Source organism: Myripristis murdjan, chromosome 6, assembly GCF_902150065.1.
Source record: "Myripristis murdjan chromosome 6, fMyrMur1.1, whole genome shotgun sequence".
Lineage (NCBI taxonomy): Eukaryota > Metazoa > Chordata > Actinopteri > Holocentriformes > Holocentridae > Myripristis > Myripristis murdjan.
Genome location: NC_043985.1, coordinates 16,420,352 through 16,668,128, shown reverse-complemented (window position 1 = coordinate 16,668,128; position 247,777 = coordinate 16,420,352). Strand labels below are relative to the sequence as shown.

Below are 247,777 nucleotides of genomic sequence, written 5' to 3'. Positions count from 1 at the left end.
TACAAGTTGAAAGTCTACAAGACGGTACTGAAATCTAGAAGAAGAAGGAGCTTATTTGTCAGGGATCAAAGTGCTATAAACTAGACTGGGATTTCTTAAATATTTAATTTTGACACATAAACGATACCAGTTGAAGTGAGACGGCTTGTTTTAACACCTTAGATCAAAATGACAGTTCACAAGGACAGGCAAAATATGAAAAGATTGTCAGCTTTGGCATAATCAAGGCCTGTAGTTCAGAGAATTCAGAAATACTTTCACAGACGACCTTTTGAGGTCTTAGACACAGAGGAGGGAGGTTACTAGAAAATTGAGGGATAAGCGATAATGGATATAGGCTGTGGGAGAGCATTTAAAATAATTTTTATGGGTAACTGCTACCCTGCTGTCACAGCCTGATAACCACTGCTGGTAGAAAGTAGTGGTAAGTAGAGAAAAGTAGTACCTTACACAGATGCTGAAATGGGCTGGGGCAAAATTATTTAAAAGGGCATCTTGAGGACTGACCTTTTGGCTCAGCCAGTCAAGGTGTCCACCATTTAAAATGTCATCTTAGGTTGGAAATTGGCCTGAAAGCTTTGTCTCTTGATGTGTTGACCTGTCTTTCTTTTTCTTTTCAATGTGAACTCTCTCATCAAGCAGAACATTCATAAAAAAATAATCCTTAAAAAGCCAAGATAGTTTATGTTAACATTTTGAATAAGCTACCAGAAAAATGGGTGTACAGAAGATAATGAAATACTCAAGAAGCATTAGCATTTCTACATTATGTTGCCAAAAACTACTTGTATCTACGACCTGTATCGTTCTATCAATAGAAATCAGTGGTCACCTCTTTTTGCCCTCAAAAAGTCCATGTGAAACAGCACAAGGCTGCTGAGAGAGAAGAGGGATTTTATTAATTGCCTAGCATGATGTTTTAAATTACATGGTCTGAACTCAACCAATTTCAACCATTAACTGCATGAGTACCTCTAGTATGAATATAAGTAGTTATACTGTTGGCTTATGGTGTGAAAGTTAGATGACTGAAATAGATGTCGGCCCAGGTTTGTATTTTCAGGCCCCATTAGTTGCTTATCAATGCAATTTGACATGCCTCACAATTTTGGAAGTCTTTTTTTTTTAATCCAAAGGAGCAGCAGTCATTTCAGGAGTCATAAACCTGTCTAGTGAATAGTTGGGGACACAATTACAGTGGACAGAGTACTTACGAAGCACAGACCTGGTGTTCAGTAATCCAGGGTTGACAAGCCCTTGTAAACAATGAATCTGAATAACATTAGCCAAAGCAGAGCCTGAGATTGCTTGCTTTTAGATAGGTGCTATATAAATAAAGCTGGCTATTATTTTTACAGACAGCAAATTCAGACAAGAAAGAACCATTTCAGTTTATGGCAATAAATATGTGTTTCTGAAACACATTACAGTGTCTGGTTTTGCAAATGATATTATGGTGATGATGATTAGTTAAGTTCCCTAATGCATGAGCATGGCAGCCTCTGAGACAGGAGCCCACTGAGCACCCATGAATTAAGGTGGAGGCTGCCTTGTTTTAGTAGGATAGGCCTCACCCAAGACATCCAACCCAATGAACAGTAGCTCTTGATGCAGTTATGCAGTGGGTTACCCTTCTCCAGTGGGTGGGGAGTGGGCCTGAGGTGATTCTCCTCACTCCTCTGTCAAGCTGTTTGCAAGAATGTGAAAGTCTGCCAAACCTGGTAGCATCGGTGCTCACTTGTACGACGATGGTGCACAATCTAGAGCAGCTGGTCAAACAGTGAACCTTGAAAGGGCCAGATGACGGAGGAGTGGGGTGGTAGTGGTTTCACCTGAAAGGATAGGTCAGCCCAGGTTGTATAAAAACATTGATATCATATGATTTATGACTGTACAAAGCACAATCTCACCACTACCTTCAGTGAGAAGAAGTTTATCCACTATAGCTACTGTATTTGCAGCTGCAGATAAAGGATTGCTCACAAGAAAAGGAAACTCACCTTGGAGTGCAGGTCAGAAATTTACAAGACCAAAATTCTGAGGTCTGACTTCAGATGAACGCAGCATTTGCGAAGTTAGCAGCAGACCAGCATGGGTGTTTACAAGGCAACGTATTACTGTAAATTATGAATATTACTTTTTAGGAGCCACCATATTTTCAGACAATTTCAAAGACATATTTGACCGTGCTGTGCATTTCCAGGTTTTATAAAAGCATTTGAAGGCCAAACAAGTGGCTTATTGGGTTATGTTGAGTGCTGCCAAGAAGCTGCAAAAAGATTCTTGTAAGTAAAGCTACCACTGAATGAGTTATAAATGATGGATGTCAACATTTAATTACTGCCTGAGTTGAAAAATACCAAACCTTTAATTTATGTTACCATCACACCACACTGCGGGTAGAGAAATGTGGACATGAATGTGTGGCTCTGAGCAGTGCACTAGAAATATGGGCTTTGGGGATGGAGGTGGCATGCAGGAAGCATGTGTGCTCCATCATCACCCACACTAAGACCTGTCAAACAAACAGCACAATTCATCCACCTCCACACTGCAGCAACCAATCAGCTTTCGGAACTGTACCATTATATTTCATCACCACCAACTACAAAGGCTTGTGTCTTCCATGCCGGCAGTAGATTGTTGTCTTGTTTGCCATGTCGTTTGTTACCCATTTTCCACATGATGCGCAAATCAATAGTAAAGAGTCATCCTCCACAATTCACAGGTGATGAGTCTTTTGACTTTAGAATAAACAGAAGTCCAAGTTAGCCCTAAACAAGAAAACTTATGACAATACTAGAGAGTTGCTCACCTTCTAATACCTGGTGAACTAATCCTGTGAGACAGCCTCCCAGGCATTGCACCCAAACTGTCTAGCTGTGCCAATGTCTCACTTCATGTTATCACTTAAAAAAAAAAAAAAAAAAAAAAAAAAAAAAAAAATTCTCTCATATGGCACTCTGGCATTGCATGGCTCCGAAAGCAGAGCTGCTGGAGAGGTTAGGCTCATTTACCGAATCCTCCTCCTGCCTTGAGAAAGCAGGGAATGTGCTGTATTAGAGCAATAATGTGACATTTGCCTCATTTCAAAGAACCACCTGATTAGGCTGGTTGAAGGCTGTGGTTGTGTCCCTGTGAAAGAGCAAAAACAAGTCTGTACTGAGCGCAGCCAGGTGACTGGGTTGTGATGACACATTGTGAACCGTGTGATTTCTGGAAAGTGCTGAATGGGGAGTGGAATGGAGACTAGCCCTGCATGCCATGCTGCAAATTAATTTAGCCAGTAACATTTGTACATTTGTGACAGAAAAACTGCCCTATGTCCTCATTGTCCTATGACTGCCAGCGCTGTCATTAAGTAAACACAAGGAGGTGGGGGTGGGGGTTGTGGCACCTGAAGGCCAGTGCTCACACAGCCAAGTTGGCTGTTCATTTCTCTGTAAGGATCTCTCCTGTGAGGCTCAGCTTCTCTTCAATAGTTGATTCAAAGTAAAAAGCACAGGTAAAGATTTAGTTTAAATCCAGTCTCTGGCTAATCACCTTCTCCACTGTCTTTTGTTTGCATGCCATGCTTATTTGATTGGACTACACCACACTACACAAATACACAACCAGTTAATCATTTCCCAGGCTCATCCTTTACTCTTTGATTAATCATTACTTTCTGTAGCTGACCCTTCAGAGAATTAGAAAACCCTCTAATTCAATAATAATGGGAGCACAAAATTAATCACCTTTCCTGTGAATAAGCTCCACAAAAAAAAAAAAAAAAAAGATTGATAAGAGGCAAGAATGCTTGAGTAGAGTAATGACTTTGTGACACACAAGAGAGTAGTCATCTGTTACTTAGAACAGCATTTTGGGAAATCTCCATCTAAAAGCACTACATAAGGATTTCATAATTTTGCATCAAGAAAAAAGATCAAGCAAACAGAAATAGCCATTTGGTTCGAAGGCGTTCTCTGAGGTTTTGGCACCTTGTGTTGCTGTGTGGGATCAGACTAAACATTTAGCACCTAATCAGCCCCCCCTTGTTGAAACAATAGTGTCTTTCTTTCAAGTATAATTAAATTTCCTCTTTGCCTCAACTGAGAGCTATTTTTAACAACCTGGGTCTTATTCGTCCCATGAAAATATCATATTAAACACAGGCTTAATTCATATTGAGGGCATTTACCTCCCAGCCTCAATTGCAGAGGCTGAGTGCATGACTCAAAGGGGCCTAATCAGATTTTGTATGATGTATGGAACATGAATTTTTCACAAGCTGAATGAGATCCCTGGGGTGTTACATGTCTAAAATAAGACAGGGAAACAGAGAGAGAATGGAGGCTTTTGCATAAGGTGTCAGCAGGTCCCAGCTATCAGAAGAAATATTCACTCAAACCAGGTGGCTAATTAACCACATATGGCTTACACTAAAAAGACATGTTTAAGATGGTGGTTGTTATTCATCTAACTGGATGCACACCACGACTATACCACAGAAAAAAAAACAGTACCTTTGAAGCTTTTCAGCCAATAATTGTAAGTGTTATTGATCAAAACAATCCCTTTGACATGCACCCACCTGCTTTGGTGTAGTGCAGATGGTGTGAATTCATGTCCTGTTACGGTGCCGCATGTCCTCTGGGATCAAGACACACTTGACCCTTCTGTCTGAATGTATGACTTCCTGCACAGGGCTCCATGTGTTGTTTACATGTTGTTTCGGTGATTGCAGAGGAAATGGCTCAGTGTAGAGGTGACTAATTTCACAGCTGATGTGGGCTCGCTCTTCCTCTCCATCCTCGGGCTCCACAGATAGAAACACAATATCGAACAGTAGGCACACAAAAATGAACGTTGCTCCGAAGATAATGTTGTGATGCTGGCACAACACATACTGAGTAGAAAGTTTATTGTGCTATTTATGCTGCACAGCCGTGGGAAATATCAGCACAGCTTAACAACTGATTTCATCTAAGAAATTAGCTTTCCTCTTTTTCCATCTTATTTGTTGTATCTTTTGTCATAAATCAGGGGAAGTCACTGTGGCCAAACAGGTGATGTCACATGATTCATCCTCTGAGAAATAGTTTGAGCTAGAGCACATGGGGAGTCTTTAGTGTCCAGTGGAATATGACCAGTGGTTTACAGTGGAGTCCAGTGTGTTGCCAATGATAAAAGAGTAGATTTAAGATTCAAGTTGTTTGCCAGACTCTCAGGCAAGTTGATAGATTAGATTTGATGCTGTGCTTTGGTGTTCAGAGCCAAGGTTCACACCCCAGCAAACACCCTGCAGCCCTGGCAAAGAAAAACAGGAAAAGGAAAATAAATCAATGAACAAGTGAGTCTTCTCTGCATCACCAATAGGTTGGCCCAATTTATCTCAAGCAGTGTTACACAAAGATAATGCAGAGCATCATTTCGGCTCTAGGAGGAGAAGAATCTGTCTTTCAGTGAATGACATGACTAGTCTGACCTGTATTAGCTCAAGAGGAATATTATCAGCTTCAGAGAATAATCTGTTGCTGCCTGCTTAAAGAGGACTCTGTGTTATTAACAGGGTCGGCTTGAGTGAGAGGTCAGAAACTCAAGGGTTGTTATTTTGCAGAGTGACGTTTAAATGACCTCAGCTCATCAAAGATATTCTAATATAAAGGCAGACATTGATTTGTCCTGTATCCTGCTGACAGGCAGGTCGTTACATTGATGTGAGGGGAAGCCAGAGTATCTCTCCTCTCCAACAGGAGGTGAAATGAGTTCCAAGCTGACACTCCTCTGAAGGCTCTGTGCTGCGGTTAAAATATGACCGCTCTCTGGGGAAACAGAAGGACAGGCGACTTCTCTTACACTTAAAGCTGCTCCCTGCAGCCCCCTCTCTCTCTGCGTCAGGCTGTCTGATCATTTTGAGTACAACAGTGCTAAGGGCAAAGTCAATCAGATCACCTCATCTGAATGTTCCCATTCCTTTATGCATTACTAACAGCAAGCCGAATTTGAAAATAATTCTTAGTGTTTGTGTAAGTGTCCCACTTCCAACAATAAGACAGTTGTCATTTACAGAAAATGCAATAAAATTATTTGCCAACATTTTTCTATATTTAATGAAGCTATAGGCATCTTTTTATAAAGGTGGTTCCAACTGGCTAAAATGTATCTTGACAGTACTCACTTGATCCTGTTTACCAGACTGTTTGTATTTCACTATTATGATTAAAGTGATCTCTTCTTGTGGGCAGAAAAGAATCCACATATCAAAAATAGGGAAGTAGGGAAAATGAGATGGTCTTCTTAACTGCAGTGTAAAACCACTTTGTGATTTTATGCTGATAAGGCAATTGGATTTTTACATAAAATATTTTGCATACTGAAGCTGCCAGGCATTCCAGGCACTTTAAGGCACTACCCTGTGTGGCAAACGTTATGTGCAGCAACAGCGACTACCAACTAAGTTGGCTAAAACAAATGCTTTGAGAGTTGTTGTACCATGAAATTGCTCAACAAAACCCTGAAATATTCTGGTGTTTCAGATGAGCAAAACCTGGAATTGGTGTTGTTCTGATGTGTTTAAGTCTGATAACTTTATTTCAAAAACCTGGAAAAGAAGGCATGCTAGATAGTTTAGTTAATATTTGATCTGTTTGATCTGGTGTTAATATATGGAAAGCTTCTGTATGTGATTTAGGAGTTTTGCCCTACTTGACAATGGTCTGATTAATCATAAGATGAAATATGCTTTAGTTGTCTCTATGTTCCTTTATCTCTGCTGTTTGATAATGTATACTGTACTCTGGTCCTGGCTTGAGTGTTTAAATTCATGATGTCTTGTATGGCCATGCAGGCTGGGCGTACAACCTGTATGCACGATACAGTAACAAAATATCATTCATTCATTCATTCACAATGCTACTATACACTTGCCAAAGGTGTGTTGCAAAACCAAATGCTTTAATTCTGAAAACAGCACTGCCGTGGTGCTTGTTGTTTTGACCATTGGTTAGAGTCTATTTGTCTTTTTAGAGTATCCAGCAAGCTAATCTTTATTCTTGCATTAAGTATAATAAGTATGTAAATGATAGGCGGGGATGGGAGGATGTGAATTCAGGATGTAGTCAGGTGTGATCAGTCTGCTGCCTCAGGGACACAGGCATTATTCATATTTCACTTGGAAACTGAATTTGAGATACAACTGAGACTGACAGAGCTGGGGGTGGGGTGGGGGGTGGGAGTGGGGTGGAGAGAGAGAGGGAGAGAGAGGGAGAGAGAGGGGGGAGCGAGAGAGAGAGAGAGAGAGAGAGAGAGAGAGAGAGAGAGAGAGAACTTTCTTTGAAAATTCACAATGAGCCAAGAATGACTAAGTAAAAAAGAGAGAAACAGGAGAAACAGAGCAAATTGAATGTGCATGCTTCATTAAATTGTGTGGGATTTGGGGGTTCATCTGAGGACATAAACGCAGGGCACATTTCAATATTTTGCTCATGCACAAATACAAAAATAAAACCTCCACCACCTGCTTATTACAAAGAATTGAGTGGTTCCATAATTACATAATTTGGTGGCTTAAAACATGACAGAGCTTTGAATGCAGTATTTATAATATGAGCTCCCTATGATTAACACTGAATATTTTCATCCATGTGGTTCAACCAGCATACCAATTACCTTGAAAAGTGTAAAGTTCCTGCTTCCATTAGGGACTGAAAATGTTTCAGGAGGCTGACATTAGACCCATGAGGAAAGCAGAGGGAGATGCAAATGTTGAGTGATTAAACTGGTGGAAATGCAATCTTTTTTCATTAAAGTAGCTCAATTCTACAGGGCAGAACTGATGGTCTCAGGTCTGGTTGCTCACTCTTCATCTCGGTCCTTTTGTGTACACAGAAGTGCCAAGGGTTTTCCACACACAATAGCCTGGCCCATGTGTATAAGCCCAGGTTAAAGGCCTGCGGGAAATGCTAAGGCCCTTCCTGGCTGACATTTTCACGATGCAGTCATAAGATAAAAGCGTTGAAACTTCTCTGAAAGTAACTAGGCCTATAAAAGCTAATAATGGAGCTAAAGCTGTATCCTAGATGCATGTTAGTAGTTTTGAAATCTTTGATCGATTTAATTCATCACAAACAATTAAATACAGTGAACAGTGTGGGCCAGTTAGTTGCACTGATAAGCACATTGCAAGATGGATCATAATTCTTCCTGCTGTTCCCTGTGGCCCTATGAAATCTAATTAAACAAGATACAAAATATTTTGAGTGACTCACCACAGCTATGGGGACTGCTGGGACACCACAGTCAGGACTGCAGATTGTCTCATCTTTTTAGGGAAGTCTTGACCTCCCTCTTTCACCTGCCTAGAGCGTAATTTTTCTCCTGGCAATTTGCAATTTTAAAAATAATGATACCCAGGGAAATAGGAATGTTTTTACTAAATGAAGGCTCTTTTAGTGGCTTCATTTTGTGTCTGCATGAACTCTAATGGCTGCCTGTAATGAATTTGTTGCGTGAATTGTGGGCCTATTTTACTGTACTTGTAAATTGCTCTGGGTGAGAACATCTGCTACTTACATTAATACATAAAAGTCTGCTGTTTTGATTGTCCTGTGAAAACTGCCATTGGCTTGTTGACTGTTTGAAGCTGGCTTTCCTCACATTAGCCAGTCATTTCATTTTCACCCATCATCACTCTCTGATTTATTTTTAAGCCTGTGCATTGTTTCTTCTTTAATGATCTGCTTTGTGTCCTGTACTTGCAGGATTCTGTCACAGGAACTGTTGAGCTGCTGGCTGCTCCACTTTCATCTCCCACCCCTTCTCCCTCTGTGTTGTGTGATTCTGTGTGTGTGTGTGTGTGTGTGTGTGTGTGTGTGTGTGTGTGTGTGTGTGTGTGTGTGTGTGTGGGGTGTGGACTGTAGAATGTGTTGGCTTGTCTTTCAGGTCACGTGCTGTGCCAGCCCTGTCCATTAGGCTTCACAGTACTCCCTATCAGTGCATGCCTGTTCCCTGTCTGCAGTCAGCCCAGACCTGCTCCTCCCTGCACCAGCTGTTAGTCATCATTAATCAGTCTTGAGCGACTGACCTGTCAGTGTCCCAAAACTCTTCACCAGTGTGCCTCCTAACCTCAATATGATCTCTGAGACACAATCTAGAAGAGAGATGGCTCACTGTGGAGTAATTTTCTGTGTCATGTGGGTGCTCCATCCCCTTTAGTAGCGTAGTGGCCATCTGAGTTTGTTCATTCCAATGGGAGAGATGAATGTAAGTACAGACCGATTCTTTTGTCCCATAGTCACTGAAGTAAATATTGGACCCATATTTCACAAGCCACATGTCCTACTAACAGTTAGTCAGTCACTAAAATGGCATTTTTCAGAAAAACAAATCAGAAGAAAATGAAATTTGCTCGAGATCTCTGGTTATCTCAGCAGCACAGTCTGGCAAGATCTGGCAACACAGATGTCTCTTCTCTCCATCGGTGCTGAACCACCTCTGGTGTCAGTGCAGTGCTGCCAACATGGCTTTCCTACTGAACAAACAGAATTTTAAAGTCATTTATGTGTGAAACCACAAATTAATAGTTAAAAGTAAAAATAAAATTAGAAATTCAGGCTTACAAACAATGAGGCTAGGAGACCAAATTTATTTTTATTTTGTTAATTCATGTTTGTCAGTATTAAAAATGTTTGTCAGTCAGAGGAAAACTTTGATGTATTGGGCTTTAAATTCATTGTGTAACATCAATAACTCCATCCTTGCTTAATTTAGATAGGTAAGTGGGCATTATGAAAAGATTTAATACTGATTGTTGTTATTTGACCAGAACCTATTAGTATAACAGTAAAATTTCCATGAGGCATAGGTCTATAAAGACTTTGAACTGTAAACAAATTTATAACATTTCTCTATAAACTATAATATATTTTTATATATGAATTTAGGGGCTTAAATTTTGCCACAAGGAATTTTAAGACAGGCGAAGTGTTGTCTTAAAGTTCAGGGGGAAAAACCTGAACAAATCCTAGACGCTGCCTTTCAATAACAATATTAATTCAAGGTTTCTCTCAAGAAACATAAGAAACATAAATAATTCATAAAAACTGTTTTAGAATCAGTTTTTCCTATTTCTGACGTCTAAAACACCTCAAAAATAAGATTTTGTGACTCTCAACCCCAGCTTGTTTGAACTCATCCTGAGCTCTGCCTTTCCCGACTCCTGCCTTATTTGCCTGTGCTGTTTGCTCGTTTTTTGTTTCAGTTAAATTCAGTCATACAGGAAATGTCTTTGTTAAATAATGAGGCATGACTATGGTTTGGACTAGATCTGTTTTTATGTCAGCTGCAGAACACATTTGGGTTCATTAATTGCTTCTGCATATACATATTTCATAGCGATAGATGCAATCCCCTAGAACATAAAACAGATCTAAGCAGGTGGAGCTGGGAGGAGGTGGATTAAAGGGATGCTGTAATGCAGGAAAAGCAGCAGCAGGGCAGGTAGGCCAGCAACATGTCAAGGTAAGCTGACCTGCCATTTAAAAGGCTGCGTTGAATTTAAGAGTGAGATGATGATTGGTTAAATACGAAAAGCGTGCCACTCAGGAACCAGTCAGCTGATGGTACCTGGAATTTTCTGACTGAACTGGCTCTGCTCATTATTTTACATCATGCATCTGCCTCATGCAACCATTTAATATACCCCCTCCATTCTGTTGGTGCATGTATATGTGTGTTTGTAACTGTTTGCGCATATATGCATATATTTGTGTGGGTAGTTTGAAGTAATTGTCAGAGAAGCTGAATATGAGCAGTCATATGAGTCTGCGGCTTTAGCATAATTAATGAAGTGTACTTTGGAGCTGTCTGATTTATAATCACAACAGAAGCAGTGAGACACCAGGGACACAACACCCATACAAACATGATTAAGCTCAGACAATACATGCTCACACAGCGACATTGTGTCCTTGGTTATGAAGTTAGTTGCTTATCAACAGTTCATCAGCCGAGACATGTTTTGGTATCCACAAGTAATAATTTTCACTCTGAGCTACATATCACCACAAAGACAGAAAGAAAAGAAGAATTACTCATGCCAGCTCAGCCAAAATAAATGGAAAACAAAATGTCATGGCTGTCTGGTGATTCAGTGTGCAATGATCAGGCCTTGCAAAATGAACCGCCTACAGTTTTGGACAGGACAAGACAAGATTTGCTGGAAGAGGTGAAAATAAACAGATCAGGACACTAGACCTGAGTCAAATAACCGTCGATAAACTGTACTATACTGTACAGTCTAAGGTGGAGTTTGAAAGACAATCTGGTATTCTCCTCTGTCAATGTCAATGACAATGTACCTGACTATCTATCCTCCTGAGATAACCTCCACACATCTGGCACTCCAAATAGATTGAGAAGGAAGGACCTTGGCAACTAACAGTTAGCCCAGATGTGTTTAGCATAAAGAGACTCAAGAGACACTGGTTAACAAACTGGATGTTGTGGCTAATTGGGCAGCAGGGTGGTGCTGTGACTAAGAACACTGCCCACCAATTTGAGTCCAAGCCATGACAGCAAGCAATATTTCTGCTGATTCATCTGAGTAAGATACCAAATCCCAGCCAGCTCCAGGCGCACTATTCTGCCTCGGACCTTGCACTCTTACCTCTCCGTGGGAAGGGTGAGTGAATACAGTATTATGACAAATAAATAAATGAAATATAGCAACAAGTGGCAATTCATGGGGTCCACGCACCATCAAGGTAATCAGCTGACCACGACTTAAAGGACACAGAGAAGAAGTCTAATATCATTTAGAATAGAATAGAATAGAAAGCTTTTATTCTCAGGCAACAAGCACACATCCAATAAATAAAGAAATTAAAATAAATACTATAAAAAGGATGGATATTGCACTTAAAATGTTGTGTATTACCCTTCAAAATTATGTGAATTAAAAGTTAAAAGTGGCTCAGCAGATGATGGCATTTCTCTATAGTGTGTATTGCTGAAGTTAAGAGTAAAGGCCCAGGGAAAGAAACTGTTCTTAAGCATGTTTGCCCGGCTTTTGATGCAACTGCAGAACCCACAAGAGGATACCAGGTTGTTAAGATGGAGGGAGTGGAATTGCATACTACCGAACTCTCATAATTAAGTCAGGAGGCCACTGATCAAGAGAAAACTCATGCAACTGGTGAGTCAGCTGAGCATATGCAGCAGGTAAATGTGGTTTGCAGGCTGATGGTCAGTTCTACATGAGGGTTAGTTAAGGCAGACAAATGGCACTGAAACCAGCAAGCAAGGCAGGACAGGTAAATAAAGGCACGGAGTAAATCAAGTAAAAAAAAAAAAAAAAAACCTACAGGCCAGACGGGAAGATGATTTAAAATAGGGGTCAGGCATTCACTCAAACTTGTTCAAATGGTACATAAAATCACATTCTAATATACCATACTATAGTATGAATCAAATGTATGCTATAGTCTTGCAGCTACCAGGTTTCATTGCACACAGCAGATGAGACCGTATCCAAATACACGCATTTTAACACGCCCAAAAGCCCATTGTGCACCGCTCATATATTCCACAGCCTTGGTACCAGGTAGAATGAGTTAACCCTCCTGTTATGTTCAAATTTTACTAACATCCCTTATGTTTGGGGTCAATTTGACCCCAGCAGTTTAAACCTCAACAAAATTATTATAATTAAAATTGTTACCAAAGTTTATGTGTCAGGTACTTTAGGTTTCTTTGTTGACTACCTAAATAGTCCTTTAAATAAAACATAACTCCCCCCCACCCCCACTTATACATCCAGTATTCCTATTACACGACTATGGAAAAATATGCAAATCACCATAAAATCTCACTGATTGACCTAAAATTGGAAAGAAATATCTTTTTGGTGTTTTAATGGCTATATATTATTTCTAAGAACAGATTTTTGTTATTTATAACATTTGGAAAGAAAATCAATTTCTATTATCAAGGATAGTAACATGTCTTATGTTCGGGGTCAATTTGACCCCAGGAAAAAGAAACACAACTTCTGAGTGAGTAACCCAATGTAGGCCTGCAAGTGGGTCACATCCTAGTCTTTACAGCTGTCCCCATACACAAACCTCCCCTCTAAGTTTGTCATCACAAGTATATCCCCACCTGATGGTGTTACAAAGGGCTCAAATGCTGATTTTATGTATTGGACATGGCTGACAGTGTATCTGCTGGGGCCTGGAACCATTTTGATGACATTAGCAGCACTGAGTCTACCCTGTTGTTCATGTGGGGAGAGGGACCATGATACCTCTCCATTTTTGGAAGGTAACGTGTCTGCTGGTGGGTGAGAGACAACAGGAGGGTCAATACTGAGGGTTTCATTCTCATCAGAGGATGCCTCATAACCAGGGGCCTCCTCAACATGATCCTCTGTCTCAGACACATTCTCCTCTGTGTCACTTTCACTGTCAAAGAGCTGTGACAAAACCTCACTGGCAGAAAACCTTTGCTTCGCGTTCATATTCAACTGAGAGAGAGCATAAAGTGAGAGTACACAGCGCAACAAGGGAAATGATTTAGAAGGCTGCTGTGCAAGCTTCTATATGTTTGCCCCCCCCCCCATGTGGTGGGAACTATCAATTTCCTCGTGGGAACCATATTTCCCCACCCTCACAGTGCGGGAAATATCGAAGTTCTTGTTGGTATTATGTTTTCCCCTCCCCAATATCTCCCCCCATATCCACCCATGTCAGTGGTTCCCGTACTACTTCAGGTATGGTTATGTTAGGTTAGGGCCCTAGAGCAGAGGGAAGTTTTTTGAAGATTATCAAATTGCATGTTACAGTGACCTCATTTTCATCCAAAACAACCAAAAAAAATTGTGTAAAACGGTGTTTTATACAGCTAAAACAACCTGGGGTCAAATTGACCCCAAACACCACCGATGCGTACAAAATGCATACAGGACACTGAAAACATATCATCATGTGAATTTCATGTTTACCCGGTAGTATCCACTAAATTAGGAAAAGTCATAAAATATGAAGCAAAAAAAATGATGTTAAGTATGTATTTAGAGACGTTAAAAACTGAATGGGGTCAAATTGACCCCAAACATAATAGGAGGGTTAAGCAAATACAAGGGCAGTAGACAAACAAACTAGTGGCTGGATGCATGGAGCAAGTTCAACAATGTGGCAGAAAATGAGCTGGGCTAATTGGGAATGAGTAGCAGTTGTTGGCTCTGTGTGCAGACTGACTACCGCTGTTCTACCAATTATGACAGAGAGAGAGGAGGAAGCAAGTGAGAGGAAGAGAGAGAGAGAGAGAGAGAAAAACTTATATTAATCAGCAATTACTGATAGTTAGGAATTGAGATAAAATTTGGAAGCAGTTGAAAACAAGCCACATTGCAGTCAAATAGGACTTGGCCACGTGGGGATTCAAACCCTGGATCTTTGTAGCCTCAGAGAAGGTGCCTTTCTGAATGCACCACTAGGAAGACATGGTTTTCCTCTCAGCTTCTTACAACTTGAGCCAGTGACATCACATGCATGTTTTTGTCTGTTTAAACTTAACATGTTTACAAAATCAAAATGAAACCACACATCAGAAACCACACATCATTCTGCTGATTCCATGTGTATTGCCAAATATTTTGGTGATGTTTGATCAAACATTTGCTGAAATAGAACATGTTGTGAATACAGTACAAAATACAGTAAGACACTAAATATCACTACAGACCCATCATTAGAACATCATTAGAAAAACTTGATCTCTACCATTTAAAAACATTTTCTCAGTTTTAGAGATTCAGATGTTACTTGAGTTTGCATATTTTGAGAAATAGAGTGATGGACTTCTGAATTGACCATAGGTTGCTGTGAAGCCAATGTTTCTTAAACCTCAGTGACTTTGAGGGAAAAAATCAGGGTCTATCTATGGTGTAAGTTTAATTTTTTTTCCTTTTTTTTTTTTTTTTTTTAAGTTTGGATTGTGAAATCTCACTCTTGAATCAGTCATAACTGATTTTTATTCATCATCTGAAACATGAACCTAGATTGTGTATATCAAATTTTGTTCAAATCCATTATGCTGTTTACACAATAGACTTTTCACATTTGTGCAAAATTTGGTGAAATTTGAACCAAATTTGTAGGAGGGGTAGCGAAAAAATGTTTTTGGACATGCAGTATTGTGGGAAATCTTCTCAGGCACAATGTGATTTTTTTTTTTTTCATGGACAGATGCATCTTCAACAAGGGAATCCTGGATAAAAAAGAATTTTGAATAGCGGGTGAGATACTTTTAACTAAGGAGAATGGAAAGAAAGAACCCATCATGCTGAACAAAACCAATAAATAATAAATAAAGTATGTTCAAGACACTGCAGATATTCTGAGAGACAAGGAGTTTCAATATGTAGGACAGAAGGGGAGACAGAGAGGCACCATAACTGATAATGTAGTGCTGCAGACACATGATGCTGCTAAAGCCCCTTAATCTTCATGTGTTGATGTGTTAATGGTTGGTTGGGCCACTATGCAGAGCAACACCTCTAAATAACAGCCAGACATATGTAGGCAGTTGTACCACATATTTACTTGGCTGTCAGATGTTTAAATACCACTGTTCTTGATGTGCTGGAGTGTGTAACGCACCAAAGAGTACATATAAATGCATTTGAAAATTTTACACTTCCTCCTCTGAATTTCACAGCTCACAGTTCTAATACATGATCATATGAGAATGAATGGTCACAGACAGCTTTGAGCTTTGCTTTTCATTCAGTTGTAGCCTATTTACGTCCATTCAAGTCAGACTGATGGAAAGATACATAGAGGGAACATACAAGTCATGTCTCTCTCTCTGCAGGCATACTAAATTGATCTGCCTGGGGAGTGATAAAGGAAACAATATAGGCACATCAGTCAACAATAGGTTCATCACTTCATTTCTCTCAGATTTCCATGAGGAGTGCCAAGCCTAGCATGTGACTGGGTCAGACACTTGAGACTCCCCTCACCTGAGCTCACAGCTGTTGTCATGCCAACAGAGGATATGACCACGAACCATGACAGGTATGAGTACGGTTCATGCCAACCCAGGATAGTACCTGCACATACTCTGAAAGATGTTTGTCTGGTATTATATAGAAAATATTCACTTACCTTAAAAATTAATTTAATTTCATTTAATGTAAATTAATTCAATCAAAGGCTAATGATCTAATAGAGCAACTGAAAATGAAAAGCAAATAAACAGCAATCAACTAAACCAAACCCTGTAAAAAAAAAAGGACACCTGACAAAGGGCAATTAGTACAATTAATGAATTAATGTTTCTTTTGTATGAACAATGGGAGAGAGGCTAACCTTTACACTGATACTAGTCCAGGATACTACAAGATATTTAGTGTTCAATGTATATTGTGCCTCATGACATAATGGCCCAATGGACTGCAAGGAAGGTCCAGAAATCCCTTTTAATGTGCACACATTCACATGACCCACATCGAATTACTGCACAACTCAGCTTCCAGGCATTCTCCACCAGCTAATGTTTTAGGAGAGTAGTTGAAACTATTTAAATAGCAGTAAATGAGTGAATACAATAGTGCTTGGTGGAATGCTGATGATCTTGCTGTGACTGGAGAAGATGAGCAAACACTGCCTTCATGGCTAATTAGATCAGCATTTTGGTTAATGAACTGCCATCATCTCTTCCTCATAAAGACAACTGATTATGTCTTGAATTTTTGTTAGGTTCTAAATTTCAGTAACATTTTATATCCTGACTGGGCTTTTTTTTTTATTTTTTTTATCTTAAATCTACGGGTTGCTTTCATTTCTTTGGCATTAAATCAAAATCAGCCCCAGATTGATCCTGACCCAGGAGGCATTGTGTGCCTCTAGGCAGATTTTCCCATAAAAGCATGCAAATTGAATCAGCTACAGTTCCAACCCTAGGAGCAACAGCTATCTGTGCTGAGCAGTGACTGCAATTTCCACAAAAGACAGAAAATAAGAGGCTTTAATGTTTGGAAGCCTTCAAAATGGCACGATATATCCAAGTCTGATGGTGAACTTGAAAACGCCTAACCTTTCAACAATAGAGCATAACGTCACCAACAAATAAAAAAAAATCCACTGAAGTGCGACATTGTGTGTCCTCAAGAATATTTTGCTTTAAGGGAAGGCTGGTCACCTACCATCTGTTTGAAAATCTCTCTGACTCTGACCTTAGTCATTTCATGCCATTCCACTTTCCCCCTGACAACAATGAAGAGAGGTAAAAACATAAAATTCAAAAGAGAGCTCTGGCTCAGAACACTTTGCAGAGAAACTCTCTTTGATCTGCCTTAGGGTTTTAAAATGAATAGACGTCAGAAAAAAAGGAATTCCCGGCAGAAAATAATATGCGAGTTATCAGAGATAACTCTCAATCAGTTGGATGGGTAGCTTGATTATAAGGCTGGACTATCGATCAGGAAAGGAAGAAACAGCCGATTTTGTGAATGTGACAGATTTTGTGTAGATACGCAGTATCTACACAAAATCTGCACTTGATGATTGTCTGTTTTAACTGCCTTTAAGACTAAAGTGGACAGGTACAATATAAATCAACTGATTATTTTGCTTACAGCCTCACCCAAAGCCTGCTCATCTGAAAGACACATCCACCTAAGAGGTCATAGCTCTATAGTGCTGTGTCATACCATGTAATTAAGATTTTTTTCTTTACACAACCCTGTGAGACACAAATAGTGGACACAACTACTGCTGCATGGATCAAACCTGGCCTTCAGCTTATAGGAAAGTCGCTCTGATGTTCATATAAGCAATGTCACTCACTAGCTTCAGGTGCATGCATCATCCACCCAAGCTGTCTAAAGCTTTCTACGTTCCATCAGATATTTTATTTCTGGCTGACTGGCACACTGTTCTTTGACAACATAAGCCTCGGATGCTTTAACTTGATAGCAGCTGGCTTGAAAGAGCAAGTAAGAGCCTGGCCGGGGCTGAGTAACCAGCAAATGGAGAGGGAGGGAATATAATTATCTCAACTGTTGCCTGTTCAAAGCCCCACCTCTTCCTCTCAGAAATATCTGGCAGTTGAACTTTTTGTCGCAGCTGGAGAAGAGAGAGGGGGACCTAAAAATGCTTGTCTTTTCTACCTGTGTATCACATGAGGAAAAAATCAAATTTCACAATATCTCACAGACTACATCAATATTGTAGGGATGACTATTTATAGTTAACACACAGGACATTTGTGATAAACAAGCATTAGTAATGTGGATATAAGCAAGCAAGCTGAGGCAAGCAACAGAGCAGCTACAACAATTACAGTACAGCTACAGTAAAGGGAGGCATTCAGAAAAAAATGCATCCCTTTACTGTAATGTGACCTTTTGAACCATGCACATATCCCATATTATGTTAGGATATCCAGAATCCCAGATGTTGCGTAGTCTCATATCATGATATTGACAGATTAGTGATATTTTGCCTGGCTCTATTTGTGAGTATGAAAATGATGGCAGTTGTTGAGTGTTGTGTGGAAAACCTTGCAGGTCATAAGATACTGCACTTCAGACAGCACTGCTCTCTACTTTTAACCCAATTGGAAAATTCGTCTAATCTTTATTGACCAATTAATTTACTTTACTAGTTAAGATCAGCCTAGATTTGTGGCCCTGCAAATGGTCCCTGAATTGCTGGCATGATGGAGCTTGCCCAGTCACCCAGGACTTCATGAACACACCACTTTGAAGCCTTTCAATGACGTCAGCAATACAGAGCCCCATTCATGATAAACGAGCAGCAAAATTTGCAAGAAAGAGGCTAATTTACCATCAGTGATGATTTATGATGCTCTTCATGCTGACTGCAGTGTTTGCTGTCAGGAAAGCCGACATGCTGTGGAGGCAGTGAGTTCAACACGAGTGACACCACACCTGTCACCTCCTGGGTGGGGGCGAAATCATGGCACAGGTGTTTGACACCCACCCACACACACCAGTAGTTCTACGCAGATCGAAATGGCAAGAGTCAAGGAAAAGAGTGATTCAGACTTTATTTTGTTGTTGACACATTTCTTAATGTATTACTGTAGGCAATATGTCATCATAGACTCACAGTATAGCTTAGAGACTGCAAACCCGCATTGCTTTCCACTGCTATCATACACTCCCCATAGAAAAAATAAGCCATTTGTTTATGATTGATCTGAATTTAAAAAAAAAAGAAAAGGTATAAAAGTTCAAATTGCGGCTTGGTGAAAATCATATTTTTGAGGATATGCAATCCAGGTCTGGAATGTTGAAGGTGTAGCTACACATAATTTCTGTAGCACAATTATGAGATGATATAAAAATCACATTGAAGGATTTTTGCAAAGGTGCAACATTATATGTGATATTACTATCACACCACAGCAGGTTTTACAAACTAGAACACTGACTATGAGTAAATGCTTTTAAAATATAAAAAGGCACAGCGATACAGTGTATTCTCTAAAATCTCATCAGACTTCACAAACCATCATTCTATTGTGATCACTGGAACAGTTCGCTGATGGTCAGCTGTGTTTTAAACACATACAAAGCTGGGTAAAGCGGCTCACGGAAACTGTGCTTGTAAGAATGCAGTAAAGCTAGACTGCCCCCTGGTGTCACATTAAAGAATGACAAAATACCCTCATCAAAGTCCAGAAAGACTCCCACCCTCTGTAGCCCCTCTACAGCCACAGGAACTGCCACCTTGTCATGCATAGCTTCCACCTTCTTCTTCTCGCTGCCCAGGCACCAGGACTGTGGGTTGAAGCCTAGGCGGCAGTTATCCTTTTGGCCCTTCCTGCCCATCTGACCTTCACACAGTCCCACTTTCCAGCGGCCCTCATCTGAAGACACCTCCACCTCCCAGTACCAGCGGCCCCCCTCCAAGGCACGGGAGGCCAGGACCTGTGGGAAGGAGGTGAATCGAGCCACATGCTCTGGGTAGGCCTGCTGTAGGTCACTGTAGGTCACTCTCTTGTTGTTTAGAGACAGCAGCAGTTTGGGGTGAGCTGTGTCTGCATCCAGGGAGGGAATGGTCCCATCTGTATACAGTAAGATATTAGACACATCATCAGACTAATTGGATCTGCCACATAAGGGACCACAGAATGTATTCAGTACTTTAGTGTCATCAGTTGTGATCTATCAGTGAGTATAAAGTAAAAAGGTGTTAATATGAAAACATCTCTCACGCAGAAGACTGTAGGGGCCTCTGTCTGGCAGAGAGATGACCACTGTATCCAGACGTTTCTCTGTCCATTTCTGCAGATATTTCAGCCGTGCCTGGTCCACCTCCTCTGGAGCCTCCAGCTCCTCCTCAGAGCTCCCCAGGTTACTGACCCTGAAAGCAAGGAGCAGAACAGGTCGGTGGGCATGATAAATGTTGCACAGATCATTTGTGCTTATTCTCATCACACAGGTAACACTGATGTTGACAGTAACAGTAATTTATCAGTACAGGTATCTATCTATCTATCTATCTATCTATCTATCTATCTATCTATCTATCCTAGATTATCTATCCGATAATGTGCATGACACTGACTCATCTTTTTAACCCACTGAAAGACACACACACTCCTGTGTGTACAGGGGTGCATACAAGCTCATTTACATGCAGTCTGAAAATCTACCCATAGATTTTGAAAAATATCTGGTTCCGCAGATGAAGGTTAATGCAGTTAATAATTGCATACTTTCAGAAAGTGCTCAGTGGACAAAGGGTACACGACCAGATGAAGATTTTAGGCAAAAATGTAAACATCAGAAGTAGGCAAACTGCCACAGCAGCATAACTGCATCATCAAAACACTGTTGGCATCTGCTCTGATGGTGAGAATACTTTGGCGTTATTTAACTGTATAAATAATCAGGGTCTAAAATCCACTGTTCAGTAGAGCCGCTGTTGACAGAACTGAGGTCAAAACAGCTGCTTTCTAAATGTTGTCACAGCCCAGCGATATTCTAGGTTTTGGCCTAGTCTTGTTATTCTTTATCTATCATTGCTATCCTTTCCAGTCATGCCATGCTTTAACATGTGTAACATTTGACCAGTAATAATTACTTAATTTTGTGTGTGTAAAGAAGCAGAATGAACAAATGGCTGTCTACTCGAGCCATGCCTGGCACAAAAAGGCAACACCTTCAGCTATTGCAATGCTGTACCAGGGATTCATGGAGCGATGCTCCAACTGGACCGCACTATTGTTCTGAGTTTAGGTGTGAAACAGTGTTCAAGTCATTTGAGGGTGTTGGGACATAGCCATAGAGTGTGGCTACCCCCCACATGCTGAATTCCAGTTCAGGCTTGGTTACTATGCTCCTGTCTAGGATTGGGTTTGGACAAATATTTGCATCCCGATCTGCACTCTACTTCACATACTGTTTTATGTCAAACACCCTGATAAAATACACATTACATGCCACAGCCTCCAACTGATGATTGCCATACAACTAGGTAGATGTTTAGAGAAATATGTTAACTAAAATTACTTACATTTGGCTTATCTTGCTGTATTCCTATCATGAGAGAAAGAAGAAAAAGATGAAAAAAATTCAAACAGTTTTCAGCAGGCCACATCATATGTTTTAGCAACAAACAAATCAACCAGCTCTGCTCCTCTGAGCACACATGCTCACCATAATGAAGGCCTGGTCCTGGACACGTTTGTCCCCTTTGGCATCAGCCAAGCCCTCCAGAGTGTGCAGGCCTTGTTGGATGGATATCAGAGAGCTCTGGAGATAGCGAAGCCGTTCCTCCAGGCTTCCTAGAGCCCTGCTCTCCTCCTGCACCACACACTGAAGAGCTGACTGCTCCTCCTGCTCCAGAGCCTCTCTCATGGCCCCGTACTGCTGGTGCACCCCTGCTCTTGCCTCACTTAAAACCACCTACAGAGGAGGGAGAGATATTTACACACACAGACACAATGTAATGTAATAACATGCAATGGTGATGCTTTGTTGATCCCCGAAGGCCAGTTTTCTTGACCTTCTATCTTTAGATCAAACTATTTGGCCAGCTACAAAACTCCAGAAGCAGGATGGATACTTCCTGACACAAGGCTGGTTGAAGGACTGTCTCATTAGTCACTAGTCTACTCATGAAACAGAAGGTATAAGTATTGGTAAACCTTCAAGGATACTGATTTAGGATTGCATTGTCTCAGGCCATACAAACTTCATCTGACTATTGTGCTCTTCTTATGATCCCTGATGCATTAATTCAGCAGTCACTGGCTGTAAACATGTTCCAGCTGGAGAAACACTATAAGAATGTCTCCTCAAAAAGACCCATCTATATTTATGTAGTTCATGTATGTATTTCATAGTGATTACTTAAGCTGAGAGTTGTGAGTTTTTTTTCCCCACACAGTTATTACCTTATGGCTCAGAAGTTTTTAGTTTCTTTTTTCCAGTGATTATGACTTAATAACTGAGAACTGTGCTTTTTTTCGTGCAGTTGTGAATCTCACAGTTCTCAAGTATTGAGTAACAACTTCAACAAAAAGTCATAGTTCTGAGTAAAGTCACAACTATGAGAAAAATCTCACAATTGAAATAAAAAAAAAAATCTGGATTATTGAGTCACAATTGCTGATCTATTTTTAAATGTAGGAATCTGTTATGCTCTACCTTATGTTACTGAATGTTACTACTCACAGATACAAAATTCCAGCAGTCAATGGTTGTAAAGAATGTTTCTCCCAAAACACTCGTCTGTATTTATGTAAACTGTACACTACATGTATTTCATATGTTATCATATCACATTCTTTCGTTATTATTTTAATGGGAGCAGTTCATAGTGCTGACGATTTAAGCTGTGTTTTCCAATTTAACACATGGCTCACTAATACTGAAAACCATGACAAGTTTGGTCACAGTAATTGTGATTTTGAATTTTCGCAACATCTATCTAGTATGGATTAGTGGTCGTGGTATGGTCAGCTTTCTTACTTGGAAGTCCTGTTTCTTCTGTGTGAGTTCAGCCAGTGTGATCATCAGTACTTGTTCAGTTTCTTGCAGCTGTTTAATCTCCTCTTTCAGGTTCCCCTAGAGACAATCATGCACAGAACTCATTAAAACCACTCAATCATCTGTTTGCCTCTCTGCACTGCACTGTTCTCACACACACACACACACACACACACACACACACAAATATACACACACCAAACCTGTGTGATTACATTGCAACCTCTTGTAACAAATTTTAAGTATTACATCTTCTTACCCTAAGCTCTTTCTCCGCTTCTCTTATGCTGACGCAGGTGTGGTCGCGGTGGGAGCCGATGACAGTACACACAGTGCACACACACACTGCACACTGCTGGCAGTAAATACGATTCATCTCTTGGTGCTCCTGGCACCTCCACAGGGAGATGTCCTCCATGGGGGCAACAAGGGTGTGATTCTGGAAGACAGGGGAGTCCAGGTGAGGACGCAGGTGCTCTGCACACATGGAGGCCCCACACACCAGGCAGGTCTTCACTGCAGACTGCTGCCCTGTAGTGGGGCAGTAATGACAAACAACTGGGCCATTGCTGGTGCTCTCAGGCCGGGTAAAAATGCCACCACGCTTCGGGGAGGCTGAGGTGGCTGCAGCATTTTTGGCGAACATCCGTGGTGGCCAGCTGCCACGGTACAAGGGAGATTTTTCTTTTCCTGGAGTGGTAACACCAGGAGAGTGATTTGAGCTGGCTGTGGAGGCATGTGTCTTCGATGATTCATGGGATTCTGTCACTTGTGTCGCTTTCCTGGGGGTTACACATGCAGGTGCATCACATGTATCAACTTCACTGGAGCCTTCAGAGTCATCGGATGTGAGGGTGTGCTGTGATCCAGGCTTGTTCTGCGGGATGGAGATGTCTTCAGGCACATCACTTGTTGTGGCTACATCACTGCCAGAGGAGTCGGTAGATGAGATGCAATCAACATCATCAGGTTGTACAGATTCTGGTATCTCTGCTTTCTTGGATGCCTCTGCATTGGCTGACTGGCTAGGTTGATCTGACGGGAAGGTGGTGGAAGGCCCAGGGTCAGTATGAGCTGGAGACTTTACAGTTGGTCGCTTTGTGACAGGTTGCTCTGAGACAGGTGCGCTGGCCTTTCTCTTCCCCAGGAAGCGGTTGGGGAGGGACGGCCTCCTCAGGTTCCAGCCAGAAGTCCCGACTTCATCCCTGCTAGATGTACCTTGAAGTAAAGAATTATACACAAAGCAAAACTGATCAGCCAGCTTCACATTAACATAAATGCACCCAACAATCTTCTGTTGCTGGCCACTGAGCAGCTCCAGTGAAACAGTTCAAGATCAAATGTTTTTGCCCAGGGTATCTGAACAATAGTTATTGCGGGAGGCCATAGTATTACTCAATTCAATAATTAAATTTCCCTATGGATGTATACTCAGCTGCTGTGGGAATGTGAATCAGCTACCATCTGGTCACAAGCCCATGGCTGGCACAGAGAGTTAATTTATTTATTTCACTTTGGATTGACTGAAACAGCAGCAAAAAAAGTGTTATTGTTGGCTACTTTGTAACACTGTATATCAAGTGTGTGGCCATAAACCCTTTACTGTGAGCCTTTAAAGGATCCAGAGGGAGGGACCGTACCAAAATAAGGAATAGCTCAACTTCATTCGTATCTAATGCACAGAAATCCCCCAAATAGTAAATATAACGGTGAAGTTATTATGACAGGTTTCACTTCCACTCCACTGTTATCTCCCCAAAAAAGACAGCTTACACTAAACGTAGCCTGTTACTGAGCCATGAAGAGCAATAACCTTATCAGCTGGGGGGTGTGGCCTGTAATGTCTGTTTATGCGTGTCTTTTTGCATGAAAATGTGTATGCGCCCCTGCTGAGGGCTACTACATCAGTGTAAGTTACCTGCGGTGCTGTGAAGGTGCGCTCGTTGACTCGGAGGGGATGGCTGTGTCCCGATGCCCTCAAACGGAAGGGTTTTGTACACTGTTTTGCACCTAAACTCGGGACAGTGGTACGGCCCGTTTGGAGAGACGCTCCATAAGTCCCCAATACAGCGCTGGCAAAAACGATGGTTGCATTTCAGGGTGACGGCGTCCCGCATCAGTTCATGGCATAAAGGACACGCGGCCGGGGTGTCCAGAGAGGCACCCATTTTGATAATTATTTTGTCCCGATCTGTTTCCGCAATGCTAAGAGAAACGATCAAGCCAGGGGCGGAGCTAGATGTTTGAATTACGCTCCCCCTCCCATTGGCGTATGTCCTTAAAGGTACAGTCAGTGAATTTTTACTTGAAGACAGTGAAGACCCACTGCCGACAGATATTTTTTTTTATTTTTAATTTATTTTTTTATTTATTTTATGTGTGCCACAATTGCAACTTTACTCAGGAACCCCCCCCCCCCCCCCCCCCCCCCCCCCACTAATTGTGGATTAATAACTGAGAATTGTGAGTTTTTCTCCCAGTTATTACCTAATAACTCAGAATCAAGTTTTTCTAGCAATTATGACTTAATAACAGAGAACCTTGAGATTTTTGCTCACAATTCTGACTTAACTGAGAATTGCTTTTTTCCCTCATAATTGAGAATCTCACAATTCTTAATTGTTACACAACAACTGCAAGAACAGGTCACAATTATGAGTTAAGTAATGTTTATGAGAAAACATCTCACAATGTGTGACAAAAACTCTAACAATTATTATTCCCAATTATTAATAATTGTTAAGTCACAATTGCTAGCAAAAAGTGTAAATAGTGTTGTGAGGAGAGAAAAAACATTTTTTTTCATGTGATGGGAATGGGCATCTATAGGATTACCAAGAACATGTGCTTACATGCACATATGATTTATTTTTATTTTTATTTTTTTTTAAGAGAGGTTCATGGTTCACAACAGAAATGCATTGCTGTCCCTACCTGTATGAGGTGTGATAACCACTCTGTCATTAGGCCTTTGTGAAATTAATAAAATTGTGGCAATATTAAATTATTCCCAATTCTCGAAACCCCTCAAGACCACTGGAGGGCCTCAGACCCAACACTCAAAACCACTGCACTTTGCTGAAAAAGATGGACTGCACTACTCTCCTCATGTCTCTTAAACACTATAGCGTCAGATGTGGAGAAAAGGCAAAAATGTGGTATTTTCTTTTCTTAGTTCATTTCCACCCGTGGCATTCTTTTCTTTATGGTGGTCCAGACATGTGACTTGGATAGCAGACCTATTGTGATGTGTGAGTGGGGGTTAATCTCTCATAATCTCATAGAGGGTTTATCTCTGAAAAGGACCGCACTGCCTGCATTATGTTGCCTCGAATTGTGGAGTGAGATTCGTACCACCAGACAACCGAATTTGAATAATGTCTTTTAACTCTGCATGTGATCATTGAGGTTGAACATTGAAAACACTGAAACTTGTATTAGCTTGTTTCAAATTTAGTTTCAATTTTCATATAAAAAAAATGCCTTTGCATACTCAGTCAAGTCAAGATCCACTCAACCTTTTAAAGGCATTATTTCAAATTCACCTGTTGAAAAGCTTTCAGACTGGCAACATCTGGCCAACCACCAAATAGGTCAGAATGTTTTTTTTGTTTTTACACTCAATATCTCAAACAGAATCCAGTTGCCTTTTTTAGGGTTTGAAATCAGGTTAGTGTAATCCAATTCCATTTCCTCACACTATTGTTAGAGAAATGCAAAATTATCAAGGTAATAGCTACTGTATGAAGTCTGTAATGATGGCCGCTGAGCTCGTCTCAAATATTTGACTGCTAAGTAGTAGTAGTAGCCTGTCTCACTTATAATTAACTCTTCATTAAGGCAAATATACCTCATACAGTGTCACTGGTTTTTCCAAGTGACTTGTGTGTTGTTATTTCATGCTGTTTTCTTCTGAAGTAGGTCAGAGTAAACCACTCTGTTGTTGCTCTCCCTTTGGTGATACAACTTCCTTCCCCACACAGTGTGTTTCCTGTTGCAATAAGCAAATAGTGTGAGTCAAACTCCTATCCCACATGCATGTTGGCCCTGTGAAAAAGATCAAACCAAAACAAAGCACAGCCGTGTTTTACAGTGAAAACCTTTATTAAGTATTCATATATTCTTAAAGGAATCTCTTTCTTTGCTGTCAGGTACCCTCCTTTCCCATACTTGCTAATTGTTTGGTATCTATATAATGTCTATTTTCACAGATACATATCCAAAGGTGAGGCTGGGACAGGCTTTCCTAAACTATTAGCACTGTTGTTCACTCCTCCTTCAACTGCACGCCTTCTTTTCATGAAGGAGGGATGAGACGACAGTGACCACAGATAACACTTCAACGCCATACTCATTACCCTGTATGTCCCAACAAAAGAGAGTGAGAGAAAGGGGGAGAGGGAGAGGGGGAGGCAGAGGCAGAAAGAAACATGGACAGAGAGCAAGAGGACGAAGACAGAGACAGAGAAACTTAGCTACACAACAGGACAGGAATTGTGTGAGGCTGCCATATTGGTTCACTAGCCTAACAAACTATTGCACGCAGATTGACACACATGCACACTAATACATTCACACTGACACTCATTTATGCACACGCATACACACACACACAGACACACGCATTCAGACGCCCATTCATCCAGCAGCTACAAGTTCTGGAGCAGACAGTCCTAATAGCCCCCATCACAGTGTCGATACCACAGACTAAAAAATATTAAGATTCTTCTCAAACTGAAGCGCTGTGCAAAGGTAGCTAGCCGGGCATTGAATGGAATTAATTAAAATTCCTGGAACATCTTTAATATTCACTGTACATATCAACTTTGTAATACAAGTATTTTGTTGTTGTTGTTGTTTTTTTTTTCTTTTTTTTTGGATCATATTCATATTCATTATTTTTGGAAAACAGTCTTAAATATCTGCTCTAGTAAATTAAGAGGAACAAAGGGGAATATGAGCAAAAGGAGGAGGAAAACTTTCATTTTGTTAGCTTACATATGAAACACAATAGAGTTACATCAACGAAATATTATCTGAAAATGAGTAGTTTCTTCTTTTGAAAACATGACACACATTCAGGCGGTGGTACACATATCTAAGTGTTAACATAGCTGAATACTTGTAATTACAGAATTTGTTAATGTATAGTCTATAGGTATGTAAGTGTGTGTGTGTCAGTGTGCATGTGTGTCTGTGTGCATGTTACAGGGCGTGTAGATACATCATGTGTTTTTTCATGTGAGCGAGTTAGCATCTGTGCATGTGTGTGAGTGTGTGTGTGTGTGATAATGTATGTCTGTTGCCTTGTCTGTGCTCGTAGGTGTACAACTTCAACCCTGTGTCTTCTCAGGTAGGTAGTGGGTAGTCCTCACTGCTCAACGGGACAATAACAGTCTCAGCCCCTGCCATGGTCTATGCAATGTTGTGCAAGGGTTAGCTCTGTAGACACATGGGGTTATCAATTCACTGGGTTCTGTCTAAGTGCTGGGGGAGAAGCCTATAGACGATGTGTAGGGACTGTGAGCAGGGTGGATGACTTCAAGGACATATTACATTGGGTTTGTGATAGTTAGGTAAATGTGACAGGCTGGCTTATTCCATAGAATTAATCGATTCCTCTCCTCCACAGCACTGGACTGCCTCCTTCCTTTAAAATGATGTTGAGGGACTGGTATTATTATGAAAACAGACACATGGAAATTCAGGAACCTGAGAGGGAGAGAGAGAGAGAGACAAAGAAAGGAGGGAGTGATGCGCGAGGCATGAAGGGAGTGGAGGCTCGGTGTAAATCAAATTGTTTATGCCCTGACAAATTTACATTCCAATTACCCTGTTGTATAGTCCATGGGGACACAAATGACATTTTCATGCCTATCAAATCTTGCCAGTCTATTACACTGTCCATGATGGTTTACATAATGAGGGATTGGAATACAAAAAACAAGCAGTAGGCTGATATCTGTGTTAGACTATAAGTGGATCTAAAAAAAAAAATCCATCATCATCATCATCATTGTCATCATTATCATTATTATTACTATTCTGATAATTATAGTTATCAGTGATAACATAACATTTTTTTCATTACTTACCTATGGATAAGGTTAGGCATTCCCTCCCTCTGCAGGAATGAAATAAGGGAGAGAAATGTAAAAGAGCTGTAACACACTTGTCAAGGTCATGCTATTTTAAACCACAGTGCCAAAATCATGCATTGTTCAAAGTGACTTCTTGTAGAGCAGAAAGAGGCCACTAGATGGTGCCAGGGATGAGCTAATTGCCAAATAACTGGTGAGCTACTGTCTATAATGAACTATTAATGAATGATGGATTCTCCTGCACCCTAAAGACACCAGTACATAATGCACTTTATGGACTAATAATGCTACTTATAATCCATTTTAAATTTCCTCTTGTGTAACACTGTTGTCATAAGTGTATCCCACTTTTTTCCACTGAATGTCCCCGGAGAGAGTATGAGGAAAATGCAGTATGCATGTGACTATTTTGAGAGAGTGGCATCATCACCTGTTGTATTGCTTTGTGAGGAGAGCCTTACCAGCCCTCTCTCCAGCTGGAGACAGTTACATATGGCACCACAGTCATGGTTTTCTAATGTAAGTCACATGTGTATTCACCATGTATGACAGCAAACTGGAGAAACATCTGTTCGTAATTAACCATGCCACAGCCAAAGCCCTCAGCTGCATTTAACATGTCTGATCTCTGTCCTGATCTCTCTGTCTCCTGTTGTCTTAAATTCCTTTCTATCCCTCTTTCCCATTCACTATCCCCACCTCCCTTTAAAGGGAATGTTGGCTGCCCATGCCTGTCTGGTTCCATTACAGCCTACAGGACGTGGACATACTAATCCCATTCCCCACCGGGACACACTAAGGATACACAGCAGGACCGAGGCTTTTCTACAGCATCTCACTGAGTAGCCCTCTGATAGTGATGCAGAATTATGCATGGACAGCAGCATAGGCAAGGCCATTTCCATGACTAAATCATGTTTCCTGACTGCATGGTTAACCTTTGCTAGGAAGGAGAGGTGTGATGGTGGCTGCAGGACTGTGGGTCTTATTCTTGAAGGATCATTGTGCACTCATCATATCAGGTTTTTTGCAATCTAGCAATCTATGTTTAGCTAATGTGTCAAATGTGATTTGTCTGATCAAGTCTACAGTAGGCCAATGTGAAAATGAGCACATGTGGTTGCTCTTTTACTAAAATGTTCTTTCTTTTGTTTTTTCCTTTAGGAGTCCATCGCAGTATCATCTCAAAACTATTACATAAAAATGCTGCAATATGCTATATCACACTCATTACCCCAAATTACGCTCAGGCAGTACCATATGTTAAACTCAGCTGTACAATAATGTTTCTGAATTTAGTCTCATGTTTATTTGTGAGCAGCATCAAATCCTCATGAAATATAAACATTTACATTCATTTACATCATATCATATATCATATCATATCATATCATATCATATGCTTTGGTGTGTCGGTCTATTCATTGAAACTGAAATCTCATTTGCTTAATCTACTTTTGTCAGCCCAATACAGTACAAAATGTGTCGGGAGTGCACTTTTGGGGCAATCCAATTGGCGCCATTGAGCCAAGCAACACTGATCAATTCCACATCAGTGACTGTGAGATTAATTACCCACTACAATAAACAAGATTAAAAATTACTGGTGGTTCAGGGGAGTCAGTTTTCTAATCCTTCCAATTCTAGACGCATTCACACTACATCTAGAAAAATAAATAGAATTACTTTATTGTCATTGCATACAAGATACAACAAAATTGTATCTTGTATCTACAAACCAATCAAAATGTTCATGCGGTCAGTTAATCCATTCAAGAAATTGTACTGCAAGTCTTTAAAGGCAGTGAGGTGGCCTAGCGGTCAGCAAAGCCATCCTTCAAGAACAGTACTTGTATGGTGCCAGCTTTACTGGACTAAGCATATGAATCAAACAACCATTTTTTAACCAAAAGGTTTTTTGCTTTTGCAGATTTTTTTTTTTTTTTTTTAGCAAATGGGCCTTTGATAGTGTTAAAGGAACCCTGGAAACCTTGCTGGTAGGGGGAAAGTGAAAGGAAAGTTTCCAGATGATCAAACAGCATTAATAAAGTATTTCATTGCATTCTCACCCTTGCTCTCAGCCAGCAGCTCTTCAGTCATGAGTCCGTCCTGTCGGTTCCCCAAGACAAAGGCAAGGAAGGAAAGGATGAGGGCATCTAGGATGCCCATAATAGCCAGGATATAGGCCCAGCGCACCGAGCACGCCCCCAGGCTGTACTTGTCTGTCTGCTCCCCACACATCCGCCGAACCTCGTCGCTGTCCCAGCCATCAGGATAGATCATACAGCCGAGCACCAAACAGACACCTGGTGGGAGGAGGGACAAGGATGGAGTGAGTGAGTGAGAGAGGAGGGTGGAGGGCGAAGAAGGTGGTGACAACAAAGGAAGAAGTAGATGAAAGGTATGGAGGAGGACAGCCAGGAGGAGGGGAGGTAGGAGAGGGAAAAGTAGGGAAGAGGATACAAGTGTAACGAAAAAGAGGTTGGGGAAATGCAGTGTAATAAATGAGGTCAGGGATAATGAGATTTTTGGAGGAAATGAAAGATAAAGAGAAAAAATGATCACTTAAAGTGCTTTAAAAGTCTATTCCCTTCCACCCTTCTCTATTTGGAAATTTCAGCATGTTTCCCATGCATTTATCAAATTGATTTTCATTCTCTCCCTTAGACTGGAAATAACTGCCGAGACAAGCCATGTGTCAGCGGAAGAAAAAAAAAAAAAAAAAACAGTAAATAACAATAGCAGTCAACAAACCTCAGAGAGAGTCATAGGCAGAGACAAGAGCAGCACAAGTTTTAGAGTGTTTAGAGTGTTAATTGGGCTGATTATGTGAATGATCCTCCAAGTCTGCAAGGCATTTCCTGTTAACTCACATCCCAATTGATGGACAATGATCTGACAGGCAGAGCAGTTTTGTTACATGACTTCATTGCCTTTTTCAGAGAAATGATGAGGGATCATGCACAGTCTTGCAGTGTGGAATTTGTCTTTCCCCTCCGCCCCCATCGTGTCTCTCTCTCTTCAATATTAACCAGTAATTCCTCATTCTCAGCTTCTGCCCAACGGGTAAAATCTCTCATCTTCAATTTGGATGACGTTGTTCTCTGAGGTGATGCTGCAGCAGAACAGCACAAGGCCTGGAAAAGGAGCTGACTGCACAATTACCCAGAGTGCATTGCACATTAATAATAAAACAGACTCCTCACTTCCTTATCCCTAAAACTTTTGCTAACAATTTTTTCCTTCCCAGATGGTGTTTGTTTGTGTATTATTAGGGTTTATGGATAAACGAGAGTTTTTCTGCTTATGAGTTTGTTGCCCATGTGTTCTGCATCTCTTATGAACTTGCTTACTGCTCTCTTTTAACAGGAATCTCACTCATTTGTATGTTTTCCCCTTCCTGTACACCCTGTACACATGCAACTTCCCTTCCTCTACTCCTCCTTAACCTCCCTCTACAGTCTTAAAACCAAAAGTGAGAACAATCTTGCTTTATTCCCAAATGCATATGCAAGCTGACCACACATACACATTAAAGCACACACACTGCGGCTTGTTATGGTAACGCTGCGGTCTTTAAAAGCCCTAAAAGACATCAGTGGGTAGAGAGAGGGAGAGAGGTTCAGTGAGAGGAAGTGAAAAAGAGAGAAATTCCAGAGCGCAGAGGTATGCTGCAGACAAACTGCATACCTAACAGAGCAGAGCATCCCCTAGACTCCGCTCCTGCCTCTCCCTCTGGCTCTTCCTGTCAAAACAAATTCGTATGCACACAGTGGTTCAGAGAGCAGGGGCTCAAGTAGGTGTTCTGACTCAGATGGATGGCTGAGAGCACTGAAACCTCACTGTAGTTCAAGTTCACAGAGTCATATGAACAATTCTACCACAGATATTTACCAGAGGAAATTACTAGTATTTCTTGTATCACCTCACAGCCATCTAAGCAGGCAACAAGTGATAAACAAGACCAAATAGTGATGAGTAATATGCAATAACATACGATCACTGTGAATATGGCTTTCTGTGTGGGCTTTTGATACTGGCTGTCCTTTGAGTGGAGCTGTCCACCCTGTCCACAGTGCTGAAAACATCTGCCTTCAGGCTGTTGTGTTATCTGCTCATCTCCAGGGGGAGCTGTCCATGTGCTTTGTGGGTGCTGCTCACTGGGGGTGTGGCGTCATGGGAAATCATACACTGTGGTGCATGGGTGGAAACCTAACTTTTCCCCAGTATGCCAGGGAAGCATTTTCCTGAGAATAAATTACTGCCACCGCTATTTGTCTTAGAACTGTAAATCACAGGAGTGTATGTAACAACATGAACTGAACAGAAAAAAACTACACACCATTAGATCTTCTGTGAGGTTATAACTACAATAGCATACACAACATTACTATTCCCCCCCTCTATCTGCCTTTGCAATAAATGCATTTATTGCAAAGGTAACAAAAGCTTTTACAGATCCTCTTGACTGTCTGCTCCCCTGCTCTGGCTTGAATCAGTGCCGACATAAATTTTACATTGAGGCCCAGGAGGAGAGAGGAGAGGTGCACAAAACTCTGGAGCAGGTGAGACAGAAAGAGAAAGAGAGGAAGGAAAAGCAGAAATAAAGGAGTTATATGCACATACAGCGGTGACAAATGCTGATAACACCAGGGGAGAGAGACTGAAAGGAAAGAAGAGAGATGCGAGAAGAGGAAAAATACCTGTCAAAGTCATGGCAGAATACTATAAAACATCTGCTACACAGCCTGCCTCTGCAGATGAACATCTCTGAGGGATGCACTGGCCAGGCTTACACTAACAGAGGGTGCTACATATGCCACTCCCGTTTCCAGAAACACCATGTGGTAAGAAGAGGAGCACATGTCCCCTCAACACACTGTAGCAGTACGCTTGGAGTCAACTAATCCAAAACCACAAACAACACAACTCAGCACCTGCCAGCAGCCCCTTGCCAGCACAGCGCTGCATCCACTTACATAATCAGGAGCTTAATCAAAATTCACAGAGAAAAAAACAAAATGTAGCAAAACAAACAACTGCTATACCACCAATACAAAGCTCCACCCATGACAATAGCACCTGAGGAAGAAAGGAAGGTTGACTTAAGTTTTTTTTTTTTTTTTTTTTTGCTGAGGAAGAAAACTTAAATAGATTGAACAAATGCACAAAGCTATATCTACAATGCAAATCAGTAGATAAACAAAGCAAATTAAATTTGTTAAAAACTCACTGGCAATGTTCCTTGACACTCTGGGTAAATTTCAATGTTTGGTGGTAGATTTCTGTTATTATTACAGCTATCTGGCAAAGCGTAGATTATGTCAAGTCACACTGAGGTATATGCAATGGAGTTGCAGTAGAGTTTGATAGCAGAAAGATTTTAAACTATAACATCAATGGGAAAACAGGTTTTGATGCCAGTCTGTCAGAATCAAAGACCTTTCTCTCTAGACTCCCCATTTTGCAGAAATATCCAATAATCATACAGGGAGAATTCCATCACAGAAGAGGAAGAGATGGAAATTTCTCGTCTGGCAGTAGGCTCTAGAGAGCAAAATGAAATGCAGCCAAAGGAAACTGTGTTTTGAGTAAGGGGCATGCCTCTTGCTTTTTCTCGACATGAAATATTCTTGGTCTCTTGCACTTACTCAACCTCAATTACTAACTCTCCCTCCACCTACATGTTTGACCCACAGCTGAATGACACATGCTAACACTCCTTCTTTGGGGGCTGTCCAAAGTCATTTTTGATTTTACCTTTACTGTAATGCTGCACTTTACATCCAGAAAAAGACATCACTTCTGCCATATCTAGATATATGGATATCCAAAATCCCAGGCAATATCTAGTTTCATATCACAGTGTTGATACAATATTGATATATGTCCCAGCCCTGTGACTAAATAGTGTACATTTTGATATTTCAGAAATCTAACAGGCAGGTTGACCACACAGAGGCATGGAAATGATGTCAGAGGGTTTTGTGTCACTATGAGGAAGGAGACAAATAAATGTGGCTATAACCTAATTCCATTTTTTTTTCTATTCCCAAGATTTACACAGTGATATATATCAAAGTATAACAGTTAATTCACTTGGCAGTAATAAACATGCTTGTGTTTGTATGTATGTTCATTCAACTGCCCACAAGCACTGTAAATAAATATTTATCTCTTCTGTCAATTAGCATTTGAAACAAACTTTTTGCTGCAGTAATAAATGAAACGCCCCAAATCCTAGCATCAGAAATAACAGCACACCTGACAGAATGCAGCTGTCAGTCGGAGAACAGACATGATATTAACTGACGGCATTATCCTACCCTTTCAGCTTTGCCCTTCTCTCTGTCTCTTTACTGTTCTCTAGAGAGCAGAGGAGGGCAGAAGACAGGCTTAGAGCGAGAGAGGGACAGAGGGAGAGAGAGACAGAGAGAGAGAGAGAGGAGAGACTAAGGACGAGAGAAAATGAGAGAAAAAGAGACACAGAGAGGAGGAGGTGGTGAGAGACAGAGCCCATGTGTGATGCCATGCCACAGCCCTGTGTGTGGCCCCCAGCAAGTACCCAGCACCATGCTCACGTCATGAGCACTGGCTACCATATGCTGGAGCCCCTCGGCTGAGCTATTCTCAGCACATTCTCGCTCTTTCTCTTCCACACACACACGCACACACACACAAGCGCACACACGCACACAGCACACACCTCTTTGTCTCTCTCTCTCTTCCTGGGAACACTGGGATCATGCGTGTGCACAAGCAGGAATGAGAAATTTGTGTTGGCTAACAGCAGCTTATGTAAGAGACCGTAGGTAGGGCAAATTAGGTGTGCATGGTACTATAAGAAAGTCTGAGGGCAGAGCGCTACAGAGCCCTGAGATAGCAGTAGATGAGCTAGCAGCGAATTACCTCATTTTCCTGAAGAGGCTATGAATCCCATTGACTCCTGTAATCTCAGTGTGTCATTTACAAATAGTGTAGATGCCAAGGGTCAATGGAGCTCCAATGTGACCTCTAAAGCCGCCGCTTGATTGGATTTTGGCAGGATTCAGAGTTTCTGGTTAGCATACAAAGAGAAATAAATGTGATACTTTTGACATTAAAGACAACACTACAGATTCAGGTTTAAGAGGCAAGGGCTAGAATTCCACTCTCAAAGTAGGGACGGTCGAGACAGTCGCATGTGTGTGTTTTAGTGCGGAGATATGGCCTGCGAGCCAAATCCGGCCAGTGTGCATGTCTCATCCGCCCCCCCAAGAGGGTTTAGAGGGAAAGGGGAAAAGAAACAAACAAAAAAAACAAATATATTTTTAAATCAAAATATTGTCTTCTTTAAAATTATTTGCATTCAGTTATTATTAACTATGTGTATAAGCAAAATAAGAGGTTTCTATGATAAACTGACAAATTAATGATTAATGATAAATTAATTAGACGTCGCACTACAAACTGGCCATTGACTGGAAGCTGAATCAGCCGGAAGTATAGGAAAACCCATCAGGCTACTTTGTGCACTGCATGTTAACTTAGCAAACATGCTATCAAAAAAGTGAGAGGTTGAAATGGAATATAAAAATTTTCAAGAAAGATGTAAAAGGCAGTATTTCTTCTGGGAGCTAAATTACCCACCTTGGCATAAATTTAATGCATTTATCTCTTTTGCTTTATTCTACATTATGTGTTATTTTCATGGGCCAGCATGCATTTTCCCATTGATTGATAGGATACAAATGAATTGATTTAAAATAAAAAATCAGAAATCAGCCTAAAATATCTATGTGTTGATTTGAATTATATTGTTATTGGCAAAAAATATCCAGCCCTTGTAAGGACTCATTTGAATGAATGCAGCCTACTACCTAACATGAGTCTGACATCCCTGTTGTAGTGTTTCTGCATGGAATGGGTGACTATATTTCAAATGTATGCAAATATGCAGTTGTGCATGTACACGCGAGTGTGTGTGTGGAATTCTTTCTCTGTTCAGCCTCAATATTCCTAGTCTCCCAATCTCTCACACATCTGCAGCACATCTAAGTAGCCATGAAATGGGATTCGCATTTTTCAACTCCCACAGTCCTTTGTGGATCCCATTTTCTCCAGCTCTCTGTTTAAATAGCTGTGACAAACTGAATTATGCACACACACACACACACACACACACACACACACACACACACACACACACACACACAACCCAAAGTGTTCTATCTCAGGCTGCATATAGATCTAGCTGTACCACACACAAATACACATCCACACAAACATCCACACACAAACATCTCCTTCTTTGTGCAAAATAGATACAGTGGCTTATGTGCTGAACATCATTTGTCACTTCTCACAGAGACACATCTTGGTGCTGATAAATAAATGAACGTGTTTACTGAACAGACAGTCTCTCTGGTGTATGAGCCCATTGCTGGCAGAGTGGCATTTAAGGTAAAAATCATTTCAAAAAGAAAATCAGCACAGAAATTCTGGTAACAGCTTTGAGTGTTTATCCCTGTGTGGCATCTTACCAACATGCATATGTAAGTCTGCTTAAGGCACAAGTGATGTCAGGCTCCCATGGATGAAACAGTGACCTGAGTGTAGCCAAATCTTACGAGTTCAGCACACACAAAAAGACAGCAACATTGTATACTGCAAAAAAAAAAAAAAAAAATCTCAATTTTAGTTTCATATTCAGACTCAAAATCTTGTTTTTTTGTAACACAAGTGGAAAAAAATCTGCCATTGGGATGGGAGAGTCCCACTTGCTTCCAACGTAGTTTCACTTATTTCAGAATTTCCTCTGGTGTAAATATGCATAAACATGTATGTATTTATGTTGAAACAGGGCCAAATGAGCAGGTCACCTCACAACTATCAAGAAAATGAAACGTGATTAAAGAGGATTCTGCAAACAAAATGTCTGGCATTGGAAATACTGAATTTGAGATGAAATGACTTGTAAACATGGAGATTTTTTGCAGTATAAAATAACAACATACCAGCTCACGATTGTTCTTTACTGGCTAATAATTTGGTCTACTACCCCTTAAGACATGTTTCATTCCTAATGCTTGTTGTCTACATTGCTGTCCTCAGCATAAGCTCCAGGCAGAGTGAGACTCCCGCTGGTAGTAAGGCGCTGTGTGACAGTGTCACTGGGTGGTTGGATGACTCATGTTGCTGAAACTGGAGACAAGCAGCCTGAGGCCTGACGCCAGATCGTGGAAGAGAGGTGTCACTGGTAGCAGTAGCCTAATGTTTGAAGAAGCATTGTTGTCACTGGAAGGTTACCAGTTTGAACCCCCTGACTGAATGTGAGCAGGGTAGGGGAACTAGACGTGATGTCCCTTTTGTCTGTAAACAACTAGTGCTGTGGGGAGTCCTTGAACACTTTAAATTATCTACTTCATTCTGCGTTCTGAGCAGTTTTGAGATACCACACCATGCGTAATGTTGAGAAGCTGTCACAGAGTAAGAATATGTGAATAATTCAATTTTAACAAAAATGTCAGATAGAGCATTATAATTCCAAAGTGACAAAATTCCTCCAGAGTACCTCCACACCTCCCAGAGGCAACGAGTCTGGTTAAGTAGGGGTTAAAGAAATGGTGGGAGAAAGGTGCTGCCTCCAACTGAATGGCTGGCTGTCTATGCCAAAACACAGACAGACAGCAGCGAGGAGGAGGAGAGCTGGCATCATCTACAGTGGTGGTGTCTTTCTGCTTGCATGCTGCTGAATGAGGCTGAGAGGCAGAGGTGGGAGGCTTGGGAATAAAGGAGCGTCCTTCATCAGCAGAGACAGAGGAGGAAGGGTTTTGTTAGAGCAGAATGAACAAGATAATTTGGAGGCGCACTGCTATGGTTCTCTTCAAGGACTGCGTTTCTGTTTATGTGTGATGCTTTTGTTCCTCACCCTCTGCTCCCTTAGACCAGATGATCATAGAAATCATCACAGAGAAGTGGGACGGATTCATTTTCATTTTCTCTTGCACTCCTTGTATTGTCCGTTGAGAAAAATCCTACCCAAACAGGTGAAAACAATCACTATGAATTATGCATTTTGACAGAGGCCTTCACAGTTATGGCTGAACGATTAATCTAAATTATGTTGAAAGGGTTGCCCTGGCTGTCAAATCATATTTTCCACAAGTATAATATATACAATATAATTGTTTGGTACAGACCCCAGCAAAAAAAATCATCACTTTTACTGTCTATGCAGTGAATATTAGCAATATTAGTCAATATTAGCCAAATATGTTTTTTTTTTTTCAACATATTGTTTGTCCCTATTCCTTACACTTGTCTCTTTTATGGCTTTTTGTTTCAAGAATCTGTGAAGAGGAGGGGATGAGGTCTCCAACATCTGTTGTTACTGATGACAGTGGCCTGTTGCCTTAAGTTTAAAAGTAACACATCCAATAGCATATATATATATATATTGGTGCAGACTGAGATTGTCTGACATAAAACGTTTACTCAAGGATTTCAATGAACAATTTGGAGTTCAGCCAGTCAAGGTCAGGCCTGATGCAAAAAGGGAGTCATTCATTTGTCTCAAAGTAACAAGCTTGCACTCTCTGTAGATTTTTTCTGTTGTTTCTGGCATTTGCTGAGTGGATTTTGTAATGGAATCACATAGGTTCAGAATGAATTTAGGTTGACTTGATCATTTCCCAGTTGTTCTGCACCAGACATCGATCAAAGCCTTGGTGATCTTGTGCTGGATGTGCATTTGTGATTGCTGACCTCACAAAAGTATACATATATCATAACTATAATAATACTAAAGAGAATATGGGTCCAAGTTCACTTGCACACATTCTTCTGGGACCTTTGTCAAGTGATGATATTGGTGCTGCAGAATGAAACAAATTAATCAAATCTTCTCTGCAGTCAGTCTAGACTGGATCTGATGAACTGTTGGCAGCATCAACCCACTGTTCACTCTGGACAATTAAAACTCATCTGTGCATGCAAAGAAGAGGCAAGTAGTCCACAAGATTGATGGCCTCAGACAATGAAATGCCAAATTGCATCCAGATAAATTGGGCAATTAAGATCATAAGATGTATATAGTGTGCCTAAATGGACTGTGAAAATGTGTCACGCTTTAAGTCTGAGTAAAAGCTTTCTTGGTGCAGGTTTATGGGGTGTGGAGAGAACAATGGAAGAGTATGACTGCTGTGAGAGGGCTATTATAGAAAGCATAACAATGCAATTTGTTACTGTGACAGTGTCATAATCTGTGTCTCTCAGCTCATAAGTCAAAAAAAAGTTTTCAAAACGACATGCTGAATTGACAGTTCGTTTCACAGTTTTGCAGAGCAGAGACAGTTGGCTGGACACAAACTCGGGACTGTTCTTTAAAAAATATGTCCTAAGTGTCAAGGATGCAGTGGAAAGTGGAGCAAGTGAAACTTTTTCAAACTGACTCCAACTATCTCCCCTGGAAGATGAGGTACATGCTTGAGATGAGCTGTCTTCAGTCCAAATCTATTTCTGCTCCAGTTGTTGGCAAAACTTGGTTGCTGGAGGGGAGCAAGGAGCTTCCAGGCATCCTCTATAGCCCTCTCTGTCAACATCATTGGCTATTTTCTGCACAGCAAGCACATAATGTCCACAGCCTACCTATCAAATCAATTCAAGGATTAGAATGAGCACGAAATGGCTTATTTCATCGAATCGTCTCTTATTTGTGCCAAGGCAAGTCTTACACAAAGTTTTTCACCATTTTGCAATCCTGCAAATAATCTTCCCACACATGTCCCTGCGGGCATAAGAGCATGCTGTACAGTTTACTATACCTTCAGGCTGTGGGAACTTATACAACACAGAAGAAACCCCACTAGTGGGAGATTCATCTTGAGAAATATAATTTTGGCTACAGCTTCTGACCTAGCCTCAGGTTTAATGCCATCAGGCTGAAAAAGAGACATCTATTCCTGGATTTTCTGTCATGTAATGAAAATGTATCAGTGCTGTGATCCGGCACACCATCATTCTCTTCCATTTACTCTGACCTCTAGGATCATAGTGAAGGTTACATAGAGTACCCATGTTGCTACAGTCCATTTGTGCAGACACAATAATAGCCACAATAATATGTATGTATGTTTGTAGGTATGCATGTGTGTAGGTATGTATCTATCTATCACCACTTGGAGAACTGCTGTGCTGTAAGATTATCAATCATCTGTAATATTTCTTAAAAACATTAGGGGACAAACTGCATATGCAGTGACTTATTGTCTCCTCAGAGTTGATACTCAGTGATGTTGTGTCATCTTTAGCAGCTTTTTCTCTCTCGTCTGCTTTGGCCAAATATTTTCAGAGGGAGCATGTGCTCTGATTGCCAATGACCACAGACCTTGCAGTTAGAGGGCGCCTCAATGTTACCTATTGATTAAAGCTGGTATTAGAAAAAATACAGGCTTGTGATAGTCTACAGGTGAAACAGGACAGAACCTCCATAAGGATGGTACAGGAGTGTGTGCCCTGTGCCTCCCAAAAAAAAAAAAAAAGTACCTCTTGAGGGTGAAGCAGAAGTGCAGATGTGCAGGTGGATGGGGGAGGGGGAGAAGAGTTGAGGGAGGAGTGCAGTGTAAACCGCAGTGAGCAGAGCAGGAGGCAGTCGGGCCGGGGTGGAGGGCTTATGTAACAGGTCCAGATGCAGCCTGCACCTCCACAGAGGATCAGGTTTGGCCAGGGCAGTGGGGATCAAAAGAGGCCTTTGATTTCTCCATGAAAACACTGACTGGCCTGCCAGCTGAGGGAGGGTGGAGAGAAGCAGTGGTGGCTGAGGCCGAATTGTGCTGTCTCTCAGGCGACGATCAAACATTAGCAGTATTCATCTGGGACAGACTGAGGGGCTTCAGCAGAGAAGCAATCAACACAAGGAGGCCACTGAATAGTGATGCTCTTACAACACTTGTTATGAAAATGGCAAGATATAGACACATTAAAAATAATACATTTGCTTAGATTAACACAATGTTCTCTAAAGCCGTGACTCCTGCTTATCATTCCTGCTTATCAGGCAGTAATGTTTTAGAGCTGGAATAACTTAAGCCCTAATCCAACTTGTAGAAATCAATATGTTTATATGTGTGTGTCATGTATAAGTGCTTGTATGTCCTCATTTACACACACATAAATGCAAACACACAAATATGCGCACTGCTACTACTGGTGACACTACAACATAGTACGTTTTTAATGGGTCACAGTGTCCTTGTTGTCCCACTTCATGCCTCCCCCTGTGGAATAAATCAGCAGCCTCCCCAGCCTGAGCTCCAGCCTGAGCCAGGCTACTTCTGAGATCATAGGGATTAACCCTGAAGTCCAGCAAATCTATAGTCCACACCCAGCAGGGCTGCAGGAACACTAGAGGACTCAGGGGGGTCATGATCACTTGGCTGGCATTTAAAGTTTGTATTTCAGCGGGCTACATTCAAACTCACAAAGAGTGGGTTAATTAATCATCATTGATCTGTTTGGGCTGATGTCCAAAAACATGATTTTGGGGGTCGTTAAATTAAACCAACTGTTCTACATTCACAAATAAGCACTAAATGAACAATTTGCGCATTACAAAACTCCACATGGCAATCCTTCAGCCATCTGTATGAATTGCTGTTTATTCTAAACTACTACTATTCCTGGTTCCCAAGAACAGCCGTGGTAAGGTATTACAGAATAAAAACATTTAAATGCATGTTAATAATGATGTCCGTTTGTTAGGATGTGTACATCCTTCCTCCCCCCTTCCTGTCCACTGTCAGCAGGACTGTGAGCTGTAAGGCTGATGGTTCCCCTCTGCCTCCCAGCTATAATTAGATGGTGTTTAACTGGCTGCGTGTGTTTCTTAATTAAAAAAAATGAAGTATTGGAAGGTGTTAATGCAGGGGTGGTTTTACAGCACATCTGCCTAGACAGGAAAAAGGGAATGCAAATGAAGGAATGAAAAAGGAAGAAGCATTAGAAAGGGAAAGAGAGAAATGGGGAGAAACAGAGAGCGAGACAGACAGGGACACAGAGAGAGAGAAAAAGGAGCGAGGCACAGCGATGGGTTTGTACTCTAGAGATCATCTCTATCTCACCTTAGAGCGTTGAGCTGCCTGCTGTGAAGGTGCCATGTGTGGATTAGTGTGGGAGGCAGTGTTGTGCATCCAGTTGATTTGATTGAAAAAGGTTGTGGGTCAGCACATTCAGTTTCAGTGCTGCTCTGAGACGACCCAGTGAGAATACAGATAGGCTCTGCAATTATCCCAAACTGGTAGCCCTCACCTGTCTGTCAGCCACTGTCGAGCTCTCCAGACAAACAGTGTAGGTTTCACTGAGAGACTTCTGAAGACTATTTGGGTTTTTGTGCAACTCAGCTGGGATTTAATGTTTTTTTTTTTTTTTTTCCATGTCCTTGTTTTGTTTGCTATTTTGCTTTTACAATGCCACAGTATGACTCTAGTAGCTTTTTCACACACCCACACATTTACCCACATACACACACACACACGGAGGCACAGAGGCACACAAATACACTATCTCTTTCCCAGTTCCTTTTCCACTGGTGTATCATATGGTTAAAAGCGCTAATGCATCATGAAAGCAGCAGACGGTACTCTCCCATGTTGTTTCACTGTCTACATTACACAAACCTGCCCCACTGGGGTTCTGACTTGATGTGCTGAGGAGAGGCAGTGCTCCTTCCTCTGTGAGTACAGTAGTGTGAGAGTGGCTGGATAAAGACTTCTGAGTTTGCCTGGGATAGACCAGACCTAATGTGGTGACTCCAGCTGGCATCCCCCCAAAACCGACTATCAGACATTAGCAAGAGGTTAGGGGTGAGACAGACCACCAAACACATGCTGCAGATTGGATGTAGCCATTGCATTTGAGCATTTGTGAATATTTCAGGCTACAGTGCATTCAAACATTCTGACCGACCCCGACTTCATGACTCTTACTATACAGTGTAATTGTAGGTGAGATTCTTAAGTCGAATTTTTTCATCTGGTAGAGGGCTCCATTTAATATTATTCATATGCTAATTCCCATTACATTGCTTTGTTCTAGTAATATCACTCAAGTGTCTCTTTTATGAAGAGTAATTCAGACACATATAAATATAAAGAAGTTATAAAAGTCAAGAAAATGCTAATGGATGTAATAGTGCTGCAAATCACAGTTTACAGGTATCATTTTCCAGTATGAGCTTATTTTTCCCGCTGTGTACTTTTTATCAGTTGCTATTTGTCTGAGATCCTGCAGCCAGTTATTAAAATCACTGCCTGGAATTAAAGTTGCTCTGCAGCAATCAAATACCACTAAATTCCCAGGGATGGATTATGCCTTCTTAATTTTCTGTCAGCAGGATATTTGATGGAGTTTCCCACTAAATTCTATAAACACCAGCAGGTAACCCAACTGAATTACATATTTTAGAGTTGCTTAGCACAATCTAGATGGTGCAAAAGTAGTGGAGATAGCATTTAGTAAAAACTCAATAACACTGGAACCTTTCTTTACTGCACCAGTTTGGTCTCGCCTAAATCTAAACCGAATTAAAGTGAAGTATGGCAAGATTACGATTCACTCAAGGTGACTGAACTGCGTAATGTTAGCATGATTTCCCTGGTTGGTATAGATTAGCTCTTTTGTGTGAAAATAGCCAAGGTTCCCTCACTTGAACACAATGAGACATGTAGTTAAGACTCAGGAGGTCATTCAAGGATGAAGGGCAAAATACTGCATGAAGTGACTCAAAGATGAAAATCTACTTCTAAGCTGCTGTAAAGGTTAATATATACAATATTTCTGTGTTTCCTGCATTAGCAATTATTTCTTGTTTATTACTAAGGGGTCAAGTCAATTATGGACCACAGTTGGCTGTACTTAACCCTCCTGTCGTGTTCGCGGTCAAATCTGACCGGAGGACAAGTTTTCTCTCCGAAAAATGCAGTTAATTTCATCTGTTTGTCTTGAGGTTCCATGACTTTGTTCACACATGCCATCTGAACACATAAAATAAATTTGGAGAATTTTTATAAATTTTTGAATGTTTTATTTAACTTGGAAACACCCATCGTGTTCCCGGTCACAAATGACCGGTCATTAGAAATGAATGGGTAAGACTACAATTAGTGTATAAAATAGAGTTAAACACATTCCCACACTCCTTTCCCACACCCCAACATGCAGGTGTCTTTTAGCAGACACAGATGTGTGTGAACACACACACACACACACACACACACACACACACACACACACACACACACACACACACACACACACACGCACACACACCTTATACCCCTTTCTGGCTTCCATGGCAACACCCAGGGGAAAGTATCTCTCACACTTCTTTCCCACACCCCAACATGAAGGTGTCTTTGAGCAGGCACACACACACACACACACACGCACACACACCTTATACCCCTTTCTGGCTTCCATGGCAACCCCCATGGGAAAGTATCTCTCAGACGTCTTTCCCACACCCCAACATGTAGGTGTCTTTGAGCAGGCACACACACACACACACACACACACACACACACACACCTTATACCCCTTTCTGGCTTCCATGGCAACACCCAGGGGAAAGTATCTCTCAGACTTCTTTCCCACACCCCAACATGTAGGTGTCTTTGCGCAGGCACACACACACACAGACACACACACACAGACACACACACACACGGACACAGCCACACACAGATACTCACAACTTTGCCCCTTTTTGGCTTCCATGGCAACCCCCACGGGAACCTACCACGGGAACTGCCAACACCTGTCAGGTGGCGCTATAGGATAAATACTGTGAGGCTCTGGATTACATCTTTGACCTAACAGTGACCAGCAGGGGAGGAGCCAGTACAGGCTTTACAGGAGGCAGAGGCTTTACAGGTCACCTTCCATGTGAAAATGTCATGAGGATGACTAACTAAATCATAGTGGTCAATGCTGACGGGAACACAAAAGATGCTATTTTTTTGCCACTATTTAGAAAATTGAAATGTTTTCAAAACAGTGTCCTTGGAAAACATTGAAATGAAGTACTCTGTGATAAATACTACAATATGTTTCATCTGAGTATTTGCTATAGTCAAAATAATATCTATATAATGGTTTTTTTCCCTAAAAAACGAATGGTATGATCTCAGGTAAATTAGGCCTACAGCACATACATAGCAAATAGAAGTTCAAAACTTGTCATTTTCACAAGAGCAGAAGTTGATAAAAAGATCTAACACAACATTAGGTGATAATATGTATCATAGTGGATTTATAATCAATACAATGTTACCGGTCACATGTGACCGGGAACCTCATGAGTGTTAGCCCAAAATGAACAGAATAGGAGGGTTAATCAAATTACAGTCAAGCTTTATTTATTTGTGCATATTTAGTGGGTTTATATGCTAATCCTCACTAAGACATAATGCTGTTTGGGAATGGCAACTTAAGTAAGTTGTTTTTCCATAAAAAAAAAAAAAGCCTCTTACCAAACCTTGGGCAGCGGAGGGTGACGTATGAGCCTGCAGATATAGGGTGTGTTTCTACATTCTCCACCTGGGGGACCAGCTGGTGCCACAAGGGACTTAGATCCAGCATTTGTACATATTTCTTGTTCACATAATCTGGAAATGCAATCGCTGTTGATGCTTATGTGGATGACACTCAGCTATACATACCCAGATATCAAAATAGCCATGACAGCTTAACTGCTTAGCAGACCAAGTGCTGGATGTCACAAATGTTTTACAACTCAGTGAGAAAAAAATCATAAATCATAAATAGTGTTAATTAGTTTGGTTTAGTTTTACTCACAATAATCAGGGAAATCTTCAAACATTCAGCCTTTTGCTAAAAATGTAAGTGCTCTGCCTGAGGAAACTAGACTTGCAAATTCAATGCCAACATTTAAATCACTGCTCAAAACTCATTTTTATAAACTAACTTTTCTGCAATTAAATCCTCTTCTGTTGTGCTTTGTTTGATCTTGTTTCATTCCGTGTGTGTCTTGATTTTATTCACTATTTGTGGTGCATTGCTTTGCTGTATCTTTTTTTACATGCGGCACTTTGCAATCTGATTTGAATATAATGGTAATAATAATGATCATTATTATTATTGTACTATGTGAAGCATGAAACACAAACATGCACACTGACATGCAAACACACACTCACACAGACAGACACATTCACTCTCAAAGTAACAGAATCAGCCCTTTCCTCCATCAAGCACTAATCTGCTTATAAAGGCCGATAAGGTATGCAGACAAAAGCGCTCCGTTTCAGCATTAACACTAGAAAGATAGAGTGCACAGGTCTGGCACCACTGCAGTAAAATGTGCAGCTCTATGATGGCTGTTCTCTCACCGAACTCCACCACTATCCATCTCTGCATTCAACTAGGCTTTAATGCTTCTTTCAGAACAAACCTCTCAGTGGAACTAATGAACCATGGGAGTGGGAGAGCCAGCCAGAGAGAAAGGCAGATAATGATACATACAGCAGGAAAGACACAGGGAGAAGGAGAGAGACAGATCTTGAAGGGATGGATAAGTCTTCTCTTACCTCTACTGCCTTATCTGTTGCCTGAGTGTTCACCTGCTGACCTCACACGGCTCCTCACCTCTCACGTTATCTCATATTTATTTTACTGTCATTATTACTGTCTCCTTTGTCTATCCTTTGTCTTATATCCCCCCTTTCTTGCTACTGTCAGACTGTAGAACTTCAGATTTTTGGTATGCAGAATACAATCCTGCAAGTACGATCAGCGGTGTTAAATGTATCTGTGTCTTTTATTTTTAGGGTTGGGACAGATGCAATCACAAGGACATATTGCATTGCAGTATTGTATTTTTAGCTTGCTTTTAACCAGTTTCCAAAATCCACCCTTGAATGCATAAATATGGAGTTAAGATATCATTCTTCATGGTCGTAGCATCACTAGTGGACGCTGTTATCACTGGGAACTGAACCTGAAACCTTTCAACAGCTAGCTTGCGTCCTTAATAACTACTTTACCAATCGACTGACCAGCCTAGCAAATATTTTATGTGATGAAATCCTGAAATCCTAACACTCATGTAAATACCCATGTAGGTGTCTCGAATTAACACAAGCAAAGACACAAAAGTCTTCCTAGATCGATGGGCAAGCAAATGGATCTTGCAACTGTAGGCCTCTACCAAGCAAAGGTTCATGCATTTGAATTTATTTCAGTTTATCATCAGAGCAACCCAATGAAAATAGCTCAGAAAGCACAGGCTTGGGCACAATCCCAAAAGGTATCCCCACAGTATTTGCTACCAAAGACATCAAAGAGTAAGTAGAGTATGTTGCCGAATGAAATTTTGTCATCTAGCTTGCCCATGAATTCTAAAGCAAATCTTTTTTTTTTTTCATAATTATTCTCAGAAGAGCAGTGCCCATACATGGGAGACAACTGATGGACAGCCTAACAGAACAAAGAACTGAAAAAAAGAAAATACAATAGAAAAACACATCCCTCAGAAAAATAGTCACTTGAAAACAACACAGTTTGTGACAAATCTTTCCAACACACAAAAACGCTATCTACACACGTGTTCTGCTGACTTGTCCTAGATTTATGTCTTGCTTATTCACAGGTGTGACTCATTTCTGTTTAATTGTGGTTTTGGGAGGCAACAACAGTATGAAATAGAGAGAAGGCTGGAAAAAAACAGTCTCCTAACATGACACAGAATTTGTAGAGAGGGTATAAAATGATGAAGTAATTATCATTGACCTCACAGCCTGGTTGCCTCTGAGGGCACTGCCAGCTTTGTTTTGCGTTTCTCAGTTAATTGGTGTACAGACTGCTGAAGAACTGCAGTTACAGGAGAGAGAGAAAGAGGGATAGAGAGAGAGAGAGAGAGAGAGAGAGAGAGAGAGAGAGAGAGAGAGAAAGAGAAATGGAGGACACATACTGTACTCACTAAAACGAGGCTCTGAACAGAAGGAGAGGACAGAGGAGATGAAGGGAAAAAGGGAATGAAAGGAGAGCAGAATGGGAGATACTATGAGCAGGTTAAAAGAGTTGGCGGAGAGATGCATAGAAGGGTGAAATTGTGTGAAGGTAACAGAAAGAGATAAGGTAGATGGGCTTGTGCGTCATGTAGCTTGTCGTGCCTAGCTCAGTGGGGGGAAAAAAAAAAAACAAGAAAAAAGAAAAAAAAAAACAGTTGCATCTGCATGCCATGGACTTGAGCAGATGCATGGACAGAAATAGCTCTTGTGATGAGAGCAAAAGAAGGATGCAAGTTCATCTAGGGTGGGATGGACATGGGAGCACTTCTGCACTCCACTTCTGTTTGCTCTGGTAGACATTTTGAGAGCCGCCCCACTGATGCTCTTCTAATGTGTCCTGGTGGCTTACTCTCTCATCAAACATTCAGCCTTTTTCCCTGGGCTTCACAAAGCGCTCCCTCCCTGGAGATGGCTGGAAATGTGCGCCTGTTATGAAGCGAATTTGCTACATGTTGTCGAGTATATGTCCACAACCTTCTGACCTCAGCTCAGAGGGATTTGTGAAAGCAGCACCAGGGCTATCATATATCACTCGTGTCATGTATAGTTGGCCAACACGTATGACCTTGATTTGGTTCAGTTGTAAATGTTAGTGTATCTGAATGGTCGTTTAACTCATCGGGGCGTGGAGCTGTGTTACTGTGCACTGTCATGTGCTATCATACAAGATTAATTAATTAAACAAGAAAGAAAGAACTTCAAGAATTAATTTTATGTGTGCAATGTGGGCTTGTAGAAAAATAAAAAAAGCTCTTGTGATAATAGTTCAAGCAGAGAGAGAGAGACTGGAGCCAGGGAGGAGATAGTAAATGGAATGAGACTCCTGTGCTGGGAGCGGTGCTGTGAATACTGAGCATGTGTCACTCATGTCCTTGGACCAAGAATGGGTGACAACAGACTGTGGCTGACCCTCTGTGTTCTCTCTCTCTCACTCTGTCTCTCTCACTTTCTCTCACCTCTTTCTCTCTCACAGACACTGTCCTACGCACAGCACACGCACACATTCTATTCACAGTCATTGTATCAGTATCATAACAATTACTTGTACCACCCCATCAAAACATCAGATAACAGTAAGGGGCCAATTACAGATGCCAGTGGGCCACCTGTCCTCCACAGGGCCACACTTGCTCGTAAGTGACGGGAGCATGAGGGTAACCTTGAGCTAAGTGTAATGAAGTTTGACAGTGCTAAACAGCCAGGCTTGCTCATTAGGCATCCCTGTGCCAGCTTGCTGTGGTCAAGGTCTCTTCTTGGCTTCCTCTTTCATCTCTTAGCCGGAGAGCCACAAAGCCCAGAGGTGCCCTCATTAGACAGGCTTATTGCGTTAATTCAGCCCAAGATAACACACCGATCTGGAGTTGTTCCAAATAATCCCCTCATTTGTGTTTGTTGTGAGCAGGAAGCAGACTGGTTCGACCACTGGAACAGATGAGCACAGCTGGGCCATTGGCAATATTTAGATTGCTCTCAGTTGATGGAGGCCTCTACTTGGATTGGAAGAACCTATCCTACTGTTGCGGTGAGAAAAGCAGCCAGCAGCTGAGCCACTAACCTCTATGACACTATGGACACTGCACCCCATGCATACCCACACATAGACCTGTAGTCTAATGACAGATCGCAATGCTGGATACAGCAACCTTGGTGCTGCTACCACGATAATCTTCATGAACATGAAAACACGAGTAAACATGTCTGTAGCACTTGTGTGATGACAATGGAACTTAGCGCAAGGATTTTAACTGACAAAAGTGCCTGTTACTTTCAGGAAGGTAATTAAGTTAAATATGTAAATTCTGCATCTCTTTTTAAAGTATTTTGTGATCTGTAACAATGGTACAAAAGTGCATGGCTCATCCATATTGCACCACTATTTTTGACATTTGGGTCTTATGAAAAGAGAGCTTTGCAGGGTGTTTGAGCCACATAAGATACAATATAAGCACTTCTATGTATCAGGGGAGAGGTTTCAGTAATGGAAATGCATGCAGAAAATATGGTGTAATGTACTAACAGCAAGCAATTATCAGTGACTAGCTTTTTGATAGTCTAGTATCAATCAACTGTCTAGTGAAAGAGACAATAGCAAAATGAAGGGCAAGACACCTGACAGCCCCTCAACAACTCTTCAGCACCATGGACAGCACTGCCATGACTGTCCCTTCAGCAATGTTGGTTTGAGGTTCCTGTGTTGGACATCTGGATGACTTGGCTGCAGTCACACAGTACAAATAAACTAATCTTAAGAAACACACATCATTTCCAATGTAACCTATGACAAGGGTGTAAAGGTTCCCACACTTTTTTCATGTCAAGGATCCTCAAAGAGAAGCAGACCCCTCAGACACCCATTTCATAAGATTTTGTCCCTGGACTCCACCTGTTTTTTGTGTTGTTAGGTGATTTATGCAGAATTTGATAACTGTTTTATAATAGCTAGGGCAGATAACAGCAGGACAGTGAAACCTATGGTCAAAGCTTGCTCTTATACATTCGTCCTACTTACATTTCACGAATACAATAATAAACTATCACTGAAATTGCTGAGACCCTCTAACATGGTTTCAAGGGTCCTTGAGCCCACTTTGTGATCCATTAGCATATGAAAAAAGTAGAGTGGCCTAACATGAGCAGTGCACTTACCTGATGCTGCTTGCATCCAGCCACAAATCTTGTAAACGGTGGACGTGCTGAGCAGAAAGAAAAGACTGAAGCAGCCGATACAGGTGACAACTAGCATCATGGACATCCCAATGAAGAAGGAGGCGGCCTTGAACGCACCGGAGGGGATAGCGGAGAACTCAGTGAAGCTACCTTGGCAGGCCAGTTCTCTGGATATTCCGTCTCCGATGCAATAGTGAAAAAGGCCGAAGTAGCCGGCCTGTGGCGTATCCACGCCATCGCCAATCCAATAGGGCTGTGAGAAGATGGTCACGTTAACGATACCGAACAGGATAGTAAATATGGCCCATAAAAGTCCGATGACACGAGAGTTGCGGACGTAATTGGTCTGGTACAGTTTTGCAGCTTCCGCAGATGGTAACATTGATGCGGCAGTTCCAGGTATCATTGTAGGTAATCCTGAATTCTAAATGAATGTTGCAATATGGCTGCGCGCAAAACGAAGACTAATCATTTACTTCAGAAACTGTTAAAAGATTCATCCCCAAAAAACAGCGAGAGCAAGCAGAGAATCTATGCCTTTGCAACAGAAGCAGAACAACATCTGTCAGGCGCAATCAAGTCATTACGTCGCATCCTAAAACCAGGCGCTGAACCAAAAGAGTAGCTAAATCAGAGTGCTTGAACCCGAGATTTGACCGATAACTCTGAAAACTCAGCTCATCGACTATGACAAACAGGCTCCCTCCCACTTGCTCAGTCTAGCCGTCAGACATGCACATCGCTGCCGCACGTGTCGCTCACTGACGTCCTTGGAGCACCTCGGATGAAACTCAGATTAAATATATATTATTCACACAGACCTCTGCAACATACAGTGCGCGCATATCCTCGCCAGTCCAAGTGGAAAATATGCTACCAGCCGTTCACCAACAGCCTCACGAGCAGAATGCACAATGTCTACGAAGGGGGTCGCATCCAAAAACACATCACAGGCCTCTACTCACAAATCATCATAGCATAATATCCACTGATAAACATGACAGCGCCTCTCAGGATCGTTAAACAGGAATTTATTCACCGGTGTATGTCAGCTTCGCCGGTCCGCTGGTGATGCTGAGAGACGGAGAGGGAGGGGAAGAGAACATAGACGCATTAGATGAGGCAGCCTGTGATGTGCGTGTCTGTGCAAACGGTGTCACCGAGCCTCTTCCCTGACTATAGGCTAACGCTGCGTCAACAGCAAATGAATGGTAAAATAAATAAATAAATACATAAAAAATACCGATGGGATTTTAAACAGACCATAAACAGCACAAGACACGGTCATCACCATAAAACGTTTTGCGTTTTCAGTCTCACAATATAGGCCCACTGCGGGTTGGATTAGAGCAGGATGACAATTCGCTTAAATCCCTGCAGTTTCCAACTCATCTCGAGCATATAGGTTTCAGTTGTTGCCTAATCTATATGCAAACGGGGCTTTATAGACGGCCAAGTCAGTTTCACTGCCGAGTTTATGCACACGCCCCTTCTCCGATCCTCCTGTTTCAACATGTTACGCTACCTGCCATGTTACAGCCTGATACAGCCAACAGTGCTCGGCTGCATTAAATATATGCTGTTTTGCTGCAAGGAGTGATGCATGGAGCTTCTGTGAAATAATAAACATTTAGCCTAGTTGGCTGTGATTGCAGCATAGAGCATGGATATTGATATTTAAAAACACAAGTGCACAAATGTTACTACCTGTACCAAAGTTTTACCAAAATTAAGTCTAGCATCATCAATGTACTATTCTCTATCCTGCTGCCTTTCCAGCCTCAGTAAAGCACAGAATGAGTCCTGAGTTTGGTTTATCAGGCTTTACATTGGCATAGCTACAAAACTTTCACCATGTCCACGTGAATAGAAACAGATTAAAATAGTCTGAATTTACCATTTGTGTAGCAGTGCCTCTGAAGTTTAAGGTTACATCACTCTGATGACTCATGACACTGGTTTTAGAGGGATTATTACCAATTATTCCTTGCCACGTTGCCCGGGTCACCATGGCTTTTTCCAGGGCCAAGGGCAAAGCATGATGTTGTGTCCTTAGCAGGACTTACCATATATATATTTTTTTCTGCTTAGGCCCCTTTGCATCTGTCTGTGCCCAGGGCCTGGACACTCTGTTCTAATTTGCTCCCTTGATGGCTACATTGCATATCACTGGTCAGAACTGTCCATGGATTAATGGACGGGCTGCATTTGGAGGATTTAAGAGTTCAATACTGATTTTTGAAAGCACAGATGGAGATGACTCCAGCCATTGCAGTGGGAGGAGGGAGGCAGTGGGCCTGACTAAGTTGAAACAGATATTTGGTTAAAGGGATAATTTCCATAAATAGCCTACAGAGTGTACACAAACCACCGAATATTAAATTTGTCAGCAATCTTAAGTCAGTCCCACTGTGAGAAAAGAGCATTTCTCAGTGTTTAAGTTGCCAGACAGACAAATGCAAATATCACTCACACACATTTGCACGCATGCACATGCATGTGCATGCGCGCACGCGCACACACACACACACACACACACACACACACACACACACACACAAAACTGCAGATGATCATCCTTCTCACCCCACAAATGAATGAACCTATAGTCACACCTTTGTATAATTTCCAAAGCCACATAATCATAATTTTGTCCATCCAGTGAAGGAATGGTATTAGATAGATTAACATGCTCTGAAAAGTAGTCCAGTGTTTAAACTGCATCTGTTTCAGTAATAATGTAGATCTGCATCATTGTATGAAATGCCAGCATATGCGGGCAATGGATCAGTTTCCCATTGTTTAACCAGAGACATAAGAAAAATCTCAGCATATATCAAATAATTCATTTTTATTTTTCAGTTGTATAAGCACAGTAGGCCTTTATTTGAACACATCTGCATGCCTGGTTAATGACAGCAAATGTGCTACTTTAAACCAGACCTGGGGGTATTCCACAAAGCAGGATTAGAGGGTAAGCCAGATGACTGTGGAAGAGATTATGCTATATCCTGCTGATAATGATTTGAATCTGTAAAACAAAACATGAATGTTAGGTTCAGGGACATGAATCAGTCATGCGTAACGATGATTGCTAATAACAGACAACATTTCAGAGGATATTTCACTACGCTTCAAGTTGTCTGGCTAACTTAATCCTGCTTTGTGAAATATCCCTGATAATTGTAATCAATATCATTTATTTATTTATTTATTTATACACCAAGTACCATAAAGTCTATACAATTAGAGGAATGTATATGAAAATGGATTTAGTGTACTTCTTATGCAGATGAATGAATGAATGAATTATTCTGGCATAGTACACCCCACCCATCTTGTAAAAAAAAAAAAAAAAAAAAAGCAAACATAAACTTTAAATAATTATATTATATATGCTATTGTATATTACACACACACACACACACACACACACACACTATACACACACCCTATGGCAGAAAACATAGACGCTCTCAGGGCTGTTACCCTCAAACTGGGAGAGTGGCTCCAGAAGATGCCAGGAAGAACACCTGAGATCTCTGTCCAAAAGAGGAATAAATGTTGAATATCACACAGAATGCTTAAAGCTGTAAGTAGTTCATATCCTCTTTCTCCTGCTCTGTATTATCATGTAGCAACACTAACAGGGGCTATTCAAATGTTGCTAATATCCACTAGCAATATTTTTTCAATGTCAGCGTTGTCATTGCGGGATTAGCTGAAAAGCCTCTATCCCTTTGTCCACTTTGGGTCACTATTCCCCTAAAAGTAATATTTGAAATTTGTTTCTTACTGTGTGGTCCACACACAAGTAAGCATCTTTTTAAACTTAGTGATTTTTCTCAGACTTAGAGGAGACTTGTTATGAAATTAGACTCTCTCTTTGTAAAAGGTAATGACTCACCAGCACCCTCTGATGCCTCTCCACCGCAAAGCTCCAGCTCTGTGGGTTGATCAACAAAAAGAGTGCACTTGTAAAGATGATTTTCTGCTACGGCTGCTATGCTTTAGCAGCCATGTCTAATTAAATTGAAAAGACCCTGGCAGTGTAAAGAAGCTGTCGTTCTTAAATTTGGACCATCTGGGGATCAAGGACCAGGGATGCTTCTTGTTTTGAGTGGAGTTTTATCTCTTTACTGAAACAATAAGCAATGCATTGACGATGGACAGTTTGTAATTCTAACACTGTAAAGTCAGTGTCTTTATTACTATGAGATGGGAGAGAGAGATCCTCAGTAGCAATCTCAGTGGAGCACTGTAATGCCCAGTCTGGACAGGTGATTCCTCAACTTTAGCCAAGGACAGACTGCATAGTGAATTTTTCACAGTAGGCTTTACTTCATCCAAGTTCATTTATTTAGCCTATATTTAGATTAAATTAGCACAATACTGACTCTGCAACTTAACTTCTTAATGCATTTAGGGCGACTGATATAACATAGTCTTAAATGTGCTCTAGTTTATGAATTGCTCCTATTTTTGCTGGATCCACATCAAGCAGGGAAATATGCAGAAAGAGTCTGCAATCAGGAACTCAGACCATCTTGCAGTTGACTCGAGTATATTTTCCTCAGTATATTTTTTCCTACATCCCATTCTAAATCCATGGGCATTAATATGGAGTTTTGCAGCTAGAACAGCTTCTACTCTTCTGTGAAGGCTCTCTACACGACTTTGGTGTGTGTCTGTGGGAATTTTTGCCCATTCATCCAGAAGGGATCAGACACTGATGTTGGATGAGAGGGCCTGGCTTGCAATCTCTGTTCTAGTTCATCCTAAAGGTGTTGAATGGGGTTGAGATCAGGGCTCTGTGTGGGCCAGTCAAGTTCTTCCACACCAAACTCATCCAACCATGCCTTTATGGAGCTTGCTTTGTGCACTTGGGCACAGTCATGCTGGAACAGAAAAGGGCCTTCCCCAAACTGTCCCCACAAAGTTGGATGTGTAGAATTGTCTAAAATGTCTTGGTAAGCTGAAGCATTAAGATTTCCCATCACTGGAACTAAGGGCCTGAGGCCAACTCCAGAAAAACAAACCCGTAGCATTATCCCACCTCCACCAAACCTTACAGTTGGCACAATGCAGTCAGACAGGAAATGTTGTCCTGACATTCACCAAACCCAGATTCATCCATCAGATTGCCAGACATTGTGTTATTGGTCACTTCATAGAACATGTTTCCACCGCTCCAGTCCAGTGGCGATGCGCTTTACACCGCTCCATTTGACGCTTGGCATTGTGCTTGGTGATGTAAGGCTTGCATGTAGCTGCATGCAAGCATGGGTCATGGAAACCCCTGCCATGAAGCTCCCAGCGCACAGTTTTTGTGCTGATGTTGATGCCAGAGGAGGTTTGGAGCTCTGCAGTTATTGAGTCAGCAGAGCGTTGACCACTTTTATGCACTATGTGCCTCAGCACTCAGTGACCCCGCTCTGTAACTTTGTGTGATCTGCCACTTGGTGGCTGAGTTGCTGTGGTTGCTAAATGCTTCCACTTTGCAATAATACCACTTACAGTTGATTGTGGAATATCTAGGTGGGAGGAAATTTTATGAACTGACTTGTTGCAGCAGTGGCATCCTATTACATTACTATTACAGTACAACGCTGGAATTCAGTGAGCTCTTTAGAACGACCCATTCTTTCACAAATGTTTGTAAAGGCAGACTGCATGGCTAAGTACTTGTGGTATATATACATCTTATACACTTCTAGCATGTAGGCCAGTAAACCCTGGCTCGTGAGCCACAACATAATGTGGAGACAGACATCAGAGTCTGAAAAAGTAGCTGTTTTACAAAAAAAAAAAAAAAAAGTTAAAATCTAGGGAGGAGGAGTACAAAAAGCAAAGCACAAAAGAGAATATGGTGAGCACCAGTCTCATGAGTGTGTCTCCCTCTGGAGACAGGCTACTCAATTTAGCCAATGCACCACCCAAAGACTCTTGTACTGCCCTCACAAGGCCAGTAGGGGTGCAGAGGGGGTATCAACAACAATAAATTGTAATCATTATTTTCTATAAAGTTATTGACCTCTTTCAGCAAGCAAAGCTGTGGTAAAAGCAGTGCCTAACTGAGGTGGTCTTCATGCTGAAAAATAAAGACGTATGCGGAGGAGCCCTCCAACATGGTTCTCTTATTTTTCAATACAGGACCACTCCACCAAGTTAAAAGCTTAAAAAAAAAAAAAAAAAACCAACAATACCTGCTACATCTCTGTCCTTTTGTGAGGTTATCAGCCCAAATGAGAGAAGCATATTGTGCACCAGTACCAATTCAATTCTGAAGCTAAAAACTGTCAAACAAATTAAGTCTAACTAGTCCCACAAGACTTTTTATAGTTTTGGTAGGCTATATTTGTATCACAGTCACAATCACGATGACATAATTCTTCTTTATGTTTTAAAGAAGTATTCCAAAAATAATTATACTTTAAGTATGATCCCTTTAATTGACAACACTAGGTCAAAACAGGCTCAGGGACTTCAGGCACTGCAGGCATGTACTTTAACCACTACTTCACAGCAATGTTTTGAACAGCTAAGCTTTTGCTCATTTGCTCATAATAAAGGATCACTGGGTGAAGTCACTTACGCTGCAGTCAATATGCTCTGATTTGATGCAAAGGCCAGCACCATGGCTGCCTCCAGTCCAGTAACTTTCTGTTTTTGCCTGTAGATGGTGCTATTCTACCATTTCAGAGAGACTCAGGTTTTGTCTGTTGTTTGACCTTTAATCAACCTACTTTATATTTACAAACAATGCTATAAGGGGTATGAAATTGTACTTCCCTTTGTATAGTGTATTTGTACACTCTCTAATTTTAATGTTGAAATGAAAGTTATAAGTTTTAATAACCTTAATGTGTTTACACAATATCCTTGCACACTGTAGCTTAATTGTAATGAACTTAATTACATTACTAAGCTTATTGCATTATCAGTATTATCCTGTGGGCAACAATATCTAAGATCCTACAGTTTCCACATGTTGTAGAAATACTCTCAAGTGGACAGATTTGCAGTACTCCACATGGCCAGCAAGGGTCGGTATAGGCTAATCTTAGACTGTAGTACAAGCAGCTATGGCTTGGCACTCTGGAGGCCATACAATATTCCAAGAAATCTAAACCATTTTTGTTAATGCACCAGGAGTCCAGAAATATTTATCACAATCAAAGATATAGTATATCAGAGATGCCCAAAAGACTTAACCTAATGCAATAATGTTTCCTAAATTGGAAGTCTAACATGCAGCTGCGCAAAAAAGGCCAAAATGCAGTGGAAGACGAATTATGATGTCACTAATCTCTTGTAATCTATCGTCTGATCCCTGTGTGTGTCGTGGCCCAGATACAAAGGCCAAGCTTCTCATACTCCGTGCCCTCTGGACCATATAGCCCTCGCTAAGCCTGCTGCTGTGTGGAAAGATAGTCGAATGGAAATGATTTGGGAAATGGCACTGCTAGTCTTGTGACAGTCTTGTAGAGTTCTGTTGTACTGCATCATTCTGGCTAGCAGTGCAGGCCAATTAAAGTCAGTGTGAACTATATGACAAGGTCACAACCAAACTTTTAAATACTACTCTGGGATCCTTCCCATAACAACTAGAATTCTGACTTTAAAAAGCTTTGTCATAGGATGTCACTAAGTCACTCCTCTCTGGTTTCGCCTTGTGAGGAAAGTACTGTTATATTTGCCTGGGAGTAGTTCAAGACTGTTTCAAAAGAACAAGGCATGAATAGCAAGGAACTCGAATGAGGCCTGGGAGAAGGAAGGATGGAGAGTGTGGCATGACAGTGAATTGGTCAGTGCTTGCCAGTAGAAGTGGGGGATTTTAGAGGGAATGCTGGGACAAAGGGGGGGATTGGTGCCTGTGAGAGTTGAAGAGGAAGAATGGCTGGTAGAGGATGAGAGAGATTTGCCTCATCAAATGTTGGGATAAAAGATAACCAGTTAACATCCACTTGGCTGGAAAGAAAGTATAGGTTATTGGTGATTGCTGGGCTTGTGAGTGTGTGTAGGTGTATGCGTGCGTGCATGCGTGCTTGCGTGTATGCGTGTGTGTGTGTGTGTGTGTGCGTGCGCGCATGTGTGTGTGTGTGTGTGTGTGTGTGTTTGAGAGAAAGAGTGTGAGAATCAATGCCAAAGACAGAATGCCTGGGTGTGTTGAGATAAGCATGGCTCTTTGGGAGGTTGGTCTTTTCTGGGTAGGGTATGTGTGTACGTGCCCGTACACGCATGCACTTCAGTAAATGATTGTGTTTGTATGTGCACGTACTGGTCGTGACTGACTTTGTGGACTGCTGATTTGGGACTGCACAGTTCTTTCTGAAATGTCAACCCTCAACGGCGCCGCTCTCGATAAGCGTCTCCTCTCTCTTTTCCTCCCTTCCTCAGTCTGTCTCACTTTCTCTCTCTATTTCCCAGATGCCTTTTTCCTCTGTTGTAATTGAGCGATTATGTGTTTTCGAAGTTTCACTCCTGTTGTTTACTCATTACTTTTTTAATATGGCCAAAAGTGTTTCTTATCTTTTTTTGTGCTGGGACTAGTGCCTGTTTGTGATCTCTAGGCCTGTTCTGTTGTATAAACACTTTTCTGAAACTGACTTTGTGCTCTGTGCTGGTGGATGGCAGAACTATGTGGGTTTGCCCTTTTGTTGACCAGCATTTAAAGGAATATTTCACCAGTTTTCAACCCAAACTCATTTAATCTTTTGTGGTTGTTACATGTGTAAAAACACATACAACTTATGAATATCATGTTTGTCTTGAGTGCTTGTCCCAGTAGCTGTGAAAAACAGGATTTTTTCTGCCGGATGATGTAAATTGTGTCACCAGGGGTTGGCAGAGATCTTGTCGAACTACAGCTCCTTGGTCTGAACCAATCACATCAAAGGGGTGCACAGCAACTTTGTTTTGCTCACATATGGTGGAGGCAAGCAACTCTACAAAACAAAAGAGAATATTGATACCATGGAGCACAGATGAAAGTTAGTTTTTTTTTCTTTTGGAGTCACAAATTCCTTGCCACCTAAATACAGCGTAGATAAACTTGGCATCTTGAAGTGGAGGAGGAGCAGCTGCAGTGGAGGGAAAGCTTCTGGTGAAAACTCCCGGCAGAACAGCCTCGTTCCCCAGGTGACTGGTGCTGTAACCATACGCCCACACAGGCAGCGACTGTATCATTGTACGTCACCATTGGTTGTTCATTTCAAGTAGAGCTGGGAGTAAGTGCTTGAATCATTTGCCAGTGGAGACAGGAGGCAAATCGCTGTGCTGCCATGAGTTCCACCGTGCAAAAATATTGTTAAATGATTTCTTTTGATACCTTGGCTGTAGTTTTGTTATCATCTCTACTAAGCATTGCAATCACTTATACTTTAAAACCTTTTCACTTGATCAGTGTTGTGAAACAATCTAAATGGGTCATGGGAAAAGAAGCTGGGCAGTGCATGTTGGGTGTTGTAGTGTTTTCAATAGGAACATCAGAAAATGCGGAATAACTATAGGTGAAAGGGTCAGATCTGAGGAGTGGGCATGGGCATCAGTTTTTGTTTAATGTATGGTCGTCCATGGATCGTTTTCATTTGTCGTATGAGTGAAAGCATTCACTGAAAATATCTGACAAATCCATCACAATCCTTGTGGTGGCGTTGATGCTAAATCGTCTCTAGCCTGCTGAGATCCAGCTCACAGCTACAACGACAGACTGACTGCTCAGATTGTGAGGAAGTTTCCGGACTTGTTTTTTCCCAGTTGAAACTCAGGCTGGCCTATTGTAGAGGTGACCCCCACTGTGTCACACAAACACTCCCTCACTGACTGTTTACCATCACAATGCTGACACTGGCGCTTTCCCTCGCTGTCAGGAGGACTCATATTTATGTATTTTCATTGTAATTACATGGCAGTGTTTTTAGATTTCCAAAATGCCCTTGTTTCCCCCCACTGGCTCTTTTCATCCACGACTGCAGATCAAACTGAGCTGCTGCCAACGCTTTGTTTTTCTGAGCCACTGAGAATAAAACCCACCAGTAAACAAAAGATAAAGCACCAAAATGAAAGCTGGAGAGGGGGGCAAAATCAACACAATGAGAAGGGTTGGTGAATACTGGCTGGAGCACTGTGTTGTCTGATGCCGGTTGGTGTTGGAATTTGTTAATTATAGAGGTGGAATGTGCGTGTATTTGTGTCTCCATGTGTCTCTCCATGTGTATAAAAGTGTCGGGGTCATCCATGCTTTACCAGCATTATCTGCAGTGTTTTGTAAGCCAGAACTGACAAATGGTGTAGTCAGTGGCTCTATTAGATAAACAGTTCCTGCACAGCCTTGTCTTTTGTTTTTACAAAGTTGCTAATTGTGTAGTTGTGAAACATATCGAATAAAAGCAATAGGTGGTAACCAAGCTCTCTTTTTGCCTCGCGTGTTATTGGTAAGTAGATTCACTGAATGATATTTAATGCATGAAACCTCTCCAAAATGTACTCATATCATGACACGGACCAGTGTAGTAGCCCTGTGTGTTGACATATCTGGTATCTGCTACACTGACTTCTTGGATTTTTGGGGAGGATTTGGGTGCCTGTTCTGTCTCTGCTTTCTTAGCTCTGACCCTTGACTGTCTGTCTCTGATAGACATGTTTACACCGCTCTCATTAGACTGATAAACACTGTGCACCATACTAATGAGGCTGGTAGTGCAATGTGGTTGAGAGAGAGAGAGAGAGAGAGAGATTTTGAGTAGGCATTTCCATGAATAAGTGTGCATGTGTACATACAGTACAGGCCAAAAGTTTGGACACACCTTCTCATTCAATGCGTTTTCTTTATTTTCATGACTATTTACATTGTAGATTCTAACTGAAGGAATCAAAACTATGAATGAACACATGTGGAGTTATGTACTTAACAAAAAAAGGTGAAATAACTGAAAACATGTTTTATATTCTAGTTTCTTCAAAATAGCCACCCTTTGCTCTGATTACTGCTTTGCACACTCTTGGCATTCTCTCGATGAGCTTCAAGAGGTAGTCACCTGAAATGGTTTTCCAACAGTCTTGAAGGAGTTCCCAGAGGTGTTTAGCACTTGTTGGCCCCTTTGCCTTCACTCTGCGGTCCAGCTCACCCCAAACCATCTGGATTGGGTTCAGGTCCGGTGACTGTGGAGGCCAGGTCATCTGCCGCAGCACTCCATCACTCTCCTTCTTGGTCAAATAGCCCTTACACAGCCTGGAGGTGTGTTTGGGGTCATTGTCCTGTTGAAAAATAAATGATCGTCCAACTAAACGCAAACCAGATGGGATGGCATGTCGCTGCAGGATGCTGTGGTAGCCATGCTGGTTCAGTGTGCCTTCGATTTTGAATAAATCCCCAACAGTGTCACCAGCAAAACACCCCCACACCATCACACCTCCTCCTCCATGCTTCACAGTGGGAACCAGGCATGTGGAATCCATCCGTTCACCTTTTCTGCGTCTCACAAAGACACGGCGGTTGGAACCAAAGATCTCAAATTTGGACTCATCAGACCAAAGCACAGATTTCCACTGGTCTAATGTCCATTCCTTGTGTTTCTTGGCCCAAACAAATCTCTTCTGCTTGTTGCCTCTCCTTAGCAGTGGTTTCCTAGCAGCTATTTGACCATGAAGGCCTGATTCACGCAGTCTCCTCTTAACAGTTGTTCTAGAGATGGGTCTGCTGCTAGAACTCTGTGTGGCATTTATCTGGTCTCTGATCTGAGCTGCTGTTAACTTGCGATTTCTGAGGCTGGTGACTTGGATGAACTTGTCCTCAGAAGCAGAGGTGACTCTTGGTCTTTCTTTCCTGGGTCGGTCCTCATGTGTGCCAGTTTCGTTGTAGTGCTTGATGGTTTTTGCGACTCCACTTTGGGACACATTTAAAGTTTTTGCAATTTTCCAGACTGACTGACCTTCATTTCTTAAAGTAATGATGGCCACTCTTTTCTTTAGTTAGCTGATTGGTTCTTGCCATAATATGAATTTTAACAGTTGTCCAATAGGGCTGTCGGCTGTGTAGTAACCTGACTTCTGCACAACACAACTGATGGTCCCAACCCCATTGATAAAGCAAGAAATTCCACTAATTAACCCTGATAAGGCACACCTGTGAAGTGAAAACCATTTCAGGTGACTACTTCTTGAAGCTCATGGAGAGAATGCCAAGAGTGTGCAAAGCAGTAATCAGAGCAAAGGGTGGCTATTTTGAAGAAACTAGAATATAAAACATGTTTTCAGTTATTTCACTTTTTTTGTTAAGTACGTAACTCCACATGTGTTCATTCATAGTTTTGATTCCTTCAGTGAGAATCTACAATGTAAATAGTCATGAAACTAAAGAAAACGCATTGAATGAGAAGGTGTGTCCAAACTTTTGGCCTGTACTGTATATCTTGGAAGAGGATTAGTCTACATTAGCAGCCAAGCAAAGGCCTTGTCTCTTCACTTGTCCCAGCTGATCAATGTAAATCCTACCACTGTTACATCCAGCCATGTCTTGCACACTGACCTGCTTTTCTATTTCTCTACCCTGAGGAGTTTGTTGCCATTTAAGACAAATTAAAGGCTTTCAAATAGCACAGAAGAAGCCACTTCCATAAGTCTATTGCGTCCTGTTAGCTCTTCTGTGAGTCTATATGTTTGCAAAGAATTAAAATAATTTAATGTTGGAGACCTTTATCTCTTTGATAGCTTTGCTGCTGGTATAAGGAATGTATGCCCTGTGATTCACCACTAGATGGCAGACTGAGAGAGGCCTTGATCACCCCAGCAGCTGTATTATAGGTACTAAGCACAAGAGTGCCGGTGTAAAATGACACTCCATAGGCATACATTTTACATGTGCAAAATGTCAAGATTTACTAGATTAACTGTAGGCTTTTTCTGTGACACTGTAATGTACGAGTTTTATATTGTCTCTTTGTTGTTGCCCCTTGTGTGCCATTTTTAGTGTTTTATAGCATAACCTCCTTTCCATTACTGTAGCAGCAAACAATGAATGTCAGTGTTTTTCTGCACAAAATTTGTTGGTCAAAAAGCCTGGGAAGGAAGTCTTCATGTACATTTAGTTTGTGAGCTTATGTTTGGAACCGTATTTTACTTGTGATACACATTCACAGAAGTGGAAACCTATAAAATAGGTTCTAGGGCTGGTCATTGCTGCACTTTTCTGGAATGGAATAGTGACGTGTCTCCATCCCTAATTCCTTAATAGTGTGTAACCAGACTCTGACATTAGCAGTGTTGAGCCTGCAGGAATGTTGACAATGGGGAATTCCAATGGGTTTCACATTTTCTTGTGGCACACAGGCTCCTGAACAATGAATGCTCTTTTATGGTGACAAATATATGTCTTGAAACAGTGAGGTGCTGAGAGCTGCTTGTGTGCGTGTGTGTGTATGTGTGTGTGTTTAATAAAGGTCTGGCATTGTGACTGAGCCAGGCCAAGCTGCGTTTGCGGTGCGTGACTGAATAAGAGCAGAGCACCAGGAGCAGCCAGCTGTGTATACGCATGGACAAAGGTTGCATCTGGGGGAGAAATGTTCCACTACACCAGGTCAGATCACCTTCAACACACTCACACATATGGATCCAGACCTGTTAACTCCCTCCTTCCCTTTTTCTTTCCTTTCTTTTCCTCTCCCAATCTATCAACCCATTGGTCAGCAGCTCTTGTTTACCCTTAATCTGTCTGCATTCTTCCCAGGCTATCCATCCATCCATTTTCTCTCCATTCCCCTTGTCCCTCTCTCCCTCTTCTTTCCCCTCAGCTCAATCGCACCACACTAGCTCTCTTTTCTTAGCAAACCTTTCTCTCATCCATTATTGAGGCTTGTTTTTTTTCCTTGAGTCTCAGAATAAAGAAGGGGGAACGGATCTTTTGAATTTTTAATGCTCCACATGAAAAATGTATCATCAGTCATTTCTCAACGATACGAACTCGTAAACTTTTAGCAGGACACAACACTCCGAGTCACGAGATGATGCGAGACAGGGAGAGAAAATGGGGGCGCAAAGCCCTGTGGCCTCTGATATGGAGAGGTGGAGAGGAGGGGAAGGGCCAAGTACAAAGGAGATGGAGATAGATGGAGTGACAGGCTAGAGGGAGCAGACGACTCATTGAAAGCATCATTGACCACAGTGTCTCAAACCTACGCACATTCAACCCTTTGAGGAAACTGGTAGATTAGAACCAGGTAGGGGGGAGAGAAAAAGAGAGTGAGAAAGCACAGAAACACTGTTGCAGAGCAGAAAGAACGAGGGAATAAGGCTGATATGGATGTTTATTGGAGAGGACACAGTTCCAGCCCAGGAACGAGCGAGATAATCATATTCAGCAAATACCTGGAATAATTTGAATTCCAAAGCTTCGGGTGAACATTGTCTGTAGGCTGGTGGGAATTTGTTATGCATCAGGCAAACCTGTTAGAGCTCGGTACCACATCTCCAACCCACCACGTCTTCCTCCCTCACCCTTCCTCACCCTCTCTCACCTGAGCCACTGAGCGCGCTCTGCAACCTGTCAGCACTTCAAACAGCTGTCAGGTCAAGGTCAGCTCTGTGAAATGGTAACAACCCCTCGTCAAGCGCAAGTCGCAGCCATACATTGGGTCTGGTTCACACGTATATGATGCATACGATCGAGGTTATGGGGGTCTCAGCAGCCAGCAACTCATATACTGTGACAGGAGAGAGGCAGGTGGAGAGTGGGTGTGTGCATATCATGTGGTCATGTGGTGTGAAACGGGTAAAAGAAGAGGCTGCGTATGTATGTGTTTGTGTATATGTATGCAAGAGTATGTGTTTGTATTTCTCTCTCTCCCCCGCAGGTTTTCTCTTTGATGTTTTATATCTCCAGCTAGTGAAGCTGATTTATGGCTAGGTGAGATGCAGAAAATTATAGAACATATTTCCATGATAACTGCATGCCACGCATCAGCTCAGACAGTATTGTGTGTCAGACAAGAGACGAGCTACATGAGGCAAGGAAAGTAGCTTGCAGGTGATGCATTTTACAACTGTAGTGCAGAGGGATTGAAACCAAGCTTTCTGAGAATATACCTCTGGATGCGACAGGCTGGTCTGCCCTCATCTGGTTATCCCGATCATAAATCTGGCTCCTCGAAAAGCCAAGCTCCAATGCCTGCCCCCTCAGTCTCAGTTCCATACATATATGCGTCTAAGAGCTCAGGGTGGGGGAAGAGGCGGAGAGGGACCGGCAGCCCGAGGGGGTCGTATATCCCTGCCATAAGCCTGGAGCATGTCATCTATATTTATACACTCATTTACTTGTTTGTGTCTGCAGATTGGTCTTAGCTGCTAGTAGCTCATAAATACACCTCGGCCAAATTGATTTAATGTATACTGTTCTGATGCCCCTCCCTTTATGACCTTGCATAATCCCAAATGGGAGGTTAATGCCTTCATATGTATATATAAATAAATAAATAAGAATGAATGTGAAGAATGAATGAATGAGTGACTGAATGAATGTTCAGTCGCTCTTTCCACATGGATATTATATATATCTATGTGTTTGTGTGTGTGTGTGTGTGTGTGTGTGTGTGTGTGTGTGTGTGTATAAGTGTGTATATTTATATGTATATATGTATATGTATGTGTGTGTGTGTGTGTGTGTGTGTGTGTGTGTATACATGTACATTTATATACACACCCACACACATACATACATACACTGATTAATTGATTGACTGGTGTTATGATTGTGTCATGCATGATAATTATGTCCAACCTGCCTGATCTTACAAGACACCAGAAATTATGAACCAGATGTAGAGTGAAGCACATGCATCTCCAAATAAAACACTACACAAGGTCTTGAAAAGAGTTATACCAATATCATGCCAATATCATATACAAACATGCAGGCCTTTATGTCAAATACTGTCTTTATAGATTACAAAATATAAACATAGCATTATAATGCCCAAGAGAAACCAGTTAGAAAAAAAATGATATGTTGGTCTGGAAAATAAAGTTGTGGATTTTCTCTATCATCACCTGTATTTTTGATGTATTATATTAAACTGCGGATTAATGACACTTAATAGAAGGTCTTATACTGTGGCTATTTGGCACTCTAATCTAATTTCAGTTGCTTTTATTGCATGTGTGTGGTCTCTAGCAGCCTTGGCCTGCTTATTGCTTACTGCCAGCCATCCATCAGCAGAAGAGAGGTAGGCTGGAGGACAGGGACAGGGAGGGGCCTGCTGCTCTAGTTTCAGGAGTCAAATTGAAGGCAGGAGGATGTTTTCTGCCACAGGCCTTGGCTAGTTATGACAATCAGAAGGATGCGTTAGGGATACTGCCTCTGTCTGTAATGCCCCCTCTCTGTCAAACCCATCTAAGCAGAGGCGCTGCTCTTGTCTCTTCTGGTAAACAGCAGCAGTGTTCGAGGACATCAGGAATGAGATTTAGAAGGCACCTGTCATGAGAACTGGGTGGACAAACCATGAAACATCAAGAGCATGAAGTATAACAGCAAAGCAAGCAATCACTGGTATGGTTAAGCCACACATGCAACTTATGCTACACTCTAATAATCCTGGAAGATATTGAAGTGATTAGTACTGCACATAACCAAGAAACTATATATGCATAGTTAATTGCAGTGGAAAAAAATCTTAATGTTACACTTAATATACTAGTACAAGTAGAAAGCAGGTGTTTCATATGTGGGCTTCATCTGTACATGTACAATATGCAGAATGTATAGCCCGCGGCAATGGACAGAAATAGAACTAACAGCCTGGCAATGAACTGTCAAGAGACAGGGAGCAAGGAGGTTCGAATGAGGAGGAGGAAAAGCGCTAGCCCAGCTAATGAAAGAGTGGCTGAACTGTTGAAATACCTCCGTAACAATAAGAGGAAAACAAGAGAGAACATCCATAATCGTATCTGACAAAGGTTACCATCTTCTGTCTTCATTTTAATGCTATTCCATTCCCTCTCTGATCGGGATGAAGTTCTAATAAGGAATTGATTTTTTTGGAGAGAGGGAAAGCAGCTAAGGGTATATGACCTTCTGACCCCATAGCTCATCATAGGTATGGCAGGAGATGGTCCTCTAGCCCTGAGAATCAATGTTGCAGACCTCATAACCACCCATGGCTGATTTCAGAGGCACAAATGTGTCATCAATGTGTCAACGAGCGCACGTCTTGGCCAGAGGCAACCGGATGCCCCTACCCCCCGCAACCCCTCCGACCACAACCACCCACACAGTCGGATGAGAGGGCGGAGAGTGACATTTCCCCCAATTCTGTGAAATGATGCAGAAAACAGGGGAAAGAGAGACACGCCCCACAGTGTCTATCAGTCCTGAGTCTGTGGCAGTGACCTCCTGTGAAACTTCATCTTGATGCCCTCATCTATCTGTCAGTGAATGGCAGAGGAGGTGAAGGAGGAGGGGGTGGTGTTGGAGCCAGCAGCCACCCTCTCCTCCCTCCTCAGATGCATAATTCAGTGTTTCTCTCACAACAGCCTGCGCTACGAAGGGCTCAGCTCCCCCAACCATGCGGCCGGCAGTCTGCTAATATGAAAGAAACTCAGATCCCACTCTGTTGTTCCTCCAGGCTTTCTGGCTCTACACACACTCAGTCATACTTGTATGATTTATTCAGCTTGTTTAGGGCCAGGCCTTGCATCCATGGGGTGAGCCTGAGACCCCAACAGACAAGTTGGGAAACATTTTTGTCCTTGTCAGAATTCAGCTGCAGAACTTGGCAGAGGAAGTGTGTCGGCATCGCTGTGGGTTGTCAGAGTGACACTGGAGTAGCTTAGCCTCCCACTGGTGGTTAGTTTTACTGCTCCTTCTAAGAGGCCCGCCGCTGAGCCGCTGTACAGCAGCCCTGCCTTGGCCTCAATAAGTGACTGAGGAAGGAAGCATAGAGGACAAGAGCACAGGATGACTCTTCCTGTACCGCCAAAAACGGCCCATTTGCTTCAGTCAGGGAAAGTTCACCAAAAAAGCTGTATATACTGTCGATTCTGTTTCTTTATCATTTTTATGTACACTGCATAGTCACATGAGTACCATGGATATATTCTGTTTGAATTTTTGTTGAATTTTGGAGCTCTTAAGCACAAAAATTTTACCTATGTGATGAATTGGGGAGAAATTTCAAGATGGTTTTCCTATTGTAGGAGGGAGGCTGTTGCTATTTAGAGAGTGAGTGCTTCAATATGGTTTCAGTGTTGGCTGAGACCTAAACCTCCGCATAGAGAACCCCCCCTCACAGAGCACTTGGACAACTGTTTATCTCCCTAATGGGGGATATATCGGCGAAACCTGGCACCCTCTCAGCCAAGACAGTGAAACTATGTGGATGAGTTAGAATAGCAAGAAGCAAACAGGAGGAAAGGTTGCCAAATCCAGCCTTGATTTAAGGGCGTGTACTGACCTTTCGCCTCTCATTATATGACTGTTTCCCTTGTGTATGTGAGGTTTTATTTTGGGTTCTGAAGGGCACATTACTAAGGCCTTGCTAATTAAAATGTGAACATATTATTTCACTTTCTTATCTCTCTTGCAATGAAATGCTTTCCGCCTCCCCTTTCCCATCAAGTGCTTCTATAACCTGTTTATATTTTGCATCCGAGACACACAAGATAATGGGGATTCTTTAATTACCTGACCTCACTGGCCATGGCCTGCTCTGGGTCAACTACCCGACTGTGACGTCACATGTAATGAGATGGTATAATGGCTTGTGAAATAGCTTTGTGGACATGGTGGACAGCAGAGAGTGGTAATGGGGGTGAAAGAGCCTAGCCTGGCCTTGTGACAGCACCACACTCAGGCTCATGACCATAAACCATCTTTTGCTGCTGATGAGAACTTCTCTCCCAGTTCATGACTGGAATTACCTTTTAATTGTGCGGAAAGTCTCCACCCTGGCCTAAGCAAACGGGTTCAGTCTCACTCATTGTTGTGCACATTTCATATCCCGCCCATATCTCTCTGTCTCTCTCTCTCTGTCTCTCTCTCTCTCTCTCTCTCTTTCTCTCTCTGTTGATCTTTTCTCTAATAGAGAGAAGCTTAGCTGGGGGAGCAGGTTAATTATGGAGGAGCTCATTACTCATGTTTAATTATTGCAGTTAGATTTTTTGCTGATCAAAATATTTCCTCCTCTTCCCATTGTGCGGCGTGGAATTTTTCTATTGAGTTTCACCAATTTTCTGTCGTTATTGATTTGACTTTTGTTGAAAATTATTTTCATTCACAAAGTAAAAATGAGAAGACTCTCATTAACTCCTAAAATCTTGTTGAGCACTCACAGATCAAGCAAAGATATTTTATCAACCAAGAAAAAAAATAGACAGATTTTTAGGAAATATTAGAAATATTCCTAATAATATTGATAATGCAGTATATTGCAGTCTGATCAATATTTGATCAGACTGGGATATCCATACACCAGCTAACTTGATTCACACTGAATGTAGTTTGTATAAAGGCTTTGCTCTCCATGTACTGTCACTTAGCTGCCTGTGTGGGACTTGGTCATTAGCTGGCAGTCATTAGCAACTTGTCTAATTAAACTCATTTACAGGCTGTGCTAATCTGCCGAGGTGACCTTGATTCTGCGTCTGGGTAATGTTTATGCCTGTGCAGCAGAGTATGTCTGTCTCTGTGTGCCATTATGGGCACAAAATGGAGTTAGGCCTATGTTTGGCCATAAAAGTCTGCACTTCATTAGTCATAATTACCTTTGCTGTTGCCCAAAGAGGTGATGAGTTTCCGTACTCCTGCTAGACTGATGCCAGGAGAGCAAAACTCATCAGTGAAGTGAAGGTGTTCAGGGAATGGAGCACTGAAATCTCAGTATTCATCTTTTCCTCTTTTTCTTTCTTCTTTCTCTCTTCTCCCTGTTTCACTGCTCACCGTATATCAAGCTAACCTCTGGCGGTGTTGAGAGAGGTAGTAAATCTGAGGCACTCGTGCAGGAAAAGTCACAAAATGTATGGTGGAGGAGAGGAAAGGGGGTGTGAGGTGGTGCTTGTTGGAGTGACGGATTAATGAGGCATGGCCTTGTCTGTGTGTGTGTGTGTGTGTGTGTGTGTGTGTGTGTGTGTATATATATATATCTATACACCTTCCTGTGGCACCCTGGCTCCCCTTCTCCCTGTTTCAGTGCTCTCAATACCAATTGTTAGTGGGTTTCTTGATGATGGCTTCACCTATTTATCTGACTAATCTTTCTTATCCATTTTAATTTATTCAGTTTCACTTGTATCTTAGAACTGGCCTTCTTTGTGTTCAAATACACTCAGTGTTTTGAACCATATCCAGCACAATGAACAACACAACAACCAGCAATGAAGGAAATGGTATTTTCATGCATTCCACTACAAAGACTTCCATATGTTGACACAGTGACACAGTAACACAGTGACTGCCACACACAGAATCGACCACCACAGCTTTCTAGCCAAGAAAAAAAAACAAAACAAAACAAAGCAATGACACAAGGGGAAGAATAGATTTTTCCTCTCTCCAGGTCCACTGAGTTGAAAGGGAGAGCCTCCCTCAGGGCAAGAGATGTGAGACTTAGCATGTGATGGGGAGAGAGAAAAAGAAAAGAAAAAAGGTTAGAGTAGGAGAGAGACAGAGTGAGTAACAGTGGATGAGCGTAGGAGAGAAAGCTCAGGGAGAGGGCAGTGATTGAGAATAGAGCAGCAGCACAGAAAATAGCAACCCTTGCAACAGTATCTGCATGGTACATATATAGTAAGTGGAATGCAATAAGAGAGGAGCAAATTAATAGAAAGAGCTTTTATTTGAGAAGACAGAACGCCAGTCCTTGAGTTTAACAGAAGTAGATTTGGGTATTTGTCTTAAATATAGGGTAGGTCAGAACAGGGTGGCGGATGCACAAAGAATACAAGGCGGTGATTGGCAGACACATTTGTGATGGAGATAGACAAAGAAGGAAAGCTCTGTGAGCACAGTCAATAGGCATTTAGAGGAGACGAAGTGAGAGATGACAGCTGAGCAGAGGGTGTGAAGAGAGGAGGATGAATGAATGAGGGAGAGTCTGGGAGGATGGGGGGAGGTGAACATGGGAGGCCCTAGTCCATATTGTGGTAGGATTGAACTGTCTTGTGACCTCTGACCTGTAATTGGATCAATGAGTGTGTGGAGCGTAGTGCTGAAAGACCTACAGTGAAGGATTCAGAGGGCCATTTCACTCTCAGGATGCTGTGTGTGAGCGTGGCTGGGTGCCTGGTGTGGATGAGCATACATGTGTTGATGGAAATGTGTGTCTGCACCTCGCTGTTAATTACAATCTCTAGCCATCATGGTGATGGTGGAGCAGGTGTGCGCAAGGCTCTGTTCTCTTTGTCATTGGTACACTCTAGTGGAGCAGCTATTGTCCTTGGTCTTTATATGATCGAGCACACATGTGCACAGTGTCCTTTTATTGAAAGCAAACTATAATGTCAGTAAACAAATTCCACTGGAATGTTCTCTTGCTCTCCATCATCATCCATTTCTATCACTCTCTCAGAGTCTTTTGCTCTTGGCTGCTGAGAGTAGAGTCCTCATGATTTTGTTATTGTTGTTATGAGAGGAATTGCATGGATATAACCAATAAGGAAATGTTCGGCCCATTTTCATTTATGGACAACTATTTCTAACATATTGCATAAATAGGTATCTACTCCAACTTTTTGAGTCACCAGCCACAACTGTCATATAATATGTTGTTTTCATAATTGCACATGTATAACATATATATTACATAGGTTCAACATATATGGGCAACACATAAAGCATATTACTATATCTTGGGGGTGGGGTAGGGGATTGTTTAGTTAGATATACATGACTATATATATAATGTACAGTATATAACAAGGCTTCTCTGATATAAGGGCTGATATTTGTTCATTAGATTTCCATATGGGAAGCATCTGTGTATGTGTGTGTGTCTGTGTGTGTGTTCCCCATGTCCTTATGTTAGTGGATGCATCTGCATTTGAGTATTTGGCTTTTATTTAATGAAGCCTCATTTTTCATTGATTCCCATTAAATTCAACTAGCACTGTGTGTGTGTGTGTGTGTGTGTGTGTGTGTGTGTGTGTGTGTGTTTGAGCTTGTTGAGCCCGTCTAAGTGAGGCCACCAGCTCCTGGCCCGCTGACCCATATAATTAAGAGCAAAGGTCTCCCTTCATCCATTCCTGACCATAGAGATGAAGGGCACACCATCATCTGTCTCTCTTTGCCCCCACCCCCGTTTTGCCCGACCTCCACTTCTTAATTTGTCGCTGTGATTCAACTGTTGGCTAGAGTGTCTGCTCTGGCTAATGGCTGTGTATCGTTTCCAACCAAATCTGTTTGGTTTGCCCTGCTCAGGGCAGGATGTTCATCCATCTGTGTGGGGTTTACATGCCAAAACAGCTATGATCCGCTGCTCTCCCCGGCATCCACACGCATATAATCCACATGTCCGCGGTCACCACTTATCTCTGCTTATTTACACTGTGCAGGCCAATATGGATTTGGCTATAGCTCGACTGGGAGTGAGGTGGTGGGTTGCGGCATTTAGCTTGCATGGCAGTAGTTGGCTGATCCTAGATGGTAAATGGGGAGGTTGCATGCTGTTTTGCCTCCCCCTGGTCTTGAAAATCCTTAAACACCCATGACATCCAGGCCTTTCTCTAATTGGCGTTATCGCACAAGCCTCAAAGTCCAATATAAAAAATTCTGAATATGAAATGTTGTTATACAGAACATAGTGGTGCACATGCACACACAATGGACAGCCCTGCCCCCGCTTCTGGCTGACTGACAGGTGTCAGGTCTGCTTTGGTCTGGTAATGGCAGAATTAAGTAGGAAAAGAGGAAAGGAAAAGATGGTCATGGAAAAGATCTTCATGTCTCTGGAGGCCCATGAGAGATTGGATGGATGGAAGAGAGAGTTGAAGAGAGGGATGCTGTGTAGCAAGGCTTTATGCTTCCCCAGAATGAAGCCTTGATCAGAGACATGAGGAGCGGAGAATGTGGACAAGGAGAGCGAGCAGGAGGAGTGGGCTCCGAGAGGAGGGTGTGAAGCTACTGGTTTAAAATGAGATTTCCCTTATTTATTTATTTAGTTGAGCTCATAGCTCAAGGCTATCTGCTTGCTTTTTGTTGTCTATTCTGTGGCCTCAGTGCCCCCTTCCCCCTCCCTCCTCCCTGTGTTTTTAATGTGAGTGTATCTGTGCAAGCGCAGAAGTGTTTGAGTGTGTGTGAACGTACATTTGCACCTCTGCTGATACTGGCTGTGTTATGTGCGTATTAGCACTATGTGATGGAGAGATTATGTGTATTTCAAATGATGTTCATGAGTGTGTATGAACACTTTGTTACTGCAGTTACTGTGTGTTTTTGCCCCCTCCGTCGTGTATGAAGTGAGAGCCTGGGCTGGTGCCTAGGGATGAATGGCATCTTTTGGGATAGATCTGTTTTATTATGTGTGTGCCAAACATGCTGTGCATCTATCTGCACACACAAGACAAGCAATCTCTCCCAGTCTGTTGCTGCGCACAATGGCTGAAAACAGTTCAGATTGTGGAGAACCCAATAGAAAGACAAAAAGAGCTCTTTTGTCTTTTTTTTTTTTTTTAAGTTTACACATACTTGCACTAACTGTGCTAAAATCAATATTGTATCTATGACACTATTAGACATTATGCAAATGCAGTAAGGCGTTTGTTTAATTGAATGTGCATGATGTTGGACAATTTCTGTGCTATTTGACCCATTAATTTTCAGCCGCTAGCTTCGCTTAGGCAACATCCACACGGAGATGTTATTTTTTTGTTTGTTTGTTTTGGCCTCCTGTCCTCACAAAAACATTTTGAGTCGCTTGCAGTGCAATTTTTCTATGGAAAAAGCCATTTTTCCTTGCTATGTGGATAATGAAAACGATTCAATTTATCAATGCTGAAGTCACTGCTGCCACTTTGCCTCTGTGCACATGCTCACAGAGGAGGCTTTGACCTCAAACAGGTGCACTGACATTCTCTGTATCTTTCGATAATTTGTTTTCATTTGTGACATTCAGCTCTACATTGTCGTCTCTCCATGTGAACAACTCAAACTTGTTTTTCTTATTCAACTTTTTTGCATTTTCATTTTCTGCAGTTTTGTACATTACATTTTTAACCATATTTGTATTTTTCATTTGTTACTGAGGTCAACAAACTGCTCTAGTCACTACTCACCTTCCTTGAGTTGTGCATTTTTGTGTTTGTGTCTGTACATAGATATTTTTGAAAAAAGTCCTGTGGGGATGATTTTTTTTTTTTTTTTTTTATAACTGAGCAATAAAACTGTGCTATATGTGTGTGGACATCGCCTTAGTTTATGAGTAGAGAAGGGTTCTGCCTGTTTGAGTGCCAAAAACATCAGGTCAAAGGGCCAGCTCATTGATCCCTTTTACACAGGAAACTAGTCCCATGTTAGAAGCAGCTGAGGAAATCAACCTCCAGGGCCAAAAATACATGTTCATGGATACATCCCTGAACACTAAAACATATGTTTTCAGGGGTTACTTCCACTCTCCTCTTAAATTCCACTCAAACACTTGCATTCTTGTTTCACTAAACTCAGCTGTGCCCCAGATAACTCCTGTGATGCTTCTTGCCCTTCCTCATGTTGCTTGAATGGTGGATCATTTTAGGATTAGACGGTGGCTGTCTGTCGTGTGATACAACTCAACACTGACTCTGTCTGTGTCTCTGTCACAATGTGGCCATGCGTCTGTCATCTCCCATGTTGCATCTTCCTCAGCCTGTTCACTCCCAACTCTGTTACCATGACTGCAGAATGAGGATGGGGGGAAGTGGGAGCTGAACTCAAAATTTGGAGAACAGATTTCTTGTCTAGCAAATGAAGAGAAAGTACTAGGCCAACACTCTGTGGACGCAGGCGGCCCTGAGCAACACACTTTGCCACATTCAGATTTCAATAAGAACTATGACTCACAGCTATTGAAAAATGTATCACACTTAAATGGTGCCAGGCCATGTGCTTCCATCCATTTAAATCCACACATACAGGCGCAGGTACACACACACACACACACACACATAGTAGCCACTGCAGAGAGAAGGTTGCCTGTCTTACAGCCCCAGTCCATAACTTTCTGATATTTTTCTGAAGTATATTCATGGGTTCCACAATGTGACAGGTGAGGCGGAGATTAAGCGCAGGTCGAAAGCCAGGCAGAGCCATGAGCGTTCCATCAGGACGACGAGGTGCACCTGCACCCATTTAACCTCTCCTGTGTGTGTCAGTAGAAAGGAGCCAGAAAGCAGAAAAGTGGTCTGCCTTCTGTCTAACAAGCAAGACAGCCTGGAGGGTCTGTGGAATGGTCCAGTTTTGAGTCCTAAATCTGGAATTGAGTTAGGACTTGAGTTAGGACATGGGATTGCTTCACTCAAAGGTAATTATGATTTGAATCAGGCTTTGGTTGAAAGCCTAAAATAAGTTCTGTGGTTAGGACAAGATTAAGAAATTTCTGTTTTTTGTTCTGTGAGATAAAATGAACCATTAAGCATCCTGTTTGTGAAAAATCTGTGCCCTAAAAGAAGTATGTTGCCAACAAGAGGGCTGCTTCCAAAAATATATATACTGTTGGGCTGTGATTGTGAACTAAAGTGCTCTCTATCCAAACTTAACACACTAAGTGTGATTTGTAATGAGTATGTAGTGCGTTTACACTGTATGTTGATCTTGTGTATGTGAGAAGTGTCTGGGTGTACTGTACTGGCAAGAATTTAGCACACTGCCCAGCGTCACCAGACAGTCGGATGCCTTGGAGCACTGCTGCTGCGTACCTCTATAGTCAAGCAACACCAAAAGCGGCGGATGTCAAAGTGACTGGTGTTAGGAATGTAAGTGGGTAATTGTTGCAAATGTACTTTGTCAGTAATTCACCGTTAAAACTGACATTTCAAAAAAAAAATTCACAGTGTATTTGTACATGTATGATAATTTGTAACACATTAACAGCTTATGACAACTTAACAACTTGTAACAGCTAATTAAATCTAAATAATAACAAGTGGTCAGATAGTGGTTGACTGGGCTAATCAGCTTTTTTGATCATCAGTAAATCAATAAATTATCAGTCAATCAGTAATCCAAGGAGGTGGAAGAGGAATCAGAAATTTCTTTAATTAAATATCACCATCACTAAGGTGTATAGAATTATAACTAATTCTTTATTGTATTAATGGATATAAGTAAGTTAAACAATAGATGGATATCAAAGGTATGACAGTTATGCAATAGGTATCTAATATGTAAAATGATCCAATACATAACAAGTTGTATTTGCTGTAGATCCCAGTATTTGGGGTATGCAAACCCTACAACTTGTCAGTGAGGTTAATGCAAACTGTGAACATTTCATCAGAAGCCTTCGATTTATTCAGAGTGTGGGTGGAAAACAGATGATGAATCCAACCTGCCCACAACCTGCATCAAAATAAATATTCAACCGCCTGTATGAGAGTAGGAGGTGGAGCTTGATGAACATACACTACTCTCATAGTTTTCTGAAATATAAACAGCGGTTTCATCTTCTTTGGAAATTCTCTTGTTGCTTTTTAGTAGAAACACCCACACCCACCCTGAGAAACACCCATAAGAATCTGACATGGCTTTGCTAACGACAACAGTCACAAACACTGAGGAGAGTGCTGGGAACAACTGGCTCGACAGCAGCTTCAGTGTCAGGTGAGATTCATAATAAGGCAGAAAGTCTTTCAAGTGAACTGTATACTTAAATTAATGGTGTTCGGCTACTGAGGAGTTCCACAGCAAGAATGCAGCATACAGTATGTGTAACAGGATCGAGAATTGATTGATTGATTATTCCCTTCTGCATATGGTAGCAGACATGAAGGGAAAAGAAAAGTTAACAGTAAAGCATCCATCTGAACAAAAAAGTCAACTTCGCTCCATTGTATAGTAGTTTACCTACCCTGAAAAATAGTGTAATGAAACTTTTATTATTTCAAATTTTTTGCTATTACATATTGTCATAGCTTCCACTGAAAACATTGTCAGTGGACTTTAGAGGCTGAGGGTTAGGGCTGGTCTCTCAAGGCTTCAGATAAGTTTAGATTTGGATAAGGACTTGGGCTTTATAGCGGGTAGTCACCAGACTTATGCAGTCTTAAACTAGAAACCCACCACACTGACTCACTGCTTCTATTATCAAGATTAGCTCTGTCTTGCAGGATTCCCAGACATAGAGTCACATTTATATTATCGTTTCAGAATGGTTTGAATTGTCTGCCCATTTTTTTTCCCCAGAAATGACCAAGACAAGTGCCTATACTTCTGCTGGTACTGAGACTGTTTGTATTGCCATGTCCTCCCAGTGGATGTGAGCCTGGTTGTCCTTGGTTTATGTGGGAGAACTTAACTGGCCTCAGGAGGATGAAGCCTCTACTTGGTCTGCAGGGCAGCTTCATTTGTCAAAGTGTCAGTCTGCCTGCTTTCACAGGCTCTCAACCCAAATCCTGGAGGTAGTGGAGACAGCACAGCCTGGGCATCTTATCCCCCACAGGGGCTTACATTTGGTTGCTGTATTTTGACCAAAAAGACCACCACTGTGCAGAGATTGCAGGCATGTGATGAGCAGTCCACCAAATGGACAATATGAAAACTAAACAGCACTCTGAAGATATGTGCAGCTATATTTGAGTATTTCCAGGCATGTAACCACTTTGCTGGTTTTAAGGCCCCTGGCAGACAACATTGATTAAAAGACCCTCTGATGGTTTTCTGTCAAATTATGTATGAGGCTGTAGCTACTTTAGAAGTGAAACGATGCCTTATCTCTCTTTGCACCTTGAAAAAGCACCACCATCTGTTGTTTCAGAATAATCGCAGAAACGAAACAAGTTCAATTTTTTTTTTAATTGCTGTACAAGACCACTTCTAATTACAATGTCCGGTTTTAACTGCAATCATAAATCAATCACTCAATTACTGCACAATTATAATGCAGCACTTAATTAACAATAATTATTACTTTAGCAGGTACATCAAAGAAGAATGACTTTGAATGAATAAAAAAATGAAGCAGACTATTTCCAAATCTTCAGATAATTTGGATTGTAACAGGATCTGTTAGCGAGGTTGGTGTCATCAACTTAACTAGCACTTAAAAACCAGGTCTGGGTCATCGCTGGTCTCCAGACACTTTTTGTGTGAGACTTTGTGTTTGCCGAGACCCAATGCACAGCAGAGCCATTCCTTGTGTGTTGGCACAGCGAGAGCCACGGTGTTTGTGGTCGCAGCCCTCCCTCTGAGAGGGCATTGAGTTTTTTGGGTGATCCTGGCTAGTTTTATTTACACATCGAGCAATGCGCCCCTCCTTTCACTCCTTTTAGGGGGCACAAGCTTTTCATGGGACTAATTGGAGTGTGCAAGCCATCACAGCTGAAGTGCTCCCGCAGGGCCTCTCTTTCTCTCATTCTCTCCCTCCCTTCTCCCCTCCTCCAACACCCCGGCTTTTATTATCATTTGCCGTATCGAGTAAACAACCTGTTAGTGTAAATTAGGGTCCAGTGAGTGATGAAGCGACAGATCCAACCCCTCCCGCCCCCCACTGCCTCTGCTTTCCCTTCTCTCTCTTGCCCTCACACTCTCTTCATCCCTTTGAGCTCTTTCCTCTTTTGTGTCCCCCCCTCTGTTCTGCCTGGTTTGGCACGCAGCCTTTTGAAAGACAGTGGTAGTGTTTGTGGTGGTGACGACGGTGGTGTGTGTGGATGCACATCCGTGTGTGGTGCAGCCAGGATAGAGGGGGGGGTTGGGGGGTCTACAATGAAGATTGAAACGGACAAAAAAGCCCTGGTGCAACCTTGAGGTGGAAATTAATAATGATAAAAATAATTACTGCCCCACTCCCCGAGCCCACTCCTCCCCGACCTAGTTTCCATAATGGAGAGCGATAGCCCCCAGTCTCACTCTATATGTGTGTGTGCATTTGTGTGTGTGTGTAAGTGTGTGTGTGTGTGTGTACATACAGAGGGGAGGGGTCTGCAGAACGGCCCTGGTGTAATAGTTATGGATGAAGGACAGGACCTACATGGAGAAAACACAAAGGCCATCAGATACAGGGATGTGTGTTGCTGTTAATAAAGACTGCTACAGGTAAAACAGATGGCTCTCCTGGCAAACACGAACCACCTCGCTCTCTTTATGTGTCTCTCGAGCATCAGAGACACTGGTGCCAGTGCTCATTCTCTGTGGGTGCTCAGGAATGTTGTTCACTGTGTCAAGGTTCTCCTTTTTGGGCAAATGTGTTTGCATGTGTGACTGTGCCCGCGTGTGCATGCATGTGCACCTGTGCGTGTGCGTGTGTATGTGTGTGCGCGAGCCTATGTGAGCATGTGTGAGTGTGTGTATCCAGCAGGGAAGTGCGTGGAACAGACGGTGAGCGCAGTGCTGTGACCGATCTCTGCCAGCCGCTCTGAGAAAGCTGCAGAGGGTCACACACACACACACGCATGCATGCACACAGGCACACACGCACACACACACACACACACACACACACACACACACACACACACACCTATAGACACATGCATGCACATATACACATTTTGGAATAAGACACAGTTGTTTTGTAATGTATGGACAGCTCATACTACACGTGTCACAAAACCATTCACAGTACCAGTTCTTTATGATCTCACAGTTTAAGTGACTTGGTTTCATGCTGAATGAACATAGTATGTGGTCCAGTTCAATGGGCTGTTGCTCACTTCTCATCAGTACATAATACGCTGTCAGGCAATGATAACATTTAGCCATCACTGCTTGTGTTCATGATAAGGAAGTAGCTCAAACACACAAATGCTCAATGAACTGTACCCATGATTTCCATTTTTTTGTGAAGCACCTAAAGGGACAGCTAAACATCCATCCATCCATCCATCCATCCATCCATCCATCCATCCATCCATCCATCCATCCATCCACCCATCCATCCATCCATCGATACATCCATCCATCCATCCATCCATCCATCCACCCATCCATCCATCCATCGATACATCCATTCATCTGTCCATCCATCCATCCATCCATCCATCCATCCATCCATCCATCCGTCCATCCATCCATCATCCATCCGTCCATCCATCCATCCATCCATTCATCCATCCATCCATCCATCCATCCATCCATCCATCCATTCATCCATCCATCCATCTGTCCATCCATCCATTCATCCATTTTCCATCCCTGGTCATTCCTAATCAAGGCTACAGGGGTTGGAGCCTATCCCAGTTTGCACTGGGAGGAGGGCAGGGAGCCATTGAGGACAGGTCACCAGTTGTCTGAGACATTTTCAATCTTGAAATAAGTCTTTAACTTTTTATTTTTTATCATAAAATGAAAAACCTCTGCTCGTGAGGTGAGATCATTTTAATTATTTCCAATGCAGTCTCAAGAACTCAGAAAACAAGATAAGCAATTAGATAAGTAACATCACCTGGAAGTAAGAGAGAACAACCTGCACCTTTCGAGATAATGCCATTTCTCAACGCCAAATTCTTGAAGCAAGGTGACGTACATTGGAACCACGGGACATTTTTTCCCATTTGTTTCATTACAAACAAGTGGAGACAAGTTTTAGACTGAATACAGGATAGCTCAAAAGTTATGATGATTTTTTTTTTGCAGCGCAGCGCAGGCTCAAGGCTGTAACTACAGCCACAGTTAGAGCAGAGTGCTATCGTAGCCTCGCATATGGACTTCCAGCTTAAGCCCTTCAAGAAGTCTCACCGGCGAGCTAAAGCAGTGTGATTAATTAAAAGTGCTTAATTAAACCAATGAGGAGCTGGAGGGTGGCTGTGGGCTGGTTGCGAGGAACAGCAGAGGAGGGCTGAGATAACCTCTGACCCCTCTGTTCAGTCTCAGCAGACTGGACCACCTAGCTGACCTCACAGAGCAGCTGGGGAGGACGCACACTGCTTCTGGAAAGTTACTGCCTTCAACTGGACCACGCACTCTCTCTCACCGTACTTTCTTTTCTTTCTGTCATCTCACAAAGCTCATACAAACACACAGACATGATGATAAACTGACATATTTGAGCATACAGCTTGTCATGTTTTGCAATAACACACCTGTTTTTTATGATCCCGCTGTCATGCTTTCATCATTTTCTTTAGCCTTCGTTGAGTTGTGCTGACTCGTGCAGCAGAAGTCGCAGGGGTCTTGTTGCCACAGTAAGAATGCACTATATATGAGAGAAGGAAATGATTTCTCTGTTGAGCAACTGTGATTTAGACTTCTCAGGAAAAAATAAACATCTTTTTCTTACAGTTGCAGTGTCAAGGGGGAACATCCCAGGTCTCTGGTTTCTAGCTTTCAATCAATATCTGGGTAAAATGAGAATGTAAGAAGTCTTCCAGTGTAAGAAGCTAGTACAGTAATGCTGTATTCACATGAACTTAAAACTTGTGAATAAAATAAAGTTATTGTTCATCCAACTTGGAATTACAAGAGATGTGGGTGTCATTTCAGAGCTCCGATGCTCCAAGTTCAGTTTAAGTGATGTCAGAGCACACAAAAATGGCATAAAACAAACCACCTTTTGTTGTTTACAGTCGCACTCAAATCAGTGTAAGAGGGTTTATTTACTACTGAGGCTCACTACTTACTACTTGACTATATAAATACTCCTCCGTACACTTTCCGTATTCCCCCTGGAGGGAAATGCAGAGTTTCTTCATGTTGGCATGCATTTTTCCCGTGTTGACACCGTGAATGGAGTGCTGTCACAAGTCGGAAATTTACAAGTCAGAAAATCCAAGCTCTGAGTTGAACTGCACACGGCCCTAGACTCAAACAAATGATGTCATGAAGCGCAATCTTTTGAGCTGCTCTGTGGAGAATGAATTTGAAAGATGGTAAAGGTGACTGGTAGAGCAACAAAAGGGATTTTCTGGGTGTAGCAGGTTGCTATACAAACTCTGACAAACACGCTTTGGGTCCACAAAATCAGTCTGTTATTGATTACTTATTACGCCACTCTAGGCTGTGTAGTTCAGACTTACATCTCTTCTTCTGCCTCACTGAGTAGAGTTCTGAGGGTTACTTGTGTTCACAAACATTGATTGAACTTTCCAGAGCAATAGAAAGTCTCAAAATGAGCAGTGCTCCTCTTTAAAGGTTACATAATTTTTGGTTCTTTGTCCAGGCAGTTGGACCTCAGGACTGATGAGTATAAACACGTTGACTGGAGCTGGCCTGGGATCAGCAGCTGGCATGGCAGGTGAATTACATCACTTGAGCCTAAAATAAAACATTCTTCAGAATAAGGGAGGAGTAAGTTATATATTGTTTGTCTGTGTGTGTATTTGTGGATAAGTTTAGGCACTTGCTCTTTTGCTTGCACAAGAGAGTGCATCTTTGTATGCCTGGACCTGTAAGTGTGAGCATGTCTCTTCTCATGTGTGTATGAGTGTGTGTGACCCAGGGTTTAAACTGTGAAGCATCTGGCCGTAGCGGCTTGGCTGTGTGCTCCTGTTGTGGGTCAGTCAGGGCGTTTGGACATGAAGCGGCTCTTGCGAGCTGGCTGGGGAGTGTTTATGTCTGTAACAGGCGGTTAACCATACAAACCCTGCAGGCAGCTAAGGAGAAACACCAGAGGAGGTATTCAACAGTGTTAACAGCAAGTTTGCATTCCCCTCCTTTTATTGTGCTAATTCATTTCATTTTTTCCCCTTTGGCCTCTTCGCATAAACGGGATTATATAGCCACTGTTGACATTTATGTGCTTGTGATGTACTGAGAAAGAGAAAAATAATCTTTTTTGTATCCACAAGGTCTGTAGAGAGAGTAGGATGTGGGGCCATAGTGTATCACTTACAGAATGAAAGATAGAGGAGGACAGAGAGAAACAGACAGACAGACAGACAGTCAGACAGACAGACAGACAGACAGATGGAGGGAGTGTGTGGCTGAGATGTGGGAGGGGTGCAGCTTCATGTTGTTTGTGTTTATTCCAGGAAGAAGGAGACGGAGAGTGAGAGAAAAGGGGGTGCACGGGGTGTTAGGGAGATACTTAGCTATCGTTTGGTGAGATGGAGGAAAGGCTGATGGGGGAGAGAGAGAGAGCAGCATTGTAGCTGGTGTCTGCACCGTAGTGGTGGGTTAATCTACAACAGAGAGAAGCTCTGACAGTCAAGGGAAAAAAGTTGGAGGATCCTGTGGAAAAGGAGATTCTGATGGAAAACCCATGAAAAACAGCAACAGTAGAGAAGAAGAAAAACAAATTTGAGAGCCGAAGAAGAGGGGAGAGAGAGAGAGAGAGAGAGAGAGGGAGAGAGAGAGAGAGAGAGAGGTTTACATGGATGGAAAAAGAGGGAGAGGGTTATGAAGATCGAAAGAGGGGGGCTAAGTGGGAGAGCAGCAGAGAGAGACAGAGGGGAGGAGAGGGAGGTGAAGAGAGGGGAAGGGGAGGGAGAAGGGAGGTGTGATAGTGGGTGGGAGAGGAGGAGACAGCCTGGTGGATGGGCAGAAAGACAAAGGAAAGAGAGGAGAGTGAGAGGGGATCTGTCAGAGGGGCTGGTTGAGGATGAAAAAACTAACAGATGCATAGAGATAAGACAACGAAGGTCTCAGGAGAGGGATACAAGAGTGCAATGTGGAGTAATACAGTGGTTTAGTGAGAGATAAGGAAGGAGAGAGAGAGAGAGAGAGAGAGAGAGAGAGGAGAGATTAAAAAGGCAGAGTGATAGACTGACAGAAAAAGAGGGAGGAGAGAAGAGCTGGATAAGAAAGAAAAGAGGAGGGAGGCCGTCTTGCAGAGCGCATACAGGACGCGTGGAGCTGGTGTTGGAGAGAGAGAGAGAGAGAGAGAGAGAGAGAGAAAGAGAGAGAGAGAGGGAGAGAGAGAGAGAGTGGGAGGGAGGGAGGGTGGGAGGAGAGAGGGAAACAGAAGGAGGGGGTGAGGTATTTAAACGCCGGAGCAGGACAGCACAGGCGAAGCTCTGAACTCCCCGAGAGTGAAGGGAGGAGAGAGGGAGAGAGAGGAAACAGAAGAACAGAGCTCTACAGTTTTCCTCACGGCCAAACCCTCACACTCATACACACAATATCACACACACACACACGCACACACGCACAAATACACACACACACACGCACTCTCAAGCACAGTTTGGACTTTTTCCAACTCGACCAACCTCTGGACTCCAAAAAGCCCTACTCTGGAACTCTACCTGTGTCTTTCTTCGCTCCCACTCATCACTCTCACTCCTCACCTCTTCGTCTCCCACCAACGCTTCCCCTCACTACCCTTGCTTCGTGAGGGCGGATGGCCATGGCGTGGGCCTCTCTCGGGGGTGCCCTAGGCTGTGCCCTGCTGGCCCTAGTCTTGGGGAGCAGCAGCGTGGATTTGGGCGCCCCCCCTGCGAGCTTCTACCCCCGTTTCAACCCCTTCTTTTTCCTGTGCACCCATCACGGGGAGCTGGAGGGAGCCGGGATGACAGAAGGCATGGGAGAGGTGCTCCTCACCCTCCAAATCACTGGCAATCCCACTGCCTACACCCCTGGACAGGAGTACCAAGGTGAGCGCACCCCCTACAGTGTCCACATGTCTTTTCTGCATGCTGAAGAGATTAGGCTCTATTTTCTCAGCAGTCTGTTCATACGTTGTGTAATGGAATCAGAAACATGTTTGTGCTGATCTGATCGTCAACTTCATTTATCTAGTTGTGAAAACAGAATGCATTTTGTATTTTGGAACTTTTTTCACTTCCGGATAGATTTCAAGTTTACAATTTTTGTTATTTCACGGCAGACGTTTGATTTAGTAACGGACATAAAGAGACAAGAAAGCTTTTTATTAAATGATGGATGATGTCTTCCTGTTTGTGGATGAATGCACACTGCTCAAATGCACTAAAAGGACACATTATTAAAAATAATGTTTCAATAATGCACTGCCTCAAAAACATGAGCTGGAATGACACCCACTTTGTGTACAGTGCATGTTTTTTTTTTTCCCTAGCAGGTGTTTTGCTTCACACATGAGGCATTCTGGAACTGATGTGTGCATATGAGAGTGTGTAGTTTGTGGGGGGCGGCTGTAGTCGGAAACGGGCATTTATGTAACTGCAATAAGTATTGATGCTGAGTGGGACTCCTGTTCAGTGCCGTGAGCAGCTCTGGTGTTTTACTGAGCTGTGATCCTCATGCTCCATGTGTAGGTGGCTTCTCTACAGGACTAACAGTGACATCTCTCCAACTGAATGAGAGAGAGAGAGAGAGAGAGAGAGAGAGAGAGAGAGAGAGTGGGCAAACAAGGGAAGGAACAGAGAAACAGCGCAAGAGAAAGAGTTGTTCTTACCAGTAGAAATAACGATGAAGAAATCCGTTAACAACATGCATAAGTGTGAGCTGAGGTAGAAAATGACTGAAAATGATATCCCCTTTCCCACACTCTGATGTGCTGGCACCTGGTCCAGGAAAAAACAATCCCCTCTGACCTCCCTAACTGTGTCATCATTTCTCAGTCACTCACTCTCGCCTTTCACTTAACACTGAGGACAATGACCCACAGAGGCCAGCACAGACCGGCTCAGTACACATTCCCATACAATCTATTCTCCTCTCTAAGATAACATTATTTTTTAAGTTCCGGATGTATGCTCATTTCATGTATATTCCTAATTATCTCTCATTTCCCGTATATATAAACATTGCGCGAACATTGTCCATATCTCTCCCTAATCCTATATTATGCCTAATTTGAAATGGCAAACATCGGTTTTATTACACGGTTCTCTCACTGTTACTAACTGCATTCCATTATCATGGAAAATAAACCTCTTGAATTCAAAAGGGATACGTTCAAAAGACTTTGTGTAATTGTATATAGACAGAGGAGGATATAGAGAAGGCCAGGAAAACAGAGCGGAAAAGGAGAAGAGTCTGGAAGAAGCGGTATTTCTCTCTGTCTGAAAATAACAGCCCGGATCAACCCTTCAGTCAAGCACCTTTTAACTGGGGCCGGGCTTGTAGGAAGAGCGAGTGGGGAGAGATTTGAATAACTAGCTGGTGGATGTGCAGGATAGAGCACACAGAGAGGTTTAAATAATTAGCATTAGAAATGTGGTGGACTGGGAGGAGGGAGAGATTTAAATAGGGCCAGAGCCGGGATCGGATGGAGTAGGGGGAGATTTAAATGACGATGAGAGGATTGAGCAGATAAGATACCAACAGCGGGGCTTGCATGGAAAAATGACAGAGCTCCAAGCTGCTCTCACTTTTTTCCGTCCCATATTTTGGCACATGATGGCAGCTCATTGTTAAATTTCTTGGATTTGGACTGAGTTTGCATGGGGATGGCGGGATAAATGGCAAGTGAGCAAGTGAGACGTGGCTGGCTGTGCGCTTACTTGTGCAATCAGGGGCAATCCCAGTCTCTCTCTCCTTTTTCTCTCTCTTTCTCCCTCCCTCTCTCATCCCCTCAAAGTCTAATGGTTACATGCATCCTTACATGTTCTTACCACTTCACCGCCAGGCTTATTGTGGAAGGCTTGGGTGGTTTGTGGTTTGAGGGCTCTTTATACAGGTGTTGGATTAAGGGTGGATACAGATACATACATAACTTGCCTACTCTACTAAAAATAGAGGAAAGAAAAGAGGAGGCAGTAAAACAGGACTGCTGGTGATGTGATGGAGAGGGCAGTGGAAACGTTCTTGTGCTGGATTTTGTTTGTCCCTGCAAATGAGCTCTGTTTCGTATTTTTGCATGTTTTATTTGACTTGATTTGATCTCAATTGTTCGTTTTTTTGTCTTGCTTTTTATGTCCTCTCTGGGCCATGTCTTGGATTGCATTTGGTTTAATCTTCTAAAAGCAGTGTGTGATCTAATCACCGAGAGAGCTGCATGTGGAAATGGTGGGCGGAACGCATTAGAGACGCTGGCCGTGGTGTTAGGGGGCTGCAGAAAACTGAAGAAAGAGTGAGAACGAGCGAGGTTGATACAAGGAGGGAAAGTTAGGAAATGAATAGAGACAAATCGTCAAAGAGTCATGCATGCCTGGTTACCTGCATCAGATCTTCCTATTCAGTATATTTATATATTGACCCGGGTCTCAGCACTCTGTGCCTAGCTGGGGAAAGATTCTGTACGGCCAATATTCTGTATTTATGTTTCTGACCTGACCTCACTGCCTCTCGCTTCTCTCTTACTTTTCAGTGATAAGGCCATGTGTGGGCAGTGTGCTGTGTATTGGTGTGTGTTGTGGATGTGTGTGCTATGTTCTGCAATCAGAATGAAATGAACAGAAGAGGTTGCGTTGCTCCCTGTGGGAAGTTTCAGAAGGTGGGTGTATTGGCAGGGTCATAGTGGACAAACTGGAACCAGACACACTATACAGACGCTCTGAACTGCTGGGAAAAAGAAAGAGAGGGAATGAAAAGCTCTGTTTTTGTGTTAAGACTCAAGGGTCAATACTTGTACCCAGATAAATACAAATGGACTCACACACACACACACACACACACACACACACACACACACACAGTACAGCACACAGCCCAAACACAGCCTCATCTTTCAGAAGAGAGAGAGAGAAGTGTGACACAGTAAGGTCACACACTGCGATCTGGGCCTGTCCTCTAAATATCCACAAGATCCATTTGGACCACTCTAGCTACACTCAGGAAGCAGTTCTTTACTCCAGTCATCTCAAAGTGCCCCCCCCCCTCTTTTTGTCTCTGACCTCTTTTTACTTTGACTGCTGTGAGAATGTGAGATGTTCTCCATAAAACAAGCCTATGTTTGCAAGACCCAAAGTGAGAATACAAAATCCAGAGCCCTGTTTCTAAACACTGCTAGCAGTCAGAGAGTGCTTTTTTTTTTTTTTTGGGTCTTGTCCTCTCTTGCCCCCCTTGGAAATGTTGATCTTCATGGATGGCCGGTAATGTTCAAGCTAGACTAGTGACATAGCAATGGGAGCACAGGAAGAGGAGGATTTCCTACAAACAGAAAGGTTTGGTATTCAATATCATGGCCTTGCCAATAAAGCATATTGGATTCTAATCATTGGGGGGGTGGGAGGGGGCATCCCTCTTGTACAGCATTATGCTGTGCGATTAGGAAGCACAATGGAAAAGATCGGTGGGGGAATGGAATGGCAGTGCGGTGTCCTTGGCAAGTCAGCAGAGAATAGCTGGAAAAATGGAGGTGCATGAAGGGAAATGGGGGCAGTGAGATTGATTGTGTGCCTCTGTATGTCTATGAATTTATGCCATCTTTCTGTGGATTTCATCTTATTTTGTGATGATGTGTGTACTTGTGATGAAAGCTTACAGTTGTGCCTATTTTGCCAGCGGTTTCAGGCACAGCGAGTGTTTGTATGTGCATAAAGTAGTGCTTCGTCTGGTGTCAATTAGTCGGTCTATTTTGTGTTTATGGTATTTGAGTAGCTTGAGTGAGTGCTTGTGGATTTGCATATAGTGTTTGTGGCTCTGTGTGTGTGTATCCCAGGCAAGGTTACTGATGTCAGTGTAAAGAACTGAATGAGAGCCACTCACTCAAGCCCCTGGCTCAGGTAGGCAGTGTAGCTCTCACTCTCACTACATTCATTGTTCCTCCACACTATTGAAAACCAAACAACATTCAGTGGGATTCAGCAGTGTGGCTCCACCACAATGCGACAATACAGTGTTGGTAGAGGAATAGAAAGAGCAACAGGGGAGTGAGAGAAAGTGATAGAGGCAAAAACAAGAGAGCTGCTTAGAGAACCAGTTGACAGTCCAGGCTTAAATGACCATTGCTAATCTGTCAGTAGTCTCGACAACAGTCCCTGTTCCATGGACCTTTTCATGTGCAAATGATTGAAGAGGCCTGGAAAACAATCAACATTTCAAGGAGATTTGGACATGGCCACCAAATGACACTCTTAATGGGAACTTGGAGATAAATTCATCCCCGCAAAATGCCATCAGCTCTTCCGAAGATAACCTATCAGATTAGAAATACTGAATTACTTCAGCAGCTCTACTGCCAGCCACCAGAAACAACTCAATGTGCCCTACAATGGGAGGGATGCCATTATCAATCTGAGAAGTTGATTGCTTGTCGTGGTCGGTGGAGCTTTTCTGTGAGTGTGCTGTTGACTGATGTCTGTACAACAACAAGTCACACGTGTCCAATTGAAGGTCACAGATACAAGGTGCTGATAAGACTGAGGAAAAGCACATATACTCCGACAGGTCAGTTCATTTAAAGCTGCAGCAGCGAGACGTCATGGAAACACAGGGCCCATCTTTACAGGCGGTCACAGCCTGATTTGTCTTTGACTGAATTCCATAATGGCATGCGTCTGGTGTGACTTCAGCAACCTCTCGGATGTCATCATCACCTTCCGCAACACTTAACCTCTGAACGGACTGTGCTTGCTTTTTGACCTCTGACCCCTCCTTGTCAGTGCCGTGTCATTGAGGACTCTGTTCTTGGAGGGTGCGATAAGGTTTGACTGGTGGCAAAGAGAAGGAACAGCATCCTCTACCTACTTTCCCCCCTCCACCAGTCAAGTGTTCCTTACATGCCTGTTCAGCTTGACTGTAGCCGCTGTATGTTTATCTATTTAAAGAGCCAGGAAAACTCCAAGGATTTCTTACGCTGCAGCAGGCATCGGTCAGTGAACCAACAACAGACTGGCCTAGTTTCGAGGCAGACATCCAGTTTAGGGGAACAGGGAGACTGGAAAGGAGGTGAGAGGGAGGGAAGAGTAGAGGGGAAAGGGGTTAATGGTTTAATAGGGCTCTCCTGTGAGCAAGGGAAAAACAACGTGCTAATAGCACCAGCACTTTCAAGAGGCCCGAACCCATGCATTCATTAGCTCCCCAGCTCTTCAGCCTCTCTGCCTCCTGCTGCTTTGTCTGAATAGGTCACTCCACTGGGTAGAGAGAAGTGTGTCAAGTGTATCACTGTTTGTATGGTCTTGCTGGGCATGTTTGGGTGTTCTTTCTTTGTATTGTTCTGCTGTGGACATTGAATGATGAACCATTTAAAAAACATTGTATTCATCCAGATAGTATGCCCATTTCCTTCATTTGAAAGAGCAGATGGGTGAGAAATGAGAATGGATATTCATAGAGAATCTTCCTTTTGTTACACATGCACGCTTGGCCGTGCACACAACATTTAACTCTTGGTGGGTGATCCATCATGACAGACGGACAGGTCAGATGTTCCGCTGGCTAAACACAAATGTCCTGATCAGACTATTAAAATGCTTTGTGTTGACTTCACACCAGGATATGACACCAGAGCATGAATATGAGTCCGGTATTTTCCTCTGCCAGGTGCTAAGTGGCTATGTTACATTGTTTTCCTGATAGCAGGCTCTATTCTATTATAATATACAAAACTATGACATTGTAATTATGCCACAACTTGCTTGCAGTGAAAGGGCACATTTACAATGTTTCCTACTGTTAGTGCTTTCTCATAAACAGGTAGTGAGCTGCAGCAGCTCCAGAGCATTAGAAACAGTCACAGCTGTGATGGCCCAGTGCCTTAAGTCCATAGTCAGATGCCACACATAAGCTACATTTCTGGAAAATTGATTTACTCTATCATGACATGGAGAATCACCTCAGATAATAGTGACATTCATAGTCTTTGCCTGGATGATGCCAACGTGTTGCCAGCACGATGCCAGGTGTGGTGGAAAGAGCTAAAGATGAAGGCAGTACAGGGATTCCTGCCAGGCAGTGGTGTGTGTGTATGTGTGTGTGTGTGTGTGTGTCCCAGTCCTATCTGGATAGGTGATGTGGAAATATTACATTTTTTCATTTTCAATTTCCTCACCGATGTCATGTTCCAGCCAAAACAAAAAGGCTCTTAACAAGCAAATATGAATTGTGTTTTCAGTCACTTGAGTGAGTGGGCAGACAGGTGGGCGGGTGGGTAAGTATTTTCAGGATATTGTAGTTTAGCCTGAGCTTGAGTGCCTCTTCATTGATAATGTAAGCTGGGGTGCACAGATGATGGGCTCCCTCCCCCTTCTCTGTTCCTACCCTCACCTACAGTATTCCCTAGGGCCAGACGACATGCTTTTTTTTTTTTTTTCAATTGGGAACGACAATTAGAAGATAGAGCAGCACACATTTAACTACCGAATCCAGGGCCATATTAATCTCTTTTGCTCACACACATAATGACTGTCTTTGAGGAAAACAAATCCATAATCTAGCATCTGATCTTGTAGGTCTGGATGATCTCAACACATTCATGGCATAAGTGTTGAAATCATCCAGACCTACAAATACTTGTGTTTGATGACAGTTTGAGATTCAGCGACAATACAGATGTTATTGTGAAAAAGGCTCAGCAACGTCTGTTCTGTCTTCATAAACTAAACTGTTATGGAGTCGATCAGGGGATATTGACCAGATTTTATTCCTTTATTGAAAATATTTTAACGTTTTCATCTCCTGGTTTACATCCCTCTCTGTAAGTGACAAAAAATGAGTGCAAAGTGTTGTTATGCTCAGCTCTAAAATTATTGCCAAAACACTATTATCCCTAGTACAGCTTAATAGTGCAGAAGTCCGAAAGAAAGCATATAAAATGATCAATGGCCCACACATCGTCTATGACTGCTTGGCCCTAATGCCATCGGGAATGCGTTTTAGATTGCCTGTATGTAAAACAAACAGAAGGAAGTCTGGTTTTATTCCAGAAGCCATTAGACTTGTGAACTGCCTCAGTACAAGAAATGGTCAGTTTACCTTGAGTATAGACTGATAAATTCATGCACTCGCATCTTGACTCTTTTGTGCCATTGTGATCTTACATATTGTTGCCCAGCTGTAGACTGGCCACTGCCACTCATTTTTGTGTGTGAAAACTCGGCCTGACATTGTCATATTTGTATTTTTTAGTTTTTAATGTAAGTGAATGAATTTTATATGTGTACTTGTTCGCAAACATGCTTGCCTGAAATTGCCCTTTGAGGGCCGAATAAAGTATTTCTGAACTGAAGTGGATCAAAGACTGAGCACAGACAAATTCTGTTTTTTGCACTCATGAGAATGAATTTCGACACCAAAACACACATTACATTGTACTACTTTATTTTTAGGTCTTGGTTTGCTGCTGTTGTTTCTGCAAGGTTTTGCACAGGAAAAAAAAAGAGGAAAAAAAAATGGAAGCAAAGAGCGTGGTGTAGGCCGAGTATGCAGAGGGGAGCTCTGCGTCATGGGCTGAATTCCTTGCAGAGAGAGCTGGAGGTTAGTTTTGCTAATCTTCATGAACACTGTATCAATGCAAGGTTAGCTACGTAGCTAATGTTAGCTATGAGTAGTATGACAGTGTATGTTAACCTTCTACAGCAAGGTAGTCTGTGGTTATGTGACAGCAGGTATTTCCAAGCGTCCTGTTTCCCATAGTCCTCCCTCTGCCAACTCACAATTTTCATTGGCTGTTGACAATTACTGTTGCGAGCTGAGTCTTTGACGTGCACACTCTAAACAATTATGGAAAGATTAGGCTCAATAAAATCAAACATGCTTGACTGATTTCGGAAGGAAAAAGATTTGGGTCTTTCTCTCTCACACACACATAATGATTGCAGCTACAGTTCTGCAGCATGAGTACCTTCAGCTGCCCAGGACTGGACTTCCCAGGAGTCCGATCTCGAATCATTGTCCAATCAGCCTTGAATTATAAACCCTACCTTAATTTTCCCTTCCTTTCACTTGATGCTGTTTGCAGGTTAAATTATTTGAATTTGAGAGCATCATCTGATTGTCCAGTCCTGGTCTGATCTCAGTTTTTGCTTTTTCCATCCCTGAATCAGAAAACATTTGGTATTCAGCAGTTTGGTTACAGTTCTGATTTCTTTCTCAAATTCTACATCTTTATATGAGCTGCTGCTTTTCAGCCATCACATGTATCTGTTTTCGGTGGTGAATGACAGAAACAGAACTCCGGCTCACAGTGCACACACACTCTATCCCCTGAGGGTGTGAAGATGAATCTCAACTTCACCATATTTACTGCCTGAGTTTTTCCCCCAATAGAACACACAGGGGAACCATCCTTTCAAAGTCTATTTAAATTACTCTTTATTGGCACATTACAGTTCCCCCCCACTTTTCCTCTGCCTCTTTGATGTCTACTTTCAGCTTACAAACAGGTTGTAAACATAATTAGTGATTTTTTTTCCTCCTTTCGCTGAATGCCTAAATTCAAGGTTTGCATATGCCATTAAGGGCTCACTGTGCCTATGCAAACTCATGCTAATGTCCCCATCTCAATCTACCTCAGAACAATGGGCCAGTGTTCATTCTCCTTAAGGAGTACCAAGTGGCTCTAAGCCTGCTTTTTAGAAGTGATGGGTCCTTTTTAAGCCTTTCCTCCCGCCTCCCTTTCCTTCTTGCTGGACGTCTTGTTCTCATGGGGTGGTTTCCCAGCCTCAGTTGATTGGCGTGTCAGCTTTGCCGATGGCCTCTTCCTTGTAGAGAATGGAGCTGCTGTCGAAGGATTGTGTAGACCTCCTCCTCCTCCTGCTCTGGATCCTCCTCCTGGCGCCTCCATTGAGAGAGCTGTAATCCCTGCTTGGGGGGCAGTGTGTCGTCTGTGCTGATAGCATTCAGTGGGCCATGTAGCACTCCAATGGACCCACTACAGAGGAGGCGGCATGGTGCGGCTGGTTGGGTGCTGGGCACACGGCGCGTGGCACAGGCGGATTAGCCCCCACCCCCCAGCTCCCCTCGCCAGCCAGCCTCCTTCAAACAGCCAGACCCACTCTGCCCAGAGAGACACCACAGCCTGGCAGAGGGAGATTACACCTCTGTGCACATGCACAAACTCACACACATGCTCATGCTGACGTGGGGGGTTGGTCTTTACAACCCCCCCTGAAAATGCTCCAGCTCCCTCATGCTCTGTTGCCAGTTCTCAGTCATTGAACATCATACCTCCAGCCCCCATCGTTCTAACTGCCATCAGTGGACCACAGCTGTGACTCAGGACCAAAAGATGCTCAGAGGACCACAGTTAAGATTAGAAGATCTATCTTATACCACTATGACATCAAGCGAGTGGTTTTTGGGTGTCTTTTTTCCCCCTGGGGTTTATCTCACCTCTAGGGTAACTGGTGTCACAATCTTTCAACCCAATTGAAACGGAGTCTTTTCTCCAACAAAGTTGTCTCTCATTACAACAACAATATAAACAAAAGTCAGAGTCCAATTCAAAAGATGAGGTTTTATTCATAGTTTTATTGGTTATATTGAGGTTAGGATTCCCTACCTAAAATGTAGAATCAAACCTATACGTGCTGCAAATTAGCAAATGACCTGTTAACATCCATACGGTTTGGAGCAGACATCAGTGCAGGATTGTTCTACAGATTATAACATGGGACTAAAGTTTAACTCAGTGCAGAGGGAGCATTACTTGCATGGCTTATCAACAAGATGAGTGAAAGGAAAGCTTGTCTTCACTTGGAAAACAACAGACTGCCTCATATGTGATCCTGTTCGATGAGAGAACTCTGTAACAGGGATGTGAATGAACCAGTGACATATTTGTTTGAGATGAACAGAATGTCTCTTTCTACCCAGGAGCAGACAATTCCTCTGTGGCACTGTCTGCTCCTGCTGGTCTCACACCTCACTGGATCAGGTGTTGGATTATGTCCTGCTTGTCAGGTAGTCTGTGACTGGTGAGTGAAATGCACAATGGGAGAGGCACAGAGCCCGAGAATAGGTGAGACATCATCCTCACTGTGCCACTGTCCTGTGGGAGATGGACCTATTCTTAGACTGGGCAGAACATTGCCACTCTCTTTAGATAACCTCTGTCCTTGGTTTAACATCTTCTTCCAAAACTGATCAGCATGTCTCTGTCACATGGCCCTTAATTCTCACTTCTTCTGGGATGCACCAGATGCAGCTATTGCAGTCACTTTTGGTACTTTCAGGCCTCATTGTCTTTAAATGATAAGAAAGATGTAAAGGATAGTTACACAGATACACATTGCCTGGACATAGACACCACAATCTTTTTGTGAATGACTCAAGACAATTGTTTATCTATAAGAGACACTGTTGATGTTTCTCTTTACTAGGGCACTGGGCCTGTAGACAACAGAAAAATCATAGTGTAATCCCTTTCATCGATTGAAGGTAGAGGTCTCAAGTGGAGGTTAAATTGTGGGGAGAAGGCAGAGTTGAGGTGGGGTAAGAGAAGGGAAATGGAGGGAACAGGGCATCGTTAATTATAGCAATGAGTGCATTCTCGTTAAGCTGAGCTGGTGTGATTAAGACTTGATGTCAGGGGAAACATTCCCCATTGATCCACTGCCAGTAGAGGCCATCTAGTCTTTCATTACTGCAACCGGCCTGTTAATTAGAAATCAATCTTTTCCACTCTGCTCTGTGAAGCCCCCCTGCACACCCCGTGCCACTCTCCTTCCACCCAAACATCCAAACACAAAAGCCGCGGAGGCACATCGGACTTTGACTAATGTCAGTACTTTTTCACTTAGCTGGCCATAATCTGTAATTTTCATGCCAAGAGAGAGCAGGGAGCGGAGAGCAAAATGGTGAGGCACAATACCCTGCTTTCCTTTCCAGCTCCCAGGATGTCTTTGAGTGCTTTAAAGAATTTGCCAAACTTTAGAATTGCTTTCAGATTGAGAACTGAATTCTAATTTACCAGTTCAATAAAAGGCATCACATCATCCTCCAACTGCATCTGTGCGCAATTGTGTATTTTTAGAAACCTGAGGATGCTTTTTGTAGGTGACACATGTGGACAATATGTAGCATAAACCATGGCTCATTTTACACCAGAAGAAGTTTGATCAAAATTAGCTCTTTTTTTTTGATACAATAGTTAGTAAGTCAGGCAAAATAATCTTTTGACCCTCATTATCTTGTTTACCATTTAAAAGGTCTGAATGCAAAGAGTATACATGGCAAACATGCATCCTTTGCATGTCTGGCCATCTTTAGATCTCTCTTAGCCGTACACAGATGTGAAAGCAAGCGCCTGAAACAGCAAGAGTGTGCTGGAAGTAAGAGGAAAGGAGGAGGGAAAGACTGGCAGAGCAGGGATGTAAAGTGAACCTCTGTGTAAAGCGACAGCTCCATTATTCATATTAAAGCTATTATATCTGTGATAGTAGGAACATGGTTGGGACTGCTGTCAGACTGGCACCCTGGAGGCAGCTTTAGCCTGAGCTTGTGCTCAAACTAGAGGTCTGTCTGTGTGTGTGTGTGTGTGTGTGTGTGTGTGTGTGTGTGTGAGTGTGTGTGCGCATGCGTGTGTGTGTGTGAGTGTGTGCGTGTATGTGTGTGTATGTGGATATAGTAGGACAGACTGCACAGCTGTCTGGTTCTCCAGGAGAAAAGAACCTCCAGATGTTCCTCAGCAGTAGGCATTCACACTATCACAGATGTTAAGTGTGGTATAAGTGGATAATGTTCTTAAGCTTGGAAAAGATGCTTCTGTGTTTGAGGATTATCAACTAGTGAGTAATTTGAACACAATAATTACACATTATTATTACAACATTATTCTTGTTGGCCTCTCGAAGTCATACGGCATGTTATAATTAATCTGTGCTCTCAGTTTTGTGTGAGCCTGAATGTGCGGCATAGGCTGTTTTTGCTTTTGGAAAATTACCAATTACTTTCCAAACATAAAGTGAACCCCTGTTGTTTGATTCATCATGAAAATCAAACAGTTCAAACGTCCGGGCCAATATGGTTGTAAAAACTGCAGTTTGAAGTGTCAGGCCCATGAGGATGGTCAAGAGGAGGGTAGGTGCACCTGGTTCTAACGTATTCTGTTTCATCTCTTAGGCTTCAGTGAGTCTGGAATAGGGGTGGACCAATATTGTTTTTTCAGGTCCAACACTGATACCGATAATTAGCGGTTAATAAGGCTGATAATGTTTAATTAAAACTGATAGTTTCATTTATTTTACACATTAGAGTTACAACATGTGATAGGATGTAAACCTGTCATTCAAAAAACAAGGCTACCTCATTACTAATTACTACAGATGAATATGTACAACAGCAATAAAGATGAGTTCTTTCCGCTGAAAAAATGTACACCTTCTACAGTCATGTATGCATTAAATAGTACATGTGGTCAGATTTTTCACTTTTTTTTCAAAGTAGCAATACCACAACGTAAAGATATTCTGACACAAGTATAGGTCTTACATTCAAAATCTTGCGTAAAGTAAATGTAATTATGACAAGCAAATTCCACTTAATGTAACAAAAGTAAAAGTACATTTCAGAATAATATATTTTTGCACTGGATTATAAGTATTGATGCATTAATGTGTTCATCACTTAAATGTCGCAGGTGGTAAAGGTGGAGCTCATTTTAATTGATTTTATACCATATTAGCACATGGATATATTGGTAGACTGGTAGACGTCAAAGCCTTTTGTCTTTTTTCTAGTCAGCTATATAATGAACCAGCAAATGAATTCATGGATGTTCACTAATGCATTTAAATTAGCTTTAAGAGAGTCACTATATATAACATGAAAAAACGCCATTTCATACAGACGAGTAATACTGAATTTGCAGTGTGGAAGCTTAAGTCTCCGATGCACTGACATCAGTTTTATTTATAGATACATTAGCTTTCCTCCATACATAATTTTAAACTCCATTAACACTTAGTATTTACAGTTAACACTGCAGGCTAACGTTATCACCACAACAAAGTTCATTATACAGGTATTTTCTGTGTTATAACTGGGAAACTGGGCTGGGTGGTTATTATAGAAATAGCTCACAGGATTGTGGTGTTTTTCCAACTTCGGAAATACTTTCTGCCTTACCTTCGGAGCTCAGCGCTGTCAACTCAACTAGTGACTACTCCTGCTCAAGGCTCAATGTCAACGCACTGAAGCTTAAGTTATTATTATGTGATATCTAGCCAATCAGATAGTGTTGTGGGCGGGACATTAAATGAGACAGTGGTGAGTGAAAACAGACCAGAGGGAGACACACAGCAGCAGCTGAGTCAAAGTAGCAGACTTTTTAATTTTATCTTTGATCTGAAAAATAAAACGATAATCTGTAAAATGCCAAATCTGTTCCAATAATCGGCCTGGCCAACAATCGGTTGACCCCTTGTCTGGAATATCAAGTGTCTTGATTACAGGGATGGAAATACAGCAGCAACCAAACAGCAGGATTTTTTTATTCAGAAAATGTACTTTTTAAAATTTGGACAAGACTTTACTTATTTACTTGCTCTTATAAATTATTCAGAGGAAGTATCTTGAGGCTTTGTCTGACTGACACATATCAGCACAAAATGCATCAGTATTTGTAAAATATGTGGCATAGTCACTGATGTCCATAAAACATGGCTTTGTGTAGTAGTGGAGTCTTAGACAATGGAATCAAAAGTCAAGGTTGTACACCTTCTTCAATACTCGATAATGTCATTCTGTGGAACTTCGGGAGAAGCTTAAAAGAAATATGTAGTTGTTTTCAACATGGCCCTTATTTTCCTAGTTTTCTGCCATCATGACTGTATTCAGAAGTCTGTCACTTACTTCATTTGCAGAGCTTCACGCCAACACTGCTGTTCTCCTATACAACTCACAGGCCAAAGAAAGTTCCAACAGTTCAGCCCCCAAAGCATTTAAAACATGTTCTTTCAATGCAATAACACTGACACTGCAGTTCCACATAAATACCAGTGATTGAACATTGTGCACAGCACATAGTTAGGTGTCCAGTACCAACTGTTACTGTGGTTTAAATCTCTGGAACAACTGTGCTATTTTTCCATTGGCAATTTGGCTGCGCCAAGTTGAACTGTGTTGTGGTGGTTTGCATTTCCATTACCAGTCACAGAAAAGTTGAGGAATGTTCAACTTCATATCAATGCAAAGTGACAAGGTGAATTAAGCAATATGTGCAGGAAGGATGAATACTTAGCATAAAACATGGCATTCATCAGTTTAAGTTGTGAGTTGTGTTGGAACAGGTTTCCTGAGTAGTGAATGGTAATGTACAGCATTGCCCAAATTACTTTCCACAGGATTGTGAGTAGTGATGATGCTGATGCTTTGACAGATATCTGTGTGTGTGTCTTCCATTGGGTTTGAGTCAGTAAGTTCATATGTAAATAGAGTATACAGGCTTATGTCAACTTTGAATTGGCCTACATGGGATTAAAGGAATCGTATATGCATTTTACTTTTTGGATATATAAATAAATGTCCAGTATGTATGCATCTATTTACACATGGTGCTATTCAGTGTTTCCCTGAGGTTGGTCCTTTGGTGGGCAGATGGACCATGACCAGGGTGGAGGGTGGCCGCTGCTAACCCAGTTAATCACAATATTACGGAATATGTGGACCTAAATAAACAAACAGTGAAAGGGATACATTTTGGGCAAAGTAACCCTTTTCCAAGATGTTCGATACCATTTTCACCTCTGTGTGTCCAGTGGTTCATATGGGTAGCATTTCGTGTTAGCTTAGCATAGCATAGAGATTTGAAGTGTATGGTGTTTCACACTGCTTCATGATTCCTCCTCACAGTGTGACCTGAGGAATATTTTGACAGTGTACAACTGCTGAACTTTTGAACTGAATCAATTTCACAAACAATAGTTGGTGCACAGGTTTACATGACAAATTTAATGTACCTTGATTCAAAGATCATTTATTATTTTGCCCTTAGTGACCAGGTCAGTGTCAGCTTTTACTGATTTGAGTTTGGCAAACAATAGTTTCGGTGAGTGATCTATAGATGTGCCATTGTGAGGAGGCATAGTGATTCCCTGTCTGCAAGTCATGGTAAACAACTAATTCTGCAGTACATAAGGTTATATTTTTGGTGGGTGTTTTTGTAGATTGTGATGGGAAATCAGATGTAAATGGTGTCCTATTTGTTGACTTGTGTAACCCCCTCCTCTAGCTTGTTCACAGCCCTACACTTCCTTGTCCATGTCCCAAGGCCTTGCTCGCAGACAAGCTTTGACAGATCCCTTCCGGTCATAGCTTGTTTGGTCAGTTGTGAGGCTTCAGGGGAGGGGGTGGGAGGGCAGACCAGCTGTGGGGACGGGATGGAGGTCAGTCAGGCTAAGTAGCCTGTTGTCCCTGGGAGAGACATCACAGCTCAGAGCCTGAGAGTGGAAAGAGGGGCAGTGAGGCTATAGACTGGTTGACAGTTTGGCCCTCATTCCCTACTTCCTGTTCCTATCAGGGCAGCTCCTCATTGAGCAGATGAGGTGTAAAGGAAGAGGGGATGGAGTAGAAACTTGAGAAAGACAGACATTTGTTATGCAACAGTGGTGGCAGTTGTCTGCATGTTATATTTGTATACATCTACAGTTTGCTTGCTGGTTTGACGCATGCATGTGTGTGTGTGTGTGTGTGTGTGTGTGTGTGTGTGTGTGTGTGTGTGTGTGTGTGTGTTGAAGTTTGGGCCTCACCCCAATTTTTGAAGCTGACTGGGCTTTTAGTGGTGTCCACTGCATTCCTTCACTTTCCTCCTGGGAATACAAAGCACTCTCCCCTCTGGCTTACATGAGTTTATATGAAGATTGTTCATGTTTATTGTTGCCACACAGTGTCCACACATGGTTCTCCTGTTTAACACCTTGGCTTTTGATAGTGTTAGGATGTTCAGTATGGCTCCGATTAGTGAGGGAAGATGCTGTGCTTGTCGGGGATGGATGGATGAAGCCATTTCTCTGTCTGCTGAACACATGGTGTTGATCATAAGGACAGCTCACTCTCCTACTCCTGGCAGTCACCAGGCGACAGAGGGAAGGAATCATGGTGTTCCTGAACCTTATTACAATATGCCCCGCTATAGCATACAGCAATTATACATCTTATGCTGAATAATATCCCCTTTGGGTTTAGTCATTTGCAAATACAACGATTTTACTTACCACTATGTTATTATGCATGAAAACTAAACATTGTTGTCACACCTCTGTCATCTTCACTTTTAGCATGTTGCATGCTGCCTTCAGTTCTTACATCCAACCATAATATTTTCTCACCTTTTCTCCATCTTCTGTCAGATCAGGATTTAACTGATGAAGGCCAAGTCCAGATCAGAGAAATGTAGCTTGTCAAAACCCCTTTTCAATGCTCCTAGAGGAGCTCTGCTACTTAGATGGGATCTGCGTTCTGCTTGAGGCCTTTGTACAATGAGCCAATGAATAATGTTGAAAGCCTACATAGATGATTTACTATCAAAGCCAATCTCAGGTAAAGAGAATAGCCTTTGAGTTGTAACAACGTGATGTGCTGCTTCTGAACAGGGTACGTTCAATAAGAAAGTGAGAAAAAATGTTCCATCATGACTGATTTAGCTCTTTTGATTGGTGCATACGCATTCTAAGTGGGATCTCTTTACAAGCCAAATGTCAACCTTTTGGCAGATCATTAAGAATAAATAGAATATACATGGTGCACAGAATAACACACATCTGTGCTCGCTCATGTACAAGCATGTGTGCGCACAGGCACATATGATGCAAACACGCACATGCACACACGCACACACACATACACAGTGTGTCTTATGAGAGCAGCACAATGAAGTGTGATTCTGAAGCAGATTATGTGTGAGGAACAGGATGCTTGTGACAGAACTGCCTCTTCACTCCTGTTTTTCTCCACGGCTGTTGTAGGGGTGAAGCCAAGTTAGACAGGCAGGAAGGCTCCGGCTTTCCTCCTTGATAAAAATGAGTATAGCCTCACCACAGCAAATTGGAAGAAGCACAAGAATCAACTGCACATGGTAATCTGTGGTAGCAATCATGAAAATACCTGTAAGCCGTATCCTAGAAACATTTTGCTTTCATTCAGTCCATCTTTAAAAATACTGGAGATGTGGTAGTCAAGCAGACCTGTAGAAGCTCAGTGGCAGATAGGTTGTCTGTGATCTAGTGTTTCACAGCAGCAGATGGCAATGCCAGGAGGCCAGGATGGTGCCAGAAGGTTACGCAATGGAATGATGCCTCTTAGACCTGACTGGATCACCGCATGACACATATATGTGCAGAAACACACTTCCCACACAGTCTTCAGAAGCTGTGGAGGAACATTCATACTGGCTTCATTAAATTTGTCTTCATCTCCTATATTTTATGGTCAGTCTAAAGGACCAATGTTCTTCCCTCAATGCCATTGGAAACAGAGCAGCCCATTCTTCTTGGTGCCATGCACAGGTGACTGACAGTTTGAACCATTTCTAGAAGCTCAGGGGGGGAGTGGCACCCCAACACTGGCCTGGCCACGGAAACAGATGGAACTACAGCTTCCCCATGGTCTGGTCTCCATTTCCTGGTCCTCTCTGGGGCACGTGTGTGTCTGCCAGTGGGATATGGGTCAGATGGCCGGCTATCTTTATCTAGATTGTTGCCAGGAAAACCTCCATCCATTCGGAAACAAGAGGGCGTCTCCTTGGTTGACTTGGAATGAAATTTGGGATTTCACTGGAAGTGTTTTCTATGGCAACATCTCTTTTATTATTCCTTGTAGTCATTGCAAATGACAAAACCTCAGTTATTGTGCGGCTCTTATGAGATTATGCTGTGATCATGCTGCAGTATGTAGACCATGGTCTATTCACACTATGGAGGTCATGGTGACTGCTTCCATATTAATTCGCCTAGCCTGAACTACCTTGTGTATCAACGACGTTCCTGTCTCGGAAATTTCCGAGCTCTTAAGGGTTTTTCAAAAGCCTGGCCCGTGTGAGCGAAGGATATGAATGTGGGTGTGGATTGGACCAAAGGGTGTGTTTGCACACATTGAGCACATATAGGAGCTGTTCAGCCCATGCCAAGTAGGGGGGACTTTGTTGCAGGCGGTCCAGACCCTGTTGCAGTATAAGTCAGGTCTCCTCCCATAGATCCCACTGCGTTTCTGTTCAGCACCAGTCTAATCCTATGCCATACTGTTACCTAATACTGATCTCATGCCACCAAACCTTGCCAACCACTGTGCCAGCCATGCTTTGCTGCACCTGAAGGAGACATTACCCTTACTTTTAGGTTGCCACTGGGTCCCATTTCTCAGGTTCTTAATGTAGCTGCTGACCCAGCATACAGAGAGCCAGTCAAATCCACCATTGTTTTATTTGAGCATTTCTAACATGAACAACTCTCTCACCATTCAACAAATTCTTCAGCTCCCTGCAAATCCCGTTTCTTGTTCAAGGATAGAGCAAAACTTGGCTGAATGCAGCTATCAGTTGTTGCTCCTCCATCACAGACTTGTACAAGTAGTGATGGAAGAAACAATAAGAAAAAGACTGTTTCTATCCACCTCATGTTCATTTTATTTATTAAGACAGCTGCACACCTCTGTGGGTAATGTATTAATACTGTACTGTAGTGCCTCATAAAATTTTAAACATCAACTGTTCATTGTCTTCTCCCAGTGCCCAGCTTGCTCTATGCTGAGGAAGTTCTTACAGCATTTGTAGTGAAGAGTTGCAACTGTACTCAGGTTGTTGGGTGTTGCAAAGCAGCCACATAAACCCATGCTGAGACTGGGAGAGTAAAATATTAAAAAAGCATATTCATGCCAAGGGTTAGTAAGACAAAACAAAGTAATGTTCAGCACATGGACAAACATGCTCAGATGGAAAACTGGCTTTGGTATTCACTGACAATTTTGCAATCTTATTTTAGTCTCTTAGTTATATAAGAAAGTACATTTTTTTGATTTGTGATTGGTGTTTTCAGTGACCATTTGTATGTCCATGCTTGTGTGTAGGTTGTGTGTGTGCGCACACTCTCTGAAAGACCTCTCAGCTTAGTCTGTATTGTATTTGAGCTGTATGTGTGTAGTGCACTGTTACTTTGTGCCTTAACATTACTCCTGGTGGATCCAGAGAAGTGAAGAAAGCCCCAGGCCCATCAATAGTTGAACAGAAGTGCGGCTGTGTGTGTCTGTAATGAGGCATACCACATCACATCATCAATATTACATGCTGGCTTAGGGCCAAGGGATGTACTCTGTGGCATATTTGTGCATGTGTATGTGTGATTGGGCGCTGTGCATGTGTGCATAGGTGGGAGTGTTTATGTGCGCTGTGCATACAATGTAATGAGACTTTTGCATGACTTTGGTGAGGTATTGTGCATCGGCAATGATAGACACTTGCTTTGAGCTACGTTGCCTCTCCAGGAGCTTAGAGGTGAAAAGATATGGAGAGCAGAGGAGCAAGGGGTGCATGTGAGCCAGAAGTTAAGGCCCACCTGACCGCTGGCAAGAACTCTGGCTCCTGTTAACATATCGCTAACAGCTGCACCCTCCACATGGTGCACTGCTCCAGATCCACTGCTCCTCTTGTGCTTGTCTCTGCAGCCACAGATACAAAAGGAGATGTATGATAGTAGAATACTACAGACAGACGCGCATAGAGCCCCAACTTCAAGTTTTATTGTATGGAAATTTGATTTTTAGATGGAGAACCACATTATCATGTGCTCTTGTTAACCTGTGTATTGTGTTTGATGAATATTTTAATGTACTGGCAATTAAAATTGACAGATAGATATTTTCCCATATATAATGATTGCTCCCCATGACCCTGAGTTGGGAATAAGCAGCTAAGAAAAATAGATAGATGGATGCTGCTTTCAATAATTGAAGAAATTCCAAAATGTAACCTCATAGTATGTATGTCTGTGTGTGTGTGTGTGTGTGTGTGTGTGTGTGCGGGCGTGCACATTCGCATACATGCTTGTATGTGTGGAGGCTGGTAGTAATGATTGTATATTTTTTATATGAATATTGCATGATATTTTCTGATGTGCCTCTTGATTTGTAAACCAAATATTCTACATCATACCAGAATACCTTGTTTTTAGAGACATCTCAGGATGCCTTTCCCTCTAATAAACCCCCCTCTTGCAGTTTAGAAACTGAAGCGACCAGTAATGTAATTTCATGCAGCTCTATCTTACAAATGTCTTTTCACCTTGCACATTTCATAGTGTGGCTGTAACTCTCTTTTGACTCTCATGGTAGGGATTGCCTAAGAATTCAATCCAGATGTTTGGATCAGCCCCACCAACACCTGGTCTGTCTACACACAATTTGTGCACACACATACTTACACACACTTACACACGGACAAGGATGACTGACATCTTGGATGAGAGTGTTGTTGATAAAGCTCACCCCCACACCCACCTCATGGCTCTCATCCCCCATGGCCAAGTGAACAGTACTCAGAAATGGAGTATGGAGAGGAATGTTAAAGGCTACCTTCAAAGGCCGCTAGTCTTCTCCTTTAGATCTGCGTGTGTGTGTGTGTGTGTGTGTGTGTGTGTGTGTATGTGTGTAAAGAACCCCCCACCGGTGATTGGATCTGATCTCATCTCATCTGATTGGCTCATCTGTTTGGTGCGTTGCACGGACGAGCAGGAGAGAAGGGTGTTAGAGGCCTGTCTAAATAATTTAGACCTTGCATCTGTATTGATCAGGTAGCCCTGCTCTCCTTTGGCCGCTCCACTACCCCCTATTTCTCTATCCCTGCATCCCTCTGGCCTCTGTTCTTGTTTTTTGATTGTAACCTTGTGCCCCTAGCTTTGCTTCCTCCCCACTCCCACCCCCCAACCACCTCTACATCAAACAGAGTGCAGGTACACTGCTGTGAGGGAGCAGAAAATGCATGAGAAGGGAGTACATGGGGAAAGTGCAAGAGAGAGCATTTTTACCATGCTTCTGAAATGGGAAGGAGAGGGAGGGAACAAGCAATGGATAAGGAGAGAGAAAGAGAGCGGTAGACGCAGAGAAAATCTTTTGTGTGTGTGTGTGTGTGTGTGTGTGTGTGTGCACGCACTGGGTGTCAGTGGAGAGTAATGGAGTGTGTGCAACCTTGGTAAGGCAGGTCAGTGGAAATGTAGAAATGAGCGTATTGTATGTACGGAGGCTGGCAGATCCCTGTCCGGCTTAGTGCATTAAACCCAGTCCATTACTCCATTAAATACTGCATCACGCCGCGGCCTTAGGTGAATACATCATATATAAACACCGATAACGTGTTTCACCGCACACTGGAATGGATTCGTTGAATAGATCGTGTATTTCTTGCAGCAAAAAATAGCACAATAGGAAAGTGCGTGCGTGCAGAGTATGAATATGATAATTGCTTGTGTGAATGAGAGGGCCTTTTCTCTGCACTCCGTGGGCATGGTAGCATTAGAGTTGTGCTAAATAACATGGACTGAATATGATAATGCCTCTGTTGCCATGCTGAATTCCAGGCTCTCTCACAATATGGCTTTTCTTGCACACTGTACATATTGAATTTGAGACTTAGGTGGTGCTCAGAGTCTTTGAAAGGTGACAGAAGATATGAAAACGGTGAAATATAGAAAATACTGTGTTCCTGACCCAGTGATTTAGGTCTATACTATAAATGTGATTGTGAGATTTCATGATGTGTTTGAAATATTAGTACTGTTGTGGAGGTTTGTGGGACAGTCAAAAGAGAAGAGAAAAGAGGAAATGTCTGGATATATAGTGGGAGTGGTGGGATAAATTATTGAGGCTTTGATATGGAGGAGAGGCTGGGAAGGGAGAGATGGGCCGAACTATGCTCTTAAGACAGGGTGTAACACACTGAGTACACACAGACCCAAACACACACATGCAGGCACACGCACTTCTACACACACACACAAACGCTGACGCCTTGGGTTAGGACTTGTTAATGGAGTCACCCAGACAGACAGACAGGCAGACACACTCTCATCCAGACTGGGCCACACAGGAGTCTGCTTTACCCACCTAAACACACCAAGCCCAGAAGAATGAACGCCCCGAGACCAGACCCACATATGGCTTGTCTTACTAAAAACACCCCAGCACCACGGGAGTCTCCTCCCTCTCCCATTCAGTTTTCCCTCAAAAACAGGGGGATTCCAGGGTCAAGGAATAAAAACGCCTCCATCCCTTCCCCCCTGTTTTTTTTTTTTTTTTTTTGAACAAGCCTTGTTTTTTGGGAGTGCGTTTTCCTTAGAGCAGCAGACTTTTCCCCTGTGCTACATGATCTGTCTGGCTGGAAGCAGTCCAGTCTCTGAGCTCTTTTCCTCCAGTGATGCAGCCGGCTCTGTGGTCCCGTCATTCAGTGCTTTTGTTTACTGGGTGGATCGATAGTTAACTTGCTGCTGGATTGGCTACACTGAGCTGTAGATCTGTACAGCTGGATAATAGACCTCTGGTTGTTTTCTGCTTTGCTGCTCTTTGTGGTGACCTGTGATAAATAGAGGCTTTAGCCAGGCTATCAGGGTTACAGCCAATTAGCTCATCAATCTCTTTTAATAGGGCTGTCAATAGGGACAGGCTTTGATTAAAGCACAGTGATTTGTTCAGGATGAATTTGATTACATTTGTAGAGCTGTTGGCTGTGAGCAAGGCAGGGACGTTATGCTTTTTCTTGCTGAGCTGCTTTACAAGTGACTCAAACCTTCACTTAGCATGCATGCAGCGCTGCTGTTGTGCTCCACGTTCCCTTACAAAAGGAAAGTTGATGGCTTGGTGTGAGTGTTGGCATCTGAGCATGTGTGTGTGTATTTGAGGCACTGTCACCTTTGTGTTAGCACCTGCCTGTGCATCTGTACCCTCTCATCCTCTTTTCCCCCTCTTTCCCCTCAAGTCGTTTTTCTCTTTGGTTAATGGTCAACGTTCGTTAACACCTGAGCTCTGTGCTCATTAGCAGCTCTGCTAGAGAGCTGTAGTGTGGATACACTTCCTGTCACATACATGTACATCACACCAACTAATTATCTCTCTAACCAATGAAGGAAGGGGTGAGCAAGTGTTTATTGTTATTGCCAGCACTGATGCCTAATCAACGGACAGTTTCTAGTCAATTCCCCATTCTATTTCCCATTTTTCCTTTAATTCATCAGTTAAGGGTAATATCAATAAATCATACTAATGGTGAGATACCCTGCAAAACATCACCATCTTAAAAAGTCATTTAGTCTTATGTTCAGTCTTAAAAGTACTGTTTGTAAACAGTTCTGCCAGTGGTAAGAGATAATGCCACTTGTTTCCAGTTCAGTTCAGGAATTTTTCTGGGAACACGTATTATTGTATTGAAACGAGGCACAATAAAGCAGATCTGCTCATTAGAAACAAGAAAATGACACTTGATTCAAAAAATATGGAACTAAGTTGATTAGCATTGGAAATAAGAGAGATTATCTCATCTCACACTAATAATTGTCCGAATCATTTATTCATCTTCAGCTAAATTTACAGTTGCTTTCAGGGAGTAATTTTTTGCTTGGTTACTTTGCGACTTTGTAAACGTCATTGGATTTTGTCATTCACTGATCTTCTTCTCTCCTCTCTCCTCAGTGACTATCTCTACCAGTACGTCTTTTGATGGTCTGCTGGTGACTGGCCTCTACACTTCCACACCAGTCCAGTCTGCTCCCATCCCTGGTCCTGCTGCCTTTGGCTTTGGTAAGTTATTCTTCCTTCCATCTCCCTGTTCACAACATTGAACTGTAGGGTGTTTACAGGTTTTAATCTAGGCTTCGTATTACATACACACTTTTATATAAGCCAAACTGAATCTATCGGTTTTCTTAGACTATTGACCCATTTGTATGTAGTGTAACTGTGAGCCTGACCCAGTCCAGTGATCTACAGCCAATCCCAAAATGAGTGTAAGACCATTAACCCATGGCTGTTGTGACAGGCCATGATGGATGAGGCGTGGGGCTGATGTGGCCATGAGTTTTGCCAGATGGATTTACACTGTTTGATCGTCGAGACGAAGAAAAACAGAACAGTGTATATGAGACAAGGAGAGAACATTAGAAACCACAGAGGAAACCTTTGTGAGGCCTTAGAACAACAGACAATAGAGAGAAAAGACCGAACCACAAACATCATAAAACATTTTGATGATCTTCAGGTTAGTTCACTCATTAAATGACCCAAAGCAGAACGGGCTAAAGGGTCATGGGGAACAGCATTTAGAGAGTGCATTTGGTTTATCTGCAATATCAATTCATATGGTTTACAGTGGAGAGGTGTAATCCATGGCTAATGGTTCACTGAGATCAATCAAAACAGTGGAGTTAGGAGCTGAGGGCAGTATTTTATTTTTTTGGTCTCTGGAAATATCATATGTTGTTCATGGTATCTAAAAATATTTGCTTTTTTATATTCTGTTCATTAACTATTAACTATTATATGCTGAACTGCAGTGTTGCAGGAATACATTGTAGATATGCATGAATTTATCCTTGCTGAATGTACAGTTGTCTATATACATTTCATCTTTATTTCATAAAACAGAAAAAAATATTTACAGTACAGTTAAGCATGTTTATCAAACGGCTTGTGCAGCTTTTTTAAAGGCAGTATAGTTAGCCCAAAATCACAGTTAACACCATTTAAAACTTTGGCTTGGCAATTAGCATTGCGTTTCTTGCTCTATTTTGATATTTGATATGCCGGATTTTTGTTCTTCTGCAGCTAACTAGCCAAAAGTTAATCCACTGATCTCTCTGGGAGATATTCTCAACACAGCTATAATGGCCCTGTATGAAATAAAACCTGAAGAAATTGAAAAATCTAAAACAGAAACGTTAGCTGTCAGCTTTTATTGTAAGTCACTGATTGCTGTTTTCAAAACAATGTTAATGCGTTTCAGGGTGGAATTTTCCTCTAAGTATGACCCATTTCTGGACACACAGTGAGGATCTCTAAGCTGGGATGTAGTGTCTGCGGATGGAGCCCCCGTGTGCTTGGGTGTGGGCTCTCTAGAGCAGACTGACTGGCAATAAAGAACTCCCTTAGAGACCAAGGCTGCTGGCCCAGAACTGCCGCCCAGCGGGCTCACTTACCCTGACTAACTCCACTGTTCTACAGGCGCTGACTTCACCCCGGCCGGTGCAGCTCTCCATTCTTGGCAGCTCTGTTTGTGGGGAACGCATCCAAGCAAGCATTGCGTCACCTTTGCTTCTCTCTCATTAATTTGAAAAGTTTAAGGAGAAGTGCTGCACAGACTGATAGGCAGCAGTGTGTGCTGTTGTGAGTTTGAGCACTGTGTGTTTGAACAAGTCAGCACCTTCCACAGCTATATGTGTATTGCTGAGCAGCGGTGCCGTTTCAGTCCCCCTTTCTCCTTGCCCTGCCAGCCTCAGCCTCTATAAGAAAGTTTCACAGCACCAGTCACTCACTTTGTTGTCAGCTGCAGAGCTCTCTGCACTTTGACTCCCTGCTCTGATTCTCCTGCATCCTTTCCCTGTATGTACTTGAGGAGTCCATGGAGCTGAGAACACATGCAGAATCAGTGTTGTCAAAAAACAAAACAGAAATGTTATTTCTTGTTAGTCTTATCCATAGTTCCTGCAGGAACTGCTGTCCAGCTCATTATTTTATTTTCCTCTGCTTTATTCATCTGCTTGGTTAGTGAGTAGATGGGAGTTTGATCAGACACCCTTCGTGCTTTGGTGGCCCGCAGGCCTCAGCAAAGGATAGGGTGTCACGTCTGGGGAGAGAAGCCACTTCAGCCTGGGGGGCTTTGGCCCTGAGCGGAGCTCCCAGAGTGTGAGAGCTTCATCCATGAGCTCATGGAAAGCCAGTGACATCTTACTGCATGAGAGGGCCAGTGTTTGAGCAAAGTGCTTTGAAGATAATACAGTGGAACAATGATGGAATGAGATAGCGGTTGATGTGCATTGTTGTTGTGACAAACATGAAGGGATCTGCAAGGACGAGAGGGTCACACAAACCACCAGGGAGATTCACAAGAGCGGCATGGAGTGTGGAGCGTCTCAGCTAGGGTGTGGCTTTAATCCCCAACAATGGAGGCATGCAGGGGACACAGATACATGCAGACATCAAAACACATGCATACACACACAGGCATTCTTATGAGGAAACACCCACCCCCATGCATACACCCACACAAGCACATACACACTCCAGATGCATACAGCTGCGGTTGGCCAGGAGAACATGTGGCAGACAGATGTGTTTGTGGCTGTAGTGCAGGAACCAGAATAAACCCCAGCACGAGAGGAATTAAACCTCACTACCACAGCAGGACCGCACACACTCATAAAGGAGAGGTGGTCAAGTAAGATGGGCCAGAGTTATTTGTATTTATGGAGATTTGACATTACAAGGTTAGGTGGCACAAGACTGAGACAGAGGACTATGCTGTTAGTAGATGTTTCCTTTTTGGGCAAGTAAACACTTCTGGTTGATTCCAGTGGATTGAGAGAAGGAAAGAGGAAGAAATGGAAAGCCAGACAGGCAGATAGTCAGAGAGTGTAAAGATTGTTTGGGGCGCAGAGGAATAGAGCAGGAAGAAAAAGATTGAGTCGGCGAGAGCTGTAGAGACAGAGAGGACAGTGTTTGTAGATTTTGTGTGGGGATGTCTGGCGGTCAGGGCTGCGGCAGGGAGGAGACTGGACGACTGCACGCCAGCCCCCAGAGAGAAAACAGCCCGTGGCCTCCCATGTCACCCTTCACTGCTCTTCACAGAAAACTCATAAAACCAAAGCTTATACACACACACACACATGTTGAGGTCAAAATGCACCCTCCATCACTCCTTTGTTTCCTTATGCTTTTGTCTATTTCTGTCTGTTGCATGCACTAATCGAGGGACTTTCTACAATACACACACACACACACACACACACACACACCCTGACTTGGAGACAGAGAAGCGCTGCAGCAGCACTTTATTGGCATCCACTCCCTCTGAATAACAATACATTCCCTGCCAGACTAAATTCGTAATAAAAGAGAGAAGCTTTGAGGGACAGACTTTTTACTGCATTGTCAGAACTCAACACCCAGTCATTGTCAAATTAGCTGGGGTGTGATGGAACAATTCAGGTGGCACTCAGGGCATTCTGAGGAATGCCATATATTTGGCTTCTGCGCTGAGCTGCGGCTCCGTTAGCCTGCTGCTTGTTCCGACACAACCCAAAGGCAGGACATCTTCAACTAGCCGCCGGGTGGCTAACCACAAACCTTTATGAAGCTGTAATTACTACGCTTTGACATGCACTGATTCAGACTAGCCGGAGCTAAAAACAATGTTATGCTTGGGAGCCGGGCCCACTTGAGAGAGACAGAACAGAGGAGCGTGAATTGACTGTGGTCTTGTGTAAAAGTGCTCATAAGGGGCCCTGCTAAACTAGTCTGGCTGAGGTACAGCCGCTGTAATGAATCTCTTTTAAGGTGCCAGTGGTTGGCAGGAATGATGGAACATGTCGTGTTGCAGTCACAACATACAATTAATAGGAAGGAAGAGTGTGTAAACTGATTCATATCAGTGTATTGTGTTGTAAGATTTTGGCAAGGTAATTATTGCTCATTAGAGACATTTGCAACTTGTTTCAGAGTGTAACTTATTCTGTGTGTGTGTGTGTGTGTGTGTGTGTGTGTGTGTGTGCATACACGTGTTTGCATATACCCACACATGCTCGGAGGGGATGTCTATACACACCCTGCCAGAAAAGCAATATGAGTCTGGACTGACTCAGCTGCTGGAGAATTCCAACTGCTTTGTGTTTTTCCCTCCTTTGACTTTTATTCCATTAAAAGCTCTTTCTTTCCTTTCCAGACTCCTGGCTTTCTGCAGGGAACTCACACAGTTTTCAAAGCAGCGTCCACAATGATTTTATGATTAAAACAATGATTTATGTTCGTCATCATCATTCGATTCATTCAGTTTGGGTTTAGCTAAGAACAGGCCAGTGTTGTATGTCTCACAACAGTGATGAAGTGATGCATTGGACCCCACAGGCCAGCGCCTGGAAATAAATGTCCCTGGGAGCCGATTTGTAGTGCTCCTCTAATGAAGGCAAAATGTTTCCCATCACATCATCATCATCCGTTCAAACATAAAGACGGTGAAGTATTCAGTCTAAATGTCTCAGGCCTAGCCTATAATTAAGATGATGAAGAAATGACACTTCCACTGAGGAAAGAGCCTAGAAAATGAACAGGGGAGGGAACCAGAGAGGCAAATATGCCAAAAGGGGGCATTTGAGAAAGTGTTTGAGATTAGACGGAGGAGTGTGAGTGGAGAAGTGAGGGGGGAAAATTGGAGAAAATGGATGAAGACATGCATGAAAAATAGCAAGGAGGGACCGATGAAAAGGAGACAGAGTATGCGAAAGATTTAAAGGGGAAGGGGGGGGTGCGGTGGGGATGGTGGGAGGATAACGTTCCATCACTCTCTCTGACGGAGTGGCTGATTGGTGTTGCCGTGCCGATGCTGAGTCGCTAAGAAGCTGGTCATTGATGGATGGCTCGTTTGCGGGGCGATGTTTATTTTGTCGTTAATTTGCATATTTGTATGTATTTGTGAGGCGGTTGGCTCATACTAGCGAGGATCAGTCCCCATCTCTCTATGATGGATCTGGCTGGGTGACAGAACGGACAGCTTAGTGACAGGGACATCCAGACACCACTCTGTCCCCATGACGGATGGGCTCACACACACACAGCCCGATTAGAGATGAAAATCCTGCTGTACCTTGACCTGTGGGGGAGGGGCCAGGGGGGGTAGGCCACCAAATGTGCTGTCATACCACACACACCGTTGCACACACAGCCACAAACTCTGTCTTTCTTTCTTGTACTCTTGCATTCCTTCTCTATTGCTTTCTTGCTTTTCTTTCATCCCTTTAATTTTCTCTCACATGCACTCAATCAGGTGCACACACACACCCTTATCCGCACGCAGACGTGCACACTCACACCCTCATCCATCTCCAGGCTGAAGGTCGGCTGTCGGTGCCCTCTTGCCACTGAGTCAGATTGAATGTCAGCCAGAATGTCAACCCATGAGAGATGGCAGCTCATCATGTCAGTACTTACAGAGACACTCACAGGTGTGTTTTCCACTGAGCAAAGCCTTGTTTTGGACCCTCTGTGCTTTCTCAAACACAACACTAACAGTCCCAGGAGAGGCCAGCTTCACTACTATGCCTCGGCATCCCTCCATCAATGGGAAGAGGAGAGAGTTTGAGAGGGAGGTGCTGCAGAGAGAGCGAGGATAAAGGGAGAGTGCGAGAGAAAGGGGTGTAGAGAGGAGAAGAGAGGAGAGGGAAGGGGTTCCCATGGGGAGAGGAGCTGTCAGTCCCTGGGAGACTTCAAACGCACTGCAGCCCTGTGATCAGCCTGCTCCCTGACTCTCTGCTGACAGCTCCCTGACTGCGCCGCTTAGACTCCTTCATACACGCACCCGGATACACACATACACTCATATACACACACCTCCTACCTTAAGAGCTCTCACACTCACTGACTTATCCACTTGAACCACAACACATTCAAATTCCACTGACATACGCACACTCATGCTGATTCTCACACTTAGGATGCTCATCTGTGACACATCCACTCTGACATCCATCCTTATAATAACCTTGAACACTGCCTGACTTCCCCTTTTGCAACTCCGTCAAGGGCATCGCGCAGGCCAAAGTGTCGCTCCTGAGCCATAGGCTAAGCAGAGGCAGTGTAGGGGTATATAGTAGTGGCAGCCATGATGATCTTGATAATGATGATGGCGTCCTGTATCTAAGCTATTACTCCTGTGCTGCTGTCTGCTCAGGGCTGAAGCACTCGGCGGCTGATCCCTCCACCAGCCAATGATGGATTCATTAGTGGCGAAGATGAAATGAGTTGTCAGGAGCGGGTTTATGTATGGGAGGTGATTTGTGCTCTCTGCGGCACGGTGTTAGATCAGACTCAAGATCAGCTAACTTGCTGTAAATCTCCCTGCATCTCTGGCGCATACACACACACACACACACACACACACACACACACACACACACACACACACACACAGAGGACCCCCACCCCTCATACCCAGATTGAGCTTCTGCTCTGTCCCCTCCAATGCCTGGCGCTGGCACTTCCTCCCCCACCAATCCCACAATGCCTCAGGGCTGCTAACAGGTGGCTCAACATTTGGGTGAGTCCAGAGGAATGCTTGGGTGATGATGCATCACAAGTCATGTAGCTTCTCTACTTGCATAGCCTCTGTGGCAGTGAAAAGCAAGCCGACCTTCAAAGAATTCATCGAATGTAGAGCATCATTTATTATTGATTGAAGGTAGACCCACAGCAGTTCCAGGCCCAGTGCATTAGTGTTCATGGTACATCCCTCCTAACAGCGTAGCTCTTGCTTTCCAGGTGCGATGGTAAACCTGTTGGAGCCCTGCTGGTGCCAATTTACTTCACATGGTGTACACAAGCTCTCTTGCAGGCTATAGTCCCTCATTTCCTTTGAAAACCTACAGCTTCACTAGGTTTGGGGCAATGGACGATGTCATTGTCCAACGCCTATGGCTGACAGCCACTGAGCCCTCTGCCATCGTAACATCATGATTAAAAAACCACCACCCACCCAACCCCCAACAACAATACCATCTTCTATCACATTGTTTCATTGTGGACTTTGCGATATGCCAATTCGGTAGACATTGCCCAACCCTAAATAACTTACATCTACAGCATGAGTGTGTATATGTGCGTGTATGCATGTGCATGCATGTGTGTATATATTTTTGCGTTAAAGCATTTGTGTTGGGTGTAAAAAGCTTTTCATGGCATTAACACAGTGATTATAAATTCTGATTCAACTAAATCAGACTGCGAAAACATGATTTGCTCTGACTTTGGCTTGAATCGATATAATTCATTCATTCAAGCTTCTTAAAAAAAAGACCTAACATGGTGATCTAAAGGATTGTATAAACTGTGATTTTTTTTTTTGTCATTAAAATTTCTTTTATAGATTACAAAATGTTAAAGTTACCCTGTTGTCTGATTTTTATTTCAGAAGAAAAAAAAACTATACTCATACATTATTGAATGTGTTTATTTATAGTAAAATTTGATGTAAAATTTTGGCTGAAATTCTAAATTGATTTATGACACATCATGGTTTACAAAAAAAAAAAAATGAAAAATTATCTCACTTATCTCATTATCTCAAATCACCAGCTAGTACACTGTGAATTTAATCAATGTTAATCCAAAGATTCGCAGCCGTAGTGTGTGTATTTCTGAGTGTGTGTGCTTGTCTTGTATGACAGCACACATGTACAGCATTTGCATCAACATGCTGAGCATTTCACCGCCTTTTTCCTCGGTTGCCTGTGTATTTTGCATCCTAGTGTATGGTAAAAAGGTCCGGGGTGACAGAGAGATCAGAAAGGGGGGAGAGAGCGAGCTACAGTAGACCGACTGTGATAGAGATTTCAAAGAGGAGTGTGAGATGCTGGCCAGTGTTTTTTTATCATGCAGGAGAGAGCAGCAGGCGTAGGCTGTTTCTCCCATGTGTGGTCTCTCTCGAGCAGAGCACTGTTATTTTCTGCCATGTAGAGAGGTTGGTTACATGCCAGAGAGAACGAGAGGGGAGCGAGAAATAAAGATAGAAGTAAGATAGAGAGAGCTTTGAGTCAAAGACAGTTCAGTTTGACACATTTCTGTGAGCAGTACTGGGTTTGCATCATTTCAACAGAGAGGCAGCCTGACTTTGAAATTTGCCTTTGTTGTTTTGTGATATAAAACCACACAATCTATACCTCCAGATGCACCTTGCAAATGTGTGGGCATCTGTGGGCTTTGTGCAGAAACTGAAAGAAAGTGTTCTCACAAAGTGCATGCCATCCACATTGCACTCTGAGGTCTATTCATTTTTAAAGTTCCCTGGCAGAGAGTATTAGAAACAGTGGAAGTGCTCTCTCTGACTCTGTGAGACGGAGAAGCTTAGTGGTTCCATTGGTTTCTCCCTCAAGGCCCCCAACTGGATCTCGCCCTCTATACTCTAAAAGCCTCAGAGACGAGCAGGAATTTTGGCGTTCCAATGCCATTTTTTTTTATATAAGTTATCTGTGCGCAACTCACCCAGATCCACTCTGACCCATATTTTGGCAGAGAAAATAGTTGGTGACCTTCTCTGTGTTTCGCCCTCCTTACGAGAGCCAGGCTGTTGCCATGATTAGTTCACTGCCTCCTAGCAATTCTCTGTCAAACCAGGCTCAGCTTCAGCCTTCTCCATAAACATACTTAGATATGTACACACGCGTATGTATTCACACGCACGCACACACTCGCGAATGCAAATGCAGCATGGACGCCATGCTTTCCCCAGGCTTGCCACTGTCTCCTCACCTGTCGCCCCGGGTCTCCATCTCCCGTCTTCCACATGTGTGTTAGGACAGCGCCTCCAAGAGCAGCTTCACCAGTTTGTTTGTTTGCCGCATTGACGGGTGGGGAGCAGGGACGTGGGTGCAAGAAATTAGCACAAGTCAAATCAGATTAATTAATCCGCAGCTCAAACTATTAGCCGAGGAGTCGCGTCGAATTAAAAATCAAATTAGCCCTGGCGCCTGCCGGTAAAGCTGTAGTGTGTGCCTGCCAAGCTGCAATGACACACACCCACAGCAGGCAGCTGCTCATGGGCCTTACTGCTGGATGGACGTATGTATGTATGGATGGAAGAATGAAGGGAGAAAAGGGTGCTCCAGGACAAGGGGGATGGGGAAAGGGAGTTGGCTGACTTTGCCACCCAGGATGGTAAACTGGTCCTGGGGCAGGGAGCTGGCTGTCCTGCCCTGGGTGCTGCTCCATAGGCCACACTCCTCCAACACTCAGCAGGCCCAACTATGTCACTCCAATTAGGCCTTTCACTCACACCTCACAGTGATGATTTTACATAACGCATATCTTGATCCTGGGACTGGACCTAGTTTTAATGAGGTCTGTATTCCTCAGCTTAACTCTCCTGAAGAACCATCTGGGATGTCAGTGTATTGCACTGCAAAAATCTCAAGTCATTTTAGTCTCATATTCAATGCTAAAATCTGTTTTTTTCATAGAATAAGTGGAAAAATCTGCTTGTGGGTTGAGGTAATCCCACTTGTTTCCAATGTTAATCAATTTTTGTGTCCAGGACTGTCTTGAAATGTCATTTTCTTGCTACTAGCTGGCTGCTTTGCCTTATCCTGTTTCAAGATAATCATACTCCCAGAAAAATTCCTAAAACAAGTGAAAAAAAAAAAAAGTGTGATTAACTCATCCCACTGGCAGACTTTTTTCACTGGCTTTAAAAACAACAATGGATTTTTTTTTTTTTTTTAAGTGTGAATAATATAATTGCATCATGCTGTTCTCTGTCAGAGTTTGTGTGTGTGTGTGTGTGTGTGTGTGTGTGTGTGTGTGTTCATACAACTATGCGTGTTTGTGTATATGCCTGTGTTTATACATGTGTCTGTTTGATTGTGGAATGGATGGCAGCGCTGTGTGGAGATATACAACTCTCATCTATCATACAGGGCGGGCCTCCAAACACACAACACTTGCATAATTCAGACCAACATTCATTTCAATTATGACACATTAGCTCAGAGAGGGTGTATTATGCTCCAGTAGTATTCTGGTACTCCATTCATCATTTATGCTTATATGACTTGTAGCTTTTGATCACTGGAAGTAAGTAGTAGCCTTAAGCAATTCACAAAACATTCATTTTCTTGATTATTTAATTTTCACTAGTGATCTTGATGTATGGAGCATGTGTGGGAGCCAGATTCAGGGTATATTGTTACTAAATCCACAAATTTGAAGAGGAGCTGTACTAAATATATGAGTTTATGTACGACCACATGTTGTGTAGAGTAGTGGCTAGGAATGTGTTTAACGGACCATTCAACCAGTCTCTCTGTCTCTGTCTCTCTCTCTCTCTCTCTCTCTCTCTCTCTCTCTCTCTCACTCTCACTCTCTCTCTCAGCTGGTTAGAGCTGTCATGGCAGCCCTTACAATGAGCCCTAGCTTTTGTGCATTTGTGTATGTGCGCCCGCGCCGTACCCTCAGGAGGTTATGGATGATGGATGGTGCGAGATACAATGGAAGCCTAAATGAAAGAGCAATTGTTCTGTGCATGTCTGCATATGGGCAAAATTGGTCAGCTATCTGGTGTTTAGAGCTAGGCCATGCATACATGCACTTTAACTATACACAAACAAATGGCACACGCAATTGAACATACTGTGCATGCATGTGCACACATGGAAATGCATAAATATATAAACATGTACATGAGCACATTATCTCTCTCTCTCACTCTCACACACTTACACACACAGACACATGCACACAGCTCACCACACCTCCAGGTGCATTTTACTGCCAGCTGAACTCTCTTTCATTCATGTGGCAAATCTCTCCGCCTCACATTTTCCCACAGAGTATCTTACCCCTCCCCCCCCAGCCACTGGCATCTCTCACCACCCATATTAACACACAGCTTCCTCCTGGCAACAGTGTACCGGACCCCTGCCATCACCACAGTGCTGCCAACCCGTCTCCATGGCAGAGTGATTGGCAGATGCTGAGATGGATGCCTGTTTTGGCCAATGAAGGATCAGGGTTAGGTTGTCATGCGCTGTGAGCCCCTGCTGTGGTCCAGCTGACCAGTGGAGTACGGTGTTGAGAAGAAGAACTGAATGCAACACAACGGGCACACACACACACACACACACACACGTAGAGTATGGGGCTATTCAGCACCACAAAGCGTATGGGGTCCCAACTCAGGCTGTCAGTAGTGTTGTGATGTATCATTTATGTTGCCATTGTGTGGCCCTCTCTTGGAACATGTTGACAGAGGCATTATTCTGGCTTATGATAGATTCCCATACATTCACAGGCTTTAAATAACACATGTTAATGCTCCAGTAGGTTTATGACAGGATTTAAGAATTACCGCATGAAATATGAGCCTTTAATGGGCCTGCTCCCTAAATTATCTGGGGTGGTATGCACTGAATTTCTCAGTCTTAGTGAGTGGAAGGATGATAGCTAGATATGAGGCTATTATCGGCCCAACTGAGTATGCACACACACACACACACACACACACACACACACACATAGATGCACACAGCAGGCCCGGAGGACAGAATATGTGTGCATGATAAACACAGATCTGTGTTTTTTAAACCAACCCCTTTCTCTGTGTTTAATTAAAAAACACATGGTGAGGGGAGATGAAAATGAATTCAACTGCAGAATACAGAGTTTCCCCAAGACAAAATCAAATAACCTCACCTACTTCCAGCACATAAGGGCTACTTCACAGAGCTTTAATTATCTCCTCGTGCAGGTGTATAGGGTTGCACAGGTCTCCTTTTCTATTTCTTTGTGTATGAATGAGAGCATGTTGTGTCTATGTTTTCATGTTCATGTCTGTGTGCTTCCATGAATCTATGAATGAATTCATGAACAATGATGGTGGCAGTGAAGTGATGAGGTGAAGCTGGGCCAGAGGTAAAAACAAGTTCACAGAGACCCATGATTCCATGATTGCCTTCACTCTACATTTTAATGGGGCTTCATAGTGAAAAAAGAATGTCATTTTATAGTGGCTTTATAGACATCTAAACATCTACAACTAGCAACCCATTTTGCTTTCCCTCAGACTCTCAGGGAGAGAATCTGAGGTCACTGGCAGGGCTGCAAACTGGTTAATAAAGGTATGAAAATAAAGACAGGAAACAAATATGAAAATGTAATTTTATTTCATTGTTCCAGAACTTTGAATGCTTTATAACTGATTAATAACATTACTCTTCTCCATTTTGTCAGATATTTGTCAAAAGGATGAAATTGTCCTCTCGGGTACTGTTTCTGTTTGATCTACAAACTCCCAAATAATGTGCATTTACAAATGTTACGCTAGGACAGCTGGAACAGAATTGATAAAATACTGGTTCTGCATGGAACGGTCCGAAAATAAATCTGTTTTTAAGTCCTGTCTAGCAGGCAAAACACACAGAGTTTCTGTTTCAAAAAGCATTTACATACTATAAAATTAAGTGCAGACATGACAATTAAACTAAAGTGTATAATTTCCCATTGAACAGAAGGACACTGCTCCTCAGTCCAGTTATGGCCTTGGTTTGAACGACAGCTATGGAGTGAGTTTGAAACTCAGCAGCATTTTGATACTGACCAGATGTCAAATGGCTTCTATAAACTCAGAATGATTTTGGTGAAATGTGCACCTCAGTCTAAATGGTGCTTGTCCATTCCTCGCGGCTCTGCCACCAAGCTCCACTATTTATGCTAATGCCAGTTAGACTGGCCCCCGCTGGCCCTGCAGAGAGAAGCCACTGCCAGGCTGAGCCACCGATCGCCCATCTGCTCCATCGGGGAGAATTCTCTCTCCATCTATTTGACTTGTTTCAAGCTTGGCTGTGGAAAACTCATTAGCTTTGCAAAGTGAGATTGAAAGAGATAAAGACAGACATACAGGCCAGGACCAAAGAAGTGAGATGTTGAGGAAGACAGAGATGGAGATGAGTGGCAGTGTTTACATATTCAACAGCAACAAGAATAGACGGGAGAGAAAAATATGGAGATTTCTTCCTTACTGGAGACAAGGGAAGACTGAATATGAATTACAAGAGGCGGTGAACCTCCCACTTCCTTTTTATGGCGTACTTGAAAAAGTCATTACAATTACCAGTGGAGATTGATGTTGTGGTGTCAACCTTACAACCAGCAGCATCTGACCCTTAAAATCCTTACACGCCCACTTCCTGGCTTTCGGTGTGTGCGCAGACATGCCTGGGTGTGGACGTATAGACATATCTGTGTATCTCCGCATGCCTCTGTGTGTGTATGTATATTTGTACATGGTATGGTCCCTCACATGGCTTGTGTGAGTTTGTGTCTGGTGTTAGGCGTGTGTACCACATTCGTGAAACATGCAATGCCCAGCCATACCGTGGGAGTTAGCAGGTCACCTTCCTTTGCCATTAATCACTGCCGACAGCTTGTAAGTGCCAAATCTGCATGTGAAAGAACTGGGTGTGTGTGTGCGTGCACGTACGGGTGAGTGCTTGCATGTGCATGCGTGTGTATCAGTGTGGATGTGCGGTTGCAACAATTCCCCAAGGTCTTCTTTTGGCAGGTTATTGAATTAGAAGTTATTTCTGATTAATTATCTAACATGCAATAGGGATGCATCACCAGTGGCTCTTGTACCCTCGCTTCAACTTTTGTCAATGTCACTTCATTAGCAAGGATGGTTAGTTAAGTTTTTCCTATGTGCTGCTGACTGTGTACTCCTTTAGAAAATGATAAATAATGCACTGCAAAAAATATTCACTGTACATCGTTTGGCCTCGTACTCAGTCTTAAAATCTTGTTTCCAAGGCAGGGTCACTTGTTTCATGATTTTTTCTGGGAACAAGTATGAATATGTTGAAGCAAGGCAAAATAAGGCAGATCAGCTCCAAACAAATTAGTATCAAGAAAATGACACCTGGAAACAAGTGGGTTATCTCAGCCCACTCATAGACCTTTTGTAATTGCTGATTTGTTGTTACTGATGTTGAAACTGAATATGAGACTAAATGACTTTGAGAGTGGAGATTTTTTTGCAGTGCATCATTTCTTATTTCAAAAAACACACATTAAAAAAAAATTCTATTTTCTATTAGCATCACTGAATCAGACTGAGAGAGAGATTATAACAAAAACAGCTAAACCAAGCAAAAATACTGACAGAGAAAACAAACAATAAGGCAAAGCAAAGTCAAAGTATGTGGATATTTGAAATGTGACGTGTCATATCTGTGAAATACTGGATACATTTGATAAAAAGACCTCAGAGATCAACTCAGCAAAGAGTCGTTTGATGAATTGTTTGTGCAATTTGCATGACCCCAGTGTATAAGGACACAGGAAGGGCTCCGTTATCTGTTTGCATTACACAAAGTCTTTGTTTTTCTCTCTTTCACTCTGTCTCCTGATCTATTCTACTTTGTTCTGCTCATCTCCCTGGAAAGACCCAGGCACGGCAGTACTCTTTGTTTTTGTTTTTTTTTCTTCTGGTTTCACTACAGCTTGTTGCTTAACTGGAACATTTGGGATTTGGATCCCATTGAATAATAGTGATTTTTCTCTCTCTCTCTCTCCCTCTCTCTCCACACGCGGACATGAAAGGGACTAGTTCTGTATTTGCATTTTTACGCCTGAGTGTATTTTGCAATAGGGAATAGAAATTCTGTGAGCGGTGTCGAGTCCCAGTGCCGTTGTGTCCTGGAGTGCATCAGTCTGCCTTTTCATCTTCACCCTAGCCTAACCGCTTTCTGCTTTCCTTTTTCTGTAACCTCCCTTCCTCCCTCACACTCTCTCTCTCTCTCTATCTCTCTTCACTTTCTGTCTTCTTTCATTCCCTCATTTTCTCACTGTATTTTCTCCCCTTTGCTGACTCAATTTTTCTTTCAAACATTCAGTTCTGTGCTTGTTTCCGTTATTCCCAATGTTTGCTAATTCTCTTGCTTGAACAGGAGATACAGTAACCCTTGGTAATTTAATAATGCTTGTATTGCAAGATTGTGTCATCATTGTGAATGTGAAAAACTATCTCCATGGTTGGTTTGGGGTTTGAGCTTTTTTTTCCCTGCAATGGGTGACAGCTCTGTAAAGTTGGGCATTTCTCTGGAGAACTGCTGATTATATTCTGCTGTCCACGCTGGCTGCAGACCTTTTACTCTCGCTTCCATCACCTTTCTTTTCTGTCTCTGCCCCTCTGTCTCTGGCTCTCTCTCTCTTCGCCACTGTCTAGATAGTCTTTCCACGGCCATGAGAACTAAGCTTGCATTATGCACATTCTGCGGGGATTCTCAAATTGCACCGCGGCAGAGCGGTGAGAGAGACTCACAGCACTTCGGTTCTCTTCGGCTGCCTCTAAATTGGACACTTTACTGCTGAAGCCGGTGTCTTGACTGCCATGGTTGGGGCAGTAATTGCATGGCATGTGACAGCGATGTAATTGTCATGGAAATGGCAGTCTTCAATTGTGTGTGCTTACACGTGTGTGTGTGTGTGTGTGTACGGGAGACGGATGTAAGGGAATGTGAAAGCATGCTTCCCTAAGTGCTGTGTAAAAACAGCATAGAAACATTTTCTGGTGTTCTGTATGTTCAGGGTGTTGACAGGATCAGCATCATTACAGCCCTACACAGTATTCTGTGATGATGATTATGAGGCTTATGTCATAAGTTTCTCTGTGTGTGTACATGTGTGTTTGCATGTGTTTTTGCCTTTTTTTTTTTTTTTTTTTTTTTTTTTTTACAGTAAATTGCCATCAAGCAGTGAGGTTGTAACCGAAGTGATTGGAGAGCAGCATTACTATTAGTGGGTGATTACATCTCAGTCTGTTATTACACAGCAACAGCTCCTCAGCATGGTAATAGGCTGCTCTGCTGAGTACCTCGTAAATCTGGCAAACAACACACACACACACACACACACACACACACACACTCACCAAGCACACACACACACCAAGCACACACACAGTGCATATGTTTAGGTGTGTATCTGTGTAGGTACGTGTATATATGTTTATAAGAATGACGCTTACATAAAACTGTACAATGGTGCAAACCTGTGCTCTCTCTCTCTCTCTCTCTCTCTCTCTCTCTCTCTCTCTCTCTCTCTTTCTCTCTCTTTTTCTTTCTTTCTCACTCCCCCTCTCTCTTCATAAGACACAAATACACACACACACACAAAGCTTGCTCAATCAAACAGAAACACTTATGGTGCAGCTGACACTGTTGTGGATATTTATAGATGTAATCTGTGAGGTTTGAGCAATTTCTCTTTGAGTCATTTCTAGTGGGCTAAACTTTCGATGTGAATACAGTTAAAATATAACAACTGCATGTCTACATGCACACACACACACACACAGAGACACACACACACAGACACAGTCTTTGCAGATACATTCAGGTGATAGTGAAACTTCGTTTGGGTGCCATTAATCTCTGTCCGTTGTGTTCTCAGGGACTCATTGCCAATCTAGAGAAAGGAGAGGATTGTCTTTGCAGGTTAATGTAAGAGGAGCAGAGGCCAGCCGGCAGACCAAAGCAGCACAGAGCACATCCATACACAGATGGAGTCCTGCATACATTTTTAAACTGGCTGAAAGTGTTCATTCTGTGTGCACTGGACCACACTGTGTTGACCCGGTGTTGTAGGGTTGCAAAGAATGCTCTGATTATCTTGTCTGCGAATTGCAGATGTTCTGTTCCTCACATTGTGTGTATGTGTTTAGTTGTTACAGTAAATTATTAAACCATCCTGAATGTCAGTACAGTGATAGATGGATGCCAGCTGTGTCCTGCCCTTGCCCACTGCATTATGAAGGAAAGATTGTGTGACATGATGTCATTCCACCGGTGCAATCATAGCCGGACACGGGCTCTCATTAATAAGAGCACCGTTACATGGTGTCAGCTCACAGGGAGGGAGCAGAGAGGAGGGAGGAAGAGAAGGACAAATGTTGAAAGGAGAGAGGTACAGCAATGAAGGGAAGGTGGACGTAAAGTGAGAGAGAGAGAGAGAGAGAGAGAGAGAGAGGGAGAGAGGGAGGAAGTAATAGAAGCAGAACCAGGAGGAAGACAAGGAGGGGAAAGTGATAGTTGGTTAGACAAGGGAGGGAGGGAGGACACAAAAAGCGAAAGGGAAAGAGAGGGAGGCCTGGAGGAGTGCAAGGAGGAGTGCAGTACTGCCCCCACACCTCCTGCCATATGTCACCTAGGACCGCCTGGCTCTCTACCTATATCTGCTCTAATCTGGTCGGCCCATCACTTTATATTTTTATTACAGTCTGGGTTGGTGGTTTTCAAAGAGAGGTCCAAAGCCCCCCAGGATTCCTTGAGGAAGCAAACTGGGGAGTCATTTCAATTCACTATAATTGAATTTACTAGAAATTGTTATGATAACCATAAATGTAAATGTTTTTTCTGTAACATTATCTCACCACTTTGAATTTATTTGTCAGTGTTAGAGTTCACTTCTAAACAATCTAATACCTAAGAAACATACATAGATCTGCAGCTTAGTAAAATAAAAAAAAAAAAAAGAAAAAGTTTAAGCACTCTGCCCTATGTTACTCCATCTCCAAGAGGATTTTTTTTTTTTTTTTTTTTTTTAAATAATGTATTTCAAATGAGGCCAGATGGATGGCACATCATAAGCCCATTGGTACAGGTGATCTTTAAGGGATATTCCAGTGTTTTGGGAAAAATAACCACTGAATACACGTATCCTGCCCTCCAGCACAGTGATCCATGCACCGCTGAAGTGACGTAGCAACATTAATAATAATTTTATTTGTATAGCACTTTTCAAGCAAGATGCACAAAGTGCTTCACATAGACACCATATTTGCACCGTACTTTAATTGCACACCTTCAGTGGAGCAACATGGATGGAGCAGCTAGCAGTATAGCACCTTGACTTTCTGTAACGCCCAGATTTTCAGGGCAATGACAGAATTCTGAATGTATTGGTGTATATCATATTATATCATATTATTATGTATATTGTATGTGTAGTCCTGCACTGTCCCTCTGCACTGAATATGAGGTTCCATTCCCTATAAGTTGTGTATGTTATTATGTGAGTTGCAAATATCTTTCTGCCCTAATGTCACCAAGACAATCATGATTTTTCTTTTTTTTCAACGTTCTTGTCAGCCTCCAAACTGGTTTGATTTGACACACACTGTCTTTGTCTCTCTACCAGGTGTGATGCCAGAGCGACAGTTTGGTGGAACCCAGTTTGTGTGCAGCGTGGTGGCGTCCCATGTCAGCCACCAGCCCTCCACCAGCTTCAGTTTCGTCTGGATCGCCCCGCCGCCTGGCACTGGCTGTGTCAACTTCCTGTAAGTTGAGTGTGTGTTAGTCATATGAGGAGGAGAGCGTTACTGAAAAAAAGGAGGATAGGTTGTAGATGAATTACGCCAGATGAGGCCTTTCTGGTATATCTCTCTAAGACATGGAAGTAGTAAAGTGTAAAAATAATATTGGTTGTGTCCCCATACTGACCCACTAAAAGACATCAGTTGATATCATGGGTGGTGTTCTTTCTGCTGGAGCCATAAAAAAGATGTTACACAGGCCATCCTGTCAGGACAAGCATGCATGATGACAGGAAAGAGGTTAAATTGAGGACAAATGTGTTGTTGCATGTGTGAAGGCACGAGTGTGTATGTGTGTGTGTATGTGTGTATGTGTGTATGCGTGTGTGTGTGTGTGTGTCTGTGTCATTACCTTGTTTGAGATGGCCTTACACATGGGCAGGTGTGAATGGAATGTGTGTATGTTTGTGTGTGTTCACCCTGTTGAGAATGAACGGAAATGTCCCCATCCTCTCATTCAACGGGTTTGGTCCACTTCTTGTCGGAAAATGTGTGTGTGGCTAACCAGATCCACCCATCCCGCTGGGACAGTGTGGGGCAGAGCCCTCAGCCACACAGACACACAGACACACACACACACACACACACACACACACACACACACATTATAGGACAGAAAACCTCTCAATCAAAGCCTCATATGATGCTATAAACTAAGACATTAGAGAGAGGAGTGTCAATAAGTGGCCAGCTTTCCACTCTCTCCAGTGCAAATGGGTCCCATTGGAGACTTTACTGTGATTCTGTCCCCACTACAGCAGACACTAGAACGATAAACAATTGCTTAGGGACTGTGAACAGGTGATTTAGCTGTCTGTCTGGTGTGCACAGTGGGCCCAATGAAATGTAGACGTAGCTGCATGGGCCCAAGGAGGATTTAAACTAGCTTTGTAAGTTTGAGAACAGTCTGTCACTCACATTTTGATGTCTTCCCTTGTCTCGTCTCGAACTTCATCATCTTCTCCATCTCTATCTCTTGCACGCACCCTCTATCTCTCTGTCCCTCCAGTTCACTTGGTTGGTGATTTACAGCCTCATGGTGATAATCACTCAAAATGCAATTAGCAGCTTTTGCTGGAGAGGCGCAGAGGAAAAGGGGAGGATTCCAATAACTCTGCCCCGTGCAAAGTCACAGCAGCAGGGCACTAAGTTACCGAGACAGCTTGACTGACTGATAGAGACTCTGCTTCAAATTGGTAATTTTGCCATCCTAAGATTTCTGAGAAATTCACAGACAAACACTGCTGTAAATCTGACCCGAGTTATTCTGTCACTTTTACTACAAGTGAAACCCAAAGTTCTTTCAAAATGAAATCATCTTCACCCTCATTAGAGCATTTTTAATAGTCAAATAGTCAAATCAAACTGCAAGCAAATGCTCATATTTTTGACCTGGGACAATTACTTTTTTTTCCAGAAATGCTACCACTAAATTAAACATGTTGGCCGTACTCACAAAAAGGCCTCCATTAATTCTTGGAGGGACAACACAGACTATCAAACAGAGACTTTTATGGACAGACTGACAGAAAGAGATTCAGTCAGAGAGTTTTTTCCTGAAGTAGAGCTGCCATTTAGACAATAAGTACTGAGCCAAACAGATTTACTGGCTTTTCCATCTGCCAGCAAACACATTTACGACTGAGTGTGTGTGAGCTTGCGAGCACTGTGCATTTTTGTGTAGCCAGAATGTATTTGTGTGAATGTCCATCCATGTACAGTGTGTGGAAGTTTGTGTGTGTAAAGCATGGAGCAGCAGTGTGCCAGTGCAGATGACAGTGGGGTTGGCAGGGGGCCCTGACTGTGTGACAATAGGGGCTCCTGTGGCTGACCTTATCAAAGTCAATCAGTCACACTCCAGCTGGCTTAAGACTGCTCCATACATTCACTCAAACACACACAGTGCACCAAACCCAGTTCCAGTTCACAGCTCCCATCTCTACCAGTACATCCCCGTCTTTACAACTGTCCTCCCGTGGTTCAGAAACCTGACTCTGGGGAAACTTCACAAGAAAAGGCCCCTGTGTCCAAGGCCACGGCTACTTTGGGAGCTCTCTCACATTTCCCAACATTGAGTTGTCAGTGTTGTTGCTTTTGCAGTAGAGATTCGATCAGATAGCTATGGCTGTAATTCTCTATCAAATTATGTTTATTTTTGGGTTTAAAGCAATGAATTCATCCCAAGAAAAACAGTTTTGTAGCAAAAGTTGCAATTACTCAGTTAGGCAAGGCAATGAAAAAAATGTGGCGGTGTAGGGTGTAGCAGAAATTATATTTGTCTTGAACGTGAGAGTTGTAGATATAGTGGAGATTTCTTCACTCAAGAAACACTTTGTGACCTTGCCCTGAATGATACTAAGGGCGTTCTCGTTCCTCAAGAGGTGTCCATGAGTGTTTAAATTAAAGCCACAGACTCGCCATGTCCTTCACATGGCTGGAGCCATCCTGCCATTGCATTATTATGGAACCGGTGAGCAGTTTTATGGCCAATATTGTGGGAGTGTTCCTGGTAACAGATGACAAGCTCGAGTGTGATAGAGTGCGGTGACGTCTGCCTCCGGAAGAACTCATTTGCTGGGCGGCTGTAAATTACCACCAAGAGAGAACGGGAGACCTTGGAGGGGAGGAGGAGGTGGTGGAAGAGAGATCACACACACACACCTACAAGAGCACACAGTGATCCAACACATTCAAAGTCATGATCTTACTCATTTTTGCAGTAAAGGTACTCTGAAATGACACCCATGCTGATCACAATACATTGGCTCTGAACGAACTGTTGTCTAAACCAGCAAATGCAGACCGTCACATGCCAAGTTTTTTTATTATGAGATTAAAGACAGATGTGCTCCACTCTCCATTTTTCATATTCAGTTTTATGGGGGTCCGCACCACTAAATGTTATACAGATTTTTTTTTTTACTGGACATAGCAGAGGCAAGAATAATTCAGTGTCTTCAACCTTGCCGGTCCCAGCAGTCAGTTTATCTTCACAACTGAGTTTTGATTCAAACCCACAGAACTTTATTTGATCTTACAGAGGAGATCCAAAGGTTTCCAAAGATACCAAATATGTCTTGCTGAATTACAGAGAATTGTGTATAAAATCATGCATAAGACATCTAGATATTTTATATTTTATGTAATGATGCAGCCAACGTTTTATGGCATCTTGGGTTGTAGAATATTTTACTCAAAAATAATTGTGATATAGCTCCAATGAAGCATTGCAATCAGGAGGTAAAGATGAGGGAAAAAACTGTTAAGGGGAAGTTTAAGGGGAATTCAGAGTTCAAGGGGTAATAGCTTCTTCTAATAAAGATGCAGTGATGTAACTGTTGCTTTCTTTGCTCTTATTCTGCTTCACTTACAACCTCAAGGCAAGGAGTGTGTGTTTGTGTGTGTGTGTGTGTGTGTGTGTGTGTGTGTGTGTGTGTGTGTTGTGTTGTGTGCTTAAAAGCTCGGGGTTTATAGGTAACATCAGGCAGCTTCTTACAGAAGCCAAGGCAAACAAGATAAGCACTATAAGTGACCTATTATCCATGTGTACAAGGATGCCACAGGATGTGTGTGTGTTTTGTGAATGTGCTTGTAAGCACACATGCAAGCCTGCATGTGAGTGCCCCATGTGTAGGCACTACATTCACTGTATGTGAGCGTGTGGTGTGTTTTTTAGCTGCTATGTTTGGTGCTGTTTCCCCACAGAACTCAGAAAGCTGCTAGGTTGGAGATTGTTTTAATTACTGCATTTGTGCCCCTTGAGGAGGGGGATGTCTGCAGATCTAATTTCACACTGTATGTCTATGTCAGTACAGGTTGTCTGACTAGGTATGTTTATATGTCTGAGTGTGGCTCTGTGTGTGTGCATCTATTTCTTTTCAAACACATGCATATCTGTTTAGTTTCTATGTTTCCGCTACCTGCAGCTCCTCCATGCAGCTCTACAGTGATTGAAGCCACTTGTCAGAGCAGGGGGGGGGGCTAGAATTAGAGTGAAGAAGGCGGGTGGGTGCCGGAGTGGCCTCTTGTCTCATTAGCTGTAATTGAAAAGGAACGGTTCCTGGGCTGTAATTATGCTGGGTGTTGTTGTGTTGTTGATGCTGCCATCTGTTCACAGTAATCAGGCCTCTGTGAGCGAAGATCTGGTGGAGCACACGCTACTGTATGTAGCTGACCACACTCAGTCACTGCACACCGACCCAGCCTGGTGTGGCCCCCAGCTTCAGGGCACTCGCTGAAAGGACACTCAAGGCTTTCAAGAACACTTGTTGTCAGGGGCCTTTTTCTGGAGAAGGCATGGCCATAAGTGCTCTCAGCCAGCATGACTCCATGTAGAAACTGACCATTAACAATGATGACTGTAGCAGGTAGCAATCATTTCAAAATGGGCTGGAAAGTAGAAGTGCAGCTGCACTCTTCACAAAAGCTTCAGTTGCATGTGTTGTTGTAGGGGAAATGGCAAGGCAGTCACAATGGCAATCACGGAATCAAATAATCAGCAAAATTTTGGTTGAACTATCCCTTTTGTCACAAAAATGTTTCCTCCAAAAAAGCCACCCATCCAGTCGGTCCCTTTTCCTCCAAAAAGTACTGGGGCCAAGGTTCCTGGGTCTTGCCCCTGGAACCCTCTTGCAGGGGTAAGACCCAGTAATCTAAGCTCTTGTGTGGCTGTGTTTCCAGCACCAACACACTAACAGCAAACTTAATGCAAGAACAAAAGAGGTGTCCAGTCATTTTTCATGCATCTGACAACACCAAAATGGAGAAGGAGTGGTTCCTCCAGTGTAAACAGGGGTAAGGGTGCCTGGTTCCTGTTCCAGGGACAGCTCCTGCCCTGGAAATGGGTCTTAGATGATTGTCAAATGTGACACACAAGATGATTGACAGCCATTTATCTCAATTAGAGGTCAAAGGTTAGAGTTCATAGTGTCAGGCTGACAGGTGACCTATCTAACCCAGCGCCTCATTTCTCCTGGTATTAGTCTTCTGCATTGATTTCCTGCTCTTTGAGTCAATCTCTCAGACTGCTTTAACATAAAACCACTAGCTAATGAGCTCCCCTCATCATTAAAGCTCCATTGGAGTCAAACATATTCGATTATGGCCTGTGGCAGTGTCACTGGTTCACCACAGACATCCCACCGGGGAACATGAACAATCAGCATGAGGAAATAGCATCTTGGCACTGTAGATGAGGAGAAACGGGGGAGAAATGTGAATGGGTGGCTCAACACCAAAATGAGAGCCATTTTTGTCCTTCAAACCTACTAGAGCTGCAGAGCTGACACAATCCATCCATATAATTCCAATTTCCATTTATCACATGTTCACACATTAGACAGGAACCTTTACAGTATATTTCTTACAGCTATGCATTTAACCTTTCTTAAACTTTAGTGGCATGCCCATTTTTTTTAATTGAACAGTAAATCCTTGCTCTACCTTTAGAGATAAAACCATGCCTGTTCTCTTCAACAGATGACCCGATGACTCCTGTTGCTATGTTACCCTTAGGGTTTTATGCGTGATGATATTTCCTTATTTCCCAAGGGGCAGTCCATGACCCCAATACTTACATACAAACACACACAAATACACAGACGTCGACACACACTTACACAGCCAGTGCTCTGGCTCATTACTGCCGTGACTTGTCCAGATCACATCTGTGTCACACCAGCACCGCACAGTCTCATCTCCCACCTACTGGGACAGTGACCCCCCTTATCAATTCTAGATGAAATAGAGCGTGGAGATTGAAAAAAATAGAAAATCACTTGATTTTAAATGCAGCAAAATGAACCGTGCTCAAGGGAGTTGGGGCCTGCACAGATGTATTTTGTGTGGAATGATTGGTCCACATTCTGTGCTGTCTGTTCCTGCAAATGTGCTCCGTTGTGATTGACAAGATAAATAGCAGACGTGACTGGGCTTGGGTATCCATCTCTCTGCTGTTGACTCTGGGTAAATAGATGCTTTCACGTCTCTGCCTTTGTCCTAGTATGACCCGCGCACAGACAGAGAGGAAGAGAGACTTTAGGAGACAGATTCCGTTTTCTCAGATTTTCTTGTTTTACAGTAGATATTATGCTCTTGACAGCGCAACAATAGCAGAGAAGAGAGAGAGAGACAGAGAAAAAAATCAACACATAACATGTTTGTCGCGGTGAGACAATCAACAGCTTTTTCAGATGAGACTCGATTACCTCTCTCAAAATCCCGCAACAATATTGACTCCAAGTGCTTTGTTTTCCTAATCTCCTAATTATTACCTGCGCTCACTCAACAGCAGTGAAGGTCAATTGCTCTTCTTCTGGCTGTGTGTCTGAGCAGTAACTCTCTCTTTGACCCTGTGCTAACAAGCAGGTAATTTGCCAAACAATTCCCAAATCCCTCCTCTGTGGAGCTTCATTAAATTTGCATGTTCTCCAAGAGCCTTTTTAATTAATTAATTTAGAGGAGGCGGGAGTAATGTGATTCCACAAACGACCACTACTACTCCGGCTGATGGTTATGAAAACGCCCCGGCTGAGATGGAATAAGAAACACTGCTTTTGACCAAACTCCTCCACCATCTCTTACTCTGTATCTCTCTGTCCTTCTGTCTATACTTCTCTATCTTCCTCACGCTGCTCTTTCTCCATGATCCCTGATTGCAATGCCATAACCACAGCTGGTCCTCAACATGGAAGATAAATCAACCAATTAGTGTGTATTATTTTAAAGGCTAGGTCCAAATGCACCAAATCAATGCTGGCGACTGGCAGTGGTCCCCACTGTAATTCCTGATATTAATCATGATTACAAGCAGGCCTAGCAAGCTGGGAGAGAAAATGAGCTTTTAATTGGGATTTGAGGAGAACGGGATGGGAGCATCGTCTAACGAGGAAAGAGAAGCGAAGCGACGTGTGTGTTCTCCGACCTCAGATGTACTGCTCATGTTGATTCTTGCTGATAAATCGCTCACCAAGCATGTGCAGGTCTTTGGAATAGAAAAGCTGTCACTCATTTTATGTTTGTGTGAAATTTGTATGTCTGTGTATGACATTAACTCATTTAACCTCATATTGAGTCTTGAAATCTTGTTTTTCTGAAAACAAGTGAACAAAAATCTTGAGTCAAGTGTGTTTTCTTGATACTAGTGGGCTGATCTGCCTCATTCTGCTACACTTGTTACTGGAGAAAACTGAAAGGAATGAAGCTGCACTAGAAACAAGTCAATTATCGTATCCAGCTACTAGATTTTTTTCACTTGCTTTCAGAAAAACAAGGTTTTAAAACTGCAGACTGCGTGTCCACACCTGTACCAGTCAATATCCAGTATATTTTTCTCTTTAAAATACAAACAGTTATATTTAACTGCACTTATGCTGTAGGGCTTGAGTATTCCAGGACACTGTTTGTATATGTTTCTATGTGTGTTTCAATGTGTGTGTGTGTGTGTGTGTGTGTGCGCACACATGTGTGTTTCAGTGTGAGTGTGTGTGTGTGTGTGTGTGTGTGTGCATGTTAGCAGGGAGCTGTCAAGCTGGCTCCTGGGGGATGCTTATGGCCGACAGCAACATGTAATCTAACATGGAAGACATGCTTGGTAATTACACACTCCAGGCCCTGTTGGGAGCTCTTTGAATGAGAGCCTGTCCATCTGCATACATGTTAAAGCTCATAGATGGCTCTCTGTGTGTTTGTAATAAATATATATGTATATATATATATATATATATATATATATGTGTGTGTGTGTGTGTGTGTGTGTGTGCGTGTGTGTGTGTGTGTGTGTTACACACATATTACACACACACACACACATATGGGTAATTCTTCAATTGAGGGAACTTTTGACTTCTTAAATTGTAAGAAAATACAACTTGTAGAAACATATTTTTATCCATCTGAATATTGCTTTTATTTTCTCAGGAATTCATTCTTGTGGATGGTTGTGACCATTTATTTCAGATATATTAATATATTTATAGGTTTTTCCAAGATGTCAGGACAAAACGTCATTACCATCACATCATCAAATAATGAATTATTTTTCAAAACAACATGAAAATATGGTGTTTTTAAAACATTGCATGTAATTTCAAACATTAATTTTGACTAAGCTGTGCTGAGAATGATTTTTATTTCATTTTAAACATATTTATAGGGGTTGTTTGTTCTGATATTTCAATATTATGTTAGATGCTACTCTGACAATTCAATTTATGCTTTCAGTACATTAATAATTTATATATTTTTTGGATAAAATGTTAAGAAAAAATGTTAAATTCTCACAAATACAAAATAAATATATAGAAATTATTTAATAAATTTGTTTTTCTCAAAAAATATGCTCTGTGGTGGTAATGACTGTGTGTTGCGGTAATGACAAAATGTTTTGGTAATGACATTTGATACAAACAGCTAATGTAAAAATGAATTAAATCCACCTTTTGAAATAGAAAATGTTTATTACCTTGTTACAAAACAGTTAACGTTAATGTTTTTGACCTTTGCGCAGTTGTTTTTGGTGCCATGTTGAATTAACTGTAGCCTATTAAGAGAAAATGTATGAATTTATTTTAAATGACACGTGAGGCCTTTATAAAATATTCAGACATAATATTTATGAACTGGTGCAGAAAAATGTTATTCAGTAATGTTATAATGGAGTTATTTAACACAGCTGTTATTTTAAAATTTTAACACATATTATCCTTGGGGTTAAACCTCCAGAAAATCACACACACACACACACACACACACACACACACACACACAGACAAAGGGCTCTAGTTTCGCAGACCTGGCGAGGCGGGGGCGTAGCGCAGATGCGCTTCGCCAACTGGGTGTGGCCAGGTGGATTTTGCAAGTTTGGCACGCCGTTCTCGGTGGCGCAAGTACTCCGCCGTTCCTCCTACCGGCGCAAGGGAGGAGAGAAGGCGTGGAGTGGGTTTGGCACAGCCGATTCACATTTAACCAATCAAATGAGCCCCTGTCCTCGCCTTTAAAATGCGCTGCGTGAAGGCGTAATGAAAGTTTACACAGCTGACATGGAGGTCTATTGCCGCAGGCGGAGCGGAGCACAGGAGACAGGCGCGGAGCGGAGACCGGCGAGCAGTGCGGACACGTCACCAAAACCTCACAGGCAGGCTTCCGGAATGTCAGGCACATTAACGATGCAATAAATACCGACAAAAAAACACTATTCAATGCTACAATCTCAATCAGCACATACATATATCTCCATATCAACTGTCCCGTCACAACTGATGTCAGATCAAAGGAGATTGGCACGGTTTGTGCTGATTGTGAGGTTTTGGTGACGTGTGCGGCAGTCAGCCAAACTTCCACTGCGCCGGCTCCGCTCCGCCTTGCGCGGAAAGTAGACTTGCCCTGCGTTCCAATACTCATACTATCATACTATTTAGTAGGGAAAAAAAAGATTTAGTGTGTCCCAATACATAGTATGTCAGATGCACTATGCCAAGAGTACCAGGATGTTCTACTACATCCGGTCAGATTTCGCAGTATGGATTTCAGCATGCTGCTCTGGCCATTCTGACCCACAATCCTTTGTGCAGCGGACGTTACGTCGCACTGACTGAGTTGCGTGTACAGGCCACACCCACATATGGACGACAACAAAACACACATATCGCACAAAACTCGCTCAGTGACAGCAGAAGAGACAGGAAGACAGAAGATCAGAAATATGACAAAGGACAGGACAGTATGAAACAGCACCGGCATTTTGACAACAACATTCAAATTTGCCGCTATACGCACGGCGGCGGAAGTGAGCGAGAGGGCCGGTCTTCAGGGACGATGTATGTAGTGTGTCCCAATAGTATGCATATGCATGCATATTTCATACTAAACTACATACTTTGTAAGGGCAGCTGCAGTACATACTAAAAGTAAAAAGTATAAGTATGCGATTTGGAACGCAGGGCCGGTTTCAGATGGCGAGCATTTGGCGCACCTCGGCGAAGCCTTTTGGCACGAAACTGTCACTGCGCCAAGCTGAATCTGTCGGCACCTCCCCCTGCTGCAACGCCACTCCCATCTTGGCGCACCTCCGTCTGCGAAACTTGCAAACTGTCTCACTGTGCCACCCCGCGCTGCGCCGGGAAACTAGAGCCCAAAGACAGACACATATGTTTTATAGAAGCCAGGGCCCAAATTGACCGCATCTAAAACTCCAGTGTCAAAATAGTCAAAATGTGTACTAGACATTGATAATATATCTGTGAATTTTATCTTTACTCAGTTATCTCCATTAAATAAGGAAAAATCATTGAGTATGAGGCAAGAAAAAAAAAGAAATGTCATTACCACCACACTTTGTCTTTACCATCACAGCTTATTGTGTGGTGGTAATGACGTGTGATGGTAATGACATTTCTTACTTTCCTGGTAAAAAATAGCTCATTGTATGACTTGGTAAGGCTAACCCAACAGCTAACATAAAATGCACTCTAGTTACACACAAACAGAGCAAATTTTCATAAAACTACACTAAAATAACAACATTGAAGCTTATTTGGTAATGACGTGTAATAAACATACTCTACTGTCACCCTATATAAATCTTGAATTTATTTACATTTCTGATGATCAAAATGTAAAACTTTCCTCTTTACAGCCATGTGCTCATCTGCCTCTTCCCATATGCAGATGAGTGAAGTGAACTGATTTTGGAAAACCTTTATTATTCTGTGATTTGTTCAAAGTGATGGTAATGACCACAGTACTTAGGGACAGCCATATTTTGTTTGAGAAAACCCACATATGGCACATTAAAATGAAATATCTATGTGAAATTTATTTATTCAACTTGTTTTGAAGAAGTATAATGTAAAAATTTAGTTATTTTTAAACTTTTTTTCACTTTATAACATAGTTGAAGTACCACACTCTGGGCTGGGGACATGGCCAAAGCACTGAAAATTTGACATAAAACACATTTAAAAACGTATAAAAATACATGACAAAGAGACAATAAAAAAAGTTCAGGGTTAATTTTATTGCTACTTAGCAAATGTGACAAAACCTAATATGATTTTAATTTTTTTCATGAAATTTTAGGCCAGGGACTGAAAAGTTACCCAAATTGAAGAATTACCCATATAGATGGATCTGTGCTTTTCCTCACATGCCTCAGGGTTTGACAGCAAATCGTGAACTCTGAAAGACAAGGGCTATCTCTCCTCTCTGTCTCTCTCTCTCCTCCCCTCCTCCTCCCAGCCCCCTTCCTCTCACTTTCCTCTTCATGTATCCATTTTTCTCTCAATCCTTTCACCCTCCTCTCTTTTTCTATCTCTCCCAATCCCTCCCTCTCCCATCTCTACTCCTCGTCTCTCAGATTTGCTCCCCCAGACTAATGAGAGGGGAGAGGATGACACTTATTTTCACAAGATGAATGATCCCTCGTTTGAATCAGAGGAGTGAGAGAGGAAAAAAAACACTGACACGTTTAGGCCCTTAATTGCTTTTTCCCCCCAAAGAAAGTCAAATTAACATTTAGATGTTCAATAAATGGTTCGTGTGTACATGTGCGATTCTGTGTGTGTGTGTGTGTGTGTGTGTGTGTGTGTGTGTGTGTGTGTGTGTGTGTGTGTGCGTGTGTGTGTATGACTGGGTGTGAGTGTGTCCCAGAGCGGAGACAGTAATGAGAGACACACGCTGAGGGGCCAGCGGAGTGTGACGGCAGGACAGACGCTGGCGTCTCGCTGCGCTGATCACACACTCTTCGGCTCGGCCTAAATGCCCTCTCCTGGCTACTGCTTTAATGACACACGTGTTATTAACTCACACACTCTCACACATGCTACATATAAAGGCACACAGACTATTAAAAAAAACCCTCTTCCCATTGAGTATTTCTATGCTGTCATTTGCTTTGCAGATGCCTCTGTATTTATTGGGAGGAAGGAGAACAACATCATTAGATACATGCAAGCGCCTTTGGCATTTTCGAAGAGAAATTGCACGTCTGCATAATTGCATCTAAAAAAGCAGTCCAAAACACCGTAACAGCTTTCACATTCCAGTCAACTGTACAGAGCATTACCTCTACCTGGCTTGCAATGGGTGTGTGTCACAGACATGTGTGTGTTCAGTGTGTGTGTAACGTGTGAGGTCAAACGTGCTCTTTGATAGAGCCCCCTGCTCCCTGAACAGCTTCTCGTTAGTGAATGCAGGCTGAGACTGTGTTTAGTAAATATTTAAGTGCCTTGTTCCTACATCCCCACCCGCTGTTCGTTACGTGCCATCTTTTATTCATAAATACCAAACTCAGATTAGTTTTTTACCCAATTCTGAAATATGAATGTAATTAAGTATGTTTTCTCCCAGCCCTGCACAGGCGCAGCTACTTACTAATTAATGAGGAGGCCATTCATAATTCATGAGCTCAGATGAACGTGTAAATGCCTTGACACCCATAAAAGACCTGAGCCAGCGTGGTGGGCCAGGGTGGAGGAGTGTAGATTAGAATTTGGGAGCTGAGAGGGATTTTAGAGGAACAGAGAGGCAAAAATTGAAGAAATGAAGGAGGGAGTGCTACAGGAATGGAAAATGGATGTGGACCTCACAGACTCACTCAGGCACCCACCGAGTTGTGTTGCCACAGAATGCTTTCTTCCTGTCCTCTCCTCTCCTCTAAGCGTTGTGATGTATGTTGACAGGATGTGGCATAGGACACAGCAAACTGTCTGGATAGCTTCCTCAGAGGTTGACACAAAGTGAGTTTGATGAAACAGGGAGGTTATTCACAGTGGTTTCACTTAGATAATAGACATGTGGTGTAACACCTTTATTTTGACAGCCACAAGGCCCTGGGAATACCGAGCAACATCAAGGCAAGAGTGTGAGGAACGCTGGCGTGTCCTAATGTGGGATAAACCAGAAAGGGAGGTCTTCATATCCAATCCTAAAATGGAGTTTTTCTTGCAAAACTCTCATGCAAAAATCTGCTAGTGGAATGAGATAATCCCACTTAATGCAGTTTCACTTGTTTCATGAATTTGTCTGGAAACAAGTACGAATACACCGAAACAAGGCGGAATAAGGTAGAGGTCTTCACGGGTCAGTTTCACAGCTGATTGATATTAATAAGTTAGTGTTAATTTACAAGTTGTCAAAACAAAACTTTGTATCTGACATTAGTAGCCCTCTCCCCTGTGCCTGACCATGACGCACATAATCCTCCCTCCTTGCCAAGACAGTAAAATACATTGAGTTTTTCTGTTATTCCTCTCTTGCTGAAACAGCATGGCTAATCCACTCATTATTTCAGCTTAAAAGTCCACTTGCTGTCACAGTGACAGATGACAAACATGACTCATTTAGAATCAGCTTTGCAGTTTTGTTGCATCCAGCATAATAAAGATAACTTTGACTATTTGCCCTTTTGAACTATGATCAAGAGTGCTCGTTCGTTTCCATGGCTGCTAATGTTACAGTGGTGCAAGTTACAACACACTCACTTCGAGCATGGTCGGCGCTGTCTGATCATGGCTGGGTCATCTCGGGTGCACTAAGGTACTACACATAGGGCTCTAGTTTCGCAGACCAGGCAAGGCGGGGGCGTAGCGCAGATGCGCTTCGCCAACTGGGTGTGGCCAGGCGGATTTTCCAAGGTTGGCACGCCGTTCTCGGTGGCACAAGTACTCCGCCGTCCCTCCTACCGGCGCAAGGGAGGAGAGAAGGCGTGGAGTGGGTTTGACACAGCCGATTCACATTTAACCAATCAAATGAGCCCCTGTCCTTGCCTTTAAAATGCGCTGCGCGAAGGCGTAATGAAAGTTTACACAGCTGACATGGAGGTCTATTGCCGCAGGTGGAGCGGAGCTCAGGAGACAGGCGTGGAGCGGAGACCGGGGAGCAGTGCGGACATGTCACCAAAACCTCACAGGCAGGCTTCCAGAATGTCAGGCACATGAACGATGCAATAAATACCGAAAAAAACACTATTCAATGCTACTATCACAATCAGCACATACATATATCTCCATATCAACTGTCCCGTCACAGCTGATGTCAGATCAAAGGAGATTGGCACCGTTTGTGCTGATTGTGAGGTTTTGGTGATGTGCGCCAGCCAGCCAAACTTCCACTGCGCCGGCTCCGCTCCGCCTTGCACTGAAAGTAGACGTGGTTTCAGATGGCGAGCTTTAGGTGCACCTCGGCGAAGCCTTTTAGCACGAAACTGTCACTGTGCCAAGCCGAATCTGTCGGCACCTCCCCCCGCTGCGCCGCCACTCCCATCTCGGCGAACCTCCGCCTGCGAAACTTGGACACTGTCTGCCTCTGCCGTTTCACCGGTCGAAACTAGCTCTGCGCGGGGTTCGCCTCACTGCGCCACCCCGTGCTGCGCCGGGAAACTAGAGCCCATAATGTTAAACACAACAGGGACCTGTAACAATAGAACAAGATCCGACCCGGACTTGATTAACATTGATAAAACGTGGCCTGGAACCCATATGGGTTCCTGGACATCGGGTCCTCAACTTTGGGTGGACCCATGAAGACCTCTAGAGAAAGACAGGTTTCCCATCTGATAACACTTTATTTGACGGGGTGTAACCAGCATGTGTGCTTCCTCCATGTCCAAGTGGGCTTTTGTACTGGGTTCCTGTGCTCCAGTCTGGTATTCCAAGAACAGCAGTCAGATGCTACACCACCACCACCAAATAACTAAGTATACCTGCTGTGTCATGTTTATGACAGGTTGTAGTGCCTTGACTAATCTTAAGTTTTCATAACCATGACCCACCAATCATCAGCTTTTCATGGGGGATGATACAAGAGGCTACTTAGGACAAATGTCATAACCTTGGCTGATGTCAAGCTTTCATGACAGGGACATCCCAAGCAATGTCAGCTTTGTAGAGAAAGTGACATAATTGACCAAATGACACTTTATGACAACATTCATTAACATTCGGTAAAGTTTATGGCAAGCTGCCACTCTTATGAGCACGCCTTCAAATAAAGTGCTGATCAGCTTATTAGTACCAAGAAAATTACACTTGATTCATGAACATTCTGGAAGTTGATTAGCGTTGGAAACAAATGGGATTATCTCATCCCACTGGCATATTTTTTCACTTGTTGTAAGAAAAACCCAGTTTTAACAATGAACATGAGACTAAATGACATTAAAATGGATGTTTTTTTGAGTGTAAAAAGGGACTTTGAGTCTTAGTGGGTGGCATGAATGCTTTCTTGTGTGTAAGTGCGTGTGTTAGTGTGAGCCCAGTCTGATTTACGAGCCTCAGCTGAAGCTCCTAATTAATACCAAAGCCAAATAACAACACTGAAAATTTGCCTGTGTGCCACACAGCTGAGACGAGACTCCAACCAAATGCCTTCCTCTCTTTTGATGGATGTGCAGTGATGCTGCAGTCTAAGACGGGTACTTTACCAGGCAATAAAGCACCCAGCAAAGAAACTGGTCACAACTGGGATATTTATCCTCCCATTGTTTTTCACCTAAATCCCTCTGCAATTTATTCCCTTTTTTCCACTTGGGCAAAATGTAGCTTCTAGAAGTGCTGTGGACAGTTTTTATCAGTCACTTAAAAGTGTATTGTTCTTTCCTCCTGCACAGACCTGTCCTTCATGGGGCCACTCCTCGGCCTGTTTTGCTGCTGTCAGCAACGGGAATGAGCTACAAAGCACTCTGAAACTGGACATTTTATCCCAATAATTCCTTTCAAGGACTCTCTGAAAATTGCAGCTGCTTCCAAGCCCAGTAATCTCTCTACCTCAGTGTTCTCCTCTGTTCTCCATTTATTGCCCTCGGATCCCTTTTAACTTTCTCTAGATAATGTGTTTGCCTTTGTACATTTGTTTTTGTAAATTGGTTGTGCCTTCTTTTTTTGTCTGAAGGCCTATCATGCTAACATAGGGATTATGCCTTGTACTGCTGTCTGTCTTCTATTAATGACTTCTGGTTGTGATAAGTGTTGCTTGAATGTTTGATAGGCTGCTGTTTTAAATTAAAATTTCCTCTAATAGACTTCAAAAAGAACGGCATCATTTGTCTCTGATTTATTAGCATTCTTGAGACTCCTAGATAAAAAAAAAAAAAAAAAAAAAAAGCATGTCTATAGGAGAAATCCTCATTCCCAAAACAATATATGATATTTCAATGTTTTTGGTTTTGTATTTTTGTTAATCTGGAAAAAGGCACATTTTCATAACCTGAACATTATGAAACAGCATGAAAGTTGAAGGTTACACACCACCAGACTTGTAGCGATTCTCCTCCTCTTAATACTTCTGTTGTTGCCCTTGAACAAAGATAACAAATGGACATCAAAGCTAGCTAACCAGGCATTGCTTTAGCAGCAAGCGACAGTGTTTCTACTAATTAATTTCCCCGGCTAAGCACAGCCAGCTAGGTATTTAACACAGTGTTTGCTTGTTGTTAGCAAAATAATTATTTGGAAAGTAGCGGCAGAATACAATGGATTTGAGAAAGAAATATGTGTAAATAAAAACTTTCACAGACGATGATAGGGATGATTATGGGAAAACTCCATGTACAGTGGTCCCTCGTTAATCGCGGGAGTTACGTTCTAAAAATAACCTGCAATAGGCGAAGTCCGCAAAGTAGTCAGCTTTATTTTTTACAATTATCATAGATGTTTTAAGGCTGTAAAACCCCTCACTACACACTTTAGGCAAGCTGAACGCATTCTGTACTGTACAGGAGACACGGCACGGAGGAGATTGATTGACAATGGTCCACTGTCCCTTAGCCAATCAGGACGCAGAACACAATGCGCTGTAAAAAAAAAAAAAAAAAAAAAAGAATGCAAAATTGCACTAAAAAAAAAATCCACGAAACTGCGAGGACGCGAAAGGTGAACCGCGTTATAGCGAGGGACCACTGTATTGTATTTTCGCCATACAGTAACTGCATTGGATAGACGCTAGACTTGACTTCTGAAGCCTATTTGACCTGGTTAAATAATGATCAAACTCACTGTGCATATGTGTGTGTGTGTGTGTGTGTGTGTGTGTGGGAGGGAGAGAGTGTGTGATTACTTTAACCTTATGTACATCTATGTGCTGAACTGTTGTCAGAGATTGCTCCTGGAGGCACTCGGGAGAAAAGGCCACCAGCCCTCACGCCTCTTTGACATCATTTATGTCTTCATGTCATCCTGCCAGCCGTCTCTTGCCCTCCAGTCAATCTGTCTATTCCTTCAACATTATCAGCTTTACTGAAACATTACTGATACGCAACTAAGCTTTAGAACAAGCTGCCCGAGGAGATTAAACTAGCTAAAACAGTATCTGAATAATTTAAGCCACTTTTAAAACTCAACCTCTTATACTATATTTTTCCACATTATTTCCCATGTTTTGATGTCATTTTGTCCCATTTACTTTTTTTTTCTTTTTCTGTCAGCCTCTGCTTTCTATCTAGATAATGTTTTTCCAGTTGTCATATTTGTTAAGTGTTGTTGGTAAAAATGTTCTGCATTTAGAGTTTGCTATTATGACTGGAACTGGGTATACTGAGCTGTAAAGGGATACACCATATACAGTGACAGCAGGGGGTTCACCATGACATTTCAGTCTATACTCTATGCATTTTCCGTACTAGAGAGTTGCTTTTACAGCATGTGTCTTTATCCAGTGTCCCTCTGCTATTTCAGCAGAGAGTGGGTCTCTCTTTGTAGTTGCAGTACAGTAAAGACTGGCTCAGCATCTGTGTAAAACATCTCACCGCACACCAAGTCATTTCACCCTCTTAGATTCTTTAAGTTTCCTCCATATCTGAATAAATAATACATTTCACAGCAACTGAAAGAAATTTATTTTCTCCTCCATAAGTATAGCACACTGCGCCATTAAATACACACAGGCATATAAGAAGAAAGATAAGAGTAGGAAGTGCAGGGAAGCGATGAGTATCAAGAGGAAATGAGAGTGGAAGAGATACAGTATGCTATGTTTTTGTCTCTCATAGACCAAAAAATAGAACAATGTAAATGAAGAGCTTTTCCAAAACCTTTTGGCATTGCACTGCACAGTAGTGAAAATGTATACATTTTACTAGTGTAATTTCCATATAAATACTTTCGATAACAATAGGTCCAATGTATTCTGAGTTATCAAGGTTAGTGTGAGTTTAAAGAATCCAAAGGCACTTTTCCATTACTACTCTACTCTTTTTCTTTTGGTTTTTGGTTTTTGCTTTTGGACAGCACCTGGTACCAGATAGTATCTTTGGAACCACCAAGTTCCAAGAGAGCTGAGCCGATACTAAAATGTATGTGAAACACTGCAGACCACTGAACAGTCAATTCAACAGCGAAGCCCCACCAGTAGCGAAGCCCAGCCAGGTGCTGCTTACAATCAGGAAATCCAAAAAGCAGGACTTGTGAAACGTGTCATAGTTGATAATCTATCCATGTAAAAAAAAAAAAAAAAAAAAAAAAAAAACAGCAAATATTTTAGTTACACTTATATTGTTCATGTGAAGCAACCATTTCAAGTAGGTCTTGCTGATTTTTTTTAATTATTTTAATTATTATTTTATTTTTATTTTTTAAATTATTGTTAAATAAAAGCCATCGCACTGTACAACAAATCACATCTGTCAGACAGAGACTCACAACTGTCTGCTGTATAGTTCTGTTTTTAACACTCCATTACCCAGCACCTTAACTGTTTTTTATTTATTATCCATTACCCAGCACCTTAACTGTTTATTTATTATTTAGTATCTATATATTACATCCTAGGTTAATATACATTCACACTGTTTTTCAGACTGGAGGGGAAGTGATGATTCCTTAAGAGGCCGAATCAAGTCGGTTAGTTCCTGAATCCCACTACCGGGCGTCAGGTTCTGCCACTTGGTTCTTGGTTTCGCGGTTTCATACTAACTCTCCTTATCTATGCAATCATGTATATACTTAGTTCCATCTGTATATTTCATTTCATATTCATTCATGTATAATTTTAGTTTTTAGTCTTTATAGTCTTTATTGTATATATTTAGCCTTTATTCTATTTTATTTAACTTTATTATATGTTTCTACTGTTGCTGCTGGAACACCAGAATTTCCCTGGTTGGGATCAATAAAGTACATCTATCTATCAATCTATCTATCTATCTAAAACACTAGTAGAGAAGGGAGGAAAAACTAGTCGACAAGCCCACAAGTGACAACAGGACTTCAAGCTGAGGGGATACTGTGTGAAATGGAAAATGAAATGCAGAAGAGTAAAGCAAGTAAAGCCGATGCGAGTAGAGCAGATACTATGCAATGGAAAAGCGCCCTAAATGGCTTAAGTGTGCTATCGCCTTAATCAGAGAACTGGCAGCCGTTGTACTGTTGTGTGCACGTAAATGAAGCCATGGAGAGGCTTGTTTGTGTGCTTGCCATTTTTGGCTGTTTCAACTGTTGATGCTAAATGTTGTTGTTTTCACCCTCGAAAGTCATATCATATTTACCTCAGTTCTTTTCAATAAGGGCAGATATTCTTTTTTGTGTGTGTGGGATGCTTGAATACACACACTTTCATTTTGTGGCAAATGATGCCATCTGTGCCGGGTTCATTTTCATATTGGAAGGCAGACTCGTTATCTTTCTCCTCAGCACCGTGTGTGTTAATGCTCTCTCTCTCCTTTTCTTTCTCTCCTGTTCTCTCTTTCCTTCTCTTTCCATCTCTCAGGGCCACAGCAACACATCGAGGACAGATCATCTTCAAGGACGCTCTGGCCCAGCAGCTCTGTGAGCAGGGAGGTGAGCAGCAGGGAGAACACACACACTCCTCTTCCCTTTCAGTGACATTCACATATTGTACATGCACATTAACGTACACACATGCATGGACACATGCATGTTGTCACACATGCATACATACATTCACCAACTGGAGATGTGCATACACATATACATCCATAGACCACTCTCCACTAACTTCCTATTACTATCCATCATATGCACACATTGTTAGAATATGGATGACATATGGTTGATGTGCTGTTTCTTCATGACAGTGGCACTGCAGCACTTCCTCACCCTCTCTCTGCCTAATGATGCAGCTAGAGTCAGAGATATTTGGATGTCCTATATTGCCAGCTTAATTTCAGCTTATGCTAAACTCAGCTTTTTTTTTTTTTTTTCTTTTGCCGGAGATTTACACTTTATGGCCGACACCACTTACATCCACTTTCTGTGACAGCCTTAAGTAGGTATTGACAGACAGCACAGTCCCACTCTGCGTGCTGAGTGTGTATAATTGCTTGTTTACAGGCGAGAAGCCTCTTCCTCACTTAAGAGGAGGAGGCTCCCTCCTTATAGATCAAATTTGACTTTAATATTGAAAGTGAAGATGCACAGTGGATGCTAAAATGGGCCTTTTTGTGAGTGTTTTAATTTCAGCTTTGAGATCTGTCATCGCAAGGATAATTTTGTTTATTTTAGAGAAGTCGTGCAGCGTCACAGAGACAAGAGAGAAGACTCTTGGTTACAAGTGTGGCCCCTCGGCAGTGGGTCATTGGAGGAATGTAGCACATGCCAGGCAGAGAGAGCTCAGCTCCATGGCTCCATGCCACTTGCAAAACGTGAAGCACAGAGCCTTCAGTGAAGCCAGAGAGAGAAAAAGAGAGAGAGGGAGGGAGAGAGAGAGAGAGAGAGAGAGAGAGAGAGAGAGAGCTCCTTTCCTCTGTCTCCTGGCCTGAAAGCTCATCCTCTCATCACCATTGACACACTGCCCCAGTCTACTGCCCCTCCGAGTGAAACATCTGCAGCCAAACAGCAGTCACTTAGCTGGACAGTGCCAAGGCCCAGCAGCATCAGACTAACACACACTCACTCTCAGTGGGCAAGCTGGAAAACAAAGATTTAGATCTTAGCGGGCCTTGGAGGAGGCTGTATGTGAGGGACAGAGAGAGAAAGAGGGCAGAGAGACAAAAAGTGTAGCCAAGAGTTGGTGAAAAAATGTAATCCACAAAGAAAGTATGAGGTATGAGAGGAATAGAGAGAGCGAGAAAAATTTGAGGAGGTTGAGATGGGATAGGCCGCATGAAGAGAGCTGACAGAGTGAGAGAGAGGTAGAGGGAGGAAATAGCTGAGGAATGTAAGGCAGTAAATTGTTGGTGTCAGTAATGAGAGCTCCTGTCTCACTTGTGAAGGAGAGATGGAAGGATAGAGGGTTAGAGGGATGAAGGGAGGGTGTTAATGAGAAAGTTGAAGGTCATAAATTGCAGGTGATGTGGCTGCAGGGTGGGTGGAGGAAGAGGGGTGATCAAACACCATAAAAAAAAGGAAAAAAAAAAAGAAAGAGGGAAGAGAGTAGATGAGAGCGGGCGGCCGACCTTGTTACAGGCTAATTCATTCAACGGCCAGTAATGTGTCGCTCTTTCTGTTGGTGAATTACGCCAGGAAATCTGAATTACAAATGAGAAACGAACATGCCGTGGGCAACAGGAGAGGAGGAGAACGAACACCAGGAGAGAGAGGGATGCGCAGGGAATGCAGGAAGAGAAATGGACATGGAGAAAGAAGTGGTCTGGTAATTTCTGGTTTCTGGCGAATTGTTTGAGCAGAGACTTGCATCATTCAGCTCTGTTCCATTGAACTAATCTAACTCAACACAGTTTGTTCATTGTTCTTCATGTGAACCAAAACCTGCAACTTCAACTTCAAAAGAGCTGTAAATATGAAACCAGAGAAATATTATGACATTCCTACCACTCTCATCAGTTCCCTCGTTATTACAAATGCATGCGGTGCAGCCAAGCTTTGTTCAAACCCACAGAACTTTATTTTAAATTCCAGCAAAGATCCCAAGGTATCCAAAGATACCAAATATGTTCTGCTGAATTACAGCGAAGTGTTTATAAAATAAAGCACAAGAGATTTAGATATTTTCAATTTGATGTAATGGTGCAGCCATAAAACAATATTTCACTCAGTGTAAGTGTGATGTAGCTTCAGTGAAGCGTTGCAACAAGCAAATAGAGAACATATAGGTGCCGTTGTTGTACAATATGGAAAAAAAAGGGTGGGGAAATTTGAGAGAAAGTCATTGTTCAAGGGGTTAAAACAAACTGTACTGTAGAGCAGCCAAAGCTATTACTGTGTAGAGGAAAGACATTTGATAATGTGAAAGGTAAAGAGTTAAAGTGAAAAAAAAATCTCTGTTTACAGTCTGAGTTCCCTCTACAAAGTCAGACTTACCAGGGGGTAAGGCAGAGGTCTGCTGAATTTTCCCTTCCGGCAGGATCAAATAGGCTACCATCCCAAATTCAGCTGGAGAGTGGCAAAGAGAGTGCAGGCCGCTCCAAGCAAAGTTTCTTCAAATCTAGGCATTAGCATTCAAAGTGGAATAAAAGATACGGGGCCAGCTCAAGCCACTTCAGAAGTTCATGTGCTTAAGACTCTGGCTTTGAGGAGTTGGAGGAATGAAAGCTATCTAAAGCAGGGTTATGATCCATGGAGGAGAAGGAGGGAGAGAGGAAAGGGGAAAGGGAGGAAGGGATGGAGGGAGAGAAAGAGAGCAAGTTGGCTGCTCAAATGAGAAGGGCAATCACGGCTGATCAGGCTGACTGAACCCTTTAAGAACAAATGGGTAGATTAGCCAGGGAGCCAGAGTGAGAGCTAACATGGTAGCTTGAATGTGAGCTTAGAAATAGGAAGACAGAGAGCAAGATTGAGATTATTCAGGGAAACTGTAATGTAAAGAGGAGATATAAGAATAAAGAAATAGGAGAGGAGGGGAGGGAGAAGAATAAAATCCTAACTTGCCATTGAATTTCAGACATTATTCAATTCTCCTTTCATTAATAGATAGCCTATAAACAACACATTAACAGAGACAGGTGTTTGTTTTAATGTTTCCACTCTGGTGCCGCTAAAAGCTCGCTCAGACGTGTCTGTGTGTGAGAGTGTGAGTGTGTGTGTGTGTGTGTAAGAGGATCTGTCTGGCGGTGCTGGGGGATGCCTGGCCCCAGACACACTGCTCCCCCTGTGCTCTCACAGCTCCCTTCTGCTGTGCCAGCACTCTTTCCCTCCCCATCCCTCCATCCCACCTTCCCTTCATCCCTCCAACTTCCCTTCCATTTGGCTTTGATCTGGTATAGCCCCCATCACTTTTCCAGCAGCCAGCAGAGCAAAGTCCCCACATTTCATTCCTATTCATGCACTCAGAAGACAAAGCTAATGGGAGCCTGTGACAGATACTGTTGCAATCAAACAAAATACACAGCACAATGTGGGGTAGTTTGCAACACCAATCAGCACATTGCCAAATTGTTTGGACAGGCTTCAAGAAACACTTTGAAGCATGACACGGCAAAAATGCAAATTACCACCACCATTTTAAATGGCTGCAAGTATACGAACAGACAGGCAGGAGGATGAAACAGAAGTACTTTTCCTCTCCTGCTGAGCGACCATAAAGAGACTTATTGAGCCCTGATGAGAAGAGCCAGGGAAAGGGATGAGGAGAGGCAGGGCAGGCTGGGGAAGGATGCTCTGTGCTAAGGGGCGGAGTGGCTGTGGGTGGTGGATGGCGCGGCAGGCAGTCCATCAGCTCTATCTCTTGACAGGAGGGCCAGCAGCCGTGCTTTCCGCCCTGCACTGCCAGGTCCTCTCATTTCCAGCAAGGGGATAAATCAGGTCTTTATGGGCCTGGCCGACTGCACCGCGCCCCAGATGGATTATTAAAGGGACGTATAACTCAAAGAGGCCACTGCTCTCTAAGGGACGCCTGATCACAGTGCGACAGAGGGTGGGGTGGGGGGTATGGGTGGCCTCCCCTCTCCCACCTCCTCACCACCCACCCGGTCTGCCAGTCAGTCTGCTCGCCTGGATGAGCATCAGCGTGCCTGCCATCCTTCATCGCTCATCCACAAGAAACCTTGAGACCTCGTTCCTCTTACCTCCTCTCCTCTCTCATCCTGATTGTCTCCCCAGTCTCTCTTTTCCCCATTATCCTCTCCTTTTTGTCTATCTCTCCTTCCACTCCTCTTTCTAATCTTCCTCTTCTCCTATTGGTCCTATTCCTCTCTTTCTGTTTTGTTTGGGCGATTTTGTTGAAATTGCCTCAAATAATCCACTTTAGCAAGTAAGGGGGATTGTTACATTGATGGACACTGTAGGGAAAAACCTACGTTGTCCTGTCCCCCTTCTCTAACCATTGTCAGCCAGGAGATGTCTGCCAAAGAGATGAACACACTCAGACAGCCAACCATTGTATGCTAAATTGGCTTCCCTCATGTTTTGAGACACTTGGCTAGACTCCCTAATTCTCACTATTGTGATGAAAAAGATGTTTGGTCTTTCCTTCAGACGCCTATACTTAAAAACAGAAAAGGTGCCTAGAAAAGGTAAGTAGAGCCCAACACTAACTTGCAGAAATGATTCCCGGCCTGGCAACCAGCATTTGTTTTTTATCCCTGAAATTAAAACCTGGTTGTCATATTTCAGTGGTTAATATTTGGACTTATTAAGGTTTTATTTTGCATTTGGGTCGGATTCAACTTGTTTATTTAACAGTTTGTCTTTTTATTCATCTGGCTTCTGTCTGGCCTTGGACAGCTCTCCCTTACAAATGAGATTTCCTTCTCTTGGACTATGTCAAAACAATAAAAGAAAAAAATATTAAACAATATTTGCTTGTGAGGCAGTTTTTCCCATTTAAGTATTTCATTACTACATTTTAGGGTATGTATAAAAAAAAATGTATGATAATAGTCTTTACATCTGCAGAGATGCACGCCACATGTGGTGGACTTTGACACGCAAGTTTGCACAGTCAGTCAATAGAAATGCTGCTTTGGGTATACTGACCTCAAAAAGAAAGTGCAACATGATGGAATCTTGTTGTGGCAGAGTCATGTGGTTGTTCAGAGTCAAGATGGTTTATCAGAATACATGAATGAGCGTGGCTTGTCGTGAGCCATGAGGCGAGATTAGATGATTCAATTCATGCTTGTGCATAATGATTTGATAGATGATCCCTAGTGATACCAGCATGCTCGTAGCTAATAACCAACTAAGAAAGTTCAGTTTTGTCAAGTCTCTTCATTAAAACAATGTAGCCCAAATAACACTCACTTTTTTCATGAAGGTTTTTTTTTTTTTTTTTTTCACAGAAAGCATGGTTGTCACATGGGCAACCACACAAATAGTTGACAGTGACCCAAACTGAGATGCTGAATGCAACCAGGCAGCCATTACTGTCGAGCCTGGGTACCACCAAAACAGAAAAATAGCAGTGAGCCTTATTTCTTTGCTGGCCTCCTTTCCACTTACCTGTGATTATTGTAATGATACCAACTGAAGCCCACACAAAGGGCTTGTTCTCCGCTGAGAGGAGTGAAGTGGCTGCAATCTGACCCTGGAGAGCCATCTCTTTTTAGTCACTGCACAAGGAAAAACAACAGCATCCTGTGTCCTGGTGAGTCAGTAATTGCAACCGCCAATTAGACAGGAGCAGCTAAACTTCAAACGCACGACTCACATCATCAAGCATGTGAGTCAGATGAAGAGAAAAAGCGAGGGAAATAGAGAGTGAGAACAAGGAGATTGGAAGAGTGGGTGCAGTTTACCAGATGGGGAGCAAACGAGAGAGAGGAGATTAGAGCTGGAAGATGGAGAGAGGAGGGGAAGAAGAGATTTTTATAAGATGACTTGTGCCCTGCACTCTTTGTGCCGAGGTGTCTGAGTCTGCCAAAGCTTATGCTCATTTAGTCCCGCCTCCCCTCTCCACATCAACCCCAACCCTCCTCGTCAACATGCTCCCAATTTTAGTTTAAAGAGGACCCTCTCCATTTAGTTGCTTGTTTGTGTGTGTATGTGTTTCCATGTGTGTGAGAGAGAGAGGGTACATGCATACATGTGCATGTGCATATGTGCATGTAGGAGAACAGGAGAGAGTTTGGTCAGCTGTGGAAAGCAAAGCTGCCTGTATGTATGTGTCTCTATGTGTGCGTGCGTGCGTGCGTGCGTGCGTGCGTGCGTGCGTGCGTGCGTGCGTGCGTGCGTGCGTGTGTGTGTGTCTGTGCGTCCTTGGCTCCGCATGCATGTGAAAATAAGCCCTGGCCGGGGAGATACAGGCATTAGCAGAGATGAGCCGCTAATAGAGGAGGCAGTAATTGAAGTCTTTAAGAAAGTGAGAGGGGATTAATCGAAGTGAAATGAGCGCCACTGTCTGCTCCCTACACGCAGAGGGTTAGGCAGCGGGAGACAGAGCGGGTGGGGATGGAAGGGTTGGGGAAGAGGGAGAGATTGCAATAGACAGAAAGTGAGAGAGACAGCAGGAGAGGGTGATGAAGCATGGAGAAGGAAAACTGTAAATGAGGCCTTTTGGAGGCTTGAAGGGATTATCCAGCACCCAAAAAAAATCTTCTGGGCCTTTCTCCAGCCAAATGGCCTCACTAGAAAGACTGGGAGAGATTTAGAAGAGTTTGTTTAAGAGAGAGTCGGGGAAAACTGAAGAGAGCAGAATATCAACCAAGCATTTATTATAATGTCAGTCTGAGTGGGTGGATTACCAGGAATCGAGAGGGGTTGAAGAGTTTCAGTGCATACTACGTTCATGCAGATAGGTTGTGTATGTAGACTGATAAAAATTCAATGAAATGGGTGCATAAGCACACATATGCACTGTACAGCATTTCATCATTTTTATAGTTTAATAAGGTTGTTAATGAGAAGCAAGGCGAGAGAGAGAGAGCAAGATACATGTCCTGGGATTGCTCCTAGCTCCTCTAAACATGTTTTGAATCAGCATACATTTGCAGGATTAGAGGGGGAGAAAGGGAGAGAGCAAGAAAGAGGGAGAGAGAGGGAGGAAGGCCCTTTGATCTGCTTTTAATGGGCTTCAATCGTCAAGCCAGAGCTCCAGCCATGGAGCTCAGCGTCAGGGCCCACCAGAGCAGCGGCAACGGCAGCAGTCACAGCCATTGAACCTCCCGTCTCTTGTCAAACACAGTGCTAAGACTCCAACTTCTACAGTCAGCACGAAACTTTGCTACCACTCACTCCTCCCGCTCTGAATAGTAAATCCATTTCCAAAAGCCAGGGACTTGAATCCAATGGGAAGAAACCAGGGCAGCTAATGAAAGTGAAGTTGGAGCTCAAAGGAAAGACATTCAAAGAGCCATTACTATATTAAGAAGCCTTTTTTAATAATCCCCCCCTGCTCTTGATGCAGGTTTTACTATACGAAGGGGTTTTAAAGGGGCTTTCCCAAATGTTAGCCCCCCTCTCAAATTTTAGATGTGCTGTAAGTTTCAACTTTTGGAATGAGTCCTCTGTGTGTTATCTTGGTGTATTTTTTTTTTTTTTTATCAGATGGGCTCATTCGGGCTGGAGAATACAATGGCAGATTATCCTTCTCTTCAGCCTGAAATGAAGCTCTCTTAAAACAGCCCACCTAGCAAAGCAGAGTGAAGAGGCTCATAGCCATGGAAGTGTGATCTAGTTCAATAACGTCATTTAGTGGGGAAAGAAGTCAAAGAGTACCAATAAAATAAGCAGATCATAAAGTAAAGTTACCCTAAAAATTTTCAGCACTCGCTCATGGATAATGCAGAATCTCAGGAGTTATAACAAATTGGGTGCAAATCCTATTTCCCAAAATGATCACCTGGTCTAAACTGAGACTTACAATATAGAGTCCTGGAGTTGTTGAAAGTACTTTAGATTCTGGTATCCTGTCATATCAACAGGCATGTGCTTTAGATATGAATTTTATGTCACACATTTGAGTCCAGTGTGTGCCAGGTTTTGTCTCCCATATGGAAATATAATACACATATAAGGGATAAATACCCATGTATAAGCTGTATTTTAATTTGGCCCAATTTCATATATGGACAAATAAGTCTCACATATATTACAAATTCCATGCGTCCTGTGCAAATTTTTTGAGTCAGCACCTGCCACTGTCATATATGCATGTTGAGCATGTATGGGTGCATATACATGACCATAAAAGTTGTTCAAAATTGTTTAATAAGTTGTTTTCATATAGATGTTCAACATATATGGGATATGCATATACTGCCATATATTATACAGAGGGGGCAAATATGTTTAGTTAATAGATGATAATATGTGTTACAAATATGACAACATTTCTCACATATACGGGCATGTGTTCATATATTTAATTTTGGAATTTGAAAGCATGCCCTCTCTCTTCCACCTTTCCTGTCTCTCTTCCCAGTGTGTACTAGCTAATATAATATAAATTCTTCAAACGTACTCTATCAAAAATGTCTCAGCTTGATTTATTAAGTCTTAAAGCTCACTTCCACCTCTTCTATCTTTTTCTCCTCTTTTCTGGCACAAAGGTCACATACATGCTCAGCAAATTAATGACACTTTGCCAAAAAGTGGGTGTTGACTTTATTTCAGAAAATGTTCACAATGATTAAGTTAGAGGTGCGCTATAGAGGGAGTTTGTAAAAATACCGGTGTTTGATTCATTAAGTCTTTAATTCTTGGTACCCTGCACCCCTGCCCTCCGCGCTCCCCTTCCTCTTCTCAGAGCTGTGTGTCTCCTGGGAGAGATTGATGGTAGAGTGTGTTGGCTTGGCAGCGGCCACAGATTACAGCATGCAGGCCCCTCTGGGGAGGATGGCGGTTAATTGGCAGTGAACCATTAATCACGGTCGGCCGGCCCTTCATTACTGAGAGGAATTAACATCAGAGTGGACATTATCTTCAGCCAGGAGGCTGTAGCCATGGCCAACTAGGACACAGAGAAAGTTTGTTTCACCTAAAGATGATTGAAGAAGACTCTCATACAGTATTCCTGAAGTTACTAAGTGATACAGACAGACTCAACTGCAAACATGCACTCATTTTCAGCATGTGCACTTTTGTATTGTTAATGCCAGCAATCCTTCACATACACAACACTGTAGGTAAACCTATGTCCAGTTCTCATATCATAGACTCAAAAACTGTATCTCTTGTGTACATGTCATCACATGACAGTGTTTCAGATGTCTTTGGTACCTAGCTGAATCAGTGTCACCGCTGTTCAATTTGGAAATGACAAGGTTTATGTGTACAGCTCTCAGGCTCTTGACCTGTGTTGTGTTTATTTGAACCTGCTGAGAGCACTACATAGATGGATGGGATTTACTGCATCAAGTAAATCCCATCATGACAGTTCAGCTGTTTAAATTTAAAATGTAACTGACTTCTCAGCCACTCATAGCGCTAGTGAACAACGTGGGTCCACATACAGCAACAAAATAACTTACCACATTGTGGTGACATAGAACACAATACTGTGTGGAAAGGAAGTGATTAGAGCCCACACATTATTTCATGTTGCTTTTCCTTTTTGATCCTTTAATAACTATGTTGGCAGATGAAAGAGACACAGCTGATTTTTGGAGAGCAAAGAAATCAAAGCCTCTGTTGTTTGGAGAAAACTTGTGGATAAAGGAGTTAGGGAAACAATTGCTTACTGATGTCGATCTATTTGACTGGTAACTGGTGTAGCTTGTTGCTTGTGATACAGTCCTGTATTAAGCTGGAAAATTCTGGTAAATGTGTGTCAGTGGGTGAGGTAGCGGGCATGGTTATGTGAAACACCTGCAGCTCAGTCTGTCAATCGAATGATGTGGCAAGTGGTTCCTTTACAAGCCACAACACTTAGACCCAAATATAAATACTGTTGCCTTGTAAATATTGAGCATTAACCATAAAACACATGCAAAAAAATACAAATGCTGTTTGACCCAGTTCTGGTGTGCAGGCATAGACAGAGCACTCCTAGCTCATTCCCTTCACTCCCTCATGTCGAACGAGATGTTGATACTGCTTAACCAGGATATGTGTTCTGGTCTTCTCTGTCTGTTTCAGCTCCCACCGAGTCCCCACTGAGACCCAGCCTTGGTGAGTGTATGTTTGGTGACACACTATAATTTATATTCTAATCGTACAAGTAGTTATCTTGAGAAATGCGCATGAAAGTACAGTACAGATCTAGTCTAACTGTGAGCATATGGTGTGTGTGTGTTTGTGTGTGAAGCGGAGGTACATGGAAAGCATGCTGTGCTACGTGATGACTTTGACTCCAACCTGCAAGGAGAGCTGGACCCCAGCATCTGGTAGGTGAAAAGATTAAGACTTTTCCCTAATCTCATCTACTGGACTGCTGTCATTGTCAGCATATTAGAAATGTGCAAAGCTCTCCCTTTTTTGTCATAACTCTCTTCTCTTCTCTTCTCTTCTCTTCTCTTCTCTTCTCTTCTCTTCTCTTCTCTTCTCTTCTCATCTTTCACAGGTCTGAGTGCAGTAACTGTGAGGTGGGGGAGCAGTGTGGCGTGCTGATGCATGGCAGAGCGGTCACTTTCTGCGAGCCCTTCGGAGAGAGAGAGCTGGTAACTGCCATGTCTGACCACACTGCAACCGCTGTACATTTTACGGCCCATTGACCGTACAATCAAACCAGCCACTCAGTAGCCACAACCGCAACTGAATTACAGCATGCGATTTGTAGCTATAACCACAGCAAAATCTCATATTCAATCATTTGTGTGCCTACGCACCCCACATATAGCAATCATACTGTAGTAACATAAGGAGGCATGTCACACTTTTCTGCTATTGTAACCTTAAATGAATGCATACACAATAGAGTCAGGCAGGGTGATTTTTTCCATGTTTTATGTTACCATAGTTTTAGATGATTCTAACAGTATTGTGGAAATAATATTGCTTGGATGCAAGTCAGTCATGATGCAACACCTGGCTGTAGTACATGGTTGTAAAATTGCTCTATGTCTTGTCCTTACTGAAGCTTATTCTTCCCTGCCTGATCACATCATAGCTTACTGTGAATGACGAATACATTTTTATAATTTGACTGCAGTCATAAAAACATATGAATTTACATTCTCTTATTTCACCAAAGACATTTAAAGCTGTTCTGTGATTCTAAGAGTTCTGTTTTGAATGTTCTTCAAAGCAGCATCGCACACAATGTCAGCCCATGTGTGTCATAAAAGTCCAACAACAAGTGTCTAACAATTATTTAGGTGCACAAACTCATCTGGTCACCACCATGGACACAGTGACTTTTGAAATAAAACTGCATGAATTTGACAAATAACAACACAGTTTAACACACTGTTACTTCCTGCTGCCTTTTTTTGATTCATTGACAAAAAGAACAGAAATGGCTAAGGCAAAAAAAAATAAAAAAAATCAAATGAATGTGTTGTGCATTGAGTCAGCCAAAGCAAACTTGGATAAAACCAGATCACTGACATCACACACAGATGAGTTTTTTTGGAAACTGCTAAAGATGTGATAGGCTGGGCGTAAGTACACATGCCCAGATAGAACTGGTCTCCAGCCAAGTGTGTTATTACCCTAACAGAGGATAAAAACACAATCATGCTATTTTACCCAGCTTAAGCTGTGTCAAAATGTGAAAATTAGTAGTTTTTGTCTCTGGCTTTATTGTCATGAGCGTTTTCAAGTATAACCTGCTCAACCCTGATGCGCACAGGCAGCCTGGCACACACTCCGCATTCGTACAGTATACTCCCCCTTAAAGCTCATGCAGTTGCTTATCAAACCTGTACATGCCCTGGTTCTATCGTAATGAAGTTTATTCTGAACTGTTTATTCTGCTCTATGAGATGAAAGCCAGTCGGCAGCATAGAAGTGTTTAGTGCCTCGTGATTCTATTTATCTCTCTGATAAGCATTTGCTCTGTCTGTCACCATTCCAAATGTTTGATGCAGCTGCCTTGCAGCACTTGTGTCAAGAGCAACAAGCGTGCACATCCAGAAACACAGACACATTCACACACAGATGGACGGCAAAGACAAAGCCACCAGGAACAGGGGACACACACACATTCATGTACACACAATCTCTCTGTCTCTTTTTTTCACACTCACACACACATGCACACACAAACACACACATTTGTTTACAGAAATGACTCATGTGTCACTTGTATCTTCTTCTGTATTATTCTACTTATATCATTTTGCATTTGCTGTTGTAATAATTACCCACTGATTGATGCATTTTTCCAATTCATTTATCCCAGCACCAAATGGTGATTAATTCTATGTTAACTAAGTCAAGGCCAATTTTGACTTCTTGTCAGCAGCTGTGATTCTATCTGTCTGTCACAAATATCCATCTAGTGTGTGCAGAATATCTTTCAGTAGCTTAGTGGTCAAGGCTAACAGTTCACCCCCATTCATGTTGAAATAATTTGAAAAACTGCTCTGAAAGACTTAAGAGCTGCTGCACATCTGTAATTACATCTTGGTCAGCACTTAGCTTGGCATGCATGTTTGCTAAAATTTCTGTTTTAATCTGTTATAATTGCTGTGCATTAATATGTCTGACACTGAAAGCTCAAAGAGGTTTTTTGGGTAAGTAGGCCTAGCAGGAGCAGCCACTGAGTTTAGGTGTACACCGGGCTGAATAGCAGGTGCTCCCTGTGATTCTTGCTGACATGTTAAGAATGTGTTTCCTGTGTTTTCAGCCAGTTGTTCTTCCCTCCAAGCTGTAAGTTTCATCTTCATAACTTTCATAAATGTGTTGATCATGTCATCACTTGGCCTGTGTCTGTCTCCGCAGGTCACCATACCTCTGAACACCAGCACAGCCTCCGTTCTACAGTTCTCACTGGGTGAGTACTACAGCTCCACGCATGTCCAAGCTAACATCAGCAAGACGGAGAGTTACAGTATAGCAAATAGCAGCTCCATTTTATATAACAGGCTTGTATACACAGTGTCTTGTCATGTCTCGGAAGCAGTCATCTCTGGTGCGCTTGGATGTCAAGAGGACAACTAGTACACAGCGTGTTGCCGTATGCGTTTCTCGCTCTCTTCCTCTCCCTCTCCTATCACATTAATGAATCTTTTACAATGATCTGGAAAGACACCCAAAAGGCCATGGCAGAGTTTTTAGAGGTGTTGTATTTTTCATGTCCATTACAAGCATCCATCGGGTCTCAGGGGAGCTCGAGAAAAGAGGAGTACATACTGTAGCCCTCTCCCCATTTACTTTCTTGTTTTCTCTCTCTCTCTCTCTCTCTCTCTCTCTCTCTCTTTCTCTCTCTCTCTCTTTCTGTCTGGCTGTGCCACTGTTTGTTTCATTAATATGAGAGTCCATGTTGCTGCAGTGTTGTGTGTGGAGCGGAGCGGAGCACTGAAGCGGAGGGAGGTTAATATGCGACTATATTCAACTGGGATGGAGCAGCACGGCAGGACACTGTCGAAACGGACAAGACACAGCCTCTGCACATTGTCAGGGGGCTGCAGAAGCGAGAGGGGAGGGGAGAGGAGAGGAGAAGTGGGGACGAGGGGGTTAGCCTGCTTCCTCCATTAGTGACCTTTGATCCCCCTCCTACCCGCCACAGCACCCGACCACCTTGAATTTGCAAGCACACAAACAGATTCTGGTCACACACACAAACTTGGCAAACAAAAATGCACAAGAATGTGAGTACATGCGCACACACATACTCTCGCTGTATGTGGTCATAGCGCCTTGATCCTACATCAGCACTTCTTCTCACATCGCCCTCCCACCCCCGCCCCCCTCCCCTCTCTTGGCCAGCTGCTGACTCCTCTCAGCCCTGTTAAGCTGCTGATCTCTTAGTTCCACCATGACACTATTTAGACATCATTTTCCACTTGGCTAAAGAAGGGTGGGAGTACTCACCTAGCAGCAGACACCGTGGCTCGGGGCACACAGAGGATCATTCCCTATCTGATAAAATTAAATTGAAGGGGAAAAAAAGACGCCAGCTGACACATTCTTTAGTCATCCCCCCTTCTCTTGGGATTGAAGTGGTTTCGCAGTTTTTTTTCTGAATTGTGCACACATATTTTCTTAAATCCTACCTAATTTTCTCAAAACCCTAGCCACAAAAAAGACGAAATGCAAAGCCCGGCAAATACCTCGCCAAAAGAAACATTCAAAATCACGTTGTCTTTTCAGAACTGATATTTGCATTCAAATGAGGCACAAACATCAATGAATGAACAGATCTTCCAATGAACCAATTGCACATTGATGCATGTGCTCAATGGAAATTGCTACAGTGAATACATTCGGTCATCAGTTTGTGTTTTTTGTAAAGAATTTCATACACAAAGAAAAATCAAAGAGTTTTACATAAGGCATAAAGAGGTAGTTACTAACAAACAATGCATAAAAATAGAGTAGCATAAAAACAATAAAGATCAAAATGCAGTTTTAAGAATATTGACAATTTAAAAAGCAGTGAAGAGCATAAATGTTTTTAGCCTGGATTTAGAAGTAGTCTTACTTTGGGCAAGTCTCAGATCTGGAAGTTTGCTTCAACTATGAGTAGCAAAATAATTAAAAACTCAATATGTTTGTATTTAACTCTGGGAACAGTTACAGACTGACCCCAGATGACCTGAGATGAGTTAGTTGATGTTTCAAAAGCAGGTCAGAGGCGTATTTTAGCCCTAAACCACTGAGTGATTTATAGACGAGCAGCACTACTTTTAATCAATCCTTTGACACACTGGAAGCCGGTGCAGACATCTGAGAATTTGGTGTAATGTGCTCCGCTTTCTTAGTCTTTGTTAAAACTCTGAATGAGCTGTAGCTGTCTGAGAGCTTTTTGGGGAGACCTGAAGAAAAACCATTTGTAGTCCATTAGTACCATTAAGTCTAAGCTCCTGGAAATAAAGGCATGGATACCTTTTTTCTAAAGCTTGTTTGGACATGATTCACCTAATTCTTCATATATTTTCAAGATGATTATATAGGCTGAGCTTGATAATGACTTCATGTGGCTAAAATTAATATTTAGTCCATTATTAGCCACAAAAGTAGCTTAGTTACTGATTCCCTTTTCAGGCAGTAGCAGCTGTTGTGAAGAGATGGTTAACCCTTGATGGCTCACCCTTTCTCTTCCTCTACCTCTCTCTGCAGTGTTGCCATCCATCTTTCTCCAGAAGAGGAGAACTGCCTTTTGACCCTCTGCTCTGATTTGAAAATGATTTGAGGTTCATTAGTCAACTTTGGCTGTATCACCATACTGAAATGATCAGTTTGGCATTAAAACTAAACCATAATTGCAGAAATGGTTACTGAGTTGCGTTTGGCAGTTGTGCTCTCTGTGGTGCTCCCTGTATGAGAGTAGCATTTAGCAAGAAAGTAAACCAAGCCGATCAGATACAGTATGGAATAATCAGTGGTTCTCAACCTGTTGTGATCCACTGATTTATTTAACCCACTTTCTCCCCACTTCTGCAAGCTTAGATCTGTTTTATGTTCCATAGGGAGTTCTATAGTGCCATGTCCCTATGAAATCTATGTATGTGCAGCTGGGATTACTGATATCAAATGTGTTATGCAGCGGCTAACATAAGTCACGAGTCAAACTTATTGTTGTGCCGCATTTTGTATTCATGAGTTGTCCTGATCTGAACTGAGTTGGTGTACAGAAAGTCCAGAAAAACTGTAATCGACCAGGCTGTTGACTTGTGCGCAGTGTAACAGGAGTTTGCTGACTTGTTTACCTTTATCCTTTGTCCTGTGTTTGTGTGTGTGTGTGTGTGTGTGTGTCTGTGTGTGTGTCGTCTTCAGGATCAGGCTCCTGCCGGTTCAGTTACTCAGACCCCACCATCATCGTGTCATACAGCATAAGTGGTAATGGCAACACCTCAGATGACTGGATCACACTGGAGAAGATCAGGTCTCTCTCTCTCTCTCTCTCTCTCTCTCTCTCTCTCCTTCTTCCTCCATCCACACATCCTTCCTGCCGTCCTTCCATCTGGTATAAACACTCCCCCCTCGCTTTTTTTCCCTTTTTTCACACCTCCCCCTCTCAATTTGTCACTTCTTTGCTGTTTGTGTCCCTATGATTCCCCCTTTCCTCATCCCTGACTACCTCTCTCCATCGGCTCTCATAGCACAATGATGTGATCTTGACATTAACTGCAGCAGTGAGCTAAGCGCATGTTCTGCTATGGTGTGATCACAGGAACTGACGCATTTCTTGGTTGTTTTCAAAGCTATATGTTCAAGTGTGGCAAAAGCTCCCTTTTCTGTCAACACTGAACTAAATCACTCAGGCGCCATGTGAAATATGCCTCCGTTTTGGCTCTTGTAGCAAGTCGTTTCTCTCTATATCCAGCTATTTCAGTCTAATTTTGTCAATGGCAGCTTAAACATACAGGACAAACTCATCCTAAACCTCACACAGTAGCAGTATACAGCATACTCACACTCACCAACAGCCTTGTTTTATCACCTCCAGAGCTCCTACCAACAGCAGCACCATGGTCCACTTGCTTCCTCTGCCACTGCTCGCAAGGGCCAACGGTGTTCGGCTCCGCTGGTCTCAGGAGGCACCACAAGGTCCTGAGGGCTATGAGTCCTGCTGGGGGTTGGACAACGTGCTGCTGGTCAACGCAGCCCACAGACCCCCGCTCATGGAGGACACCTTGGACCCACCAGACACTGCCAACTGGCTCTTTTTCCCTGGAGCTACTGTCAAGGTGCCCTGAAATACCAGTGGCTTTTACAGTATGCAGGCTATGTACATGTTACTTGTGGCATTCATGTTGCATTCACACAGGGTCACAGTCCTGGCATTAAAGCCTTATGTTATATCCAGTCATATTAATACAGGAACAATCACTATTCTATTGCATGAGAGAGAGAAAGTCTGCTCCACTGCTTTGGAAAGTGTTTGACTGAATCCTGTTTCCTTATTCCAGCATGCCTGTCAGTCCGAGGGCAATGCCCTGTATTTCCATGGCAGCGATGGGATCGGCCACACCTTCGCCTCCACCAGAGACATTGACCTGCACCGTGAGGAGGGAAGGAGCTATTGGGAGGAGGACTTTGAGAGCCCACCCTCCAAGTAAGTCAAGACAGTGGTTTCAGTATATCCTTCACCACCTTTTGCTTTCTCCCAGCTGCCGTTTTTAAGATGGTGTTTTCCTCAATAGAGAATAATTTACACTATCCTATCCTTTTATCTACGTTCTTCTCAACCTAGGTTAACATTGTCCAGGTTATATGTGGGTTAAAGGAGGGATTTTCAAACTTTCACTGAGCTACAGGTTCCCATTCGAGCGGATTTTACCTCAGGAACACGGATATAGAAATATACTCTGGTTTGTTTTGAGTATTAAATTGTTTAGATGTCATATTTTATCACTGACAAATAGATTTAAAGTGATGAGATGAAAACTTAACATTTAAATAAGTAACTGTGAGGGAACTTTCTCTGTAGCTCTAGGTCACATTTATTCTCCATGCTACCAAGGCAAAAAGTCTGGGTCATGCCAGATATAGGGAGTCCAGGCAGATTGATGCCTTTCACAAACACAGAGCTATTGACCTCTAACATATTTAGGTAAGATATGTCTTTTAAATAAGGTATGCTAATGAGCAAATCTCAAAAATGATGTGGTACTACACCGTGTTCGCACCTGCAGCCTTCATACTCTCTTCTCCTCAGCTGAGCATCAATAAACATCCTTTGTGTAAGACACCACAGTCTCCTGACATCTCCCTCACTCTAAGAGTTGACCAGAACCTCCCACATTTTTGTCACAATCACACACAGCAAGCTGGCCAGCGCAGCTTCATTTCAGCCCTCTTCAAAACAACAGAAATGTTGTTTCTTTAGAGTCTCAAGACATGCAAAAAAAAAAGGTTGCAAAATGTCTCCAAAGAGCATAATCCAAAATCTTATAAAGGTACCTGATGCAAAATTGCTCATTCACTGAAGACCAGTCAAACTATTAATGAGTTGGACTGGGAACCATGCAGACTCAACTATCAAATTATTTGTTCATTCCACTCTTTTGATTTGTTTTGTTTTGTTTTTCCCATCACTTGACACTAAGTGGCCATCACCTTTAAAATAAACCATTGCACTGTGGGTCCAAACTTATTTTTCCAACAGCATTTTTTTTTTTTTTTGGGTGAATTGCTCCTTTAATGCGTGGGTGGGTAGTTTGGTTTTAGCACCAGGTTACATATTTGCCAGGAAAAACAGAATTAACATGGAGAGCAAGAGGCTGCTGCGAGATCAGCACTCTGGTATGCTTGTGTGTGCGTGTGTGTGTGTGTGTGTGTGTGTGTGTGTGCATGCATGCGTTTTGACACCTGTCACTTGTTATATGTCAAGTGATGAACCATGCAGTGTGTGGCACAGGTTCAAGTCTAGCTGGGGACTGACACAGGTGAATGCCATGCCTCTTACTGCTACAGAGACAGCAGTCCATCTGTTCAGAGTAGTAGACACACACATACACACACACACACATACATACACATACACATACACACACTGGAGAGCAGGGAAACACTGTCAGGAGCACTGCAACAGAGTGAAGGAGATAAAGGGAGCGAGGTGATATATACTGTTACCACCAGGAAGTAATTAACGGGGCCTCATGCACCAACTCTGTCAGTGAGTACATTTTTCCATTAATGAGAAGGGCCTCAAACCGGAGTGTGTTTCTACAGCTGCTCCACACCCCCACTCCTTCCTGCCCCACAACCACATGCTGCACCGTATGCTAGCTCTCACCCACTAGGCGGTATATAGGCTGACACGTGTGTGAACTAAGCAGGGGGAGCTTTTGCTTATAGTAGAGGTTCACTCCACTAAGTGTCATTTAACCCAACATTGGCTGTGACAGGGACGCACCGGCCGATACGGAGCACAGCAGAAGAGAGGGAAGAGAGGAAGAGGGGGAAAGGAGAGGGGAGAGGGAGAGAAAACGGGAGGGAGGGGGAAATAGAGGAACACAGGAGAGGGATGACACACTGAGTTAACTGCTGTCAATGCTAATGAGGATCCTCTCTCCACTGTGCAGAAATGTGGCTGTGGGTGCCTGTGTGTGTATGTGTGTGTGTATGTGTGTGTGTCCTGCATATATACAGTGAGTCCTTTTCCAGCTCATTTATGTTCTATCCCTGTGTTGTGTGTTTGTTTACCTGCAAGGTGTGAATTATGTCAACTGTTTCCTGACTCCAGTAATGCTCCAGAGGGAGATGCTGTGTAAAAGAGGCAATCTTTAAACATAAGTGTTAGCATCCTGTAGTCCCTGTGTGTGTTTGTGTGTGTGTGTGTGTCCTATGTCAGTGATTTGGTATTAATATATGGCTAAATTTAGGTGCTAATTACAGCCTACAAAAGGTGCAACTCTTTGCGATCTCTTTTTTCATTCTGTTGACAAAGTGGAAATGCCATTTATACTTGTTACTTTCGGGGGAATTTCAGGGAATTCTTCCTCTCTAGCCAATGAGTATGAAAATATTTGGAGAGGCGGCCTCAGCGTCCGTCATTATCTATGGTCACATCACTTTGCTTTCAGTGCCGCCTTGTTTTATTGAAGGACACAGTTGTTGTGACTTTGAAATGTGCTACAGTTGCCTATGTCTCCAGTGAAGTTAGCAGTTAAGCTGTGATGAATATTTCTGAACTAAACCAAGCGTTTTGGCTATATCTATCTGCCCCTGAGGATAGATAGTTTTCCAGTGTTTTTTGGCAGTAACTAGTTCCTTTCCTTCGCCCTCAAGGACTGTGGATTATTTCCTGATATCTGTGTCATTGTTTTTGGAAAGTGATGTTCGTGTTTTACGTGTTCAAGCTCCACAAAGGAATAGCCATCCAGCCCCACTGTTGTGTGGTGCCAGGAGGAAGATTGAAAAAAGCCAAACTGGAAACCCTGCCAAATCACACAGAAGTCATCTGGGTGAACAGAATGCACTGGGGACAAGTTGAAAATATCTCTTTTTGTATTTTGTATCATAAAAATCTAAGAGTTTTGCTCACAAAAAAAAGTTATTTATGCTTTTTACAACAGAATCATGAATGTTGAAGTATGAAATTTTGCAGGACAAATTTCAGGTAACATTTTTCTTCTAGTGTCTGTAGAAGCTAGTCAAGATTTGTTTTTGCAGCATTAACACTGTGTGCCTGTGTATCTCTCCAGCTGGGACATAGAGGGGGCTGACTATGGGACCCAGTGTGGGGAGATTGAGTCGGGCTCAGCGCTGGTTTTTGAGAAGGAAGGCCGAAGGAAAGTGTGCACACCCTACCTGGACACCACATCCTATGGAAACCTCCGCTTCTACTTCACCATGGGTATGCATTCATAATCAGGCGCACTCTTTTATGTATTGCATCATAATAGTTAAAATTTTGTAAGGGTTGGTAGGCGTTTGCATTTCTTGAACCAAATCAGCGCAAATTATCAGTCAGATTTTTTAGCTCTTTCGGAATTCATGATGAGTCAGTCGATTTTGTTCTGATCCTTTTTTTTAATTTGACACTTGCGGGTTAGCACAATGCACTTGTCTTTGGCTTTGTGACAAGGCACTGACATAGTGATAAGGGAGATGTGTCTGTGTCTAGGTGGAGGCGAGTGTGACCCAGGAGAGTCCCATGAGAATGACGTGGTGCTGTTTGGGCGATCTGAAGGGAGGAGGGAACGCGTGGTGCTGGACACCCTTCCATACTCTTCTTACAGGGTGAGACACGTGCAGCATTAGCACACACACACACACACACACATACACACACAGACATGCACACAGAAACAATTGCTCTATTTCTCTCTCTATCACACCACCTCTCCCTGAACCGCACATATGTATTCAGTTCAAGCAACATAAAAATGAAGAATTATTGCAAAATCGATTCATTTTTAGTGGGTACCAAAAATTCAATCACATACTTTTTTTTTTTTTTTTTTTACCCCTGAAAACTATATTTCACAATGATTGCAATTCAGGTGGCTGAAATTTATTCATTTTGAAGAATACGAAATGGTGATTATCTACAAAGTTTTTTTTGACTCTGTGAACTGTCTGTTATATCCTGTCCCAACATTGTGCTTCAGTGGAAATATGTTAAATAAGTGAGGCACTATAGTACTAGGGTGTCTTTTGGTCCTTAAAAGAGAAATGCATGTCCTCTCTGTTCTGATCTCTGCACCTGTCTCCCTCTCCCATCTCTCCTCTCCCAGACTCCTAGGGTGGTATCGGTCGCCCTGCCCACTGAGCTGCAGACCCCGGTCACCCAGTTCTGCCTGGAGCAGCGGTCACATGGAGGCGCCTATCGTCATGTATGGGCAGTGGACTTCATGCAGCTGCTGCCTGTGCTGCCTGGCACCCACACGCATGTTGCCCAGTTCTCCATCAACCTAGGCTGTGGCTCCTACCAGCCAGCCAACAGGTGTGACACACTTTAAAGCTGTGCTAGGCAATGTTTTTATATAAAAACACAGACAGCTTATCAGCCTAAAAACCATGAGGAACCTTTTCTGATTTCTCAGATTTCAAACATTAAACAGCAGAGGGGAAGTGACTGTGGACAAAATGTATTAACTGTGACCTCATTTCATTATCAAACAAACCACTTTTACAGTGCTTTTATTTGAAAATCAGTGCTTTTATTGAAAATCAGTTTATGCACCTGTGATGTTGAGATGAGACATCCTCTGTTCTTTTTCTTTTTTGTTAGTGTCAGTCTGGAGTTTTCCACCAACTATGGCCGTTCCTGGTCCCTGCTCCATACCGAGTGTCTGCCCGAGCTCTGCGCTGGTCCCCACCTGCCTCACAGCACCGTCTACTCCTCTGACAACTACAGCGGGTATGAATGTGTATGTGTGCATGTGTGTGTGTATGAACCTGTTATGTCCAAATCTGCAACTGATCCTAAGTATGTGCTGTAACCGTCCTGCCTGTTTGTGTCTTTGCAGCTGGACCAGGATCTCCATCCCTTTGCCCAACGCTGCCCTGACAGAGACCACCCAGTTCCGCTGGAGACAAACTGGCACTGGAGCTGGCAACATGTGGGCCATAGACAATGGTTAGAGTTATACATACAGGACACACAGTACACCTAGGCTCATGAAAACTCATTGTTTCTCTTGTCATAAATTGGCCCAAAAGCCATCCTTTGGGTCCCAAGCCATCTTTGTAGTTTACCCAAGAAGCAGATGGTGGAATGCGCATAGGGTCACCAAGCAATTTTAATAGTTCTGATAAATTAAAAATGTGAAGGCTTTTTTCAGTGGAGGACAATATAATTTATGTACATCTGTGTCTGTTCAGTGTATATTGGACCAGCTTGCCTTCGCTTCTGCTCTGGGAGAGGACATTGTTCTCGCACAGGCTGCAAGTAAGGACCATCTTGTTATTAAACTGAATAAATCCAATATCACTACATGGGAATGAGTCTACTCATTACTCATTTAATGCCTAGCAGCACCAATCACCATCCAAAATTAATCAAATTGTATTATGGTTATGATTTATTAATGGGTATTCATTATCTTTTTCTTTTTTTTATATCCCACACTCTTTTAACATCTTACATCTCTCCTCTCCTCTCCCCTCCTTTCCTCTCTTCTCCTCTCCTCACCTCTTTTCTTCTCTTCTCTCCTCTCTTGACTCTCACCATTTTTTTTTTTTTTTTGCTTTCAATTTGTGCTCCTCTTTCCTTCCATCCTCCCAGATGTGATCCAGGCTTCAGTGGTCCAGCATGTGAACTGGCCTCTCAGACCTTCCCAGCTTTCCTGTCGGAGGGTTTCTCCAGCCCACGCCTTTCCTCCTATCACAGCTTCTCATCTCTTCGAGGTGCTGAGGTCAGCTTTGGCTGCGGGGTGCTGGCCAGCGGCAAGGCGCTGGTCTTCAACAGGGACAGCAGGAGACACCTGGTCACTGCACCACTTGACAGTTCCCAGGCCAGGTAACTACAACTGTTATACACAACAGGATATTAATTTGATTCAAATTCAAGTTTATAGTCTCAAAGAGCTTTACAGGCCAAACAGTTTAGAAAACATAATGACGCCGTCTGACCTAAATGCTCATAGTGGGCAAGAAAAAACTCCCAAAAGGAATTCTTGGAAAAGATCACAGAGAGAGGGAAGCCCCTTCCAGGTCAGCCAGGAGTGCAACAGATGCCGAGGGGGCATTTATCAGCTCAAATCAAATGAAATCAAATAAAAACAAATCTAACGCATCTAATCAAAAACAGAGTATGACAGATATAAAAGCAGAAACAGATGTTTCATCGATCCTTGGAGGGAAATTCTCTCTTTGGCTGCGCCCTTCCAGTGAGGTCAGACTGCAGGGTGAACAATAAAGGGAGCTGGTAGGGATTCAATGCCTTGCTCAAGGATACCGGAGCAGGGGTGCCTCTTCTCATCACAGTGGTTCAAACCCAGGTCCTCCAACTCTGCTGCTCGCTGTGCATATAAATATACACTTATTACCCATAAATACATATATAAAAATATTGTAGACAGACCAAAGGGATCCCACAAGTATGTTCATGTTCAAATATACACCCACAGCACACGCAGGCCCGTATGATTTCTCTGATTTGTTATCAATAGATTACTTTGCAAGAATTGTCTACTTTCAGTCAATGAACTCTCTAATGTCCTTCCCTCTTCCCCTCATTCTCTCTGTTCCTGCTCTCAAAGTTTCATTGTGATTAAGGGGATTGCTGCATATGAGAGGAGAGATGAAAGGACAGAGTGAAAGTGAGAGTGAAAAAAATAGAGAGAGAGAGAGCGATGTCAGAGCAAAGTTAGATATGGCATCTGTGTTAGATTGATTATGCCTGTTGTGGCTCTCTCTGTGCCACCTGACAGCCATATTTAATGCCAGTTTCCTGGCTGATTGAGTGAACAGCTGTCTGGAAGAGGAAACTGCAGTGCTAATGAAAGCGCAGGCAAGCCAAGGACAGAGAGAGCTAGGGGAGTGGCTGGCAGTCTTAGACAGAGGAAACTATTATAAAACTATTATACATTTCATATTAGTGTAGACATTAATTTCTTATCCAAAACATAGGCAAACACATGGGGGCATACCAGCTATGAGGAATTGATTATGCATGGATACATGGATACAAAGTCTTTTTTACACTCTTTCTCTCCATCCACCTCCTCTCATCTAATTTCGTCCTTATTCATTTAATCATCCCATCCGTCATCCTGCCACCTCCCTCCCACCTCTCGGCTCTGCCTGACTGTCTGTTTATCTACCCTCCTTCCCCCCTCTCTCTCACCTCTCCTCCCTGAACTCGCTCTTGGTCACCTTACTTTTCTGTCTTCTCGTTTTTCAATCTGCCCTTTTCTCTCTTTCTGTGTCACATCATTTTTCTTGCTCTATGTCTGTCTCACTTGCCGCCCCCCTTTTCTCCCCACCTGCCCCCCTCTCCCGCTTCCATTCCCGTTGCTTCTCTTTGCAGGTACCTTCAGTTCACTCTTCGACTGGGTAGTCGTAGCACCCTGAGCTCATGTCCTGCCCCCGACCAGCCAGGAGAGGGCGTCCTGCTGCACTACTCCTCAGACAATGGCATCACATGGACCCTCCTACAGCACTATGCTTACCAAGGCTTCCATGAGCCAAGGTACATCTTGTGTGTGAGTGTGTGTGTGTGTGTGTGTGTATGAGTGTGTGGGTCCACAGAGACACTATAACTCCATTAACACACGTATTTGCCCTGCTAATGGCGTGCTGGAGGTGCAATCCATTGGGAGCTATTGAGTCAGTTTGTGTCATCTGTGTGTGTAATGAAGACAAAGTGGACTGAATTTAAACTGCTCTCCGAGCTCTTCATCAGCACGAGAAAGGCCAACAGGGGGTAATGAGTCAAGGCCAAGGTCTCCACAGCCATCCGACCTGTGAGTGCATGTGCACATAACTTTTGGTGTGCTGGTTTGCACAAAAATACTATAAATACTATATAATACACATGGACTTCATCTGAGCCTATGTAAGATAGTTTTGTATTCTGTTGTATTCTGCAGGACAGTACTGATGAAGCGAAAAAGTAATTTTTGTGGCCAATAGAGTAGTGGAAGGGCTTGCAAGTTCCATTTCTTTTTTTCCACAATTTTTTCTGCATTTTGTATTTTACTGTTTCCTGGATGTGTAAAAAAATTCTATAGGGTTATGTTATGGCCATCAGTTTTACACAAAATGAGTTACCTTGTAAATGTCTCAATTTCTGAGAAATCACGTTTTTCCGTTGGCTTGGTATGTCAGATGGCATGAAGTATTACAGTACCTGTGAGTCTCAACAGCCATTACAGTCACTAAATATATTTGAATATATTGAATATTATATTATTTTGTATTCCAGATTAGTGGTTAAACCTGGAAATGAAATACTGCACTGTAGTTGCTGAAATGATCCAAACATGTCTGTATCAATTTAGCTCAAAGCCACAAAGCTCAGCTTCACCAGCTCAGGTAACATAACTTTAAGCTCAGCAACTAGCTGTTCTGCTCTGTGAGACTTCTAATTGACTTATCTCCCATCTCGTTTTTTCTTTTTTTCTTTTTTTTTTTTTAACAAACCTGAATTATTTGAGCACAGTTGCTATTTGTTTGTTCTGATGAGCTTCATGCCAATCCAAGTGTTGGAAATGTTCAAACAGGCCATCATGTAACATTGCATTTGGGAAAATGATTGGAATTTTTACTCCCAGAATCCTGGCCACCTTAAATAACCCCACCCACTTTTAGTTTCGGTAAAGTGGATTATTAGAAACAGTAAAGCCTGATGAAAGACAACATAGTTGTAATTGTTGGTAACACTGTCCATCTGCATTGCATCAGAATCTATATAACATTATCACAAGGTTATATGATATTCAAACAGCAGACCATGATTATATGGTCAGAGCCTGAGTCATAGTGCACATACAGCCTCAGTGATTAAGTCCAGATGGACTGGTTGGCATCATGGATGACTCCATCTCACCATTCTCACATGTCTGTGGTTGTTAGCCATTGTTATAGTATAATGCTTTTTTTTTTTCCTCATTAGGATTGTGTCAGTGGAATTGCCCCCTGGTGCTCGTAAGTTTGGGGTGCAGTTTCGCTGGTGGCAGCCCTACCATTCAGGCCGTGGCCATGATGTGTGGGCGCTGGATGAAATCAGCATGACCTCTGTGTTGTTCAACACCATCAGTCTGGATTTCAGCAACGTGCTGGACGTCACCCAGAGCCTTGGTTTCTATCTTGGTCATGTCCAACCCTACTGTCAGCATGACTGGACTCTTAGGTTAGACACTCAGTTCCCAGAAAACATACTGGTTTATGTCACACTTGGCAATGGTATTTCTGTGCTTTTGTTTGTAATGAGAAAATGTGTTCAAACATGCATGAATAGTTTACCTTTATCAGTGTGGACTTTTTTAGTATTTAGAACAGAAGTTTGCTATCCCTTCTCGCTATTTAGTCTATTGGATATAGTGTACAGCAGCTAAAATGCAGTATCTTCTCTTCCTTCATCTCGTCCTGCAGTTTCTCTGGCGAGCCCAGCCCTGGCTCTAGTATCCGTTATGTAGAGACCCAGTCCATGCAGATTGGAGCCTCCTACAGCCTGCAGTTCTCATTGGTCATGGGCTGTGGCCGTGAGCCCTCTCCCCACATTGACACCCAAGTCCGCCTGGAGTTCTCCACTAACCATGGCCTCACCTGGCACCTGGTCAAAGAGGTAAGGAACATGGATCTAGTCACCCTTGGCTCCCCCATGTGAAGTGATTACAAAAGTGTTATCCTTTTTGTTTTCACAGTCTGACTCATACCTTTGTTTTTGACTTAAGGGAAAGTTGTAGAAGTCACCCTGGAGAGAGGCGAGGAAATGTATCATTTATTCATGATCATGAATATTGATTTATCCATTAGAGCTCCTGTAATAATGTGTAAATAATGATAGTCTTTAAATGTGGCACTTTGTTTCACATGAGAAATTATCGCAATTACTTTTTATCATCCCAGTATTAGCAAATACATGGTAATACTTGAATCAGCAAGCAGATTATCTTGCCATGATTCAACAAAGATTTCTGTGATCACGATTGGCTCATAAATATTCATAAGGCGCCAGAGTATTTGCCAAGATTTTTATTGCCTTTGGAATTGAATAGGGCGTAATGAGTCTCCCATCAGTGCATTCTCTCTAATTCTCTCATGTGCATGAAAATGCAGTCATCTGGTAAGTGCAGACTGTAACTCCCTAACTGTCCTGTACTGTTAATACTCACTTGTCTTCTTATGTTCAAGGTCAAAGAGATTCTTTAATCTTGCATTTTCCTCACAGTATTTTTAAGAGTCTCCATCATTTGAGAAACAGGGCTCTGATAAAAAAAATATTACATGCATGGAAGTAAATGCTTGTCAACATCTTTATAGCATCAATTTAGAAGAAGCACTGTAATCACTGAATTTTAAGCTGTGAACATCAAGCAGTACTTTTTTTCCCCTCAAAATGGATGTGTATTGTTTTGGAATACAACTCATCATTTCTTTTACCTAGGCCTGTCTGCCTGGCATGCCCAGCTGCTCTGAGTTTACAGCCCCCAGTGTCTACCACCCATCAGAGTTCAAAGACTGGAGGCGTATCACCCTTCCTCTGCCTCAGAAGACATGGTAGGTAACATACATGTATGCCTCATGAATAGGAAATAAGCAGTCACATCCAGACACACTCATAACCACACAAGTGTTAACACCCAACCTATCCACACATACACATGCGCACACACACACCAACTCAAATAATCACATAAACCTTTACCACTGCACACACTGTGACCCCCACCTCCATTTCATTCCTCCACCCACTCCTAAATAAAGGTGATCTAATCTTATTCGTTGTATGATGAGAGGTCGTGGGGTCATGGCAGTAAATGGTAATGAAACATTCCTGAGCAGCCTGGTGTGATCAGGAGGAGGTCTGGGTCGATATGCGTCACCGAAGCAGCAAACCAGGCTGCCTCCCTGCCATATAACACACAATATACCTGTCTGTCTGCACTTCTCCTCTCATTCATCATCACTGTGCAGGCAGCACCTTGAAATACACTCACATACAGCGCTCACATAAACATGCACGCGCGCTGCACACAAACACACATTCACACGTACATACTGTCAAACCACCGGGATGATAGTATTGCCCTCTGACGCACACACATTTCACACAACTGCAGAATCTATACACACACACATAGATGCAGGTGATAACATTAATCTGTAACTGCCAGAACATTAAATCCACAAATCTGTATCTCCAGCTGAAGAGAAACAGGATTTTCAATATAATGTGATGATGTGGTTGACACACGATTGATCACTGTCAGCAAGGTGATCTCTGAGTTCTTGTTATGCATTTTTTAAATCCTGATATCTCAAATGAATTTTCACATCATTATAATTCAGTGGTCAATACAGAATACAGTTTACAACACCTGCTTTTTAGCCCATGCATCCCTCACACCCCCACCTCTAATGACCCTGATTGGGAATAGAAAGCGAGCATAGAAAATAGATTGATGGATGGATATTCAGTTGATAAAGAATTGCAATTTTTTCGTCTGTCTATGCACGCTTAAATTCAGCCAGTATATATCTAGTATGCCAACACTGAAACAGATGCAAGATTACTTCCTTGGGCAGAATTAATTAATTAATGTTTCTGTGTTCGTCCTGTGCTCAGGTCCAGTGCTACGCGGTTCCGTTGGATCCAGAACTATTATGGAGAGCAGGATGAGTGGGCCCTGGATGACATTTACATCGGCCAGCAGTGTCCTAACATGTGCCACGGACACGGCTGGTGTGACCATGGACACTGCAGGTCAGGCTCCATGTACACATAAACATGAACATAAACACGCGCATCAAATTTGAGGTGAAGTTGGTCTTTTGTGGTGAGTTTGTTGCTGTTTCAAAATCATAAATATCTCCGGGGGTGAGCATAGATTCAAGTTCTTGTCAGTACAACTCCCCCAACCTTCATTGTTTCATTTTGTTCCGCTCCAGCCCCCAGCTTCATGCATTATCCCTGAACACGCATTAAATTTTATAACGCCTGCATGGTGTGGAAATTAGAAACACTTGACATCATGTATAGCGAATGATTTATTGAAGTGGTACAAATGCCACAGAATAATTTATGAATGCTGACAAAACTTTCGAAATCAATATCACAACAACTTGTTTTGTTTTAAGTTAGAAGAAAATTACAGCTAAATTCAACAGTTGATCAACAGTTGACCATTTTACAAGTCCCTGTCTTTGAATGTTCATTAAATTGGGCATATAAATGAATCGATGCCATTTCTAAGTGGCATGGATTCTTCAGTAAAAGTCTGTTACTTCAACTCACCTCCATACCTTTTTTTTTTTTTTTTTTTCTGAAACAAGGTATGACAGCCAATCACAAATATGCCAGTAATGTGTCAGTCAATCATAAAGGTGTTTGGAATTTTGGTGGAATCATTTATCATTTGTCCTTGCCCGGTGCAGATGACATCAATAAAGTGCATGGTTTGGTCATGAAAAAAAATCCAAAGTACGTGAACAATAAATCAAGCACACCCTTACAAGCACTGGGTATGTTTAGGCAGTAAAGATTCACAGCATTATGCCAGAGTAACAGAACAACACAAGAAAGTGGCACAGCTTGTTTGACCTGCTGTCCGTGTTGTTAGAATAAAACAGATCATCATGAAACATCATGACTCATTTTGTAAGTCATTTTGTTTTGGAGATTTTGCAAGAAACAACTGCGTGTCTGACAACGCCCAGCATTTGATATCAGTCAGCTGCAGCAGAAGATGAATTTAGCCAGTAACTACACAGTTTTGGACAGAAAGTGGGGTTTCCTCCTGCCCAGATTAAAAGCCCACAGGTCTGTGCTGGGCACAAACACACTGGAACAATTTATGAGAAATTCATAAGAAAACTAACTGTTGTTTATGTGGAGCAGATGTGTTTTCTTGTTAGAAATGTGATCGTGACGGGTTGTATGTGTGTTGTTCCATCTTCCCGGTACTGTGTACTAGCACTGAAAATTTTAGTGGTGTGGAGTACCAGACTATACCTATTTTCACCCCTGAATATCTCTTGGTGTATGTTTGTGAAATACATTTTGTTGAACAGATAAAGCTCAAACTTCAAGAACTAATTTGGCCACTGACTGTACATCCATACTTTAATATTTAGAGTGATAACAATGACCTATTCTCTCTCAAAGGTGCGATGATGGCTTCTCTGGAACAGATTGCCAGCCCTCCTCTCCACTTTCCTCCAGTGTGCTCTCTGACTTTGAATCCCAGGATGCACTGCTGGCCACATGGCAGGAGGTGATTGGTGGAGAGGTGGTGACCCCTGACATGGGCTGCGGCGTGGTCTCATCCGGGTCCTCCCTGTACTTCAGCAAGGTAGCACAACTGTGGCATGAGTTTCAAAATCACTTGTTGTTTCCAATTCTGGTCATGTTTTTTTGTATTTTACTCACAAATTTGTGTGTGTGTGTGTGTGTGTGTGTGTGTGTGTGTGTGTGTGTGTGTGTGTGTGTGTGTGTGTGTGTGTGTGTGTGTCTGTGTGTGTCAGGCTGGGCTGAGGCAGCTCGTGAGTTGGGACCTGGACACTGAATGGGCAGAGTTTGTGCAGTTCTACCTGCGTGTGGGTGGAGACTGGGCGGAGTGTAACCAGGCAGACAGCAGGGAGGAAGGAGTGCTGCTGCAGTACAGCAACGACGGAGGCATCAGCTGGGGCCTCATCGCCGAGATGTACTTCACTGACTTCACCAAGCCACGGTGAGACACACAGAGAGAGGAGGAGCAATGATTCTTGCCTTCCTAACCAATAAACATGAAAAGAGATGAGATAGGATGAGATGAGAAACTGATGAGATGAAATGAGATGAGATGACATGAGGTGATGTGAGATGACACAAGGTAGTAATTTACATGTTCATTTATCTTTCACCTCTGAAAGGGAGTGAAAAGATAAGCAACAACAAAAGGCAAGGCAGGGCAAGGGAGTGACAGAAAATCTGCACACTAAAAAAGCAATTATTTGTTCAGACTTCATGAATAAAATGAAAAGTTTGCAACCCTTCTCCACTTGCTTTTTCCACAGCTTTGTCCACTATGAGCTGCCCTTGGCGTCCAAGACCCCTTCCACAAGGTTTCGGTGGTGGCAGCCTCTCCACTCTGGGGACGGCTATGATCAGTGGGCCATCGATGATGTCATCATTCTGTCAGAGAGGGAGAAACACATCATCCCTATGGCTAATCCCACTCTGCCACAGGTCAGGATCTGCTTCTTGTGTTGAAATGGAAAACATCAGCAAGACCAGGATCACATAGTTGCTATGTCTTGAATCTTTTCAGACTTAGACCCATTTTTCTCATGTGTGATATGTCCTGTAGACACAGGAATCTGTTATACAAAATGTTACACTCAACTCCCCTGTCTTGCTTGTCTGTAGAACTTCTATGAGAAGCCGGCATTCGACTACCCTCTGAACCAGATGAGTGTGTGGCTGATGTTGGGTAATGAAGGTATGGAGAGGGAAAGCAACAGCAGCTTCTGTGCCCCCACTCCCTCTGCCATGGTGTTTGGACGCTCTGATGGGGATAGGGTGGCAGTCACCAGGGACCTGGCACTGCGCCCCGGCTACACCCTTCAGTTTAAGGTACTTTTCAGAGGGTTGAAGCAACTAAGTAGATATATAATGCCACACAAAGGTGAAATGTACTCTAAAAGGACCACACATAGCTTTTTAACATCTGTAAATCATTAGCACATTGTATTTACATTATGTGCCAGCAGGTCCAATTCCACAGGCATTCTGCTTGACTGTATTAACAGCACAAAAACAGATTGTCCAATGGCACAAAACAATAACTTTACTTTCCACAATATTTATTCCAATATATCTTACACTCTTGATGGGGTTCATGGAATACCATGAATTTTGTCCGCCTCAATTTAAAAAATATCAGCAAGAAGTTATTCATCAAACATAATATTTATTTTCCATGGCATTCAGGTTGTGTTCACTTCTCTGCTTCCCTTCACCTTGGCTAAGACAATGAAATAAGTTTATTTGTTCAAACAATAAAACAGAATCATGAATTGTTATAAGACCTCTGGATGTGATGTGTTTTGGTCAAAATGTTGGTCAAAAACAAAAACAAAACTTGTTTATATAAATCATGGAAAAGTCAGATGGTATTCTATTTGACATCTAGTAACATGTAGTTTTATGCTTCTTTTGTCTTGTCCCCCCACATTGCCAGTTGAACATTGGTTGTGAGTCAGAGTTCAGCGCATCTGCCCCAGTCCTGCTGCAGTACTCTCATGATGCTGGTCGCACCTGGTCCCTGGTGAGGGAGGGCTGTTACCCAGGCACCCCAGGGGCAGGTGGCTGTGAGGGCAGCGGCCGCGAGCTGAGAGAGCCCACTGTCTACAACACAGGAGACTATGAACAGTGGACCAGGGTCACTGTGGTCATACCACGCAATGTCGCAGCCAGGTAGCTACAACAACACTCATGCAGCAGGGTGTGACAAGTTTGTTTGTTTGTTTGTTTGTTTTATTTAGATCCCCAATTAGCTTTTGCAAGCAGCAGCTATTCTTCCTGGGGTCTATAATCATTCATAATGACAATACAACATCAATACACAGATAGACATGAGAGATGTGCACACATGTGCGTACATGACACAACATACCTGACACAACATACGCTACATTATATAATGACAGCACACAGACATTACATAATAATCATATATCATGTAAAACAAGATCACAAGACAAATACAAACAAAACATAAGACAGACACTGCAATTATAACCAACTGAAAAAAAAACACAGAATATATTTTAACACAAATTTTACACAAATAAACAATAAACGATAAACGAGGACTCACACATCAACAATGTCCAGCTGCTCACCCATGCTGACCAAGTGATAAAGTAATACCTGCTATTGAGCTACAGATTCCAGCCACTACCTCTCTCATTCCCTCCTCCTCCTCTCCTCTCCTCAGTAAAACAAGATTCCGTTGGTTCCAAGAGAGCAGTATGTACAGGGACGCCCCTCCCTTTGCTTTGGATGGGGTCTACATCTCTGAACCCTGTCCCAACCACTGTGGGGGACATGGAGATTGCATCTCTGGAGTGTGCTTCTGTGACATGGGATACACAGGTATAGCGACAAAAGAGTGGATGAAAGGGAGAGCAACTGAAAAATAGAGAAAAGAAAAGAAGTTTTAAATATTTGGGGAGGAATTTTTGCATGTTAACCTTAGTCATACTATTTTTTTATATGAGATAGCATATGTTTTGTGTTTCCTGTTTACTTTTGTGTCCTGTAGTGGAGCAGGATAGCTGTGTCCCATCTGTGGCCAGTCCCACAGAGCTGACAGAAGGTTTTGAGGAGAAGCTGAGCCCACTTTGGCAGAGTCTAAGTGGGGGACAAATTGGAGGGGGCTGTGGCATCATTGGTGAGGGCAAGGCCCTCTACTTCAGTAGCCCTGGAAGGAGAGAGGCACGCACTGTGCCCCTAGACACAACCAACACACGGTCAGTCTGGTTCAATCTTTAAATTTCTCACTGTTGATGATTGGAAACCAGTTAATTTATTCTGTGCAAGTTCTGAATAATGATGAACATTGTACCATTTTTGGATGGGGGTGCAAGTTGTTTATTTTATTTTAATTATTTACTTTTTCTCTCTCTGTGTTTTCTCCTTTTTCCCTTCTTTCCTATTATTGTACTTTTTTCTTTGTATAAAATGACATTGTACTGTATAGTGCCTTGTCAATAAATAAATCTTTGAAAAAAAAAAAAAAAGGAAAAAAATCAGTGGATGTTCCTCAAGTGTGAAATTAAATTTTGTTGCTGTCTCCATACAGGTTGGTCCAATTCTACATCCGGATTGGCAGCAAGAGTTTGGGACCCACTTGTACCAGGCCTCGCTCACGCAATGAAGGTAACGATCCAGCTTACATTGCCATAATATGCTGCGATTCTTCACTGAGGCTCTCTGCTGCTTCTCTGTGGCTGTTCGTTGATACTGCAACCTGTAGAGAAAAACTCCACGCCAGATACAGTATGATCCGCTGGCTTCCCCATCTCCATGTGTTCAAACTCACACTTTCTGTCTTTGATCAGCCACTAAAACCTTGTGATACAGCCAAGGCAGTGTAGCCACAGATATGGACCTCATCCTCGGTGCTTTTAAACAGAGAATCAAAGTCTGCTGTTGTGTCGTTTGTCAGTCAGCAGATTGTGGGGCTCTAGCCTGCAGCAGTGCTGAAGGCTCAGTCTGATCTGTTTCTGCACAGTCAGATAAAACACTGCTAGCCTCTTAAACAGCTTGTCTGGGATAATTAGGGCATCTCAAGGACAAGGGTTCTGTTCTGCTCTATTCTATTCACCTCTTCACTTTGCACTTACATTATTCTTTACTTGTAAAACATTCTTCCACCTGACAGTGAAGCCCACTCTACTTCCCTCCCCCTTTTACTAGGCGTCATTGTCCAGTTCTCTACCAATAACGGTGTCCACTGGCAGTTCCTGAGAGAGCTGGACTTTGGTTCTTTCCTGGAGCCGCAAGTGGTGACTATTGAGCTGCCACCTCCAGCTAAAACCCCCTACACTGTATTTCGCTGGTGGCAGCCACAGCAGGGTAAGTGCATGAGTAGGAATCACACTCATACAGAAAACACACGGAAACACAATAACACTATAAGCTATAAAACTGATTGATGCCAGAAAAATTTGGTCTTGGTTTTGGGTTAGGATCTAACCATTCGGTACCCCCCCTCATCTCTTTCCTGTCCCGCTCTGCAGGTAAACACTCTGCCCAGTGGGCCCTCGATGATGTCCTCATTGGCATGAATGACAGCTCCAGAACAGGTTTCCATGACAAGTTTGACGGAACGTCCCCTCTTCGGCACAACTGGTACCGCATCCAGGGTGGGGAAGTGACTGTGGACTGTTTGTCCCTGGACACGGCGCTTACCTTCAACTCTGAGGCTATTGATAGTGAGTCCTAAATACACATACACATACATATATAAAAAAGTGAGCCTCCAGTGAGGGTTTCCAGTTTGATTCCCTGGACCTGCTGGCAAAATGTGGGTTGGGAAGCTGAATAATGAGTAAAGCACCCCCATTCCCTCAGACGCCCAAGACCAAGTCAGTGCCTCAGTGTGAATGTGAAGCAGAAAAAGAGTGGAAGTGTCAACTTTGGATAAATAATGAAGACTGAAATAAAGACAAAGGATAAAAAAGTGTACACACACATACATATACACATATGCACATGCACACACAATAAATAAAATGACACACACATTTACAATTACACACACAAAAGGCTTAAACTGAATCATCCGTGTGTGTGATGCCTGTGGGTTCTGCATTATTAATGAGAGCAAACCTGATTGAACATCCTGCCTGTTATTTATGTGAGCATCAAGCTGTGAGCGTATTTACTTTCTGCAAATATTACATTACAACTGAGCCCATCCATTAAGCAGGCCCAGCAAGAGCAATTTGGCGACACATCTATAAACATAAAGCTCCCGTGTGCCTGCAAACACATGAAGTACTGACTGTTAGACTTGATGGCTGTTCCCGTATGGAGTGAAATATGGACACATATCACACATAACTCAACAGTACCTATTATATTCACTGCTATATTTGCATTTGCACTTGTATTGACTTTTTTGGTGGGTGCATATTTCTTGCATATTGTGTGGCATTTTCATGGCTATTAAATGTGGAAGATTAATGTTGATTTTATTTGCACATTGAACATATTGTAGCAGATTTTGCACTATTTCCTAAACTACTTATTTCAGAGTGATCTAGTCCTTAGTTTTAGTTTCAGTTGACTTCACATTTTAGTTTTTTTTGGATAGAGGAATCTTCCTTTCACTTGGTAACCGGGTTGATTGTCAACAACTAATACATGTCAGTTAACAACATTTCAGTTATCAAAGTGGGAAACATTGCTTAGTCATTGTTATTTGGTGTGGATAAGAGTATCACCTTACAGTAAAAATGCCTAAAAATGTAAATATTGTTTTTTCATTGCCTGTAGAGAAGCCAAGGTATGCAGAGAGTTGGGACTTTGAGGTGTCGGGCTCATCCTTCCTGCAGTTTGAGCTGAGTATGGGCTGCAGTAAGTCCACCTCCTTCTCCCACGGCGTGCGGCTGGAGTACTCCACTGACTGTGGTCGTCACTGGTCTCTCATCACCCCAGAGTGTGTACCCCCAGCCATCGGCTGTGCCGGCTATACCCAGAGCTCCATCTATACCTCCACCCAGTATAAACACTGGAGGAGGATCACTGTCTACCTGCCTAGCGCTGCCAAGTAAGTGTGGTGAAGTAGTATGTGTTTTCATGTCTGTGTCAAGAATTTATGCCGAAGGTGGGAGAGGAGTATTGATTTATTCAGTGAATTATGTATACCCTAAAGCTAGCATCTCTCTTAGTAACATGCTGTTTGAATTCTCCAGTTCCCCCAGGACTCGCTTCCGTTGGATCCAGACCCACTTCACCCCAGGGGCAGAGGGTTGGGCCTTGGACAATGTGTTGCTTGCCCCTGGCTGCCCCTGGATGTGCTCTGGACATGGCCTATGTGATAACGGACATTGTGTGTAAGTAAACTGGCTTTTATGCCTAGTTAAAGCATTTCAAGCTTTTGTCATATTGATAATTATTTTGTGGCCTAACATTTATTCCTATTCTCTCCAAGGTGTGATAAGGGTTATGGAGGGGCTCACTGTGTGCCCTTGACTCCTCTGCCATCTGTACTCAGAGATGACTTTAATGAGAACCTGCAGCAGGAGACCTGGCCTGAGGTGTACGGAGCGGAGAGGGGAACTCTGAGCGGAGAGCCTCTTAAGTCTGGCACTGCCCTCATCTTCAAAGGGGTGAGGATCCTTAGAGTCAAGCAGAGCAACACCTGAATGTAGATAACACAAATAGTACAAATATTGAGCATAGTGACGTATGTGAATTCATATATATGTAATTATTTGTTTTATAGGATGGTTTGCGTATGTTGGTGTCACGGGACCTGGACTGTACCAGCACTCTCTACATCCAATTCTCTTTCAAATTCATCACTAAAGGTACATCTGCTTTCAGATTACTGTTTGCCTTTTTCATGTAGCTGTATGTTTATATGGTGTGAGTCTGTAAAATTTCGCTGTAATGGTTCATCTTGTGGGCTCTCCAGGTGTCCCAGAGCGCTCCCATTCAGTGTTGCTGCAGTACTCAGTGAATGGAGGAATCAGCTGGCTGCTGCTGGATGAGTTTTACTTCCCCACCTCCACCGACACTCTTTTCCTCCACCTGCCACTGCCAGCGAGCGCCCAGACCAACGCCACCCGCTTCAGACTCTGGCAGCCATACAACAGTGGTGAGCGGAAACATACTGTGGAAGCACACCAAGATTATCTTTTATCTCCTGCCTCCTTAATCTTCCTTGTTGTCTGTCACTCTGCATCATGCCTCACATCCCCAATGTGTAACACTAATGTTATTCCATCACACATCTACACAAAGACGTAACCTATTGTAGCTATCCTCAGGCCATGTTTCCAATGTAAAATGAGAGATTTCTACAGTGAGAATGAGAGATCTCTTTTTCCTCTTGTGCCCTCTAGGTAAGAAGGAAGAGGTGTGGGTGATAGATGATCTCATTATCGATGGAAGCTCTTTACACAACCCACCAGTGGTGATAGACAGCTTTGAGGAAGGCCCCAACGAGTCCAACTGGCTCTTCTACCCTGGGGGTAACACAGGCCTTTACTGCCCCTACCAGAAGACTGGCCTGTAAGTAACACAAGAGACAGTTCATTTTGAATAGCTTATTCTGTCTTTAGATGATGCATGATGGGCTTGAAACATGCAAATTGATGTGTTTACCGTTGACAATCTCTTTTATGGGTATGCAGGGAGGAGGATGAGTCAGCAATGGTGTTTGTCTCCAGCGAGCTGGGAGAGCACTCCATTACCACCAGGGACATTGACGTAAATGAGAACACCATCATCCAATTTGAGGTACACAAACAGCCTTGAAGACTTTTTTAGAGGTGACAAGGAACAATTCTATTTTCTTCTCAAGAGATAAGTCACAACGTGGCATCTTAATGGATGTCATGTGTATGTTTGTTTCTCCAGATTAACGTGGGCTGCACTGTTGACAGCTCCTCCGCCAACCCAGTGCGTCTTGAGTTTTCACGGGATTTTGGTGCCACATGGCACCTACTGGTGCCCCTGTGCGCTGGAGGGCCTCAGCCTTCATCGCTGTGCTCCACTGAGCTCCACCCTGCTAGCATCTACTACCCTGGCACCACTCAGGGCTGGAGGAGGGAGGTTATCCACTTTGGCAAGCTGCGCCTCTGTGGGTAAGGACTGGACAAAGATGTCAAAAAAAAGCCACTAAATAAATGTGTTTGTGTTTATGTGCATATCTTCTTTCTTTCTTTCTTTCTTTCTTTCTTTCTTTCTTCCTTTCTTTGTCTCAATCTCACTGCAGGTCAGTGAGGTTCCGATGGTACCAGGGTTTCTATTCAACTGGTTCCTCTCCTCCCACTTGGGCCCTGGACAACGTCTACATCGGGCCTCAGTGTCAAGACATGTGTAATGGTCATGGGGCCTGTGTGGGCGGCACCCACTGTATGTGTGACCCGGGCTACTCTGGACCTGACTGTTCTGTACCCGAAACTCCCAACCCTGACTTCCTCAAGGAGGACTTTGAAGGTACAAGAACAGACAGCTGTCCACACAAAAGCACAGGGAGTAGGTTGTTTATTGCTCATTTATGTGTACGAGGGGCAGTAGATTGATTAGAGGGCTGTATCTACGTGGTGCTTGTTGATCAGTTCCAGTACTCAGAGTGTTACCACTTAATTATGAAAGTGATCGTGTGATCATTTATTTATTCACCAGAATCAGACTTAAGGAATCACAATCATTATGCACTTAAAATGAATGTCTGTGATTATGAAGTGAATTGTCACATCATGTCCAAGCCAACTCTCTAGTTCACTGTATAAACGTGGTGTAGCCTTTTGTTTGTTTTTACCCACAACATATTGTCCAAGATCCTCAGGCATCATTCATCATTCCTCAGGCATCAACAACAATAACTGTAATAATGTCAAAATAAAAGCATAAAATGTGAGTGAGTGATATGTATGAATGTGTGTGTGTGTGTGTGTGTGTGTTCGTTTGTGTCCTTCTGCCTCCAGGGGGGGCTGTGGATGCCGAGCGGTTCAGGCTGCTGAGTGGAGGTAAACCATCCAGGAAGTGTGGCATCATGTCCAGTGGAAACCACTTGTTCTTCAGTGAGGATGGCCTGCGCATGCTGGTCACCAATGACATGGACCTGTCCAATGCTAGGTATAGCCAAACATACAAAACACATTCATAGGCAGTCTAATCTCAGATAAGAACCCTACCAACCAACCAAAACTGATGCCATTGATTTTGTCATTGTCAGCGATTGGCTCATGTGTTCATGGCTGTATTCTTCAGGTTTGTGCAGTTCTTCCTGCGTCTAGGCTGTGGTAAGGCTGCCCCAGACCCTCGCTCTCAGCCTGTGTTGCTCCAGTTCTCTGTGGATGGAGGTCTGACTTGGGGCCTTCTGCAAGACTTCCTCTTCAGTAACAGCAGCAATCAGGCTCGTCTGGTGGCTCTGGAGATCCCACTGCGTGCCCGCACACCCTCTACTCGCCTCCGCTGGTGGCAGCCCTCAGAGAATGGACACTTCTACAGCCCCTGGGTCATTGACCAGGTGCAGTATCCATTGTTTTTTTTCCCTTTCACATATCCCTCCTTTGTTTATGATGTAGTAGATGAAAAGTACAGCCATGAATTGTGAATACTTCTACTTCCTCTTTCTTTTTCCATTATACATGAGCTGACATTTCTCTTCTCTGTCTCCAGGTGGTGGTGGGTGGCAGTGCCAGTGGTTGGGGTCCCCTGGAAGACGATTTCTCCTCCATCGATGGACGCTCCTGGCTCCTCCACCCTGGAGGAACCCGTATGCCTGTTTGTGGCTCTGATGGGGCTGCTTTCGCCTTCATAGAGAAGTCCAACACTCGCTATGCTGTCACCACGGATATCAGCCTCGGCCAAGATGCTTTCATCCAGTTTGACTTCTCCGCCTCTTGCTCTGTCACCAACTCCTGCTACTGTAAGAGGGATAAATAAATACCAGTGATCTATACTGAAAAAGCTCTAGACTGCAAGGAGAGACTTATTGATTTGAGGGAACAGTAGATGTTTAATGTGCATTACACAGAAGCTGCAAGGGTAATTAGTCGTCAGTTCTCTCACCATATGCTCTCTAACAGCTTCTAAAACAGTCATCTGAAATGAAAGAGTATTTAAAGACTGTTGGTATGAAACAAGTACTCAAATTTTATACTTAGTTTTTAGACAGTCCAGCTATGTCTGTCCATTTGCAGCTGAATAAACATATGTAATGTTGATAACCACCTTGTTTCTGTTTCCTTCCTGTCAACACAGCCATAGAGTTGGAGTATTCTCTGGATCTGGGTCTGACCTGGCAGCCTGTGGTCAGAGACTGTCTGCCTACCAGCCCTGACTGCTCGTCCTACACCCTGCAGAAACTGCTGGTTTCAGACACATACAACAAGTGGGGCCGTGTCACCCTGCCCATCCCGTCCTATGCTAGGTTAGCACTGGCCTGTACTTTTTTCAAGGGCATGGACTTTGTTAAGTAGCTTGTAAAAATGCTGGGGTGTACTGTATTTAATTAAGGATGCTGATAAATTCTATACTGCAGAATTCATTATTTATTGGTGATTGGGTCTGTGTATATCTATCAGGTCTCCAGCCACTAGATTCCGTTGGTATCAGCAGGCTCCTTTTGACAAGCAGCAGACTTGGGCTCTGGACAACCTCTATATTGGAGATGGCTGCCCAGATATGTGCTCTGGACACGGACGCTGCCAGCAGAGCTCCTGTGTGTAAGTAATGAGACCTGGTTGACCTGGTTAATATTTGTCATGTATAACTATCTTGATGGCCACATTGTCTTTGACTCTGACACCACCATCCCTTCCAGGTGTGACCCAGAGTGGGGTGGGGAGTACTGTGATGAGCCTGTGGTTCCCCTGCCCTCCCAGCTGAAGGACAGCTTCAGCCGATCACCCTCTCTCAGCCACTGGCACCTACTGACAGGGGGGAAACTGAGCACTGTGTGTGGAGCTGTGGCCTCTGGAGCTGCTCTGCACTTCAGCGGGGTAACCATACATCTGTTCTCTTTGCTTCCTTCTTTCTTACCTTTTTCTAATTTCATGAGACTATATTTGCAGCTATATTGTTGTATGCTTGTGTGTGTGTGCAGAGTTGCAGCCGTCAGCTGGTGACAGTGGACCTCAACCTGACCAACGCTGAATTCATCCAGTTCTATTTCATGTATGGCTGCATGATCCCACCAAGCAACCGTAATCAGGGTGTGCTTCTGGAGTACAGCTTGAATGGAGGGATCAACTGGCACCTACTGACAGAGATCTTCTATGATCTGTACACCAAGCCGGGGTGGGTCCTTTCTCACTTTCTATTTTGTGTTTGTATTTGAAAAGAAATGTTTTTGATTCTATGGAGAAAAGTATGTATTTCACCATTTCCTTTCAGTATGCATTTGCTGTTTATACACAGCAAGTGTTGCATGTGTTAGATATATTTGTTTTGCATCGTAGACAAACAGAATATCTCACTGAAGCAGGATGACCATAGCATATTGCACCCGAATCGCTTGTCCTTGACCTTTCTGTATTAATGTCTGTTTGTTTCTGTCTCTGTGTTCAGGTTTGTGAATGTGCTGCTGCCCCCTGCTGCCCGGCAGGAAGGGGTGCGCGTGCGCTGGTGGCAGCCACAGCATGAGGGGGCAGACCACAGTGATTGGGCACTAGATAACGTTCTTATCGCAGGCTCCGACCCACGGGCACAGATCTCTGATACTTTTGGAGGGGTCGCACTGCCCAACCATGAGAGAGCTCCTGCTGATGGGACCCCCACAGGCAGGACAAGTCAACTTGGAGAACAAGAGGAAACTCCTATAGGTAGTAAAATTGGACCTGGGATCTGACTCAGTAGTCCCAATCAATGATCTACTGTAATTCAGTGAAGTATGTTTCTGGTTAGCATTCAGCGCTATGATAACATCCAGGCTTATAAGCTTCTACCTCTTACTTGTTTCCATAACCCCCACCCCCTTTTTTGTTCTTCAGTGAGTGATCACTGGTTGTTTTCAGAGGACTGCTCAGTGCAACGTTTCTGCAGCTCTCCAGATGGGGTAATGGTGTGCGGCAACGTGGATGGGAGAGAGGTGTATGCAGTCACACATGACATTGTCCCTGGCAAAGGTTGGGTTATGCAGTTCAAGGTAACTACTAAGCCTATGGTGATACACTGACAAAGTAAACAGTTGCAGTCTTTAAAGATATTGTGTGACACTGGTTCCCCAAAGCATATCAGTTTCATTGGCATTCTATTGCAACTTTGTTTGCATTTGAGTTGGAAGAACCTGTAATAACACTCATCAATATCTGTGTGTTCATTTAGATTGCAGTAGGCTGCAGTGTGCCTGATCGCCCTGCAGACCGGCAGGTCCATGTCCAGTATTCAGTAGACTATGGGGTGACTTGGAAGTACCTGGTGCCTCAGTGCCTGCCTGCAGACCCCCGCTGTGGGGGTCAAGTCTCTCAGCCCTCAGTCTTTTTCCCTGCTACAGGCTGGAAGAGGGCAGTTTACCCTCTTCCGGACAGCTTGGCTGAGACGTGAGTTTTCCTGTGTCTGCCCTCACATCCTTTAAATTAAGCATAGAGCGCTCATTTGCATCTGGTTAGTGAAGAGGAAACAATCACAAACCTAAATCCCAGTAAAGCCTGACATCTAATGAATAAGTAGGGCAATGAAATGGCCATCTGCTGTCAGGTAATCTTTGGTGCCAAGTCCTGTCACCTTCCACAGAGAAAAACAGGTGGTGACATCACCAGGCACCAAAGATAAGCCAATAATGGATGGCCAAAATTATAAATATATGTATATCTCAACAAAAAGGTTAAGCTTCACCATCCATTTTTCTGTTCCTCAGGGCGGTGCGGTTCCGGTTTTACCAGCAGCACTCAGATATTCAGTGGGGAGTGGAGAACTTCTACATCGGGCCTGCATGTGACAGCCATTGTGGAGGACATGGCGACTGTCTGGACCAGCGTTGTCTCTGTGACCCAGGGTTTACTGGACCCAACTGTTATGCCAGCACTGCTCTGAAGGTGAAATGGAAAAGCCTACAGTCTCACACTCACTCTTTTGATCAGTCTTTTGAGATGGTCCCTGTTTCTACAGTAACCTTCGTGTTTTTTCTCTTCAGGCATCTCTGAAAGAACGTTTTGACTGGGAAGGGACAGCCGGCCCCCAGTGGCAGGTGCTGGAGGGCGGCCGGCCCTGCACAGACTGTGGTGTGTTGGTGGAAGGAACGGCCCTGTACTTTGGAGGGGCTGATGCCAGACAGGCTGTCACTGCTGACCTGGACCTCCGTGGAGCCAAGTTAGTGTTCTTCTTCTGTCAGTGTCAATGAAATTCAGACCAGGTTATGTATATTTTCTCAGTTGCGCTCTCTCCATGTTGTGTTATTTTTAAGAACTTTATAACCTGCTTCTCTTTGTGAGTAGGTTTGTGGAGTACTGGGCCAGGATAGGGAGTGAAGATAACATGACTATGTGTCATCGTCCAACCTGTCGTAAAGAGGGAGTGCTGCTGGACTACTCTACTGATGGAGGTACAGGAATAATATACCCTGCTCAGTGTATTTTACCTAGTGACTTTTAGCAATCATCTGCAGCCTTTGAACCTAGTTCAGACCAATTATTTTTTCTTCTGTCTCTCTAATTCTGTCCATATCTGTTTCAGGTGTGTCATGGACCCTACTGCATGAGATGGACTATCTGAAGTATGTGTCAGTGAGGAGAGACTATATTGTTCTACCAGAAGGTGCTCTGACCAATGCTACTCGCCTGCGTTGGTGGCAGCCGTTCACCATCTCCTCAGGCCTGGCCTCACCCAGCCTGGAAAGAGCCCAGTGGGCCATAGACAACATCTTGGTCGGAGGGTCAGATATCAACCCATCCACACTGCTTGATACCTTTGATGATGGTGAGATTCTTTGATCTCAAAGATAGGGAAAAGACTTCATGAAATCAGAGGGTGAAAAATTATAAGTCAAAATGGGTATTTCTCTTGTTATGGTTGATAATTAATCATTTAGAATCACTGAAATTGTTTTTAAATCTCCCTCCTCCCCTCTTTTTTGATTCCTTTTCTTTTGTCAGAGGGTGTTTCTCATGAGGAGAGCTGGAGTTTCTATCCTAACGCTGTGCGTACAGCTGGCTTCTGTGGAAACCCCTCCTTCCACCTGTACTGGCCCAACAAGAATCAGGACAGGACACACAACATCTTGGCTACTCGTGAACTCATAGTGCAGCCTGGATACATTCTACAATTCAAGGTACTGTCTGATACTCTCATAGCTATATCAATTAATGTATTTTATTTGTACCTGTTGCTACAGTCTTTTACCTCTTTCTCTGTGGTGCAGATTGTTGTTGGATGTGAGGCAGACACTTGTGAAGACCACCATTCTGTCCTGCTGCAGTACAGAAAGGATGCGAGGTAGGAGAAAAGAGAAAAGTCTTTCACCAAAAATTGTTCCACCAAAAAAACAGAACAGCACTTGTAGAAAAATAACCAAAACCCAATTCCAAATCAGTGTAAAGCCTGACATCTAATTGTAGAAAGCATGGCACAGAAATGGCCATCTGCTATTTGCCTTAGTCATCTCACTGCCATGTTTGGTTAAATGATGTCATAAGGGAAATTAGACACAGAAGTGCCATAGAATCCAGTGTTAAAACTCTGCTATAAAAATACTACTTTAAGAGTAGGATTAATCACAGTTACAACTGGAAATCATCTCAATAGCTACGATAAAACATGGCGCCGAGGTGAAAAAAGCAAATTGGCTGATCTTTACTAATAGGTGAGATTGCCACTTCTTGTACTCAGTAGAAGGTGACATCAGCCAAAGGTCAAAAGTCAGCCAGCATCAGATGGCCATTTTTGTATCATGTTTCTACCATTAGACATTAGGCTTTACAGAGATTTGGGTTTGGGATTTGGTTTCAAGATGTTGGTAACCTCATAAGGTAGGTGGGTGCATCAGTTACATAATATCACAAAATAACAAATGAAATGCACTGAACTCATTAATGATATCTAGCAGCATGATAGTATCTGATGGTAGATTTATTTGATATGTTATTTAATATGTTTCTTTTGTGCACAGGATACATTATATATGAACAGTTTTCAGCCCTCCATCTCTTCCATCAGGTCTGATTCATGGCAGCTGGTTCAGTCAGAGTGCCTCCCCTCCTCTGTCAACAACGTGGGCTGCTCTCCCTTCCAATTCCATGAATCCACCATCTACAGCCCAGTCAATAGCTCCACATGGACCAGGGTCACTGTCCAGCTTCCAGACCACGTCTCATCAGGGTAGGAGCACACAGATTTTACTTTTGGAAAATATCATGACTTTATGTTGGTACACCCTTTGAAACTAGGTCTTTGTCTTATTTTATATCCAGTAATAAAATTTTTTTTTTGATGGTACAATACAGTATGTGGTTGGTGTTCTGTTTATTGCAGTTCCATTTGGTAAACCATTTGGGATTTGTTGAACATTCCTAGGGCTACCCAGTTCCGCTGGATCCAAAAGGAGGGGACAGGAGAGCGTCATGGTTGGGGGGTGGACCATGTCTACATAGGAGAGGCCTGCCCAGGACTCTGCAGCGGCCATGGTTACTGCACCAATGGAGTGGTCTGCATCTGTGACGAAGGACACCATGGTGGGCCACAAACAACATACTGTATTCAAATTTATAGAATCAAATACCATGCTTCAAATACCATTTAAAGCACTTTTCTGGTGACCTTATGGCTTCAATCATTTTCAAAACCTCCTGGAACAGTCCATCTCAGAATGTGATGTATAATTATCTCCACCAATCATAATAGCCGCTTCTCAAAATCTAGGCTTCAGCTGATCGGAGGAAGGCAGCATTTCTCAGCTGCTATGTCATCGAGGGCTATTCCATTTGGAAAGATGCTTTGAATACAGCCAAGAAATGCAACCTTTGTCGGATGGTTATCCCACAGTCCTGTGTGCACAAAGGAGGCGGAAGTCACTTTGGGGAAAAAAAAAAAATAGTGGGGCAAGGCATAAAGCACCGATACTGCCGCTCGGGTGGCTTTAGTCCTAAAATGTAAGTTAAAATGCATACTATTATGTAACATTAGTCTATTCCTCCAACTCCTCAAAGTGCTTTAAAACGACAAGACGGAAGAGCCTCTTCTCCATCATGCACTGAGAGCATGACATTCACCGCTGACATTTCTTGATGTGTATTGCACACATTTGATGATGGTTGACTGTTTCAAAAGAGAAGCTTTCGTAGAGCAATGCTATCAAGGTATCACATGTGCATCAGGTTCATCGGCAGCCTAGCTGGGTTACACCAACTGTCTGTAATTAGCTGTTACCAGGTAAAGCAAAGAATTGCTTACAAGGCCTGTTTGAAATAACTGAGTCTGCAAAAAAGAGTCTCACCTGTGAAACAGGTGAGACTCTTTTTGATTGAGGGTATGACTGGTGGTGATGATCATACATTATTTTTCTAAAATGAACTGTTAAAATGACTGAGGTCATGAGGTCAACAAAGGGGGTCTTCAAACTGCTTCAAAGTTATTCATTTGTTCAGAGGGAACATCCAGGACACTGACACCATTAGAGTTTCCCGGTGTTTTATTATGTCAATTCCCAAGTCCATTCTATAATCTCTTACCTCCCTGTTTCATCACCTGCCTTCCTCCTCCTCTCACATCATAGGTGATGACTGCTCCCTGTCAAGCAGTGACTTGCCCAGCTCCATCAAGGACAACTTTGAGTCAGGCAGCGTATCTCAGGAGAGCTGGCAGCTGATCCAGGGTGGCGGAGTGGGCAGCGGCTGTGGGCAGCTGTCACCTCACGCCCATGGAGATTCACTATACTTCAATGGCTGTAAGATGAGACAGGCTGTTACCAAACCCCTGGATCTCACCAGAGCCAGGTACAGGTACTACCAAAACATAGATCAACTAATTATGTACACCTCTGTTGTTGGTAGTTAAACTACAGCTACAACAGCCAAGCTAAGCATCCCATCCTTAGATATATCCTATCGAATATATATCATTATATACTGTATGTCCTTACTCTAACTCTGTCCCTCTGTCTCTGTCTCCCCACAGTAAGATCATGTTTGTGCTGCAGATTGGCAGCGTGTCACAGACAGACAGCTGTAACATAGCTCTGGACCAGGCCAACACAGTGGACCGGGCAGTGCTGCTGCAGTACAGTGTCAACAATGGAGTCAGCTGGCATGTCATCGCCCAGCACCAGCCCAAAGACTTCATTAAGGCCCAGAGAGTCTCCTACAACATCCCACTGTGAGTGGCATCATAGGCGTGCACGTACACACAAATACATAGTGCAATGTCACGCTATGTTATTAAAGGAACAGTTCACCCAAAATACAGGAAAAGATATTTTCCCACCTAATCCTAGTGCAATCTGTCAATACAGATAGATTACCCTATTACAATGGGGGCAGGATGGGTATTTGTTTATGGAGCTCAAACTGTTGAACTCACACAAAAACTCAACAGTAGCAGCCTTTTCCAAAAACAATGGCATGAATACCTGATATAATCCACAGGGGTTGAAGAGGTTTGTTTGAACTATTTCCTGCCTCAGAGCACTGGCAGTCTATATCTATCTACTGCTAAGGCATACCTATTTGGAGCAGATATAGTTTCTTCAACAGGAAATAGTTCCTAATAAAACTCATCACCCACAAGAACTGTGGATTATATCAGGCATGTGTGTTTTGTTTTTGGAAAAAGCTGTTGCAGTTTTCACATGTAATTTTTTGACAGTTGTAGCTCCACAAATTCCCATTGAGTCCCATGGTATTAAGGTGCTGGGAGATAGGGAAGATCACAGCAATCTGGAAACCTTGCCAAATATCATAGAACTGTCTGGACCAAGAAATTGCACTAGAGTTTTTTTCTGTATTTTGGGTAAAGTATCTCAGCACAAAATACACAATTTGAATGGCCTGAAGAGGTGCAGTCACACTTATTGACCTCTGTGACTCTACAATGTTTCCCATGGTCTCTCCAGAGAGGCGAGGGTTAAAGGGGTGATGCTGCGATGGTGGCAGCCACGACACGACGGCGCAGGACATGACCAGTGGGCATTGGACCACGTGGAAGTAGTTCTGTGAGTACCCAATCCCCAGCTGGCCCCTGGCCCCCCAAGACTGGCCACCAACAGAGCCCCAGTCTGCCCTTGCCTTTGCCTCTGCCTCAGCCCTAGAAATGGTCCCCTCTCCTGGACACAAACACACATGGATACATACGATATGCACACTTACACACCCAGAACAAAGCAGGTTAATACCCATGCAAGAGTTGTTTTCATATGCTAATTGCAGCTTTTTGGTGTCAGGCAAGCAGAGCAGAAACAAAGACTGCTACAAGCTTTGCTGTAAAGTGTTCTATCTATGGATGGCTGCTTTGTGTACAGCAGATCAACTTTTGTTGTCAAACTGCTGCACTTTCACTGTCTTGTAGAATCCACGCACCGCCTAAAAAGACAGCTCTTCAGTGCCTACATTTATTTCTTTGTTTTAAATCTTTTATTAGCGCGGTAGCTTGGGACTAAGATCATGACTCATTTGTTTCAAGCGGAGGACAATTCCAGCTTTCAAATACAGAAGTGTTTAAGAAATGGCAAAACTGCCGATGTCGAGTTTCTGCAGGGCACTGAAGACATCATGTATAAAGTCTACACTCAGCTTACATGTGTTTTTTTTTTTTTTTTACATGGCAATACCATAAAGCATTTTGAATGCATTTTCTGCATGTTACTGTGGGTATCAGAGCAATGTTCCCTCATGATGTGGGTGCTAATTGTTCATTCAGGCTTGTACCCAATGCATTTCAAATGTTGCATACAGCAGTCATGTAATGCACACTTATATGTCATGTGCAGCTGATATATAGTGATGTGTAAAGTTGCACACGCACACATACATGCCCATACACATATACACATTTACGCACACACACACATGCCTAACCTGAGCTGTCCTTGGTCTAGTGTGGCCGTGACCTGCCCCGTTCCCTCTCTCTCTCACTCGCACGGTTTTCAACAGTGTCTGCTGAAAAGAGTGACCGTGATCCTTACACTTTGCTCTTTTGTTTATTTCTTTCTCTCTGGTCACCACTCCTCCACTCCTTCACACACTCCTCCTCTCACTCCTACTCCTCTTCAATGTTTTCTTTTGCTTTGTGCGCCTTCCTCCCGGCTGCTTATAAATCATTGACCTGCGTGGTCATGTGTTCATGCTCACTCCTCTGCTTGTGTGCTGCATTTTGTCCTGCCATTGACTTCCACTTACCTTATCCTCCACCTCCTTCCCTCCTTCCATCCTTCCTTCCTTCCTCTCTCTCTCTCCCTCTTTCTCTTTTTCCCTCTCTCTCTGGCTTACAACGGACGGACTGCTGCTGATTATCTTGTTCTCTCTGTCTTCACCTCTTCCTGCAATTGTCTCTCAATTTTCGTCCATTTTTGCTGCATCCCTCCGCTGTCTCTCACTCACCCTTCCCACCACTTTTGACTTCTTCTCTGCTCTGCTTCATCCTCTCTTCATGGTCTTTCTCTCCTCACTCTGTCTTCCCCCTCACTCTCACTACTTTCTTCCTCGTTCTTCTGACTCTCTTGCTCTCTCTGCCTCTCCTCTCTCCTCCCTCCTCCCTGCTTTGGCCCTGCCTCCCCAGGCCAGGGTTCCTGCCCCCCCAGACCTTTCTGCGAGACAGCTGCCCCCTCCTCCTGCCCCTCCCCTCTCGCGCTCTAACCTCTGCTTTCTTCTGTATTCTGCTCCCTCTGGCATGGCTGTAGTGTCAGGTAAGTTCTCCGCCTCTTCCTGAATGCAGCCCCCTATCCCAACCCTCCTCCTCCTCGTTTCACCGCGTGCACACCTGCACCACCCCCCCTCCACCCCCCCACTATCAACCAGCCTTCCATTCCCTCGCCCCTTCATTATCACCACCATCCCCACTCCCTAACCTTAACTATAACCCAAGGCAGGCCTGCTAACAGAATGAACCAACACACAGCTCTCCACATAAAAAACAAAGCAGAAAAACAAACAACATAGACAATGCAGTGGATGGAAGGAATAAATAGTGAAATCATGAAGGTTTGGGTGAAATATTTAGGCAAATATTTTATTTTCCAGTCATGAAATAATAACTTAAATGTTGGTTTGTTAACTTTATTCCACACAGTGTCCCTAGATAAGGATCAAATCATGGCTTTGATTTTAAATGCATAGCTTTTGTATAATTTTATTTTTCACCATGTAATATTTTGGTATATTATTAATGCAATAACTTGCATATACTGTACGTATGTCGTGGTGCCATGTTTGTGTATATGTGTGATGTAATCCATCACTATATCTATGTTTGTTTTGTTCTTGCTACTACCTCTCCCACACAGCGTTCTAGTGATTTTGACCCAGCCACTGATTCAGTATGCAAGCTGGCACACACAGCTTAAGGGTTCAATCTGTAAAACACTTACAGTTTGAGGGTCCAGCAATTTATCTGTCATGCCCAAGCATTAAATATCATTTTATTTCATTCATGCACACCACAATCAGTTGCAATGCAGTGCATCCACTATAGCATCATTATGATGACACATTTAGTCAGAGCTTCATCTGACTAACCTCCTCCATCCAGTTCCTTGCATGGCTTTATGGATCGACTGTTGCGCCAGCTCTCCATCCCCCCCTCCACTCATGGCTGTCAGTCTGTGGACGACAACATGACCCCGAGCCAGGAGCTCCCTTCAAACCGCTGCCTGATTTCTGACAGAAGAAACGCCGTCAGAAACACACAGGCATATGCACACAAACACGCACACAGACACGCACAAAAAAAAAGCATTCCACTTCACAACAGTCGCACCCTTTCCATCTGCTTTCACACTGATGCCTTCACACCTCAGTGCCCCTCCACCCACCACCACCCATCACTACCCACTTCCCATCAATCCTTGCCCCCACCCCACCCCCTGCTTCGCAGAGGCCCCTGCCTGCCCTGGCTGCACTCCTGGCTCACTGGCACCGCCCTGCTGGATGGAAGAGGCAATGAACAGGCTAAGCAAGAGCAATCTTCGCAGCTTCTCTCTGTGTCTCTTAGTCATCACCTCCTTCTCTGCTCACAACACTCCCGCACCTTTATGGTTTTGATTTCTTGAGTTATTTTCCTTTTTCTCCCAGGCTGTTACTTTAACTCTGACCTCAAACACTCTGGTAGAGCCGTGTCAGAGTTACCCCCTAGTGTCTGTGGTAGTACATTTGTAAACTCTGTGTCTCATGTCGTGTCCTGTGATATTTTGGTCTTGTATTACCATTGGATACATGTAGCTAGTTCTACTACCGTGTTGGCCTCCATGTTAGCTGCCTCTCATATGCACAGTAGTGTAAACAACTCCACTTGTGTAGAATAGCACCACCCATCCTTTGAGCCATGAGACTCATACAGTTGTTGAGTGTTTGAGGTTATGGCTAATTGAAAATGCCAGCATGAAACTCTGAATGCGAGAGAGTGCAGGAGCTGCATTTGAGCAACGGAGCGTTTGTGTGCATGGAGGAGAGTGGGTGCATGGATACGTGTGCATTTTTGGTATCCTGTGCTTGATCACTAACGGTGGCACCCCTTTCTTTCCCTCCCTCTCTCACTATCTTTGTGTTCCCGCAGCACCCGTAAACAAAACTACATGATGAACTTTGCCAGACAGACCGGCCTGCGTCACTACTACAGCCGCAAGAGGCGGGCACTGCTGCAGCATGCCTAAAACCCCCGCCAAGAAGGGATTTGCCCTCTGACCTGCCAATCACACATCAACCCGCCACGCACATCCTTCTCTCCTGACAACATATCGCCCTGTCGAGTCCCATCCACCAGTGGATTCCAGTCAGCCTTAGACCACCCTTATCCCTCCTCCTCTCTCCCAACACCCTCTGCCAGACACATGGTCCATCCAATCAGTTTATGCTGCAGCCAATCAAGACCTTCCCAACCACACAAGTTGGCGGGAAGGAGACTCGGAAGGATGGAAGGAGTGACGATGCAGCCATTTTGTTTACTTTTTTTCCCATGGACTTTCGGGGTTTGTAGTTGTTTTCTAATTGTTGCTGTGGTTCTTCTGATTCCTGTTCCTAGTTGCGATGTCCCTTCCTCGGGCTTAACCCCCACCTGTCACCCCCTTCCTCCTCCTCCTCCTCCTCCTCCACCACCTTCTATCACACTGTGAAGTTGAAAGATAATATATCACTGCTGAGCTGACCAGCCATCTGGAGAGTTGCCTCCCAGTTCCACTGAGCCGTCAGGGAGGATCACTCCACTGCCGCCACCAGTAAGCCAGGAGGAGGACCACGACGATGATACTGACCATGAAGAGGAAAAACGGTGATGAAGATGCTTAAAAAAAAAAAAAGAGTACTGTGTTCTTGCTGTTCTGTGTGTCTGTGGGTTCTTTTCGTGATGAGTTGACTGTGGTGTTCCGTTCATTCGTTTGTTCGTTTTCTACTAATTCATATGCTTTTTTTTTTTTTTTTTTTTTTTGGATGGGGTGGGTTCCATATTCTTTTCCTCGTTTCTCTGGAACAGATGTGGGCCGGGTGGAACAAGCCCCACCTCCACGACAAGAAGGAAAAGAAAGAACGATTTGCACGATGAGGAAAAGAGCAAAAAAGGAAAAAAAAAGAAAAAAAAGGGAAAAAATAAAAATAAAGACTGAACAATGATTTTTTTTGTTTGTTTTTTTTATCATTTTTTTTATATATGTTGGTTCCCGAAAATACAGATATTTATGGTAAATGGTTCTCCACGTAACCTATTTAAGATGCACTGTGCGTGAAATCTGTATGTTATTTTCTAGTGTTAAGTTATTAGGCAGTCGAGTCAGGCTCTCAGACTGCATCATCTCCCCTCTACCCTTCTCTCTCTGTCTCTCACTCTCTCTCTCTCTTTCTCTCTCCCCCTCCTCCTCCCTATTCTCTTGTGCTGTTTCTCCCACCCCACCCCCCTCTCTCTCTGCTGATTTCTGATACCTGGAGGTGAGGCTCTATCAGTGTTGTTTTTTGAAGTCTGTGTAATATGGACCCTCTCCCCTCAGTGTAACTCCAGTATAGCAATCTCCTGTATATATATGTATATCCACTATGGGGAGACCCAGCAGCCTTATAAAAGGGAAATAAAGAACTGTCCAAACCTCATACTGTACACAATGCTCGAGCTGCTCTCTTTCAATGTGACTGGTAAAGTCTGTGTATGTCAGTGTGTGTGTGTGTGTGTCTTAGTGAGAGAGAGAGACAAAAGGACATGAGAGGAGCACAGGATTTGACTTGATATTAAAACATTTATTTCATGGCTATTAAAATCTTAAAAAACATAGACTTAAGTTGTTTAGATATTGTACAATACATGTTGAAACTGAGGGAATCCACTGACCACTCTGATGCACACCTCAGTGTCTTTAAACTGGGTATGTCACTTACTGAGTTCAAACAGTAGGCACTGATTTCGTACTTTCGTAGGCATCAGCATAACTCCACACTGAGCCTACAGAAATGCTGGCCCGCTCTGTAAGGAACCCCTCTGTAATGATGCTCATAGTGATGTGCAGGAGTATTCACTCACTCTTCCTGTTATCAAAGCTACAGTCGCAAGTGAGAGGATGAGGGGGAAGTATTTGGCCGTGGCGCTGGGGCTGGAGTTACAGTAATGCCACTCGCAGCAGGCGTAGCTCATGGTGTAGACGGTTCCTTTGAGGCGGAGGCTATGTGCCTGGTGGCAGTCGCTCTCTGCCATGCAGCCCCGGGCCGACAGGGCGCTGTGGTTGCCATAGCGACCATCTGCCTTGAAACACAGCTCATCAGGGGGGCACTCTGACAGGATGAGCTGGAACCATGGGCTCTCCTCTCTTTCCCTCTCCTGGATGGGGCTGTAGTAGCAGAGCAGGTTTTCACAGCGCAGCGAGGGAAGGAGGAGGGAGAGCCACAAGGCAGCAACACAGAGGAGGCGATACATCTTAGGCCTAGTGGAGAGAGACTCAGGAAATTTTAAAGGGGTCACTGGTTTGAGTTAGACCATAATGTACTATTTTCACCTTAAAATTCAAGAAGAACCAAATATTTTATAGCCTATTGTTCTTCTTTTTACTGTCACACTTCACTGTCAGTAGTTTTAGATATGTCAGGCAAAGAAAAGAGTCCTACTAATACACAGCAGTGGAGAAAGTGGTTGGTTGCTTGGCATACACTACATGGTCAGACTCATACGTACCTGCTGAACATTTAATTTCAAATCCATGGGCATTAATATGGAGTTGGTACCCCCTTTGCTGCTATAATAGCAGCTTCAACGTTTCTGGAGAGGCTTTCCACTAGATTTTAAAACATGGCTGCAGGGATTTGCTCCCATTCAGACACAAGAGTATCACTGAGGTGAGGCTCTGATGGGGCCTGACGCACACTCGGCATTCCAATTTATCCCAAAGGTGTTCAGTCAGCTTTAGGTCTGGGCTCTGCAGGCCAGTCAAGTTCATCCACTTCAGGCTCACTAAAACATTTATGTCTAGACCTCACTTTGTGCACAGCAAAGGATTGCTGAAATAGAAAGTTGCCCTCCCCAAACTGTTTGCACAAAGTTGGAAGCACACAGTTCTCTAGGCTGTTATTGAATGCTGTAGCAAACTGAAAAATTGACCTTTTCTTTGTGTATATTGGAGTGGTGCTCAGGACTCTTCATACTTTTGGCCTTGTGTGAGTAAAAGTATCAATACTGCAGTGGAATTATAATAAAAAAGTGAGGAACAGCATTCAAAATTTTACTTCATAAGTAGGTATTGACACTCTATTAGATATGATACAGGTTACTGATGCAATAACCTGTAAGGAGAATTGTAATTTTGTAGGTCTACCTGCTTCGTATATAGTTTGCTGGTTATTGTATTTTACATTTTGCATGTAAAACTTTGTTCTGCACAGTAACAACAGCTGTCAGATAAAGTGCAGTAAAAAAAGAGCACCACTTCCCTGCAATGCAGTAAGAGCAGAAAATCTCACAAAAAGCGCCAGCACCTCAAAGCTGCACTTAAGTACTTTTCTTGGGTAATTGTACTTTGTTACTCTCCACCTTTGATGCCCAGGTGTTGCGTTTCCACTGATTGTCAGTTTCAATGTGCTCCTTGTTTTCAATTTGGATTGAGATGACAAAAATGCAATTTCAGCGTGTGACATTACAAATCAGTGTTTTGAACAGGAGGCGTGCAAAACTCACCTGTACAAGATTTTCAGCCCCAAACACAGAAGTCTTCTGCAAGCGGGTCCTGATAAACTCTAGTCTCAGTTTGATTCATCTTGCACAGGCCACACCCCCTCTACACATGTGTTAAAAATCTGCACAGATCACACCAGACTGAATGGGAGATTACACATCATGCCTTTATTTTACTGCATTCAAATTACCACACAGAAAATGTGAGCAGTCACTGTGTTAAATATTCCAGGAGAGTGGCTGGCAAGTCACCTTTTTCCTCTCTGAATCACAAAACACACTGACCATAACAGATTTTGGCGTTAACACTACTTCAATAAATAGTTCCAACTGTCACAAATGTATCATTGTTAGGAGAATCAAGTAAGTGCCTGGGCCTGACAGGCCTCACCCAGAGTCCTTTACTCTCCTATGATGCAGTGGTAGGTGGTGTGGACATCTTTGACGATGTGTAATTCACACATGAATCCCACGGCTCCTCAATAATGACTTTAGTAAAGTTTCCAAAGTTGGTGTAATCCGGTTTGTCTGTGGTCATTCCCAGCAGCCTCTTCAGGGAGGTGTCAGACTTTGGCGGGCGGTTACACTGGTCTCTGCAACAACAGCTGTGGCTGACATTGTATCCGACTCCCCGGTAAGAAATGATCTCATGGGAACCACAGAGTTGAGCTGCGATGCAGCCCTGAGCAGACAGGATGTGGACGGGGCCGTAGCGGCCCATGGAGCTGGAACAGCGCTCATCAGGAAGGCACTGGCTGGTGATGTTGGGGCATGGCTTGCCTTTGTGCTGCAGGGGACAGTAGTTACACAGCAGGCTGTCCAGGGCCAGGCCTGGCAGGACCAGAGTGGTGGCCAACAGGACGGAGGGCAACAACCAGCCTAGACACCACGGCTGAATGTTCACACTAGAGTAAATACACACACACACACACAGAGCAGAGTAAAATCAGAAAGTTCAGTAGGAATTAGTATCAGTAGTGTTTGGAACCATGTTGTCATATTATTAGTAGAAGCCTGTTTTTGGCTTTCAATATACAAGTTTGTCTAGGTGTCACCTTGGCTTCCTTTTTGATCCCATCATCCCACTAGTAAAAGCCCAGTGAATGTTTGGAGCTGTTCAACTCAAGGAGGCTTCAGCAAGCAAGCCAACGCCACTGATTATCAAGCAGAAACAGGTGCGTCTTTGAAGTTCCTTCAGTGTAATTAGTGCCAACTTCCACATATATGCATAGAATACAGAGAGAATACTCAAATAGCTTTTTATTTTATTTATTTATTTTTTTTTTGTTTTTAATGACAAAAAGGCGCTCTTGCTTTATCATTCAAAACACATTCTCAAAAACAATCTCTCTCAACTGAGGCAAAAGACAGGCCTGCAGTGCCATCTCCTGTCAGCTGCACTGCACTGACCAGGAAACACAGGCAGGAAAAAATAGCATGCTCAATCATTTGGAGCATTCTGATCAAACATTAAGTGCACTGAAGTTTTGCCGTTGGTATTCGTCACAAAAAGGCCAGTATAGCACCACTACATTTGCTGTCCACAAAACGCTGGCAAAGATCTTTCCCCTCATTGGCCAGTGTGATAAAAATCAGAGATGACTGCATCCTGATGGTTTTCTGCTCATGTTCCATAGCCAGAGGTAAGGGAAAGCTTTCCATCCTTGTACAAAGGCTCCTGTGAGGATGCATAAAGAACAACATTCAAGTGGAAATCTGCATGATATCACCATGTATAAAAATACAGCCTTTATGTCAAATCAGGATTGCCATGGATTACTTACAGCCAGCTCTTCTTCTTCGTCCCTGCCAGTATAATCCCAGTCTTCCTGTTCTCCGGCATCGTAGCTGTACAGAGGAATCAGCCTGTGGCGCAGCTGATCAAGTCTGCAGCACAATAATTAATTAATAATTAGTTATTAATTATTGCAACTATTTATAAAAAAAAACAAACTGTGAGAAAGAAGTGCTGTGCTTAAAATGCAGCCAATATTGCATATTCCTTGGGAGAAAACAAACCTTATTTTCCTCCTGATATAAATGGCCTAGAGGGAAATACAGCAACAAATACTTAAGAAACAAAAATCAACATACAACATGAAATATGCAGAGAGGAAAGTAGCCAGATCAGAGGGTTTCTTACCATTGCTACCGCACATCCAGTCAGTATGCAAAGTACAAAGGGGATGAGGATGTAAGAAGAAAGTCCAGCTCTGGTATATGAGGGTGAAATGTGAGAAGTTGTAGTGTTGAGATGCATTGTTGTCAACTCCATCCCCTTGTCTCCCACTGCCTCTTCTCCACACTTCAATCTAGCCCTTTGAGACGCATTTAGTGGAGTGCCTTCATTTTCATTTTCACTTCAAGGGCATGGTGGATATTCTTAACCTGACGAGATCATATTAGTAATATTAAAATTAATAATAGTATTATCAAACACTGACAGACCACACTGTTTACCAGCTCAATTCTGATAATGAGAGTTCAGCTCTTTCCTCGTTGTACAACTCAGCTCAAATGATTTCCTACAAAGTTCACGCACTACATGGAGAGTCTAATAAAACGCCCCCTGCACCCACAGACAGCTGCCGTGTTAAAGTCGTGAGTGATGAACCTTACCTGAATGTGAATCAGACCTAAACTCCAGTCGACATGACGTGAACTTGTCTCTCTCTTCAGACACTCAGAAAAGAAATAAAGCGCCAACATACCTCAACCTGCTCCATGACATTCCTGAGCAAGGAGAGGTCGCTCGGTTTTGTTAAACTGGATAGACTACCGGTGCTTATTTTTAGGACAGGAAAACAGAAAACAGAAAAAACAATTACCATTGTGTTTAATCCATAGTGTTTTTAAACAAGGATTACTGAAATCTTTGACATGTGGCAGTGTGAGTTACTCATTGACCTACGGTAACTGTCATCAACAAGGCCAATATTTACAAATAAACTGAAATTACAGTAAACTATACCTGAGCATGTTTGTGTGCATTACTGTTTTCTCGAGCAGAGGATGTTGATGTAAGCGACACAGAGAAAGGGGAGGGAAGACGGACGGGAACTCAGCCAAAGCGAGGATACTAGTCTAACCCGCTCAGCATGGCTCCAGTAAAACATTCACCCTGTCGGCTCAGGACGGGACATCAGCTGCCACAGCTCTGATGGTAAGTTCTCAACGAGAAGTCACCATAGTTAGTTAACAATAAGATTCACTGTCCTTTTCAGAACTACTGGGATTTAGCGTTATTTTAAACATGAAAGTTGTACATGTTAAAAAAAAAAAAAAAAAAAAAAAGGTGAGGGATCTTAGGTAATGGGTAACCTTGTGTGTTGTTTCAATAATACTTTACCGATCCTAAATGTTGACATGGAGTTTTGACTGAGCAGACTTTACTTTCAATTTGTCCTGTGCAAACGTGAAAATGAAAGTGTAAAAGTTGAGAATGGAGGTTTTGAACATGTTGTCACACAGTGGTGCTGTAGTGCCGTTACTGAGGCGCGTATCCTGTTGCCATTTGAAAGTCTGTTAATTATTAGACCAGCGCTAATCCTCAGGCTCAGTCATTCCAGCACCAGGTCCTGACAGCAATATAGCTCACACTCCGACGTAAGGAATCAGTCTGTAAATCTCTCTGCAAAATGTTTTCTCACAGTGTACTGCACGGATCTGGACTATATCATGCCATAAAGGGAGAGTGCTTTCAGTGTGAAACGCTGCCATCCAGGAGGATTTGAACATCTTTCCCCTCTAACATGTAATGGATCCTTCTGAAAGACAGTGTGCGTCACTCCAGAGACAAGACTCTGTCTCTCTCCTACCCACGCCACTGTCAGGGCAACGCCAGGGATATACCTTGCAAGATTTCCCTGAAGTCTTTCCAGAAGATGACGAAATGTATTTGTCTGAGGGCATTTCGGCTGTGGTTGTATCCCCAGATGAAGCCCAGCCCCAGGCCTCAGGATATCTGTGGGCTCAGGCGGGTCCAGGTCCTGGGGATCCTAACTACCAGGGCGTAAACGGGCCTCCCCGTGTCCGTCCCATCCCCAAGCCCAGAACCAGGCATTCCTTTGCAGGTTTGCCAAGCAGACCAGATGTTGTGCCCCCTCCTCCACCCCCCAGGGTTCGACCACCACTCAGTAACATACAGAAGAGGTTCTCCTGTGGCATAGATGTGCCACCCATCAAGCTGAATCGCTCCAACACAGAAATAGATCATCATGTGAGTATGTCTAGTAGTTTTTTCCCCCTCCGCAGAGACAAAAGGCCCTTTATGATTGTACAAAATGATCAGTTATTAAACCTTGCATAATCAGCACGAAGGCCTAAGTGAGGGATTTGACTTTATCATCTCCCAGCAGGACACATGGAACATCCGATTGATAGACACTCCACAGGGCAGCACCAAAAGCCTGGCTTCTTTCTGCTCAGCAACGTCCAAGTAAGACAGAACACTGAAGACATTTTGTGATTTCCTTATCCTTATCCAACTGGACAGAATTATTTTGGCAAGCAAATGAAATAAACAGAAAGCATACAGCATGTTCAAAGAGTTCTGTTCAAAACTCAGATCCACTGTTTTAAGTGACAGCACAAAAATAATTGTGGTATTTTAAATATGGTAGATGTCAGCAGATCTGTTGTCATTAGAGGGTTTTTTTGCCTGGATCCTCTATATTTTGATATTTAGCCACTGAAAGATTATTTTTACATGATAATGTTTTCCAATTTGTAAACTTTATGTAGTATTTGGCAACAAATTAACTTGGAATGAAATTTAAAAAGATGTTTCATCATTTTGACATCCATCTGAGAGGTATACCAGATATAAAATGTAGAGCATGTTTGCTTCATTGATCAAGTTTTGTGTGCACTGGTATAGATCATCATCATACTGTCATTTACAAACTAGTTTCTCTCCACTCCCCCTGTGGCAGACTGATGTCCCGGTACAAGTATACAGACAGCGTTCATAACTCAGGCGTGGTGTGGGCTCGTGTGTTACCCATCCATCCTTCTCTGCTGCAGCAGGCTGAGGTGACTGTTACAGTGGCCACCGAATGGGACGGCCACCAGCTTCCCTTCCCCACCACCTGTAAGACACTTATTTACCAACCCAGCCCCTCACCCACATATGCACCACACTAAGGCCATGTACAGACAGTCAGTAAAAGTGGCCTAGATCTGATTTTTTTTTTCTTCAAATGTGACACACATCTGATTTTTTATGCTAGTGTGAACAGAATAAACAGTGAAGGGGACATTTTCAAATCTGATTTGGGCCACTTTTCATATGTGGTCCTCAATCAGATACACTCTTGCTGATATAATGACTGTGTGAACACTGAGATCAGAATTCATATGTTCTTCTACCACTGAGCCCACTCATATCTCTGTCAGATTGTCATCATTCATTTATTGTCAGCTGCGAAGGGCCAGAACTAAACATGGAGGACAGCAGCAACGATGACAGGGAGAAACAAAGCTGCAGATTTAATAGATGTATAGGAAGGTGCTTCATTCCTTCAGCCCTTTTTGTCCTCAGCCTGAACAGCCTGACAGACAGCAAACTATTCAAGAAATGAATGTCTGCACTACTGTTTCATTAAGTGTGATGATGGACTGTCATGCAAATGACATTTGTGGTTGTTCAACAGCATGCTTGTTGTAAATGTGAGGTCATGGTGCAGATCTGTTTACGCTGATATCAGATACAGGTTACATACAGCGATGAATGAAAACAGTCAAGGCAAACAGATCAGATCTGAGAAAAAATCAGAATTGGGTCACTGTGACAGTGCAAAACAGAATGAAGAGACGGTCATTAAGAATTAAACCATAGAAATATATTGGGAGAATAGAAGTCAATGTCTATGAATTCAACAGATAATTTGTCAAGCTTTTGACTTAATAGGCTTATGCATGTATTTGTGTAGCACTTTTCAAAATGAGGTTACAAAGCACTTAAGAATGAGAAGTTTATATTGTTTATGTTTGTAATATTAGGTGCCTTGGTGTTTTGTATTTTCATCTGTGCTTGTGATGTTTCATCTAGTGAACAGGACAGTAAAGAATCTGATTGAAGCAATCTTCAGTCTGCTGGACCGTGACATCAGCACGAGCGATTTCTATGTTCTAAAACTTTGTGACTCTGATGAGTATCTTCAAAAGTAAGTGTGTTGCTCTGATCTCAGCACTGACACTAAACATACAGACAAGCACGTCTACCTCACTTGCCTAATTCAGCCTTGACTTAGCTGTTTTCTAAACATTACTTGTTTTGAATTCATTACTGAAATTAAAGTTTTTTTTTTTCATGTTTTTTTTTTGTTTTTTGTTTTTTTTCTGTATAATTCATAGTGTTCCATTCAAACATGATGAAGTGTGTTTGCATTTTTATTCTTTTATTTGGTAGTGCTGTATGCGGTCTCCCATTAATTTTTCTTTTCTCCTCAGTGAAGAGCTCCTGGGCATGCATGAGAGTATTCAGATCTACCACAAGTTTAACCTAGTGGTGCCTCTCCGTCTGCTCCATGTGAAAATCCTCAAGCGTCAATTGTCCAGGGATGTAAGTCCAGTTCAGCTTTTCTTTTCCCACCTAAAAGGGTTTGTAGATCATTGACCAAGAAGGGGTGGCCGTCTGTCTTCACATAGGCCTACCGGTTTCACAATAGTACTCACAATAGTGTGAGTGTTGGAACAGCCTGTTGTTATCAGGGCTGGTGTAGCTGTAAACCTCCACCCTGATTCTTTGACTTTGTTCTGTTTACACATCAAGTCACGGTTGGCATTTAGCAGCAATAAAGAGAAGAGGTGAACGTGCCTGATTTACATGTGTCACTAGGGTCAAACTCATTAAATAAAGCTAAAATAATCCTTATTTTGCCGTTTTGATGATTGATTCTACATGCTTTAGTTAATACAATACAGTCACAGAGTCCCTTAGAGTGAGCTGTATTTCAAATTCTTGTTTCTTTTTGAAGCCAGAGGATGACAAAGCCCCTTGCCATCTCTACCAGCTCCTGGGCTCTGCCTGTGTCTTCAACATCTCCAAGTAAGATATTAAGATTTGTTGCCTTCAAGATCAGCTTTGTAAAAGCTTTGATCAGTTTTTGCTAACAAAAACAACTGGCTACTGGGCCATCAACTGGTGACTGTTGATAGAAAACACATGCTACATACTGTCTGTCTGTCTGTTTTCCCTGTCAGGTTGAGCCTGCAGGACGTGCTTAGTAGCTACAACAAAGAAGCGAAAGAGCTAATGAGAAGTAAGGTCAGTGTAGAGTCAAGACATTCATATTGCCGGGTGAATTTTCTGAAAAAAAAGTGTTCTTAACTGACTTTTTCACAGTGTACTTTCCCTCACCTGGGTCTGATCTCTCATATCTATAGAGTGGGATGAATGTTAACGTGCTAGTGGACGTAGTTCGCACTGTCAGCAGTCTGCTGTGTGGGTTCTCATCTCAAGAGCTGGAGGATGCCATTGGCAAGCTTAACAGAGTCAATCCCATTCCACTGGTATGAGATCACACATTTGTAATTTCAGACAGTCACACAACTCAATCCAAACATGATGTAGGTCCTGTGCCTTTTTTTTTGTCCCTGTACCCTTTTGAATTCTGCTTTAAGCTGTATTTGCTTTTTTTTTTATCAGCATGAAGTGTTTACCTCCTTTTACATAACACTGTGTCTCCTCTTATAGTACCATACCTGTGCAGGATTTTTTGTAATACTGCACCTACACTGTACCACAAAAATGTATTGAGCAAGAATGCCTTCTCTTTCCACTGAGCAGCAATACAAAGCTATGTTTCCTTATCCCTTCTTGCAGAGTCATGATGAGATGTCTGAGTGTGAAACTGGTAAGTACAGTAGCTACAACCGCAAGGCAGGCCTCTAGTAAACAACTTTTTATTTTATTTGTTTATTTATTTATTTTGGTCCTGGTTAATTAATTAATTTTCTCAGATTGGATTCATTCATTCATTTTCCAGAGCAGGCTAACAGAACTACAAGAGGCTTTGATTTCATATGCAAAAAGTGGCAACAAGTTGTTTGACAAGCAAAAAGGCAAGATACCAGTGCATTACATTTAAGAAAAAAAACTACTCCGCCACTATAGATCCATGTTAAAAAAAAAAAAAGCAGGATTTATGCAAGATAAGGAAATTCTATGACCGTGTGTGTATAGTGTGTACCACTGTATACATACTGATAGACTAAGGTCTGATGAGGTTCCATCTTTATGTCCTAGCCATGTACCTGCTCCACCACGCCCTGATAAAAATGCTGCAGATCTTCTTTGACAACTTCCAGTCAGACTTCAGAGCTCAGGAGGTCTTGCACAGCCCTCAAACCTGCGATGTTGATAACAATAGTGACATCTTTCAATTCACCATCGCTGCTCTCTACAAACTGCCGCCCAGCTGGCTCAACAGGTATACCCACTCACTCACTGCAGGCATACGTTAACACCAAAAAGATATAGGCCTACACAAACATGAAATTTGAATAAAGACATTTCTCTCTCTGTGTGTGTGTCTCTCCCTCCTTCTCTTTCCCCGTCATTCCTAGTTTTGAGCACTTCTCCATTTCCTGTGAGCTGACGCATGGAGGGAAGAAGATCTGTGAGACCGGTGTCTCTGAGAACATCAGCACCGCCTTGTCGCTTGGCAACAAGATCCAGTGTAACCGAATGTAAGGGCTCAGTCCGCTAGACTCACCTAGATGCTATTTTGAAACACATTTCATTTCTCCTTTCCTGAGTTATCATGGTTCTAGTTTTAGACATGCACACACTTTGATAAGTAGTCAGAGTTTGCATATGGTTATTCATTAGACAGCTGCTTCAAAGTGCTTCTTTACTCCAGGAGTAGTCCCTTAATCCAAGCTCTGCGTGTGAACGTGTCTGTCCCTATATGTAGATGTGTGTGGTATGTGAGAAAGAGTGTTTCATATATGTGTTCTCTCATGTATGTGCTTGTATTTTTGGTGATTGTAGGATGGTGTTCCCTGTGCCAGTGAATCAGCTGCCATATGAGTGTATGTTGACATTTCGCCTCCTGGGCTCTAAGCGCGGGAAGAGCTCTGAATTGTTACGCTGGGCTGTGCTGCCTCTTTACAGCAACAGGTAGGCTCTTTGCAATATTTATAGACCTGTAGACCCTTTCATGCAACATCCTATAAAATTTCTGGTTTAGTTGATCTTTGACAGTGATGTGCCTTGCTGTTTCACTTGCTGCAGTTCAGGAATATGTCTAGTTTCATCCTTCATAGAGTTAGAGGTCATTCATATCTCTTTCTGTTAAGACTGCCTCTCTTCCTCAGTGAAGATTCATACTCCCATCCCAGCTTATTCACAATGCAGCAGCTGGGATTAACTGATGCCAAACAGAGGCTGATCCTAAATCCACAAATTTTAGTATTTCCCAACTGGTTCCCAGTTAAAATTCATTCATTCATTCATTTTTCCAAACCGCTTAGCTGTAACGGTTGCAGGGGGTGCTGGGGCCTATCCCAGCGCTCATTGGGCAGAAGGCAGTTAAAATTATTAAAATTATTTAATTTATTTTCAGACTTTACTGACATTTAAAGCTCAGTTAGGTCTGTCCCCACAGCTGCATTACTGACATCTTACCTCCTCATGAGCCAGAGTTGCCTGAGATCCTCATGCAATTTATCCTGATGTTACCTTCAAATTTGCTAACATTTTTTATCAATCAGGGTTAATCTGAGTCCAATAATTTAAACCTCTAAAAAGTGTTCATAATAAAAATTGTTACCCAAGTGTATATGTCAGGTACATGTCTTGTTGACTAACTAAATAGCCCTTTAAATAAAACATAACCTTAATTGCTAAGTCAGCATTTTGAATCAACTCTTAACATGCTTGCTTAAACATAGTTGTCTTTAAAATGTTTTCTTTTAGCCAATTTCTCATTCTCATTTACCATATGTATTTATTCTTTTACCAGTGCCTCTCATTTTTACCTCCTCATGTAAGACTCATTTCTCTTGATTTTCTACTTTCCAATAAAGCACATTGCAGTAGGACTGTACAGTTCCAGAAAATTTTGAATCAGTCCCATCTCCATTTCTAAGCTTTTGAAAGCTTAGAAATGGCGTCCATTTCAAGAGTCGAAATTACATTACATTTTTTTCTTGATTATGAATTCCAAAAGGTAGATTGTATTGAATGTAAGAATATCATGTAACATAAATAGTGCAATATTTATTAGGTACATAACAAAGTAGTATGATTGATGTTATGAATAACAAGGCATGTGTGTACACCATATGTGTGTAGGACTCTGGTGAATGGGACCGTGCTGCTCAGTATGTCCATGCTGGTCGAGCAGCCAGCTGCTCCCTCCCCTGCCCTGTTTGACAGCCACAAGCAAGCCACTGGAGTAATACTGCAGGTCAGTGCCTTTAGACAGTTCTCTTCTTTTTATTAATCAAACTTCAAACGACACATCATTGCCTGCTGTGTCTTGGTTACCAGATCATTCTTGGTTTTCTCTCTTATCCCAGCTGGAGTTCCCAAATCAGCTTGAATGGAAGTACCAGAGGCCTATTGCGTTACCCGGATCAGTCATATTCACTCCTCATTGTGAGGAGGTGCAAAAGAAAATGTTAGATGTCTCTAAGAAGCACTGTCTCTGCTTGTGAGTAGAATAAAACCACTAACACCTGTGGCCTGTTCCATAACATAAAAAAATTTCGGTGAACTGTGCATTATTGAGGAAGATCAGCTTGTTATGCCCTCGATGGAATTAACTTTGATATAGTTTTATTCATTAGTTCAAAGGGCTATATGCTTATGCCTCAGGGAGAGGGCGAAAAGATCAATTTCCATAGTAAACAGTAATAAAAGTCAGTGTTGGCACTGCATGATATTTTCCAGGATTTTGGGATTTTGATCATGAATCTACCTGTCATCTCTAATGGGACAGTGCCTGTTTCCTTTCTTTTTTGCTGCTTTTTGTGCCCATCACATCCCTGACAGTCGTTCTTCTTTCCAGTCTATCAGAGAATGAGAAGGCTTTCCTGTGGAGTAAGCGCCACTGCGGTGACAAGGCGAGCACCTTCCTCCATCTGCTACTGGGTGGAGCCCCCCGGTGGCAGTCTGAGGACCTGACAGAGATCTACACAATCGTGGACCACTGGCCTATCCATCTACCAGAGGAGGCTCTCTTTCTGCTCAGTGACAAGTGAGTTTGCTTGGGTCCATCTAAAGAGATAACATATAGTACATGGGAAAAGGCTTTGTTTGGCTGTGGAGGCCTTGACTCACATATTTGCATCTCAGGGGCAGATTACAGGATTATCTGATGTCCTTCAATATAATGTCTAGGACAGAGGAGCACATAAGTTTGTTTCCAGCATGCTTTTGCCCACTGTGATACTGCAAAGTGTATCTTACTGAACTAGTATTTGATTGCATTTGAATGTGAGTCAATCAAGATGACAGCCACTGTAAACAATGCTACTGTCCCAAAACAGTAAAATTCCAGTCTTAGTATAATTAAATGACACAAAAACAAAGAGTGTGACCTCAGGATGTCTAAATGCTTAGGTGTGAAGTTGTGTGAAGAAATCTTTCTATAGTGCTGTAAAGCCTGATGTGATATACTTTTTTGTCCAGTTTTCCAGACCTCACTGTGCGGGAAGCAGCAGTACACTACTTTGAGCAGATATCAGAAGGAGCACTGGAGCAATTTCTGCCACAGTTAGTCCAGGTAAAGACCACAACACACCCTGTAGGGCCAAACAGATGAAGGTGTATGCACTCAGTGTTCATCTCCAGTGTATCCTCACTGTATCTGTGTCTTTAGGTGGTAATATGTAGGTACAAGACCTTTAAACAAACTTTGAATCACATGTGTAGACATAAACCACCAGTCAGATACCTCAAGGCTGGTGGTTTGATCAATTATCACGTTCCCCAGGCTCTGAAGAGCGAGTGGGAGTTGGATGGACCTCTGGTGACGCTGCTGTTGGACAGATCCCTGAAGAGCATCAGGATCGCCCAGCAACTTTACTGGTGAGCGGTGGAAATCATATTTCAGAAAAGAGAATATGGCATTTGGATGCATATTGCTACTACAACTATTATCATCACCAAAGTAGGATGTTTAATTTGAAGAAGTTGATCCCTATATTGACATTATGACCGAAGATATGTAAGAAGAACTTTTGGCAGCATTGAGCAATCAACGCAATGTACCTCAGGATAGACTCCAGCCCCCTCGCTATCCTGAGCGAGCGCAGAAAATTAATGGATGGATTTATCTATCGCTTTTTTCACCCTCACATGTAACAGTTTGTCTTTTTGTTATTGTTTTGTACGCTCACAGGCTGCTGGTGGATGCCCAGGATGATGCCCACTACCAGAGCTGGTTCAGTAAGGTGCAGGCTGCCCTGAGGCACTGCTGTGGCCGGGCACTGAGGCAAGAACTGGAGCAGGAAACTCGCCTGGTCACCTTGCTTATGCAGGTGGCTGACAAAATTCGCACAACAGACAAGGCCCGACGCAAGGTCTGGAGACAGTCCACATCCATTCATCCATCTGCTCACTCATTTTTTTTTTAACTTGTCATCCATTTATGTTACAGCTGTTACTGTGTGAGTAATGTGTATTGTTTCTCAATAGTGCCAACTTTCATGGTTTTGACTACAGGATGTGTTGAGGAGAGAAAAGTGGAAGATTGATAACTTCTTCAGAGATGGGATCAGCTGCTGTTTACCACTGGACCCTGCAGTCCATGTAGTTGGAGTGGACGTGGATGTAAGAGTAATTGGTACCAAGCATTACCTGTGCCTGTCATCACTAAGGACTAATAAGACATGCAATTATATTTTGAAATAATGTTTAATCTTTTGTTATGCCCCCTCCAGGCCTGTAAATTCTACAACTCCAACGCCGCTCCACTGGGTGTCTCGTTCATCTGTTCTGACCCCTTGGCCAAGAACAAAAATGTCATCTGCAAGGTTAATACTAGTGTGATTTTTTTCCCCATTTTTTTTACCCTTCCAATGAAGCATATGGTCAGTTACAGCCCACAAGCTGATTGGGATCAGATCAAAGGTTCTTGCTCAGAAAAACAGGCCAGATGCTGGTTAACATGGTGCTTAAGTCTGGATGAAGTGACGCCCTCTCAAGCAAATGGCATCACTGCTGTTTCTTTCTTAGGCTGCCTTGCCAGAGTCTCACTTACAAGCAATTTTGCGGATTTTTTTAGCATTCAGCAGGATGTCTCATAGTGTTATGTGTTGCTCAGACAGGAGATAACCTGCGACAGGACATGCTGGTACTGCAGATAGTCCGTGTGATGGACAGAGTGTGGCTTGAGGAGGGAATGGACATGCGCATGGTCACCTACAGATGTCTCTCCACAGGCAGAGACCAGGGTATGTTTCATTTTTGTGTGTTAATTCATATGTTTGTGTTTTTGAAAGCACATATATTAGTTGACTTGCTTACGACATATAAGCAAGCTCATATAAGCTCATATCTATTAGACATTTAATTTCTTCTTTCCGTGTACTTGTGCGTGTATGTAATTCACTGCTTTTGCTTACCAATTTGGTTGTCAGGTCTTGTGGAAGTGGTGCCGGAGGCGGTGACCCTGGGGAAGATCCAGCAGGAGTGGGGTCTGGGTGGGCCTCTTCGTGAGGACACCCTGGAGAAATGGTTCCACATGTGGAATAAAACTGAGGAAGACTATGAGAAGGTTAGGATCATGCCATTTAAAGAATCTACTGTTTCTTACCATAATACTACACCATGACTTGCATGGTTAACTTTCTTGTGTTGATGTTTTCTTGTATTTGTTGTATTGTGTGTTGCTGTCCGTGCAGGCTGTGGTGAACTTCCTCCACTCGTGTGCGGGTTGGTGTGTGGCTACTTTCATCCTAGGAATCTGTGACCGCCACAACGACAACATCATGCTGAAGCACAGCGGACACATGTTCCACATTGACTTTGGCAAAATTATGGGAAATGCACAGAAGTTTGCCAACATTAAAAGGCAAGTCAACTGCAAGGGATGCCTTGTTTTGAAAACAACAGAAGAGATGGCTTGTTATAGTGGCATGGAGATCAAGGAAATAAAAAAAGCCTAGATTATTATGTGAATAAACAACAACCCCCTCTCCCAAACCAACAACCACTTTCCTCTTTGTATTCAACGCTAGGGACCGAACACCTTTTGTCTTCACAACAGAGATGCAGCATTTCATCACAGGTGGGGGTAAGAACCCTCAGCGTTTTCACCGCTTTGTGGAGCTCTGCTGTGATGCTTACAATGTAATCAGAGGGCGCACTGCATTGATACTGGGCATGTTACAGCTGGTAAGAAAATTACTGAATAGTACAACACTGGCAACTTCACAGTTACACAAGTATAAATAATAACACAACAGTTTTTATACTATTTTGGATATTTTAGCTGCTTTTTATGGTTTACATTATCTTTTTAACTTCAGTTGTATATAGTGTATGTTTTGTTTTTTGTTTTTTAATTTCTGACTGATTGAACATCTTTTAACATGTGCGTGTGTCTATGTGTTTTCTAGATGCTTGGTGCAGGGATGCCAGAGATGAAGGACATCCAAGACTTGCAGTATGTCCAGAAAAACCTAAGACCTCATGACTCAGACCTGGAGGCCACCTCCTACTTTACCAAGTACAGTCAAATCAGTCATATGACTTTCCACAGTGTCAGCCTTCACCAAAGTCTGCAAAATCTCATATTTAAGTTTTGTAATTTTTTAAGTATTGTAACATGAAGTCCTTCCTCAGCATGCAACCCTAACAATTTGTCTTTGTCTTTGCTGAACCAGGAAGATCAAAGAGAGCATGGAATGTTTAGCAGTCAAGTTTAACTTCGTGACACACATCATTGCTCAGAGGAACAAACCAGGACCTCTGACCCAGGCTGCTAGCCCCGCCCCCAACAACAACATCCAGGAAGCTGTCATCCAGAGATACACTGTCAAGGGCAAAGATGTGGTGAGGCTCTTTGTACTATGGTTTTTTAATCCAAAATGTTTGCATGAATGCCTCAAGGACATATTAGGCTCTTTTTTTCCATGAAATGTCACTAAGATATTTTGCCTGATGTATCTGAGGCTTGCTGGTAGCTAACAGCCAAGGAGATTTATGAAATATTTCATGCCACAAACAGACAGTAAGTCCACATGTATTTGTTCTAAGAATAATAATGGGCAGCCTGCTGACAGTGTGTGCGTTCGGTCTGTGTGTGTGTTGATTTGAGTCAGATAGCAGCACTATAGTGGACAGTCCTTCCCTCACACCGCACAGTTGAGTGAGGAGTGGTGCATTACGCTGCTCTGTTATCAGAATATGTTTCCTGTTGTCAGAGTAAACCATCCATCTGGTGGAAGGCAGGGAGGGGGCACCTTGTCTGTCACCGCAGCGCAGAGATGCACCCATTCATTCAGACCGGGCTCACAGCAGCCTGAAATGTTGGAACTCTGGCGAGCACATTTCAAAGTGTAAACATAGTTAAATACAAAAAGTCTGTTTGAGTTTCTGATTTGTTTCTGGGATAGAAAACTGGTATATAAAGGGGATATAACCTGGGATATAAAGGCTCATTAATGCATATGGTAATAAAGCACTAGAAAACTGTGAATTATTCCTCAGATTGGGTGGACATTTGCAGGGGTCTAATAAATGGATAATCAGAATGATAGAATCTTACATCTTAGGTTTAATTCACTTGTGAATGACTACAATGAAAAAATAGCTCTTTGATAACTCAGTTCTGATAGACCCCAGACTTTAATATAATGACTGATTTTGATACTCATAGGGATATTGTCTTTCCTAGTAGCAGCCATGGTGCTGTATGAAATTCAGTATGTTGCTTAAGAATGTAGATTGTGCTTTACACGTGCTAACAGGGGAACTTGAACACAGCTTTACTGGTTAAATTTCATGAACCCCCCAAATCCCTTAGTTAGTTAGAAAAAAAAAATATTTGCTGCACAATATTGTGCAATTGTGTCCCATATTGTGCAAAAATGTCATGCATATTCTTTATGTTCTGGTTACAGCGCTTTGTTTTTGTTTTGTTTTTTGGCTGCACCATTACAAATTATCTAGATGCCTAGTGCATTATTTTATACACATTTTCCTGGATTTCCTGGATTTCAGCAGGACATATTTGGTATCTTTGGAGACCTTGTGGTCTCTGCTAAAATTGAAGATAAAACTCTGTGTATTTAAACAAAGTTCAGCCATTCAGAATGCATTTGAAATGGCAAACCCAGCCAAATGAATTGTTTGGCATTTGGTTTGACTTGCAGACCTATGAGCTGAGAGTGACCATTGACGACGGCTATCTGAATAGTGAGAAAACATTTGGGCAGTTTGAGCTGATCCACAAGCAGCTGCAGAAACACTTCATAGAGTCTACACTACCCCAGTAAGTGATGAAACACTTACATATCCACATTTCATCACAACCCTATTTCATTTTGGAGCTCTGTAATAAAATGTTCATTGTTATACAGTGCTGAAGTAACTTGTTTTTTTATATTTTCCCTGCCATCTCCCCCTCTTCACTCTCACTGCTGTATCTTTACTCCATTTCCTCCCTCGTCCTCCCTCTCCTCTAGATTCCCTAGCTGGTATAAGATGTCATTCACCCCAGGGAGGAAAATGTCATTGCTGAATAAATACCTCAAAGAGCTTTTTGAGGGACCATGCAAGGGAGTAAGTGCATCTTCTTATTGTCGCTACACATTGCCCTCCCTTTTTGGTGATATTGCCTGAGTGATCTCTCTCAACTTTTCATGGATTACAAGCCTATGTCACTGTCATTTGCAGAATGAATTTGTGTGCAGCTTGTTCCTGGATGGTCCCCAAACTGCTGAAAACAGAAACAGGGCTACAATAGGTAATTTTCCTGCTCCTCAATAAGAGATGGGTGGATAAAAATGATTAACAAAGCTTTCTGGAGAAGCAGTCAGGCAGAAGCAGGCAATTCTGGGAAAAAAGAAAGGGAAGGTTGACATGATGCTGTTATTGATTGCCACTGATGCTTAGTTAACACATCTTTTGCAGACGGGCGCCCTCAGATCCAGCTCCACATCTCGTACTCGGACCATAAGCTCTCGGTCTTGGTAAAACACCTGAAAAACATAGTGAGTTAGTTAATTTAGTTTGCTTCGCTTCATTGTTAATAACCCTGATTATAGTTATACTGATATCTGATGATACATGGAAACAATTACTTAAGTGCTGTTTTGCAGTGTCAGCAGTGGAAAGCATACACTATTAATTTCATTGACAATATATTCACCAGTTCACCATGAACTGATGATTTATGCTCATATATACACAGGTCACATCCTCATATATTTTTTTTTTTTTCAACAGAGGCTGGCTAACGGCTCTACCCCTGATGCTTATGTGGTCACACGTCTGAGGCCGGACCCTTACAGTCGTTCCAAGAGGAAGACCAAGGTGGTCCGTAATAATGTCAACCCCACCTTCAATGAACTGGTACAACTTCCCTGCTACTCTCTATGACTAAATGTGATTTTTGTCTCTTTTTTATCTCTTTATCACTTCCTGTTGTTGTTATAAAGTGTTTTTTTTTTGTTTTGTTTTGTTTTGGGGGTTTTTGTAAGGATAAAAAGGTTTTCGTATTCTCATTGCACAGTTGATTTTCATTGCACAGTTACCCTGCTGTACTGGTACTGGGCCTAACATAGACATGTAACTATAACACCATCCTTTTCCATTTCCATTACAGCAGGTTTGTGCAGCCAGTGTCAAATATGACTGAATTATGTACAAAATAAAATGAACTGGTAACTATGTGGGGAAACTCTAAACAAAACAAATGCATATCAAATAACACAGATGGCTTTTCTGCATCTAAACAGTATATAGTATAAGGAAAACCATATACAGTGTTCTTGCAGTTCCATACTAATTCAACTAACCATTTACTCCACTCTGGCAATGGCCCAATGGGACTTAAACATTAGTTAGAATAATACATAGTGTTTTATTATAAGATAAGAGGGTGGGATTGTCCTCTTTTCTTCTTCCTCCTCACATCTAAATCCCCTTAAGGTGCTGTGCGGTCATTCCTGCTCGCTGCACCACTCCGCTCACAATTTGAGTTTGATGTGATTTTTTTTGTGTGCTGAACCCATAGGACTCTGACCAGTGGCTCTTCATATACTCTTTCCACCCGCTGTGGTACAAAGTGAAATTATAATTCAGCCAGAATGGAAGGAACTAGAGAAAAATCTTCTGTCCTAGATCACTGCCATGAAGTTCAAATAAAAGCCTGTGTGTTTCATAGAGCTTAACTAATGCAGAAGTGAAGAAGAAATAAGCATCTTCAAATCACTGCATGTCCTAAATGCTGTACCTTTCTACTCTTGATTCACAGCTGGAGTACACTGATGTCCCCACTTTGCATGAAAAGGTGCTGGAAGTGACAGTGAAGAGCAAAAAGGCTTTTGTTGTTGCAACCAACGTTAGGCTGGAGGAAAAGGTGCTGGACAAGGAGCAGTGGTTTCCACTGGGGAACTCGCCGATCTGAGCGCAGCAAGATGCACTGTGTGCCGGCTGCCACTAGGGGGTGCAGCCATACTGGAAGAAAAAAACCCTCCATAGAGATATTTTTCAGACTGTAAACTAACAAAATATATCTTCATTTGGGCATGGGAACTATGGACTTAGTGTGATTTATCACAGAGAACTTAACCTCATTCCATAGCTTAATACATTAGCAATGGATGGGGTGAACTGATGATGTAAAAAACAGAGTCAAAGTAAGACTCAGAAGGAGACCATTTACTGTGACTGTGGTTGTGATTCTGCTCATAACGCACTTTATCTGTTCATTCGTATATGTACATCAAATGATGGGCATATGCTAATTAAGCCTGGTAGGGAATGTCATGTTGTTAATGGATGAAGGAACATATTTTGATATTTGCACTTTGTACTGTAATAGTAAAAATGTTTGTTGTCTACATCCACTTGGAGTCAACATAGCCCTTGCTAGTGTGTGGTCAAGATTTTAGATGTGATAGATTAAGATGGAGGTGGTGCAACGCTCATCTTAAGCAGCCTGCTTGTTACCTACTCAGATGGAGCGTTTCTGTCCCTTGAGCTGTGTCAAGTCGATGTCCTTGACCGGTGGATTTGGACGGGGGAGTGTGTGTGGGTGGGCGGGTGGTAGAAGGGAGTCAAGGAGAGTGTGTGAGCTGGATGACAACTCTTCCTCTCTGGCCTGAGGAGCCAGGTTAGCACTCCCCCTTCACTCCATCCCTTGTCTCATCCATCAATACTATTCTCAAACACAGACACACCCACCCATTCCCTCCCCCCACTCACACAGGCACATTCAGCTGAGGCAGGTCTTCATGTAATCTTAATGCCATCCTCCCCCTGACAGGGCTGCTGACCCATACTCTGGTCTGACTCATTCATAGGATTTAGTGATGAACGAGGATGGAAATAGACTGCCCTGCACTGGATTCAGTTCAATAATGTATACCTCTGTGAATGCTATTTATATTATGGATTTAGGAATCCATGCTGGCTTACAATCCTTTACAGTATCATATCATTGACAATTAATTCACCGCTGTATCACTCAAGTCCATCGTTTTAATCATCTATGATTAATCGAAAAGCAATACTTATTTTGCAGTCATCTCATGAGAATCGTATCTTCCCCTAATAATAGCATTAGCATCAATGATTAATTCTGTAAAAAGAATCTACTGTCTTACTCAAGGGATTTCTCCACTATTCTTGTTGATTTTAAAAGCAAGCAGAGAGCTGTTCTCCATTATACTGTCTTTCAGTCCCGCCTAAACCTTCTGGTCTTTTCCTCTGCAGCACACAGTGCAGGCAGTAGAAATATGGCACATCTATTTTCTGACAATAAAACTGGTATTTATATCTGAGGAAAAGGATTTTTTATTTATTTTTTTCACTGCTGCACCAGTCACAGTTCTCTGTCTGTTGTGAGGTATGCGTGAGTCTGATGTGAAGAGCTGTTTTAGGAATACCACACAAAGATGAAGAGGGAGGCTGGGTCCAGGCTGGATCCCTCTCGAGACAGGAGGGGCACCCAGCGGTAACCTGGAGGGTGGAGAAGGGTGGGGAACAAACATGAACAGTAGCTATGAATAAATGAGTATCACATACACTGGTGCTTTTGCAGATAAACTCACACATCCTGAGCAGAGGCCAATTTTAGGTAGTGCTGACACAGTGAACATTGGGAAATACAGTAATGGCACAGTGTCACCTGATCTAATTTAGTTCTCCATCTCTGTGTCTCACCTTTCTTCATGCTGGTGAAGGGCAGGGTGTACTGGCCCACAAACTCGCTGCTGAGGAGGCCTGTCTGGTCCCGAACGGAAAAACGAATGAGGCAGAGCTCAGGGACACTGATACTGAAGTTCATGTCTGCATCCCAGCAAGGGGTCAGAGCTGAATAATAAATCACAGCAAACAATCAGTATCAGTAAGACAAGTAATATATATCATTTAAAGGTTATATATGTATATAAGCATACATAGACACAAGTTATATATATATATATATAAAAAAAAAAAAAAAACTAGGGACTTGCTGATATTGAAGCCATTATCCATAAAGCAGCTGTCAACTGTCTTTGTCAATTTTTGGCACACAGAAGTCTGTATTTATCAAATGCTGAGAAGAAAGATTTAGCATCAATTATTGTATCTAATGACCCCAAACTAATGGAATGATCAAATTGGTACACAGTATCAGTCAATACAGTACCGATACTGTAATCAGTATTACCACTGGCATAGAGCCATGGATTCTGTGCATCCCTAATAAAACCCTATCTGTAAAAAACGTGCTTTGAGTAGTGATTTTGAAGATGTCACGGATTAGGCTGTCACACTTAAACTATCACAGCCTGAGCTCTTCAGAGAAGGTGCTCTGACGCCTCCGGGGCCTTCACAGCAGAGGACATAGTGTAGGAGTGCAGTTCAAACCACCAAGAACACTCCCCAAGTAAGGTCTAATATGAGGCCGATATGATACATTTTTTCACTTTACCTGCTTCTTCCTGTTCATTAATGTCTTAGTATTAGACATACATTATTTATCAGGCCCACAGTATGATGACGAAATAAATGACAACTCTTGGGTGCTGTTTTGCAATGGCAAAAGAAGAGAGTGTACGTAGCTGATTAATAATAATGAGTCCTGTCTTCTTCACTTCACACTCCATGATTCTTGTTCAAAACAATGTGCTCAAGTTGCTCTGCTACATCCAAGTTTCCTGCTACATCTACATGCATTTGCATTCACCAGTGACCTTATCTGTTTCCTGGTGTGAAATGATTTTGTGATTTATGCCCATGCATAAGCAGCCTGCACCTTCTTGGATTTCTCTCTCTGTCTCTCGCTCTCTCTCTTTGTCTCATCTCAGTGAGCAGTATTACAGAGCTGTCCCACTCTCCTCATGCCTGAATCTCTGACATATGTTTTGTTCACAATTTGAGTTCGCTGCTAGCTTTGAAAAGCTGATATATGAGCAGGGTTGGACACGAACTGAAATAGGATAAATCTATCAAAACCCAATGAAAAACCTCAGCAAAAGCAATTACCCTGCTGAGGGACAGCTTTCACACATGGCTGAGAGTCTGATGATGGCTAAGGGCAGTTTAGGGCAAATTAAGATTAAATGTAGCATATTCAGACATTATTCCTCCAATAACCATAAACTAAATCAATGGACTTTGTCATCATGACTGAGATGCAGAATAAAGGGATGTGTAAAGCTGATATTGAAGTTTTGGCAATATGGCAAAGGTGACACTTCTGGTTGCACACTAAATCAGTGTATATATGAGAATCTTAGTGATGCATAATTGCACTGTAGCGCTAAATCCAGTGTGTGGTAACTCTCTATTCCATGTTTTCAGCAATAGCAGTGGTGCATGGCAGACTCCTCTTCAAAAGAAATCCACTTCTACATTTTGTAGAGGCTCATCAGCACATTTCACCTCAGAACCCCAGCAGCATCCAACCAGGGACTGGATTCAAAAGAAGGCAAAAAAAAAAACCTGACAGAAACTACAAAATGCTGCTGTCACAGAAATACTCTCCTGAATCCAGTTTTTCTGGTTCTCATTTTTCACTTGAAATGAAAGTGCTCCTTTGTATGTAGAGTAAGTATCATGACCAGCAGGCCTACAAAACCCATGGTAAAAACTCAGAGTATGCCTGCGATCTGAAAACATGTTATTTCTTATTCCTGGAAAGCAGTCTTTCTGAAAATTCAAAGCTTCGTCTAGAGCCCATATGTCACAGCCAAGGGCGCAAGAAGATTTTTGACTTACAGTTAATACTGGCCTGATATTCAAGACAGGTGGTTGTAATCACAAGTCAACATGCCTTTGATGTTTGACTTTTGAAATACTTTGGCATACTTTGATCAAATTACTGATTTGGCCTGAAAATATTTAATATTAGTAGTAGTAATATCTAGTTGGTTTTGGGTCCAAGATCTACAATGGCGTATTAGTGCCTTTGTAGAGAGAGAGAAAAAAAATATGGAGCCACCTGGAGGGAAGTAATATTCTCAGAACTCAGAATTTCAGAGATTAAAGTCATACATTCATGGGGGGAAAAACACAAATTTATGAGAAAAAACATGAAAATTCTGAGATTATAAAGTCACTAATTTATGGAAAAAAATTGGAAAAATATCAGTTATCATCTCATCCTTCATCACCTCATCTAAATCAGTATACTGTTTTCCTCTGAATACGCCCACGTCAGACCAATGTCTCTTCAAAGTCCAGATGCTTTTGATAATCTTGTGATTTTGGGCAAAAATTATTTAGCCCAACATTTCTTTGTTACTTAATCTGATTGTTGTTATGTATTCGAATTAAAGCATTTGGAAAAGAAGCAGTGGACAGAGGATAGCATCCCAATTTCATTTACTTTAGGCACACATTTTACAACCAGTTTACAACTTCATACACAGCAACACATGTAACAGCAGTTACATAGCGCCACCTATTGGCCTTGGGTAGGACTTGATTTCAGAAGTCAACAATTGCAAAGTATAATTTGATTAAATTGATCAGGTCATCAACTGCAGGCATGATACACAGCGAGCTTACATATATATATATATATATATATATATATATATATATATATATATATATATATATATATATTAATTTTAGAGTCTTTTCTCACAAATTTGAGGTTGTTTTTTTCATAAATGAACTACTTAATCTCAGAGAATAACCAAGTTTTTTTCATAGAATATTATTCACTGCTCCCCAATCTGTAATTTTTTTGGCCCCCAAAAATGGTCCTAATACAAGATCATGGCTAGTTTATACATCCATGACAGGAAGCTGCAGCGTCTGCAGTGTGTGGTTGATGCAGCTTTGCAAAGTGAAGCATTGCGGTTCGTTGACAAAAAGAAGCACTAATGCATCTTGGTCTGAGCTGTTGTTAAGTTTCAATCATGTTATGTTGACTTGTTAACTGATTTGTTCTCTTGAGTAGCTTCATTTTGAATATTTTTTCTGCTCTCATTCAGAAATGTAATATACTTACATATATGACATGTTTGTCCGCATTAAATCAACAGTTAACACTAAAACATTTGACCCATAAAACATCTTGACCATAAGAATGTAGGTCACACAGATCACCACCAAGGCCCGAGTAAAGAGCATGCACGCCATGGAGTCAAATTGCAGGAAGTGTTTTTTGGCGATCAGGTGTCTTGTATTTTCTAGCAGAACATGTCTGAGCCAGTGGGGCAGACAGAGGAGATGGTTGGATTTGACCAAGGTGTGCAGTGCAAGGCATTACAGTTATTTGAGTGTTTACGATTCTGCAATCCCAAAACCTGGAAGTACAACCAAAATCTTAAAAAACAATATATCACCATACTCAGATAAGCGGGTATATATGTTATATATATGGTATATAAGAACATGTGTTATGTATGGTATATATGACTATATGGGTGACACATATGGCAACATTTCTCTCGTATGGGGCATATATGTTCATATATTAGATTTCCATATATTGACCTTATTCTCTTGATTGCTGTCCTTGTGCTCTATTTACAGTCTCAGTGTGTGCAGTGTGCAGTGCAATGCAGTGTTCATACTACAGCACTTACAGTTGTTCTTGACAGTGCTCGTGTTTTTTCTGCAGGAGTCAGACATGACACCCTGGATCTCCACTCTGACGAAAGGGTCAAGAGCTTTGCCACTCCTTGGGACAGGCAGGTTGGATGCACTGATCACCTATAGACACACACATCACACAAACACACACACACACAGTGGAGAGGAGAAGAGAGGAGGGGAGAGGACAGGAGAGCTGTAATTACACAAGTCTGGAGAAAGACAGCCTTATCTGCAGTCCCCTCACACTGAGCCTCCCCTTCCCAGGCCTTGATCAAAGACAAACCTGCATGCACTTATCTGGACATGCCCTGCTTGGCACCGATGGAGCTTTACAGTGTCCGGCCCAGCCCAAAATCAGAGTCCTTTCCTTCTACCAAAATCATGCTGCAGAATGCCATACAGCACGCACGTTACGACTTGCAATGCTGATGGACTGTTCCAGTGCCCATTTGAGTGCATAGATAGTGCTTGAATAGTTTTGAGTCAAAGTTATCAATACATGAAATTTTGTTACAGCAAAAACCATCACTTACTTGACAGTTTTATGCAAAATAGACTCATGAGTACTTCAGAGGACATATTGTTCTCACAAGCAGATGAATAATTTACACTATAATGACTGAGCACCTACCTAATTTAGAATACTGGCTACTATTTATGATTTCACTTCCCACCAAGTTGAGAGCTCAGTCAAGATTGCAGGCTTTTCCCTGAAGTGATCAAAAAGCCCAAATAATGCAGGATGATGACATGAATAAACAAAGGTAGGGCTTTTTCCCTGGTTATCCAAAAACAGAACACACCACATTTATATTTCATGCACAGATTTGGGATGATATACTGTGTGTGCAAATTCCACTGGTAAACAACCTCAGTTGTGAATTTGCTTAGAGTCTATATATATATTCTGATGAGCTGTTGTCTGATCCTAATATTTTGTCTCCATGGGTAACAGCGTCATTTACTTCTTTTTTGTCAATGATACATTTTGTCGTTACATAAAAACTAGTCTAGAGGCAAGCTAATCAAAGCCTATATTTCTAGACAGGTGATTTATGCAGTGTGGCCTACGAAGAGTTACATTTAATGTGACGGCAGTGATGACAGTAACCTAGATAATTGGGCAGTCTTTAAATCCCCTGTGAATGCAGAGATAACACCTGTGGCAGGCTTAAAGGATTTACATTTATAGTCAGCATAATGAATGGAAACACTGCGAGATTGGATCAGGGAGGAAGCAAGTCACCAGATACCGTGACGTTTCCCACGACTGGCGCAAGTCATCCTGGGTGTTTGGGCCAATCATGTTTATATTCAAAATGCAGGACCCAGTGTGAAAATGTATCATTCACTCAAGTTTTGTCCAAAACAGGCCAGCAAGGGCTAAGAAATCAGATATGACAGACGCACAGATGGATGAATGGATGGACACACAGATGGATGGAGCACAGTCCATAGTCCCCTTCCCTGATCTTTGAATGTGGGAGACAAACATAAATACTCAGATGCAATCTTTTAAGCAGGTACTATTTCATTTATCCAACTATGCAATTACGTGGGGATTTTTCACATTTTTCATGGCTTATATCTATAAATAAGATTGATACCACCACAATGAGCAAGATTTTCCCTGGTAGGCAATTCCACACATTGTCTTTAGAGTTCAAATCAAGACATATGGGGCATTGTCCACACAAAGCTCCATATGTCCCTGAGTCTCACTGGCATGTTACACACACAAAGAGAAAACTGCTGTAGCTCTCTAATTGGGCTGATGAGAGTTAGTGTGCCAGTATTCCTTATGGGCCAGCTAAAGTGATCATAGACGGCTGCATTACAATCTTAAAAAAAAAACAAGCTGGCTTCTGATGCGACCATGCTCTGTGCAGTTTCGTCATTTGTCATGTGCCTTGAATGCTAGATGTTTCCTCAAAGCACCAGTCGTATTTCTGCAATATGGCAGAGGGAGCGTCTGTGCATTAGACTGCAGGTCTAATTAAATAGCATCTCCTCACCCCACCCTTGCTGCCTGTTTCTCCCACAACCCTCACTTTCAGGGGGAGATAATCTAATTAAATGGAGACACTCGCAGGGAGTTTTACATCATTGTTGGTTTGCAGCTTCCCGCAGGAGAGCACTTATCTGGAGGCAAAGAGCAAGAGAGTAAAATAATGCTCAGCTACACAATGCCCCAGATTGGAAGGAATGCTTATTAAGCCATTAAACACACAGAGACACACATGTGTCCTGTAACAAGACCCCTTGATCCATGGACCCACCCAGAGCGGATTATTGGGAATTCAGCAAATTAGAGCAATACCTTGAGCAGCAGGTGTGTGGCCCTGCTGCTGTGCTGGCTGCAGCTGGGATCAAACCTCTTCTGACTGGACCTGAGCACTTCTGGCTTCAGGATGTATCCACAGCCACCGTTGTCCTGGAAACGGCCATCATTAAGGTCCATAGGCAAGCCCAGTGACTGGAAGTTGAGTGCCACTGCAAAACATCACAGAACAATCTTGCAACAATGAAAATGAAAAAGAGGTGCCGTGCCACAGAGCAGAGCTACAAATCTGATGGAAACTAAATTGAAAATGCCTGAAGCCTTTTAAAATACAAAACAACCACCATGAACTCATTTTGCTGCATTCCACTGATACCTTCCATTTTTCATGCTTCTGTTCATTCTGCAGGAGAGAGCCGCACTACACAATGAGTCAAATGTTTCTGCAACAATGGCGTACATTGCATCAGGGAGGCGTTCTAAATCACAAGGTAATCTATCCAAATCAGACACTGTGCAAAGGAAGCATCCTCAATGACCGTTGCTATAGTGCAAATCTATGTCTGCTGTGTATATTGCATACTGTAGTCTTCTGAGTATACACATTTGATCTATGAACAGACTATAGGATAAAGAAAGCAGCAGATGTGATCCTGCTGATAAATTTGAATTGTGTTCCCTGCCAGTCTGGATTTGGCATAACTGGTGAGTCTGAAATACCACACATCAATGTGGTTTTTGCAAAGAAACACCTGCTGCTATTGTAACTCCACTTTTGTCCTGCACTAACACATTGCTATGCATCTCTCTGCATCCTTTCATATACTTTCCTGTGTGTGTGTCATAAGGGGTAAATGTTCTGCTCATCTAATTCTACTCTAATTGATACATACAGGCTGCTTTGTACAACAGCCTCATGGAGCTCTGAGCAGTGCCGATTTCCATCTGCAAAGCTGCCACTGAAGCACGAAGTGACAGTCTGCTCACCGATCAGCAGGGAAATCAGTCTGCGTTAGAATCAGTGCCTGACTGACTGAAGAGATGGAGGGGTAGGACAAGGTGTTGCACAGACAGGTGGGCTGACAGGAACACTGGCCAAGACAGGGCCAGACAGATTCAATTTGTCAGGTTGTGACTTTAAGTCCATGGGTAATCATGAATGGCTGAGGGCTTACGGAAATAAAGTGTATGTATGGTTCTTTGAAGCATAGCTGCAATTTCTCTCATGACTGTATTGTGTGGTTATCAGACACACAGATGCACTTGACACTACACAATCTTGTACATTCAAATGCACACAAACACAGACTCATACGGGCATGTGATACAGAGTAAAGCCTACTACCCATGCTTGATTCTCAGGAAATTATTACTGAACATAAAAAAGCTAAGCTCTGACCTGGACAAGGGTTTAGTTTAAGAAAAAAATCCATCCAGGAGGGTACAAATCGATTTAGAGAGGGTGTGATAAGGGACAGGCATGCCCCCAGGAAAACATAGATGAGGTGGGCAGACTGTGGACTGGAATGAAATGTTCTTTTCACTGCTAATCGACAGGACACTCAGCCATGCTGTTCCCTTTGAAGTTTCACAGTCTAAGTTTCCTTACTGTATTTGCTTCTATTTCAAAAGCCTGGAATGGAGACTGGTTGTTCATTATGTGTTGACAACTTTTTGATATCTGTTGTAATTGGAGACACAAAGGAGATGTGTCGCCACTTCTCTTCCAGCAATTAAAATGATATTGTCGGGTTTCAATCTCATCCAAAAAAGAGGTACGCTTGGCAACAAAGCCCGTACCACTTTGGTTGGAATTTGATGAATTTTACTAGATAACACGGCATGTACTACATGTGTAAATCATAACCATAATCTGCATTAGTCTGAGTTCATGTGAGTTCTCTCCTATTCCCACCTAGTTGTGCGCCGACGTTCCAGAACTCCTGGGGGTTGTAGTTGGAGGAGGATGTCCTGGAGCCTGCTGGGTAAATCCTGCTGAGGAACCTCTGGTTGTGTTCAATGAACTCTGGACCTAGGAGAGGGGACACAGCAGTTTTAAATGGGAAACTCACTCATACAGAGTTCACAAATGTCATCACTGGAGAGTATGGATTTGTGTGGCTCTTTGTCAAAAAAGGGCTCCAGTTGTTATGCCAATGATTGATTTTTAAACCAACATCACTTATGAAGTGACAGCGCCCACAGTTATATGAATTGGGATATTGGAACATCTATAAGAGTAAATCATAACAATGTTCGTCTCTAATTTATTGTTAGCGCAACAGGTTCAGGTTCATGATATCACATATAGCATTCTTGGTTTTCTTGATTTCTTGTTTTTTAGTTTTGGATGACAGGTGTTCATATTCAATTAAGTAAACTAGGATTTAATTAACTGAGCTACGATTGCATGGATGGCATGCATGCAAAATTGAATTAGTCATATTAGCCACAAATTCACTTCAATGGAAGTCTACTCTGTTAGCTGTCTCACTAATTCACTGAGAGAATTTGCTGAGTGGCTGGTGAAATTTCATTTAAGCTCCTCACTGGTTGATTCAGGGAAAAATCACAATATGCGTGAAGGAATGAGGGATACAGAGAAAATACAGTAGCTGAAGTATATCCAGTGTGAAAAATATAGCTATGTCCGGAAGATGTCATTTCCCTACCAAAGTTGGGGAGAAAAAGTGTATAGCTGAGATAGTTCTTCTTCCCAGCCAACTAAGGAAACTACAGTAGCTCATAATATAGCTGTGTGTCTGGAAAGTCTTTTTTTCCCGGCAGCAGGAACAGAGCAGATTTCTGTTCTCCAATACACTGCCACACCGCAGCATGATGACAGTTTAACTGATTGTGATTCGATTCAAACCTCAATAGGCTCTTTTCACTTCCCCAGCAGTGGGAGTGTAAGACACATTTCTGGGGTCTGTTGTTGTTGTTGTTGTTGTTGTTGTTGTCTTTCTTTAAATAGTACTCCCTCATGTAACATATGTCATGTTCAATATGCTGTTTCTCTGTTATACAGCTCATGCCATTTCTAGTGGTGAGAGAATCTGCAGAGCTCTATGATTAGAAATTATACTGCATATCATATATTTATATTATCAACTGTATTTTTGATTCCTTTGAAATAATTTTCTTTTAGAAAAATTAAAGGCCCATGCAATGCAACATTTTTGCAGCTCCATTAAAGAGGTCGTCCATCTTACCTGAGCATTTGGTCAGCTTGCGAGCCCTCTTCTCTCCCATGGATGTATTCTCATAGAAGTTCTGGTTCTCCTTAGAATAGCTGAAGCTGATGAATTTGACTGATTTGGTGTAAACAACCAGGTCAGACAGAGCCTCAGCCACCACCACCTTCTTCTTCTGCATTAAATATAGAAAAGAAAAGAGAAAACCAAAGTGAGAACATTCACCAAATTACCCTGAATACTGCTGAAATACTAATGAGATCAAGACTGAAGCATTCACTTTTTTGTCCAGTCTTGTCTTCCCACTTTCTCAGTGAGTCTAAATGTCTATGCAGCTATATCTCTTTCCCCTTACAAGTAGTTTATATCTGCTCCAGTATATCTTTGATAAATCTCTTCTTTAACCTAACTGTGACTCTTGACTTACTTTCTTCTTTGACCCTGCCTTTCTAGGAGACCAGAGCTTTGATTTAGTTTGAGGCTCCTCATCCTCATCATCACCCTCCTCCTCATCTTCGCTCTCCTCTCCTTCTTTCCCTGCTTTGTCCTCTGTCTCACTTTGAGGCCTCAGCTTTTTGTTTTTGATGAGGATTTTGTACTTCAGGTCCTGTCATCCCCAAACACAGTACACAGACGCATGGAGTGGAGTACACACTCAAATACATGCAATACATGCAAACATGCATTTCTTGTATACTGTATTTGCACATGTGCACAGATACATGCACGCATGCACACACACGCACACACGCGCGCGCACACACACACACACACACACACACACACACACATATACATATAGATAGATAGATAGATAGATAGATAGAAACACACACTTAAAACTATCACACATTAGTCTCAGTTCCTTGGACTGAACAAATTCCCCATGCATGCTGCCTACATTGTTCCTCTTTATCAGCTTCCTCAAACTTGTGAAACAAACATCATAACATTCCCTTGACAAAAACTGTCGACTTTCTGATTGGTCATAACGACACTGTGAGTCAAAGAGTCCTTGAGTGGCCACATCCACATCAGAGAGTACACAGACAACCACGTTTGACAGAACTGTTTTATCCAAGTGGATGGAAAGAGCAGAGGGTGTGCGGAATCAGTGTCTGTTGTTACATTTCAAAGTAGTATCAGCTCAGATCTGTTTGCTATCCTGCACAGATGAGAGGCAATATGCTAAAAGTTAAACACTGTGGTCTGTCCTTGGAAGCCAACAGCTCTGTAATCTACATGACAGGAAGTCACCCTGTCAGAGTGAGAGATGTTTTTGCAAAATATGCAAAGTAATTACACATCCACCCACATTCATAACCTATAGCAGTTCATACAGCATTAGTCCACTGCTGAGAACAGATCTGCATATCGTTCACACTGAAAATTACAACTTTGCCACTGAAAATTATAAACTTCAGGGCTTTTTCTGGCACTGAATTCTTGTTTTTCATCGCTATTACGCAAGATGATACAGTGTGGACAGCTAGAATAGAGGTTATACTTATTTAGCTTCAATTTATGGCATCGTAAGAGGCTTTAAAGAGAGTTATGATCTTGTTTACAGTAATAAATAGAATATAGTGGAGTAATAACTTGTTAATGAAGAATAACATATACTAATCCTACAATAACAGCGGATAATGGAAAAGAAGAGATAAGGTTTTCCAGCCCGCTCATGCTCTTGATGAGTTAGTCAATAGGTTTAAAACCTCTGTCTGCTTAAAATTTAGTATATAGTAATGAACAGTTGTGATCATTACAATGGCAGAGTAGGGCCTATTGGCTCCACATGCAGAACTTGATGTTAAGCTGAATGTTCAGCAACATGAGTGTGACAGGACCTCATGAAAACTGATACAAACTCCAAGTAGTGGGGGTTAGGAGTTAAGATGAAACCATTAGTGCTGAGGCTCACATTTAAGCCCACACCCACTGAGCCATAAAGATGAAAAACGGATATGAGGAGGAAAATCACACATGCACACTCAGGATAAAACACCACTCGTTTTTTTCACCGCAATAAACTCCACAGCAGTATTAGTCAGAGGTACAAAACAAATCCCAGAGAGACCGCACACATTCATCCACATCCAGAGAAAAAATCCTTCATCTTCCTTGTAATATTCAGTAGTTGGAGTGACTGTGCCAGCATCTTTCAACCCATTCCCTCAGCCATGAACAGAAGCAGATGCTTTCAGTGGTGAAATCAGGACCCAAACAGGGTAATCTAAATGAACAATCAGCTCAAGTGCCTCAGCACTCTTGTAGTGATGGACATTTCTCAGGAACAGCCCGTTTTTGTTTGAATCTCTGCGAGATTAAAGAGTGTTGCAAGTGCAGGAGACTATCTATCACTAGGTCCCAATGGATGAGAGAGGCAAAGGAAGCAAGACCCTATCTATTATGGGCTGCTTCAGAGACAGACTAACGAGGCCCTCCATGACGACAAAAAAGTCTCACTTTCTTCTTGCTCTTCTTTAGTATGACAGAGGATGAAGGGCTTCATACATACAAACTCTATAATCTCTTCGACTTCACCAGCAGCAGTAAGCCTCTAACAGCCTCTGCTGCTGGAATTCCACTTCTGACTTGAATTCAGATAGCCAAGGTCTCATTTAAAGCATAATTAAATTTTTCAACCATAACTGATTTTTGCAATACTAACAAGTTATACACAAATGAGTTCTAGTAAAGATTCTTACGTTTGGGCTTGGTAGTTGTGCAGAGACAGGCAGCTCCACAGGTGATTTCAGCAGCTTCTCCCCTAGGATGGAAATGAGATACTGGGCCATGACCACCTGTTGCTCCTGTGAGCAATGGTTTTCCAATGACAGGATCACAGGGTAGGCAGACATCTGGGGGAAAAAAATATCCGATGACAAATATGATAGTTTTATTTCATAGCGCTAACCTAGATCTCTCTGCAGGGTCTAAAAGCGCCTCCAGACACATCACAGGGTCTGGCCTAAACTCCCTGAATCAAAGACAGCCTGAAAAAAATGGTACAAAATTGGTGTTAAATATGCCACTAATTACAACAAATGCATCTCAGTAGGATGTCCTGGAGCCTGCAGAGGCAAGAGCGAACATAAAGGTAGATGCCTGAGGCACAACCCCAGGCAGCATTCTTAAGGCATCATGTAACATAGTGTTACCTCGAAGGCATGTTGCTCTACAGTAGTGATGACATCCTTAAAGAGGATCTTGGTGGTCAGGGTGTAGCCATGATAGACCACGGGCTCCATGTCAGGCCCATCCCAGCAGTCAATCTCCAGGCAGCGGCAGCCTTTCCTGAGAGCGCTGCACCGCAAACACACACATGCACACATGCACACAAGCACAGACACTCACTGAGCAGTGGCAGGACTATGTTAGCTTAAGCACATAGAATATTCTGTATGATGAATGGAAGACAATTTTTTTATGTGTTTGTTTTATCTAGGTTAGATAATCTTATAAATAAATAAAGTCTGTTGCATTTTGATACTTTGTTCCCTTCTTTTCATTGTGGAAAAAAATTAAATAAATGAAAGAGTTTGCAAATTTGCAATTTCTATTATTTAAGGTAAATTAATTAGAAATCACCTCACATTTAATTGCCTCACATTTAAGCCAACAATCATCATTTTTTAAATCAGATTTCTTGTCTTTGTTCTTCTTTTTTTTTTTTTACTCAAATGAGATATTTACACATTGCAAAATGTCTGAATTCTTTCACAATGTTTACTAAGCGTGTAAGCTTCTTAGAATTGAAAAATATCCAATTCTTTTCAAACATTTAACAAATGTGTGAAAATTTTTTCCACATACGGTAATACATTTTACAATACAATCAAATATTTGATAAATGACAAGGACATTCCCTTTAGGTTCAGAAATGTCAGTAAAATGCTCCACTTATCACATATTCTTTTTCTCCATAACATACTTAACATTTACATAACAAACTCACAAAGGTGAATTCAGAGAAGTGATAAATATGGAAAAATGAATAAAATTTGGCTTAAACTTGAGATCATTTCTCATATTACACTTAAATAATGGAATCTTTGCATCTGGAAAAAAAAAAAAAATCATTACTTTTTGGTATGTTAGTGCTATTCAAGAACTGTTCTGTCCAGAGTTCTCAGGCTTCAAGGCAGAACGAGTAATATTATAATATTCAAAGCTGGCTCCTCCTCCCTGGCTAAGCGAACCACCGGCAGCAGGTTTTTGTTTCCTAGGATGGCAAGGGAATGAAACGCCTGCCCAAAATATAATGTTGCCGCCCTAGGAAAAAAAAAAATCCTCCTCTCTTTCGGTGCTCGCCAGCAGTTGAAAGCAAACCATAGATTCATGCTCTTTGTGGAATGAGCTTTGTCCACATGGTGATTTTCATATCTTCCTATTGGGTGTCGTGTTATGGTACTGTGTGCTGCTATTGGCTGGGAGCTACACACACATTGCCCACAGGCTGATGCCAAGAAATGTCCTGAGTTTTGCAAAACAAGAAAATCCAGGCAGGAGGACAGGGTCTCTGCAGATACACACACTGCCACACACTTCTAGTAGGTCATAATTGAGAGGGATTATTTTTGTATGGGTCAATACATTGCTTTTTAGGAAAATCCTACTAATTGTGCCTTTAAAATTAGAGTGTATGTATTTCTGATGTATATCAATACCAATAAAGTGCCACCTGCCAAAAGAATCTACAGTTAATCAGCCTCACAGCAGACCTTAAGGCAACATCAAAACATCAAAACTTCCCAGCTCACAATTTCACAACAAACATACAAGCATCTTGCTTTTATTATTTATGGATGTCTTATTATTTTACCAAGTAAACCATCCTTCCATCCCTTCTGCCTTTCCCTCACATGAGAGAAAGAGGGATGTTTTAAGTCACCTACCCTGACACTATCTCCTTCTCTCTTGATGATCCTTTCATTAGCTAAGTAAACCAGCCCTCCCAGGCCAGCGGGTTAGAGGATTCTACATTACCAGCAGGCCGGGAAGCTCAGCACTTTCACAGGGACCATAAATACACCACTTCTGCTGCCATCAGCCCCTTTTGTAATCACTTCCATTGTCCCGTAAAGGGACCACAGCGATTTCACTGTCTGCCTCAGCAAGAGCGAGTCAATGAAATCAGAGGAGTATCCAGACAGCAAATATTATGTTCTTGTAGGTTTGAAGGACAGGCTTAGACAGGATAAGTGATGAGGGGCGTTTTAGATGTGCACCTATAAGATCTGAGTCTACCATCATTTTAAATAAGGTCATTTTTGTTTTGCTCTATATAAAATATCAGACAAATGGGATTTATTGCATCAAGACAGTTCAACTTTTGTACACAAGTTGTCTGTTACACAAAAGTAAACTTATCTGACTTTCAAAAGGTATTTGAAAGTGACTGCTCTTTTTTTTTTTGTAATTTTGGCCTATACATCTGGTATCTCATCGGTAACTGACAACATACAGTAGTTCATATGTAATGCAGCTATAGGGACAGGTAATTCTTCTCAATTCTTGTTACATGAATATGGAAATGTATTCAGGTTTTGCCATACAAATGTTATTACTAAGTGTGATATTTGCATGCTTGTTGCAAAGTTTTCCACATTGTAGCACCACCCCATTAGGTGCTGATTGCAGAGATAAAATTGTTTTCCTTTGGATTCTTAATTATAATAAAACATGAATACTAAGCCTTTGTATTGCACCTCCTTTTGTCTTAATCACACTTTCTCCAGCAGTGTGGGCTGAACATGGGAAAAATTTGTCAGTTCTTTACTTACGTAACATATGCATCCAGGTGACTCTTGCCTACCAGCTGATCTCCAGTCAGGTATGTGTTGTGAGATGAAGAGATGAAGTAATTGCAGAGAGGCTGGTCCATGTCGTGATACACCGAGGTGTGGGACTGGTCAAACACGCAGCAGTCCTTGGACTCCATATATCTGAGGAATCCCTCAAACGTCATGGATCTACTTGCTCTGGCTACCAAGAACAGGAGCAGAGAGAATCAGCATCACTTTCATTACTGAGAACAAAAAGGAGTTGGTGCAAACATCACTTGACAAGGTCACAGCCTAACATGCCAGAGTGGTGCTCTTGATGAACACATATTAAGGCTGTCAGTGTTAACGCGTTAATCACATGCAATTAAGGTTAGGCACATAGCGCTTTTTTAAAAATCACATTTAATTTTGCCCTTTAGCAGACTCGTCATTGGGTAATCAAAGGCCAGTGTGTTCTGCAGGCTGCCGGCTATATAGCTAACTTTTAGAGTGTGACTAATTCAGACTGTGGCAATGGAGAAAACGGACACCACTGTGATAGTGAATGGTGCTTTTCACAAATCAACAGGAATAGGTGCCTTGTGTCAACTGGAATTGAAGTTTCACTTAAGCAGAAAATTAAATGTTTCAAATATCCTGCAGTGACAGGCAAGCTAACTCTGACACACAGGAGATACATCTGTAATTTCATCTAGTTTATCGTTTGCTGTGTGCGTTTGCTTGTATGTGTGGGAATGTATTCAGATATGGATGACAGAATGTGTAGCTTATTTAGCAGCAGTATTTACTGTGACTGTCCTACGGCTTACTATCTTGAGCTGTCTGTTGGTTTTAGGAGAGTAGTTAGCTGCTAATTGAGGAGATGTTGAAGGCTGGGCCAAATAAACAGAAACTCTTTAAAAACAGTTCCAACTGAAAACCTCCAAAAAAAGTCTGGTCCTGGAAGCCAGGAGAAGATGCATCAGACAGAAGGATGCAGCCCTAGGAGCCATCCTCTCCAAGACAGGACTGAGGAAGGCTTTCCTTTGTGTTAACTTTCTTCATGATCGAGTCATTCTTTTAAAAACTATTACTCTGTTAAAACAGTTAAACTGTTGTGAATTGCAAACTGGTATATTTTATATGTAGGGGAGAGTGGGGTAAGTAGTGCCAATTTTTACTTCAAGTGCCTTTAAAGCGAGGGGATTACAGTAATGCCTCCAACTAAAATATGCACATATAGTTTAGGATGTTGTGCATCCCTGGGAACAATAACTTTGGATCTTATATAAACTGTTTGAGAAATACAGCTTTCGAAAAGAAAGTGGTTTTGTGGCACAACTTGCCCCTGGTGCAGGGTAAATTGTGCCATTAGAGAGAATACACTGGGGTAAATTGTGCCATTGATAATTGAAGTAAAACAGATCATTTTAATCTCATAAATGATAACGCTATATAAAAGCAAAGCAAATCCAATACAAAATTATTTATTTAACATTTATTTCTTATTTTAACAAGATCACAGGCCACTTTTCTATAACAAGGCCTAGCGCCACATGAACACATACCCAGAACAAAATAAAAATTCAGAAATGAGCACCTGCAAATCATCTTCATCTGAATCTGAATAGTTTTAGTGATCAAAGGTAAGAAGACAATGTACAATAACAATAAAATACAATAAAGTAATATATAGTATATAATCACAAGTTGTGCCACTGGCACAACTTACCCCAGGCCCTTTGGCACAAATTACCCCAAGCCCACCATTTTGAAAAAAAAATGCATCCCCCAGCTGTTTTGAGCTAACATCATGCTAACTGTATAGACTGCTGGTGTAGCTTACTAAAGTACTAAAACCTGTGTGAACTGTTTTCAAAGTTTTCTATAATTGTTCAAACACAGCAATCAAAAAGCCTTGATCATAGAAATTTTACTTTGGAGGGCAAAAAAATGTTTTTTGAACTGAATTGTGCTTACCTCTCAAGCCATGTGTCTCCCTTCTTTGCAGGATGAGTGAAATGGATGCCTCTTCAAAAATATGTGGTCACATGACCAACTTCTTCTGTGGTTTTCTAGATAACAGGGGTGGCACTACTTGCCCCTTGGCACAAATTACCCCACTCTCCCCTACTATGGCATATGACAATAAATTGTTGAAATTCTGAGACTGAGATTAAAAAAAAAAAAAATCATCATAATTTGTAAGCCTTAATATATAGGTGTATGACATTGTTGCATTTTGATACCACCAAAAGCTGTTCCTTGAAACCCCAAGGAATATACCACCAGCAGAAAAAAAATGACGGCTTCTTTCAACAACAACCCAGCCTTGTGTGAATGTCTTGTTTTGTTATTCATGATGGAGTGAATCAGCATGCACCGCACTGGGCCCTGAGCATCATCTGGTCTGCTAGTCTACTGATGTGCCCGACTCCTCCATTTTCTTTCTGTCATTTCAAGTCCCTGCCTCCGAGCTTACAGCAAAACACTTTGTCAGAACATTGTGTCTGACTTGCATTTAAAGCCGCGAGCCACTAGAACTGAGCGCTTAGGTTTTTGTCATGACTAAAAAAAGTGATATAATTAGATGAAGCTGAATCTCACTGAAGCCTTTAAGAAAAGAGTGATGCACTTTACCAGTGGTAATGAGCAACAAGCAGTTTGACATGATAGAGATCTCTCCCTTCACTCACCTGTCTCTTCAATCTCATATTTATCAATCAATTCCTCTGCTGTCTCTTGACTGGCTGTTATCTCCATCTGCTCCTTGTGGAGGAACCTGAGGAGGGAGCAGGCAGGCAGAGTTGTCTGGCCTGAGGTGTAGCATTCGTAGATATGCTGGATCTCAGCCCTTCTAGAAGTCGGGGTTTTGGTTTTCCACATCTTCCCCTGGACACATCAATCTGTAGCCCCTGACTTGATGCTCTGGATCCTGGAGGGGTGTCAGTGTTTAGCTTATGTAATTCAAGAACCTTCAATTTGAACTTCAATTTCAATTTCAGTGGAATCAACAATTCTCTGGTGAGACTAGTGGCTACTGCTCCTTTAACAAAACATTTGAGCCTTTGATATTGATGTTATTCTAATCCCCCTTTTTTGGCAGGGGAGGGAAGAATTGATATATGATACTGCTTGCATTGATTGTATTGTATTTTTTCTTGTGGGGGGAAAATGAAAACCTCAATAAATATATTCATATGAGGGTATGGGTATATGGGCTATATATACAGTGTTTACAGACAGTGTTTGTTGGCAACAAGCTTTTACCAGGTTCATTCTGAATACAATAGACGGTTGCTCAAGCAGTCAGCACGTAGTCGTTTCAAATATATGTAAATGTTTCAAAAGCTCAGTGGCTCTCCAAAAGACACACAGCGAATAGGGAAAAGAAATGTTAACCCAGTATGAGCAGTTGTCCCAGCGTTTACCTGACCTCACTGTAAAATGTTCTTTTTTCACCCTTACCATGACAGAGAATAAAGGGGAAGACACAGTGTTCACTCACAGCAAAGCCTTCTCCCATCTTGACACTCTCCACCCCCCTTGCACCTCCTCTCCCCCAACTTATCTCTTACTTCCATCAAATACTGAGGCACTGTCTTCTGTGACTTTCTCATTTCGTTCCCCCTCCTCTCCCTGTCATTCTTCTCCAAGACTGAGACAAAAGTGTCTGTGACTTTCTTTGGCTTTGTGTGTGTGTGTCTCTCTCTCTCCTCCATCTTTCATCTCTCTGATCTGCCGCCCTTCACATTTCAGATACACGCCTAAGCCATTCTTTCGTGCATTGCACTGACCTCCCGCTGCATCTGTTGGCTCAGTGTGGAAGCAAACAAAACAGCTCTGCCATGATCGTCATTAATGTATTATGAAATTCAGTAAACTGTTTATATCTGAGCCAAGAGATATCCAGCCATGCCTGCATAAATATGCCATGTAAAAGGGTGTATAACTAGCCATTAACCCAAGAAAAATAACTGAACTTGCATTAGATGTGAATCAATACCGATTCCTTTTACGCCCATTTCACCTCCAGTAAACCATAGCAGATGAGGAGGTAATTAAATTTAAATGACATGAGCTTCTCCCTAGTGGGACTGAAATGTTAGGAATCTAGCCACGACTGAAAACACAGTGAAATCTTGCATAAACAACAACCTACCTCAGATATTGATTTGCATGGTCTCTGAGCTCCTGCAGAGGTGGCCAGTGATCAGTAAATCTACTGAACTGGCAGTAAAAATGTGTGGGAAGGGTGCAGAGAATAATCTAGGAACGCATCAGTAAGTTGGTGTCATTCTGACAAACATTCCAATTCTATGGGCATTGTTTTATAAAAGAACATCCAAGATCATAGAGGCAGAACATAATTACATAATGGCTCTGTCAGAAGTTTGGAGGCAAACGATTAAAACTCACCCTGTGCTCTGTTTCGTTTCATTTTCTCAGACAGGGGCTGTGGAGTGAATATGGTATTTTTCATTTAGTCAAGTGTAAAGCACAAAGAGAATAGGATATGGAGACTGAGAGCATTTTGTGTTTCATTGGATTGTCTCACAATTACTCAGTTTAATGTGGTATTTTTTCATGTGCTTGAAAAAGTCATTATCTCAACATGGGTTAGAGTGCCCCCTCAAAGTGCCTCTAAACAAAACATCTGCTTTTTGTCAACCCAAAATTTTGTGCACAACCATATGTACAGATACATATTAATCCAGTTTGGTCAAAGTTGAGTCAGCACTCACTATTTCACCATGTGATCTTGACCAAGTAGCACGTCACTTGTGATTTCCTACCACAGCATGGTGAATGGTGGCATTGGTAACTGCACTATCAGGCAGAAGTTTTATAGTTATACTTAGCGGCTCACTGAATATATCATGTAGCCGCTGATAGCCCGTGGAGCACCAGGGATCAAATTCACAGAATTTCAATTCATGTAATAAGTCCACATTTATCAAATCCCAAAACCAAAGTGGATGAAAGTGTGAATATATCATCAAAGCTTCTCTATGCAAAAGTCAATCAAGCTTACACAGCACGCTCAGTGATTCTGTTAGTTGTTTCAGTAACTCTGACAAGAACTTCCTTCCTGCTTGTCTGTGTAAAGCTGAATGTTTTTGGTGTGGTGTGAACCACTGGTGCACAACAATGGTCACTGCATAGTCATAGTTCAGCACAGTCATTGCTGTCTACACTAGGCTGAAATGGTCAGGCCGTGGGCTTGTCAGAACCATTGGTTATACAAGTTTGATGTGATAATTCCAAGGCAGTGAGCATGGAGCCCTGTATATGGCCCCTGTCACTGCATCAGTGCACCTCCCTCTGCATGGCTGGTTAGTTAGATTCTTTGGGGAGTAGAGAGTGTGCATGTGGATGTGTAACTGTGGGTTTGTGTTTTTGTGCATATGTGCATCTGTGCATATTGGAAAGAGGGTCATGTAGTGGATAAAAGATCAACAGAACAGAGTGTGTGTATGTGTGTGTGTGTGTGTGTGTGTGTGTGTGTGTGTGTGTGTGTGTGTGTGTGTGTGTGTGTGTGTGTGTGAATGCAATGGTGCGCATGTGGACCTCAGATGCACCAGCACATTATTGCACTGTCAGTGCTGCTCTGTGTGGGAAAATCCGACTGATTCACTTTGGATCACAATGTGAACTGCCAGATCATGGATTAATCTTCAAGCTGGAGCTGAAATTATACACAATGGCAAGGTGTGTCAAAATTGCACCTGTTCAGATGGTTAAAATGAGAAGAACTAAGACTTGCTCACCTGTTTTAGCTGTGGCTCTGTACCAGTGCGAGGGGGAGAAGCAAACCATGATTCCCTTTGACTGTGAATTCCCAGCTGGATTTCCACCGGCTCATTTGGTATTCATTGGCCTGCTGAAGCTTCAAGTCAGGCGGCAGAATGCCAGTGATAATGCCTGATGTCAAGGGATAGCTAGAGAGGTGAGGAGCTGTGAATATGTGAGACCAGTAATAAGATAATGCATATATGCACATGGATGTAGCACATAATCTCAAACATTCATGACCTGTGCAAAGATTTTTGTCAAATAATGCAACAGTTATGAAGTCAGGTGGGTTCCCTCAACAAATACACTGTGCATGCATGCACACACACACACACACACACACACACACACACACTCACGTGTGCTGGCACAGTTTATTGCCAGCTGGCCCACAGAGATAATAATGACACGCTCATTATTATGAGCAATTGCTTTATTTACTGGTTCTCTCCCATTCTCTTTAGGTTGCTATGAAAACTTAATGATGGCAAAATCCCAAAACTCTCCAGTTTGGAGAAACAACATACATACTGGGAAAGATTATTTCTAACAGTAAAAATCAGGACTCCATTGCAAATTTAGGGAACTAGGCATGAAATTAGGCGACTGTGGGTAAACAGTGAATGAAATTCAGGGCTGCTTAATATTCTTCACATTCTAGTCTACTGACATCACTATATCTCTGAGCAAATGACCATCTATTGAAAAAAAAAAATCAGTATCCAGTACCATGCATATTGTTTAGGAATCTGAGTCATCTTTCTGGTGTGTTGCTGTGTTGGGAGAGCTCAACAGTATGTGATTAGGAGACTGCTCAGCCAAGGGAAATCACTGTGTCTTTTTCTAAAGATGCTGGCAGTGATGTTCATCTCTTATTCAGCTCAGGATGAGGAGGATGATAGAGATCTAGATTCACCCCAAGGAATAGAAAACACAGGATTCATGGTTACAGTACACAAGGGCCTGCCTGTTGGCGCAAGCTCTCCAAATAAAGCTCATCCCACCCAAAGGGAAATATTACAGTTACACAGAATCAGTTTGACATAAGTAACAGAAATGTTGTATTCCATGGATACATTTGGTCCAGCTTACTTCTAACTCACTGGCAATTCTATCAATCTGTCTTTCATCCCTGTACACACTGTTAATTTATGAATTCATACAGTCTGTGGGCAGCAGAGACTGATTACGTTACTCTACAGATTGTCAAAATACTCCAGTGCCACTTTAACTGAACTATCTATAATGAAATGGATGATACACTTAATAGCTCAATGCTGTATATGCAGAACAGTGCAGCTATAATTAGGCGGCGGCGCTATGAAGAGTGCTATGAAGAGTGCTATGAAGAGTGCTAATTTAATTATTACTGTTACAAATTACAGCATAATTGTCAAACTTTTGCTGAATGTAGTTTTAATTATGGTTGGTTCCAGCCATTGTGCAGTGATCCCCTACAAATTACATGCCCTTTTTGCACTCAGTGTGCTTTGCCCATCCATTTCCTGCGCCATCCCTGCCCCGCAATAGCCATGGGAGATTAATTGGTGTCTTTTAGCCTCGCTGACTGCCAAGAGTGATGTGTGGGATGTGCGTCTGCTTCACAGGGGAAAATTGGACCATTTAGCTTTTTATCATGGTTCACATAGCCTTTCCATCCTCCCAACTAATTCATACACAGCCATATTAGCCTATATAGAGCAAGGCAGCCCTTTGCAAAGATGAGGGCTCTAACTTCTATTTGACTCCACAGAAGAGCAGCAAGGAGGAGTTGATGAGAAGGAGTCAGCTGAACACCTTTCTCTTTCTCTCTCTCTCTCTCTCTGTGTGTGTGTGTGTGTGTGTGTGTGTGTGTGTGTGTGTGTGTGTGTGTGTGTGTGTGTGTGTGTGTGTGTGTGTGTGTGTGTGTGTGTGCGTGTGTGTGCGTGTGTCTGCTCGCGTGCATGTACTATTACTGCTCTGTGGACATAGGCTATCACTGATGGGCTGTCATCACATAAGATGGACAGCTTTATCAATTCATAGGGCAACTGATGTAATAACCAATGCACAGATACAATATTTCTGGTGTCCATCTCTGTCTCATGATGTCTGTGACAAATCAAGAGCATGCAAAAATAAATCAAGTTGAATCACTTCAGTTTTTGTCTCCTCATTTGGTTTTCCCCAGTAAATCAGATTTCTAATCAGGTCTTCAAATACAGGCAAAGGGGCATTTATGCACATCAGATCCTGTTTATTGGTAAATAACATAATGGCCAGGAAGCCTGATTTGGCTTTTTATGCTGAACTTGGCGAATGGCCATGAGAGCTCTCGGGAGGATATGTGAATAACAGGGGGAAAAGGTGTTGCATGCAGACACTTTGCCTTTC

The 247,777-nt window shown here is 42.5% G+C and overlaps 8 protein-coding genes and 1 long non-coding RNA gene across 13 annotated transcripts; 3 read left to right on the top strand and 6 right to left on the bottom strand.

Moving 5' to 3' along the window:
• The first annotated feature begins 9,084 nt into the window (after positions 1–9,084).
• LOC115360621 (uncharacterized) lies at positions 9,085–29,999 on the top strand. The gene is made up of 4 exons (XR_003928355.1): positions 9,085–9,243; positions 19,787–19,981; positions 20,309–20,403; positions 29,827–29,999. It is a non-coding gene; the product is annotated as an uncharacterized LOC115360621 (long non-coding RNA).
• On the bottom strand, positions 19,043–25,245 carry LOC115360618 (tripartite motif-containing protein 14). Its single transcript, XM_030053621.1, has 7 exons — positions 24,933–25,245; positions 23,274–24,232; positions 22,997–23,092; positions 21,680–21,928; positions 21,537–21,559; positions 20,233–20,381; positions 19,043–20,082 (listed from the first exon to the last, which is right to left on the bottom strand). Exons 1-7 carry the CDS (start codon positions 25,180–25,182, stop codon positions 19,541–19,543), a joined length of 2,268 nt encoding a protein of 755 aa, XP_029909481.1. The 5' UTR covers positions 25,183–25,245; the 3' UTR covers positions 19,043–19,540.
• Positions 27,097–69,050, bottom strand: LOC115360619 (LHFPL tetraspan subfamily member 3 protein-like). 2 transcript variants are annotated; one of them, XM_030053623.1, is made up of 6 exons: positions 69,039–69,050; positions 65,805–65,807; positions 51,828–52,590; positions 31,185–31,421; positions 29,110–29,138; positions 27,097–28,726 (listed from the first exon to the last, which is right to left on the bottom strand). In XM_030053623.1, the coding sequence occupies exons 3-5, from the start codon at positions 52,252–52,254 to the stop codon at positions 29,122–29,124; spliced, it is 681 nt and encodes a 226-aa protein (XP_029909483.1). In that variant the 5' UTR covers positions 52,255–52,590; positions 65,805–65,807; positions 69,039–69,050; the 3' UTR covers positions 27,097–28,726; positions 29,110–29,121. The 2 variants fall into 2 exon arrangements, with proteins under 2 accessions (XP_029909483.1, XP_029909482.1); XM_030053622.1 differs by lacking the exons at positions 65,805–65,807; positions 69,039–69,050 and having other exon boundaries at positions 51,828–52,957.
• Positions 69,051–86,236: 17,186 nt separating this feature from the next.
• reln (reelin) lies at positions 86,237–198,683 on the top strand. Its single transcript, XM_030054501.1, has 64 exons — positions 86,237–86,489; positions 110,305–110,412; positions 128,560–128,698; positions 148,430–148,500; positions 158,596–158,628; positions 158,765–158,843; positions 159,020–159,116; positions 161,344–161,395; positions 164,341–164,449; positions 165,014–165,254; positions 165,477–165,622; positions 168,717–168,868; positions 169,139–169,254; positions 169,752–169,960; positions 170,249–170,377; positions 170,487–170,596; positions 170,842–170,908; positions 171,245–171,478; positions 172,991–173,152; positions 174,578–174,814; positions 175,057–175,249; positions 176,072–176,184; positions 177,254–177,391; positions 178,793–178,979; positions 179,152–179,357; positions 179,683–179,854; positions 180,035–180,241; positions 180,849–181,084; positions 181,608–181,765; positions 181,935–182,142; positions 182,475–182,551; positions 183,092–183,250; positions 183,415–183,609; positions 184,676–184,949; positions 185,095–185,235; positions 185,334–185,511; positions 185,628–185,712; positions 185,820–186,002; positions 186,250–186,418; positions 186,541–186,646; positions 186,767–186,993; positions 187,125–187,348; positions 187,840–187,990; positions 188,126–188,384; positions 188,537–188,786; positions 189,122–189,290; positions 189,445–189,585; positions 189,684–189,861; positions 189,966–190,159; positions 190,430–190,683; positions 190,852–191,006; positions 191,186–191,400; positions 191,718–191,895; positions 191,994–192,169; positions 192,295–192,401; positions 192,533–192,775; positions 192,952–193,127; positions 193,218–193,291; positions 194,012–194,173; positions 194,369–194,526; positions 195,567–195,792; positions 195,968–196,165; positions 196,902–197,000; positions 198,563–198,683. Exons 1-64 carry the CDS (start codon positions 86,237–86,239, stop codon positions 198,681–198,683), a joined length of 10,464 nt encoding a protein of 3,487 aa, XP_029910361.1.
• Positions 198,684–202,197: 3,514 nt separating this feature from the next.
• On the bottom strand, positions 202,198–204,281 carry bncr (bouncer). 2 transcript variants are annotated; one of them, XM_030053935.1, is made up of 2 exons: positions 204,140–204,281; positions 202,198–202,895 (listed from the first exon to the last, which is right to left on the bottom strand). In XM_030053935.1, the coding sequence occupies exon 2, from the start codon at positions 202,886–202,888 to the stop codon at positions 202,469–202,471; it is 420 nt and encodes a 139-aa protein (XP_029909795.1). In that variant the 5' UTR covers positions 202,889–202,895; positions 204,140–204,281; the 3' UTR covers positions 202,198–202,468. The 2 variants fall into 2 exon arrangements, with proteins under 2 accessions (XP_029909795.1, XP_029909794.1); XM_030053934.1 differs by lacking the exon at positions 204,140–204,281 and adding an exon at positions 203,144–203,760.
• A 3-nt stretch (positions 204,282–204,284) lies between these two features.
• On the bottom strand, positions 204,285–205,353 carry LOC115360789 (protein Bouncer-like). The gene is made up of 2 exons (XM_030053933.1): positions 205,192–205,353; positions 204,285–205,041 (listed from the first exon to the last, which is right to left on the bottom strand). The coding sequence occupies exons 1-2, from the start codon at positions 205,215–205,217 to the stop codon at positions 204,546–204,548; spliced, it is 522 nt and encodes a 173-aa protein (XP_029909793.1). The 5' UTR covers positions 205,218–205,353; the 3' UTR covers positions 204,285–204,545.
• On the bottom strand, positions 205,347–206,811 carry LOC115360791 (small integral membrane protein 29-like). Its single transcript, XM_030053936.1, has 5 exons — positions 206,756–206,811; positions 206,280–206,454; positions 206,156–206,181; positions 205,921–206,023; positions 205,347–205,814 (listed from the first exon to the last, which is right to left on the bottom strand). Exons 2-5 carry the CDS (start codon positions 206,409–206,411, stop codon positions 205,761–205,763), a joined length of 315 nt encoding a protein of 104 aa, XP_029909796.1. The 5' UTR covers positions 206,412–206,454; positions 206,756–206,811; the 3' UTR covers positions 205,347–205,760.
• A 351-nt stretch (positions 206,812–207,162) lies between these two features.
• Positions 207,163–224,097, top strand: pik3c2g (phosphatidylinositol-4-phosphate 3-kinase catalytic subunit type 2 gamma). Of its 3 annotated transcripts, none has more exons than XM_030053930.1 (33): positions 207,163–207,299; positions 207,789–208,355; positions 208,492–208,574; positions 209,071–209,228; positions 210,189–210,303; positions 210,590–210,701; positions 211,117–211,187; positions 211,343–211,406; positions 211,526–211,651; positions 211,965–211,995; positions 212,388–212,571; positions 212,708–212,830; positions 213,135–213,263; positions 214,440–214,554; positions 214,667–214,800; positions 215,158–215,346; positions 215,781–215,874; positions 216,085–216,179; positions 216,493–216,673; positions 216,816–216,923; positions 217,034–217,126; positions 217,417–217,546; positions 217,733–217,869; positions 217,997–218,166; positions 218,333–218,489; positions 218,714–218,823; positions 218,981–219,149; positions 220,472–220,590; positions 220,784–220,880; positions 220,995–221,064; positions 221,232–221,311; positions 221,547–221,672; positions 222,577–224,097. In XM_030053930.1, exons 2-33 carry the CDS (start codon positions 207,894–207,896, stop codon positions 222,727–222,729), a joined length of 4,185 nt encoding a protein of 1,394 aa, XP_029909790.1. In that variant the 5' UTR covers positions 207,163–207,299; positions 207,789–207,893; the 3' UTR covers positions 222,730–224,097. The 3 variants fall into 3 exon arrangements, with proteins under 3 accessions (XP_029909790.1, XP_029909791.1, XP_029909788.1); XM_030053931.1 differs by having other exon boundaries at positions 208,495–208,574; positions 222,577–222,729; XM_030053928.1 differs by having other exon boundaries at positions 210,590–210,705; positions 211,121–211,187; positions 222,577–222,729.
• An 87-nt stretch (positions 224,098–224,184) lies between these two features.
• LOC115360788 (1-phosphatidylinositol 4,5-bisphosphate phosphodiesterase zeta-1-like) lies at positions 224,185–242,494 on the bottom strand. Its single transcript, XM_030053932.1, is given in 12 exon segments — positions 224,185–224,285; positions 224,490–224,639; positions 228,356–228,498; positions 228,545–228,558; positions 230,686–230,858; positions 232,562–232,678; positions 233,859–234,012; positions 234,268–234,447; positions 236,549–236,701; positions 237,002–237,146; positions 239,627–239,828; positions 242,305–242,494. Coding segments are annotated over 12 exon segments (1,704 nt in total). The 3' UTR covers positions 224,185–224,202.
• Between the last annotated feature and the right edge of the window lie 5,283 nt (positions 242,495–247,777).

What these genes read in the sequence shown, in the direction of transcription:
- LOC115360618 (XM_030053621.1), bottom strand. Translation starts at nt 25,182, where the DNA reads ATGGGTGCCTCTCTGGACACCCCGGCCGCGTGTCCTTTATGCCATGAA. An exon ending in AGGACCAGGCCTTCATTATG is followed by an intron (nt 21,560 to 21,679) that starts GTGAGCATGTGT and finishes CTCTCATGATAG; the next exon opens with GAATACAGCAAGATAAGCCA. An exon ending in AGGCCCCTACAGTCTTCTGC is followed by an intron (nt 20,083 to 20,232) that starts GTGAGAGATGTT and finishes TACTGTATACAG; the next exon opens with ATGGGACCATTCCCTCCCTG.
- LOC115360619 (XM_030053623.1), bottom strand. Translation starts at nt 52,254, where the DNA reads ATGATACCTGGAACTGCCGCATCAATGTTACCATCTGCGGAAGCTGCA. An exon ending in CTGGATGCAAGCAGCATCAG is followed by an intron (nt 31,422 to 51,827) that starts GTAAGTGCACTG and finishes TCCTCCCACCAG; the next exon opens with GTGTCTGTTTGGTGCTCGGC.
- reln (XM_030054501.1), top strand. Translation starts at nt 86,237, where the DNA reads ATGGCCATGGCGTGGGCCTCTCTCGGGGGTGCCCTAGGCTGTGCCCTG. An exon ending in CTTGACAGTTCCCAGGCCAG is followed by an intron (nt 171,479 to 172,990) that starts GTAACTACAACT and finishes TTCTCTTTGCAG; the next exon opens with GTACCTTCAGTTCACTCTTC. An exon ending in CTGCTCTGCACTTCAGCGGG is followed by an intron (nt 189,862 to 189,965) that starts GTAACCATACAT and finishes GTGTGTGTGCAG; the next exon opens with AGTTGCAGCCGTCAGCTGGT.
- LOC115360789 (XM_030053933.1), bottom strand. Translation starts at nt 205,217, where the DNA reads ATGATGGGATCAAAAAGGAAGCCAAG. An exon ending in GGATCAAAAAGGAAGCCAAG is followed by an intron (nt 205,042 to 205,191) that starts GTGACACCTAGA and finishes TATTTACTCTAG; the next exon opens with TGTGAACATTCAGCCGTGGT.
- LOC115360791 (XM_030053936.1), bottom strand. Translation starts at nt 206,411, where the DNA reads ATGGAGTTGACAACAATGCATCTCAACACTACAACTTCTCACATTTCA. An exon ending in TATATCAGGAGGAAAATAAG is followed by an intron (nt 206,024 to 206,155) that starts GTTTGTTTTCTC and finishes ATTGTGCTGCAG; the next exon opens with ACTTGATCAGCTGCGCCACA. An exon ending in ACGAAGAAGAAGAGCTGGCT is followed by an intron (nt 205,815 to 205,920) that starts GTAAGTAATCCA and finishes GCATCCTCACAG; the next exon opens with GAGCCTTTGTACAAGGATGG.
- pik3c2g (XM_030053930.1), top strand. Translation starts at nt 207,894, where the DNA reads ATGGATCCTTCTGAAAGACAGTGTGCGTCACTCCAGAGACAAGACTCT. An exon ending in AAGAAGCACTGTCTCTGCTT is followed by an intron (nt 214,801 to 215,157) that starts GTGAGTAGAATA and finishes TCTTCTTTCCAG; the next exon opens with TCTATCAGAGAATGAGAAGG. An exon ending in ATAGAGTCTACACTACCCCA is followed by an intron (nt 220,591 to 220,783) that starts GTAAGTGATGAA and finishes CCTCTCCTCTAG; the next exon opens with ATTCCCTAGCTGGTATAAGA.